Source organism: Gopherus evgoodei, chromosome 1 (genome assembly GCF_007399415.2).
Source record: "Gopherus evgoodei ecotype Sinaloan lineage chromosome 1, rGopEvg1_v1.p, whole genome shotgun sequence".
In the NCBI taxonomy this organism is placed as follows: domain Eukaryota; kingdom Metazoa; phylum Chordata; order Testudines; family Testudinidae; genus Gopherus; species Gopherus evgoodei.
Genome location: NC_044322.1, coordinates 17,560,244 through 17,817,152, shown reverse-complemented (window position 1 = coordinate 17,817,152; position 256,909 = coordinate 17,560,244). Strand labels below are relative to the sequence as shown.

Here is a 256,909-nt window from a genome sequence, read left to right as displayed (position 1 = left end):
CCAATTTTGGGGTCTTTTTCTTATATAGGCTCCTTTTACCCCCCCCCCATCCCTGTCCTGATTTTACACACTTTCTGTCTGGTCACTCTAGGTGGGGGTAATTGGTGCCTATATAAGACAAAGCTCCAAATATCGGGACTGGCCCTATAAAATCAGGACATCTGGATCTGGCCACCCTAGTTGGGGAGCGCCTCTCCCCCGGGCTGGCAGCTGCCAGCGATCCATCTCATCCGGGGGGAGCTGCATAGGGCAGGATGAGCTGCTGTGGCTCCATGGGTGCCCTGTCCCTGAGATCAGATGCTGTGCTAACTTCACCATGGTCCATAAGGCTGGTGGTGGTGCCCATTGGCGTGTGATTGGACCTGAGGGTTTGCTGCTGCTGTTGCCACTCTGCACCCCAAGAAGTAGATTTTGGGGTCCTGCAGTTTTCCACCTATCTCCTCCTCTACTGCAGCTGTTGGACCAGCGGGTTGGGGGGTGAGCCAAGCATGAAAGCAATACTATGTTGCCATTTAGATTGTCATTTAACAACTTTGTTTGCCAAAAATTCTTGCTAACAATCCTGAATCCAATTTCAATATTATTTTTAAAAAAATCAATATCTTAGCCAAAAACAGAAAATTAAGTTGTTGACAATTATTAGTGACAGGTTTGGTTTGAGGCAGGGAGTGGGCCAGTTTTCATCAGAGAAACAAAAAATGTTGACTGACTTTCCTATAGCCTGTTACTCCTGATAAGAGCCCTCCAACAACTGTAATATGCTCATCTCCTTACTAGTGTATAAAGCAGGGGTTGGCAACCTACGGCACACGTGTCAAAGGTGGCAGGTGAGCTGATTTTTGATGGTATGCAGCAGCAGGCTGAGCGGCTCAGCCCATCACTGCTCTGGGGTTCCGGCTGCTGCCCTATTGCCAGCTGGGATACCAGCCATAGGCCCCACTCAGCACCTGCTGCTGGCCTGGGGACCCCCAAGGAACCCCAGGCTGGCAGTAGGCTGAGCAGGCCAGCTGAACCACTCAACCTGCTGTCAGCCTGGGGTTCCATTCACTCAGCCGGCAGTGGGCTGAGTGGGCTGGTGGCGGGCTGAGTGGGCTGGTGGTGGGCTGAGCAGGGCCAATGGGGGGTTGAGTGGCTCAGTCTGCTGCCAGTCTGGGGTGCCAGTAGCACTCAGCCTACTGCTACTCCAGGGTTCCGGCTGCCGGCCAGCCAGTCAAGAGCTCAGCCGCCAGCCTCACTCTGCCTCCTGCCAGCCTGGGTGAGCAGAATCCCAGGCTGGTAGCGGGCTGAGGGGGGATTGGCGGCCGGGATCCTGGCTGGCAGGAGTTGGTGGTCAGAACCCCAGACCAGCAGCGGGCTGAGCAGGGCCTGGGATCCTTGTCTAGGGTTCCAGCCACCAGCCCGCTGCTGGTTTGGGGTTTCGTTTACTCAGCTGGCAGTGGCCTGAGCAGGACCAGTGGCCAAGACCTCAGATAATAACAATAGTTTATTTATATAATATAGACATAGAGAGAAACCTTCTACAACATTAAAATGTATTACTGGCATGAGAAACCTTAAATTACAGTGAACTTGGCACACCACTTCCGAAAGGTTGCCGACCCGACCCCTGGTATAGAGTGACCATATGTTGTACTAAGATTCTCCTGCTTTTTTTTTCCCCTGTGAGTCAGTATAACTTTTGCCAGCCCAGAAGTTGGGCAGCCAATGTTTTAAGTTTTCACAATGTTTTCTCCAACTTTCATAAAGTAAATACATAGTTAATATGAGTTTAAAAGGCCAGGGACACTTCTTTGTGAAGAATTTGTACAGCAGATCATGCCCATAGACGATCCAGAAAAGAAATTTGAGGTTGAATTTTTTAATGTTGTGATGGATAAAGCAGTATCTGCTGTTGATGAAAGGTTTAATACCTTGCAAGTACACATGAACAGTTTGGATTTTTGTATGACATAACTAAATTCAACGAAATAGGAAAACAAGAGCAACTAATGACAAAGTGCAAGAACCTAGAGAGCCTCCTGAAGCACGGTGATAGTTTTGATTTAAATGGACTTGAACTGTACGAAGAATTGAGTACACTGTCATCAATGTTGCCACATGCAAAATCGGTGATGGACATTGTACAGTTTATTCATACCCGCAAACTTGTTGACATATATCCTAATGTGTACATTGCCACTCGTATTCTACTGACAATTCCTTTAACAGTAGCATCAGGAGAACGGAGTTTCTCAAAACTAAAACTCATTAAAAACTATCTCCGCTCTACAATGAGTCAGGAACGCTTAACTGGTCTTGCTATTCTTGCAATCGAACAAGACACAACTTTGTCTTTGTCATACGATGACATTATTACTGATTTTGCAGCCAAAAAAGCCAGAAAGATTGCTTTTAATTAAAAACAAATCTTTGTTTCAATACCTCTTCATATACATTTCCAATAAAATTTTGATAAATTAAAAAAAATTTGCATCATTCTGTCATCAGAATTTTTTCTATAGTGCTGCTTCTTTAGTGCTAGTCCATCAGCATTACAGTGTGCTTAATTAAGTTAAACTGGTTTTAATAATGTGAATGTGGAAAGTTTTCCAATACTGTAAGCTTATGTTTGTGTTGCTAAGAGCAGATCAGGCACGGTGGCACCAGTTTAATAATCTCGCCTAGGGCACCATAAATCCTAAGGCTGGCCCTGGCCACGGTCACAGTCTACTGAGCCCTTTTCATCATAAGCCAGCAAGAAAGTTGGTGAGAGAACTCCCACAGTCTCTGTTGTCCCTATGGGCTTATTCAAGAACAGTTTAGCCTCCTGTCTCATCAAACGGATGTTGAAAAAATGGGAGAGGGAACAGAAAAAAGCCACAAAATTCACTGGCATGCTGGAGAAAATGCATAACAACAAGAGAATTAAAGAGCTCAATCTGTTTAATTTATTCAAAAGAAGATTAGAGATGACTTGATTACAGTTTATAAGTATCTTCATGGGGATAAAATCTTTAATCTAACAGGGAAATGCACAACAAGAACAGATGGCTAGAAGCTGAAGCCAGACAAATTCATATTAGAAACAAGGCACAATTTTTTAACAGTAAGGGTGCTTAACCACTGGCAGGACTGGCTCCAGGAACCAGCTGACCAAGCACATGCTTGGGGCGGCACCTTGTAAGGGGAGGCCAATCTCGGGATGGTGGGGGGCACTTGGGGTTGTTGTTTGTTTGGCGGGATGGCGCTCAGGGGTGGGTGGGTTGTTTTTGTTTCAGCAGCATGGTGTGGCACTGTGGGGGTGTGCTTTGGTGGGGCAGTGCCGGGGGGAGGTGTTTCGGCAGCACGGTGCTTGGGGGAGTGTTTCTGCAGTGCGGCACTGAGGGAGTGTTTCAGAGGGGTGGCGCTCGGGGAGCGGTGTTTCAGCAGGGTGGCGAGGCGCTTGGGGGGTGTTTCGGCGGCGCAGCACTTGGCGGGGTGTTTTGGCAGAGCGGCGCGGTGCTCTGGGGGGTTGTTTCAGCGGCGTGGCCCGGCACTTGGGGGGGGTGTTTTGGCGGCATGGCACAGCACTCGGGGGTTTGGCGGTGCAGTACTCAGAGGCGTGTTTCAGCGGCGCGGCGTTGGGGGGGGTGTTTTGGCGGCGCAGTGCAGCGCTGGGGGGGGGTGTTTCAGTGGGGCAGCACTCTTTTTTTTTGCTTGGTGCCGCAAAAAAGTTAGAGCTGGCCCTGATCACTGAAACAAATTACCAAGGGAAGTGGTGGATTCTCCATCTCTTGATGCCTTCAAATTCAGACTGGATGTTTTTCTGGAAGATGTGCTTTAGCCAAACATTATGAGGCTTAGTATAGGGTTAGCTGGGTGAAATTTAATGGCCTGAGATATATAGGAGGTCAAATTAGAGGATCTAATGTAGTTTCTAGCCTTTGAATCTATGAATCTCAGCACCCTGTGCGACCTTCTACATCTGGACCCTGGTTTGACACACTTAAAAGGCTCTCATGTACTCGTGTTTATTTTAAGATGAATTAAACGTAGTGTAAACTATGTGTAGGGGAAGTGGGTCAATTTACTTACCAATTCTGTGCTGCAGTGTTCGTCTCTCTGACTTATAGTATTTTTACAGACCATAAATTCCTATCCTTGCAAGAGACTACAGCTGGAGTTTCTACAGGAACCGTCCCAAATACTAAAAGTGGAAACTATAATAGGATTCACTTTCTTTCTCTTCTCAGGAATCCACTCCTAGTTTTTACCATAAGACAGTTACACACACAATTCATAATTTCAAATTCCTTTTTATGACTAAAACACTACAACGATAAACCATTATAGCACAGGAGTTACAATGCACCCAGGTAGACTATAACTAAATAGAGATTTGTTATTTTCTTTTCAAATGAAGAATATAACAAGGGGACTAAACCCCAAAATTTATCTATTTAAAATACCTTATGAAATAAATACAGGGACTGGGACATCTGACAATCAGAGATTTTCTGCTTTCACGTAGGCTTAGCCTGGGTATTATGTTGACAATTAAATAAAACGTTTAGTTGTACAACATCACCAATTGTTTCAGCTTCCACACTATTAAGCATTTATACAACTTCAAATATGAAAGAAAAAAGAAAACTTGACAATTACTGTAGCTGTTAAGCACAAACACTGTCTTTGGTTCAGTGTTCTAGCACACCTCCTGAAGACATTTGGCCTCCAGTCTGCATTTCCTCCCTTATGGTGGTTCCCCCACCCCCAGTTTCATTCTCACTGATTTCTGTAAAGTTACAGGAAACTGAATTAAGACCCAGCCCACACATTCAGTCTTAGGCCTGGAAGCTCTATCTTCTCCCTGCAGGGCTGGGCTGGATCTCACTAGTGCTCTAACGGGTCCATTAGGTATGACAGCAGTTGCAGTACAAACAGCAGGTGACATTGATTAAAAAAAAGCCCAAAATGTGGCACAGTGCCCAGTGACCTTGTCCAGTAGGGGAACCTTGGTCTTATGGTCAGTAGATGTGAGAGTCAGGGTCCATATAGCCACCACCTGGGCTTGTACGTGGGCCTGGAGGGAAGCATTCTGGTGCTATAATGCAGCTGCCTAAGCCTGCATTTTGAGGGCTTGCACCTGGGCCTGCAAGACTGCATTCTGCTCTCAAAGCATGGCAACCTGAGCCTGCAGTTCCTGTAACGCCCCTACTGAGACCAAAAGAGTGAGTAGGGCTCCCAGCCTGGTCATTCCAAAAGTGATTTCCATGTCTTTAAGCCCATGCCCTCCCTATGTCTGTTTTCTTGCGGGCTGCTAAAATGGCAAGCTACTGGGGCACAGGCTGCCTACCTAGTGGATGGAGCAGGATCCAGTCTTGTGGGTGTCGTGGGAGTTTGGGTAATGTCAAGCAAAGGTCCAGGGATAAGGCACCAGTCCCAGGCCAAAGCCACTGTCACGGTCAAGGGGACAAGCTGAAGGTAAGAACCTGAGTCAGAAGCCAAAACCTAAGCTGAAGAGTAAGCCAGCATAATAGAAAGAGACATAGCCAGTGGGTCAAAGCCAGGAGTCAGAAGTCGAAGACTAAGCCAAAGGATAAGCTGGAGTCATAGTCAGGACATAGTCAACAGTCAGAGCCAGAAACCAAGACAGGGAGGCTTGGCTGGCGTAGGAAGAGGACAGGAGCAGGGCTTGAAGCAAGGACTGGAGTAGGAAGTGGAAGTGAAAGCCCCCTTCAAACAGCCCCATGATTGGGCAGGGAAGCCTGGGGTCTGCTACTTGAGTTTTGAGCAGCAGCAGTACATCAGCTACTTAATGCATACCATGTAGCAGACCCCAGGCTTCCCTGCCCAATCAGGGGGCTGCCCAATCAGGGGACTGTTTGAAGGGGGCTCATTGGGCTCAACTGAGCTTGCTAGGTTGCCTACCAACCAGGGTGGGAGCCAACTGCACCCCTAACGCCATCCTTTATTAGGTTCAGTCTTCATAGGTGTCTTCTTGGGTGGAGGATTACTCTATGTTGCTGGTTGTTGTACTGTGTGAAAGGTCATGGTGATTTGTCCTTTCTTCTGTTACTTTGTGCAAATGACCTGGGTGCAGGGTGACCAGATAGCAACTGCGAAAAATGGGACAGAGGTTAGAGGGTAATAGCCACCTATATAAGAAAAAGTTCCAAAATATGGGACTGTCCCTTTAAAAATGGGACATCTGGTCACCCTACCTGGGTGCCCAACAATCCTTCTCACCATGCGTAGTTTGTGTACAATGCCACACAGAACTTCCTTTCATTCCTATGGTCTTCTATCTCACTGATTCAGGAGGTGAACTTCTTGGTTCACACTAAATTCCAGAGAATCTTTCTCTGCGATTTCCATGATGATAACTGCTATTTCAACAACCTTCTTGAAAGTAAGCGCTGATTCAGTCAGTAATATTTTCTTGATCTTGTCCTTGCATAATCCAGAAACTCACTGGTCACGCAGGGCATCACTTAGTGTCTGTGCAAATTGACAGTGCTCTGACAACTTCCTGAGAGCAGCAACAAACCTTGCTACTGACTCTCCACTTTCCTGGTATTGCTGATGGAACCAATATCATTCTGCTATCATTGATGGCATCGGAGAAAATTTTTTCTGCATTGCTGCAGTAACTGCAATTCCAGGCACAGTTGGAGACAAAAGTCACACAGCAATCCATATACCTTCAAACCCATCGCTGTTAGTGTGTTTGAAACTCTTTGTCTGTCTGGAACGGAGTTGCAAGCTATCAATTGTTCCCAACATTCGAGATACACTACCTATGATTCACGGTTTTCATCAAACTCACCACCAATGCCTACAAAATTTGGCATTGGACTTCACTGGGCCAAATTTGAGGGGCCTGAGGGACAGCACACTGAAGTATTACCTAGCAGATTGAGTGGCCTCTGGGACCTAGGCAGGAGCTAGGGGGACAGAGGGCCTAGATGGGGATGTGGAGGAATTAGAGGGGGTGGATTTTAGAATTGGGAAGGAGCCCCTTACCTGTTCTTGCACCAGAGCTCTCTGGGGCTTTGTTATGCCAGTGTAGCTTATGCTGCTTGGAAAGGAGTTTAAGTTATATCCAAAAAAGATACTCTTATGCCAGAATAAGAGTGTCTACCTGTGGTTTTTATACTCGTATGACCATACCAGTACAGTAGAACCTCAGAGTTACGAACACTTCAGGAACTGGAGGTTGTTCATAACTCTGAAATATTCGTAATGCTGAACAAAATGTTATGGTGGTTCTTTCAAAAGTTTACAACTGAACATTGATTTAATACAGTTTTGAAACTTTACTATGCAGAAGAAAAATGCTGCTTTTAACCATCTTAATTCAAATGAAACAAGCACAGAAAGTTTCCTTACCTAGTCAAATCTTTTTTTCTAAACTTTCTCTTTATTTTTGTAGTAGTTTACACTTAACATGGTACTGTATTGCATTTGCTTTTTTTTTTTTGGTCTCAGCTGCTGTACTTCTGGTTCCAAATTAGGCGTGTGGTTGACTGATCAGTTCGTAACTCTGAGGTTCTAATCTACTGTATAACTATGACAGTATAACTGATAAAACTCTCTCATAGATGAGGCCTTACAGTCATGCAATGGCAATCAGAATCTGACTACACTGGAGTGACAAAGAGAGTGCCGCAGCATCTTCTCAAGAAGGCAATGACAGTTCAAGTGAGCAGCCAAAGACTCTTAAAGGACAGGTAGGTAAACACAAATGTTCAGATAATGCCTCTCTGTGACTCAGTTTCCATATCTGTATAGTGGGCATAGAAACGTGTACATACCTCACGAGGGTTCCCTGTGGGTCATTCCCACAGAGGCCACAGGGCTCATCCACAAACTCTGCAGATGATCCCGGTTCCTGCATGGATCCTGGGAGATAAGGCAGAGGCCAGGGTCATCCACTCAAAAGCCTCTATTATCACTCTGTGTCCCTGGCATCCCACTCACTCCCTGGTCTCCCTGACTATAGGGAATCCCCTTAAATAGGCATTTCCATCATATAGGGAACTCCCTGGCAAAGATAATACAGATCCAGCCTTAAATATTTTCCTTTGAAACCACCACTCAACACATAGTCCTAAATATTTTCCATTGAAACAGCCACTGATGAGGGTTTTGGCATCATCTTCAGAAACTTCTTGCAATGCCAAAATACCAGGTACAGTGCTTAGATACCACAGCAACTGATGATTTAGAAAAACGTTAAGATAGGTAGAGATGTGTTAATTCTTTTACAACCTGAATTTCTTCAGCTGTGTGGTGCTGGAATTATGTACCTGAAAAATGCTTTCACACCCCAGGCTGATCAACTTTTTAAAAAACTGGATTTTTCACTCAGAGAATATTTTAATTTATTAGTACATAGTTACTGGAGAAGTATCTTTAAATTGAATGTGAAACCTTGTAATGTGATAAATGGCATCTAGCTTTTCTGTTCTCGAGCCATTCCTCTGACGGAGCAAATCCTTGTAAAGCTGTTAACTCTTTTTGCACGACAAAATCCTTAGCATTATTAAGATCTCACTTTTTAAAAATAATGGACTTGATTCTCAGTTACACTTAAGATCCCTTTATGCTGCTTTGCCAACGTAAAGGGGGTGGAAATGGCAACTTGGGTGTATCACCTGTGCAGGGAGCCTACTGGAGTAGCACAAAACTATCATATTGGCTCTGCACTAGCTTTGCTTCCAGTCTCCTGCCTGTCGGGGTGAACTAGGAGCAGGGAGAAGTAGGAAATTTCAGGGAGTTGACCAGGAGAAGCAGAGTGTAAATTAGAGCAGCCCAAAGGTTGCCAGCTGCCTTAGACAATGGAGACTGCAAAGATGGCTTAAAGCTACCTTTGCCACCCCAAGCCCATCTCACATACACCCTCAGTCAGAAGTGAGCTTCAAAGCCAATGTGTCTACCTTAAGCAAGCAGCAACCACCACCAATGTGGTCTATTTAATGTAGCCTCTCGACACCTCATAGACTCATAGACTCTAGGACTGGAAGGGACCTTGAGAGGTCATCGAGTCCAGTCCCCTGCCCTCATGGCAGGACCAAATACTGTCTAGACCATCCCTGATAGACATTTATCTAACCTACTCTTAAATATCTCCAGCGATGGAGATTCCACAACTTCCCTAGGCAATCTATTCCAGTGTTTAACTACCCTGACAGTTAGGAACTTTTTCCTAATGTCCAACCTAAATCTCCCTTGCTGCAGTTTAAGCCCATTGCTTCTTGTTCTGTCATTGGAGGCTAAGGTGAACAAGTTTTCTCCCTCCTCCTGATGACACCCTTTTAGATACCTGAAAACTGCTATCATGTCCCCTCTCAGTCTTCTCTTTTCCAAACTAAACAAACCCAATTCCTTCAGCCTTCCTTCATAGGTCATGTTCTCAAGACCTTTAATCATTCTTGTTGCTCTTCTCTGGACCCTCTCCAATTTCTCCACATCTTTCTTGAAATGCGGTGCCCAGAACTGGACACAATACTCCAGTTGAGGCCTAACCAGCGCAGAGTAAAGCGGAAGAATGACTTCTCATGTCTTGTTTACAACACACCTGTTAATGCATCCCAGAATCATGTTTGCTTTTTTTGCAACAGTATCACACTGTTCACTCATATTAAGCTTGTGGTCCACTATGACCCCTAGATCTCTTTCTGCCATACTCCTTCCTAGACAGTCTCTTCCCATTCTGTATGTGTGAAACTGATTGTTCCTTCCTAAGTGGAGCACTTTGCATTTATCCTTATTGAACTTCATCCTGTTTACCTCAGACCATTTCTACAATTTGTCCAGATCATTTTGAATTTAGACCCTGTCCTCCAGAGCAGTTGCAATCCCTCCCAGTTTGGTATCATCCACAAACTTAATAAGCATACTTTCTATGCCAACATCTAAATCGTTGATGAAGATATTGAACAGAACCGGTCCCAAAACAGACCCCTGTGGAACCCCACTTGTTATACCTTTCCAGCAGGATTGGGAGCCATTAACAACTACTCTCTGAGTACGGTTATCCAGCCAGTTATGCACCCACCTTATAGTAGCCCCATCTAAATTGTACTTTCCTAGCTTATCTATAAGAATATCATGCGAAACTGTATCAAATGCCTTACTAAAGTCTAGGTATATCACATCCACTGCTTCTCCCTTATCCACAAGGCTCGTTATCCTATCAAAGAACGTTATCAGATTAGTTTGACACGATTTGTTCTTTACAAATCCATGCTGGCTATTCCCTATCACCTTACCACCTTCCAAGTGTTTGCAGATGAGATCTTTGATTACCTGCTCCATTATCTTCCCTGGCACAGAAGTTAAACTAACTGGTCTGTAGTTTCCTGGGTTGTTCTTATTTCCCTTTTTATAGATGGGAACTATATTTGCCCCCTTCCAGTCTTCTGGAATCTCCCCCGTCTCCCATGATTTCCCAAAGATAATAGCTGGAGGCTCAGATACCTCTTCCATTAACTCCTTGAGTATTCTAGGATGCATTCCATCAGACCCTGGTGACTTGCAGGCATCTAACTTTTCTAAGTGATTTTTTACTTGCTCTTTCCTTATTTTCTCTTCTAAACCTACCCTCTTCCCGTAAGCATTCACTATACTAGACATTCCTTGAAACTTCTCAGTGAAGACCAAAACAAAGAAGTCATTAAGCATCTCTGCCATTTCCAAGTCTCCCGTTACTGTTACCCCCTCCTCATTGAGCAGTGGGCCTACCCTGTCCTTAGTCTTCCTCTTGCTTCTAATGTATTGATAAAAAGTCTTCTTGTTTCCCTTTATTCCCATAGCTAGTTTGAGTTCATTTTGTGCCTTTGCTTTTCTAATCTTGCCTCTGCATTCCTGTGTTATTTGCCTATATTCATCCTTTGTGATCTGACCTAGTTTCCATTTTTTATATGATGCCTTTTTATTTTGTAGGTCACGCAAGATCTCAAGGGTAAGCCAAGGTGGTCTTTTGCCACATTTTCTATCTTTCCTAACCATCGGAATAACTTGCTTTTGGGCCCTTAATAGAGTCCCTTTGAAAAACTGCCAACTTTCCTCAGTTGTTTTTCCCCTCAGTTTTAATTCCCATGGGACCTTGCCTATCAGCTCTCTGAGCTTACCAAAATCCACCTTCCTGAAATCCATTGTCTCTATTCTGCTGTACTCCCTTCTACCTTTCCTTAGAATTGCAAATTCTATGATTTCATGATCACTTTCACCCAAGCTTCCTTCTACTTTTAAATTCTCAACAAGTTCCTCCCTGTTGGTTAAAATCAAGTCTAGAACAGCTTCCCCCTAGTAGCTTTTTCAACTTTCTGAAATAAAAAGTTGTCTGCAATGCAGTCCAGGAACTTATTGGATAGTCTGTGCCCCGCGGTGTTATTTTCCCAACATATATCTGGATAGTTGAAGTCCCCCATCACCACCAAATCTTGGGCTTTGGATGATTTTGTTAGTTGTTTGAAAAAAGCCTCATCCACCTCTTCCGCCTGACTAGGTGGCCTGTAGTAGACTCCCAGCACGACATCACCTGTGTTTTTTACCCCTTTTAGCCTAACCCAGAGACTCTCCACCCTTCCATCTCCTATGTCCATCTCCACCTCAGTCCAAGTGTGTACATTTTTAATATATAAGGCAACACCTCCTCCCTTTTTCCCCTGTCTATCCTTCCTGAGCAAACTATACCCATCCACACCAACATTCCAGTCGTGTGTATTATCCCACCAAGTTTCAGTAATGCCAATAATGTCATAGTTGTATTTATTTATTAGCACTTCCAGTTCTTCCTGCTTACCTATGCACTTCATACATCATTTGAAAGTGTATTATGTCTGCTTTAAGATACAATGATGTGGAGCTGGCAAGTGGTACCACTGGCACAGAAACGGGGATAAACAATGACACCATCACCATGTTAAAATGACTACCTTGAAATATTTGCATTTGTTTCTGTTAGTTTAATGACTCTGTGTATTATTTCAAGACATAAAATTGATGCTCTGTGACCTCAAAACATCACAACAAAAATTTACAGGGTAAAACAAAATCTTAGTAATAAATTTGTACATCACTGAAATGTCACAGCATTAGTGACATTTCTAGTTAACATCATTATCATCATCTTGGCAATATTCACCATTATGATCCCTGTCAAGAGTGCATTGTTTACCGTAGTCTTCCTTGCCTGGCACATACACATTTCTGTGAAGGGAAGATTGTTCTGACTGCAGCCACAGTTGGCTGTGCAATGACCCCTACCAATACAGGCGCAAATAAGATCTTGTAGAAGCTTAGATGCCATGAGGCCCTTGAAGAATACTGGAAGTAGTTCATCATCCACATTTTTCCATCATCCATGTTGCATTGCTGATCCAGTATCTCATTTACCTATGTGCAAAGACATCCAAATCTTTGTTTGCCAAAATGTTCTTTTGACATGCTCTTCAAAACTGTCCTCACATGATGGGAGTATGCTGCAGTGACTTGTCCTGTCTGATGGCAAGATTGATGCACCAGCAATTCAGGTCTCTGTAGGTCTCCTTTTCTTTCTCACCCGGGTCATACAGCACTTCTACCAACTTCTTTGCTGCAGAAATTGTGGCTTGGTCATCATTCTGTCCCACTTTGGCAAGATCTCTGAAGCGGTAAGATCCCTTTGTTTTGCCAACGTTAAATACAGATTCTCCCTCCACACACACACAAATACCATATAGGGATGACTCAGAGCCACATCCTGTTCATGTGAGCACACAGCAGGGAGTATGTTGCAGAAGTCAGGACTGTATCACAGATTGTATGCACAGATATGAAATGCCATTTGTCAGTTGTGCTGGTAATGCTAACTGTTTCAATTCACATGTTATCTATGCATTTTATTTTGGAAAATAGTGAACATCAAAACATCTGTACCAGGTGACCTTATTACTAGGGTTCTTTTGATACCAAAAGACCCAAAAGCCATATTGATACACACAGCATGCAGAAGCATCCTTGTGTCCAGTTCTCTTGAGTACTAAGTCGTGGGCTTCTTCAACACCTCTATTGGTAATGAACTTTGCTACTTCACCACTGGAAGAGCCTCCAGCAAGGAGGAATGTTTGTGTTGAGTGTGTTACTACACTCTCAGGAATTTTACAAGTGGCTGTTGTTAGATGCCACATTTAGAAACTTTTCCCCTGGAGACACAGGGAATCCACCAATCATTTGGTATTTCTTTCATCCAACCTTAGTTCCTGTCTGGAGTTCTGTTTCTGTAGTTTTCACAGAGTTACTGTTGTCATATCTGTCAGTCTTTGATTACAGATATCAGAGGGATAGCCTGTGATAGTCTGGATCTGTAAAAAGCAACAAAGACTCCTGTGGTACCTCATAGACTAACAGATGTATTGGAGCACAAAAGCTTATGCTACAATACAACTGTTAGTCTATAAGGTGCCACAGGAGTCTTTGATTACAGAATTAGCTTTGTCAAATCCTTCTAAGATCTGTCTCAAGAACTCAGCAGCCAATTTATCAAATGTGTGGAACTGCCTTGTCCATGCTGTGCATGGAATTAAATTGTAGAATGATAGTGTTTTTCTAATTTTGCCTGTAATTTGCTATTGGAATAGCTTGCAGTTTCTACATCTGAGAGAAGTCAGATTGTATATTTTTGTAGCAGCTTGGATGGGAAATGACCCTTGTATATAAGATCATTGACTATCTCTTGAGTCAGCTGATAAAATGTAATGTCATAAGATGACTCTATTGCTGCAATGTAACTAGATGGTTTTGCTTTAAAATTGATTTTAGTCAAGTAGGAAGAAAGGCATGGTGAATGAGACTTGGCAATCAAGTCTTTCACAGATATTCTGTGCAACATGTCACCAAGCCCTTTTTGAAAAGCTGCCTCCCTTAGATTGATTTCTGTCTCAGATGTTTCTATTTTATGAAGTTTCTTGTTTTCCTTGCGTTTTTCTCAAGCAAACAATGCAGCAGGACCAATCACTAGAGGACGGGCTGTCGTGCTTTCTCTGGTGGCTATGATATTCTCTGATCAGACTCAGAGTCTGTTTTCTTTCCTGGGTTCAGTATGACTTGGACATGTGCCAAATTCAACTTGCTTGTGTATTTCTGAAAGCAACCCTGTGAGAGAGTATTGGTGGCACATTGTCTAAACTAGAAAACTCATCCAGTAGCTGCCAGTACAATTCATGTCTCCTGGGTTCTGCTGCCAGCATCACAGAATTCTGTCCAGCACTGGTTGCTTTTGATAGTTTTGCACTCTTTTGATATATTTTTTTTAACAAATAACATATTTTTCAGTTTATGAAGAGTCCTTGTCTCTTTGATGTAACCTGCAAGGGGCTTGTACCCTCCATATCTTCATATAATATAACTTTTCTGTAAAGTTAAAATTCCCCAAGTATATTGTTAGCTTTACCATCATCACCATTTTTCATTTTGTACAAATATACAGTCTTGTGCTAAATTAGATATAAATTAGATCTGTATATTGGTATCAAAATTACCATTTTTGTTTAATGAGTACTTTGAACAAAGCCCAAAATGAAACTGTGTATTGTAATCTCTGACACCAATACTGACTCATGCATAAGCGTCACTGAATTTAAAAGCTAGTTTCTAGAATATTTCAAAGGCTAGTGCTGAGTACCTAGACAATTACAAATTAAACTCTTCTACATGCAGACTAGATGCTATACTGTATGTACAAAAACATACAAATGGAGAAGCACTACATTAGGAATTCACATATGTCTATAGCTACCCACTATGCAATACAAACTAGAGGCATGCAATCTACTGCTACTGGTGCACAACCAGTATGAGACTGATCTGGTCAGCAAATTTCAATTCAAAATATACAAAATGATTATAATCACTAATGAGATATTTTGACAATTAAGACAATGCAATATGAAAACATTTCATGTTAGTATACTGCAAAATATTAGTATTAATCTTTTTTACCACATCCTAAACAGCTTAATCACATCTGGAAAAAGTACTCACCTAAGCAAAACCAATAAAAATATTTTAGTACATTATCATTTGGTAGATTTGACCAATAAACGTCACATTAAGGTGTTGAAATTAACTTAATAAAAACTGTAGTCACAGTCATGTTGCAGTGTTTCTAGAACTGTGCAAAAAAATGACACTTTCTCATTTCAGGGACCATTACTGCACCTCGCCTACAGCCATGCACTGTACTTTGTATCTCTTTCATTATTTTTTAGAACCTTCCACCTTTCCTGCATTCTTAATTAATTGCAGAAGAATTGGACTCCATTTTCCTGGTATTCTTGATAGATGTTGCAAGGAACATTTTGTGACTTTAAGACCTTAGTTTTCTATATAAACACCTCCTTTCACTCCTTTACAGACCCAAATAATATGAACTATTGTTCTTGGACCTTACATGTTACACATAATCCATCTTTATGAATGTTAATTAGAAATAAATTACTATTTAATACAAAATGCCCTGTTAGAATTCTAAATAGAAGCACTTCACTCTTCCACTCAGAGCCTTGGATTATATCAACACTGTCAATTGTAGGGCATATTTCTGATTTTTTTCCCCCTTCGTTTCATTTGCCTACATTTTTTTCCATTCTTTCTTTAGCTCATTTTTTATTAGTTGTTTAAATTCCACTTTGATTAAGGGGACACCTAGGTCACCCTATTCATGATTAACAGCACTTTTTGCCTGTTGGTCTGTGCGATGTCACTCAAGCCTCATGAGTGCCTCTGTCAGGTGTGCACGGACCCACACTATCTCTCTCTGCTTGCAATGCTCCCTGTCAGCACTTAATCTTGTCAGGCAGGTCTTCAGGGGCGCAGGCCTCCAGCTAAGTCACACATTGTCTATATGCCTGAATGCACAAACATACCAACCTCTTCTGGGATGAAAGGTCCAACAGGGCCTGCCATGGTGCCCTTGGTAATGCCTTTAGCCCTGTCTCAGTTTTCAGTCCCTTCTGGGCTAGCTTCCAATCTGTCCCTTCCCTTTTATAGAGCAGTGCCCCCAGGGCTCTCTCCTGCCATTCATTTGGGCCTCTAAACAGCACTTGTCCCCTTCTCAGGGCTTAGGCCACTCTGCCAGTGGACGGTAGGGGGAGATCTGGGCCCACTCACTACTCTGAGTCCCGACTCAGGGACCCTATAAATAGCAGCCACTTGCTGCTTTCTGTAATAGTTGCTGCTGCTATTCCCTGGTCCACTTCCCATGGAGACCCTCTGCTTCACCAGTGCTGTAGATCTCACTTGAACTCCAGCAGCCAGCAAGGATCCCCTTCCTTGCTCCTCTGGTCCTTGCTCCTCTGATCTGTTCAGGCCCTGCAGCTCCTTTTAACTGGGCCTGCTGTGTGCAGATTGGCCACTTTGCTGCAGCCTCTCTAGGCAGGCCTGGAGGATATACCTTCACTGCTCCTTTTCTGGGGTTGGATGTGGTAGGACCGCAAGGCCTCCAGCAGAAGGCCTCATATACTTCATCATAGTCCACCGGTTTGTTGCAAACTATTCCTACATGCACCAGGATCCATGCTATTACTATGGTTATATCCATTTGTGCCTGTTTGGTTGTTAGCAATACTATTTCATGAGTAATATTATTTCTGCTGTCTGATTTACCATGGTAAATTGACTTCAGCCCTGTTGTAGACCCTGATTCTTGACATTATCTCATCCTTGAGGGCACCATCAAAGAGCTTCGGGACTCATTTTCTCATGGTAAGTCACACTACAGTTCTAGTTGTGGTAGATTATTTAACCAAGATGGCACATTTTGTTCCATGCACATTTTGTTCTTCTGCTCAGGAGACAGCCCGCTTGTTTGTGGAGACATCTTTCATCTCCACAGCTTGCTTATGACTGAAGATCCCAGATTATTTCCCACTTCTGGTGAGAATTTTTACACTGTCTCAGTAGACACCCTAATTGCAATGGCCTGTCAGTCACCCAAGCATCAATGGTCAGGCTAAGTGAACCACTCAGTTCCTAGAACAGTACCTATATTGCTTCCTAAACTATCACCAAGATGATTGGCTGTCCCTGATCCTTCATGCCAAGTTTGCCTACAACAATCCCAAAATACCTCCAACAAGCTGACTCCTTTCTCTGATAACTATGGTTTCCACCTTTATGCTCATCTAGAGATCCCCTTCAAATCATCGAAGCCCAGCATTACTGAACTCATGGCCCATGTTCAGCAGGTACACCAAGAACTCCAGAGGCAGTGAGAAGTCACCAAGGCAACTTACAAATGGTATACCGACTGGTCTTGCCAGCCATCACCCGACTTTGGGGTAAGGGATAGGTGTGGTTGTCCACACAGAATCTGAGGTTGACTCACCCCTCCATGGAGCTGGAACATAAATACTTGGGGGCCTTCCAGATCACAAAACAGATTAAACCCTGTTACATTCAAGTTATAAGCTATCAGCTTCCTTCAAGATTCACCTGTCTTCCATATCTCACTGTTAAAAGAAGAATCCTTTCCCATTCCATACTTCTCCTCCCCCACCTATAACTGTTCAGGGCCAGGAAGAATATTTGGATCAGCAGATTCTAGAGTGTCACAGGCCAAGGGAAAACTACAATGTCTAATTGACAATGTCTAATGGCCCAGATGAACGTTCATGGGAACCTGCAGATATTCATAGTGGATGTGTTGAGTATAAAAGGAGGTCTCCACTCTTCTCTCTGACACACGTGCACCAGGTTATAGGTGCTGTGCAGATATAACTTCATGAAAATATGTGCCGAGTGTAGCTGATATAAGAGTTTGTTGATAAAGGGGAGCAGGGAGCAATTGTATAGAGTCACCTTGTTTAGTGCCTTATAGTCTACATACAGCTGCACAGAACTGTCCTTCTTCTTGACAAAAAAAGATTGGAGTCCCCACCAGGGACATGGATGGATAGATGAATCCCTTCTGAAGATTCTCCTGAAAGTACATGTAGAAGGCCTAAAGTTTGGGTTTTGAGAGGGCATACATTCAACCAAATGGGATCTCAGCTTCAGGGTGGAGATCATCAGGGAATCACAAGTCCTACGCAGGGGCGCAATGTCCACTTTCCCCTTGTCAAAAACATCAGTGAAGTCACAGTATTAGTGAGAGATCTCAGCTGTGGCAGGTAGAACTATTCGGGACACTGAGAGTCTCAACAGTCTTGCTCCCTGAGAGTCAGAGTCATCTCACAGAATCTCAGGTGATGTGAACTGCAGAACATACCTGTCCAGTTCTTGGATCCGGGGAGGCAGAATTGCCAGCAATACTGGGAGCTAAAATATAGGGTCCCGTTATACCAATAAATGTGGGGGTCATGGGTGGCGAGCCAGGGCAGACCTTGGATGACTGGAGCATGGGAGCCCAGATTAATCTGAATTGGAGGGTTTCCTGATGCCTCTAGAGGGAGATAATGGTTACTGGAAAGGTCTGTTGGGTCACTGGTCCTAAGGAGAGAAGTGACCCATCAATAGTCTTGAACAAATCTGGAGAGTTCTTGCATATGGTGGGAACTGCATAGGCCTTAGCAAAATTCAAGTCCATAAAATTACATTATGACCAGGTGAATCTTGACCAGGTGAATCTTGAAGCTTACTGATAGTCAAATCAATAGAGGTATATGGAGTTTCATCAGAAGCTGGATGTGGCCTGGGAATACTGGGGACTACTGGAGAGGGAGAAGAGCAGCTTCATAGAGCTGGGGACCTAGCATTTCCCAGCCCTGCTTCCATGCAAGTCTTCACCAGACACATTAAGGAAAGATCACTGGATTTCCCCCCAATATAAGCACAACCTTTATGCCCAGTGTCAGTGCTTGTCCAAGTTAGGGAGGTGCAGGAGAGCCTGGTTGGCTTGCAAGAGCTTTGAGGCCAAGGAAGACCTGTATAGTTGGGGTGTTGTGGATGAGGTGGCTGGCGACCACCTGAGAATCAAGATACACTTGTAGCATCACTTCATGAGGCAAGCATAGATTCAGATGCACCTGTCAATCAGATCATTCAAACTAGGCAGAGGCTCCACCCACTTGAGCTCAATTTTTAGATCCCCATTTAAACCAAAGCAGAAATGATGGTGCTATACCGCCTCATTCCACCTCAGAAGCCAAACAATGAAATTTGGCAGCATACATGGATATGAGTTGGCATCCCTGTTGTAAGGCTGAAGAACCCAGTTGTCGTGGTGGTCTGTGCATGGTTAGAATTGTCAGAGATAATAGACATGACTTGAATTAATTTTTCTAGTTGTCACAAGAGAGGACTGGAATGTTTCAGGAGGGGAGATGCCCTAGCCAAGGTCTCTTCAGTCAACAAGCTTAAGATGAGCCCCACGTTGCCCGATCGATGAGGAATGATCAAAGCCATTGTAAGAACAGGAGCCAATATTGGTTCAGGAATCCTCAAAACTTGCCCTAATCTCCATCAAATTTGTCAGGCAATGGGATCTTTGGCTCCAGGGAGGGGGGAGTCAGAGGAGACTGCAACCCAATTATTAATTACCCTCCCTCTTGCTGGGCATAACAGATTATCGTAAGATCCCGGGACTCAGCCTGAACACTGGAGGTTATGGTGAAGGAGCTTCCAAATTGCTATTTTCAGTAGCTCCTGCAGGACCACTTGAACCATGTGGAGATTGTGTTACAAGGGCTTAGAGAAGCCAACCTCACTATCAAGGTGTCCAAGTGCAAGATGGTGGCTGCAGAGGTGTCTTATCTAGGACACAGGAGAGGCAGTGGGTTTGTTTGCTCTGAGCTTTTAAAAGTAGAAGCTATTCAGAGTTGGCCTGCCCCACAAACTAAGAAGCAAGTCCAATCTTTTATTGGTCTAACCAACTATTACAGGGGGGTTATAAAGGGACTTAGCAACAGTCATAACAGGCCTTATATAAAAGCAATGATTTCAGCAAACCCTTTGCCCTATGCACTGGTGCTTCTAACACTGAGTTGGGGTGGGAAACAAGAGACGCCCCATTACCTGCTTCAGTAAAAAACTGATCCCCACTGAACAGAACCTATGCTGTCATCGAGCTGGAATGCAGTGCCATTGTTTGGGCTGTTAAGCAACTTAAACCTGAGTTGTTTAATACAAAAGTTAAGGTTTTGACAGATCATTCCCCTCTAACATGGTTACACCGAGCAAAGGGGCCAATTCTGGATTATTACATTGGAGCCTATTTGACATGGAAATATTCCATATCAAGGGGAAGAAAATATAGAAGCAGATCCCTTGTAAAGAATAAGGGGACTCTGAGGCATATTCAGGAGCATCAGTGACACCCCTTCCTCCATCAGTTTTGAATTGCAGGTTCCAGCTCTTTCCAGGGCTTGAACTCTCAGCCAAGCACTGACAAATTCATTGCTGGACACCACTCTGTTTCACCTGTGTGTTAATATGGTATTGAACTTTTAACAATGTGTTTAGACTTTATGAAATGTTTGTAAGCTGCTGCATGCATTGATCTCATTTATAATATCTTCATTATCTTTAATATTTTTGTTACATTGCTGGGAGGTAATATTTAAGTTTTTGCTTTATGACTGTAAAAGATGTTTGTTCTGAACCTGTTAATCCAGTCAGGAGGGCTCATCTAATCATCAGAAAGGCTTTCAAAACTCAGTGGGGCATTGTGGGACATCACAATACAAAGATTTTGCTAATTGCTCTTGCACGCCCAAGAGGAGGCTATGTGCAAAAGGGCTCGTCCAAGCTGCTTGAATTTTGGAAGAAGGAAATCAAGACAGCTGACAAGAACATTTTCATCTCTTTGGCTGCTTGGATTCTCACTGGGCTGGGGCAACAAAATAGAAGCAGAGATTCCCCAGAGTCAGCCTGGGTTAGCCCTAAATGACATTCAGTGCTGACTGATTGCTACAATTCTGTCATCTTTTGGTGTCAGAGTAATAGGCGTCTGTCAGCACTGAATGCACAGTCTGTCAGTGCTGAAAGTAACTCATTTGTGTATATAATGTTTGCCTGCTTTAACCTGTAAAAAACTCTCTCATTTCTTTTTCCTTGTTTCTTTAGTTTGTTATAGGATTGGCTACAAGCATTGTCTTTGGTGTAAGATCCAAGGTACCTATTGACTTGGGGTAATTGACTGGTCTCTTGAAACTGGGAGTGGCCTGAATATTTTGTGATCTTTGGTGTATAGCAGGGTCTGTGGCCTGCCGGTGTAAGCCCCCTGGCGGGCCAGGCCACTTTGTTTACCTGCTACGTCCAGCCGATCACAGCTCCCACTGGCTGCGGTTCGCCATTTCAGGCCAATGGGGGCTGCGGGAAGCGGCACGTGCTGAGGGATGCTCATGTTGGATAAATATGTACTTATATATGGTCCCAATAAGGCAGGACTGGATCATGCAGCCGTCTGGCTGCTGTTGCAAGCAGGCTGGCAATGGCAGGCAGCAAAGAGTCAGCTCACCACTGAAATAGACTCACTCAAAGACCGATGTAATGAGTTAGAGAAGGAACGGGACATGTGGAAGGCTCAGGCTCTGACTGCTAGCGCCCAGGCGTCTTCCCTCTCTGTAGCTGCAGTACAGGTTACGGCAGCAGAGAAGGAGAGGGAGTGGGTGGAAGTAAAGAATGCTGCTCTGAGCCAGGCAGTTACCTGCCTGAAGGATCTGGTCCTGGAGGGGTCCACAGGGCCCGGGGGGCTTATTCTGCCCGGGTTGCCACTGTTGGGGTGAAAACCCAGGGGGATGTGGGACCATATGATGATTGGGACGGGGATATCTGGTATGATCTGGATCCCCCAGATCTGGACCCCAGATGGCCAGACCCCAGACACTGTGTTGCGACAGTCCGGAGGGTGGTCCAAAACTATGGGCCTGCGCCCATAGGGGGCAGGGCAGCCCCAAGTACCAGGCACGCTGTGGCAGAGACTGAGTTGACTCCCACGCGAGCAATAGAGTTAGCAAAAACCCTGGGTGGCCCCTCGCGCTCCAGGTTCAGTGGATGGGCCCGGGATATGGTGACCCTTTGTTTGGATCAGGGACTGAAGCTAGCTGAGACCCGATGGGTGTTAAAAGCAACGTCTGGGTTGGGAGGAGATTTAGCAGGGGTGGCTCGGCAGCAAGCTGGTCGTGCCACACACAATAGTATCTGATATGTTGGCGAGGATGGCGCCTGCTGTGGGGCCGCACGCGTTGTTGGCAGAATTTGTCTTGGCGGTTGCTGCGCCTGGGGAAGACCCTGTCTGGTTCATAGAGAGAATGGTTCTCCTGGCATGTTTGTGTGGCCAGGGTGTGGCTGCCACAGTGGGAGAGCAGGTACCCCTGACCATAGCTCAAACAGCCCTGCCTCCAGAGAAATTGAGGCTGATCGCCCAGGGTCTCCCTGTCCACGTACAGCAGGCGATCAGGAGGTGGAGACCCAGGGAACCTGGAACAGGGGGAGGATATGGACAATTGGCAGGGGAAACCCACCAGGGAGCTGATGCTCCGGTGTGTGCAGTTGGGGATTCCCCTTCCGATTGGGGAGTAGAGGGGCATCCTGGCCCCATCAGAAGCAGCGCTAGCTGGCTTGGATCGGCCAGTGCAAGTCCCCTAGGGGAGCCCGCAGGAGGACGGACGCCTGGAGGATAGGTGGCGATGAGTAGCCACCCTGTCCCCATATCAGGAGGGGTGTCTTGTAGCCCAAATGAGGGTAGAAATGACACGTACCTCCTGTGTGACACTGGTGGATACTGCTGCAGCAGTTTTGCTTTTACCCTTTTTCCCCCCGAATTTGTGCAAGTTCAGTCTTGTGCTGGTTGCTTATGGGGCTCGGAGAAGAGAGGAACCTTGTTGTCAGAAGCTAGGTGGCAATCAGGGCCGGCTCTAGGTTTTTTGCCACCCCAAAAGCAAAACAAATTTTGTCTGCCCCCTGTCCCAGCCCTGGGCTCCTCACCCCCCCCCCGCTGCCCCAGCCCTGGGCTCTCCCCCCCCACCCACAACCCCTGCCGCCCCAGCTCTGGGCTCCCTCCTTCCCCCCCATCATTGCCCCCCCACACCTCCTGCCATCCCAGCCCTGGGCTCTCCCCATCCCCCCACCTGCACCCTCCTTCCGCCGCAGCCCTGGGTCACTGGTAACTCGCTCCCAGGGCAGGTCATTAAGCAGGAATTTTAGATGTGCACAAAACACAGACAGGCTTGGTTCCCATATGGTTACAGAACTGCAGTAAAGTGGAACAATTTTCAGCTTGTGTGATTGGAGGATCACTGGATGCATATTATAAGATTGTCCTCCATAAATGAGGAAAAGTTGAGGTGCCTTTATTATTCTTTTGTTCCACTCTTTTTTTTTATGGGGAATTTGCCAATGCAATATCACTGTCTTCCTTTTAAACAAACAAACAAACGAAAAGGCAATGGCTGTTGAAAATAGCAATTCCAGTCCTAATAACCACTGGGAAGCATTTCTTGCTCAATTTTATCCTACTTTTTCTACAGCAAATTACAGTAGATCAGTATATTTGATCTGGGAGAAATGAAGTAACAGCTGCCCAAACTGAACTTGAGCATTCCTAAATTTTGAAGTGTTCAAATCTGGAAGGCAGGTGTTGGGAGGGAGGGGGGAGCTGTGGGTCCGCGGGAGAGCACAGCAGCATGTATGCAGCAGCATGTCTGGTGCTGCGCGGAGCCAGACACGTTGGTCTGAGTGGCACGGTAAGGAGGCTGGGGGTTTGGAGAAGGGGTATGGGGTTCCAGGGGGGTAGTCAAAGGACAGGGAGCACAGGGGGTTGGATGACATGGAGGTTCAGGGGGGCAGTCAGGGGCAGGGAGAAGGGGGGTTAGATGGCTCAGGGGTTTGGGGGGGCAGTCAGGGGACAGGCAGCAGTTGGATAGGCATGGGAGTCCCAGGGGTTTGTCAGGGGACAGGTAGGGGTGGGTCCTAGGGGGGAAGTTGGGGGGGTCGCAGGAGGGGGCAGCTGGGGACAAGGAGAAGGGAGCATAAGATAGGGGTGGGGTCCCAAGGGGCAATTAGGGGCAGGGGTCCCGGGAGGGGGCAATCAGGGGACAAGGAGCAGAGGCGCTTAGCTAGGGGGTGGGGTCCTGGGTGGCAGTTAGAGGCAGGGGTCCCAGGAGAGGGTGATGAGGGGACGGGGGGGGGGGTGGATGAGTTGGGGTTTCTGTGGGGGGCAGTCGGAGGGAGTGGATGGTGACAGAGTGAGGCTACCATCCCTCCCCATGGAGTGTCCTATTTTTTGAAAGTTAAAATATGGTAACCCTGCCCTTCACAGTGCAACTCTCCATTCACAGCAGGCTGCAGCATGAGGTCTCAGCAATCTCACTCCCTCCCCCTCTTTCCTGTTGGTAGTGGCCAAGGGAATGCTGGGAAATGTAGTTCTTTCCCTGCTCCAGGGCTGGCTCTATAGGCAGGGAGCTAACCAAGGAACTACAGCTCCCAGGGCCCCCTGTTGGTTCTCAGCTCCCATGCTGGACCCCTACTGCCCCTGCAAATGGGCTGCCCCAAGCACATGCTTGCTTTGCTGGTGCCTAGAGCCGCCCCTGGTGGGAATTGGCAGATTTGGTGGCTAACCTCCCCTGGGTTCATTCGTGGATGGCAGGCGAAGTTATTCTGGGGATTGATCAGCTCAGAGAGCTCTGTTTGGTGGTAAATTGTGCTAAACACTGCATGTGGCAGGTCCCCGCGGTGGATTGGGGGGAAGATCTACAAGGAGGAGTCTCTGGAGTGCTAACCCGCTCCATGTTGGGGGTGGCAGCTGTGGAGGTTCCAGAGACAGATTAATAGAAAAAGCAGATTCCCAGGGTCTGGGCTAAGGATAAATACGACTGTGGTCTCTGGAAGGGGGGGCCCATTGTTATTCAGGGTCCTCCAGTGCCACCGCAGAAATAATACAAGTATCTTTCTGAGGCAGAGCAAGCTGTGGGTGAGATATTGGATGCCCTGATAGACCAGGGAGTGGTTCGTTTAACTACCTTTCCTTTCAATCCCCCATCTGGCCAGTCCACAAGACAGATGGGAAAACCTGGAGACTAACTATACTATATATTACCGTCAGATCAGTGCTTGTACCCCACAGCAGGCTCCGGCTGGCAGACATGGCCACATTGTCGGAAAGAATTCCACCCAAAGCAAAGTGGTTTTCAGTGACTGATCTAGCAAATTGCTTCTTTGCTCTGCTCCTGGCTCCAGAAAGCCAAGACCCGATTTGCCTTTACCTTTCGCACTACCCAGTATACGTTCACCCAGGTTCCCCATGTTCCCCCATGCTAGCCCACCAAGCCCTTACTAGCACCCTAGATACCCTGACCCTCTCTGACCGGCCATGGAACCCCGGAGGGAAAATAGGTACACCATGGACAACTCAAACGAGCAGGGTCTGCCGCGGTGGGAGCACTCTGCTAATTTGTTTCTAAGCTTCTATCTTTCAGCCTCTAAACCGAAACATCAGGAGAGCTGGTACAAGCTGAAGAGTTATAAAAATACCATGGTTATAGTGTCGCAACAAAGTCTGTATTCAGTGTTCTGTGTTGCATGTTCTATGTTGCATGTTCTGTGTCTGTCTCTGGTTGGTGTCCTGTGCTAGCATTGGGTCTGGAGCAAGAGGGGATACTACACAAGACAGGGTAAATGCCTTTTCCTCTCTCTACTTCCCCCAGCTCCATCAATCACATCCATGTCTGTCCAAAAGACTTTGGTCTCCAATACATCAGGTTTATTTTTTGTTAGGTTCTCTAATAATCATTTTGTTGTAAGCTTTGTTATTGATACTGGTACTCCTAAGAATCTTATTTGTTGTGTGTACTTAAGGGTTAGGGTTGACTTTTATTGTTTGCTGGCTATTGCAGCATCAAACTGGGCCTCATTTTGTTTGTCAATGTACCCATTATTGTAATTGTGATGGTTTTACTGTGTTCCCGATCATTATTATTGTGATTGTTTGCATTTGTGTTATGTTATATCTAGTGCTAGTCAATTGTAATGGTTTTAGTTATATTCATCTGGTTATGACTGTTTGGTTTGTTTGCAACAGATCACCTGTGTCCTACAACGACAACAACTACTGTAATGATCATAGATCAAGGGGCGGAGTGTTGTAGGAGCAGCAGTGATCTGTATGCTATGTATAACCTGTATGCTCAAAAGGTCTGTTATACTTCCCCCCACCCCCCGCATCTCCCTCTCTGAATACCTGTGAAGTGGCTTTTCCACACCCCTCCCTCTTGGAATGCTTGTGGGATGAATGGGCTGCTTGAACAGCTGGAAGATCAGAAGAGCTCCCAGGTAGACAAGGTGTCTGGGACTCTAATTAGGCAGTGCTCACACACCCAGTGCATGGACACTGGCTGAGGTGGAGTGTGACCAACCAAACGCAGCCTAGTCATCTCTAGTCGCGGGCCATGAGGAGCAGGTCCTTAAAAGGGGAAGGGGCCATGTGCTCAGCAGTGCACTCATAAGCTTGTACCTCCTGTGAAGGCCCTTCGCCCGGACCGCCTGGCCAGTGGTTGGCTGCACAGCATTCCATCAGGAAGACATACCTTCATCATACCATCCATCACTGCACTGTGGGACACTTACCTTCAAGGATCCTAACATCTGTAGTGCTGTGCCTGTCCTGGGAGCGTGAGTATGTGAGTGTGAGTGTGACATTCTCCCCCCCACACACACACACACTTCTTTTGAGCTTAACTATCAGGATAATAAACGTGCTGCTTTCTGCCAAACTCTGGTGGGTCATTAGTCCTCCCTAAGATTACTAGCTGTCCCAATTTTGGGTAACAGGTATGAACCTTGTAATGAGTGCTATGTGTGTAGTAACAGAATGTTACAAATGCACCTATTGGTATTATCTGTGAATGATGTCAGCCCCAGCCAGCATATGCTGTGAACTACTAAGGATGAATTAAGTTTCTAAAAGTACACTTTTATTCCAAATCCATGCAAACAGACATACAGGCGTGTCTCATTTTACGCTGGGGATTACGCTGTCAGCGCAGGAAGTGAAAATCGCGTATAGTCAAAATTACATAGAGTGTAATGGTGGGTGGAATCGCCCTCATTACAGGTACAGTATTGAAATTGTTATTTTTCTCTTTTTTTTGTTTGTTTTGTTTGTTTTTGCCAACTGCGCAAAGCTGAATTCGCACATATTAAGACTCGCCTGTACTTATAACTGAATGACACTTTATAAATACAGGGAAAAGAACTTTCAAAGGGGAAAGAACAGTCATTTTCATTTCACAAACACATATACCAACAGTGTATGTGCAGTCGTGATTGTCTGTACTCTCCCCTGGGGTGAAATGGTAGGGATAGTGCAGCGGCCCCAGACATGGAGTGGGGGTACATGTAAGGAGGACCCAGAATGCAGTTCTCTATAGACTGCAGAGAAAGGCAAGCATGGGTCTATTGAGCTTGAAGGTCAACAAGAGTCTCCAGCATGTCTGTTTGCTGCTTGAGAAGTGCTAACATCTCCTTTGACACATCTCTCTCCTTTTCCTGTGCTTTTCTCCTCTCCACTCTAGCCCTATCCATTTCGTCCACGAGGATGATCCTCCAAGCCCTTGTGTTCGGTATCTGATGCACCAGAGCCTTGCAGGATCTCTTGGAACATGTCATCCCACATCCTCTTCCTTCTCCTTATCTGTCTGAGCCGCTCCAGGCCACATTTCCAGCTGCAAAAGATACAATGCACAGAGGTACAATGCGTAGAGGTACTATTCACAAGATAAATGGACATTTGGGATTCTGAACTCACTCCCCTTGATCCACACAAGTTACAAGCACTACATTCTCATTTGTCCTTGGGATTCATAGAACACTGCAGCAGTCCCAGCCATGGTGAGTCCAGCCGGGGGGAAAGGGAAAGTTAGGACAATGGCCCTCACTCCCATCCCTGTTTTCTCATTTCCTCTCCCTCCCCCACCAATTTACTTGGAAAAAAATATTTCTATCACTTGAGTTACAGGACTTAACTATTTTAGCAGCAATAGAAGGCTGTTATCTCAGAGCAGGGATGAGCCATTGGTGCCATGTACTGGGTCACATGATGTCTCACTTATGGTCAGAAGACCTAACACAACGTTCAGGACTCTCAGGATATTTAGATCTTTTCATCTTAAAGAATTAAATCTACATTTAATCTTAAAGAAAGCATTAGTGTAAAAGGTTGCAAAATAATGCAAGTCTGATTTGTTCTGATTTCTTACAAGTAAAAAATAAGTGGACTAAACTAAGGGCTTGTTGCTGCAATCTTTATTCCAGCTATTTTTGCCCCAAATTTGGCCTTGATGTGAGTGAGCAACTCCGCTGACTTCAGGATCAGGTCCTTTAAGGATAGAAATGTAGAAGGACTTGCTCTTTGAACTAGTGCTTTATGTCCTTGTGCTGTTATATAAAAGTGATTAATTTCAAAAAGCTGCACAGACATTGCATCAGATCAAAATGTTAATAATGAGAGGGAAAGTGACATTGGTTGGAACTGTAAAAGAGAAAATCTTGTCCAGATGTCACCAGAGTGCCAGTATCAACAGATTCTGAACAACAGTGACCACTGCAATCAATAACTAACAGGGGATGAATTCACTGCCTCTCTTAAATGCTGCTTTTGAGGATGACCCTACTCCAAAATACCCTACTCCAAAAGAGTAATCGATGCAACACTGGAGACAGCATCAGAGAATTGGAAAACTATTACATTTACAGATCTTGCCTCTTCTGGAAAAGGAATTACTCCAGTTACAGCAAGTATTTGACATGAAAAAATCTTCTGCGGCTTCCAGATTTTTTAGCCAGACAGCTTTCAACAACGGATCCTGGAACCTTTCCTTATACAAAGCTAAATCCCTTCCCGGCCCACACAAAATCTTGCTGTCTTTATTCTGGGTGTACTGCAGCATTTCCCAAGCCTGGGATGTGTCTCCTGGGGTAGACTGAAGGACTAGCCTGGGGTTAGATAGCACAGCAGATGTGTCAATTAAGATGGATAGGCCTTTAACAGTACTTGGCAGAGTTGAAGGAGGGAAAATTGGTTTCATTTTACTGGAAGTGGGGAGTCAGCTTTCATATGTTTGGGAAATGGTGGCTTTTAGTGGATTGATAATGGTATGGGTTTCTCTGACCTCTAGACGGTGAAGACTACCTTATTATTAATTAAGAAGTGGTTCAATTCCACCTCTAGTTAACTCCCTGCTTAGATCTCATTTTGGTGAGAGAAGATGGGGAAACGGAGCCCAGCTCAAAACTGAAGACCCAATTAAGCCATGAATAGGTAAGCCACTGTCCAGTGTGTTACCAGTGCTTAATTTGAGCCTCTGGATTTGGCAGGTCATAGTCCCAGCACCTCAGGACAGTGCTGAATTTGTGCTAGGGCTTGCAGGGGCTGAGCTCTGGAACTTCTGGGCTAGCTGCGTCAGTTACAGGTCCTGGCGCAGGCAGTAGGTGGCACATGTTGGCCATAGAGTGCCCCGTCTCGCTGGGTGCAGCTGCTTCACCTGCACCCCTGCGCAAGGCCAGCAGCATGCTGAGCCTGCCTGATGCCCAGCAGGTGCAGCTGCAGCTAAATCGGCTCAAGCTGAGCTCCTGCATGCTGGGCAGCAAGTTCTTCAGGGCTGGGGACGCAACCCCACAGCCGCACTTCCGCCAGTACCCTCTTCACTTCTTGGGGGCCTCCCGCAAGGAGACTGCTGCCTCTTAGAGGCCCAGTGCAGGCAGTGAGGACAGAGGTGAGGCATCAGGGACTGAGGAAGTGACCGTGTAGCTGGGGTGCAGGGCAGCGGGAGCTGGGCACCAGGGCAGGATGGAAACTCCAGGAAGTAGCCCTGGTGCTGATGGCAGGGCCCTGCTGCGGGAGGCAAAGAAGTCACACGGCACAGTCGGAGCGGGCAAGATGCACCAGGCACCGAGGTAGCTCTGTGCTCTGGATGGGAGATGCTGATCCCCACACTGCCCACAATCCTGGCGGCTGCAGCCCTGGTGCTGCCCAGCCCGCCCCACACAGGGGACCCACACCAAGAGGAGTGAGAGCTGGGCCCGATCCTGGACTCCTTTTATGCTTCGGCCACCATTTCAGAGGACATGCTTCCATGCCGATGACAGGTTCTTCTCAATAACTGTCCAGAGGAGTGCAGACTGATGACATTCATTTACATCATCTGAGTCAGATGCCATCAACAGAAGGTTGATTTTCTTTTTTCATGGTTCAGGTTCTGTAGTTTCTGAATTGGAGTGTTGCTCTTTTAAGACTTCTGACAGCACTTCAGATTCTTAAACCTTGGGTCGAGTGCTGTCGCTATCTTTGTGTTTTGTCAAATCAGCAGTGAAAGTGTTCTTAAAACGAACAACATGTGCTGGATCCTCACTGAGACTGCTATACCATGAAATATATGGCAGAATGCAGATAAAACAGAGCAGGGGACATACAGTTCTCCCCCAAGGAGTTCAGTTACAAATTTAATTAATGCATTCCTTTTTTTAACAAGCATCATCAGCATGGAATCATGTCCTCTGGAATGGTGGTCAAAGCATGAAAGGGCATACAAATGTTTAGCATATCTGGCAATGCTAGCTACAAAAGTGCCATGGGAACACCTGTTCTCACTTTTGGGTGACATTGTAAATAAGCAGGCAGCATTATCTCTTGTAAACATAAACAAACTTGTCTGTCTTAGTAATTGGCTGAACAAGAAGTAGGTCTGAGTGGATATGTAGGCTCTAAAGTTTTACATTGTTTTGGTTTTGAGTGCAGTTATGTAACAAAATTAATCTACATTTGTAAGCTGCACTTTCACGATAAAGGGATTGCATTACGGTACTTGTCTGAGGTAAACTGAAAAATACTATTTTTTGTTTCTTCACACCGTTAACAATAGAATACCATTTATTTAAATATTTTTTGATGTTTTCTACATTTTCAAATATATTGATTTCAATTACAACACAGAATACAAAGTGTACAGTGCTCACTTTGTATTTATTTTTATTACATATATTTGTACTGTAAAAAACAAAAGAAATACTACTTTTCAATTCCCCCATTGCAAGTACTGTAGTGCAATCTCTTTATCATGAAAGTCGAATTTACAAATGTAGAATTATGTAAAAAAACAAACCCTGCATTCAAAAATAAAACAATTTAAAACTTTAGAGCCTATAAGTCCACTCAGTCCTACTTCTTGTTCAGCCAATCGCTCAGACAAACAAGTTTGTTTACATTTGCAGGAGAAAATACTGGCCGCTTCTTGTTTAAACGTCACCTGAAAGTGAGAACAGGTGTTCACATGGTACTGTTGTAGCTAGCATCACAAGATAGTTACATGCCAAATGTGCTAAAGATTCATATGCCCCTTCATGCTTTAACCACCATTCCAGAGGACATGCATCCATGCCGATGACGGGTTATGCTCGATAACGATCCAAAGCAGTGCGGACCGATGCTTGTTCATTTTCATCATCTGTGTCAGATCCCACCAGCAGAAGGTATATTTTCTTTTTTGGTGATTCTCATTCTGTTGTTTCCGCCCAGAACTGTTGCTCTTTCAAGACTTCTGAAAGCATGCTCCACACCTCATCCCTCTCAGATTTTGGAAGGCACTTCAGAATCCCGAGTGCCGTAGTTATCTTTAGAAATCTCACACTGGTACCTTCTTTGCGTTTTGTCAAATCTGCAGTGAAAGTGTTCTTAAAAAAAACAGCATGTGCAGGGCCATCATTCAAGACTGAAATATATGTCAGGATGCAGGTATAACAGCAGGAGACATACAATTCTCCTGCAAAGAGGTCAGTCACAAATTTAATTAATACTTTTTTTTAACGAGTGTCATCAGCATGGAAGCATGTCCTCTGGAATGGTGGCCGAAGCATGAAGGGGCATATGAATGTTTAGCATATCTAGCACATAAATACCTTGCAATGCCGGTTACAAAAGTGCCATGTGAACACCTGTTCTCACTTTCAGATGACATTGTACATAAGAAGCAGGCAGCATTATCTCCTGCAAATGTAAACAAACTTGTTTGTCTTAGCAATTGGCTGAACAAGAAGAAGGACTGAGTTGACTTGAAGGCTCTAAAATTTTATATTGTTTTGGTTTTGAGTGCAGTTATGTAACGAAAAAAATCTACATTTGTAAATTGCACTTTCACAATAAAGAGATTGAATTACAGTAATTGTATGAAGTGAGTTGAAAAATACTATTACTTCTGTTTATCATTTGCAATATCAGTGCAAATATTAGTTATAAAAATAATATAAAGTGAGCACTGTACACTTTGTATTCTGTGTTGTAACTGAAATGAATATATTTGAAAATGTAAAAAAAATCCCAAAATATTTAATACATTTCAATTGGTATTCTATTGCTTAACAGTGCGATTAAAACTGCGATTAATCATGATCACTTTTTACATTGTGATAAAAATGTTTGAGTTAATTGCACGAGTTAACTGCAATTAATAGACAGACCTAAAAAATACTAATATAAAGTGAGCACTGTACACTTTTCTGTGTTGTAACTGAAATCAATGCACTTGATCATGTAGAAAAACATCAAAAAATATTTATAATAATAAATGTAAATTGGTTTTCTATTATTAACAGTGCAATTAAAACTGATTAATCATGATTAATTTTTTTAATCAAGTTAATTTGTTTTGAGTTAATTATGTGAGTTAACTGCAATTAACAGTCTTAAAAAAAAAGCCCAACCTTGAACTTTATGTAAAAAGTTGTTTAAACCTAACTTTACTGACCTGGTTTACCTTAAACACTTAGGGCTTGTCTACATCAGAAAGTTGCAGCGCTGGTGAGGGAGTTACAGCGCTGCAACTTTGAAGGTGTACACATCTGCAGGGCACCACCAGCGCTGCAACTCCCTGTTTGCAGCGCTGGCCGTACTCCCGTTTTGTCTCGGGTGTAGAGGATCCAGCGCTGGTGATCCAGCGCTGGTAATCCAATGTAGACACTTACCAGCGCTTTTCTTGACCTCCGTGGAAGGAGGAAGCCTCTGGTAATCAAGCTGGTCTCCTTTCCCGGTTTGCTCTCTCGTTCCCGGAACCCCGAGCAAGCAGGTCTCCTTCCCTGCGGTTTGCAGGGTGGTTCGGGGAACGCGAGAGCAAATCGCGGCGAAGCTGGTCTCCTTTCCCGGTTTGCTCTCTCGTTCCCGGAACCCCGAGCAAGCAGGTCTCCTTCCCTGCGGTTTGCTGGGTGGCTCCGGGAACGCGAGAGCAAACCGCGGCGAAGCTGGTCTCCTTTCCCGGTTTGCTCTCTCGTTCCCGGAACCCCGAGCAAGCAGGTCTCCTTCCCTGCGGTTTGCTGGGTGGCTCCGGGAACGCGAGAGCAAACCGTGGCAAAGCTGGTCTCCTTTCCCGGTTTGCTCTCGCGTTCCCGGAACCCCCCTTGAAGCCGCCCAACAGCGCTGCAGTGTGGCCACATCTAACACCACTTGCAGCGCTGGTTGCTGTAAGTGTGGCCACTCTGCAGCGCTGGCCCTATACAGCTGTACTAATACAGCTGTAACAACCAGCGCTGCAAAATTTTAGATGTAGACATGGCCTTAGTGTTTGTGTCTGTGTGATATATACAGCCATTGGACGTATACATTCCTTTTGTATCTTAAGCATTAGGACAACAAAATAATAAACGTGTGTATGCTCTCTTATTACCTGTCCCCCCACACAAACATGTGTCTTGTGGAATGGTACATGGAGATAAGTGTGAGGCTAAAATGGTTACCTTTATAAAGAAAAACATAGCGCAACTGTTTAACTCACTACTCACCAGCAAAATAAATTGAAATGCATCAGATTTAATCCTCTGAATAAATGGTGCAGGGAAATAAACATGAAGAACCAAGCAGCATGGTGAATCAGTGCATTATGTCTGTTTGGAGGATGGGATAAAAGCACTTTGTAACATTTGGCCTGTACAGCTAGATATTCATAAGTCATTTGGGGGGAAATAAAAAGGGAATTTGAAACTGTATCAATTCCTGTGGTTGCAAAGCATCTGGATAATGCTGGGAAGAACAATAACCAAGAACTGGAACAACAAAAGCAAATACTGACCTTTAAGGCAGAGTTTCTCAATCTTTTTGTGTTTGTGACCCTTTTTGGACCGAAATGAAAAATTGTGACCCCCTACTAAGACTTGAAAAGGTAGGGGGCTGAAGCCGCCTGAGTGGGGCTGAGACTGAAGCAGCTGGAGACCCACTGCCCAGGGCTGAATCTCCGGAGCCCCACCACCCAGGGCTGAAAGCCCAAACCCATGACCCCTCTAAACTCATCTTGCAATTGTCAGGTTGAGAAACACTGTTCTAAGGCAATCAACACAGATTTCCTACAGTTGGCTCTGAAAAGGACAAACAGGCTAAGCTGTAAATTTAGAACTTGTGCTGGGCAGATTCACCATTGTGTAGTGTAGTTTGATGCCACTGTAACTCCATGGATTTCAGTGGTGGTAGCCCAGGACTAGTGTATGCAGTAATACAATGCTGACTCAGACCCACTAGTTTTACACTGTTGTAAACACTGCTGACTTAATGAGGTTACTCCTGACTGATATTGGTGTAAGTGCCATCAAAATCAGGCCACTAGAATCACAATGTCCAATCTTGACACAGTCTTCTTAGCCCTTCATGTTCTCCAGATAGTGTAGATAAATCAAGAATCATGTAGTTATGGATACATGTACACTGCAAAAAAAAACAACAACCCCCCAAACACATGGCAGTAAGTCTCAGAGCCCGGTCTAAAGACTTGGGCTCACGGGGCTCGCGGCATGTGCGAAAAATAGCCATATAGACATTCCTGCCTGGGCTATGAAACCTGACGAAGGGAGTGGGTCTCAAAGCCCAAGCAAAAACATCTACATGGCTATTTTTAGCACCGTAGCATGATCCCCTTGCACCTGAGTCTGTACACCTGGGTTCTGAGACCCTCTACCTTGTTTTTTTGCTGTGGGGTTTCTTTGCATCAGAGATGTACTCTTAGAGACCATAAACACTCAGCGCCATAGTCTGCCTGCTGCTTTAGTTATGTATAGAGTCCGTAAAGGAGCTTCAGCAGAGAATTCCCCTTGTGTAGGAGCAATGTAGGGCAGACATACACAACTCCCAAGTTGTCTCCTTTCTGAAGCTCCTGGCCTGAGGTGCAAATGATGTTACAGGGGCAGCAGGCAGGGCAAAACAATCCAGGTATTCTGAGCTGCCTACTGAAAGGAATAGACCAGCACCTAGCCCTGACCTTTCTTGTTTTGTATGGACATCAAAGGTCTTATGGAACTCTTCATGAGAAATGGGCTTGTCCTGGTGCCCTTGTCAGAATCTCCTCTCCCTCACAGCTGTGCAGCACGTTGGCTGCTTACTCTACCTCTGAGGCTATTGTATTTCAATGGTGTTGTATGAACTGTATGTGGCTTTGGGATCTTTTGGCATTAAAAGGTGCTTTATACATTTAACTTTTTATATTTATTGTATTACATCTTGTGATGCCAGATTCCTATACTTGCCTTTCAGTACCTACCAGCAACTTGCTAATATTCAACTGAGTGCACAGAAAAACTGCCTCTCTAAACCAGAAGTCACTAGGTTCAGTAAAACACCATTATTTACACATTCTCCTGTATCAAATCTGTTAGCAGGTTTTACAGCCTTCTTAATAAATTGTGTGAACAAATATAAGGTTGACAGTCAATCTGGCATTTATAGTTAGACATGTGAAACTGCAGGTCTCCTTTAAAAGAGAAGTAGGGGGCAGAGGGGCACACTCTGATTTGTATATTAGGAAAGCAGTTGGTCCCCTTTCAGAAAGGAAATCTAAATTCATATTGAGTGTCATCTGGGCATCTGATCCAAGAGTTTAGTAACACATCTAGCCAAGCCACAGAACGTTTTCACATCTGGATCTGCCCCACTTGCTAAACTGCTTGAGTCTGTAGAGAAATCCAGAATACACTGTGCTTTATTATTATAAAAGAATGTGAAGTTATATAACCAAAAGTGAAAGTCCATATTGTGGAATATTTCTGAAAGAACAACATGTTAAAACTGCACTTTTTAAACAAGGCTTGAATTTAGCAGAGACTATGAGCTCAACAGGTCTGCATCTGTCAATAATTTGCTTTACGTAATAGGCAAGGAGGAGAACTGCCTGCCAGACGGCTTTAAAAATTAAAATCACACACACAGAGCTGGAATAGTTTTCTAAGCTACGAAACAGAGATGGGGCCCAAGCTACAAATGTCATATCTGGATTGTTCAAAAGTTTGGGGGTGTTTTGAGCTGGGGACTTGGCCCCCGCTCTGCCTAGATGCAATTTTAAAGGTGTGTTTGGGGAAATTAGGATTGTGCCTTTGTTTATGATGTACAAAGAAGGCCTGAAAGGATTTTAAAAATGTAATAAATGGCAGTTTTGCTAGGGAGTTCCATAGAAATCTCAGCAATGTCAAGTCTGGCTATACTGATTTTGCTGGAGAAACTTTTGGGGTTCTGAGATGCGTAATGCGAGCTCTCTCACTCCTTAACTGAAGGGGAAGGGCTGCCTGAATCTTTGACAATGAGATTGTCCAACTGTTGTAACTAAGCAGATGTTACCAACACATGAAAAGTTTTACACATTCTGAAGAAAAGCCACAGTTCACCTCAACCAGTCAGTTTTCAGTCCCTCAGGCTCATCGACACTTGAAATGCTACAGTGGCCCAGCAGTAGCACAGATACTATATACACCAATGGGAGGGGTTCCCCTGTTAGCATAGTTAATCCACCTCCTTGAAAGACAGGACTTAGATCAATAGATGAATTCTTCCATAGACCTAGCACTGTCTACACATGGGGTTAGGTTGGTATAGCTACATCCATAGGCGCTGTCTCGGTGGGTGCTCCAGCCCACGGAAAAAAATTAGCGAGTGTTTAGCACCCACCAGCATCCAAGTTCCTCTGTTGACCTAGCCACCACCTCTGAGGGAGGTGGATTTTCTAATTTGTGGAGAACCCCTCCCATTGGCATAGGTAGTGTGACAGACCCAGGCCAGTGCGGAGCAGGAGTCTGGTCCTATTGGTATCCAGGGGGGTGGGCGGGCAAAGCCCGCCCACTTCTAAAGGACCTCCCCCCAACCTAAGGGAAGGACCCACAGGTCTGGGACACCAAGTAATTACGTGGGACAACTAATGAAAAAACAGGATCGGGAGTGAGGTCATAGGGCTAAACGAAGGGAACCTGATGGGGATACCGAGCAGAGAACCCCGGACAACGCCCACTGCTCCTCGAAGGCATCAAGGGAGCCAGTGGATGCCGCCCAGAGGAACTCTGCCTGGATGTGTGAACAGATGGAGGAACGGAAATAGGCCCTACAGTCGCAGGAAATCCCATCGGCCAACCTCCTCTCCCTGGTGTTGTAGATGGCTAGTTTGGCCAGGGCTAAGAGGAGGTTGATAAGGAGATCCCGCGACTTCGTGGGGCCACGGATGGGGAGTGCATAGATGAACAGGTGAGGGGGAAAGTGCAACCAAAAATGCAATAGGAGGTCCAAGAGGAGCCAGAACAGGGGTTGCAACCTGGAGCACTCTAAATAAATGTGTGCCAGGGTCTCCTTCACGCCACAAAAAGGGCAGGTGTTGGGGATAGGAGTGAACCATGCCAAGTACACGCCCGTGCTCACGGCCGCGTGAAGGAGCTGCCAACCGACATCCCTGGCAGGCCTCATGACCAGGGCAGAGTACAAGCTGGTCCACTGGGGCTTCTCACCCTTGAGAGGTGGCAGGAGGTCCCGCCATTTGATATCGGGGCGGGACACGAGGGTGAGGTAGTGGAGAGTGTGGAGCACAAGTGTGTACAGATGTTTCCGTGGTGCGGCCTGGAACAGAACCGGCTGCAGATTGTGCAGCTGGCTCACAGTGAAAGGATGAGGGGGCCGACTGGGTCCACGGGGCAGCGGCCCGATAAAAAGGTCCACGGGGCCTGGGGTCATGGGTGGGCAGGGCGTGCCCTCTCGCAGAACCCGGTTGAGGTAAGCCCGAGCAGCAGGCAGTAAAGCAGCCTTCACCTCCTGAAGTACGTGCTGGGGAGTACGAGGTCTGGAGAGCTCCATGCGCTGAGCAAGCATCAGGGGATCCAGCCAGTCTCCCTGGTCGTAGTCCAGGAGATCTCCGACCCTGGTGACTTCCGCCAAGACCAGCCTCTGGCGCACCGCGGAGGACTCCGCCACCTGCACACGAAGCTGATGATTGTGTAGCAGGGGCTCCGCGAGGAGGTCAGCCCCCATGGTGGCTGCCATGGACCTGGTCGTTGAAAAGAGCTTCCAGATCCGGAGGAGGTCTTGGTAGAAGACCGGCAGCCCGGAGAGGTCTCGCAGAAGACCTCTCGGATGGAGGTAAAAGAGCTGCCGGTCGTATTGGAGCCCTCGGAAGTGGCAGAGGAAGGCGTGCGCCAATACACTCCACGCCGGACTACCGGCACCATATAAGAGCCTCTGCAGGGCCTGGAGGCGGAAGACATGGACCTGAGTGTGTAGGCACTTCAGGCCCTGCCCCCGCTCCTCCAGGGGCAGGTGGAGGACCCCTGCAGAGACCCAGTGCATCCCTGGCCAAAAGAACTCCAGAATCGACGTCCGGAGGAAATAAGGGGCCGAGACCAGGGTGTTGAGCCGGTACCAGAGCATGGACAGGACCAGTTGATTAAGCAGCAGTGCCTTCCCCGAAGGGAGAGGCACCGGAGTAGTCCTGTCCATTTCCGGAGCCGCTCCGTCACCCTGCCCTCCAAACCATGCCAGTTCTCCGGCAGAGACAGATGCGTGGGAGAAAGGTAAAGTAGAGATAGAGCAGGGGACCCGCGCTCCACCGGATGGCCTGAAGCGCGGGTGGGAGGGAGCTTGCCTGCCACCCATCCCCGACCACCAGGCCAGAGCTCTTGACCCAGTTGACCTGGGCGGAAGAGGCCGCTGAGTACACAGCCTGGCAAGCCTCCACCTGCGCCAAGTCGTCCGGGTTCTGGACCACGAGGAGCACATCGTCAGCATACGCAGACAGGACCAGCCGCAGCTCCAGCTCCCGAAGCACCAACCCCGTCAACCTCTTGCGGAGGAGACAGAGGAAGGGCTCGATTGCCAGAGCGTACAGCTGACCTGAGAGGGGGCACCCCTGCCGTACTCCCCACCCAAAGCTGACCGGCTCGGTCAGGGTCCAGTTGAGCCTGACCAAACACTCCGCAGAAGCGTACAGCACCTGGAGAAAACCCACTGTAGCAGGGTGCTGCTGCAGAGGCAGCTAATTAGCCCCTGCTCAGCCAGCCCCAATCAGGTGAAATGGATTGGGGCTGGGGAGAAGCCTGGTGCCTGGCCTCTGAACAGGCTGCACCTGTGGGCCTGCAGGCTCAAGGGCCATAAAGGCTGGCTGGCAGCCAGAGGAAGGGGGTAAGAGAACAGCCAGAGGCACTGCAGTCTCCAGGCTGGGGTAGACTCCCTGTGAAGGAGGAGGAGAGTAAGACCTGTAAAGCTGTAAATAGAATCACTGGTGGTAGGAACTGTGTGTGAATAAAAAGCATCCAGGAGGCTCTGAGTGCTTTGTTGAGACAGCAGGGAGCTGCAGCAAGGGGGGCCAAGGAAGAGACCCGGTTACACGTGGGGTCTTGTCCGGGATCCAGTGCAATAGATGCAGTGTGGCGGCCTGGGCATGGAGAACACCCTGCAATGGCTAGCAGAACAACAGACTGAAATGCAGAAGATGCTACAGTCTTTGCAGGAGTCCCGCTGCCTCCCCGAATCCCTGAGCCATTGCCCTTGCCCCCCAAGCCGACCCCTGTTTGCCAACCCCCGGATAATGCCATGGAGGGCTGGTCCTTTGTGCAGGGGAAGCGGGGCAAGCGGAAGGCTCGAGTTTCCTTACATCCTTTGGATTCGGAGGCCCCCCAGAAGAGCAGGAAGGGGGGCGCCGATGACGAGTCTTCCGCCTTGCCCCCTGATGACTCCCGTTTTGTGGTGCCGGCTGGGGACGCTGTGGCAGCACCGGAAGGTGACACCGCCCCTCCTCCAGGGTCCCTTCCTGTGGAAGCCCCCGAGGGAGCTTCTCTCGCCCCCTTCCCACTTGACGCCTCTGCGAGTGCCGCGGTGGGTATCACCTCGGGTGCTGGCGGGGAGGGCCCTGGGGTGGTGGACGGTGATCTCCCTCCCATCTAAGCGGAGATCGAGGCCCTGGGTTTGACCCTGGTCACGCAGCGGGAGGACGACCCATTGCCGGTGGGCCTCGATCTGGGCGAACTAACTACATCCCCTCTGTCCCCGGGTTCCCTTCCCCTACCCGCTGTTTCTGCTCCCACCTCTGAGGGTCCCCTGGAATCTTCTATCGACCTGGCTGCGGGTGGCACTTTGTTGACGGCCGCCGAGCCCCTTGGGGCGACGGCCAGTGCCCCGCTGCCGAGACCCGCTTCTCAGGGGGTGTCCCTCTTGGGTGTGGAGGACCCGCCCTCCTTCCTCAGCGGGGACCTCGTTGACCAGCATCTCTCTCTGGATGCCGAGGCTGCAGCACGTGCCACAGTGGCTGAGCCCGGCATCGTTAGGGGTCCCCTGCCCACTTCCCAGATCCTTGAGCCTGGCCAGGAGGAGCCACCTTCCGGCGTCTCAACTATGGAGGCTCCGGATCCTGCCTCTCCCTCCTTCCCGGATTCTCTCCCTGATCCCCGCCCTACTCCTGTTGGCTCTGCCCTTGTCCCCCCCACCTCCTGTGATGCCAGTGCCGCCCCTGGGAATACCTCCCAGTGAGTGGGTTCACTAGTTTCTTCCTGTCCTGACCCCCCAGGGGCTGCTGTTCTCCTTCCACCGCCCCTTCTTGAATCTGGGAGCGGGGCGGGTTGTGTGGCATCAGCCCATCTGCTGCCATGTTGGGGGTCTGCCCCCTGCCTACCCGACTCGGTGGGCCATGAGGCTGTGACGGGGGCCCCACTGGGGGACGGTCATCGATCAGTGACCCCACCCCCCCAATGTGCTGATGGAGGAGCTGCGGGAGTTCCTCGAGGACGTCCGTGGCTCCCGGAACAAAGTCCATCTTGCGCTCCAGCGGTGGGGGGATTTCCATCAGGTCCTCCGGGCCGCGAGGGCCCTCATGGGGGAGGGTAAGAGGACAGGGAAGCAGGCCGCCGTGGCCTACCGGCGGGTCCGTGTCTTCCATGACTCTTTACTCACCTTCGGGGTTGGTCACGGATTGCTGCGCGGCCTGCCGGAGACCGTGGGCGTGTCTGCCAACTAGGATCCCCCCAGCCCTCCTCATGGTATCGATCGTCCTTGCCACCTTAAATACTCGGGGCTGTAGGATGGGTCTCCGCAGGAGCCAGGTGCTCTCCTTCCTCCGGGACGGGGGGTACTCTGTGGTTTTCCTGCAGGAGACCCATACGGATCCGGCCGCTGAAGCTAGCTGGCGGCTGGAGTGGGGGGACGGGGCCTACTTTAGCCACTTCTCGGTCTGCGTGGCTGGAGTGGCGACCCTGTTCTCCCCCGACCTACGGCCCGAGGTGCTGGGGGTCGCCGAGGCTGTGCCGGGTCACCTGCTGCACCTCCGGGTCCGCATGGAGGGGCTTGTGGTTAATCTCGTCAACGTTTATGCCCCAACATCGGGCCCGGAGAGGCTACGTTTTTATCAGCGGGCATCCACCTTCCTCGGCTCCCTGGATCCTCATGAGTGCCTGGTCCTGGGAGGGGACTTTAACACCACCCTCGAGGAACAGTTTGCTGGAGGATGCGGGCTTCGTGGCGTCCTTCCGGGAGTTCTGGCTGGCCTGGCGAGGGCAGAGGTGCGCCTTTTCCTTGGCACGGCAGTGGTGGGATCTGGGGAAGGTGTGCGCCTGGCTCTTCTGCCATGACTACACCAGGGGCGCCAGCCGACGGAGGGATGCGGCGATAGGGTAGTTGGAGCGGGAGGTCTTGGAGTTGGAGAGGTGTCTGGCAGCCAGCCCCTAGGAGCCATCCCTCTGCGGAGCGTGCCGGGAGAAGCGGGAGGAGCGCCAGGCCCTCGAAGACCATCGGGCCCGGGGTGCTTTTGTTCGATCCTGCATCCACCTCCTTCAGGAGATGGATCGCGGCTCCCACTTCTTCTACGCCCTGGAGAAAAGGAGGGGGGCCAAGAAGCACGTCACCTGCCTCCTGGCGGAGGACGGCACCCCCCTCACGGATCCGGCGGAGGTGTGCGAGAGGGCCAGGGCCTTCTACGTGACTCTTTTCTCCCCGGATCCGACCAATCCTCACGCTAGTAGAGTGCTCTGGGACGGACTCCCGACGGTCAGCATAGGGGACCAGGAGTGGCTAGAGCTGCCTCTCACTCTGGCCGAGTTCTCCGAAGCCCTCCGTCGCATGCCCACCAATAAATCTCTGGGCTTGGACGGGCTGACCGTGGAGTTCTACCGCGTGTTCTGGGATGTCCTTGGCCCAGACCTGGTTACCATCTGGGACGAGTCTTTGCTGGGCGGGGGCCTCCCTCTCTCGTGCAGGTGAGCCATGTTCACCTTATTGCCGAAGAGAGGGGACCTCTGCGACTTACGGAATTGGCGTCCCGTCCCGCTCCTCAGCACGGGACTACAAAATTGTTGCGAAGGCCATCTCGATGCGGCTAGGGTCTTTGCTGGTGGACGTGGTCCATCCAGACCAGACCTACACCGTCCTGGGTCGCACCATCTTTGAAAACTTGTATCTGGTCAGGGACCTTCTGGAATTAGGGTGTAGGGATGGTCTGTCGTTCACCCTCTTGTCCCTGGATCAGGAGAAGGCGTTCGACAGGGTGGACCACGGGTATCTCCTGAGCACTCTGCGAGCGTTCGGCTTCGGACCCCTGTTTGTGGGTTTTCTCCAGGTGCTGTACACTTCTGCAGAGTGTCTGGTCAGGCTTAGCTGGACCCTGACCGAGCTGGTCAGCTTTTGGGCGGGGAGTGCGACAGGGGTGCCCCCTCTCGGGTCAGCTGTACGCTCTGGCAATCGAGCCCTTCCTCTATCTCCTCCGCAAGAGGTTGATGGGGTTGGTGCTTTGGGAGCTGGAGCTGCGGCTGGTCCTGTCGGCGTACACTGACGATGTGCTCCTCGTGGTCCAGGACCCGGGCGACATGGCGTGGGTGGAGGCTTGCCAGGCTGTGTACTCGGCAGCCTCCTCCACCCGGGTCAACTGGGTCAAGAGCTCTGGCCTGGTGGTCGCGGACGGGTGGCAGGCGAGCTCCCTCCCACCCACACTTCAGGCCATCCGGTGGAGCGTGGGTCCCCTGCTCTATCTCGGCGTTTACCTTTCTCCCACGCATCCGTCTCCGCCAGAGAACTGGCAAGATTTGCAGGGCAGGGTGACGGAGCGGCTCCGGAAATGGACAGGACTACTCCGGTGCCTCTCCCTTTGGGGAGGGCACTGGTGTTAAATCAACTGGTCCTGTCCATGCTCTGGTACTGGCTCAACACCCTGGTCCCGGCCCCGTATTTCCTGGCCAACCTCCGGACGTCGATTCTGGAGTTCTTTTGGCCAGGGACGCACTGGGTCTCTGCAGGGGTCCTCCACTTGCCCCTGGAGGAGGCGGGGCAGGGCCTGAAGTGTTTACGCACTCAGGTCCATGTCTTCCGTCTCCAGGCCCTGCAGAGGCTCCTGTTTGGTGCGGATAGTCCGGCGTGGAGCGTACTGGAGCACGCCTTCCTCCGCCGCTTCCGAGGGCTCCAATACGACCGGCAGCTCTTTTACCTCCATCCGAGAGGTCTTCCGCGAGACCTCTCCGGGCTGCCGGTCTTTTGCCAAGACCTCCTCCGGACCTGGAAGCTCTTTTCAACGACCAGGTCCGTGGCGGCCACCGTGGGGGTTGACCTCCTCGCGGAGCCCCTGCTATACAATCCCCAGCTTTGTGTGCAGGTGGCGGAGTCCCCCACAGTGCGCCAGAGGCTGGTCTTGGCGGGAGTCACAGGGTCGGAGACCTCCTGGACTGCGACCGGGGAGACTGGCTGGATCCCCTGACGCTCGCTCAGCGCATGGAGCTCTCCAGACCTCGTACTCCCCAGCGCGTACTTCAGGAGGTAAAGGCTGCTTTACTGCCTGCTGCTCGGGCTTACCTCGACCGGGTCCTGCGAGAGGGCACGCCCCGCCCACCCTCCACCCCAGGTCCCGTGGACATTTTTATCGGGCCCCTGCCCCGTGGACCCAATCGGCCCCCTCACCCTTTCACTGCCAGCCGGCTGCACTATCTGCAGCCGGTTCTGTTCCAGACTGCGCCACAGAAACATCTGTACACGCTCGTGCTCCACACCCTTCACTACCTCACCCTCACATCCCGCCCCGATACCAAATGGCGGGACCTCCTGCCGCCTCTCGAGGGTGAGGAGCCCCGGTGGGCCAGCTTGTACTCTGCCCTGGTCCCGAGGCCCGCCGGGGATATCAGTTGGAGGCTCCTTCACGGAGCCGTGAGCACGGGCGTGTACTTGGCGCGGTTCACATCTGTCCCTAGCACCTGCCCTTTCTGTGGTGAGAAGGAGACCTTGGCACACGTTTATTTGGAGTGTGCCAGGTTGCAGCCCCTGTTCCGGCTCCTCCTGAATATTTTCCTGTGTTTTTGGTTGCACTTTTCCCCTCACCTTTTTATCTACACGCTCCCCATCCGTGGCCCCACGAAGTCGCGGGATCTCCTTCTCAACCTCCTCTTGGCCCTGGCCAAACTGACGATCTACAACACCAGGGAGAGGAGGTTGGCCGACGGGATTTCCTGCGACTGTAGGGCCTATTTCAGTTCCTCCGTCTGCTCACGCATCCGGGCGGAGTTCCTCTGGGCGGCGTCCACTGGCTCCCTTGACGCCCTTGAGGAGCAGTGGGCGTTGTCCGGGGTTCTCTGCTCGGTGTCCCCATCGGGTTCCCTTCGTTTAGCCCTATGACCTCACTCCCGATCCTGTTTTTTTCATTAGTTGTCCCCCGTAATTATTTGGTGTCCCAGACCTGTGGGTCCTCCCCTTAGGCTGGGGGGAGGCCCTTTAGAAGTGGGCGGGCTTCGCCCGCCCACCCCCGCTGGATGCCAATAGGACCAGACTCCTGCACCCCACGGGCCTGGGTCTGTCACAGTGCCGAATACACAATTGTACTAAAATCCAGGAAAAAGTCAGAATGTGTGACCATTCTCACACAAGTCTGGTCATCATCCGAATTCTCGCAAATACCTATAAGCCCAGTAGTCAGAGCAAACCAAACTCTCTTTGCTTGTATTCACAAAAAATATTTGTGAATGTATTTGAATTTTTTTTTAACTATTTGACAAGTGTTGCCCAGCACGAGGCTGAGCATTGCTCAGTACAAATATGGAAAAGAATGCCACTTACTGTATGTCCTTTACCAATTCCTGTAGCTCTTAAGAGTTTCTCACCAGGCCTGATCCTCCTTAGCAAATGAAATCATACTCTGTGGCAACTCAGCATTATTTCATATTAAATTCAGAGCAGTTGTAACTCCTTGTGGCAAGAGCCAAAAAATTCAGAAATAAGACTAAGGCTCTGCTAAAAATATTCACAACTGTGTAAATTAAAGTTTATTTCTTGAAAGTCCATGTCCTTTAAGAATTGAGTGTTCATGGACTAAGATTATATTCAACATGAGCAAGGGCAACAGCATCTGGCTTTTAGTCATCTCTGTTTAACATAATAATTTCTTCAATGAAATAGTTTATTTCCTAGAAGACGACTTAACAAGGAAATTAGCCTAAGTTTTGGACTGGAGCATTGCACCGATAATGGCTTCCAGAAAGTTTGTGATTATGTCTTGCAGCCAGCTGAGCTATGTGGCTGTTCTTCATCAGTGCTCCTTGAACTATCTGCTGCTTTGGATACTATAGTCTTTAGGAATGTTTAGGGCAAATGTTGGTGTTGCTTGGAACTGCTCTATTTTGGTTCAAGACATCACTTGCATTCCATTACTGTAATTTGGGTCTTGTTCTTTTTTGGAATCCTTGTTTTTCACTATTTACACCACTCCTTTAAATCCACTATTGGTAAGTACAACATCACTAATCACAACCATGCTGATGATTCTTAGCCCCACCTTTCACTTTCTATAGTGCAGCAACTGGGCTGGAGGAGAGTGGCCCGTGTTGTAAGCTCAGCATCAGTCTTGCATGGTTCACAATAAACAAACTCAATATTTGTCTATCTGTCTCTTTAAACTCACAAACTAACACAAACGATGACTGTTTTATTCATAGTGTTTAATCCAGGGTCCTGACCTGGGTCTGGTCTAGTACTGAGGAGCTCCACTTCTGTCCCAGCGCCGCTCAGCACTACCCTTTAGAAGAAGCAAGCAAGCCTTCTTACCTGGCCTGCTGGCTTGCTTTGGTCAGTAGCTTCTCCCGACCCTCCTAGACCTGTGGAGTACTAAGTTTCATTGGTAGCCCATTTTGAATGGGTTATCCTTAAGCAAGGGAGGGTCCAGGCATTGATGCCTTCAGCAGGGGGCAAAGAAGGCCTCACAGACCCATCACATACATGTATGCCTAAAACTCTCCTGACCCTAAATTCCTTATTTAGGGCCTAATCTAAAATCCACTGAAGTTAATGGAAAAACTCTTATTAACATCAGTGGTTTGGGATTAGATCCTTAATGAAGACCAGACCTTGATGTCCAGTGGGATTATTTTGTGATCTTGAACACTGGTCACAACTATAGGGGCAAGAATAGTGCTGTTACAGTCTGAAAACAGCCACCTCCCAATTTAGAACATTTATCATTGTCTACACTTGGAACATTACAGTCAGAGCTGCACCGCTGTAGCGCTTCATGTTAGACACTACAGCTATGGGAGGGGTTCTCCTGTTGGCATAGGTAATCCACCTCCATGAGAGGTGGTAGCTAGGTATAAGGAAGAATTCTTACGTCAACCTAGCCCTGTCTACACTGGGGATTTGGGTCAGCTTAACTATATCTAGTGTAAATCAGCCCTTAATTATCTTTGCCAAGTTCTATTGAAAGAGTTGGTGGTCTCCATCCAGGTGCTAGCACGTAGAAGTCCATATCACAAATCCACTGTCCCACGTGGCATCATTACTGGCTTCTCAGCAGAGAAGCCAAGTGCTGAATCAATATAGAAATTAAATGATCCTTTCAGGTCCCTCCAGATGAGAGTTGAAACTCTCTGGAGGTGGAGTACATCAAGGAACCTCGCACTGCTGCTATCCATGCAGCTCCTGTTCTTTACCAACATCTAAAAAGCTACATTTTTTGTGTAAATGTGGAGCTTGTGAATGGCACCAGCTCAACATTCCTGGACCATGAAGTCCTCTCTTTATTCACAGAATAGACAGAACACAAAGAATTACAGCATCAGCTTCCCCAGACCCACCGCACCAGACCTGGGGACACAACACAATATCTGCAGGTGAGGAGGTAGGTCACTCTCATGTCATTCAGTCTTTAGCCTTTCTGCTTGCACTGCCCACAAGTGCACAGCTAATCCCAAGCAATATTGGCTTTGTGATGTTGGCCCCTGTCCATTGCAAACAGACTGAAACCAACAAATATTTCTCAACATGCCACTGCCCAGCCATGATATTGTAACAACTTTCAGTCTAGCATAGGGGTTCTCAAACTTTTTTTGCTGAGACCCTCTTTGAAACTATTTCAGGCTGTGATGACCCCTCTCCCAAAAAGTGATGGACACCTCCCCCACTGCTCCTTATATACCATGCCAGCTTTATTTCTGTGCTGCTGCTGGCGGCAGCACTGCCTTTGGAGCTGAGCACTCGGTCAACAGCCACTCTCGCGACCCCACCACAATAGTCGTGTAACCCCCTTTTGGGTCAGGACACGCAGCTTGAGAAATACTGAAAAAATAATTGAAAGACTTCAGCTGACCAAACAATTCTCTGTTCTGTGCATACAGGAAGAAATTGCTTTGCCAGAATTATTAAATCAACATATTTTGTAACTACAGTCATGTACACTAAAAAACATCAAAACCCAGAGAGAAAAGTCCATAGACTTTAACAGCTATTAAACCAATAGGGTTTTATACAAATTGTTCTTAAAAACCTGTAGAGTTGACTAAAGAATGAGATCCTTTCTATAGTATTCTTTTAAACTTTCCCATAGAATTCTATACCAGGAATATTCAACTTTATAGAATGGCCCAAAAAGGGGAGAGAGCCTATAGAAAAGACATAATTTTCTATGAAATTAAATAAATCTTTAAAGTGTGTGGGCAGGGGGTGAAGTAGCCACTTACTTGGCCCCTGAAGAAAGACCCCCTGGGGCCCCTCTCGAGATGATTTGCTGACAGGCTCCAATGAGGTTTGCATGCAGCTGGCCTAGAGCAGTGGCTCCCAAACTGAGGTCCATGGAGCACTTGTTGGTTGTGCACAGAGAGATCCCTAGTCACCTGTTGCTGGCTCTCTTCCTCACTTCCCACTGCTGACTTGTATTAGAAGATGTTAAAAATACATTAAATACCTGCCTGATATTTTTCCATCTATACAATTGCTGTATTTGCCACTGGGGTGTTATGAAATATTGAATGAGAGGAGAGGTGCTCATGAAACAATCTCTGTAAGATGCATTCCATACTATGAAAAAGTTTGAGAGCTCTAGACGTGGATAGCATGGGTATAAAGCGGGGAAACGGAGGGATCTTTATAGCTCCAGCTGGAATGTAGAAGAGTTCCCTGGTTTAAAAAAATAATAATAAAGCCTGTGAAAACTGGCAGTTTCCATTTAGGCCTGGTGTTATGTGATCCTTCCTCTCCTTGAGCTGCAGTGGCTGGATACCATGTTCCACCTTCAAAACACATCCATTTCAGTGTAAGAGGGCTGATGTTTGTTCTGTTTTTTCTGAAGTGGTTTGAAGTTGTGCCCAGTTTGGTGCCTCTGAGGAAAAGCCTCAGACTGCCACACTCCCTTGAGAAGACCTGGATGGCATCTAATTCGTGCTAAGATCCAAGTGAAGCAGTTTATTTGAACAGGTTTTTCCCCTTTTACTTTGACGTGTTCTTCCTTTTCTGCTGGTTAATCCCTGACAGCTTTTGCTAAAGATGGACTGATTTGTGTGCATATCCACCTGGAGCAGATGAAAGTATTTAGGGTTCTAACTGAGATCAGTGATTTAGCTGCAGTTCACTGAGGTCCCAACTTCCAAACATGAGTGTCCAAAATTTAGGCTGCTTGCGTCACCACGGCCACTTGGGGCACATCTAGCACAAGTCTGTCTACCCAGGCTGGGAGGCACACTCCCAGCTCCCAGCTCCTCAGAGATAGCTATCTTGCCTTGATACAGCAGTCAACTCTCTCAACTACTGTAATCCAACAATAGAGATTTATTTCCTTGTTTTGTTCATCACCACATCACATGAAGAGTTAAATTAACATCAGCGGTGTTATGCCTGCTTATACCAAGGATGAATTTAGCTTGGAGGTATCAAATTTAGGTTCAGACAACAAAAGATTCTCAGCTGATCTTAAAGATGACCTGGACATTATATATATAAAATATTATTTTAGGCTTGGGCCATTTTTTGTTCCTTTATGATCAATAATGAAGCCTAAAAGGGTTTTTGCCTAAGAAAAAAATAGCTTTCTTTTTGTATTAGAAATTCAACTGTTGTGCACCTTGCAAGAGACTGGGGAACTTGTGAAATGTTGACAACACAAAAGACAAAAAAAAACCCTCACAAAACCCTGATGGCTGAGAAAGAGAGAGGAGAGAGGATTTTTAGCCACTGTTTAAAACTTGGGTTTTTCATTGTGATTGTTAAGGCCTATTTAACTCTGTTCCCTAATACATTTTGGAGAAAGCTTTGCTAATGATCCCATCTCTTTAGCTTGCAATACACATGTTCTGAAACCTCTGAGAGGCTCTCCAGCAAAACTGGGAAGAACAGAGTTGCTATTCCAGATATTTCAAAGGGTGTTTTTTTTAAAAATGTGGAATAAAAATCCCTTTTAAAAAACAAACAAGCCAAACCACCCACCCTTCTTTATACAACATAAGGGAGCAAAAAGAGTTAAACCCCTTTTAGCTCATCTTGACCTGCTATGCCAATATACAGAGTGACAGGAGGTTTCTCATATCTCAGATCCCAGACTTCCTTTCAGTTTTCTCCTATCTAAAATCAGCTGTCAGCCATATTCTGTCTTGCTCATCCACCAACACAGGCCATATCCAGATGTCATTTATACCATCTTAAATTCAGAGTGACTCCAGTGAGGGGATTATAAACAGGTTAGGTGCCTGGAGGAGTTCATTCACTGCAAGGCCATTGCAGAGATCAGTGGAGTTACTCTGGATTTACACTGGTGTAAATGAGGACAGAATCTGGCCCCATTCGCCACATCAGCCTCATCCATGTTAACAATAAGTTCAGTGGGGATGGCAGCTCCCTGCATCCGAATGCTCTGCTGACATAAAACAGAAGTTCAAGCTCAACAGCCTCTGTCAGTCTGTGTTTTGCATGCAGCTCTGGTCCCTTTCCTCATGTCTGCACTCTCTGATCTATTCAGCAGCTGCCAAACCCCTGCTTAGAAAAAGTCAAATAGTCTCCATGCTCTCTCAGTAAAGCCTGTTACAACACAGCTGCTCCAGTAGCTTCCTTTGTATCTCCCATAGCACTAGAAAGGCTTATAGCAGTTTATCTAACTTCTAATTCCTTAAATAGCAGATGAGGTTGATCTGATTGTTTCTGTCCCAGTTCCAGGGCCATGGCTGTTGTTTGATGTTGGCATATCGCTTTCAAGATGAGCTGTGTGACATTTCAAAAAAAAATTCATGTCAACATATTTGCTGTTCTCTCTGGGGTAATTTCATGGCCGTAGAAGCTTCTCGTTTTGCTCCTTTTCCCACTGAATCATGCAAAACTGCAAAAAGCCACTTCTACTCATGGCATTTCAAGTAGGAACACCACAGAGCTGGGTTTGGTTTTTGTAAATGAAACTCCTGTAATGTAAGTTCATGAAGCTTTGCAAAGAAGTGAATGTGGATCAAATCACCATCGCATAATGCATTGGTCCCATAGGTGCAGGATCTAAGGGTGCGGGGGGTGCTACAGCACCCCCAAATTTTACACAGGGCCCCGGCCATCAGCCCCATGCCTGGGGCTCCACTCCTAGGTCCGGGGCTCTGGTCCCGGCTGTCAGCCCATGTCCTGCTCCCTGGCCATTGGCCCTGAAAGTGGGCCTCCATGCCCAGAGCCCCACTCCCAGCCCAGCACCTGGGGCCCCACACCCAGGACTCCGCTCTTGGCCCTGTGCCCAGGACTTGGGTCACAGCCACCAGCCCTGTACGTTCCCTGCTCCCCTGCTGCTGGATCTATGCCCGGAACCCTGTGCCCGGGGCTCTGCTCCTGGAGTCCCGGCTGCTGGCCCCGGGTCCAGTCCTGCTCCCTGCTCCTGGGTCTCTGCTCCTGGCGCTCTGCTCCCAGGGGCCCGCTCCCAGCCCCACGGCTGGGGCTCTGCTTCAGGAGTGCTGGCCAGGGCCGGCTCTAGCCATTTCGCAGCCCCAAGCACGGCGGCACGCCGTGGGGGGCGCTCTGCCACTCACCGGTCCCTCGGCTCCGGTGAACCTCCCGCAGGTGTGCCTGCGGATGCTCCACCAGAGCTGCAGGAGCAGTGGACCCTCTGCAGGCAAGCCTGCGGGAGGTCCACCGGAGCAGCCTGCCACCCTCCCGGCAACCAGCAGAGCGCCCCCCGCAGCATGCCGCCTCAAGCACGCGCTTGGCATGCTGGGGCCTGGAGCTGGCCCTGGTCCTGGCCATTGGCCCCGCTACCAGGGCTCTGCTCCTGGCCCTGCATGCAGGGTCCTGGCTGCTGGCCCCATGCCTGGGTCTCCATTGACCCTGTGCCCTCCCCCAGCTGTGGCCCCAGCCTTGGCCCTCTTACCCCTGTCCGCATCCCCCACCCTTCCGAAGACACAGCCCTGCTCCCAGCCCCAACTCTGGGAGGTGGGTAAGGGGGGGCACGGACAAGGGTAAGGTGGGACATGAGGTAAAAAGTAAAAACTGCTTTCAGCACCCCCACTATTAAAAATGTTCCAGCACCACTTATCAGTCTTGCTGTCTCAAACCATGAATGCAGGGGAGAGAGCTGGACAACCACTTATCTGGCCTTTTCCATCTCTAACTTCTGTGACTGATACCATCTCCATAGTGTATGCAGCAGATTATACCCAATAGACTGGACCTCAGATCTTCTGAGCTCCACTTGTCCCAGGACCACAGCAGAATGGGGGGAAAGGAATCTATATTTCATTTGTACAATCCACTGATCTTACATCCAACTGTAGCCAATTTGGTCCCTAACACAGGTAAAACCAGCCTATAAGACATACCACTTATATTTGTTTAATACAATAAAAACAAAGACATTTTCAAGTTACAAAGCTTTCAGTTACAATTACATGACTTTGTATATCCCTTATACAAAATCATAATAAGATCATTACAATTAAGAAACCTAAGCCTTAGAAAGAATGGAAATGACCAATTAAAATCACTTACATAAATATTCTCTTGGCCCTACCATTCATACATTACTGTACACAATACCGATATGTGAACATTCACCTTTACACATTTTGTTAGCCACCTTAATTCTACCCACTACACATACTGGGGACCTCTTTCCATATCTGCCTCACTATCTATATAGTTTACATAGTCAGAGACTGTCATAAACAGATAGTTAAGGGTTAATGCCTCTTTTACCTGTAAAGAGTTAAGAAGCTCAGTGAACCTGGCTGACCAGAGGACCAATAAGGGGACAAGATACTTTCAAATCTTGGTGGAGAAAAGTCTTTGTTTGTGCTTTTTGTTTTGGTCTTGGGATTAAGAGGGACCAGACGTCCATCCAGGCTCTCCAAATCTTTCTGAATCAGTCTCTCAAGTTTCAAAATTGTAAGTAATAGCCAGGCAAGGCGGATTCGTCTTATTTTTGTTTTCTCAACCTGTAAATGTCCTCTTTTTTTTTTTTTTTGCTGAGAGGATTTTACCTCTGCTTGCTGTAACTTTGAACCTAAGGCTAGAGGGGGTTCCTCTGGGCTATACGAATTTGATTACCCTGTAAAGTATTTTCCATTCTGATTTTACAGAGATGATTTTTTTCACTTTTCTTTCTTTAATTAAAAGCTTTCTTTTTAAGAACCTGATTGATTTTTCCTTGTTTTAAGATCCAAGGGGATTGGATCTGGACTCACCAGGCATTGGTGGGGGGAAAGGAGGGAGGATGGTTAATTTCTCCTTGTTTTAAGATGCAAGGGGTTTGGATCTGTGTTCACCAGGGAACTGGTGGAGCCTCTCCAGGCTGTCCAGGGAGGGGAAGGTTTTGGAGGGAGGGGAAAAAAAGTGGTCCAGACACTAAAACTTCTGGATGGTGGCAGAGTTACCAGATCTAAGCTAGTAATTAAGCTTAGAAGCATCCATGCAGGTCCCCACATTTGTACCCTAAAGTTCAGAGAGGGGAAGGAACCTTGACAGAGACATACACCAATCTATCCCACCAAATGCTGAGGACAAAATATATTTTCAGGCTGTGCCAGCTGGGGAGATGAAAGCCCCAATTCAGCATAAGCATCTTTTAACTTTAAAAACAAGTAGTTCCACTGAAGTATGCACATGTTTAAAATCCAACAGATGCTGAAATACTTTGCTGAATCTAGACTTGAATAGAATGACTGGAGGATTGCTAATGTAGTTCCTATTTTTAAGAAAGGGAATAAAAGTGATCCGGGTAATTATAGGCCTGTTAGCTTGACATCCGTAGTATGCAAGGTCTTGGAAAAAATTTTAAGGGAGAAAGTAGTTAAGGACATAGAGGCCAATGGTAATTGGGACGAATTGCAACACGGATTTAGTAAAGGTAGATCGTGTCAAACCAATCTGATCTCCTTCTTTGAGAAGATGATGGATTACTTAGATAAAGGAAATGCGGTAGATATAATTTACCTAGATTTCAGTAAGGCGTTCGACACGGTTCCGCACGGGGAACTGTTAGTCAAATTGGAAAAGATGGGAATGAATATGAAAGTTGTAAGGTGGATAAGGAACTGGTTAAAGGGGAGACTCCAGAGGGTCGTATTGAAAGGTGAATTGTCAGGCTGGAAGGAGGTCACTAGCGGAGTCCCTCAAGGATCGGTTTTGGGACCGATCTTATTTAACCTTTTTATTACTGACCTTGGCACAAAGTGCGGGAATGTGCTAATAAAGTTTGTGGATGACACGAAGCTGGGGGGTATTGCTAACACGGAGAAGGACAGGGATACTATTCAGGAAGATCTGAACCACCTTGTAAACTGGAGTAATAGAAATAGGATGAAATACAATAGTGAAAAGTGCAAGGTTATGCATTTAGGAATTAATAATAAGAATTTTGGATATACGTTGGGGGCGCATCAGTTGGAAGCGACGGAGGAGGAGAAGGACCTTGGGGTACTGGTTGATAGCAGGATGACTATGAGTCGCCAATGCGATACGGCTGTTAAAAAAGCAAATGCGATTTTGGGATGCATCAGGCAGGGTATTTCCTGCAAGGATAAGGAGGTGTTAGTACCGTTATACAAGGCGTTGGTGAGACCCCATTTGGAATACTGTGTGCAGTTCTGGTGTCCCATGTTCAAGAAGGATGAATTCAAACTGGAACAGGTTCAGAGACGGGCTACAAGGATGATCCGAGGAATGGAAAAACTGCCTTATGAAAGGAGACTCAAAGAGCTTGGCTTGTTTAGCCTGGCCAAAAGAAGGCTGCGGGGGGGATATGCTTGCTCTATATAAATATATCAGGGGGGTTAACGTTAGGGAGGGAGAGGAATTATTTAAGTTTAGTACTAATGTAGGCACGAGGACGAATGGGTATAAACTGGATATTAGGAAATTTAGACTTGAAATTAGACGAAGGTTTCTAACCATTAGGGGAGTGAAGTTCTGGAACAGCCTTCCGAGGGAAGTAGGGGGGGCGAAAGACTTTCCTGGCTTTAAGACAAAGCTTGATAAGTATATGGAGGGGATGTTATGATAAGATCGTTAATTTGGGCAATTGATCTTGGATTACCACCAGATAGGTCTGCTCAGTGGTCTGCGGGGAGATGTTGAATGGAATGGGAACTGAGTTACTGCAGAGAATTCCTTCTTGGGTGCTGGCTGGTGACTCTTGCCCACATGCTCAGGGTTTAGCTGATCGCCATATTTGGGGTCGGGAAGGAATTTTCCTCCAGGGCAGATTGGCAGGGGCCCTGGAGGTTTTTCGCCTTCCCCTGCAGCGTGGGGCACGGGTCGCTTGCTGGTGGTTTCTCTGCAGCTTGAGGTCTTCAAACCAATTTTGAGGATTTCAATAACTCGCTCCTGGGATAGGGGTTGTTATAAAATTGGATGGGTGGGATTCTGTGGCCTGCCTTGTGCAGGAGGTCAGACTAGATGATCAGATTGGTCCCTTCTGACCTATGAGTCTATGAGTCTATGAGAATAGGTGCCTAGAAGAGTTCAGGAATCATACAGACAGAAATAAAACCCAACAGATTTTCAGAGGGCCACTCACTTGGTAAAATGATATGCTGATAAAAATGTGAAGATTAATTAGGCCAAGATTTCCACAAGTGACCATGACTTTGGGCACCTCCATTTTTGGACTCCCAACTTGAAGCCCCTCTAGCAGTACGTCTACATTCATACGTGCTGGAACTAGGAGCGCTGGGGGTGCTGCTGCACCCCCTGCTTGAAGTAGAATAACAACCCAAACACATGGTTTCTGACTTCAGCCCCCCCACTACAAAAATTGTTCCATCGCCCCTGTCTACACTGCATTTTAAAACCCATGGCAGCGAGTCTCGGAGCCTGGGTCTACAGACTCAGGCTTGTGGGGCTTGCACTACAGCGCTAAAAATAGCAGTGTAGATGCTTGGCATGCGCTGGAGCGCAGCCTTTGAGGCCTACCCCTCCCTGGGCTTCAGAGCCCAAGCTCAACCCAAGCCACATCTACGCAGCTGTTTTTAACAACGTAGTACTAGCTGTGCAAGTCCATCTGTGGGCTTGGGCTTTGACAGTCACTGCCAGGGGTTTTTAAACGCAGTGTAGACATACCCTAAGGTTGGTGCTCTTCACTTTCTGAAAAGCAGGTCCATTGCAATATTTCAAGTTGAGCATCCGTATATCGCGGTGCCCCAAATCAGTCTCTTTTGAAAATCTTTGCCCTCCAGAATTGGTTCCCTGACAACACTAAATGCTGTAAATAATTGTCAGTCATTTTTTTTCTGACTGGCTCAGAGAGCTCACACAAGGTGCAGCCTCTGTCCTTGCTGAGGAAAATGGAGAAAAGCATTTGCTTACTCTCCTGAGCGCACGGGATAGACTCCACCAAGAAGGAAGCAGAGAAATATCATGTTCCTCCCACTGTGAGAGAATAAAGTTAAATTTAAAAAATAAAAAGCTGCCTCGACATGTTGACAGATATTCAGGTTGTGCATTTTGTGTCCAAATATGAAAAAAAAAATCCTTTGAGACAAATGGTTGGGGAGGAAGATCTGCCCTTTCATTAAAGCAAAAGGAAATTGGAGTATTTTTTAAGAGTCAAATATTTCACAAAGCCTTACTTTCAGAGGGATGAAATAGTGCTTTTGCTGAGCGTCTTTTGGTATTTGGCCTTGTACCAGTGCACTGTTTGCAGAACACTTTCTGCACCTCCTATAGCTACAATACCAAACCACTTTTTCCTGTAGCTTGTTGTTAGCAATTGTTAAAAGCTGCATCTTGGGGACCTCAAGACAGCATATTCAACAGCTCGTGCCAGTATCTCATGTTGGCTTGTTCCCTAGTGGTGTCTAGGTTAGACTGCCTGGGGGATGACTCTTCCTGGGCATCCTGCCAGTCTTTGACAATCACTGTAGGAATGACAGCTTTCCTCCAGCAATAGAAGTTGAACATCAAACGTAATAGCAGCCAGATAGAAGTGCAGACTGGTTTTATGCTGAGTGCTTGGTTGTACAGAGCAGGATCATAATACTGCTCTAGTACTGATATGCAGATGTTATATATGAAGCACTGCATGCGTATACCAAGCTTAATAAAATAATTAAGAAAACCTGGCCGCTGCTGGAAGGGAGTCTCAGTTGCACAAATATGTGGCCAGGTTCATCACTACACTGGCTGCTTTGCACTGCTCCAGCATTCTAGCCATGAACCTGGTGCAAATGACCAGTGAAATGAAGTTGACGGCACTTTGCCTCACCAGAGCAGCACAAAGCAGCCAGAACATGCTGGTGAATGTGACTCATAATATATGAAGTTATGATGCAGATACAAGAGGAGAAGAAGGAAAGGTCTGTAGATCAATTAGTTTAGGTAGTGGGTTTTAATAGACTCATAGATGATGGATATGAAGAAGGGCTCTTGGCATGGAGGAAGTTTAAAATTCTGCTCTCCGAATGGTTCAACCCCATTGTCTTCCATGGATTTAGCCCAGCTTAACAGAAGAGGAACAATTGACAGTGGAAACTTAAAAATATTTCTTAATGTGGAAACAGATCCTGACAACCACCTATCTAATCTGTAGAATTTACAAGGCATCCATCACCTTGTTCTCTGAGCACCAGATGAAATTAGAGAAGGCAGAAGAGTGCAAAGCAACTGCATTTTTCTCTTTCTGGGGCTCCACTATCACAGGGATATGTGAATAGAGTCCCAAATAAAATAATGGATGTAGACATCTCCATCCTGTTCAGGAAACAGGGGTAATTACTGAGACGGAGAGATGGATGCAGGAAGTGTGGCTGGTGCCCTAAATTTAAGCACAATAGCATAAGGCATTTGGTAAGGTACCAGCTGTTCTGAAATGCTGATCAGCTGGTTTTTATAGTAGGAGGTGTTGGATCCAGGGCCGGTGCAAGGATGTTTTGTGCCTAGGCGAAACTTCCACCTTGTGCCCCCCCTCACACCCCAACCCTGAGGAGCCCCCTCCCCCGCAGCTGCTTCCCACCCCCGAACCTCCGCCCTGAGGCACCTACCCCGCCCCAGCTCACCCCTTCTCCGAGCACAAGCACCCGAGCACGCTGTCGCTGCTTCACTTCTCACACCTCCCAGGCTTGCGGTGCCAATCAGCTTAGGCGCCGCAAGCCTGGGAGGTGGGAGAAGTGAAGCAGCCATGGCGTGCTAGGGAGGAGGTGGGGTAAGGATGAGCTAGGGCATGGAGTTCCCCTGGTGCTGCCTTTCCGCCTTACTTGCTGCAGGCGGCCCCTCCCGACACTCCCCTGCCCTAGTTCCCTCTGCCTAAATGCTGGCGGCAACAGAGGAGGCCAAAGATCCGGCCGCCGTGGTTGCTGTCTAAGAAAATGGTGCCCCCCAAATCCCAGCGCCCTAGGCAACCACCTAGGTTGCCTAAATGGTTGCACCGGCCCTGGTTGGATCCAGAATAGGATTAATCATCTGCTGGCAGAAATTCAGACCATTAGTAATGGAATGCCTTGCCTGAGGGGTAGGAGATAAGATATCTATCCATCACTGTGACATTCAGTCCATTAGAATAAATTCTTCCTAACATAATAGAGGTCCTGCTTTGGCTTCTGTACTTATATTATTTCTTTTCCTATGAATTTTGTTCACTGGAAGTTAAAGTTTTTGCAAATATATGCTAAGTTTTGATTCATTCATTCATTCAATGTACCCTTTCCTGATGGATCAACTACTCCCTAGTACTAGAGTACTTCCCTGCATGAAAAGTTAGGCCATGGCTACACTTACAGCTGTACAGCGCTGGGAGTTACAGCTGTCTTCGTATAGCTGTGTAGGGAAAGCGCTGCAGTGTGGCCACACTGACAGCTACCAGCGCTGCAGTGTGGCCACGTTTGCAGCGCTGTTGGGAGTGGTGCATTATGGGCAGCTCTCCCAGCATTCAAGTGGCTGCAACGTGCTTTTCAAAAGAGGGGGGTGGGTGGAGTGTGACAGGGAGTGTCGGGGAGACAGAGAGAGTGGATTTTTGGAGCTGACACTGTGTCAGCTCCCTGCCTTGCAAGTTCTAAGGACCGGAAGATACACAGCACCAACCTTCAATCATTTAAAAAGTTTTGACCCCTTCCCCCACCCCTCTCTTATTCACTAAATGCAAATTATGCACTCCTAAGTAGCCTTCAGACCACATAAGCAGCTGCTCCAAAACGGACCTTCCCCTCCCCACCCCCCCGCCGTGTGCTTCTCTCCTCAAGCAAACAGCTGTGAACATTCCAAAGCAATTCCCCTGCCTGCCTCTGCTCAGCAAACAGGAGCTGTGTTTGTTTTTTAGATAAGCAGCTCCGGGAGCCCGAAGTTCACAACAAACCGGAAGAGTGGCTGAACAGGCATTCTTGGATACTTCCGAATACCTCGGAGCCCAATTATAGCGCTTTTGGTGGTCACACTTGCGGAGCAGCGCTGCGTCACCAGCGCTGCAATCCTTATACCCGAGGCAGAGCAGGAGTACAACCAGCGCTGCAGCCAGGGAGATGCAGCGTTGTATGTGCCCTGCAAGTGTGGATGGTGAGTAAGTTGCAGCGCTGGTGGTGGGTTTACAGCGCTGCAACTCTCCAGTGTAGCCAAGCCTTTAGTTAAAGTCGGGCACTGAAAAGGAGGAAATCCTGAGTTTTATTCTTGATTGTCACTGACTTTGTCAAATTCTACATGCCTTAGTCTCATGAATAGTCTGGTTAAAGTATATGGGACTCTGCTCTTGAGTAAGATGAACAAAATTTGGTTTTCACATTAATACTTTGGACAACACCATGTCTCTAAAACTTCTCTAGCTTCATTTGCTCTTTAAAGAGATGTAGACACACCTATGTCTCTCTCAGGGAGCAGGTGTGTGTGTGTGTGTGTGTGTGTGTGTGTGTGTGTGTGTGTGTGTGTGTGTGTGTGTGTGTGTGTGTGTGTGAGAAAATGCTGTGAGATCAGTGGGTGAACGAGGCAATATAGAAGTGCAGAGGATTGTAAGGAACGAATCATTTTGTGCATGCATGTAACCAACATTGCCCTCTGCAGGCTGGAGTCAGAACAGCCACACTGTGTGACATAGGCACTATAATGAAAGATCTCTTTTAGTTCAAGTGGTAGAGCTCTGTGATTTTTGACCCAGGAGGCATGGGGTGCTACTCTCAATGTTGCCACAAAATTCTGAGTGTCCAAGTCTTAACTGAAAACCAGTTTGTTCAGGAATTATAACTTTGGACTTGGTGTGCTAGCTCAGGGCCTATATTAGTGAATGTTCCCAGATTATCCTTGGACAAGATAAGATCACTTTTCAATGTCTGATGTAAAGAACATGCATGAGTCATGCCTGTGTAACCTACATAGAGGGGAAATAAGTCAATTTATTTACCAATTCTGTGCTACAGAATTCCTCTATCTGACTTAAAGTATTTGTACAGACCATGAATTCCTATCTTTGCAAAAGATGAGAGATATTTTTTCTATAGGAACCCTCTAAATACCAAAAGTGGAAATTATCCTAGGATTCACTTTTTCTCTTCTTAGGAATCCACTGTTAATCTTTATCATAAGACAGTTATGCACACACACAAATAACAATTTCAAATTCCTTTTTATGAATAATATTGCAAAGATAAACCATTACTGAACAGGAGTTACAATGCACCCTAGCTAGACTACCATCACTAAACAGAGATTTGTTATTTTGCTTTAAAATGAAGACTACAACATAGGGCCTAAACCCCAAAATCTATATATTTATAATACTTTACAAAATGAATACAGGGGTTGGGACTTCTGACAACTGGAGATCTGCTTTCATGTAGGCTCTCCATGGATATTATATTGACAAAATAAAACATTTAGTTGTGCTATATCACCAATTATTTCAGCATCAGCACTATTGAGCACATACACAACTTCAAATATGAAAGAAAAAACAAGAAACAAATCAGCTCTGACAAAGACCCTGTGACAGCGGATTGCCTAGTATCTCCACAAGAGTTTTGCTGGAGGTCTCTGAGGCAGATTTCCATGAAATGATGAAGTCATTCAACATCCTGTTCCACCACTCAGACTAGGTATGTGGTGGGAGACAAGCCTGTTTTCTGCAACCCTTCTGCTCCCAAAAACTCGCTTCAGCGATTCCCAAAATCAGATCCATTGACCAGAGACCTCCACTCCTCTTTGTACTTTGCCAAGATCTGACAGCTGTGACTGGCTAGCCTCCTCCGGGATAGAAAAGAGCTCCTGGCTACACGCATGTCTGACCTCCGAGTTGTCCTCTGCCTCTGGTCCCCCTCCCTCTCCACATCTTCATCCAAGACTTCCTCCTCCTGGCTTGGTCCACTCTCGACTGGCACGTGAGCCAACGAAGTATCCACAGTGGTCTTCACAGTGGAGGTGGGGTCGCCACCGAGTATCACGTCCAGCTCTTTGTAGAACCAGCAGCTCGTGGGCGCAGCACTGGGGTGGCAGTTTGCCTCCCACGCCTTGTGATAGATGTTCCACAACTCCTTCACTTTGACACTGCACTGCAGTGTGTGTTCCGTTCACGGCCCCTTTCTGTCATGCATCACAAAATCTGTCTGTAGGTATCATAATTCCTATGACTGGAGCGCGGCTGGGACTGCACAGCCTCCTCTCCCCAAATGCTGATGAGGTCCAGCAGCTCAGCATGGCTCCAAGGAGTGGATTGCTTGATGCATGGAGCAGGCATGGCCACCAGGAAAGATGCACTGAGACCACTGCACGCATCACCAAGCAAACAGAAAGGGGACTTTCAAAATTCCAAAGGAATTTACTGAGTGGGGCAGGGCAGTAGAGTTCAAACCAATGATCAGAGAGGCAAAAACAGGCATTGTGGGATTGTCATAAACAGATAGCTAAGGGTTAATGTTTCTTACACCTGGAAAGAAGTACCTGAAACACCTGATCAGAGGACCAATCAGGAAACCAGACTTTTTCAGATCTGGATGGAGGGAAGTTTGTGTGTGAGTCTTTTGTTCTGGGGTCTTCTGTCTATCTCTTTCTCGGCTATGAGAGGATTTCTGTTTCCTGCTTTCTAATCTTCTGTTTCCAAGTTGTAAGTACAAATATAGTAAGGCAGTAAGGTTTCTATTGTTTTCTTTTGTATTTACCTGGGTATAGTTGCTGGAATGTTTTGAATTGTATTCTTTTTGAATAAGGCTGTTTATTCATATTTCTTTTAAGCAAAAGACCCTGTATTTGTCACCTTGATACAGAGAGACCATTTTTATGTATTTTTCTTTCTTTTTATATAAAGCTTTCTTTTTAAGACCTGTTGGAGTTTTTCTTTAGTGGGGAACTCCAGGGAATTGAGTCTGTGCTCACCAGGGAATTGGTGGGAGGAAGAAGTCAGGGGGAAATCTGTGTGTGTTAGATTTACTAGCCTGACTTGGCATTCCCTCTGGATGAGGGGGAAAGAGAAATTAGTTCTCGGTACTTCTGTTTTCCAAGGCTGGAAATGGGGACGGTGGAATCCCTCTGTTTAGATTCACGGAGCTTGCTTCTGTGTGTCTCTCCAGGAACACCTGGAGGGGGGAAGGGAAAAGGTTTATTTCCCTTTGTTGTGAGACTCAAGGGATTTGGGTCTTGGGGTCCCCAGGGAAGGTTTGGGGGGACCAGAGTGCCCCAAAACACTCTAATTTTTTGGGTGGTGGCAGCTTTACCAGGTCCAAGCTGGTAACTAAGCTTGGAGGTTTTCATGCTAACCCCCATATTTTGGATGCTAAGGTCCAAATCTGGGACTAGGTTATGATAGGGATACATCACGGAAGCCAGCTGCAGCACTGCAAATGACCAGGGTGTCTACACTGGCACCACAGCACTGTAGCCTTGGCATAGAAAGCTGTATGCCTCTCCGTCAGGATGGTTTTTTTCAGTGCTGCAATTGCGCAGTTTCAGTGAACTAAGTGGCTTGGCAGTGTGTACACCTCAGGAGTTACAGTGCAGAAAGCTGCTTTACTGTGCAGAAACTTGTCAGTGTAGACAAGGCCTAAGCAGTACAGCCAAATAGCTACAGCACTGTAAGTGTAGACAAGCCCTCAAACTGGAGTTGGATCTCAGTGAAATTTCCTGCAATTTTACAGAAGTCAGTGGGATTGAGACTGGGAAACACCATAAAGGAGAAATCACAGACTGGAGGCCAGATGTCTGGGAAGTGTATTACATCATTAGCCTAACAGCTAGTCATTGTCAAGTTGTTTCTTGCCCCATTAACTTTCCTACTATACAACTGTGCGTGCTGGACTGTAAACAAAAGATGGCAGCCTTCCGGCTATTACCAGCCAAGGGGGACGCTATACATGACATCACACCTAGGACGAGTCCCATACAAGTATGAGCTTGACAGGATTGTTTCACGACACCATAGGCTCTGACTTGGTGGGTGCTCTGGGGCTGGAGCACCGATGGGGAAAAATTAGTGGGTGCTTAGCACCCACAGGCAGCCAAGCTTCCCCCGCTTCCTCCTCCTCCCCCTAGCACGTCGAGTCCCCGCTCCTCCTCCTTCCTCCCTTCGCTTCCTGCTGTCTAACAGCTGTTTGGTGGGGCTTTGGACTTTCTGAAAGGGAGGGGGAGGAGCGGGGATGTGGCATGCTCAGGGGAGGAGGCGGAGAAGAGGCAGAGCAGAGGCGGGGACTTGGGGGAAAGGGGTGGAATGAAGGCGAGGACTTTGGGGAAGGGGTGGAATGGGGGTGGGGCGAGGTGGTGCAGGGGCAGCAAGAGGCTGTGAAGGGGCGGGGCCCGGGGATGTCAAGGCAGTGAAACTATTTATTTATTTAAATAAGTTATGAAGGCACGGTCAGAATTTTACCTGTAGCAGCTGGCCAACAAAACGCTGCCTTAGAAGACTGATAGAAGACTTACTCATAGAAATACTAATTTTGCAAGCACAATTATCATTTTTTTCTCATCTCTGGTCTCCTGCTTGTCAATAATGAACAATTAGTGAAAGGTAAGGGTAGGGTAAAGGTATTTGTGTAGCTAGATGTATATATTTTTGACATACTTGAATGAAAATGTCTGTATTTAAAGAATCTTCTTTTCCCCATATCTTCTTTATTTATCAACCAATTTTGATAAAATTTGAAATGGAATCAGTTTTTTCTTTTTTAGAGGCCCCTCATATTGTGAGGCCCTAAGCTGTAGCTTAGCTATCTTATGCCTTAATCCAGCCCTGCCTCCCGTCAACACACCACTGTCTTCACCGGTTGGTATAACTACGTCACTCCGGTGTGTGGATTTTCCACACCTGACTGACATAGTTATACCTACAGAAGTTGGTAGTGTCGACTAAGCCTCAGTCTTGGTTACCCCTGGCAGCTCTTGTCTTCTCCTTGCAAGGCTGGGCTGGATTTGACTGGTGCGCAAAATGTCGGTCAGTTTTGTACCCCTGAGAGAACTCACTAATGATTAGTCACGAGCTTCCAGCTTCTGACTAAGGGGGAAGTGGAGTAATATATGTACATGCAGCAATGTCTGTCCTTAATGACGCCTTCCACGCTAGCTTCAAAACCAGCTACTGAGCATGGTTAACAACTTCCTGCACTCCCTCTAGTGTGCTAAAATAGCAACTACTTCTTTGCAGTCACTCCGTGCTGCCACCTTGTCTGGGAATGTTTCTATATCAACTCCGAGCAAGTAGAAACAGCAGCTGTAGTTACAGCAATAAGTGTTTTTGGCTGAAAACCATAAAATAAGAAAAAGAAAAGGGGGTGTAGCAGGGTGCTGCTGCAAGGGCACCTAATTAGCCCCTGTTCAGCCAGCCCCAATCAAGGGAAATAGATTGGGGCTGGGGAGAAGTCTGGTGCCTGGCCTCTGGAACTGGCTGCACCTGTGGGCCTGCAGGTTGAAGGGCCATAAAGGCTGGCTGACAGCCAGAGAACGGGGGGAATGGCCAGAGAAAGGGCAGTCTCCAGGCTAGGGTAGACTCCCTGTAAAAGAGGAGACAGTAAGACCTGTAAAGCTCTGTAAATAGTATCACTGGTGGTGGGAACTTTGTGTGAATAAAAGCCACAGGTGCTGCATCAAGAAGAGGCTCGTAGTGCTTTATTGGGACAGCAAAGGGCTTCAGCAAGGGGGGGGCCGAGGAAAGGACCCAGTTACACATGGGGGCTTGTCCGGGATCCGTTGCCATAGACGCAGTGTGGCGGCCTGGGCATGGAGACCACCCTGCAATGGCTCGCTGAACAACAGACTGAAATGCAAAGGATGCTACAGTCCTTCCAGGAGTCCCACCAGGTGGAGCAGCAGGCTCTCCTCGTTTGGCAGACTGAGCAGCAGAAAGCCCACCAGTACTTCATCAAAGAGCAGTCGACTGTACAGCAACAGCTCCTGCAGAAATTGGTGATTCCTGCTGTGGGGGATGGTACCCAGACCCCAGGCCTCAGCCTTTGTAAAATGGCCCCCGCCAATGACCCCGATGCCTTTTTGGGTACCTTTGAGTGGGTGGCCCTGGGCGCCGGTTGGGACCGGACCACCTGGGCCCTGCGAGTGGGCCCTTATCTCACTGGGGAGGTGCAAGCCGCGTATATGGCCCTGACAGAGACCCAAGCCATGGATTACGATGTGGTGAAGGCGGCGATTTTGGACTGCCTTGGGCTGTCAGCCGAGAAATATCACCAGAAGTTTCGGGCAGCCCGGTGGGCAGGGCGAGTGCAACCTCGGGCCTTTGTGCAAAAGTTAACGGACTGGGCAACCCGGTGGTTGAGGCCCGATGCCCACACGGTGGGCCAGATAATGGACCTGGTGATCCTTGAGCAGTTTTTACAGGGCCTCCCTGACAGTGTGCAGGTTTGGGTGCGGTGACATCAGCCGGCCACTTTGGAAGCGGCCATGCAAAGGACCGAGGAGTATGCGGATGCTCACTTCCCAGCGAGGGAGCATTGAGTCCTGAAAGACCCAGAGTGGGGCAAGAAACCCCGTGAGCCTAACGGGGTGAAGCTGCCGGATAAGCGACAGGAGGAACCCAAGGGGACCCCTAGCCTCCCGGGGCAGCTCATGTATTGGCGGTGTGGACAGATGGGACACAAAAGTCGGGACTGCCCGGTGATGGAGTGTGGGGCAGCGGACTTTTGTGGATGGACTAGGAGCGGGGTGTGGGAAAAGAGGCGTGGCTTGGCCACCATCCCGGTGCAGGTAGGAAAAAGGCCCCAGAAGGGTCTGGTGGACACGGCCTCCGCCCACTCCTTTGTAGAGTGGCGCTTGGTGAAGCCGCACTGGCTTATCCCTGGGGGACGGATGTGTGTGGAATGCATCCACGGGGACAGGGAATATTGTCTCGTGGCCCAGGTACCTCTTGAAATGGACGGGCGGTTTACCTGGAAGCGGGTGGGGGTAATCAAAGGGTTAGCTTACCCTATGGTCCTAGGGCAGGACTGGCGCTTTCCCCTGAGGGGAAAGGCGGCCAGGGGGAAGTGACCAGTAAAGAAGGGAAAGAGAACCCTGGAAAGGGAGGGCAAGACCCTGGGGAAGGCAGACCCGGAGCAAGGAAAGGCCCCAAAACCTCCAGGGAGGAAAGTAGAACAGCCTAGACAACGGAGCCAAAATAGCAAACAGGAAGGAACGACTGAGAAGCCCAGGGAGCTTCCGGGGCCAGACCACCTGGGGGAGGTAGAAGAAGCCCAACAGGGGGAGGCCCCGCAGCACAGGGACGGAGGGCCTGGACCAGAGACGGGGGGCCAACTCTGGGCAGCGGGCTCTGAGTCCACACCCCCAGTGAAGCAGGAGGAGGAGCCTCTGGAGCGGCTGGCCCAGCCACGTGAATGGTGTGAGGACTTCTGGGTGAGCGTGGACCGGTGGGGTGCCCCACCCCCTACCCAATGCACCTTTTGTGGGTGGGGTGTGCCAAAGCCCCAGAGTTGTTCTTGGGGGTCCCTCAGTTGGGCAGGGGGCCCCACCGCATAGTAATATCTCGGACCGAGGGAACCGAGGCCAAGGGAGACCAGGCCTGGCACCAGCTTAAGGGGGGAGGTATGTAGTAGGGTGCTGCTGCAAGGGCACCTAATTAACCCCTGCTCAGCCAGCCCCAATCAGGGGAAATAGATTGGGGCTGGGGAGAAGTCTGGTACCTGGCCTCTGGAACTGGCTGCACCTGTGGGCCTGCAGGTTGAAGGGCCATAAAGGCTGGCTGACAGCCAGAGAACGGGGGGAATGGCCAGAGAAAGGGCAGTCTCCAGGCTGGGGTAGACTCCCTGTAAAAGAGGAGACAGTAAGACCTGTAAAGCTCTGTAAATAGTATCACTGGTGGTGGGAACTTTGTGTGAATAAAAGCCACGGGTGCTGCATCAAGAAGACGCTGGTAGTGCTTTATTGGGACAGCAAAGAGCTTCAGCAAGGGGGGGCTTAGGAAAGGACCCGGTTACAGGGGGTACTCTTAGTTAAAACATGATATGAAAGAGATTGGTAAAGATAATAATCTTGCCCAAATACAATGGTGATGAGAACTATATAAATACTTAGGGCTTGTCTCCACTTACCAGGGAGGCCAACACATGGTGATCGATCCAACGGGGGTCAATTTAGCGGGTCTAGTGAAGATCAACTGCCGATCGCTCTCCCATGAACTCCAGTACTCCACCGGAATGGGAAGCATAAGGTAAGTCGATGGGTGAGTTTCTCCCGTCGACCCAGCGCGGTGTAGACACCACACTAAGTTGACCTAAGGTACGTCGATTCCATCTATGTTATTCACAAGCTGGAGTTACGTAACTTAGGTCGAGTTAGCCCCATAGTGTAGATCTACCCTTAAATAGCTCCATCAAACTGTGCACTAGCCTTTTTCCAAAGAGCTGCATAATTTTTACAAATTATTTCTCTCTCTTCTCCCCTCCCACCGCCAGTCATCTTTGTGGCATCAAGTATTACTAGTTTGTGACCTCTCTGAGGCTGGGACCACTTTGGGGTGCTGTAACTATAATAATTAACCATACAGATAGATGACAGACTTCCCTGCTGCAGGCATGATGTATAATAATTGGTCTGGTTTTGGTTGTGGTTGCATATTTGCGTATTATGATATAAACAACCCCAAGCCTTCCAGATGGTATCACATATAGAGGGGAATCTTAGTCCCACATTTCAAGGTAGTTTCTACACCTAAACAGTTTGCACAAACTGGACCCTCCATTTGAAGTGTTCGCTGGATAGTGGACTGACAGTAGAATATAACAACAGGTGCACATAAACTGAAGGCTCCTCAAGTAACTCTCATATTTCACGGATCAAATTCATCCCAAGTGCAATTGCACTAAAGTCAATGGAGTTACATCAGCAATAAATTTGGAACAAAGAGATTTCCATCATAAAATGCTATGAAAGATGTCTCTGTAAATATGACATCATGAGATTCCATAGCTGTTGTTATTATTATTATTATTTATTTGTAATACTGTAGCAACTAGGAGCTTCTGTCATGGACCAGAACCCTGTTGTGTTAGATGCTGTACAAGCACAGACCAAAAGGACAGTCCCTGCCCCAGAGAACTTACAGTCTCAGTAAGTAAATAGTTGTTGTTGTCTCATTCTAGGTAAGATTGCTTAATTTTTACATAAATACTATTGTTGTTTTTTGTTTTTCAAGCTGCCAAGCACTACAAATTCATGTTGGGATATGAAAATCGAGCTGGATTTTTCCCTTGTGCATCACCATCATTAGTAAAGACACTGCAAGCCAAATGTTGCCCTTAGTTATGCCTACACAACCCACTAGCCAATCAAGTATCTAGCTACTGTGGACATGCCAAATAACACTGCCATATCAATAATCTAAACCTGCTAACAGATAAATAACTGAAGCACAGGACCCTGTTAATTGCACTTCCTGAGGACTTAATCGTGCTTCCATTGAGTCTTGTTGACTCCAGTTGGAGCAGGATCAGCTGTGCTTTTTCACTCCAGAGAGGCTGCAGTCAATGTTATCAGTTTGTAAAGTGCTTTGGGATCCCTTGGGAGGAAAGATGCTATATAGCCGAAAATTATCAACATCAGTGCTACTATCAAGGGACTTATTCTGTAAGGACTTGCACTCTTGTGTGGTTATGTTGGGTGATCATCTGAGGCACCAAAATTTGAGCCAATCTGATGTGGGAAGAGGCAAAAGAATAGAAATGTTAAAGCCCCATGTGGATGCTTGCTGAATATTGAGTGCATACTGCCAATGCTTACCACTGAATTCATCCACCCATGCTTTCAGTCTGCTTCAAATGGCTTGAAGGCTATGCTCAGATGTCTTGAAGGAGTCTATATGGGAAGCCTCCAAGCATCTCTGTGTGAATTAGAGAAACTGATTGACATTTGACAAGTAAGTCAGTACCAAGGCAGCAGTGAACTGACTGAGCATCCTGGGGACTCTGGTACATACAGAATGGCAGGAAAAGAAGAACAGAATTTGGGAGTGTCAAGGCTGCTGTCTAATTGGCAGCTGGCTGTAGCCTTACATAAGTGCAGCTTTTCCAAGCGTAAATTGCTTGCAAAACTCCTACAAGAAGATTATTCTATATTATTGATACAAAGGCGTTACCTTCCATGTACTACTTGCACTGAACAGAAAGTGTGTGTTAAATGATCATCTTGCAAAGGTGGGTTCTGGGGAATACCATCCTTCTCTGAGGATGCAGGAATTCCTGACCTGAGACTATTGTTTCAAAAATACCTACCTGTAGTCTCATGCATTTCAAAGGTAAACATTTTTTCTCATCAGAAATATTTTTATGAGCCAGAGACAGGAGAGGTAACTAGAGTCATGGGAATTCTTCCACAATCTCCCACTCCACTGTTGACAGAGTTTCTTTCTGTTAACTGTTCCATCATCAGGTGGTTGATCTTCCCCACATGGAACAAATGGGGGTTTGGTCCCAAACCCAGTGAATCCTACAGCTGAGCCGTCCAGCAGGAGCCAGCCACATACTGTGCAGCACAGAGCATCGCTTCAGGCCGGCTCTGCAGCTGCGCTGCCCCAGGAGCTTGCAGCCCTGCCGCCCAGAGCATTGTGCCAGTGGCTCAGTGAGCTGAGGCTGTGGGAGAGGGGGAACAACAGGGCAGGGGCCAGGGACTAGCCTCCCAGGCCACAAGCTCAGGGGCCTGGCAGGAGCAGGGGTGCCTCTAGACACCAGCAAAGCAAGCACGTGCTTGGGGCAGCCCATTTGCAGGGGCAGCAGGGGTCCAGCATGGGAGCTGAGAACCAACAGGGGGCCCTGGCAGCTGTCGTTCCTTGGTTAGCTTCCTGCCTATAGAGCCAGCCCTAGAGCAGGGAAAAAACTACATTTTCCAGCATTCCCTTGGCCACTATCAACAGGAAAGAGGCGGAGGGAGTGAGGTTGCTGAGACCTCATGCTGCAGCGTGCTGTGAATGGAGAGTTGCACTGTGAAGGGCAGGGTTACCATATTTTAACATTCAAAAAATAGGACACTCCATGGGGAGGGATGGTAGCCTCACTCTGTCACCATCCACTCCCTCTAACTACTCCCCCCAGAAACCTCAACCCATCCAACCCTCCCTGTCCCATGATCACCCCCTCCCAGGACCCTACCCCCTATCTAAGCACCACGGGTTCTTGTCCCGATTGCCCCCTCCCTGGACCCCTGCCCCTAATTGCCCCTTGGCACTCCACCCCCTATCTAATGCTCCCTTCTCCTTGTCCCCAACTGTCCCCTCCTGCGACCCCCCCCCCCCAACTTCCCACCTAGGACCCTACCCCCTACCTGTCGCATGACTAACCCCTGGGACTCTCATGCCTATACAACCACTGCCTGTCCCCTGACTGCCCCCTTAAACCCCTGACCCATCTAACCTCCCTTCTCCTTGCCCCTGACTGCCCCCCGAACCTCCGCCCCATCCAACTGCCCCTGCTCCTTGTCCCTTGACTGCCTCCCTTGAACCCTCTACCCCTTCTCCAACCCCCCAGGCCCTTTACCGTGCCACTCAGACCAGCATGTCTGGCTCCGCGCAGCACCAGACACACTGCTGCATACATGCTGTTGTGCTCCCCTACGGAGCCACAGCGCCCCCTCCCCAGCACCTGCCTTCCAGATTTGAACACCTCAAAATTCAGGAGTGTTCAAGCTCGGTTTGGGCAGCTATTACTTCATTTCTCCCAAATCAAATATACTAATCTACTGTAACTTGCTGTAGAAAAAGTAGGATAAAATTGAGCAAGAAATGCTTCCCAGTGGTTATTAGGACTGGAATTGCTATTTGTTTGTTTGGAAGACAGTGATACTGCATTGGCAAATTCCCCATAGAAACGAAGAGTGGAACAAAATAATAATAAAGGCACCTCAACTTTTCCTCATTTATGTAGGACAGTCTTATAATATGCATCCAGATATCCTCCAATCACACAAGCTGAAAATTGTTCCACTTTACTGCAGCTCTGTAACCATACGGGAACCAAGCCTGTCTGTGTTCTGTGCACATCCAAAATTCCTGCTGAATGACCTGCCCTGGGAGCGAGTTACCAGTGACCCAGGGCTGCAGTGGAAGGAGGGTGCAGGTGAGGGGGCAGGAAGAGCCCAGGGCTGGGATGGCAGGAGGTGTGGGGGGGCAATGGTGGGGGAAAGGGGGGGAAGTCCAAAGCTGGGGCAGCAGTGGGGTGCAGTGAGGAGCCCAAGGCTGGGATGGGGCTCAGTCAAAATTTTTGTTGCTTGGGGCGGCAAAAAACCTAGAGCTGGCTCTGGGCAGAAAGGTCTCATGGGCCGGATGTGGCCTCTAGGCTATAGTTTGCCCACCTCTGCTCTAGCTAAAGGGAACAAGCTGGGATGTTGTTAAAATCAAAGTCTTATTTAATACTTTGCTTTTCAAATGCTTTAACTTTTTTCTTTCTTTTCTGTATCTTTAATAAAAGATTAAAAGAATGCGTAATGGTATTTGCCATGGTTCTAAGTACCCTGAGATGTCCGTAAGCCAAACCCCAAATGCTGTTCAAAACTGTTCAGTGTGAGACAGTTACAGGTCATGTTAACACTTTTGACTCTTTGGGCCCCTTTATTTCATCTAAACTAGTGCAACAGTGCTTATAATAGAGTATTAAGTGGTGGCTAGGTTTGCCTTAGCACCAGGCACAGAGTTAAATTTCACCCCATTGTGTTACTTAATCCTGCCTTGAATGCAAGGGCCTGGAGTAGAAGGCCTCTCGAGGTCCCTTCCAGTCTTACAATTCTATGTTCTATCCAAGGACAGAGTGTGGCCTCACATGGTTGACTAGCCAGCACTGATGTGGTTAACACCTTTCCTGTTACATAAATAGCAATATTTACACCATGCAAAAATAAAAAGAGTAGGTGAGGAGCTCAAGTAGCCTGAAAGCCAAAGAACTCTACCTATCCCATAATTAAATTTAAAAATAGTTGCAATCACACCTCCACACTGCAAGTAAGGCCGCTCTGTTCTTTTGAATAACAGTGGATTGGCTCTCCTTACCCTTCTTTCTGCTGACTCCCACATTCGTGTCAAAGGTATGACTGCATGACATCCACAGTTTAAGTACATGCTTGCTCACATCTAATTACAAGCTGTATTACTGCCGGTTGGACATTTGTGCTACTTGCAAGAGAAAAGCTGCTTTTTTAAACTTGCTGTTTATAATGAAAAGTGAAAATACCCAGAATGGTCCCTGAGGAGGAACTTCTCCATGGCAGAAACCAAGACAAGGAAAACTTCCAAAAAACACATTCCAGCCAGCTGAGCTTTTCTCTAGGTCCCGATAAAATAAAGTCCATTTTTTATAATGGATGCTAAGCAAATTAGGGTGACCAGATAGTAAGTGTGAAAAATTGGGACAGGGTAATAGGAGCCTATATAAGAAAAAAACCCAAAATTGGGACTGTCCCTATAAAATCAGGACATCTGGTCACCCTAAAGCAAATCTCCTGTGGGAGATTCTGATGCCTCTGAGGCAGCACAGGACTGGAAAGCCAGCAAATCCTGAATTCTAATCCTGTTCCTGACTCTGGGCCTGATTTTCACAAGTGTGGAGCAACCACAACCCCAGATGAAATCAGTAGGAGCCGCAGATGCTTGACACTACTGAAAAACAGGCCTTTGATGTCTGGCCTTTGGCAAGTCGTTGTATGTCCCAGTCTGGAGATGTTAGTATAGTACTTTGAACATGCAAAATGCTACGCAACTGTAATTATCTCTCTTGAGCTGTGTTAAGCCTAAAACCGGACTTTGAGAGCTACGTGTCTTTCATTCATTCTTATTTGGCTGGATATCAAAGGCATGAGGAAATCATGCTAGCCAGGGACAATGTCTTGTGGGGCAAATATTTAAATAGCTGAGACCAGACTCCCTTTGGTGCCCACAATCACACAGTTAGAAAAGCAAGTTCTCAGATCTGCAGCTATGTGTACAGGATGTGGGAGCAAATTTTGTGGGCATGAAGTGCAGTTACAGAATAGAGACCATTCCCTTAAAAATGTGTCCCTCTGCATTTGTTTAATCTTAGAATTTCAAGATCAGTGTTATTAATAAACTATTTTTTCCCCATTCAGGTATAGTTTTTTAATTGAACAAATCCACTATAAATCCCCTTGTCCTTCAAACTGTCATTCAAATTTTATTTCCCAAAATAAAAATGCTGACATCTGTTTTAAATAGCAGTGTCTCAGACAAGTAGAATTTTAAATCTATCTTGGGGTCACAGAGTGTTCTTGACCTGAGTGCAGAACTCCCATTCAGGCCCTCAGGAACGGATACTTTTAAAATTAGTAACATTTCAAATGTTCCTCAGTTTCAAAGATCACTTGAGGATTCTATTCTTTGTAATACTTAAAATGTTTCTTGCTCACTGTTTAAAAATGCCTGAAATGAAAATGTGTCTTCTTTACTGAGTGTTGTTTCCATTGTAGGCACACACTGCTTTGTTGCTTAAGAAGATTTGGTTGTTGGCACTGGTTTATTTTTTAAAAGAAGGCTGGTGGAAACAGTGAAGTATTTTATTTTGTGTGTGTAAAATACATAAATTAGATGACCCTGCCAACAAATAATGGGGGAATATGAAGGGGAGAGAGCTGGAAGGTAAATTGTAAGTCTACTAACTTGTGTGTCCCTTTTAAACTACAGTTGCAATAGTTACGGAAACACATCATACACCAAAGGTGCAACAAATGCCTTACAGGCAAGGGAGAAGATAGTCCTTGTTCTGAGGTGTTTGCAGTCTAAGGCCATGTCTACACTTACAAGCTTACAGCGACACAGCTGAATTGACACAGTTGCGCTGCTGTAAGAGCACTCATGTAGCCCCATTATGCTGGTGGCAGAGAACTCTCCTTTCGACATTCTAAAACCAACTCAATGAGCGACAGTAGCTATGTCAGCAGGAGAGCGTCTCCCGCCAACATAGCGCTGTGCACATGAGCACTTATGCTGGCAAAATTTATGTTGCTCAGGGGGATGTTTTTTCACACTCCTGAGCGATAAAAGTTTTGCCGACATAAGTGCTAGTGTAGACACGGCCTATGGCCGTCATCCTCTGAAGATTTAAGCTTACATACTTTAAGCACTGCAAGTAGTTCTATTAATTTCAATAGGACTTCTTACATTGGATAAAGTTTAATGTTGTTGCCAACTTTTGTGATTTTATGAGGCTCTTAATATTGAGTGTTTTTCTTAAAGTCCCAGCTGATGGAGTCATGTGACTGTGAAAAGTTCAGCTATGATTTCAAAATAGAAAGTTAGTTTCTAGCCCTCTCGTTTGCAGAGAAAAACTTGAAAACGTGAACTATAAAGGTAACAAACAAACAAACAAAAACAACAGAAGGCAAATTTTAAAAAGCCCTACATTTAATATTTTAAATCTCATAATTTTTAAGCCACTCTCATGATTTTTGGGCTCTGACTCAATAGTTTTTGAAGGCTTGGCATCGATAATGCTGAGTTAAGCACATGTGTAAGTCTTTGCATGATCTAGGCCTACAACTCTGATTCAGCAAGGAGTCTACATGGATGGACCTTGTACTTACATGGAGCTCACTGCAGAGGTCTAATCAGACTACATAGGCTGATGGATGATGGGATATGACAATCATATGACTGAGTGATGCTATTTAGCACTTGCCTTGTCAGTTACATGGTTTATATCTGATATATTTTTATTTGCTATTTTATTAACCATTCTTTAAGGGGAGTGTAACTTGGTGGCTTGCCCCACAGGCTGGAATGTCGGCCGTCAGACAACCCTGATTACATAATTAGCCATACCTAATAGGGATCATGTGTTTTCCCTATAAAAATCAGCTGGAGGCTGTAGTCAGGGGAGGGGTGGTCATGCTTAGAGAGACAAGAAATTACTAGGAGTGAACAGGCTCCAGTTGAAAGCCCTAGGATGGGGGATTGAAACTACAGGCAAGAAAGGCTGGGGAGTGACCCAACAAGAGGGTAAAAATTGGATTTGGTTTTGGGACTTTAGATGGTTTACTTTTGAGTTTACTTTGGGCAGGTCTAAACTTAAAAAGCTGCAGCAGCACAGCTGTACTTCTGTAGTGCTTCAGTGAAGATGATACTACACCAAAGGGAGAGCTTATCCCATTGGCATAGTTAATCCAACTCCGGGAGATACATAGACTCATAGACTCTAGGACTGGAAGGGACCTCGAGAGGTCATCGAGTCCAGTCCCCTGCCCTCATGGCAGGACCAAATACTGTCTAGACCATCCCTAATAGACATTTATCTAACCTACTCTTAAATATCTCCAGAGATGGAGATTCCACAACTTCCCTAGGCAATCTATTCCAGTGTTTAACTACCCTGACAGTTAGGAACTTTTTCCTAATGTCCAACCTAAATCTCCCTTGCTGCAGTTTAAGCCCATTGCTTCTTGTTCTATCATTGGAGGCTAAGGTGAATAAGTTTTCTCCCTCCTCCTGATGACACCCTTTTAGATACCTGAAAACTGCTATCATGTCCCCTCTCAGTCTTCTCTTTTCCAAACTAAACAAACCCAATTCCTTCAGCCTTCCTTCATAGGTCATGTTCTCAAGACCTTTAATCATTCTTGTTGCTCTTCTCTGGACCCTCTCCAATTTCTCCACATCTTTCTTGAAATGTGGTGCCCAGAACTGGACACAATACTCCAGTTGAGGCCTAACCAGCGCAGAGAAAAGCGGAAGAATGACTTCTCGTGTCTTGTTTACAACACACCTGTTAATGCATCCCAGAATCATGTTTGCTTTTTTTGTAACAGTATCACACTGTTGACTCATATTAAGCTTGTGGTCCACTATGACCCCTAGATCTCTTTCTGCCATACTCCTTCCTAGACAGTCTCTTCCCATTCTGTATGTGTGAAACTGATTGTTCCTTCCTAAGTGGAGCACTTTGCATTTATCTTTATTGAACTTCATCCTGTTTACCTCAGACCATTTCTCCAATTTGTCCAGATCATTTTGAATTTTGACCCTGTCCTCCAAAGCAGTTGCAATCCCTCCCAGTTTGGTATCGTCCGCAAACTTAATAAGCGTACTTTCTATGTCAACATCTAAATCGTTGATGAAGATATTGAACAGAACCGGTCCCAAAACAGAACCCTGCGGAACCCCACTTGTTATACCTTTCCAGCAGGATTGGGAGCCATTAACAACTACTCTCTGAGTACGGTTATCCAGCCAGTTATGCACCCACCTTATAGTAGCCCCATCTAAATTGTACTTTCCTAGCTTATCTATAAGAATATCATGCGAGACTGTATCAAATGCCTTACTAAAGTCTAGGTATATCACATCCACCGCTTCTCCCTTATCCACAAGGCTCATTATCCTATCAAAGAACGCTATAAGATTAGTTTGACACGATTTGTTCTTTACAAATCCATGCTGGCTATTCCCTATCACCTTACCACCTTCCAAGTGTTTGCAGATGATTTCTTTGATTACCTGCTCCATTATCTTCCCTGGCACAGAAGTTAAACTAACTGGTCTGTAGTTTCCTGGGTTGTTTTTATTTCCCTTTTTATAGATGGGCACTATATTTGCCCCCTTCCAGTCTTCTGGAATCTCCCCCGTCTCCCATGATTTCCCAAAGATAATAGCTAGAGGCTCAGATACCTCTTCCATTAACTCCTTGAGTATTCTAGGATGCATTTCATCAGGCCCTGGTGACTTGCAGGCATCTAACTTTTCTAAGTGATTTTTTACTTGCTCTTTCCTTATTTTCTCTTCTAAATCTACCCTCTTCCTGTAAGCATTCACTATACTAGACATTCCTTGAGACTTCTCAGTGAAGACCAAAACAAAGAAGTCATTAAGCATCTCTGCCATTTCCAAGTCTCCCGTTACTGTTACCCCCTCCTCATTGAGCAGTGGGCCTACCCTGTCCTTAGTCTTCCTCTTGCTTCTAATGTATTGATAAAAAGTCTTCTTGTTTCCCTTTATTCCCATAGCTAGTTTGAGTTCATTTTGTGCATTTGCTTTTCTAATCTTGCCTCTGCATTCCTGTGTTATTTGCCTATATTCATCCTTCGTGATCTGACCTAGTTTCCATTTTTTATATGACGCCTTTTTATTTTGTAGGTCACGCAAGATCTCAAGGGTAAGCCAAGGTGGTCTTTTGCCACATTTTCTATCTTTCCTAACCATCGGAATAACTTGCTTTTGGGCCCTTAATAGCGTCCCTTTGAAAAGCTGCCAACTTTCCTCAGTTGTTTTTCCCCTCAGTCTTAATTCCCATGGGACCTTACCTATCAGCTCTCTGAGCTTACCAAAATCCACCTTCCTGAAATCCATTGTCTCTATTCTGCTGTACTCCCTTCTACCCTTCCTTAGAATTGCAAACTCTATGATTTCATGATCACTTTCACCCAAGCTTCCTTCTACTTTCAAATTCTCAACAAGTTCCTCCCTATTGGTTAAAATCAAGTCTAGAACAGCTTCCCCCCTAGTAGCTTTTTCAACTTTCTGAAATAAGAAGTTGTCTGCAATGCAGTCCAGGAACTTATTGGATAGTCTGTGCCCCGCAGTGTTATTTTCCCAACATATACAGTAGCTATGCAGATGGGAGAAGCTGTCTACAGTCACTGCGGTTATAACTGCACTACTCAGCGGTGTGGATTTTTCACACCCCTGAGAAACACAGTTATACCAATGTAAGTTTGTTGGGTCGACCTGGCCTTTATCTAAACAAACCAAGCGCCCCAGGGGTGTTGTGATTGGATGAACAGATGCGTGTGGAATCTGTGTAAATGGGCCTGAATGAAGGAAAATAAAGAGTAGTGCAGTGCAGAGGCACCCCTGGCCAGGAGGGGGCACATGGGTGGTGGCTAACAATATTGTAGGCCTTGCTGGGGTTTTTATGCCTCTTGCTAGAAGCAATGTGCCTCAAGGGGGGGCAGGTCAGGGATGGGGGATTCCAGGTAGAGCAGCCACAGGGAAGATGATGTTGAGATGAGACAGGGAATAGGGCACAAAGTGTGTGCGGGGAGAGGGGGTTGATATGTAGCTTGGGTGAAGCAAAGGGAGCAAGGAGGGGAAAGAAAAATGACAGCACGGAGATGGGCAGGTGCTAAACCGTGCAAGGCCTTGAAGGGGAAAAGAAGGAGCTTAGATATTAAGTGGAAGACGAAGCGGCTCCGTCTGATCATGGCTGGAGCAGTTGTAGACACTGATGGATTTTTACAGCAGTGTTTGAGATAGATAAAGGAGGGCCAGAGGAGAGTCTGAGGGGCTGTCTTTCTCCACATTTTCTGGTGGTGGGCCATTCGGGGTCTGAAGCAAGCAACTCAAATGTTCTGATTGGTGGAATGTTTTAATTAAGCAAATTGTTTCAGCCCTATGCTGTACAAGCTCCAGTCTCAAACTTTAAAGCTCCGCCTCTCACAGTGCTGCGTCAAAACCCCATGCAGCTTTTTTAGCCTCAGTGAAGTATCAGCACAGCTCTAAAGCAGAAGATGTGACTCCTGAGGCTCCTGGACTGGCTAGATCTAAATGCTCCATACTCACAGAAAAATGCCTTCAATAAATAATAATCCCATAGTTGCTCCTTTTTTGGCCTTACATGGCTGTAGCTGCAGTTTGGTTTGCTAATGTGTTTATGTTCCTCTGCTTTTTTTAAGAAAGGAGGCAGTATTGTTCAGGGCTTATTGCAGAGGACTGGGAGTTAGGAATGTGTTCTCAGCTGTGCCACTGTCTCCCTGTATATCCTTGGGCAAATCACTTAGAGGCAAATCCATACCCCGTCCTACTTTCTTGGTTCAGAAGGTCTTGGATGCAATGGCATTAGTGAGCTCTGCGGTATGTCAGAAGGAAACGGTGAGAATGATGTGCAAGGATTCTGAAATCCCTGCCTCCCAGGCATCATAGGTGTGCTGGAGAGTCATGCACCCTAGCACAAATGGGATTTCAGAGATGGTGTAGAGATGAGGTCTGTGGATCTCTAACTATGGGGATCAAAGGTGGTCAAATACCCCTCATATGGGGAGGTCACAGCAGCTGCATAGGGTTGGCTGTAAAGTGAGTCAGTGGTAATCACTGTTATGATTCGCCTCTGGGGAAGGTTTCTGTCCCACCATCAAATTCTCAAGTCTTTAATGTCGCTATGCCTTGGTTTCCCCAACTGCAAAATGGGTTACATTACAATTATCCCGACTTACTTCACAAGATTGTCTGTAAAGTTGTTTGAGATGAAAGCCAGTATAGAAGTACAAATGGCCAAATTGTGCCATACATTTTTAAACTACATCTGCCAGTGAAAGCAGGGGGGCAGCTCTGAGTGGGGGTGGGGATCCCTGATGCACAGCTCTGTTTGAACCAGAGAGTGGGGGAAAGGGGACACAGAGGCACTGAGCCAGCAAGAGTTTGTACATGCTTTCTTTTGAATCCTACCAGAACTGTTAGGTTTGGGGACCAGCCTTGTGCTCTTCTCCAGAAAGAGATAAACCACACCTTCCACTGAACACTGGGGGGAGAAATTCTGCATGGGGATCCTCCTTCTTCTTAGCCCTGTCCTGTGTGTTCTAGCCCAGGCAGGGCAATCTGGTCTGTGGAGTAGTACTGAGGATCTGCAATTCCTGTAGACTTCAACTGGAGATCTGGGTGCTCAGCATCTCAGGATCTGGCCTGAAGAGATCAGGAAAGATCACAAAGAATGAGCACATCTAAAATCATCTTGTTCAGAGGTACAAAGGTCCTCAAAGTTGGCCTGAACCCTTATAAGTTCTATCTTCCCACTACAAGTATGAGATAAATTTCAAGGGGACACTACACATTTGTCCATACTGCCACTATGTCAATAGTCCAGTACCGACAAAGGGTGTATGTCACTCTGGAAAAGGGAATATCTGTGCTGGCAAAAATATATGGTTTTGTTGGTGGGATGCAAAATTAAGTATGGACACACACCAGGCTGTGCTGACAGAAGAGGACTTTTGTTAGTAAATCTTTGTAGCATAGACGAGAACTCAGGTTATGCATGCTACACTTGTTGACCTTTGGAAGGACGGTATTTTTATCAGGCAGACCATCTCCACAGAGGAAGGACACTCTTGAAGAAGTGCCTGTGAAACTGTAAGCTGTCTTCTCAAGGAAACGGAACGCTCCAGCGATGAGAAGCATTTAAAGATATGTTACTCCCTGCACAGTGGAGAAGTTCTTCAGTTAACCTCTTCCTCTAAAGCAGGGCTATGAAATGTCATGTCCATAAACAAGAAGAAACCTCCACATAATTAAGTGCAGGGGGGAATGGCACACATTTCTAAATACAGAAAAGGCCGTTAAATAATAAATCTGCTAACTCGCTATCAACGTATCATGTTTTTTTCAGAACCCACAGCTGTGGATATTAGAAAACATTTTAAGTGAATTTCCTGCTGGTGAAAAGTGTGGGGTTGACAGCCTAGATAATAAGGTCATCTTTGTAGGCACAGAACAGTAGAGTATGGGCAACAGCTCTTCACCATGTCACTCCACCACTATGCCTTAACTCTACCGTGGAGGGACCAACTCTAAGGGAAGCCCCTTCAGACTTTGCAGAGACCACCAATGGGCTTTGGCAGCAGAAAGTCTACCCAGAAGAGGTTTGCAGTGGCACAGACCACTGAGAGGCCCATGGCTGTAGTGAATACATTCCCCAAATCATGCTGGCTGGGAAGCGGGTATGGCTAGAGCAACTGTTGTAGGCACAAATTCAGTGCATTTCTTGCACAATCTCCACTGGCAGGAACTCACCTCACAACCTCATGCTGCTTTCCCTCAATGAAACTCCCAAAGAAAGGCAGTAGTGCCCATCCTCAAAGGTGAACATCCGCTGGGGTGAAATGTCCTGCACTGTGTCCTGAAGAATCAGTTTTTCCTTTGACAGAGGGGGTGAATCAAGCCTAAGCCTATAAACTAGTACCAAAGGCAGCAGTGTATTTTCTAATGCAGTCACCTGTCCCCAAGGACTGACTTGGATTGAAACCACCAACTGATTTCTTATGGGCCACCAAATAAAGTCTTTCCAATGGGATTTTTGAAAAAGACCACTGATTCTGGGTGCTGCATTGCTCGATGCCCAACATGAGGCAACAGCAGCTTGATGACAAGTCTTCAGCACTCCCGATTCCAGCATAAATCAATGGGAGCGGCAAGGGCTGAGCACTTCCAATAACTCTGCCCTCCATTTGCTCTAAAGGGTCACACTTAGCAGAAAATGCAAAGCTGCCACACATCCTCCAGGATACTATGCAGTGCTAACTCTACTGCTGATTCTCTCACAAACAGGAACTACATCTAGGCTAAACAACAACAGCCTTGATAAAACATGTATTTGATAACTTATTTAACTAACAGTAATAATGTATCCCACAACCTCAGTTATCATTGCAATGCTACATGACACTCTAGTTGGACACCCCAGAAACAGAGCCATTCCAAAATCAGTGGCCGCTATTGAAAATGTTGTTCCTAATTTAAACAGTTTGCAACTCAAATTGTGTAACAAGACTAGGTTCTGAAGCCAATTGGACTATTTGTATGACAAAGTGCTACTCACTGAGAATAAATGTATCAAAAAATGGCCTAAGGACTTGACTGATTTATGTAGTATTGTCATCTTCTTTCAAGTCTATAGAGGATTGTTGATCATTAAACTTCACTGGTTTAATTTTTTTCTGAAGTTCACAATTTTAAGGTCAGTTCTCCCAGTTTGTTAGAAAGTACAGACTCTTCCCCCTAGTAAGCTAACATATTTAATTTAATATTTCAACAGCATTTTTGGCTAACATATTTCCTTTGTGTGTCAAGTACTACATCTTTTTCATTTCCCACACAATCAGTACAAACTGGGTATCTCCTGCTGTGTCCAAGGCTGATTTGGCTATCTTTAAACTCTGCTAATAATAGTAAAGAATACAGCAGCCCTATTTTTATTCTGTTTTAAAATATTACAGATGAATTCTTAACAAATAGATCTAGTTTGGTGAACTATTATTTAATTATATATAAAGTTATTTCTTTCTCCCCTACCCCCTCACCCCCTATGCCATAATGCTAAGGGATTCCATGTGAGTGCAAGGGTCTATCCATGCAGATCCAATTGCAGAATCGCCTAAGAATGTACATTCTGACAGAATCTCAGTTATCATAATGTCACTGGTCGAGGACAGGGAAAGAGAGAGAGTAACAATGCTGAGCTTTTATAAAACTTGGTGGGCAAAAATTGCTGTCAAATCTCTGCTTTAAAGTGAAATATTTTTTTTTGCTTAACCAATTTTTAGATATGCTAAAGTAAACCACTCAACAAAGTTTACTAGCATTAAATGTGTTTGCAGTTAGACTTTAAAGTATTTAGAATTTTAAAAATATAAGGTAGCTAAAAGGGGGCAAGGTAAAAAAAAGTATATTGCTTTTGTTAATTTGGGGATAAAGTGTTAAGAGAGTCAAGATGCTGAACTTTTAGTGTTTATTACACATCCAGAGCACCTTTTTCTATAGTCACTCCATCAGTACTGCTCTGCATGCTCTCAACTGAAACAAATCCTTCTCTGTTTGTTCTCAATGGGAGTTTTGCCATTGATTCAACAGGACTGGGATTTGGGCTCTGAAAATATAGTGTACATGACAAAATATGTACCTGCAAAATATCAAATATGTGGTTTCACCTGCCGATTTCATTCTCTTTTCCTTACAGCTGCTCTTACTGAGATGCTCTTTGGAGTATCTGAACTTTGAGGTCAACAAACTGTTGCACAAGTAACTTATCTTCTCCTTTCCCTGCAGCTGGCTTATGTAATATGAACAAATACAACTCAGATAACAGTAGAAAAATGCTTATTATCTTTTGCTATTTTATGAGCTCTGGGGGCTAATAAAATGATGTTGCATGCCAAGCTCAATAGTACAGGTCCAACAGTAAATTCGTCCTGCATTCAGACTTGTGTTGCAATGAACAAAGGTATTATTAAGCAGGTGGCTAAGAGAAAGTTTAAAATGGATACAATATGTACTGGATTAGTGTCTAACTTGATGACATCTCAATGCAATTCAGCAACTGTATCCCATTCCTACGGATCATGCTCCTTCATTCCCACGATGATAAGCACCGTCCACTTTTCTGGCTTTCCGATTAAAAAAAAGCAAGGTGTTCATTTTTTAATGAATAGCTGTGTTGACCTGTACAAAATACGAAATAAACCTAGTCTGTGACCCAAAGAGTTTACAAACTATGGCCCCAATTCTAGGAACACTGAGGCAAGTGAGTACATTTAAGCACATCATTAATCCCATTGACTGTGATGGAACTACTCTTCTGCATAAATGCTTGTAGGATCAGGGTTCAGAGACAGAAGCAGAGAACATAGGTGCTTAGAGGACTGAGCACATCTCTTCCTTGCTCCTATGTTACTAATAACATCTCAGATCATTAAAACTGAACTAATTTAAATACACAATCCCTTGCCATTTTGTATATCCTTTATTTCATCCAGTGGCAAAAATCAAGTCATTTTCACTTTTGTGTTCAGGTACACTGGAATGTATTAAAACAAATCTATTAATTTTAGGTTCCATGAAACCTTATACACAATCTAATTTGCCTCTGGGTTACTAGAGAAGTACTAATTTTGCACACACAAATTACTGACACGTAGAAATACACAGCTAATCCCTGAGAGCCTTATTCACAGGAGTCATCCTATTAGCTATATTCAGACCTTGTGTAAGATGAACTCAAAGCAGTGGCACCTGCTTACACCAGATCTGAATTTGGCTCATTGGCATACATGGAACTAGTGATTTGAGTAAGTGAAGCAGGATACACCCTTGTTGTACTGATTATAGGCCAAATCCTGAAAAAATGTTCACATGTAGCTTAAGTGGGAAGTCCCATTGAAGTCAGTGGGACTTTTCATTCACGTGCTTACAGGACTGGGCCCAAATGTAGTTAGCAATGTAAGCATCAACATTTTTTATCTCTACATCAAAATTCATGTAGGTGTAAAGCTTTGCCAGACACTGATAGAATATGAGAGCGTGAGCCTAAATGGTATTAAATTCTGCACTCTATGTATGTGTGTAACTACTAATTATAGCATGGCAATAGGTTGAAGTGGCTGTTCTATTTTAACCATCTACTTCCAGTTGATTATAACTTCCTTTAAAAGTGTTCTTTTGGGGCTGAAATTGTTACCCTTGCTCTTGGGTCAAAGGTGACTGAAGAAAATGATAGGGGCTATTTCCGAGTGAAATGAGCTTGAAAGGAATGCAGTCCCTCCTGGGCTCTCTCTGTTGCCTTAGTCCTTGTGAGCTGGTATGGGAGTGAAATTAGTTAAGTGCGGCCCTCTGTGAAGTGCTCAGAGAAGGATCCTTATCAAGTTCGCTCTCCTGCCAAGTCCCAAGAACAGGACCAGTCTGGTGCACTGGTAGCATTTGGCAGCTGAGAATGGAGCAGGGGAAGGGTTGGAGACAGTTTCTTTAGTTGGGAATGGGTGAGTTGTTTTGCCTTTGGAGATAGTCTTGAGGAATTTGTAGCTACCTGGGGGTTGTTAACTGGGGCACTTATCACGGGGGTTGGGTAGGGTTATGTGGACTTTTAGCAACTGGATGGATGTAACAGGTGTACCCTTTAATGGCAGCAGAGACTAGGGGGTCAGTCAACCCGTTTGACAGCATGACCCTTTAAGGTTTCTAAACCTGTGAAGCAGATGAAGACTGAGGGGAAAGCAGTGGCAGATGTTAGGAAAGAGGAAGTGGTCACAGGGAATAGCTAGTGTTTGGAGAAAAAACAGACTATTGGCTGTTTAAGGGCGTGGGACCCGGAGCCTTGAAAGGTGGGGCAAGGCTCCCCTCTTCCCCAGCAACCAGGATAAGTACTGTAAAAGAGGGCAGTATATAGTCTGCCTCTTCCCTCATAACAGGGAAGGACTGATCTCCTAGCTCATGATCTACGGCCTCCATTTCCAAAGGTATTTAGGTTCCTGTCATAAACAGATAGTTAAGGGTTAATGTCTCTTTTACCTGTAAAGGGTTAAGAAGCTCAGTAAACCTGGCTGACACCTGACCAGAAGACCAATAGGGGGACAAGATACTTTCAAATCTTGGTGGAGGGAAGTCTTTGTTTGTGCTCTTTGTGTTGTTATTGTTCGCTCTCAGGACTGAGAGGGACGGGACATCAATCCAGGTTCTCCAAATCTTTCTGAATCAGTCTCTCATGTTGCAAACTTGTAAGTAATTAGCCAGGCAAGGCATGTTAGTCTTATGTTTTTTTTTGCTGGAAGGATTTTACCTCTGTTTGCTGTAACTTTGAACCTAAAGCTGGGGGGGGGCCCTCTGGTCTATAGGAATCTGATTACCCTGTAAAGTATTTTCCATCCTGATTTTGCAGATGATTTTTAGCTTTCTTCTTTAATTAAAAGCTTTGTTTTTAAGAACCTGATTGATTTTTCCTTGTTTTACGATCCAAGGGGATTGGATCTGGACTCACCAGGGATTGGTGGGGAAAAAGGGGCGGGGATGGTTAATTTCTCCTTGTTTTAACATCCAAGGGGTTTGGATCTGTGTTCACAGGTAATTGGTGAAGCCTCTCAAGGCTGCCCAGGGAGGGGAAAGTTTTGGGGGAACAGAGAGTGCCCCAGACACCAGATCTAAGCTAGTAATTAGGCTTAGAAGTGTCCATGCAGGTCCCCACATTTGTACCCTAAAGTTCAAAGTGGGGGAAAAAACCTTGACAGTTCCTAAATTAGAAGCCTAAATACTTTTAGGGATCTAGGCCTAAATAAAAAGAGGCCAGCTGGGAAAAGTTGAACTAGGGCTGTATCTGGTCTAAATCCACACAGCCCCAAGAAGGGCAGTGGGACCCTGAATGGAAGGGACTGGAAGGAGATGGGGTCACATATAGGTTGGGGCTGAGTGACGTAATTCCTTGAATGCAAGGGCAGGGAGTTTGAACTTGATGCACAGGGCAATGAGGAGCCAGCTGGAGGATGTGGTCAGAACAAGGGTGAGAGAGAATTTTGGCAGGAGCATTTTGTACAGATTCAAGGGGGCTGATGTGAGTATCTACAGAAGCCCTGAAAAGAGGAGGATAAACAGAATGTGGCCATGGACTGCTGTAAGGGAAGGAAGAGCGAGAAGAGTTGATGTCGTTTATGGGCCTGAGTGGCAGCCATGATGTGGGTGTAAGCAATCATAAAGTGGGTGGTGGAGAGAGCTAACAATGAGAGAAAATAAATCTGATTCTGTAGTGTGTTGTTGCTATTCTGTGCCATACCAGCCCAAATCTGACTTCCCACCTGTAAAAGGGGCATCTGTAATCCATTTGGCAATGCCAGAAGCAGCATACAGCAGTGGTTAGAGCAGTTCTCCTGATCTACTCTCTTCTCAACTGTGCCACTAACAAGTGCCACTTGACCTTAGCCTTTTGTAAATTACCAGTTTTGTATCAGCACAGTAGGGTAATAATATTTACCTACCTCACAGGGGCATCATAAGGCTTAAATTAATTAATGTGTAAGATTTTGGGATGGAAGGTGTTATAGCAATGCAAATTACAGCTAGTGCTTTCTGTAGTCAATGTTGAATATTATTCTAAATGCCTCATAGAAATGCACAGAAAATAAATCTTTCTTTGCAAAACACTTAGAAAATGTCTTTAAAATTATTATACTGTAAGAAATTGAGTAGTGCTTATGTCCCTTTACTGGCACAATTGGAACCGTTCAATTAAGGCTATGTACACACAACAGATTAAGTTGGTGTCAGTTATGTATCTCAGGGGTGTGAATAAGCCATCCCCCTGAGCAATGTAAGTTACACCGACAAAAGCGCTGGTGTGGACAGCGCTTTGTCGGCAGGAGAGCTTTTCCCATCGACGTAGCTACTACTGCTCACTGGGGCTGGAGTAATCAAGTCAATGGGAGGAGAGCTCTCTCTCCCCAGCTTAGAACGTCTGCACTAGCAGTGCTGCTGTGGGGCAGCTGCACTGGCTGTAAGGTCTGTAGTGCAGCCATAGCCTGAGTGCCATTGGCCCTAGGCGGGGAGTAGTGTTAACAAAAAGTTCCCATTAGCAAGAGATAAGAGTTTGTGCTACTAGAGAAATGGGAACTGAGTCACAGGCCTGCTTTCACCATAAAGTTCTGAGACGTCATGAGGTGCAGCATAAGTGACAAAAGAAACCATGGATTTATTATGTTATCACAGGCACGTGTAGAGCCCATACCTGGCTATGCTGGGAAGTTGAAGGGCTGAGGTTTGCACCCACAATCTCCTCCTCCTGGCATTTTTTCTCTATAAGTTAAACAAACAACAACAAAAACAAACAAGGCCGACGTCCGATGCATTTTTTATTAAAAATTGGGGGGAATAGTGTATTTACCACTGTAACTTAATCCCAATAATGGTGGATCTCAAGAACTGTTTTCATTCCTGCATGTTTGGATGGAACCTGTATCACTTTCATGGCTGCACTCCAGAAGTCCTAAGATCGTGGAGGCAGTTCCAAGTATGTTTGAACTCCCTCACAAATCTGAATCTCAGGCAAACCCCCTGGGTTTTGGTGTTGAACATGAATACTATAAAAAAGAAAAAAAGTGAGTATTTCTTCACAATTTGCACAGTACTGTCAATGTGTTCGGCATCATGGGAGGCAGAGAGGACGATGTGGTGGCAGCTGTGTGGTGGGCACCCTGTAACACAATGTGGGGTGCCTGGTTCTATTAGCATGGTAACTGCCTTATAACACAGAGAAGATACTGTCCCATGAATGTACTGGGTGCCATAGAATGCATTGTGGGGGGCCCAGTCCAGTTAGGATGTTAGGCACCCTACAACACATAGAGGGAGCCATGCTCCCCTCTGCATGACTGTTATCCCCAGGCCAGGCAAGAGAAATTCGGAGTCCTGGTATATAATTTTCACTTCGTCCCCACCCCCTCCCATTTCACTGTATTTACACAGATGTTGCAGAGTTTGCTGTGTGTCTTGCATTCCCCTGTAGAGTCAAGTGCTGGATTGTTGAATCTGGAGGTCCACAAGAGTCTTCAGTATCTGAGTTTGGTGACTGAGAAGCTCCATTATGTGCTAGTGCATCTCCCTCTCCTTTTCCTGCCCTTTCTCCTGTCTGTTCTTTCTTTCACCACAAAGTCTCAGTATTCACCCTCCAGGCCCTCTGTTCAAGGCCTGATGCAATACTGACTTGCAGGATCTTGCAGAAAGTGGCATCCTACATCTTCGTTTTTCTCCTCCTTTTCTGAGTCAGTTGTCCAGATTCAACAATCCAGCACTCAACTCCAACTGCAGTCTTTGGAAAACTGCAGCGTAGCACTTCCCTACCTTGCCCCACTCCCCATTCCACATAGCCTCAGGCAGTGTTCCCTCTAATTTTTACATCCATGTGCAGACTGAATTTTGTTATGTGCACCAATATGGAGGTGATGTGTGGCAGGGGTGGGGCTGAGGGGTTCAGATTGTGGGAGAGGACTCAGGGCTGGGGTAGATGATTGGGATGCAGGAGGGTGAGGGCTCTGGCTGGCAGTGTGGGCTCTGGGGTGGGTGTGGGGATGAGGGTTTTGGGGTGTGGGAGAGAGCTCAGGGCTACAGCAGAGGGTTGTGGTGCAGTGGGAGGGTGAGGGCTCTGGCTGGGGATGTGGGCTCTGGGGTGGGGCTGGGGATGAGGGGTTTGGGTGCAGGCTGCCCCGGGGCACATGGACCCCTGCCTGCAAGTGCCGCAGGGCGGCCGCCCCCCAGCCGGGGCTGGGCGAAGCAGCCCTAGTGGCCCAGGGGCTGCAGCAGGGCTGCCAGGAGCAGCAGAGGCCATAGAGGGGACCAGTGCCTGGGGCGCTGCCGTGTGGGGCCCACGTCCTGCTCTCCGGGGCTCCATTTCTTGCCAGCTGCTCCCTCTGAGGCTGCCCTGCCCCGGCTCCTCAGCCCCTGCCAGAGCAGTCTCCCCGGCTCTGCCCTTCCAATTCCCAGCCGGTCCTGCAGGCAGGAGTCCCAGCTGGAGGGACCCTGGGCTGAGGTGTGGCCCAGAAGCCCTGCTGCTTACCTCGACCCTGCCAGTGCCAGACTGGCTGGAGGCGAGGGGGGAGTGGGCGGAGTTAGGGCCCCCCTGGGCGCCAGGAAGAGCTGGGTGGATGCAGCCTCCACCCCTGCTAGTGTCATGAGTGGGATGCTGATAACCCGCCCTGGGATCGAGTTACCAGTGCCCCAGGGCTGGGGCGGCAGGAGGAGGAAGGTGGGGGGTGAGAATCCTGGGCTGGGGTGGCAGGGGGGTGTAGGTGGGGGGGAAGAGAGGGAACCCAGAGCTGGGGCGGCAGGGGGTGCGGGTGTGGGGGGAAGAGCCCAGGACTGGGGCAGCAGGCGGGTGTGGGGGGAGCCCTAGGCTGGGGTGGGGAGCAGCCAAATTTTTTTTTGCTTGGAGTGGCAAAAAACCTAGAGCCAGCCCTGGGGGTGAGGTTATAAAGCAGAGCCATAACAAGGAATTTTTGCACCTGAGGCAAGGGCTGGCTCCAAGCTCTTCGGCAGCAATTCAGTGGCGGGTCCCTGACTGCCTCTCGGAGAGAAGGACCCACAGCTGAATTATGAATGAAGCTGCGGCAGCAATTCAGTGGCAGGTCCTTCCCTCTGAGAGGGACTCAAGGACCCACCGCTGAAGAAGCAAGTGCCTCACTCACCTCGCCCTAGTTACGGCACTGTCATAGAGTTTCTCTTGAAGTTGCTGGGGGCACGGCAGAGGAGGCAAGTTCTTTTAAAATGTTTCCTTCTACCTACCTGCACAGCCTCAGTCTTGCTTAGGTTCAGCATTAGCCAGCTATCTTTCATCCTGGTGCAGATCTCCATGTGGCATCAAGAGGACTTTTACACATCCTGTAAAAGAGAAATTGAGCTGAGAGGATCAGTTACACGCTGCTTCCCTTTCATTCTGTGTTTACTTTACCAATCAAGGCCCCAGCCTAACGGCTTTCTGTGGATGAGGTGCAGCACTGGCCCAATCTGGAAGAACGCTTCAGGAAGCAGTTCTGGGAGTGGACGAACAACATTTGCAGGCCTGCGGGTTTGGCACTTAAGTTCCCTCCTGCAGCTTCTTGGAGGCGGGAGAGGCATTTTGTGATCAGAAGCGCTGAACGCTGCAGACAGAGCCAGCAGGATGCACGCAGACAGGCCCTTGGCAAGTCCCCACCAGCGCAGCACGGGCTGACCCTGCCTCACATCGCGCCATGGGCTCGCTGGCAGATATGGGACTGCGCTGACACGCCACTTTTGCAAACTGCAGTATCGCAACACTAAGGGACCTGTCCAAGGTCCCAGCCAATCAGGGCAGCGCTGGAGATTGAACCCAGGAGTCCTGGAGGTCCCAGCTAGTCGATGGGGCAGCATGCGCAGAGCAGCCCTTAGCACTACAAGGCCTGGCACCGGGGCACCGCCTGGGACCTGCACGAGGGCGGCACTGCGCCACGTGACCTTCTCTGCCAGCTTTCCCCTTGTGGCGCCAGGGGGGAGGAGTGTCACGTGATGTGGGCGGGGGAGGAGGAGGAGCCGAGTGAGCTATGTGACCCGTGCGGGCCAGGGGGGATTAGTCACGTGATTCGGGCGGCCCGGAACGATCCGAGGAGGCGCTGCGCGGCCGCCATTTTCCTGCGGCGCCCAGTGTGCGTGTGTCCCCCGACCCCGGCCGAGCGGAAGGAGCGAAGGGCGGGGGCGGGGGGTAGGAGGAGGGGGCGCTGCCCGGGTGACAGGGCCGTCCCCGGGGGCGGAGCCCAGCGCAGCTGCCCGCGGCGGGACAGAGCGACGTGTCCGAGCGGCTCCGTCCCGCTTTCCCGTCCTAGCCCGGCGCCGCGCGGCTCCGCAGCACCATGTCCGGCCAGAGCCTCACCGACCGCATCACGGCGGCGCAGCACAGCGTGACCGGCTCGGCCGTCTCCAAGACCGTCTGCAAAGCCACGACCCACGAGGTCATGGGCCCCAAAAAGAAGCACCTGGACTGTGAGTACCGGGGTGTGTGTGGCAGAGGTTCCCCCGGGAGCCGTGGGGTCTGTGAGTACCAGGGTGGGGGAGTGTGGGGTCTGTGAGTACCGGGGTGTGTGTGGCAGAGGTTCCCCTGGGAGCCGTGGGGTCTGTGAGTACCGGGGTGTGTGGCAGAGGTTCCCCCGGGAGCCGTGGGGGTCTGTGAGTGCCGGGGGGAGGGGCGTGGGGTCTGTGAGTACCGGGGCGTGTGTGGCAGAGGTTCCCCCGGGAGCCGTGGGGTCTGTGAGTACCAGTGTGGGGTCTGTGAGTACCGGGGTGTGTGTGGCAGAGGTTCCCCTGGGAGCCGTGGGGTCTGTGAGTACCAGTGTGGGGTCTGTGAGTACCGGGGTATGTGGCAGAGGTTCCCCCGGGAGCCGTGGGGTCTGTGAGTGCCGGGGGGAGGGGCGTGGGGTCTGTGAGTACCGGGGTGTGTGTGGCAGAGGTTCGCCCGGGAGCCGTGGGGTCTGTGAGTACCGTGGGGGGGAGTGTGGGGTCTGTGAGTACCAGTGTGTGTGTGGCAGAGGTTACCCCGGAGCCGTTGGGTCTGTGAGTACCGTGGGGGGGAGTGTGGGGTCTGTGAGTACTGGGGTGTGGGTGGCAGAGGTTCCCCTAGGTGCATGGGGGAGAGCGTGGGGTCTGTGAATACGTGGGGGAGGGCGTGGGGTCTGTGAATATCGGAACGAGGGGGGGTCTGTGAGTACTGGGGGGGAAGGTTCCCCCCATGGGCCTGTGAGTACCAGAGGAGCTGGAGCTGGAGAGGAGGGGACTGGAGAGTTTCCCCTCTGAGGACCTAGGGTCTGTGAGTACCAGGGGGGGGATAGAGTTGGGGGACCGGAGAGGTTCCCTTGGGGGACCTGGAGTCTGATAGAAATGGGGGCAATTGTCAGAGGTTCCCATAGAAGCCGTGGGGTCTGTGAGTACTGGGGAAGTGGGGGACTGGAGTGGTTCCTCCCTGGAAGCTATCAGGTCTGTGAGTACCGGCGGTGGGGGGGGAGGTTCCCTCCTGGGGAGCGTGGGGTTCTGTGAGTACATGGGGGGCAGGAGATGTTCCCTGCCAGAGGCTGTAGGGATTGTAGTATGGGAGGAGCAGGAGAGGTTCCATCGGGGAGCCGTGGGGTCTGTGAGTACTGGGGTGGGGTGGGAGGCTGGAGAGGTTCCCCTAGAGGGTAGGAGAATCGTCTAGTCCCCTCCTCCCCCTGCCAAGGGGACTGAGAGTATTGGAGGGGGGCAGAGGTTCCTTCCAGGGACTGTGGGACTGAGTACTGCGGGGGAGGGCAGGAAAGGTCCGCTCTGGGGACTGAGAGGATGGGGTGCGGCAGGAGAGATTCGTCTGGGAGCCTGATAGGGAAATCTTGAACGTTTTCCACCCATCTCTGGGGTATGGTAAAACACCTGGATTGCAAGTAACCAGAATGCTCAAATACTTGTCTAGCCCCTTAGCTTCTACGCATAGGGAATCATGGGACCACTGGATTGCAAGAAACTAGGGGATACCCCTTGGTCTTCTGCTGGGGCCCCTGACCAATGCACAACAGCAGAGAGAGGGCATGAGAAGCATGTCTACTCTGAGAAACTGAAACTCCCCCACATTCAACAGGTGAATTCAGCTACTTTTCAGAGGCCAATACAAATGAGAGGGTGGTGGGCTTCACCAGAGTCCCCAGGATCAACTCTCTCACCATAAACAGCTACAGTTAAAGGAGAGGTTGTTGGGATTCATGTGAGAGTTGTCCCTTGTACTGTGTACAGGGGCATCATCATTCATACAAATCTTTGGCTAGAAGGTGCTTTATGTTTTGAATTTCCCAACAAAAGCCTACCTCTGGTTGCCAGAAGGATGAAAGATTTTATTCTTTTCTTCCTGGTCCCTCAACATTGAAGCCTCTTCATGGGTATAAGTCACTGGGGTTTCTGCTGCTCTGCTCCTCCCTTGGCCTATGAATAGCTCCAGTTCCTGTCTCTTCTTGGCATAGCTGTTCCTTGCAGCAGAGTCAAGTTAACTTGGGGGTTTTTTGGTCAATTTCACCTCTGCTTACTTGATTGAGCAGTGAAACAGATTATAGTTCTCAATTTTACTTTGCTGGTGTTTGACAAGGTAGGAGAGGCAGCAGCTGCACTGGAGCTGAATGTTTACTGACATTGGGGGAAACGTTTGGAATATTTTCTTTGCAACCATTAAGGGGGGAGGGGGTCAGAACATGTCTTTTAAAATGAATACTTACATTCTGCAGAAATTGATGGCTTAGATCCCACCTGAATTTCTTGTACCTCTTATCTTGTCCCTACAGTCACTCTCTGAATTACCCCGTACCTACCCTGTTCCCTGTAACCATAAGGTTGAGAGGCTCAAGAATTAATATTGGGCCTGTGAGGAACTCTACTTCACATACCAGAGTTGCAGAACTATAATACATTTACTAATCTAGGCACAAATCTGCGAGCCAAGCTTTACCATGTTGATTATAATGTAAATTGAGATTTTTATTTCAGTCAAAAAAGACTAGCTCTAGTCAACTAGAGGAGTTGGATTTTGCAAGGCTGTCCTACAGTAATAAGCTTTCCAGGTCACTTCTAAGGTTTGAGATTATGAAGTTCAAGAAGAAACTTCTGCACTACGAATATACCTGTACTGACATAAAAAAGTGATGTCAGCATCCATTCCTGGAATCACTTGGTTATGTAGCCAAAGTGCAGCATGTAGACTTGGAATAGCTCAGCCCTCTGCCTTCACCTCAATGCATAAAATCATAGGCCCTCAAAAGATGCACCTGGACTGATAGGTATGTCCCTAATAAATCCTCCTATTCCTTCCCACCATGTTCTTACGATACTATTTAGCCATTTGTTAGGGGCATCCTTCTATCAAAGCAGTAGTATTATTATATTAACTGAAGTTGATAGACTAAGCAGTTGATTGAACTGACACATGCATGGTGTGAAATTACAGTTCCTAGATGGCACAGTAATACAATTAATAAAATCTTGCTGGGCACCGCACAAACACAGACATTCTCAGTGTGGGACAGCTTACATTTTTAATAGGCAGTGCGGGAGAATGGAAGTATTTTTTCCATTTTAAAGATAAAGGTCAGAGGCACAGAGATTAAGTGGTTTGCTCTGTGTTATATAGGAAGTCTGGAAGAGCTGGGAATAGAACCTATTTCATGAGTCCTAGTCCAGTGCCTTAAACATAAGATCAACCTTCTTGAAATAAAGCAGCAAATGAGTTGGTAAGTTTTCATCAGGCAATAACTGTTGTGTTTTTCTTATTTTGTTGTCTGGCAGATTCTTTTCCTTTTTTGCTTTGGTGATGTTATGGTACTTTACCAGCTTCATATTTTTAGTCTGTGTCACAGGATCACCTGAAGTCTTCTTGGCCTTCCCAGTTTATAGTTCATTGAGAGATTTCTGAAGGCGAATTATGATAGCTGGTTATTGTACAAATCTAGATAATTACAGTATTGTGATGTTTTTCGAGCTATTTTTCCATCTTCCTTTCTGGATTCCTAGATGATGCTAGCTTTATATTACTCTTCCTAAGCTTTTGCTGGACTTCTTCAGGAACATCTAGTCTTGCCATTATCAGGGTACAAGAACTGTGGCTTTTTTATTCAGATCACCAGTGGGTTATTTGGTTCTGCAACTGTTGTCTTTAGCTTATATCAGTTTTCAGCTTCTTTTGAGTTTCTGCATTTTACTTCATCTGTAGAACACTTGCTATGTTTATGGCAGGTATCTTCAGATTTCTGTTGCCTCACCAGCTGACTTTGTTCAATAGCCATGCAATTTTGAGCTACAACATGGTCTGACTTTTAATAGGACCATCATTAACCTTAATATCTTGTGCTGCACAGGAAAGATTCCCCACATTCTTTTGTGGGTTGGACTAAATGACCTAATAGGCCACTTCCATCTCCAGCTTCTGACTCTGAGAACTGTTTCTTGTTTGTTTAATTTGTATGATAATTAAAGGTTTCAGTTTAATTTTAATTAGCTTGTTTGTGCTCCAGATGTAAAATCTCTAAAGTAAATGACAAATATTGCAAAAGATATGGTTTATCCAACATTAAATTGCTTTTCTGTTCCTTCCCATCTTAAAGATTGCATTTTATAAAAATTCCATGGTGGAGATCATCAATAAGGTTTACCAAACAATATGAGTAAAATGTTGGGAGAGTTTTGAGATGTTAAGCTGCTAAAAAGCTTCAGAATTCAATCTATGTGTAAAATGTTATGCCTTTTTCTAAAGCACACATTTTGGTAGTATTTGTGTAACCCTTCTGCCCCTCTGAGTTGGCAGCAACAAGGGCCAGGTTCAGTATCCAGGGGTTCCGTTTCAGTAACACAATGCATAACCGGCTCGAGCCCCCACCCAGTGACCTGGGACACTCTCACATACCACACCCCCCTGGGCGCCTCTAGGAGGCAGTACTTCCCCTCTCGCAAGCACAGACTCTGAGTGTAGCAAAATCTTTTAATAAAGGAAGGAATCAATGCGGCATCCCATTGGAGAAACACCACAAACAGGGATATAACACAAACCATAAACAAAAACCCACCTCCAAGTATGTCTGGCAATGTCCTTTTTCCCCTTAGGGTTTTAAGTCCAATCACCCCAAAGTCCAACAACCCAAAAGTCTCTGGTCAGTGCCACCCCAGAGTTCGAGAGTTTATCTGTAGAGGTCCCTCCCCCCAGCCTGGGTAGAAAGGGGCACCTTACGTGGTCCAGGGCCAACTGCCCTGCCTCTCCACGGGTTCTGCTTCCCCCTTCTCCACAAACTGCTCCGATTTACCAGCTGCTCTGCTCCATGAGCTGCTCCAGTTCTCCCTGCAAACTGCTCGGCTCCGCTCACTCTGTGGGCCGCTCCACCCGTTCCACAGCTACTCCACTCTGCCAGTCGCTCCGCTCTACCAGCTGTCCCGTGATCCGCTCCAGCCATCCCCACAAACTGTTCCACTCCACCAGCTGCTCTGTTCCGCAGTATAGCTTCAGGCTCCCCCACTAGTTAGCACACTACTCAGTGCTCTCAGCTCAGTAATTTCAGCTCTTAGTGATCTCAGCTCTTAGTAGGGGAGCCCCAGTGCTAGTGCACCATTAGCCCAAAGTGAGTTCAGCTCAGTCACCTGTATCTAGATTCTTAAGGGAATAAAAAAATCAGCTCTGACATTCCAAAGTGGAGAGAGGAGGGGGTGGAACTGGTGCTTCTGGCTCCACAAGGAGACTGCACCACCAGGCACAGATACCTGTCCCCAGCCTCTCTCAATTCACTGGGTTTTGGAACCCATGTCCCTTGTCTAGCAAGTACCACCCAACTGAGGTTGAGTCATTTCTGTCACAAAGCAGTCCCACAGCTCGGCAGCCTGGGATGGGGTAGGCATGTCTATGCAAATACACTCTCTGAAATTCTTTCCACCAGATGTCAGGGTAGAGCTCATCCTGACTCTGCTTACATCTGTATGCTTAATATTTCTTTAAAAGCTTGATCTTTTATTGGCAATCTTAAATCAATTTATGCATGACTCCTAACAAGGTCAGATAAACCTGTCCCAATGTGGTCATCTTAAATTTGTTTAAATTGTGCAGAAAGTCTGTATACATGTACTTGGTCTAGCATAACGTGCATACGTGCTTGTTAGGAATCTTGGAAGTCCCCTTGTAGTTCAGTAACAGATGTTGCATTGTTTACCATTTCCAAATAGTTCCAGTTTAAGAATAACATCCCCTTTTACCTTGCTACAATAGATTTAAGTGGCCATGTGTTCAGAATAGCAAACTACTTTGTTATAATTGGAGCCTACTCTTCTATGGTAGCTTGCTAACATTGCTTTGAGTTTTAAGAATGGTTTAATGTATCCATTCTTAGGCACTCACTTCAGTTTCCTGCCAACTCAAGTTTCTTCTTTAGGAGAAGTAATACTTTGGGATTAATACCTTGTTGGCATTGCACAGGGAAGTCTCTAAAAGTTAAGGGTCACCCTCGCATTGGATTTGAAAGAAATATCTAAGCAATGAATGTTTAGCTAAATGTAGCTGAATGCATGGCTGCAGTACAGCATAAGAAAACGAAGTGATAGCCAAAGTTAACTTGGCATCAGATTGTTGTTTTAGTTGCTTTCTCTTGCTATTTCACAAGTTCTCTGTGTTTTAGCAACTCTGCTGGAATCTGTAGTGCATTTTTGTGATAGCGATTGACATTGTATGTAAAGTGTTATGGTATTAGTTGAATATTGATTGGCATACTCTGACATTTAGTCTTATAGAAGTGGATCTTGGAGACAATGTCTCAGTGCATGCTTTTCTGTTTGCTCTATATTATGACTAGTGGTCGGTCAGCAATTAACACTTTTTTAATGTCAGAACAGTTTTAGTATAATTATTATTAATGTGGTACTCAAGTCTGTGTTAACCGAAAATTCATGTTAAAAGATGTTTGCAACAGGTTGAGTATTGGAAGTCCAAGTGAGCAATAGGGCAATCAGTTTGAAGTAATTCATGTGTTTCTTTTGGGATTTAATTTCATTTAGGCAAGCTTTTCACAAACTGATATAGCATAGTAAAATGTACAATTAATCTACCTTTGACTGACTAACCCTTCCTCAAGTTCTTTTGCTGAGTAATGTCTGAATGGACCATTATATGTTTAAACCTGATCAAAATATTTCTTTTTTAAGGAAAATGATAGCTTGTAGGAATCTAAAGCATTAAATAAAGTGGTCTTTCTACACCAGAAATAACTCAGCCCCTCAGTTTCTAGGACAAAGCATTAGAATATGTACTAAAGGGAACAATGCTGCAGGGATTGGAAGATGGAGTAGAAGGCTTAATAGGTGTCCTCAGTCTCTGACTCCTGTGGTTTTGATTCTGTGATTAATATCAGAAATGTGTTGAGATGGGTCATTGTCTTGCAAATGACACAGATGTCAAAACATTAAAAAAGGGGATTCCATCTTGAATTTAATTTCAGATCCGACTTCCATAAATCTTTCACTTTCCGATACTGGATGTAGATTTTCTGGTGGCATTGCTTTTTTGGACTGAACTTTTTGTAGAACTTACTATAATTTTCTCCCCTTTCGCTTGCATGTGCTTCCTCCTCACCAAAAGAAAAGTGTTGAGTTATTCTCCCCCGGGAACTCTTAGTATTGGATAGAAGCAGCTGTTCTGCTGTCTAGCACTAGAAGTGCTAAAGATAGCACCCTTTAAAAATGCTCTCTAGTATTCTCTGTGTGTACACTTACTGTAGTATCTTGTAGTAGTTTCCAATTTAGCTACTGCAGGTGCCAAGAGTATAAGGGTGCCCACTGTGTCAGCAGTGGATATCTATCTATCTACACTTGTTGGACATGAACCATAGTGAGATGATGGTATGTGCACAAGAAGCAATTCTGTAGTCTGAAACAAACTCTACTGTTTCCTTTTCTAACATATTGTTGTAATGGATTTAGTTTGAACATGATGGAATTTCACAAATGTAATTAATATTGTTGGCATTCTAATCAGCATTGACATAAAACAAATGTTAACTGAGCATAGGATTATTTGTTAGTGAAACCAACATCCAAAAGTGATAACTTACTTACATGCCAAATGATAATCCTATTTTGTGAATTTATAGAAAAAAATAATTTATAGAGGAAACTTTGTGTGACATTCTGAGATGAAGTTGAGGAATTCTTTAGAGTTGAGATGAGAAGAAAACTATTTTTTCAGCATTAAAACCAGCACTGCATACAAACTTAGTAGCGTCGTTCCTGCTTGGCTAGAAACTAGAGGGTTTTTAATGCCAGTTGTGAAACATCAGTTTAATACTTTGAAAACTTGCATTTCTGCAGTATATTGGATGTAAACAACATTAACTCTTAAAATGGTGCTTTTGTTCTTTATTATCGAATACCTTTGCTACGACACATGGGGTCCTGTAGAAAGATGTGAAGGAAACAGACAGCAAGAATGTCTAGTTTAAACCTTTCCAAAGTAAAAAAACTCACTTAAAAAGACAGAACAGATCCTGTTTTATGATCAAACAACATAGGCACCGCCCCCCGCAACATTCGCAACTCAAATTTGATAGTTTTTACAAAATTAAAGTGAAAAATATTTTCATGGAACTGTTTTGAAAAATGCAATAAAACTATTGATTTGTTTTGAATTAAATACTCTGCTGTGATGTTTGCATCCCAAATATTGCAGCTTTGAGAACCTGACAGTAAAACTGACTTTCACAGTGCACAATGAGAGAAATTCAGAAAATGTTTTTAACAAGACCATAAATTCAGCAGCAATATCTCTAGTATCTCATTAGCTTACTAATGTTTAAATTCAAAATATCTAGATAAGCAGACAACTTTATATTTTGATACTAACGTAAAGCTGCTGTTTTTAAAAATCCCATTTATGGTATAATTATTTGCAAAATTATGCATCTTCAAACTCTTTGCAGTTTTCAGTGGATTACAGCTTCTTGTACTTTGCTTTGCTACGTTAAAGATTTCTTCTTTGGTATAGCTGTAACATGTATTGTAAGGATTTATTGCATGTTTTTGTATTTCATGCTTTCTTTTTTTTGCAGTGGGACTACTTATGTTAAGTGAAAGGTGGAGGTAATTTTTATTTTTTTTGCATTTTGATTAAATTATAAATTGAAGTCAGCATTCTCACTGAGTGAGTCTTTGTTCTGTTTGAAAATTAGATTCATTTTTATTTTCTAACATTAAAATGTTAACTGCAAGTGAAATATTCATAAATTACAATTATGGCTGTAAATCTCAACCAACTGTTACATAGGATGTTTCCAATTTTTCTGAGTCTTGGCTTTACTTCAGTTATATGTATTTACTTCAAATTGATGTAGTGTCTGCATAATTAAACCAAGAGTAAAGACAGCCTAGCTACAAGTTTAAAAAAACCCCACCTGTTGGTTGTTTGCAGCTGATTCTTATTTTGTATTAAAAAGAATCACTTCAGTACTTGTTATTGGATACAGATATGGATAAATATATGCACACCAACAAAGTATTCCAAATTCTTTCTTTCACGAATATTTGTTTAAGCTAACTTTACATTGGTAGAAAAGCTGATGTAATTAATGAACTAGCCTGTGTGTTTTTTTTCCTGAGATCCATTTAGTAGGTTTATGATTCATATGATAGATTCTCTTTCCATGTTTTATGGCTGAAACCATAATATTGTTTTTTCTTATACTGTTTTCTTAAAACTACAACCAGCTGTTTGTAAAATAGGAGTTACTGTATTGTTGAATAACATGAAAATATATTTCCTTAGCTCTTAAAAATGTAATTATTTCCCCCTCTACATTCAGTGTTGCTTCCATGTTAGCTAATCTCAGACAATGACACCTGTTTAATGGACAGCTTTTTGTGTTTAAATTTCTGGGCCATGATTCTTAAAATATTTAATTTTTCACTTTGATTAAAAATTCATTAGTCTTTTGAGTGGCAATCCATGCCACTTAGTGTCTTTCACTAATATAGACTAATTTTAATTTGGGTAATGATTTCTTTCAAAATTCTTACTCCAGTTCCAAATGTATACATTATTCCTCCTTCCTGAAACTGTTGTGTATTATATTGCTGTATAACTACTTCTGAATTTCACCCAGTAATGGCTGTATTTCAGCTGTGGAGAATACTACTGGAAATCTAGTATCTAATGTCACAGAATAACTTGTGGGTGTCAAAAGCAAAGATTTTTTTTTTAAGCTATAAAGATGCTTTTGAAAGGTTTGTTTATATTTGTGTGCTGACCCCCCCCCCCCGCCTCTTCATTAATAAGGGATAGTGTCCACATTTCAGTGTGTGTTTATCTTTTAATTTAAATTTCTGTTCTGGTGGATTTTTCTTTTTCTTAACAAGCATTTTAAATGCACAATAGCCCTTTCTCTTCTTTGTTCATACTATCTGATGGAAAGAGTTTTGACCAGTGACAGGTAGATCCATAAACATTGGAAGAACACGGACTAAAGTAGTACATGGGATGTGTTTTGAGGGAGAGAGAGGGGAGGGATGGTTGAGAGTATTAAAAGCTGTGGAATAATCTAGCAGTTCTCTGATTTCGGCAATTCATAGAGAATTTGTTCTGCACGTACTAAACTGTTTGACATCATCACTGCAGCACTGTTGATTTTGGACTTTTTTGAATTTTTTGGTCAAAATATAGCTCAGAAAACCCTTTCTCAGTTAAAAAAAAATACAGCTGAAGTATGTTAAGTGTTTTAAGGCTTAAGATAGGGTAAATGTATCCTTTATTTATTCATTCCTCATAGGTACAAAGCACTTAGAGCAAAGAATAAAAACAATAGCAGGCCTATATAAAAGAGTAATGTTTACACCTTGGTAAATCATTCTCTGCCCAGCTAATTCCATCAGTTGGGAGAAGTAGACAGCCCTGGCTGAAAAAGTCTGAATCTCTGAATAGGTTGCTAGTGTCCCCAGTTCTTCCTTTTCTAGGACTTCTAGGTTTTGGATTTTGTTTTATACCAGACTTACAGTCTTGGAAAGAGTAAACATTCTAGACTGGTTGGCGATATACAGGTTCTTTCTTCCCCCACTGATGGCCCAGCTGCTTTGAAGGTGTGTTTCTTAGGCTATCTTATCTCTGTTGTTTCATGTCCCCTGGGTTTTCCCCATTTACAGCTTCCTTTGATTTAATTCCACTAGCTATACTGGCAAACATTAATATAGACGAGGCCTCTAGTGGATGGCCTCAGTTACAGTGTATTCATTAGTTGTATTTTCTTACTGTCAGATGCTTTAGTCATTTCAATAAAATTAAAGGTTAACATGTGATCTTATAATAAACTAACTTTGCCATGTAACTTCCAATTTCATGCAGGCTTCAAAGCTGCATACGATGTACATTGGAATGCCTTACACAGGTCTAAGGCATTTTGTAGTAGGAAGGGTCTTTCAGCATCAATGCTTTTCAGAAACTAGAATATTGAATCTGTAGGAGTGCTTTAACGGTGCCCAATGCAAGAGCTAAATCTAGGCTCTTGGTTTATCTTATTAAAACTAAATGTAAATAGTTCTTTGGGAAAGTGCGACAACCTGCCTCAATTACAAGACGAAAGTAGTGTTTAAATATATTTTTTAAAATTTAGCATTGCAATGTCAGTGATAGGGTAGTTGAAGGACTGCTGAGAAGTTTCTACAGTCTACATTTATGAAGTTCCCATTTGCCAAGATGCTTCGGTTTCTGTGAAACAAAATGAAAATAAATTAAAAGGCATGACTATAAAAATTGACTTTTAAGTCAAATAAAAATGAATAGCTCTAGCGAAAGAGAGAGGGACAGAAATGGAAAAGAAGCCCTCCTGGTATAGTGAATGGCATAGCTTGACCAATGGGATATTTTCATGCTATCGCCAAGATGTTGTTTTTTTCATAGGAGAGGTAGGGCCAGAGGTGAATTAAGCTTTTGTGGGGCCCTGAGCAAGTGATGGCCTCTCCCTACCCCTTCTGCCTGCAGTCCCTTCCCTGCACTTCTACGAGGGGAAAGGGGCTGGGGCACAGAGGCCCTGCTGCCTGGCGCTCCTGTTGGGGAGCAGGGTGGAGGCACAGGGGCTTTTCCCATCCGCTCAGTGATCCTGCTGGAGAGCAGGGGAAGCCTGACCTTGCTCCCCGCCAGGAGTGCTGGGCAGAGTGGGTCTGGGCGTGGGGGAACCCATTTGCCCCGGGCCCTTGGGTGTGGGCCATGTTGGCCCAGTGGCTAATGGGCCACTGGGTAGGGCATATACTTAAGGGTCCTGCCATTTTTGTCTTAGAGCAACTTCTTTCAAATCTGGAGACCAGAGCAAGCCTCTTGCATTTGTCTACTACCAAAGCTTATTTTTTCCCCAAGTAACTTTGGAAGGAAACTACGGAATGAGATGTAAAGTTCTGTTCAGGATTAGATATTACCTGATAGAGGAAGATGTGGTAAGTGGTCAGTTTTTAATATGGAAGGTAAAAATAGGATGCCTCAAACAGGGCTAGTGTTTGTTTATTACTGAGCTAGGGAAGGGGGTAAACAGGCAGTACAGAGGCAGGTGAAAATGAAGGTGGGAGTAACTCAAGGTCATGCTGAATGGAAAGAATAATTTGAACTGCACATAGGTATTGATTAGTTCTGAACTAACTACATTGTCAGAAAAAAAAACTAGACAGCATTGTAGCTAGCTCAGTGAAAATCTCTGTTCAGTGAGAAGCGGTAAAAATAAAAATATCAATGTTAAGATGTATATGCATAATAATACAGAAAGTTATGCCATGACATAGATCGATAGTACACACTCACCTTCTGATCACCCCACCTCAAAAGCTACATAGTAGAAACAAAGCATCCAGAGAAGGATAACTAAAACTAGAAGCATGAGAAGACCTGTATGTACTTAGATCAGGGTTGGGCAAACTTTTTGCCCCGAGGGGCACAGAAATTGTATGGCAGGCATTAGGAGTGGAACCCCTGGCTTCCCCTGTGCTTGGGGGGCTGGAGGTGGGACATGCTGCTGCTGCTTCTGGGAGCTGTGCAGAGCGGCCCCCAACCCTGCTCCTCAGCTGGAACAGGGCAAGCCCCAGACCCTGCTTCCCAGCGGGAGCTTGAGGGCTGGATGTGGCCCATGGCCCGTGGTTTGCCCACCCCTGGCTTAGACACTTGGGGTATGTCTACCCTGCACACCCTGTAGCATAGTTATAAATGGCAGTGTAGACAATGAGGCACAGCTTAAGCAACTAAACATGCACCTGTACCCTACATGGCTCTCTATGTGACCAGGCGGTGCCCCTCTTGTCTGCACTGCTATATTTAACAGTGTGGTGTCCTGCTGCTTTCCCACTGCTGAAGTCTTTCCCTGCCAGCAGAAAGGTTCCGGCAGGGGGAAGTAGCCTGGAAAGACACCTCCTGCCATTGGAGCCTTTCATTGATGCGTAACCACATACTGCAGTGTGTGCTCAGCCTGCCTTTTGCTGCAATGTGTAGCTACACATACCTTGTGTGCAGCCTTAAATGATTAAGACTGCTTAATTTGGATATGTACTAGAGATATAGATTGTTAATCAAGCTGTCAAGTTATTTGGGTGCTCCTTTTTACTCAAAAAGAACAGGAGTACTTGTGGCACCTTAGGGACTAACAAATTTACTTGAGCATAAGCTTTCGTGGGCTACAGCTCACTTCTTCAGATGTAGCCCGTGAAAGTTTATGCTCAAATAAATTTGTTATTCTCTAAGGTGCCACAAGTACTCCTGTTCTTTTTGTGGATAAAGGCTAACACGGCTGTTACTCTGAAACCTTTTTACTCAGAGCAACTTCTCTTAAATAGTGAAATGGGAGCAAGCCTCTTTCATTTACCTACCACCAAAACTTATTTTTCCCCAAGTAACTCTGTTGGGAAAGTAAGGAGTGAGATGTAATGCTAGATTAAGGAGTCACCAATGAAACTGAAAGGCAGCATGTGTGAGAGCTTTTGAAAACTTTATCCTGTGAAAAACAATGTCAAAAGTGAGTTAGGAGTTTGTGCCCTTGAAACACATTGACAGTTAAACATGTGTGTGACTTTGGAGCCTTTGAAAAATGTATTCATGTTGAATAATTAAACTGGAGAACTAAGTTTCTCAAGTTTAGGCCAAGAGTTCTGCAGGGTTCAGAAGTATTAGACATTTATGAATAATACCCAGTTACAGTAAACGCTTACCTCTAAGGTATATAAATGTATGTTTCAAGACAACTGCATAATTGTCCATCATGGGGTTTTACGCCATTCCTTGAAGAATGTGCTACTGACCACTGTCAGAATAGATGGACTCAGGATCTCGTCTCCTATGACAATTCCTCCTTTCCTGTAAGTAATCCTACAATAATATAAACAAAATGTTATTCCAAAATTGTAGAGTCCATTGCAAAGGAAAAATAACAGCACTGTGTCTAGGAAGCATCCCAAAACACTTTACAGCGTATTCTGTCTGTGCTATTGAGATACAGCAACTTTGTCAGCATGCTTCAAATATTACTGTGCTCACTTTCTCTCTATTTCTGTAGTTGAAAATGCATGGGAAATATTTAGATAGGTAGAATGTAATTACCTAGGTTGGTATTTGGCTAAGACACTGGGGCTGACTTCCTTCCTTGTGCAAAATGGCTCTGTAATTAAAAAGTTGTCATGTCTGCTGTTTTTGTTATAAAAATGATGGCATATCACGCAGCCTGACCCCCTAACACTGAAAAGCCTCCAGCTACAGGTGGTATGTAGTTGCAGGTCACAAACATTTAGCTGAAAATGCCGGACCAGTACCTAATGCTGCATCTTGCTAGCCAATTCTGTACCTTAGTTTTGTCATGTGTCAGGTTGACGCAATTTGTCCATTGCCTCTATCTTGGTCGCAGTAGATCATGGGGGAATTCTTTTGGCTTGTTGACTGCCAACACCATGAGTCCATGTTGTAAACAGTTCAGTTACCTAAAGGACTTATATAATTTAGTAAATAGTGGTCAGCAGGACTTGAAAAATATACTAATCTGTTAGAAGCCTAATTTTAATAACCAGAAGTCGTTACCCTGGAGATTTAGGCAGAAGATTTTTTTTACCCTCCTCATTCAAGACTTTGAGGCTTCACTTGTGAAGATTTTATAAATTCTAAGAATCTGAAGTGGTACTCCCCACACTCCTCTATTTCCTAATGCATTTATTTGAAAGTAATCTCTTTCTCTCGCACTCTATTTGGCTTGCAGGTAGACCACATTTGCATTATTGTCGTAGAGTTCAGATTGCAATCTGGGAATATGAAATTAATACAGGCAGTCATTATTTACCCGATAACCAGGGCTTGGAAACTGCTTGCATACACCCATTTGCTCTGCTGACCCATTTCTGAAGCTATCATGTTTGTTCTCAGGAACCTCAGCTTCTAGCTTTTGGTGGTGAGAACCTCAAATGTAAGCTACCTGATGCTGAGATGTCTTTGAGTCTACAGAGAACCTGAAGTAATAGCCTTGAGAGGCATGAACTGCCCATTAACAGCTCAAATTAGATGATCCCAGCTCCCCACTGATCATTTCAATTACAGCTTGTATTACCATGATAAGTAGGAGCCCTAATTATGGATCAAGACCATTGTGCTAGGGTCCAAAAAAAGTTTCTGACCCCAAATGTTTACAATCTAACAGTGAGTGGATACAGATAGACAAATGGAGAAATACAAGGAAACATGAGAGGATAACGTTCAACAGGATAGACAGTGGTTTCAGCTCATCAGTGGCTTAACTCGGGTATTTTTGTGGGCATCATAGCAAAAGAGGGATAAAAAGGTACCCTTGGAGATGTTTACAGGGAGCTCCTGCCAGGTGTGTTGATGATGGCATGGGACAAAGCCCAGAGATGTTAGAAAAATGATGGCATGATTGGCATGAAGTTGATATATTGATAGTGAACGAGAGATGATCGGATAGGCTGTGAAGAGCTTTGAAAGTAAGAATGAGCAGTTTGTGGGTATAGTAGAGAAAGGGGGAGCTAATGGATGAAGTGAAAGTTGTTAATTTGTTGTGTAAGAGAGACTGATTATCATAGATCTGTAATCATTTTACTGAGTAATGTCTTATTTCGGTGACCAAAATAGATGGCATTTGGGAAATGTCAGTTTCCCTGCTCAATCAAGGAATCAAGCCCATAGAACTGTACCTTCAAACCCTCTCTAGAGTACAAAAGGCCTGAGACTTGAACTGTTTTAAATTGACTGAGTGCAGGTCCACACTTAAAATGCTGTAGCACTTTAATGAAGATGCCTCCCCGAGAGACGGTAACTGTCGATGGCAGAAACTCTTCTGCTGACATAAAGCTGTCTACATGGGGGATAGTTATACGTACCTATGTTGCACAAGGGTGTGGATTTTTCACACTCTAGAGTGGCATAGTTATATTGATGTAAGTCTGTAGTGTAGACCTGACCTTACCTTACTTAACATCATAGAGTAGTAAGGGTCTGTTCAAACAGTTGCCATAGAAGTACATGTCAACAGTTAGGTATGGCCTACACTTAAAAAATTAAACTGATCGTACTATATCATTTGGACTGTGAAAAATTTAACACCCTGAACAGCATAGTTAAGTTGATCTAACCTTGGATGTAGATTTGGCAAGGTCGATGGAAAAATTCTTTGGTTGACCTAGTCACAGCCTCTTAGCAAGATGGACAAAACTACATAGATGGAGAAGCCACTTCTATATATGTGGGAAGTTCCTACACTACAGTGACATAGCTGCAATGCTGTAGCTGTGTCACTTTAGTGGGTGTAGAGTAGACGTGCCTTTAGAAGTTGTAGCTAAAGCAAGAGCACTAATTTTTCTGTCCGCTGAAACATGCTCTGATTTAATCTAAATGAGGACTTTTAGGTGTAAATAACAATATGAACCATAAAATTTTAGGTTGGGCGGCTGTTTTCCTCCTCCATTCAAAAGAAAAAAGGAAAATACAAACAGATGGCATCATCCAATGAAAACCGTTTGGATATACAGCCAACAATGACTGTTTCATATTAAAATGAAAGATTGCTGTTATTTCTTTCTACACTGATCAGTCTGGTTAGATAATGAAACTAGGGGGAGGGGGAAGGGGACCTGAATCTCATCTTGCCTGTTAGATTCTGAAAGAACTTGGGGAGTATTTGTTTGCTGTAGGCACTCCTTAAACTTGATTTCCATCCATGTTTTTGAGGCCTTTCCTCTGCGTCATTTGGACCCTAGCTCTTGAAATGACACATGGTGGGGAAGAGGATGCTTAATCTGCTCCTTTGCTTGAGAAACATTAGTAGCGTAGGCTCCATACTCCCTAGGAGACTGAAATGGTTTCACCTATTTGGGAATTTAATGCAGACAGTCCCAAATAGCCAATACCAGAAGTGTTTGACTAAAATTAGATTTATTGAGATCAGAGGAAAAAAATAGATTTGGACAAAACAAATGTTAAGCATAGCGTGTTTTGACCTGTAATCTGCTAATCCAGACTTCCTTTGTGTAGTTAGAAGAAAATAGCATCTTTCATTTCTAGACACACATTCTTGCTCAAAAATCATTTTGGCAAACAGCATGTTACAAACATTGGTTCAGATTACAGGTGGCTTTTGACACCCTTGTTTTGAAAAATCCATACCCTTACCCAGAGTTCTTCCATGGAGGCACATCAGCTCATATAGATATTTGCCTAATTTTACAACAGGCTACATAAAAAGCACTGGCAAAGTCAGTACAAACTAAATTTCAGTGTATAGTTATAGAGCAGTATAAACAAGTCATTGTCTTTATGAAATTTTAAGTACAATATTTATATTCCGATTGATTTTTTTTTTATAATTATATGGCAAAAATGAGAGCGGCAATTTTTCAGTAATAGTTTTTTGCAAGCAAATAGTTTTTAAGTGAGGTGAAACTTGGAGATACGCAAGACAAATCAGGGTATGTCTGTACTGCAAATTTTACAGCACAGCAGTGGCAGTGCTGTGATGTGGGCAGTATAGACATGCTTTATTGCTGGGGACGAGCTCTCCTGGCCATTTAAAACAAAAACAAAAACAAACCCCCCCCCCACCCTGAACAAGCAGTGGTAGCTTTATCGCTGGGTCTATACTGGCGCTTTTGAGCGCCAAAAATTTTGTCACTTCGGGGAGGGGGACATTTTTTCACACCTCTGAATGACAAAAGTTTTAGTGCTGAAAGTGGCAGTGTAGAGACAGCCTCAAACTCCTGAAAGGGGTTCACTAGTCTGGAATCAAAGTTGAGAGCCACAGATTTAGAAGATGTATACAGATAAGTTTCTCAGTCTTATTTTCAGAGTGGTAGCCATGGTAGCCTGTACCAGCAAAAACGACGAGTCCCTTGTTGCACCTTAAAGACTAACATTTATTTGGGCATAATCTTTCGTGGGCTAAAACCCGCTTAATCAGATGCATGGAGTGAAAAATACAGTAAGCAGTACAGATGTTCCCTGACTTACGCAAGCGTTCTGTTCTGGAACACCTTGCATAAGTCAAATTTTGTGTAAGTCAGGAATGTATACATGATAATTACATATGCTCTCTTTCTCCGCCCCTCTCCCCCCCCAACAAAACAAAACAAAAAACAAAAAGCTTACGGAACTTTAAGTGCAGATCTTTGGAAGTCAGGTTTGCGTCTGTATAAATGTTACAGCACATGAAAGGATGAGTTGCCTTACCAAGTTGGGGGGTGTATGTCAATGCTAACAAGGACAATGCAGTCAAGTTGGATGTCGCCCATTTCCAACAGTTAACAAGAAGGTGTAAGTATCAGCAGAGGGAAAATTACTTTTTGTAGTGACTCATCCACTCCCAGTCTTTATTCATAATTTGATGGTCTCCAGTTTGCAAATTAATTCCAGTTCTGCAGTTTCTCATTGAAGTGTGTTTTTGAAGTGCTTTTGTTGAAGAATTGCCACTTTTAAGTCCGTTATTGTGTGTCCAGGGAGACTGAAGTGCTTTCCTACTAGTTTTTGAATGTTACAATTCTTAATGTCTGATTTGTGTCCATTTATTCTTTTGCGTAGAGACTGTCCAGTTTGGCCAATATACATGGCAGAGGAGCATTGCTGGCACATGATGGCATATATCACATTGGTAGATGTGCAGGTGAACGAGCCCCTGATGGTGTGGCTGATATGTTTAGGTCCTATGATGGTGTCCCTTGAATAGGTATGTGGACAGGTTTGGCAAAGGGGTTTGTTGCAGGGATTAATTCCTGGGTTAGTGTTTTTGTTGTGTGGTATGTAGTTGCTGGTGAGTATTTGCGTCAGGTTTGGGGGCTGTCTGTAAGCAAGGACTGGCCTGTCTCCCAAGGTCTGTGAGAGTGAGGGATCATCCTTCAGGATAGGTTGTAGATACTTGATGATGCTCTGGAGAGAGTTTAGTTGGGGGCTGTAGGTGATGGCTAGCCTACTACTCTAGAAAATTAAGTTGATCCAGCAACATTGCTCAAGGGTGCGAAAAAATCCCCTGAGCGGTGTAGTTAAGATGACCTAAGGGATGGTCTACAATGAAAAATTGCATTGGTATAGCTGTCTCTCAGGGGTGTGAAAAATCCACACCTGTGAGAGATGTAGCTAAGCCCTCTGACTCCTGGTGTAGATAGTGGTAAATTGATGGATGGATTCTTTCATCAACCTAGCTACTGCTTCTCTTCGAGGTGGAGAATTCCTCCCATCAGTGTAGTAGATGTCTGTGCTGAAGTGCTATAGCAACACACGTACTGCTGTAGCATCTTAAGTGTAGACATAAAGTTAGGTTACCTTCCTGGCATGTGAAGAGAGAGAACTCATACTTTGATAGTTCTCTCAATGTTGCTTGTACTTGAAGTATCAAATAAGATTTATTGACTCTGATCTGACTGGTGGTCTGTTCACTCTTATTGTGATGTTTTTGACTTTATGCAATTGATTTGTGTGGTGACAGATTTTTGAAATTTGTATTTGAATACATCAGTGTCTGAACTGCTCTAATAGAAAGTTAGTTTCCAAAAGATTTTAGCAAAGTTTATGATTTGTTGAAATGAAGTTAATCCCTTGATTTTTGGATAGTGTTACGTAATTTTTTGTGGTAGCTATTGATCTGCCTCACTGTTCTACAGGTTAACATTTTCTGAAAGATCTGGATAAAATATTTTCTGCACATGGAATTCCTTATTTATTCTGGAATACATGTCCAGACATGGAGTTAATCAGGAATAAACCCCACATATAAACAAGCTGCTAAAACTGCTAAATCTGTTCTAGAGTATCCGGTTCAAATGAAAATAAACTCTGAGAAACAACTGGGATGTGGTTAACTCCATAAAGGGTTTGTATCAAGGAGAGTGAACAGTCAGCATCCTCTGCCCTGTTCCAGAATGGTCACTGTACACAGTATAGATTGAAAAAGTCTTCCCCTTGGTTTCTGCCTTCGGACCATTTATCCTCCTCATAAACCCTGGGTCCCTCTGACCAGAAGGGCTACTCAGACTTCTCATATATCCAAAATGAGAAAATGAGCTGCACTTACCACAGTGAGCCAAAATTAACTTCTTCCTGCAAAGTCTGACACTAACTAGAAGTGGATCAATATGAAAGCCCAACAACCATGTTACAGGCAGTTTGGCTAGCTTTAATCCAATATTGAATTTCATTTGAACTACTAACATTGAAGTTGCTAAGTGCAGCACTTGTCAGGAAATGCCAAAGTCCCTGGGAGGGGTTCTGCTTTCCTATGAAGCATGGGGCATGGGTCACTTGCAGGTTTAAACAAGTGTAAATGATGGATTCGTTGTAACTTGAAGTCCTTAAATCATGATTTGAGGACTTGAGTAACTCAGCCAGATGTTAGGGACAGGAGTGGGTGGGTCAGGTTCTGTGGCCTGCAATGTGCAGCAGGTAAGACTAGGTGATCATGATTGTCCCTTCTGCCTTAAAGTCTGAGTCTAAATCAAAACCACCTATGCAACCTTAACTTTGCTCCTGGTGTGTGCATATGGATAACACTGTCTTTAATTATATAATCACAATCATCTTTTTTTCTGGAGGGCCTCTGCTTCATTTAGATGCTTATTGGTTGATGTGCAGTGAATGTTGCAGGGGCATACACGAGTTCATTTGTGCTTTATTTTTGTTTCAAGCCTGTTTTCACTGTTACATATTTTATTCTACATCCATTTGCAGTGGAATGAGAAATCTTGCATGAACACACTTTTATGTCCAATAAAATGTGGCAGGACTTTTATAAACTTCGTTTTTCAAATCAGTGCACATGAATGAAGTCTTTTTGTTTTGGTGGATTTTTAAAGTTTTTTGCTTTAAAACTTCAACTTTCTTCTAGTACTTGGCAGAGTCTTTCAATAGGTCACCTAAAACCATATGTCTTAAGCTTAGGAACTAGCTAAATGATGATTTTTAATGTGCTACACAAACTGGACCTATGAGAGCTGAGTTTTTTTTATAATAAATATCTCCTCTCTGATATTTTACTGTGCTCTGATTTAAAACAAATCCCCCTCACACAGATGGCATGTTGAGTATTAATCCCTGAAAGGAAAAGTTGGAGTTGGTGATAACCAACTATAGAGGCCTTCTAGACAGGAAACAGTGGGACTACATTAATTATAGTTGTTGCTATGTGCTTGGCCTCCAATGACCAAGCACATAGCATCTGCTTCACCATGTAGTTCTTGATCACGTCATCTTCCTCTGCAGCTCATTTGAAGTTAATCCATATGTTACTGCAAAAGATCTTTATTGGCTATGTGTGTGTTCTGTAGAATTAAGTTAGAACAGTTTCATAGGAAAAATTACCCAAACTATTAAAAAATGACTTGTTACAGTTCCCTTTATGTAAACGTGGAATCAACTGCTTCCTTCTCCCTTGTGTTTTGGAATCAAGGGTTTTTGTGCACAAAATGTGAACTTAATCCAATATATAATCTGGTGTGTGTTTTATGGAATGGAAGCATGGACCCATGTTTGAATCAAGAAATCCCCTTTTTCTTGACAAGAATCGTTAATCTAACCACACCTCTACCCCGATATAACGCGACCGAGTATAACATGAATTCGGATATAATGCAGTAAAGCAGCGCTCCAGGGGAGCGGGGCTGTGCACTCCAGCGGCTCAAAGCAAGTTTGATGTAACGCGGTTTCTCCTATAACGTAGTAAGTTTTTGGTTTTTTTTGGTCTCCTGAGGACAGCGTTATATCGGGGTACAGGTGTATCTACTTATTAGAATTATTTTACCCACGAGTTTGAAGGGTAAAGGCAAATAAAGAACTGCTTTGTGAAATCCAGCAAGCTCTGTTAGCAATTCACCTATTTGTATTCTTGGAATGTTGAAACCAATGTGCATTTCTATCAAAAATTCTTACTGTGTGGTTGTTTGTATTTTAAAAAAAAATAAAAATTACATGTATTAGGCAAATTGTGTGTGTAACATTTTCCTTAGCTGGCTTTTTAGTGTTGTTGATTTTCTGAGACACGGGGGGAGGGACAGCTCAGAGGTTTGAGCATTTGGCCTGCTATATCCAAGGTTATTAGTTCAATCCTTGAGAGGGCCATTTAGGGATGTGGGGCAAAAATCTGTCTGGGGATTGGTCCTGCTTTGAGCACAGGTTTGGACTTGATGACCTCCTGAGGTCTATTCCAACCCTGATATTCTAGCATAGTATTTGTAAAGGGTTTAACACGTCAGAGTTTGAACACTTATGTGATAGGGCTAAGAATTAGGGCTGTCAAATGATTTAAAAAAATTATTTGTGATTAATCATGAGATTAAAGAATTTGAAATTAATTGCAATTTTAATCACACGTAATAATTAAAAAAACTAAATATTGATGTTTTTCTACATTTTTAAATATATTTGTATTCTGTGTTGTGATTGAAATCAATATATTTGGAAATGTGGAAAAACATCCAAAATATTTATAATTTCAGTTGGTATTCCATTATTGTTAAGCAGTGCAATTAAAGGGGTGATTAATCATGATTAATTTTTTTAGTCGAGTTAATTTGTTCAGAGTTAATTGCTTGTGTTAACTGCTATTAATTGACAGCCCTGCTAAGAATACTTATCAATATTTTAGGGTGGGTGAAGGGTAATGTTAAAGAAAAGTTAGCCATCTGCTTAGTTTAGTAAATTACATTCTCTTTCATAACAATATTGAAATACCTGTTTGATTGGGATGCTACAATCCCAGAATTTTATCTGAACTGTTTAGTTTAGGGCTTATTACTTGTATAGATCTTTTACAATTTTTGTGCTTTCAACATATAGTTGTGGTAGGCCAGAGTAAGTAGAGGGAAGAATTTCTGTAACTCTCATTGGACTAGTAGCCAAATTTGTATTTACTTTTTATTATTTAATCTTCCTCTCTTCAACTTCTGTGAATTCACTAATAATGACTACAACATCTTTCCAGCAGCTTTTTTTTTTTTTTAAACCGTCAGTTTGTGTTAGCACATAAGAAATCTTTTGTTTGGTCTCTAATACTGTGGGCAGTAGTTAAATGTAAATCATCTGTCATGTTTTTGATAATGTCATGCACTTTGATATGTTACTTACCAAACTTAGCATATGTGTTTGAACAAAGGCTTTATCCCATATAGGTAGGGTGACCATTTTTCCCAAAAGGAAAAGGGGACAGTGCGTGGGGCTGGCTTGAGGGGAGGGGGCTCCCCCTCAGCCGTTCACCTGAGCTCGCACACCACCCCAGCACGACTGTCTCTGGTTGCTCGAACTCTGCCCTCCCTCCCCATTCCCCCTGCAAGGCTGTCACTCAAACCCTGTCGGCCCTCTGCCGTAGCCCTGCCTTCTCCCCTGCAGAGGGCTAGCATCTCTGCTTGCCCACCGCACATTTCTCCACACCGCACCCCCCCTTTTTTGACAAAAGTGGACATTTATCCCGTTTGCTCTTGCCAACTGATCAAGTCAGCAAGAGCAAACAGAGCAAATGTCTGCTTTTGCCAAAAAAAAGTCAGGATGGCCAGAACAGGGCTTAAAAAAGGGATTGTCTTAGCCAAAACAGGATGTATGGTCACTCTACATATAGCTCATCTATCCACTTCCCTGTTTAATCCTTCAGTGAAGTCATAATGCTGATTGTGTAGCATCAGTTTCTGTGGCAACAGATTAATATCAAACATAGGAATATGACTTCACTTCGGCATCGACAAGCTGGTTTGAGGGGCAGGCAGCCTTGGTTAGAACGCCAATACTTTCAATTATGATAGGGAAAAACAAATCATCCAAACAAAATGCCACTGTTTACATACCAGATTGCTTCAATGTGAAAGTCAGATATATTAAGCAAGAGCAATAATAAATTAAACTAGATTTGGAATTCTTTATATGATATATGTAATTAGAATACAATAAAAACCAGGATAGTGGTCACAGCCTTAATTTTCTTGGGTTTGTTTCAACAATGATAGCTTGTGGCATAGGTCCATCTTCCTCTTCTTACTGCTCCTTTGGTTGGCCAATGTCCTAAAATCCGCTTGATTTCTGTAAACTGGCTACTTCCCAGGACTGCAATACCTCCACTTCAGACTCTCTCCCTGTTCACCCATCTGACCCATGCAAAAAAGCATGATGTCCAATTATACCCAAAGCTGATATGGCAAAGAATAATTGCTCCACTTTGTTAGAGGATTATTGATTCCAGAATAAAGTCACATTTATTTTAGAATAGTGTCCACACATGACGCTCTTGTGGTCTCAGATCTGGCACGTCAGAGTCCCAACTTCTCTTTACTACAGTGGGCTTTTTGTGTTTTCATTTTCTGTACTTGTATGCCTGTTAAGAAACTGTTTATAATCTTTTCTCCAGCGGTGGAGAAGAGTGCATAGTCAGCTGAATATGAGCTCCCAGTGTGGCATAGTGGTCAAAAAGGCTAATGTGATCCTTGGATGTATAAACTGGAATCATGAGTAGGAATAGAGATTATTTTATCTCTGTTTGTTTGGCACTGGTATGACTGCTGCTTGAATACTATGTCCAGTTCTGGTGTCAACAATTCAAGACTGATGATGAGAAACTGGAGAGGATTCGGGAGAAGAGCTACGAGAAGGATTAAAGGATTAGAAGGCATGCTTTATAGAGAGATTCAAGGAGCACCATCTCTTTAGCTTAAGAAGGTTAAAGGGTGACTTGAATACGATCTGTAAGTACCTAGTTGCCTGTATGGGGAACAAATCCTTGTTAATGGGCTCTTCAGTCTAGCAGATTGTATAACTTAGTGGTATTCAATCTGGGGTCCTCAGACTGTGTCTACAATTTCCAAAGGCGTTCACACCTCCATTTGAAACTTTTTAGGGGTCTGCAAATGAAAAAAGGTTGAAAACCACTGGTACAACACAATCCAATGGCTGGAAGTTGAAGTTAGACAGATTCAGATTGGAAATAAGGCACACATTTGTGACAGAGTAATTAACCATTGTAACAGTTTACCAAAGATGATGATGGATTCTCCATTACTGACAATTTTTCAATCAAGATTTAGAGTTCTAAAAGATTTGCTCTTGGAATTATTTTGGGGAAGTTCTGTGGCCTGTGTTAAGCAGGAGATCAGACTAGATGATCACAATAGTCCCTTGAGGCTTTGGAATCTATCTGTTAAACCAGTTAGTAAACTGGGCACACGTTATTGTGCTCATGTGTCTTATGTGTGGAATGGAAAACTTTCCATTTCGGCAGTATTCCTTTTTACAGTGAGAAATAAATGTGGTTAAATTACATAGCATATGTTTTATATGCCTTCATAAAATCTTAGGGCTTGGCTACACATGTAAGTTAGTGTGCTTTAAAGCAGCCCTGAGCACCCTCCGTCACTACTCGTCCACACTGGCAAGGCATGTAAAACGCTCTGACTCCAAGATTAACACTTGGTGCTCATTAGATGAAATGCCCGGGCATCAGTGTGAATGAGTTGTTGCATTACTGCGCTGTGGTCAGCCTCTGGAAACGTCCCATAATCCCCTTAAGTCAAGTGGCCACTCTTGTCACTGTTTTGGAATCGCTGCAGGAATGTGGATATGCCCTTTGAAAGCTCCGTTTCTGACAACCTGCATGCTTATCTGCTACAAGACAAAGCAACCATTACTGTGGAATGCTGTCTGGGTGTGTGTGTTCTATTGCTGTCTGAACTTACAAGACAGCATGCTGACATGTTCTCAGCCCCCCCCAACCCCGAACCACACTTTCTCTTCCCCCACATACACACAACACACTCCCTGTCACACTCTACCCCATCCTCCTCATTTGAAAAGCCCGTTTTAGCCACTTGCATACTGGGTTAGCTACCACAATTCACTGCTCTCTCTGGCCATTGCAAGAGCTGCTAATGCGGCCACGCCAATGCGCTTGCAGCTGTCAGTGAGGACAAATTGGAGCGTTTTCCCTACTGCGCTCTATGAAAGCTGATTTAACTGAAAGCACTCTACATCTGCAAGTGTAGCCATGCCCTAAGTGGGCTCCTCCGTGTTTTTAAAGGTTGGGTAAAATCACAGCAACCCTACTTCACCAACAGGTGGGAGAAGGCAGACTACAGTTTTTATTACAGGGAAGTTATTATCTAGATCAATGGTTTCCAGCCTTTTTATTCTCAAGATCACTTTTTTTGAAGTCTCAGAGCAACCCAGGATCTACCCCTCCCCTTCCCCAAAGCCCTGCCCAGCTCACTCTACCCCCCCATTGCTTGCTCTCCCCCACCCTCACTCACTGGGGCAGGGATTGGGGTTCAGGAGGGGGTATGGGATCTGGGCTGGGCTGAGGGGTTTGCAGTGTGGGAGGGAGCTCTGGGATGAGCCCTGAGCAGGGGATTGGGGTGCAGGAGGGGGTGAGAGGTGCAAGTTCTAGGAGGGAGTTGGGGTGCAGGAGTGGGTACAGGGTACTGGTTCTGGGAGGGACATCAGGACTGAGATAGAGTGTTGGAGTGCAGGAGAGGGTACAAGGTGCTGGTTCTGTGGCGGGTCAGGGCTGGGGTTTGGGGTGCAGAAGGGAGTATGGGGTGCTGGCTAAATGATGGGTCTCGGGCTGTGGTTTGGGGTACAGGAGGGGTTTTGGGGTGCTGGCTCTGTGAGGGGGCTCGGTGGGTTTTTGGATGCGGACCTCCTGCTGGGCAGCACTTGCCTCTGGCAGCTCCCGGTCGTCAACGGGCGCAGTGAGGCTAAGGCAGGCTCCCTGCCTAGCCTTGCCCCACACGGCTCTTGCAAGCACCACCCCTGCAGCTCTACCGGCCAATGGGAGCTGCAGGGATGGTGCTTGCAGGCAGGAGCAGCGCATAGAGGGAGACCCTCCACCCCCAGGGCTGCAGGGCTGTGCTGGCCTCTTCTGGTAGCGGCATGGGACCGGGGTAAGTAGGGAGTCTGCCTTAACGGCAGCCACACTGCGCTGCCGTCGGAGATCATGATCAACTGGTTGATGACTACTGATGTAGACTGAAAGATGACAGCAGTGGTTCCTATGGTAGCAGTCTGAGTTCCTGAATTTTGACTGATCTCCTTAGGAGTGGTCATAGCTATGGGAAACACTTTCTTTATGGAGTGGTAGATCTGAGTCTTGGAAACATTTTCAGATTGTAAGTTATGAATAGGAACATTGTGCATACCGCAGGCTGTAGCTAAAACACTCTGGAAATATTGATATACTGTATGTACACAGTTTTGGGTAATGTTCAGCCTGCAATATGTCTAGTCAGTGCTAATGATGTAAACCAAAAGGTTTGAATTATAAATCAGTTTTCATTTTCAAACCAGAAAACTTGAAATGTCCCACACAATTGTTAAAAACCTTAAATTTATGTGTCTTTGCATTGAACCAGTACACATAAGAAGAGATGCAAGAACGACAAGGAATTTGTTACACGTGTTTTCATGATAGGCAGTGTTATCCTTGCTTGGGCATGATCTTCAGTACGTTGGTTTGCTCTAGATGGAGACCCTCCTCCCTCATAGCTGCTAGGATGCTCTGTAAGAGGGATTGTGAAGTGGAGAACCTCCTCTTTGCTGGCTGGAAGGGTGGGGAAGAGATTGAGTAGTTGCTCCACCCCTTGTAGCCTCTGGAAAGGAGATTAAAATGCAAGATTCATCCTAGTAAGAAGATATGAGTGATGGAACTCCCAAAGAGGGTCTAGGGACAGCACAATGATAGAAATCCTAACCCTCTTTCCCTTCCTAGTAAGTGTTGCAGGGATTCTCTATAGTGCCTTGCCCTAAGGTATTTCTGGTGAGGGCCCCACCGTCGTCTTTCATATTTACCTCTGACTAGTACGCTTAATCTTCTGGAATGAGTGTTCACCCTCTCATGCCTGCCCATGTAAACAAAAGCTGTGAAACATGTTCCAGTTAACTATATGAAAAACAGTATAATCAAACAGAATAAAATACAGCTAAGATATTTACATTAGAACTCCTGTTACGGTATAATTCCCCACTCTGAACCTTAGCCTTCAAAAGATGCGGTACCAGCATGAATTCCTCTAAGCTCAATTACCAGCTTTGTATTTGTAGCGCTGCCACCAACCAGGAATTCCAGTGCCTGGTACACTCTGGTCCCCCCAAAACCTTGCCCAGGGACCCCCAAGACCCAGACCCTCTGGATCTTAACACAAGAAAAGTAAACCCTTTTCCTCACCGTTGCCTCTCCCAGGCTTCCCCTCCCTGGGTTACCCTGGAAGATCACTGTGATTCAAACTCCTTGAATCTTAAAACAGAGGAAAATGCACCTTCCCCCCTCCTTCTCTCTTCCCCTCCCAGATTCTCCCTGAGAGAGACAGTAATCCTAACACAGAGAGAAATTAGCCTCTCTCTCCCTCTTCTCTCCTTTCTCCCCACCAATTCCCTGGTGAATCCAGATTCAGAGCCCTGGGGTCTCACCAAAATAAAAAAAACAATTAGGTTCTTAAACAAGAAAAACTTTTAATTAAAGAAAGAACAATAAAAATTATCTTTGTAAATTTAAGATGGAATATGTACAGGGTCTTTCAGCTATAGACACTGGGAATACCCTCCCAGCCTAAGTATTTAAGTACAAATTAAAATCCTTTCAGCAAAATATAAATTTGAACTCCTTCCAACCAAATACACATTTGCAAATAAAGAAAACAAACATAAGCTTAACTCGCTTTATCTACCTAGTACTTACTATTCTGAACTTATAAGAGCCTGTATCGGAGAGATTGGAGAGAAACCTGGTTGCACGTCTGGTCCGTCTGAGCCTCCAGAGTGAACAACAACCAAAAACTGACAGCACACACAAAGACTTCCCTCCCTCAAGATTTGAAAGTATTCTGTCCACTGATTGGTCCTCTGGTCAGGTGACAGCCTAGCTCACTGATCTTGTTAACCCTTTACAGGCAAAAGAGATATGAAGTACTTCTGTTCTATTAACTTTTACTTATCTGTTTATGACAACTTCTAAGTGCCTAGCAGCAACCTATGCTTTCTCCAGACTCTTATCTGGTGATGTGATGGGAGTATGGTTGTGCCTTGCTAAGTGCAGGAAGTGGAAGATTAAAAAAAACTATCCTCCTTCTTCTTGTTCCATACTGACAGTTGTTTGTATGTGCAGGACTAATCAGAAAAGCTACTTGTGTATGTAGCAAGGTCTTTCTGAGCTGATAGCACCTTGCATACCATACTTGCTTCGCACCACTGCTGGTGCAATAACTGCTGATTGAAGTCAAATGTAGCTATCAGAATATTTTACTAGCTAGTGTTAAGTGAAGTCCATTCATGTCTAAATGCTGGTAACATGATAGCAGAAAATTCAGAAGCCTTATCAATCCATTGCTAACATGGCATGATAGTTCTCGTCGGAGAAAATACAGAGCGTGATTTCCCTTTGCCTTCCTTCTGATTTGTGGCTGCCATTGGTTACATTGTGGTTTAACTCATCTGCCTTTCAATGGCATTTCCTCCAGTGCAGGTCCCCCTACCCACCACAGGCACTTATCTATACCATGCCATTGGTATTTCCTGTGGCTTCAGCCAATCGCAGATGGTACCTTCTGCTGCCTTGTTGTACCAGACTACAGTGTAGCCTGACCTGATTAGAGTTAAATATGTAAATATTTCTAAAGTAGCCTTGACTTAAATATGTTTACGGCTGTTGTCATTCCATCTTGAGTTTAAATCGCTGTGTCTATATATTGTGGGCACAAAAAATAGTGTCAGAAACTAAGGCTAGAGGGTAGCATTCATTATGAATTTCTCTGCGTGTTGATTTACAATGTGCCTTATTTCTTAATGCTTAGAAAAATTTTAATTTTTTTCTTCACTTTTTTCCTTTCGTATATATAGATCTCCCTTTCCTTGGCATAGACTTGTGTGACCTGTACTTTGTGCTCACCTTGTCCTCTCTCCTTGCCAGCACCCATACCTTCATTCATATGCCTTGCATTCAGATACAGATCACTTATGCAAGGGAAGAGATTCTGCTGGATCACAGGGCCTGTTTTCTTTTATGCACTGCCACAATGACACTAACATAGGCTTAGGCCTGGTCTGCACTACAGGGTTAGGTTGAATTTAGCCATGTTAGATCAATTTTAAAATGACTGCGTCCACACAACCAAACCCATTCCATTGACTTAAAGGGCTCTTAAAATCGACGTCTGTACCCCTCCCTGGAGAGGGGAGTAGTACTAAAGTTGACCTTGCTGAGTCAAATTTGGGTAGTGCGGACGCAAATCGACGGTATTGGCCTCTGGAAGCTATCCCAGAGTGCTCCATTGTGACAGTTCTGGACAGCACTCTGAACTCCTCCGCGCTAGCCAAGTACACAGGAAAAGCCCCAGGAACTTTAGAATTTCATTTCCTATTTGGTCAGCATGGCGAACTGAGCAGCACAAATGACCATGCAGTCCCCCCAGAATCATAGAGCGATGCTAGCCATAGTAGTGAGGACGCACCTGCCGACTTAACGCTCTTAGTGTGGATGTAAGCAATTGACTGTATAAAATCGACCTAATTTCATAGTGTAGACATACCCTTAGAAGTTTTAAAGTAGTTTCAGGAAATAAAAACCCTTCAGCATGAAAAACACACAATTCTAGGTTTGTATAACTCTTCAGGAATTTTAAGTAGTGCATTAATATGTCATACATATTTTTAATTCTTTTCTTAGCTAGCTTTCAAAACTCTGCATTTGAGAGTTTTTCAATTGACTGTAGATTTTTTTGATTTACATTACGTATCTCCTACTTACTATATTAATTGACTTATTATGCATTCCTTAGCATATGGTGTTCAGTCATACTACCTTATATGAGATTCCAACACATAGCACAAGCTAAGCAGGTTTGCACAAAATAAGGATTTGGAGACCTGAAGATGATCTAGAAGCTGTAGGAAGTGGTTTTAGTGACTTAGCAAACACGATATTGAGTCATACTCTAGTATAATGTTAGCTAGTACCAGGGTGGATTTGATTTAAATCAAATTGATTTAAATCACTAATCAGGAAGACTCGATTTAATCATGGATTTCTACATAAAAGTGCATTCTTGTTGGTTGTTACCAACCTAAAGATCCTGCATGTTCAGACGCCTTGCATTTCTTGTTACATTGTTTGTTTGCATTTTGCATGCATGCCTGTCTTACCCACAGGTAGAATATTCCCCTCTAGTGTGAGAATGGTATGGTGGATGTCTAGTCAATGAAGGACCTCAAGACTTCTGGAATATGCTGCTCAAACAGTTTCACTTTTGTTTCTACTGCCTGTCCCTCCCTTCTCACATTTATCTCCAGATTTCTCCTTGTCCAGATCTTTCCCACTCCCAACAATCTTCTATTCATTGAACTTTTGAAACGTTGCACTTTTAGAGAGAGGTAAGGGATTGACTCTATTTACACAAACTTGCAGAGGGACAATAGGGTTGAGGTGTATTATTTTTCACCTTTATTTATTTAATAACATTTTTGCGGTTAACAAGCATGTTAATCCACAGTTTGAGAGCTGCAAAGCTAAGCATCTCTGGTATCTTCTAGACTCAGCACTCAGTCCCATTGGTAGATAGAAAGATTAACCTAAATAATCTATACAGAAGCTTCTGGACCCCTAGAAGATTGGTCCCTAAATCCATGAACTATTGGAACTCATTTACAAAACTTTTCTTAAACATTGCAGGAATATATTGTCCCATACTATAGAATTAAAATTTATAATTCCTATTCCATTGAGTTATAATGTATGTAAATTAATACTGTCTTTAGATATGTGTTTTCCTCAAAGCATTTTATCAAAAAAATCCTATTTAAATAAAAATCCAGTTTAAAAAAAAACCCACACAAGCCATTGATTTTTATCCACCCTGGCTAGTACTGTTATTGGAGGCTACTTTTAGATGTGACTTAAATTTGAGTTTTTAAGTGCTTGTGGTCGTAAGTTTTACCTACAAGAGTGGAGTGGTTAATCTCCATATCACAAATAAATTTCAAATCTGGTAATTATGTCCTGTTAATTTTATCCTGCAATTTCTTTAGCAGATGGTATCTTTTATCTTGTCTTATATTGTTTTGTTATGTTACTGGGGTGATAGTATACACATAGAGTGTGCTTCATTTTGATTGGAAGAAGTGATCCCTGTATCTGTTTCTAAAGCATTCTGGAATCCTTCAGGATGAAAGGCTGTTTTTTAAACTTGGAGGTACAAAACCTCTTCTCATAAGGTAAAGGGTTGACTTCATTTAAAATTCCTTCACCATGCTATGTTCAAATTTTGATCTGTGGCATAGTGTAAGATGGAGCAGCTAAAGGGCAAATAGAACAACAGAGTTTTATTATGGGGCTCTCTGCTGTCCTGGCCATTGGTAGGGGTAGAAGATATCAGTAAAACTGTATTTTGTTGATTTGTTTAACACTGAAAATGCCACTAAGACCCATCAGCTGTATCACCCTGAATTTCATGTTAAGTGTGATCTACTTGTCCTATAATACTATGTTTGGGTGCTTAATCACTCCTGTGGTGCTTCACCACTTATTGTCCTTGCACTCAGTTGGGCAAAGCTCAGGTGGGCCTTGTACCCAGCCTTAAATTCTTAGAGTAGGTTTATGTCATGTCCTCAGTTAATCACAGATTTATCCACTAACTAAATTCTACTTCTGAAGTTGTAGTTGGACCCACGTTGTTTCACTTAGCTGCCTTTTTATTAATTTTTTGGGTGTGGGAAAGTATTGTTTGATTATTGTATTATTACAGAAACTAAATCTATACCAAGATTAAAATCGTAAATCTTTTCTGATTTGCTGGGCTGGGACCAGTTCTTAAAAAAGGTTTACTGACCCATTGGGAAAAAGTCGATCCATTAAATGCTCTTACTCAAAGTTATAAGATATCAGACCCTAAGATCACCTAACACTGGTCACAGTCGTATTTTCCTGTAAATTTGGACAAGACTTAAGTAATGATACTATGTCTTAACCCCTTGATAGCCGTTTAATGCTCGGTACAGTTTGAAAGCTGGGAGTCCAAGTTGCTTTTAGATAATCGGTGTTTTGTCTAGGGCTGCTTAAAGGCAACAGCTAAAGTCATGGTAGAATTGAAATGTTGGCAGTGGGAGGAGAATATAAATTATATAATATAGGAATTACATGAACCTTTTTTAAGGTCTGACATGGCAAGGTCTGTAGTAGTTTACAAGAAATAACTTATTTCATTGGAAAGCTCAGCTTTCCAATGGTGGTAACATTGGATTTGGAAATGGTAGTTCAGTACATTACTGATTATTTTGGGTGCTATTTACTTGTTCAACCAGTGCTTCCTTTCGCACTGCTCCTGAATGTAGAAAATTCTGGACCAGTGCAACTTCAAGTACATTTCTTGCTATAGATTACTGTCTCTTGAATGAATTCTTCTTTAGACACTATATTTAAATCTGATTAATTTAAAGATTTAATTACTGTAAAACTATTGACCATATTTTGTTCAAACTTGGTGTATTTTTATAAGTCCCATTAAGACTTTAGAAAAATCAAACCATATCTGAAGGTAGTGTATTTGTAATTTACTATATGTTGCACAAGATATCCCAGTTTCATTGTATTAGACACAATTGTGAAATAGACCATATTTTAAAACTTAATTAGCACAAGAGTTACGGCCAGACTTTCAGCCTCTACTCTGTAATGGCTAACTTGATCTCTTAACTTGTTTCATAAATACTAATTTTTTGCATTAGGTATAATTTTTCTGAAATTAATGTTGGCTACATGCAAACCCCCCACAATTCCTGAAAACCAAGGGAAAAATCCCATTAACGAAAACTGCATTAACCTACAACATCATAATAATGAATGGATAAAATAGAATCTATCTCCACGAGAAAAACCTTTGCACTTCAAATAGACTAAGAGAAAAGAAATCACCAAATTATAATTTCTTGCTTCCCCCTGTATATCTAAAATAATCATATATGCACATGTTGTGATGTCATTTAACAAACAAACCACCAATCCTCTTTTTGGTGCTTGGACTCTTAATTCTAATATTAACTTTCACAAACCCTGTGTTGATATAATAACTGGAAACTTTAAAGCCTGTTTTTACTGCTTTTATTGAGCTGAGAAAGAAGCTGAAAGTAAATATTTTCCCAAATTAATTTGTTCCTTTTAGAATGGCTTAAAATTGAAAAATTTGTCAGTGGTGTACATGGAAAAAGGACTCTTTATTAGGGCTGTCAAGTTCTGGTCTCCCATGTTTAAGAAGGATGAATTCAAGCTGGAACAGGTTCAGAAAAGGGCTACTAGGATGATCCGAGGAATGGAAAACCTGTCTTATGAAAGGAGACTCAAAGAGCTCGGCTTGGTTAGCGTAACCAAAAGAACGTTGAGGGGGGGATATGCTTGCTCTTTATAAATATATCAGAGGGATAAATATTAGGGAGGGAGAATTATTTAAGCTTAGTACCAATGTGAACGCAAGAACGAATGGATATAAAGTGGCTATCAGGAAGTTTAGATTTGAAATTAGGTGAAGGTTTCTAACCATCAGAGGAATGAAGTTTTGGAACAGCCTTCCAAGGGGAGTAGTGGGGGCAAAAGACATATATCTGGCTTGAAGACTAAGCTTGATAAGTTTATGGAGGGGATGGTATGATGGGATAGCCTAATTTTGGCAATTAATTTGGCAGTTGATCTCTGATTATCAGCAGGTAAGTATGCCCAGTGGTCTGTGATGGGATGTTAGATGGGGTGGGATCTGAGTTTCTACAGAGAATTCTTTCCTGGATGCTGGCTGGTGAGTCTTGCCCACATGCTCAGGGTTTAACTGATGGCCATATTTGGGATCGGGAAGGAATTTTCCTCCAGGGCAGATTGGCAGAGGCCCTGGAGATTTTTCACCCTCCTCTGCAGCATGAGGCACAGGTCACTTGCTGGAGGATTCTCTGCAGCTTGAGGTCTTCAAATCACAATTTGAGGACTTCAACAACTCAGACATAGGTTAGTGGTGTGTTGTAGAGGTGGATGGGTGAGATTCTGTGGCCTGCATTGTGAAGGAGGTCAGACTAGATGATCATAATGGTCCCTTCTGACCTTGAAGTCTGAGTCTATAAGTGCAATATCTTTATCATGAAAGTTGAACTTACAAATGTAGAATTTTGTACAAAAAAACTGCATTCGAAAACAATGTAAAATTTTAGAGCCTTCATGTCCACTCAGTCCTACTTCTTGTTCAGCCAATCACTCAGACAAACAGGTTTGTTTACATGTGCAGGAGATAATGCTGCCCACTTATTTACAGTATCACCTCAAAGTGAAAACAGGTGTACTCATGATTCTGTTGTAGCCAGCGTTGCAAGATATTTATGTACACTAAAGATTCATATGTCCCTTCATGCTTCAACCACCATTCCAGGGGACATGGTAATGATGGCTTCTGCTTGATAATCCAAAGCAGTGCAGACCGACACATGTTCATTTTCATCATCTAGGTCAGATACCACCAGCAGAAAGATGATTTTCTTTTTTGGTGGCTCAGGTTCTGTAGTTTTGGCATCAGAGTATTGCTCTTAAGACTTCTGAAAGCATGCTCCCCATCTCCTCCCTCTCAGATTTTGGAAGGCCCTTCAGATTCTTAAACCTCAGGTAGAGTACTGTAGCTATCTCTAGAAATCTCACATTGGTACCTTTTGTGTTTTGTCAAATCTGCAGTGAAAGTGTTCTTAAAATGAACATGTGCTGGGTCATCATCTGAGACTACTGTAACATGAAATATATGGCAGAATGCAGGTAAAACACAAAGCAGGGGACATACAGTTCTCCCCCAAGGAGTTCAGTCACAATTTTAATTAATGCTTTTTTTTTTAACAAGCGTCATCAGCATGGAAGCATGTCCTCTGGAATAGTGGCCAAAGCATGAAGGACATACGAAAGTTTGGGATATCTGGCATGTAAATGTCTTGCAATGCTGGCTACAGAATTGCCATGCGAATGCCTGTGCTCACTTTCTGGTGAAGTAAAGAAGAGGAGGGCAGCATTATCTCCTGTAAATGTCAACAAATTTGTTTCTCTTAGTGATTGGCTGAACAAGAAGTAGGATGAAGTGGACTTGTAGGCTCTGAAGTTTTACATTTTGTTTTTGAATGCAGTTATGTAACAAAAATCTACATTTGTAAGTTGCACTTTCACAACAAAGAAATTGCACTACAGTCCTTGTATGAGGTGAACTGAAAAATACTATTTCTCTGATCATTTTACAGTTCAAATATTTATAATCGAAAATAGTATGCACTTTGATTTCAGTTAGAACACAGAATACAATATATATGAAAGTGTATAAAAATATCCAAAATATTTAATAAACTTCAATTGGTATTCTATTGTTTAACAGTGCAATTAAAACTGCAATTAATCGCAATCTTTTAAATTGCGATTAATTTTTTTTAGTAAATCGCATGAGTTAAATGCAAATAAACCACAATCTACTCTTTACTGAAAAATAACCTAAAGGAGAGCCCTAGGAAGGAGACCACATGACTCAGGGTTCTGAATACAGGATATGAAGACTTTCATATCCAGCTCACTAGTTTGAGTCTAGCCAGTGTCAATGGTGATGATGGTACCATTGCATGGCTTTTCAGTGATCCATATGAAACTGATAATCTCAGTTCAATTTCTATTAGATAGGTGTTAATCATGAAAATTGCCATCACAGTTAGTTAAATAATGGTATAGTAACATTATAAGCAAACACCAAGGATTAAATGGGCAAGGAAAGTGACTCTTACTTGCAGAAAGTCCTTATTAGAATACATTTGAGAAGGTTATTTTTATTCATACTGTCTATTCTGTGGATGAATGAACTACTTTAAAGGCTCTCAAACTGCAGCTCTCTGAAATCTTCCTAGTGGGCCACAGAGTGAAAACCTCCGAGAGCTAAATCAGAGGTATTCTGGAAAAGTCTCCATAATCTCTAGATGGCTCCATTGAATGAAAAACTGAAATATATGTGTACCATCATGATAATCAAGCTTCAAGAATACTAAATATACAAGTAAAATAACAATAATCAATTCTCTTTATTACAGACTTAATCCAGTGCACAAATGAGATGAATGTGAACATACCCCAGTTGGCGGACAGCTTGTTTGAAAGAACTACCAACAGTAGCTGGGTGGTGGTCTTTAAGTCTCTCATAACAACTCACCATCTAATGGTGTATGGAAATGAGGTAATAGAATTTCTTTAGTACAAAAATCATATCTTTGCTGTAAAGATACATCATGGAGATGTCTTTGACTAGATACCTTTATAAGAAAACCTTCAATATTTCTGCCCTTCTACTTACTAGGAAGTAAGAGGACTGTAAGAGAGGGTTCTCTTTCTATGCCAGTATTGTTTTTTATCATCATTAAAAAAAAATCAGTAATTAAAAAATAAAATAAAATAAAAAAATATGACATAGGGTCATAATTGCCGAAGATGAGAGACTTACTAGGTCACCTAGTCATGCCTCTGACAGAACAGGCTTTTTCTGTATAGTCAGAATTGTTTGTAAATTGTATGTTTTTTCCAAATTTTTTAGTTGGGGACCAACAATCTTCTTATTTATATTTGATTTTAAAATATTAAGAATGTTTACCTGTGAGCAGTAGGCACCCATAATTAACAACTAAGTTTGCAATCAATTAAAGATGAGCTAACAGCCCCAAATAATAAAATTAACATATCAGCTGATTAAAAAACTAGTAAGCCCCATCCTGCTACATGCCCTCAGTTCTACAGAAACCTTGACAAAATAAGTATTGTGGTGTTTCCATGGTACGGCCCTATTTTTTTAAGATGCTTAACTCAAATGAACTGTGGCTTGTGAACTTCCTGCATTTAAAAAGACTTAAAATTTTACCTCTGTTGATCTATAGCACAGTAGGCATTTTGAGGCCTTTTTTCTTAGACCACCATTTGAATTTTAAAAATTAAATTTGAAAAGTGGTTACTGTGTATAATCCATACATGATATAATATGTATGGTATGGGCAATATTCAGATTCTCCTTCATGTTCAGTCAAATTTCTTTTACATTGAAACAATTGAAATGAAATTTTTCATGCAGTTCACAGTATATATTTGTCATAAGGAAAAAATAGAAAAATACCTTCTGACTTTTCATGGGATTCTACAAAGCCATTAATGCTACTCTTTGGTTCCATTAATATCTGCACAGGAATTGAAAGACCCTCAGATACTAAGGACATGTCTATTCTGCAACTGCTACAGCACTGCTGCTGAGCCGTTGGAGCGCCATAGTGTAGAAGCTTTCTGTGTTGACGAAAGAAGTTTTTCTGTAGATTGAAGTTAAGCCATCTCTCTGAGAGGCAGTAAGTAGGTCAGTGGAAGAATTCTTCTGTCGATCTAGCCACATCAACATCAGGGGTTAGACTAACTTAACTACGGTGCTCAGGCTGCAAAATTTTTCACAGTCTTGAACAATGTAGACCAAGCCTAACTGAGTCAGATGGAAAACTGTTCTGGATCTACTGCAGGGGTGGGCAAACTTTTTGGCTGGAGGACCACATCTGGTATAGAAATTGTATGGTGGGCCATGAATGCTCACAAAATTGGGGTTGGGGTATGGGGGGGTGCAGGTTCTGGCTGGGGGTGCAGGCTCTGGGTGGGGCCAGAAGTGAGGAGTTCATGGTGTAGGAGAGGACTCTGGGCTGGGACAGGTGGGGTGCATGGGGGGTGGTGAAAGCTCCAGCTCAGGGTACAGGCTCTGGGATGGGGCTAGGGATGAGGGGTTTGGGGTGTAGGAGAGTGCTCTGGGCTGGGACTGAGGAGTTTGGAGGGTGAGAGGGGAATCGGGGCTGGGGCAGGACGTTGGTGTGCGGGAGGAGGTCAGAGGTGCAGGCTCTGGGCAGTGCTTACCTCAAGCAGCTCCCGGAAGCAGCAGCATGCCCCGGCTCCGGCTCCTATGTGGAGGCGCAGCCTGAAAGCATTGCTGCGCGCTGCCCCTGCAGCTCCCATTGGCCGTGGTTCCTGGCCAATGGGAGTGGCGGGTGTGGTGCTGGGGGAGGCAGCGAGTGGAGCAGAGTCCCCTGGTTTCCCCTATGCATAGGAGCCAGAGGGGGGACATCCCGCTGCTTCCAGGAGCTGTGCGCAGTGGCCCCCGGCCCTGCTCCCTAGCTGGAGGGCCGGAGTAAAACGGCTGGTGCGCCGGATTCAGCCCACAGGCTGTAGTTTGCCCACCCCTGATCTACTGTGAGCCTGTTATGTTTGACTATTGAGAATCCTCTATATAAAGGGTTCATGTTGTATTTGCACAAAGTATGAAATGAGCAATGATAAAATCAGTCTAGTGGAGAAAATATAAATAAAAAATGGGAAGAACTGAAATCCACAGGCTCTTACCTCTCCTGCACCCTGGCATTTAGACTTCCAGGGAAATGTATGTGGCATAGTTTCAGCTGAGCGCAGCAAATGGTCTCTGCTCAGTGTGGGCAGAGAAGATGAGAAGCTCTTTCCTCCCTCGTAGTCCCTGCCAATATGCTAGGAAAGAAAAATTCTTTCCCACCACTGAATTAGGCAATCCGTTTGTGATAGTTCTTGGGGTACCCAGGGCTGAGAGTCACATTGTTACCCCCAGCCTACAGCATGAAGGAGACTTGCTTGTGTTTAATTGGATGTTGGCTCCCTGACACTACCAGCCTGTTAGCCACCCAAACAGTCTCCTCTGGGTTATGCCAGCCCTTATTTTGCCATTCAGGTTAACAATTGGTATACTCAGTCCTCATGTCTTTTTAAAGTGTTCCCCTGTAGTGTCCAGCCTCTCTTCCACTGGATGCTCACAGTAATACCACAGCTACTGTCCCCAAAGGAACAGTGTGTACAGCAGCTTGTGTGATTCAACTCGGGATCAGCTTCTTGCTTAATATCACAGCACTGAGTTATATTTATAATGAAAACAGTAAGTTTTTATTATCCAAGAATTAAGTAGTAAGGATAATGGAAGCAAAAGGTTTCCTGTAAAACAAAATCATAACACGCTTTCTAGAGACTAGACTTGACTTAACAGGCTAACCTCCAGTCTAAAGAAGTTTTCCTTATCCTAAGTGTCCTCTGCAACATTTCAACTAAGACTGGTTTCACTGCCCTTTAACTTCCTAGGTCCAGGATCACAGGGTATCTTCTCTGTTCCCCAGGTAGTCAAGCAAACCTTTCCCCAGGTAGTCAAGTGTATCTCAAGATAAGGTTGCCTTCCACCTCTATATGCTTTCTTGTTTGACTTGATATTTCTGTTGACTTTGAATGTAAATTGGCCACCATTGTGTTAGCTTACAATGCTTAATTTTACATGCGGGCCATTTTTTTTTTGGTGACAGGAAACCTGTTTCTCCACTTCTGCTGTGATACAGACTCTTAAGAACATATTTTCAGTATGCATACATAACTCCTTACATAGGGCCTGTACATACATTTCACAACGATAGTAATGACTAATGTGACCATTGTTTTTATTTAAACCTCACATGGCATTCTTTGAACCAGAATGTACTTAACCAGAATCAGGTTATTATTGTAACCCTGTTGCTAGTTGGCATTGAGTTCCTCATGGGTGTCACAGTTTAGTCTTGTTCATGTGAGCAAAAATCATCATAGTTAAGATTCTGATCCCATTTATACAGATTTTCCATGTATGGGTCCTAATACTGTGGATTTTGTGAGGAGTGCCCTAGAGAGAGAAGAAAATGAAGCTATTTTGCTTACTAGCTATGAATTAAATTATTTCCTGTTTTTTCCTCACCCTTTTGTAAACATCAGACTGCTTGTCATATTAGAGTGTTGAAAGTGATCTAATCCTTAGCACTTTAATGGCGATTCAGTTGGCCTAGGCTTGGAATGTTCAAGGCTATCACTCCCCTCACCCCCCACCCCAACCTACGTAAAATCAGTCACTGCAGCTGAAAACAGAATTTTTCTGTTATAGTCTTATCTGATACATTGTATATTTGGACCCAATACAATGTCCTTACACCCATTGTCTGCATGATGTTTTAGGTTACAGTGGTATTTTCAGATAGTGCACTTACAAAAAGCCAAGAGTTATGAGAAGGAAAAAGACCCTTACCACCAGGTGGTGATAGCCTATAACTCCCCACATATAGCTTAGCAAAACTCAGCACTAGTGCGTATTAATTGCTGTATCAGTTCTCGGGGATCAGTTTTCAGAGGCAGAAATACTCAGTGACAAGATTTAGCATTAATTTTATGCACATACCTGCAACAGGGCAGTTACCAAGATCTTTACCCTAAGAATGAATCTGTCATCCTTGGGCTGTAGAATTAGCCGCAATGGATAAAACTAGAGATTACAATAAGGATGTAACTTCTTCCAGGCCCTGAATCCTGTTTAGCAAGACCCTTGATTTGAAAATTCACTAAACTACTGCCTCAAAATTCATTTTTCCAAAGGCACTGGCTTTTCTGCCCAACTCATTTCTTCTAAAGTTAGCACATAAGGAAAAATTATGTGATGGATGACTTTCAGGAAAACATTTGTAATGTGTCGTAGGTAATATGCTTACTCAGACCAGCAGGGATGAAGAGGAAATAAATTAGTTCCCATAGATGCAACTTATTCAGCTTACTCCAAATCCTGATGCCTTTTCACTGTAGCTTGTTGGAAACATTTTGACAAAACTTTTTTGTTAATTTGTTAAAATGTAAACGTTTCACAGATATGGATCAATATCAGTGAAATTCTGCCAGAAACAAGGCAGGCTTCTTGGGGGCTTACTTGCCTGCTTCCTCTTCAGCCCTCCTAAGCTGCCCTGGACCCAGCGCTCCCAGGATCTACACAAAATGGAATGACCATTCTCCGCCTAACTCTCTTCACTCTTTATACATTGGAAAACTTCTAAAGAGATTGAAAATAGGGCTGAGCGAGTCAATATTCAGACTTCTTTTCATAGCAACCCTTCTTACTGGCTAGCAGAAAACTCTTCCGTTCTTCAAAGGGACTCTAAAGCATACGTGTGCCCAGTAGGGATTGAACAGTATTTAACCTAAACAAATGTTGAAAGGGTCATTAGAATAGCAGGATTAAGCAAATATTTCACAGCTTCTGGAGAGTTTCCTCTCAAGAGAATCCTGTGCAGGCTAGAATGTAGCATTGAGAGTACAAGTACGAAAAGCCATGTGGCTGCTTAGAAGGCTGACGAAGGTTTCTTTACTGATGAAAATTACCACCATAGTGGTTTTTTTTGGGGGGGGGTGGGGGGGGGACGAAAGGGGATAAAATGCCTATCTCTCTAATCCTCTGAAATATGATTTATAATCCATGAAGAGCACAGTAAAGTTGCTCTTCTAAAATGTTTTGAATGGAAAGAAAGAAAATGTAATCGTTAGTATAGAAGGCCAAATACTGGTGTTGGTTAGACTTGCAATTCCTAAAGTATGAGATACAGACTAGACAGGATGAAACCTGAATTGATAAGAACATATCTCCTTTAGGTTCCAGAATTTATTTAATATGAATAAGGCTCTTTATGTAGTATTAATAGTAAATCTTTATGCTGTTGAATATCTCTTAAATCCTATAATTATATTTAAAGGTAAGTAAATTAGACAATATTCAGGTAAATATTTTAAATTTAACCTAAGTGTACAGGGAACTAAAGATAAAGCTTGTCAAGAACCCCTAGCTCACTTCTTGGTATAGGTAGACATTATTTTCTGGTAATCTACTGATAACCTGATTACAAATGCCAAAGTGTTGATGTAGGCAGTAGAAGTGAAGAGAGCCTTTGTACTACAGTCAGTTCTGGAAGCCACCACATGTGAGATAACTGATTAATAAGTTTTGAAAGAGACCTTGGCTGTGGATGCACACTGTACACCGTAAAACAGATATGAAAAAAAAAAAGTTCTACAGAGGTATGATCCCTATCCTGCCCCAATCACAATGTGCACACTGAAAAATGAGTCTTTTTTCAGCTAGAGCAGAGCAATATGCTTATGTCTAAGTAATCTGTTTTGAAATACAGACACTCATTTTCATTTGAAAGGTTTACATTTCATAGAGTGACTACTGCTAATCTGATCTTGGTGTAAAAAAAAAAAAGTATTCTTCTCTGACAGTACATGTCAGAGCATTTAACATTGTGTATGTAGGGGTAGGGGGATTTTGACTCGTGAACCAGAATTCCTTGTGTAGAGCTCTGCTACAAAAGTAAACGAAATGAAAAACAAGTCTCTGCTAACGATTTGAATGAGACACAGTAAAGCAACTGAGAAACAGAATTGAGGTCTGTAATATTTTTACTGCTAATTCACTTCCATTAAAGCAGGCAAGCATCGGATTATATGTTGTTAAAATGTACACTTTCGCTATTTGTAGTAACTGAAAGCCTGATTTTGAGAGGTGCAGAGCACCCAACTCCAAATAATGTGAATGCAAGCTGCAGGTGCTCAGTGTCTTTAAAAATCAGACCTCAAATAAGTACTTCATGAAACCAATGCAATGTGAACCAACGAATCACAAGACTGTTCTACAGCCAGCACTAAATTGGAACAGACCACAAGGATTTCAAAACCAAAGTTGAGGGTTTTTTTTAAGTTTCTTGCAGGATACTCTACAACCTTTGTTTAGCAGTTTTGATCTGAGCCTAGTCTTAAAAAGACCATTTGATCCTGTTTTTTAGGAGTTTCATCTTCCAGATGTCATTTCTAGTTACCAAAAGTTCCATCATAAGAAATATTATTAGCTTCATAATCACCATAAAATTGGTTTGGCATTACAATTGCCAGGTTTACTTTGTAAGTAAAGGAGAAATTGTCTGCAAATTGGAAGGCAACTTGTCAAACTGATTGTTACATGTCATCAGTTATGCTAACTTGAAATTGATTTGCATTCAGTATATCTTTGTATGTATTTAGCTGAAAAATTGCTACCAGCTGTGCAGAAAGATTCTACAAATACAGTATGTTTGAAGAAAAAGTTGTAATTATGCCAGTTTTTAATGCCTTGTATCTTTTAATACCTGTATGAGAAGTTTGCCCTCTTGTGGCTAATTCTAGTTTAGAACAGAGAGTCCTTTAATCCTTCACCAATACCAGTTAAAATAGTAGTTAAACTCTACTCCTCCACTTACAGCTTTGCCCAGAAGTGTGTGGGTTGTTTGTGTTGTTTGCAAGTTACACTACAATTTTTTTGAAAGTTTGATAGCACTGAGTTAACGGAACTGTTTATGTGCAGAATTAAGTAAAATTCCAGCCAAGCGATAACTTCTTATTGATTCAAAATCTTTTTTTCCTCCATCTAGCGTTTTATCCAGTATCTAGCTTCCAGAAACACACTGTTTAATTTGAGCAATTTCCTAGACAAAAGTGGATTGCAAGGTAAGGTATCTTCATTATAAAAACTAACATGTTTTAGGGAATAATAAATACTTTATTTTCACAAGTTATGGTGAACTGCCTCTCTTCAGTAGTTTAAAAAATTGCAATCATTCCAAGAAGTGAAATTCTTCCTTTTAGAACACTTCTGTGGATGTCATTCATAATCTTCCAACTGACTAGCATTTGTGGCGTAGAAAATACTGCCACATGGAAAGAATAGATATAATTTTTTCTTATATAGGTTTGATTTTAGTCATGCTATTTATTACAGTTCTGAACCAGTTTCCAACAACAGCCAATACAAGATAAAATGAGAGGTTAAAACTCCCATAATGCATTCCAGTTTCATCATGGGGCAGGAGAGATTTGTTCTTGATGCTGGCTGGTACTAGATGAAACACAAAGACCAATAGCACTTCATTTTTATTAAAGTTGGTGGTCATGCAGCCTACCCCCATGCCTATGTAGATTAATTAAATGAATAAATATGAAATAAAATTTTCAGTTTCCAGGTCGGAAGAAATCAGTTTTATCAGGGAAGAAATTAATTCAGAAACTATTATTAATGTTGCATAGAGGTCCAGCTGAGATTGGAATCCCATTGTGTAAAGCACTGTACAAGCATATAGTAAGAGACAGGTTACGCTCCAAAGATAATGATTTGATCAGATCAGACTGTATTGTATTCTCTACACCATGGGTTCTCAAACTTCATTGAACTGCAATCCCCTTCTGACAACAAAATTTACTTCACGACCCCAGGACGGGAGACCGAAGGCTAAGCCTGCCCAGGTGGGAAGGGGGGCAAAGCCCGAACCTCACCGCTCTGGCCAGGGGGCCTGCAACCTGAGCCCCACCACCCAGGGCTGAAGCCCTCAGGTTTTGGTTTCGCCTCTGGGCATTGGAACTCGGGCTTCAGCTATGGGCGCCAGCAAGTATAAGCCAACCCTGGCGAACCCATTCAAAGGGGGTTGGGACCCACTTTGGGATCCCGACTCAATTTCAGAACCGCTGCTCTACACTCAAAGGAAATATTTTTGGATGTAATTAAGATATGTCAGTCTAATCCCCACTTATTAATGTCTAACCCCCACTTATTAATGTCAATTTAGCTCAGTACATTTTGCTGTATTAACTTCTAAAAGAGTATGTATGGCCTTTGAGATGGGCTCTGAAGGATAGCTCAGTGGTTTGAGCATTGGCCTACTAAACCCAGGGTTATGAGTTCAATCCTTGAGGGATCTGGAGCAAAAATCTGTCAGGGACAGTACTTGGTCCTGCTATGAAGGCAAGGGACTGGACTCAATGACCTTTCAAGGTCCCTTCCAGTTCTCTGAGATAGAAATATCTCTATATTATGACTTTTGTACATACGTGTATGCTAGTTAAGAAATCTTATAACAAATAAATCAGTAAGCATATCTATGCACTTTCTATGCTAGTATCCACACATTGGTATAAATATACTTAATCTGCTCACTGACTTCCAGGAGATGGTTAACTTCAGATGGTAAAGGAAATTACACAGTTATGTGACATCTTTACATATTTGCTATATCATGATTTCAGATTTTGAGGGTGTGTACTGTACAGTGTGTAGCTCTTAACATCACAATATTTTTAAATATGTCAAAAATTGAGACCAGTCTTTTGTAATCATTTTTTATATATTAGTGGATTAAGGGAAAACTTGTAAACAAAACCAATCTGTAAGTGTATATCTTATTGCCTAGTCAGAATAATTGGCTTTGTATAAAAATTGACTGGAGGAGCGATAAGCTGTTGAAACCTTTTCTCTTTTAGGATATGACATGTCCACATTTATCAGACGGTATAGTAGGTATCTGAATGAAAAAGCAGTTTCTTACAGACAAGTGGCTTTTGACTTCACCAAAGTAAAAAGAGGGTAAGAACTGTAGTTTTTACTTGTCTTGTCTTTTAAGATCTGGCTCGCAGTACATACTAACAAGCTGTTCTTAAATAACCAAGTTGAATATCTTTTCACTGGTATTGATTAATATACTTGGTGCGTTATGCACCAAAAATGTCAGTGCAGTTGAGTTGTAATGTGTCTGTCTTCAGAAATTTTGGGGAACATTGTGTTTTTAAAAAAAATGAAATGGAAAGCAGACTGTTTATTGGATTGAGGCAACCGGTGGTAGCTGGTTCTTTTGGCCAGTAGTACTTGTTGGGGCCAACCCTGTGCCCCAGGTGTCTTTTTGGCCTCCCCTCACCCCAACGGTATAAATGGTGGGACCAGCCATCCCTTAGTTTCTTCTTCCTGTATCAGCAAGAAGGAATCCTTACAATTTCCTTCTGCTTCTCTGTGGGTGTTGATGTTAGTGATTAGTGTACCTGTTAAGTAGTTAACTTTTACCTGTAGACTTAAAAAAAATTTTTTTATTAGGCCATGTCTACATCTAAAATTTTGCAGCGCTGGTTGTTACAGCTGTATTAGTACAGCTGTATAGGGCCAGCGCTGCAGAGTGGCCACACTTACAGCAACCAGCGCTGCAAGTGGTGTTAGATGTGGCCACACTGCAGCGCTGTTGGGCGGCTTCAAGGGGGGTTCCGGGACGAGAGAGCAAACCGGGAAAGGAAACCAGCTTCCCCGCGGTTTGCTCTCTCGGTCCCGGAGCCACCCAGCAAACCGCAGGGAAGGAGACCTGCTTGCTCGGGGTTCCGGGACCGAGAGAGCAAACCGGGAACGCCGCGGTTTGCTCTCTCGGTCCCGGAGCCAGCCAGCAAACCGCAGGGAAGGAGACCTGCTTGCTCGGGGTTCCGGGACCGAGAGAGCAAACCGGGAACGCCGCGGTTTGCTCTCTCGGTCCCGGAGCCAGCCAGCAAACCGCAGGGAAGGAGACCTGCTTGCTCGGGGTTCCGGGACCGAGAGAGCAAACCGCGGCGAAGCTGGTTTCCTTTCCCGGTTTGCTCTCTCGGTCCCGGAACCCCGAGCAAGCAGGTCTCCTTCCCTGCGGTTTGCTGGGTGGCTCCGGGACCGAGAGAGCAAACCGCGGCGTTCCCGGTTTGCTCTCTCGGTCCCGGAACCCCGAGCAAGCAGGTCTCCTTCCCTGCGGTTTGCTGGGTGGCTCCGGGAACGCGAGAGCAAACCGCGGCGAAGCTGGTCTCCTTTCCCGGTTTGCTCTCTCGGTCCCGGAACCCCGAGCAAGCAGGTCTCCTTCCCTGCGGTTTGCTGGGTGGCTCCGGGACCGAGAGAGCAAACCGGGAAAGGAAACCAGCTTGATTACCAGAGGCTTCCTCCTTCCACGGAGGTCAAGAAAAGCGCTGGTAACTGTCTACATTGGATTACCAGCGCTGGATCACCAGCGCTGGATCCTCTGCACCCGAGACAAAACGGGAGTACGGCCAGCGCTGCAAACAGGGAGTTGCAGCGCTGGTGGTGCCCTGCAGATGTGTACACCTTCAAAGTTGCAGCGCTGTAACTCCCTCACCAGCGCTGCAACTTTCTGATGTAGACAAGCCCTTACTCTTTTAATTAACCTTTCATGGTTGTTGGGCATCCACCTTCATACTTCAGCCCCCTTACTCCCCCGAGATTCTGTTGATGCAAGAGCTACTTTACTCCATAAAGTAATGGGAATAAAATTCTCTGATCGTGAACTCTCCATACCAAGAAAAAAAGAGATTGGCGGCATCCCATTTTGGGCATTTGTCTCAGCAGGTTTGTTCATCGTTTCAAGCTCAGGATGGTGATACTGGTCTTCCCACAGCACCAAGCATGTTTACTAAGTACTTGGCAGAGGTAGCAGCTCACTTGAGGCAAAAAGTGACAGTCTTGTGGCACCTTATAGACTAACAGATGTATTAGAGCATAAGCTTTTGTGGGTGAATACCCACTTCATCAGATGCATGAGGCAAGAATCCAGGTCTATGCTTACCTCGGCAATGGATTGATCCAGGGAATATCACCTCTGTAGGTCATCTTAAAGCTTTTTCATTGGGCCTCAAAATCAATGGAGAAATACTCACACTTATTTTATTTCAAAGCTTAAAGCTCCTGGAAGCAGTGTCAGCATGAGCTTATCTTACACAAGACTCCAAACCATAGTGGACCTCATCAACTACAAGCTCACTCAAAGACATCAGTTAGACCATGACTCAAACTTCTGGGACATATAGCCTCATACTTCTGGGACAGCTTGACAGACTTTGCCTAGTCTACAGGCAAGGGTAGTTGAAATCAGTATATCTATATGGCAGATCCCCATATAGCCATGTTGGTCAGGCGTCCGAAGAAGTCCTGTCCTCATTAACTGGAAAAGACCCACTGCAGGTGTGCAGTGAAGTACTTTTCTCTGCACTTCTACTGACTAAGACTCTGACAAATATCTGCACCCAGGGATGAGAGGCACATCTAGATAACTTTGTAACATAGGGCCTGTGGTCCCTTCCTGGAGTTCATCTGCACATAAACATCCTGGAACTGAGCCATCCACTTGACATGCTAAACATTCGTGTCTCAACTGCATGAATCTGCTATTCCAGGGCTGATATAGCACCACAACTATGCATTTTGTCAACAGACAAAGAGGCTAGGTCATCTTCACTCTGCCAGGAGTCCATTTGGCTCTGGGCTTAGTGTATTCATCACTGGACCGTGCCACTGGTCCTACATCTTTCAGGTGTTCAGAGCTTGCTAGCAGATCACTTCAACAAACAGTTCTCAGACAACCACAAGTGGTTGGGCAAGAACCCAGTGTTGCAGAGCATCTTTCACAGGTAGGGATATCCAAACAGACTTATTTGCAACAGACCAGAACAAGAAATGCCAAATATTCTGTGCCACAGGGGTTTCCAGTGCAGGCTCCCAGTCATATGCCTTTCTCATCCCCTGTATTCCTGCACTGATATATGCCTGCCTTCCAACCCCCATATTACAGTGTCATGAGGTAGCTGAGGCAAGAATATCTAGGGTGGAACTATGGCCCCAACACACAGTACTAGTGAAAAGAAACCAATCTTGTCTGCCTGGTGTACACATGCACCAAGAGTGTGATCCATGTGGATACCCCTCTTGAAGAAGCTCATCTAATTTAAGGTAATTAACCATTCTTTCATCACCTGACCAACAGGCAAAAGGGCTATTTTTTTTAATTGTAAGGAATTCTGTTAACAGGAGGAAGTTATTGATGATGTTCGTTCCTTGACATTTTTGGCTTTTTCCATCTGTAATAATCCTCAGCCTTTTGTGCTGCAGAGAGTCCAGTGGATTCTGATTTTTAGTTTGAACAAGCAAGAGGTTACAAGAGGTAGAAGTTTTGACTTGATATCAAACCTGTTTTACATAAAGTGAATGTTATCTTTAAGTCGGTGTAGTGTAGAAAGCAAATGTTTATTAGAAATAATTCTTGTTTGTTCATTTCCTCCTAGGGCATCTTCTTTTTCTCTTAGCATTTGTGTCTTCTCTGGATATCTAGTTTAAAAAAATCAACCAAATGAAAGTTAAACATACCCAGATAACTGACATTCTCTTTATAAAAAAAAAAAAAAAAAAAGTTATTTTATTTAAAAAAGAGAGTCAAATGTAATTGTAAAATCTTGTTCAGTGTTCCTGTAACTGCAGATTTCCACATACAGTGTATTTATAATCCTACATTTTATGAATGCTTTTAAAAGATCTTAAAGAGACAAGGTGGGTGAGATAGTAGCTTTCATTGGACCGGTTTCTGTTGGTGAGAGAGACAAGCTTTAAAAGATCTTGTCACACTGATTTGACTATTGTTTTAGGTTTCACTACTAACCCTAGATTTACAATTGAAAAAACATTTAGGCTATTAGAAAAGTGTAGGCAACTTCTGTTTTAGAAATAGGTTTCAAAAGCTTATTTGAAAAAAATTTTTAAGAATTTTTTAAAATCTGTCTTTGAAACAAGCTTTTTAAAATGCTGCTAATACTTCTATAGCCACCTACTGCATCATAGCTTAAAGTGCAATAGTTTTGAACATGGCCATTTCTGTTGGTCTCAGAGAATAAAGATCAGTCCTTGAAGACCCTGCCACCGTGCAGTCTTCTGGCCAAGGACAGTTGGATGTGGCTCTTCTGGGTGATCATAGCCATTCTTTTGGCCAGACAACTTGAGTATCACAAGGCGTGCCTCTTACTTCAGTCGTCTGAATATGCTGCCTCTGGCATTGCCGTTCTTTTGATCTGTTTCATATGCTCCAGTGTTTCATATTAACTAATAAAAATATTCTTTCATAATCCAATTGGTGGTTTGTTTTCTGTTTTGTTTGCATAATAGGGCTGATGGAGTCATGAGGACAATGAACACAGAAAAACTCCTTAAAACTGTACCAATTATACAAAATCAGATGGATGCACTTCTTGACTTCAATGTAAGTTTAATTTCTGCACACATCAGAGACACTGTCAATTAGCACAGCTGGACTTTTCCTCCACAGTTTCTCACAAGCTATGAAAACAAGTGATGCAATATGTACCAAGTAAAATTCCCTTCCATGTTTTTTAACATGTTGTGTCCAGTCTAATATAGCTAGTTTGAGAAGCAAAATACACCTGGAACATTGCCTTGTAGCTGGTACACTTAATTTGAAGTACTGATGTGCCAATAAGATGACCACTTCATTAATGTTCATTTAGCGGTACGTGTGTTTAAGAAGTTTTTTAAATAAACAACTTATTCTAATTATTCTTTTGGTCCCTCTTAATCTGTGATATATTAGTCATGTATTTTTGCTGATCTGCTTTTCTTTGATTATTTAACTTGTCATCTTTGATGCTGATAGAGGTTCCATTTAACTTGGAATGCTGCCATGTTCTATAAATAGTCCATTTGCTAATGGAAACCAGGTCTTTGGGTAGAATAGTGGAACTTAATTATTAATTGGAAATTTTCTGATAAAATGTCAATCCAGATGAGCTAATTTTCTTTTCTAATCTCCCTAGGTCAATAGCAATGAGCTTACAAATGGTGTAATAAATGCTGCCTTCATGCTCCTCTTCAAAGATGCCATTAGACTCTTTGCAGCATATAATGAAGGAATTATTAACCTTCTGGGTAAATATTACTCTACTCTGCAGAATTAGTTCTTTGTGTTTTCAATAAGCAAGGATATATATATATATTTTCAGAATTTATAGCTGTTTGGATCTTTAAGGAATAAGACAAAGCAGTACATGAAGACAGAATGTTTTTTAAGAAAATCATCAGTTTTTTGGGACAGCCTTATTGCCAAGGATTCTTCTACTTTGTTAGTACTTTCCTTACATGTAACCCAAAGTATGCAATTTCCTAAAAACAAAGTCCAAGAATTTTTGGCATGGAAAATTTATTTTTCCTTGAACTGGTTTTCTGCCTGTCACTGAGAACCTTGACTCAAAATCAAATAGCAAAATTGACAGTTTTTTCTCCACTGTGAATTGTTAAAGAAGCATAGAGAGTTTAACTTGCACAGTATAAACATTGTTAGAATTAAGTTCTAAATCTTTTGTATGTATTATATTTGGCTGGCTATGAAGGTTTTTATGTTGTTGCTTATTCCTGTGAAATGAGTACCTGCTCTGAACGATAGCATGATCTATCGCATAGATAGGGCCTTACCAAATTCACGGCCATGAAAAATGCATCACAGGCCATGAAATCTGGTCTTCCCCGTGAAATCTGTTTTTTTGTGTGTGCTTTTACTCTATACTATATAGATTTCATGGGGGAGATCAGTGTTTCTCAAATTGGGGGTCCTGACCCAAAAGGGAGTTGCAGGGGGTCACGGTATTGCCACCGTTACTTCTGCACTGTCTCCAGAGCTGGGCAGCCAGAGAGCAGTGGCTGCTGGCCAGGCACTTAGCTCTGAAAGGAGCACCCTGCTAGCAGCAGCACAAAAGTAAGAGTGGCAGTATCATACCATGCCATCCTTACTTCTGCGCTGCTGCTGGTGGTGGCTCTGCCTTCAGAGCTGGGCTCCCAGCTACCAGCCACTGCTCTCCAACTGCCCAGCTCTGTAGGCATCACCACAGAAGTGGGGGTGGCAGTACTGCACCTCCCCCCCCCACCCCCAAAATAACCTTGCAACCGCCACACAACTCCTTTTTGGGTCAGGATCCCTACAATTACACCACCGTGAAATTTCAGGTTTAAATAGCTGAAACCATGCAACTTATGATTTTTAAAAACCCTATGACCGTGAAATTGACCAGAATGAACCATGAATTTGGTAGGGCCCTACACACACAGTATGCCTTAAAGGCTGAATTACTTACATCTTTTAATGTGCCACAACTCTGGAGGGGTAGAGGAACTTAAACCTGTAAGTAATAATAAAATTTAAGTTAAAAGGAATGACTTGTTTTAGCAGCTTATTCCTGGTAGTAAACTAGGCAGACCTAACTTCTTCAAGACCCCAGCATGTTTGGCTCATTCTGGCTCCCTCAAACTCCATTTTCTCTTGAAGGAACAAGCCTTTTTAAATGCACATTTTTTTTTCTTCTATGTTCCTGGGCTTTGGCCTTTCTGGTCCAAAACTGGTTTCTCAGGTTGGCTGGGAAGTAGGTAAAATCTTTGAAGCTAACAGTTCAAGCATTTTCCATTGCAACCACAAGTGTTTGCAGAGTAAAAATCCCAATAACCAGGTCAACATACAGTATTCAGAAATTACAGAGCAGCTTCAATTCAGTCACACCCACTTCAGTATTTTTTTTAACAGGTGGGAGGAAGTTAATTTGTGTTCATTGTTACAGCTGCCTCTGTAAACAGCCTACTAGTAACTCCACTTATTTGACCAACTTTTTATGTTTGTCAGATAACCTTGTGACTTGGCATTGGGGTTTCCTTACCTGATTTCCAGATACAGATATATGCACTAAAATCTCTGACCATGCTAAATATTTTTGGAGACTGAACCAAAAACATCAAGTGCTGGAGAAGGGAAAATGTACTAAAATCATTAATTTGTGTCTTTATCTTGGCCAGCATAAGCATTGACTCTGATATTAATCTTGCCTTCTTTTCCATCTCTCATGCGGTTTCACAGTGGCCTCCACCGTGGAAAGGTGAAGAAAAAAGGCTGCAGATACTTTTTTTTCATAGTGATGAGTGAAGTAACTTGTCTTGCATTATAGTTACTTGTACATGCTCTGTTTAAAATATATACCGTATATTTATTTCTTATGTGACTTTTGAATACTTTTCCCATTTTCAGAAAAATACTTCGACATGAAAAAAAACCAGTGCAAAGAAGGCCTTGACATATATAAGAAGTTTCTCACTAGAATGACAAGGATCTCAGAGTTCCTCAAAGTTGCAGAGGTAAAACTTACTGTGCCAAAATTGCCCTCATGCTCAAACAGTTTATAAAATACTTAACTCTGATAAAGCAGCTACATTTCCTTTCCATTTGGCAGATTTAATGTCCATCAAGGAGCATTTTATCAGAGTTTTTAATAACAAGGGGACCAGCTCAATAAGGGTGCATATTGAGAGAGAATTTTTTTTAACAGTTCTTTGCTGAGAAGTAGCTGTTTTTTGCTGAGAAGAGGATATAAGAATAAACATATAATGTACTACTGTATAAGAGGCTAGTGGCTACAGTGGTCCAGGGAGACCTTGCATGTTAGCTTGCATACACACACACTATATAGCTGTGCTTAGTTTTCTTTAAAAGTAAACTTAGAAAAGTATATGTGATGGTCTTTTTCTTTCTGTGAGACAAAGTCTAGCCCTCTTTTGTTTGGCACCATCAATTCTGCTATGTCAAACTTGAGGGATGAAATAATTTGAGGATCAACATTAAATGAGAAAGCAATGGCTGAAGCTGATAGGGGATTTCACAAGGAGTTTTACAGCATCTGAAAAATTTCTGTTGCATGCAGTGTTTTTTTTTTCTTGGTTTTTCTTGTTGATTCAGTGGGTAGCAGCATGCATTCTTCTGAAGCTTTGCTGAACTAATGTCCTTCAGATGAGATTTCTGTCTGAGTAGTAGAGTGCTAATCTAAGTGTCCTGGTCAAATTCCAGAAAATTCTCCCTGCAGTTTGTGTAATATGGTACTTATCCTCGCTTTACAGTTAAACTGTTGTGTAGTGTCAATCTGCACTGTGAAACCCATATGATGATTTACAACAGAGATGGCTGCTGTTCAGTTAAGATGTCTATGTTGTATAGCTTGTAGAGTGATTTGGAACTTGGAGGATAAAAGGGGCTGTATCAATGCAATATACTATTTTTTGTACTTCCAAATACATAGTGTGTTAGTAATTCTCAGTGCTTGCATTCTGTAAACTACTTTGTAAGAGAAGTGCTCTCATGAATTTTCCTTTCTAATACAAACCATCACCTGCTTGGTTCTCAAAATCTCTTCTGTGGACCATCAGGAATGGCACTCCAAACTTAGGTTTGGTCACATTTTAAACTCGCTACAGCCTAATGTATACATAAATTTTACTTTTGATTTCCTTTGATTTTTTTTACATCTGTTTTAATCTAAAAATTTAGAGCTCCAATTATGTAAACTTAAAAGAGTACAGAGGATTTTTGCTTTCCTTGCATGACAGCATGTTAACATGGTTTCTCCTTTTTAGCAATGTAATCTTTGCATAAACACTAGTCAGTTCTAAAGCTCATAAATCTACTTTGTTACAGCAAGTTGGAATTGACAGAGGAGACATACCAGATCTTTCTCAGGTAGATAAACTGTTATGCATATGTGAATGCATGTTTCTTTCTTTCTTGGGCTGCATGTTCCGAAAAATGTGGAGTTGTGTTGGTTTTCTTGCATACTTTATCACCATATTCTTAAATTATGAGATGAGTCGTGATTAAACTGAACTCTAACCAGAAAGTCTTTCACTCACAAATTCAAGGGTCCTAATGTATGAAAATGCAAACTAATTACAGTTGCAATATATTACAATTGTCAAATTAATGGCATTTTGAGAGCAGAAAATAGAGAATTAAAATCAAATATTGAATAAACATGAAATTCCCAAGTTTAAAACCATTTTAAAGTATGATGGAAACTGATCTGTTTGTAGTAGAGGCTCATGTAATGCAGCTTTCACAAATGAGACCCTTAGCAAGGTGGCTACTCTAAGCAGAAAGCTTCAAAGTGCCAGTTGATTACTTGTAAAGACTTTCAATTTGTGTATGTATGTATTACCTCAGATGGGTACAGCTTCCTTTTTAATCTTAATTGGAACACAGACTACTCATTTCAATTGTCTATTTTCTTTATGCCTTTTCTTAGTGTTTATTTTCCAACATTATCATGGATTGCTTTTTTGATAGGCGCCAGGATGAGAAGGGCCCTACCAAATTCACAGCTGTGAACAATGTATCACGGACCATAAAATCTGATCTTGTGTGTATTACCTTATACTATATAGATTTCACAGGGGAGACCAGTGTTTCTCAAACTGGGGGTCCCAGCCCAAAAGAGGGTTGCGGGGTGGGGTTTGCAAGGTTATAGTAGGGAGGTCGTGGCATTGCCAGCCTTACTTCTGTGCTGCCCTCTGAGCTGGGCGGCTGGAGAGTGGTGGTTGCTGGTCGAGGGCCCAGCTCTGGAGGCAGCAGCGCAGAAGTAAGGGTGGCAATACCATACCAGGCCATCCTTACTTCTATGCTGCTGCTGGCGGTGGCACTGCCTTCAGAGCAGGGCTCCCAGCCAGCAAATGCCGCTCTGTGGCTGCCCAAATCTGAAGACAGTGCTGCTGCCAGCAGCAGCGGAGAAGTAAGGGTGGCAATACCATGACCCCACCTACAATAACCTTGCATTTCCCCCTCTACCTCCTTTTGGGTCAGGACCCCTACAGTTACAACACTGTGAAATTTCAGATTTAAATATCTGAAATCATTAAATTTATGATTTTAAAATTCGATGACCATGAAATTGACCAAAATGGACTGTGAATTTGGTAGGGCCCTAATCATGAATAATAGAACTGGCATAGTAGTAGATGATATTGTACCACCTGATAATATAAAATACTTTGCTCAAGGTAATATGTTCTTAGTGTCAAAATACTGTGGTGTCAATATTTTGAGCTGTAGACCATGTCCGGTTACCCTCAGTTGCATTGTCTGGCGCTGTGGTGACAGGATCACACCTTTCTTTTTTATTTTTTTTAGCTGGTGCCTGGTTTTGTCTTGGATTTTTCATATCTATGCCCTCACTGCCCTTTTGCAGGCACCAAGCAGTCTTCTTGATGCTTTGGAACAACATTTAGCCTCTTTAGAAGGAAAGAAAATCAAAGACTCCACAGCTGCAAGCAGGTATATGTGCTTTTGTCCTCTTATACAGTTGTGTTAAGAATCAAATGTTAGGTTCCTTACTTTGAAATTGCCATCCTGAAATAGTTTGTATGGGTTGTGTTGAAATGAAGAACGTGGATTGCTGTTGCAGCACTGAAACAGTTGATGAATTTGGTGCTGTTGACAGCATAGTATTTGTTGGTTAAACAACATAAAGCTTTTCAGTCTCAGGCCATGTCTACACTACAAAGTGTTGCCAATTCAAGTTACATCAGCAGACAGCTGCTACAGTTACTATATTGCTTGTCTGTGTGCATACTGGGCTCCCTGTGTCTGCTTCTTTCCTTCTTAATTTCCTTGGCTGATGAAGCCATACACCAGCCACCTTGACAGCAGCAAGGAGAGATTCAGCTGCAGACTCAGCAGGTGCACAATGATAGCTGAATATGCTTTTGATGGATTGAAGTGTCTTTGGCATTGTTTACTCATTAGATTGGATCTGTGGGAAGAATATCCCCTTGGTTATAGTTGCCTGTTGTGTCCTGCATAATATCTGTGAAGCCCTGGGAGAAAATTTGCCAAAGGGGTGGAGGGTGGAATGGAATAGTTATTTGAACAGCCAGACACAAGGGTTATCAGATGAGCTTCATCCTCTTATGCCAGTAGCCTATTAACTTCTGCAGGCCCCATTGCAGTAATCGCTGAGGGAAAGCATCTTCTGTGGAGGGAAAAATAAGGCTGCCATCCCTAGAAAGCTTTGAGAGAGGATTGCAGTGTACTTCTGTGGAAGTTTCATCAACATCTCTCAGGAGGATTCAAGGGTCATCCTTGTGTACATAAACAAACTGCCCTGCCACAACTGTGGCCAGAGCGGTCAGTGTTTGGCATTGTGAGATAGCTGCTGAAGCTCTAGGGTTGACATAAGTAATGCAGTGTCTACACCTGCGCTGCATCGACCTCTGAACATCAAGCATAGCTTAATGCTGCTCAGGGAGCTGGTGTTATTACTTTCATCAATGGGAGACAAATTAAGTGTAGACAAAGGCACAAGTAGGCTTATGTCGACATAACTTTGTATTGTAGACCAGACCTAAATGTAGTGCAACTAGAATAGACAGAAATGAGAACAATTCACATTATGGTAAAAGCAGCAAAGAATCCTGTGGCACCTTATAGACTAACAGACGTTTTGGAGCATGAGCTTTCGTGGGCGAATACCCACTTCATCAGATGCATGTCACATTATGATAGAACTTTCAGACTTCACCTTGAGACTCTAACTTTTTTGGTGCCTTTGCTTGCTGCTTGGAAATCTTTAATTTTCCACACCATTAATTAGATTGTTCTTATAAATCAGTGTTGGTATTTCTGTAAAATAATCAACACACATGCATGCTCTTCATTTCATCTTTTAATATCTCAAGTTGTCCTTTTGTTTCTCATAAAAATACTGAAATAAAGAGTCGAAATACATGAGTGTGATCAGGCACTGAATGGCATAAAAGGTAGTGGTGATGAATGGCCCCACTGCTTTTGTGACATTTATTAAAATGCAAAATAGTCTAGGGAATTGGAGGTTCTTTGGGAATGTCCCTGGTGATAAAATGACAGTCAGCTGCTCTTTGTTGTGTTGCTACTAAACTTTAAGAAAAACAAAATTAAAAATTTCACTTCCATGTAACATGTTTATATTGACCTTCAAATATAAGACTATAACTTTTAAAACTAAATTTTAGTAGGCTAGTGCCAGTTTTCAATGATTTTGTCCCCTTCCTGTACTTGTACTGTCAAAATTACAATAATGTAAAATAAAATCTAACTGCTTAATTTTTTACTGAAGTATTTAAGACTAAAATAACATTTTTCGTTTCTCTCAGGGGTTCTCAAACGTCATTGCACTGCAATCCCCTTCTGGCAATAAAAATTACTAAACCACCCCAAGATGGGGGACAGAAGCCTGAATCCATCTGATTCCCACTGCCCCGGGTGGGGGAGCCAAAGCCTGAGCCCCACTGCCCTGTGTGGGGTAGGGGTCAAAGCCGAAGCCCAAAGGCTTCAGCCCCAGCCAAGGGGCCTGTAATCTGAGTCCTGCTGCCCAGGGCTGAATCCTTTGGGCTTTGTCCCCTAAAATGGGGTCGCGACCCACTTTGGGGTCCTGACGCGTGGTTTGAGAACCGCTGGTCTATCTTAAAAGTTGTCAAACCAAATTTTTTCCAACTGTTGTTTATTTTCCCATTATGTTTTTAAAATGTGATCACAAATTGGAAAGAACCATGGGATTGATTAAAGAATTAGAAATCCTGCTTTATAGTGAGACTCAGAGCTCAATCTATTTAGCTTGACAAAATGAAGGTTAACAGGTGACTTGATTATAGTGTTTAATTATCAACATAGATAATGGATATTTAATAATCGGTGTATCATAGAAAGGTGAAACATGGTCCAGTGGCTGGAAGTTGAAGCTAGACAAATTCAGACTGGAAAAAAGGTACACACATTTAATGGTGTGAGGCAGTGGCTATTGGAACAATTTACCAAGGGACTTGGTGGATTCTCTATCACTGATCGTTTTAAACTCAGGATTGGATATTTTTCTAAAATACACTCTAGGAATCATTTTGAGGAACTTCTATGGCTTGTGTTAAACAAGAGATTACCTTAGATGATGACAATAGTCCTTTTTGGCCTTGGAATCTGTGAAAACTCTTTTTTTGCCTTGAATGTAATGCATTGTATCAAGCGCATAGTCTTGTAATTGAGCCAGATAAATTAAGCAAGCTAACTGTATTTGAAAATAATAGATAACTTACCAGAACTTTCTATTCCTCCACAAAATGTACAGATCTCTCATTTTAAGTTGAATTTTCATGAATTAACAGAGGAACAGAAAAAATCCCCAACATGAATTCACATGAGGCAGCTTGGAAGGGGTATATCTAAGGGGAGTGATCAGAGCCAATGTACGAGAAAGTAGATAGCACCATTTCTAAACATTCCTGTTTTGCAGTATAGGCACTTAAATATTGCACTGCAATATTTAATGTAATTTCATTTCTTTAAAGTAACACTTTATATATAATCTCAGATTTGTGTGTCATACAGGCTAAGATTTCAAATTCTATAAAGGAACTGAGAAAAAACGAGCAAAGCGTTTTCATATCAGCTCTTCCCATCATGTGACACACATATGAACAACCAGTTTTTTCCCCCTGTCCAATTACCAGGGCTACCACACTTTCCAATGCAGTCTCTTCCCTTGCAAGCACTGGCCTGTCTCTCACTAAAGTGGATGAAAGGGAAAAACAAGCTGCATTAGAGGAAGAGCAAGCTCGTTTAAAAGCTTTAAAGGTAGGTGTTTTCTTGTTTACAGAAAAGTTAAGGTCACTTTTGTAATCACAAGTACTGTGTGTATGCATCTCATTGAAGTTTCTTATAATATGTCATAAAAGTTGTATAGAGTTTTCCCGTTATCAGTTATTCAGTTTCTAAAACAGGCATGTACCATCTTTTAATCCTGCAAATGTACTGGCTTTTCTTTCTGTATGTAAATAGACTTTCCTACTTGACTGCCATCTTATTGTATGAAATAAGTAAAGAGAATTTTTTAGAGTTTTGGTTGTGTTTTTTTTTACTTCAGAAGCCATATAAACAAACCTTGTTTCTGGATTTCTTATGCCAGCTCACTTTCCCAACAGGAACAACGTCTAAAAGAACTTGCAAAGAAACCTCATACCTCTTTAACAACAGCAGCCTCTCCTGTGTCTACTGCAGCGGGAAGCATAATGACCACCCCAGCCATTGATATTTTTTCCACCCCCAGCTCTTCGAACAGGTATTTTTCAGTAGTTATTCTTCAGTTATTAGTTATCTCCAGCTGAAGTCATCCAGCTGCACTGCCATTGTGTGTTAGAAAAATTTACTGTTACCTAGAATCTATCCATAAGTGATTTTTGATAGATATTTCAATGAGAACATCCCATTCATATAAGCATGACATGTCGAAATAGTTTTTCCTCCTCCCTGTTGAGATTAATTTGATAACAAGCTGTTTAATGACCCTTGTGATTCTTCTTGTTAATCTAAATGCCAGTTATGCTCAGCACATGTACTCCCTGCCCTCAAGGACCTTACTAAATAGATTGGCAAAGGTCAGATATAAATTCTCATGGATGGGTCCAGAGGATGGTGCTTAATTAATCTCTCGTCTGTGTTTTTTAAATGGGTTACTGATAGGGGTGACCATTAGTGGGTGTTTCAGAAGAGAATCTGAGGACAGGAGTTTGAATGAAGAGGGGGCAAGTGCCACTAAGGTAAAGGAGCTATGCCAGTTCTGTCACAGAGAATTGCTTACTGCTTGTCCTGGTCTCCCATACCAATGGTTCCTGCTGTTCAGTTCTGGGCTTAGTTTATAAAAATACTATCAGGCCTGGTTTACACTACAAAGTTAGATGGACATAAGGCAGCTTATGTCAACCTAATTATATCAGTGTACAAACTACAGCCTTCCTCCTGCTGATGTAAGTGCCCTATTAAAGCGACATAACTCCATCTCCACAAGAGGTGTAGGGCTCAGGGTGACGCAGTGTCCATATAGACACTGCTGGTTACTTACTTTGACTGTCATTCTTGTCAAGAAGGCCAATCACAGTCAGGCTGTCACCCTGGGGCTCCAGCTAGAGACCAGCTGCACCCCACCCTCACCTGGGGCTCCAGGCTTCCAGCTGATGTGCTGCCCGGGTTCTCTGCTTGGATCCTGGGGGGCAGCCTGGCTCCCCGCTGGACTACTGCTTGGGCTCCCTGCTCCAAGCCAGGCTGCTGCCCAGGTTCCTGGCGAGGATCTGAGAACCAAGGGTGGGGGGCAGCCGTTCTCCCGCTGGGCAGCTGTGCATGGAGCTGAGAGCCTGGGCTTTTGGATACGCCCTTCCCCCTTTGAAGAATGTGCATAACCGATAGAAGGAGGGTATCGTGGACATGAATCACTGCAGTAATTACTGTGGTGACCTAAGATAGGTCGGTTTACGTTTGTAGTGTAGACAAGCCCATAGTCATACAAAATAGTGCCATATTGTGCAGGGACTTGGTCAGGATTTGAACCCAAAGAATGTTTAACCATTGCTGTGGGATTCACAGAGGAACATGCACATTTCCTCTCTTCTCTCTTTGCTGTTCTTCAAAAACTGTTTGCACTCTGGTAGGCTTTATTTCCCACTAGATGACAAATATAGGAAATGATTTATAGGACACCAACTGTTTAACAAGTATCTGAATCAAATAACACATTCAGAATTAGAGAAATGAGCAGCTGGTGTTAGTAACCAGAAGTCATGAGGGTAAAAACAGAAGAGTATATGGCATCTGAGTTGCTTCCTTGATAAAGGACAAAGCGTTTAAAATGATCAGATATAATTCTGTTTGTTGGATATCTGTTTGTTAATCTCACTGATGGTTATCTGAAACCCAAGCTTTGGCAAAGCTACTTTAGCAGCCAGAAAAGTTACATTATAGACAGACATCATTTGCAGATGAAAAGTTCATAAGTGTTTTAATCTATTCTAGCCTGATTTAGTTTTTTTCAAAATATGTGTTACAAAATACAATTCTGCTGACCCTCTCTCTCATTGCTGAGATCAAGTATTTCAATAACATACCTTGAGTAGTAGTCTTATGAGTCAGATTTTATTTTCCTTTTTTCTTAATGTTCTCTCATTTCCTTTTTTTTTCTTTTCTTTTCTTTTTGGTTAAGCGAGAGTAGTAGAGTGGATCCCAGCAGTGCCAATGTACTGAGAGGCTGACAAAGGATCCTAAAGAGTTTTCTAATTAATATCTTCACTTATGGCCAAACGCATGTCTGTCTTCAGATAGGAATGATGCATATCTTTGGGCACTAAGATTTTGGGTTGCTTAGTAGGCATCATAGTTCTATTTCTGCTGATCTACAGGACCCACTAATGCTGCACTTCAGCGTGCATTGAAGAGGACATACTGATGTAACTTAGGGTATCCCATTAAAATTGAGCAATAATTATAAAATGAGCCAGTTCACAAGAAGTTGGATTAATTAAAAAAACAAGCCTCTTATCGGAAAACTAAGAGTTGCGTTTATCTGGACATTTATATCACTTAAGTATACTTTTATCGTTATATACAAGCTGTAACACAGGTTGCAGTGCTTCCAGATCCAAATGAACAGCATCTAGAAATGCTGTATTCTTTTTTGAGTATATGTCCCTGCTATGGATGCTCCACCATAGGATGCTCATGTGCCTGTGAGTTCTTGATCAGAAATTGCAAAGCAGTGTCTGCAGGCCCGCACCCTCATGCTCCCATAGAAGGGCCTGGAGAGAGGTGTGGACCTGCCACCACTCAGTTCCTTCTCACCCACCTGTGGCTTGAAACATAGCATTCAGTGTCTGCTGTTTTCACAGTTTCCTGCCTTTCACTTACTGTGCATGTCTTATTATTCCCTTCTTTCTTGTTTTAGTTATTTAGTTCATTTGTTGTTCTCTGGTATTTCAGCACAGTTGTGCTTTAAAAAGGAGTTTCCCAGCTCATTTATTTTGTTGAACCTTTGCTTTAGTACTCTGATGTTCAGGGCTATGCTGTGAAGACACCAGGGTTCAAGCCCTGTTAGAGTTGTCTCAGGTCTTCTCCCCATAGCAATAGGCATTCCAACTGTTTCTGGTGTGCTGGAGACACCCATGTGCTGTCAAAGTGCAAGGTCTGTATGGAATTCAAAGGCAGGTCTTGAAAGGATAGATGTGCTAGGTTGAAGCTCCTCCTGATGTAGTGCTCCCTAGCTCCAGTGTGGGGCCTGCTTCCCCTTCTCCCCCATACATCAGCTTCAACATGTCAGGCCACTCCAGTGACTGTAAGAGCCCCAACAACAGTTCCATGAGTAAAGACTTGGAAGAGAGGCTTCTTTTTCTTTTCTGTCAGGCAACCAAAGAAAAGGGGTTGGTTGCCCCATAAATCTGATTCCCAAGAGATCTCGCTGAAATTGATACCAAGGCATCAGTACTGCCTAAGTAGCTAGGATCAGATGTCTACCAGGCAGCACAAAGTACCTACCTCAATACTTCCTGACACATCTAGGCACCAAGATGTGCACACAGCATTTCTACGGGAGCACTGATGTCATCCTCATCTCAGAGCCAAAAAGAGCACTCAGACTGGTGTCACTGTATATGGTACCCAAGAGGCCATCTCCTGATTGGTACTGATCCCTGTTCCAGGCCCCAGTACCAGCTGTATCAGGCTACCATAGTCCTCCAGCATTCTAGATTTCTCTCCCCAGGAGACTATATTATATCAGAGGAACTGGAGTCTCCTCTCTTAAGAAGCTCCACAAGACCCCCACCCCTCCCCAGTACTGCTTTGACATCTGCAGCCTGAACCCCTCATTTGACTAGGATCAGAACCCCTACCCTGGGTACTAACACCAATGCTAGAAGCCCCCTCTTCAGCCCAGAGGAGAAGATTTTCTGACTCTGAAGTATCAGTACAGGGCTCTTTGATACTGTACCAGCATACTCCTCTAAGCTCTTATACTGAAGAGGACTTTTCAGAGCCCACTAGACATTCTAGACTTAGCCGTTGTAAATACACTTAGGGACATTTTCCCTGCTCAGTGGGCTTACTGGAACTCCTGCGGACACTTTCAAGAGCAGCTTTAAAGGGTACCAGCCAAAAAGAGAACTCAACACCTGCTACTACCACATCACTATCTGACAGACTATTCTCCAGCACAATCTACTCCTTTGGTACTGAGAGATGCAAGATGAATGAACATCACAGATTGAGGAAAACTCACCCCCATCAGCCAAGTTCTCTTCCTCCATGATGGTAATACCACCACTTTTTTCTTTTATGCTGGTGACTTTAGGGCCTTCCAGGGCCTAATGAAACACAAGGCGGAATCCCTCCAGATCCTGTTAGAAGAGGTCAGGATTCTCAACACTCCCTGGTGGATATTTTAAATATCACCCTCCTCTCCTCCCAAGAAAAGATGGCTCTACCAGTCAGTAAGGTTATACGTGTGTTGCCGACAGGTACTTTATGGAAAACACTTGCAGTCTATCTAGCAGGTCTCCAGAATATGATTGCAGCCTCCCTGAGCAGGAACTTCCATTAGGACCACGAAAGGGAACTCAGCAACTGTCTTCCGCAGCATCCGCCAAACCTGGGGTCTCCTAGAAGAAGGCCTATTTGCTACCCTAGTCAACACAAAATGTCACCTTCTCTGCTCCAAAGGAGGATACTGCTGGGATATGCCCTGAGAACCCTGTGGCCCCATACCCTGTGATATGCTTACCTGCAAAAGGAAGGAGTGAGGATTATCCTCATAGCACAGTACTGGCCAAGACAATTGTGATACTCAAATCTCTTTCACACCTCTTCCGTGCCTCTCCATCTTCCCCTCAGGAGAGATCTACTGTCATAAAACTTGAATCCTTCCCCCCTCCTCACCCTGTCCCTGAATCTGTGAGCATGGTGTTTCTCAGGCGTAGAGTAAACCTGTTATATCTAGCAGGAAACCTACTACTCGCAAAACTTACCTTCAGAGTTTGAAACACCTCCATTCCTGGTACTCTCTTTACTTTTCTCAAGCATCAGACACTCCACTCCCCAAGATCCTAGACTACCTGTTGGATTTGAAGAGACAAGGTCTATCAGTTAGCTCAGTCAAAGTACATTTGGCCGCTATCATAGCCTTCCACTCAGTTCCTTCCATGACCAGATTCCTTAAGGGCTCTCACCACTTATTTCCTCCTGTTTGGAACCCGGCCCCCCAATGGCATCTAAATTTGGTTCTTGATGCTCTGTGGAAACCCGCCTTCAAACCGATGGCTACCTGCTCTCTCCTCCTCCCCCTCAGACTTCATTCCTTATAACCGTCACTTAGACTAGATGAATGGGAGAAATCGGTGCTCTCATGACAGAACCACCATTCACTACCTTCTGCAGACGTAAAGTTACCCTACATCTCCATCCTGGTTTTCTCCCCAAGGTCTCTTTGGAATACCATATTAATCAGGAAACCCATCTACCAATATTCTATCCAATGCTTCATGCCTCCAGGGATGAAACTAGCCTATATACACTAACTAGATGTTAGGAGGACATCGTGCCTTCCACCTTTACAGATCCAAGACTTTCAGCAGCTCTCCCAGACTATCTCTGCCTTTTGCGGAGAGGATGAAGGGATAACTAATTTTCACACACAGACTGTATAAAGTGAGTCTCAGTTTGCATCTTTAACATGCTTTGAGACTGCTGGAATACAACTCTTGAGTGACAGCACACTTCACTAACACTAAGGCCTCGTCCAGACTAGGGGAGGAAAATCGATCTTAGATATGCAACTTCAGCTACGTGAATAACGTAGCTGAAGTCGAATATCTAAGATCGAATTACTCACCCGTCCAAACAGCGCGGGATCGATGTCCGCGGCTCTCCGTGTCGATTCCGGAACTCCATTTGGGTTGATGGAGTTCCGGAATCGATGTAAGCGCACTCGGGGATCGATATATCGCGTCTACACTAGACGCGATATATCGATCCCCGAGCAATCGATTTTAACCCGCCGATACGGCGGGGTAGTCTGGACGTGGGCTTAGTCCATGTCTATAGCCCTTTCAAAAAGTTATCTGTAGCAGATATGTGCAAGTCTGCAACTTGGTCCTCCATCCTTGTTTCTCAAGCATTACGCTGTCTTACCTGCTTCCAGAACTGAAACAACAGTTGGTGCAGTCCTCTGAACTGTGTTGCGCCTGCCTCCTTAGCGCCCAGCTCCACGTTAAGTTACTATTGGGGAGTCTCCTACAGTGCAGCGCCCATAGAGACATAAACTCAAGGGAGAAGTTACTTACTGTACAGTGACTTGAGTTTGAGCTATTTTGTTCCTATGGACTCGACCTCTTGCCCTCCTTCCCCTCTGCTGCAGAGTATCTGGCTTTGGGCTTGGGAAGAACTGAGTGGTGGCGGGTCCACACTTGCCTATTTGACTTCATGTGGGAGCACGAGGAACTGCTCTGCACAGGCCCATGGGCTCTGCTTTGCAATCTCCAGTTGAGAGCACACTGGTGCGCATGCATCCTACGATGGAACACCCACAGGGACAAAGCATCTCAAAATGCAAATTAGTGTGCAGGTAAAGAATCTCTTCTTCCAGCTCATTACATACTTAATGCATATTACTTTATCTGAAATCCAGGCAAAAGAGCATAGAAAAGAATTTTTCTGTGGTTTACTATATGTTATGCATTGTCTATATTTGTCACTTTTCTCCCATAATCTATAGATAGAAATAATAGAAGTCCTCTTCTCTCTCTCACTTCAAAAAATTACCCCAATTAGAATTCTGTGAGTAGAGTTTCGATTAGAGCAGAAGCTTCCCTGAATTTCAATTAGGAACCCCTGCTATCCTAATCTACTTACTCTGAGAAGTCATCAGATACTACAGTGATGGGCACCAGTAGAGAAGTTGGATTAACCTTTTCACTTAGACAGTATTGCCAGCATAACTTGGATTTAAGTGGTTTTGTGCACTGGGTTTAAAAGTATTTATTATTCTGTCTCCTATATTGCTGGTGATTAAAGGAGACTTTAACTCTTGATGTACTGTATATAAAAATATGATTAGGAGCTTGATGGACACACTGCTCCAGAGTTTTGAAGAAATGTATTATAACTGTAAAATCTTATGAACTTAAGAGGGCTCATTGAAATGTTTTTTCCTCTCCATTGTTTGAAAGATACTTGACATCTTAAATACAATTGCTGTAATGACTTATGTGCTTTTCTCCCCATTTCCATGTGTTAACCAAGGAAATATTTCCTCTTCCCCTCAATGAGTTTTGGGGCTTGACACTTCTTGGGGTTTGAATCTGTTTCCAATGGAGAGGTAAATATATTTACCCTTTTTGATGCATCAGCATTACTGATGACAGTACAGCTCTGGCCAATGTTTAAAAAACTTCAAAAGTTCTAAAGAAGTTTATCAGCATTATAGTCATTGAGCCAAGTTCTCAACTGTACTCAATAAATGATGATGTAGCAGAGGAGTGGTCATAGAGGAGCCATTTGTAGTTCAGTTTGGGACAATTTCTGTGTCAAAGTTGGATTTCCTGGCACAGTTTAGAACTGCCACTTGCTACCAGTAGCCCCTATGAGGTCACTTTGTGAACTGGGCATCACTGAAGTGCAGGCATGCTCTGGCCACACTTGGACATCAGGGTCTGAGGAGAGTGTGAGAAATCAGTAGGCTATACCCACGAGGCTTATGGTTGCTATGTGCTGATGGATTGGCACAGAGGGGCTTTAGCATGGCAGAGAATTGAGTTTGCTATGTTTACAATCCAGAGATATTCCCCATCAAATTAAAAACAGACTGCTATAGTTGTGTCCCTTTACTGTTAAGTGAATCTGTTCATAATAGTTGAAAATGCTGCCTTGTATTGAAAACTATTTGATACAGTTCAAACAGTTGTCCTAATTTGTCTCTGTAGCACATCAAAGCTGCCAAATGATCTACTTGATTTGCAGCCAACCTTTCATCCATCTGTACATCCTATATCCACTGGGCCACAAGTAGGAGGTACATGGGGAGGTAAGAATTCTAAATTGGATCATGCTTCTAATTGCTGTATAGCCACTCTCCCATCAGTGATATTCTCCATAGTGTAGACTATCCTTGTTAAAATAGGGAAACTCTCTGAAATCTTAAATGAATTCAGCAAGGACAAATGTAAGCGCTATATGAGAGGGAAGGATCAAACAGACACAGGTGCAAACTAGAGCAGGGGTTCTCATAGTTCATTGCATCACAATCCACTTCTTACAACGCCTTCTGGTCCCCTGGAGAGGGGACCAAAGCCTGAGCCACCCAGCTCTGGGCAGGGGGCCAAAGGGGAAATCCAAGGGCTTCAGCCCTAGGCAGGAGGTCTGTAACCTCAGCCCTGCCATCCAGGGCTGAAGCCCTCAGCCCTGGGCAGTGGGGCTCGGGCTTCTGGTTTGGCCCCAGGCCCCAGCAAGTCTAACGCCAGCCCTGGTGGCGCCATCAAAATTCGCGACTCAGTTTGAGAATCACTGAACTAGCGGGATGCAGATCATACTGAATGGTTTGGGGGCTTAGGATGAAAGGGAGCTATTGGTAAAATAATTTAGTATGACAAATTGTACTGTAATGCTTTGTTCAGTGCATCCAGCAATCCAGAGATTGCAAAACTACTTCATCCACAGCTGGAAGGAATCTTCCAACTAGTTGTCAACCACTTTCTTGGTGCCATATATCCCAATATGAGACACATTTGGATTTGAGTACAGAATTTTAAAATGGATGTATTTGAAATAGTGCAGAAAAGAGCAATACAATTATTTAAAATATTTTAAACTAAGATCTGTGAGAAAAGCTTGAGTTGGGCATCTTCTCTAGAGAGAGAAGGCTGAAAGTAGACAGGGTGGCCTATAACAACATAAAACAAGGATGCAGATTGGGCAGGGAATACAAACCACAGAGACACAGGTTTAAGAGTGCAGCAGAGAATTTTGGTTGAATATTAACAGAACGTTTTACTGAATCATAGAAGATGAGGGTTGGAGAAGACCTCAGGAGGTCACCTAATCCAACCCCCAGCTCAAAGCAGGACCCACCTCAACTAAATCATCCCAGCCAGGGCTTTGTCAAGCTGGATCTTAAAAACCTCTAAGGATGGAGATTCCACCACCTTCCTAGGTAACCCATTCCAGTGCTTCCCCACACTCCTAGGAGAGTTAGGAAATGGAAAAAAATGCATGGGACTTTGTTGAACCATTTTGACTGAAGCTAATGAAGATAAGAATTGACTGCTCTCTCTCAGGTTTGGTTTAAGAATAGTAAAATTATCCTGTCATGTTGCATGGGGTGGTCTGGATGATCCATTAGACCAGGGGTCTGCAACCTTTCAGAAGTGGTGTGCCAAGTCTTCATTTATTCACTCAGATTTAAGGTTTTGCATGCCAGTAATAGCGTTTTAAGGTTTAAAAGGTGTCTTTCTATAAGTCTATAATATATAACTAAACTATTGTTGTACATAAAGAAAATAAGGTTTTTTAAATATTTAAGAAGTTTCATTTAGAACTAAATTAAAATGCAGACCCCTCCTCTGGACCGGTGGCCAGGACCCAGACAGTGTGAGTGCCACTGAAAATCAGCTTGTGTGCCGTCTTTGCCACGCATGCCATAGGTTGCCTACCCCTGCATTAGACAGAAGTCTTTTCTGATGCAGATTGTGTTGTAAACCTGTGTATGTCAAATTTGGCTTTTCTTACGGGTAGCCAACAACATTCCACAAGGCAATTCAACAGATTAAACCATTTTCCTTCAAGAGTATTCAGACCTTGGATGTTTAGGAACCTGGTATTAGCATATTTAAATATTTCTTGGCTTGCCCCAGCCTTTCAGGTTTTTTGCCTATTACTTAAGAGTGTTCTAGGATTTTGCAGATAATGGTGAAAAATGTAATTGATATATAGGATCACTGTTGTAATTGTGGGTATCAGTAGAGCACTAGAAACTTCAAGGAAGGGGTGTATTTTTTTTATCTTTGTACATAAAGGTGTTGGATTTAGTAAAATGGTGAACTAACTGAGGTCACATTTCAATTCCAGATTTTGTAGACATAAAATGATCTGATAAATATATACATTACCTTTCCAAATGAGCCCTGAGTGCTAAACTCCCATTTGGATTTGAGAAAAGAACTTGGTTTCAAACCAGGCATTAGAATACTTTACTTAAATACTTTTGGATTAATGAAAATATAGGCATTGGAACAGTATTGTTTCCTGGGTTTTCTTTAACAGGATGAAATCACTCAACATCTTATCTCATTCTTCATTTTTGTCAGCTTCGGCCTGCTTCAACTAATGTTTCTACCAGAAAGAGTAAATTTTCATAAGACACATTGTGTGTATGTTACCTGCTATTCTCTGTGGGCATGTATGTGTGCACATTCTGTATAACCTTGACAATTAACATTTGCGTGTAGGAAAGCTTTGCACACATTTCCAGATAATGCATGGTAGTTCTACTACTGAAAAGATGTTGTGCCTTATTTAAGTTTCAAGATTTCAGGCTTTCACAAGGACTTCTAAAAGTTTTTTGCTTCATTCTCCAGTGCTTCATCAGATGTGGTGATTTCAAAAACAGGATAATTAATCTGTTTTTCCTTTAATACCACACACTACTGAGCAAAGCATCTTCCTCAGAAAGAGAGTGAGTGGAGGGCCTGTCAAGCTATATGTTGAAATTTGCATGCCTAGGATGAGTCAGAATTTAGAAATGGAAAAAAACTATTAGCTGCTTTTACTGGTCTCCTTAGTTCTTGTATGACTTTCTAGTACTTTGACTAGTCCAATTTTAAATGTCACAGGCAAAAGGGATTAATACCACTTCCTCACAAAAACCACATAAGCTAATATCTCACTATTTCAGCATTCCTGAAATTCAGCCTAAATTTCTCTTCTAGTAAGAGCCCCTAATAGCCGTTCCAGACTGTTCTATCTGCATAAGTGTGAACCCCTTTTTAAATACTTGTAGAGATCATATCAGTCGCTACAAAGGTTTCAGGATTGGCTGGTGCTAAATTGTTTTGGATTATGGGCTTGAAAATTCTTTGTGTTTTTGTTGCTTTGCATTTCATCCAAATATCTAAGCAGTGTTACAAAAGTTAATGCTGAACACTTATGTCAGGTAGGTAAGAAGTATTTTCTTCTTCGAGTAGTGTACCTATGGGTGCTCCACTGTAGGTGTGTCTGCACCCCTGCACCTCTGATTGGAGATTTTAGGTAGCAGTGTCCATTTGGCCCACGTACCTGCTCTTCCTGCTGCTTGCCCTTCCTTGAGGCTATCTAGCACTGCGTGGGCCAACTACCCGCAGTTCCTTCTCAGCCCCTCTTGGCCTGAGATAGTGAGTAGCAATCTGGTTCACTTACCTCACGTTCCATTATAGTTGATAGTGTTTAGTTTTATTGCTTCTTATAGAGTTTTGCTTTTGTAGCATTTCTAGAGCTTCCATTTTTACTTTTCCAAGCACAACAAAAAAGGTTTTTTCCTATTTCCCTGTCCCTGTCTCTTCCCCCACGTCCCCTTGGTTTGGGGCATTGCCCCCTGCAAGGGGAATGCCCAGCCCCACTAGTTTTAAATGGTGCCTCTCTTGTAGGGAGGCAATACTGGTTACAGACAGACACTGCTGCTGTGTCCGGTGCCTTGGAAAGGCTCACATTCTGCAGCAGTGCACCTTCTGCCAGCAATTGAAGGCTAGATCCCAAAAGAACTGAGAGTTAAAGTTGAAACGCCTCCTTATGGAGGGTGCTCTTAAACTCACATCTAACCCCTGTGTCAAATACCTCCACGGCGAAGATCATCCCCAGAGCCTTCAAATTCTAGGGAGGAAGAACCACAGAGAAAATCATCTGACTCCCCTTTCAGAGCCTCCAAAAAGAGGGCTGCAAACCTTCAAGCTGAGCTCCTGACCAGCCAGAGGAGATCCCCAGTGCCACTGGTCACCTTGGCACCCACAGCTCCAAAACACAATACCTAGAAGACCCTTGGGTACGAGTTCTGCCATAATGCCATAAAACTTGAAGGGCACAGGCTCTGAAGTGGCAGCACTGTCTGCCAAAGATAACAGCAGAGACCCTACTGCCTCTGCAAAATCAGCACTAATGAAGAAATCCTTGACTCCGACCGCCTCAAAGCAATCCTCATTGGACTGGGTTCTCGTAAAAGATCATCGGTACAGATGAATCAGCACCGGGAACATCTGATGGTAGTTTGCAACGATGGTATTGCAGGAATTTCACTTTTCTAGGGATATCATGATCGTGGAGATGCCAGAGTTCCTACTACTCAGTGCCAGAGCTCTGGTACTGAGCATGTCTTGCTCCTCAGAATGACTAGTGGCTCTGGAGCATTCGCCTCCAGCTTTCTTATCAGTCCCACCCTATTCCAGTGAGGAATCAGACAGTGACCAAAATGACAGTGTCTCTGGCCTCACACAATGTCCCATCATTACAACAACCAGGACCCTCCCACCCGCACTCTGATCCCCAACCCTCCTGGTATGGCCACCTATGAGTGCCACTACCCATGCCTTTTCCTCCACCCTAATGGCCATACTGGGACCCGTGGGCACCATACTTCTCAGGCATCTAGCGTCTCCTACAGCCTCTGAACTCCAGATTCTCAGGAGCAAACTTTTGAGTAGCAGGAGGCCGGACTACAAGAGGAGACTACACCACCGACAAATATCTTCTTCTCACTAGCTGAGGTGGTAATGCCTTCTCTGCCATTACTGGCCAATGATAACAATTTTTTTCAGGATTGTTGCTGACACATTACAAATTTCTCTCCAAGAGACACCCACCACAAATTGCTGGACATATTGCATACCTCCTCCTCTTCAAGAATTGCCCTCCCAGTCAACGAGATGCTTTTAGATCCTGCCAAGATTGTCTGGCAGACACTAGCCTCTATTGTGTTGACATGTAAAAGGGCGGACAAGGAGTATTGTGTGCCCCTTGAAGAGGCAGACTTTATTTTTTATATATACTTTCAGCCTACCTCTATTGCTGTAGATGCCAATAACTTGCGAGGAAAGCAGCAGCATGCTAAATAAACCTCATATGATAGAGACTGGAAAAGGCTATGCTTATTTGGAAGGAAGGCATACTACATGAATTATGGGGAACTCAACACCTTTATTGACCACTTGCCAGAAGCACGAGAACAGTTTAAAGCCATCATCCATGAGAGCTAGCTGGTAGCAAGAACAGTGCTACCGATCACACTGGATGCCTTGGTACAGTGGCCAACTCATTTTTGATGGCGGTGGTAATGAGACAGGCTTCGTGGTCTCATCTCTCATGGCTGCCAAAGGAAGTAAAGACAATGGTTGAGGACCTCTTTCAAAGGCTCCAGACTCTTCGCTTTGCTGACCAGACTGACGCATCCCTTCACTTGAAAGAATTCAAGTTGTTATGCTGCGCTCTCTAGGAATCTACGCACTGGAACAGAAAAGAAAATCAAGTTCTCAAGCATCTCTCAGAGCCCACCCACTCCAGACCCCTCCTCCTCCATTCCTCCCCACCAGCAATGCTACGAGCCACAATGCAAGAGACCTCAAATGCAAAATGGGTAACAGCTTCCCAATCCTCAACATCTCAGCCCTCGACCTCAAACACCAGTTTTGATGCCTTGGTCGAGACCCCGAGCAACCACTCTTTACAACAACTGCAACATGCAGAGTTCCGCATCCCTTCAGATGTCGCATAGCTCTCTTCCTCCAGAATTGGGAAGAAAATCACTTCAGACAAATGGGTCTTGATGATCATTTCCAAGGGTTACTCAATCCACTTTACCTCTCTCTCCCTGTCCCTCTTCAGGGACGTTAGGTCAGGATCACCTGCTGTGCCCAGGGACCATAGGAACCAGTCCCTATTCACCCCAGAGGTAAAGGTTTTATTCCAAATATTTCCTAATCCCAAAGAAAAAAGGAAGTTGGAGACCCGTATTAGATCTAAGAGCACTAAACAGATATGTGAAGGTGTAAAGATTCAAGATAATCACACTAACAGCTATTATTTCATCTCTGGAGCAGGGAGATTGGTCCTTGGCCCTCAACTTACAGTATGCCTACTTCTCTATTGCAGTCCTTCTGTCCAATAGAAGTTACCTCAGATTTACCTTGGTGCAGGACCACTACCAGTACAGAGCCCTTTTATTTGGCCTCTTGTCTGCACACAGGGTATTCTCCAAGGTTCTCTCCATCATAGTGGCGCATCTACGAACATTAGTTATCATCATTTACCCATATCTGGACGACTGCCTTCTTAAGACTTGTTCCTTCAAAGACTCCCTACAAGCCACCGAAGGGAATACGCAACATATTTGCGCAACTTGGTTTACAATTTAATACCCAGAAATCAGCCACACCAGTACAGTGTTTGGAGCTTACAGGGGGCTGAACTCAACACAGTGCAAGTGAGAGCGTTCCTCCCATGGCAGATTCAACACGTTGACCAGTCTCTGATATGCTGGTGAGCCCACCTAAAGCATCACTGAGTTCAGGGCAATGGTCCGCCACAGAAGTTGTGCTCTACATCAACCTTTTGGATTTAAGAGCTGTCAGAAATGCCTGTGCAAACTTCCTTCCATTCATCGGGATACTCTCATGAAGATCATTACAGACAACATAAACATAGCGTGCATGCTTTACATAAATTGTCAAGAGGCACCAGATCACCCATCCCTTTTTACAGAAGCACTAAACCTCTGTAATTGGTGCAGTCACCGCAGTGTACTCATACCAGCTGCTTATTTGCCAGGGGTACAAAATATAACAGCAGACAGTCTTAGCTAAAATTTCTCATGCGGCCACAAATGGGAAATGAACCCAACAGTGCTCCACAACATATTTGGTCGTTGGGGAACCCCAACAATAGATCTGTTTGCTACTTACCAGAACAAGAAATGTCCCTGCTATTGCTCCAGAGCCGGATTGGGGAAACAGTCCCTAGGAGACACTTTCCTCCTTCAGTGGGGCAGAGAACTGCCATACACTTTTCCTTCATTCTCTCTGCTGTTGAAGGTCTGGTTGAAGATAAGGCAGGAAAAAGCAAGAGTTACACTGATTGCTCCCACCTGGCTGTGACAAATGTGGTACCCATACCTGAGACAGCTAGCAATGTGGCCTCCAGTTCCTTTACAATCCATTCCTCATCTATTCTCCCAGAATGATAGATCTATAACCCCAACTTACAGATCCTTCAGCTCCAGACTTGGCTCCTTTGTGGTTCCAACACAGAGAGCTGATGCTCCGAGGAGGTGAAGGAAGTGTTACTACACAGTAGGAAATCGACTCATCGTGCTTACCTACATCGTACTTACTTGGGGGCAATTCCAATCAAGTTGCTCCGACATCTTCCTCCCTCCCTTGATCCTAGACTATATACTAGATCTCCAAAAGGACTGGTCTCTCTCTTGGATCACTCAGAGTACATCTTGTGGCGATAATGGCCTTCTACCAGCAGGTGGATGGATATTCTTTATTCGCCCATCCAAGAACACACACATTCCTTAAGAGCATGGGAAACCTCTTTCCACATACCAGATGCACCACTCCAATATAGGACCTCAGTTTAGTTCTAAAGACTTAACTAGACTATCCTTTGAACCTATGGGCAACTGGCACTCTTCTACACCTGTCAATGAAGACATCACCTCAGCACGACAAATAGGGAAAATTGCAGCATTGATGGCGCACCCAGCCTTCACAGTCTTCTTTAAAGATAGTGGCACTCTGAGACTGTACCTGAAGTTCCTGCGCAAGGTGGCCTCATTCTTCAACATGAACCAACTCATCCACCTCCCTACCTTTTCCCCAAAACCACACTACAGTGACAGGGAGGCATTACTACATATGCTTGATGTTAGGAGAGCCATAGCATTTTATTTGGATAGGACAAAGTGCTTTAGGAAATCTACTGAAATCTTCCTCTTCGTTGCGGATAGATCCAAGGTCTCCACAGTATCAGCTCAAAGGCTCTCCAGACGGGTCTTGAACTGCATTAACTATTATTGTGCCCATTACCTGCTACCTCCATCAGGAATTCACATACACTCCATGAGATCCATTTCCACCTCAGTCACATTGTGCAGCCCAGAAATCTGCACAGCTGCAAATGGGCCTATGATCATACTTTTACCGAACACTATGTGATTACTTGAGACTTCTGTTACCATCTTTGGCTCCACAATATTATCATCAATAATAGACTCTACTCTGAAGCCCCAGCCCCCCATATAGGATACAGCTGTGAAGTCACCTACAGTGGAGTGGTGATGAATCCTGGTTACATCCCTCCTGAGGTACATTGTGCATAAACTAAGATGACCCATGGGGACACTATTCGAAGAAGAGGAAGTTACTCACCTTGTGCAGTAACGATGGTTCTTCGAGGTGGATCCCTATGTGTAGTCCACAATCCACCCTCCTTCCCTCTGTGTTGGAGTTCTCAACAAAGGGTCTCTGCAGTAGAGAAGGAACTGAAGACAGTTCATCCACGCGGTACTAGTTAGCCCTGAGGCAGAGCAGGAGGGAGGGAGGGAGAGTGCATCTGCAGGCCGAATGGACGCTGTTACCTAAAATTGCCAATCAGAGGCAGAGGGGCACAGACACACCTACAGAGGAACACCCGTAGGGGGACACATCTCAAAGAACCATTGTTACTGCACAAGGTGAGTAACTTCCTTTTCCCCATTTTACAGATGGGGAAATTGAGCAGTTAAATGACTTGCCTGAGTTCATACAGCAAGTCAATGGCAGAGGCAAGATTGGAACCTGAACTATTTCCAGTCCTGTGCTCTAACCACTGCACAGCATCCCTCCCTTAGGTAAATCTCTAATGTTGGTAATATTTGTACCTAGACAATATGATAGTTTAAGGGTATATGTGGTAGTTTAAGGGTAATGGACCAGGTATAACTTGGCTTACAATGGGGCTTGAGCGCCTACATCCGTTTGGCATGTCTGAAAATTTTATTCACCAATCCATTAAGGATGTGCAGATGAATGTGCAGCCAGCTACAAGGGCATTATTATTTTGATAGTGTCTTGAGAGTCTAGTTTTCTAAACAGTTCAGAGCTGGCGGGGGGGGGGGAAGAATCAGAAGTTGACCAGCTATTCAAGAGCGGGAACATGTTGAGTCACTTAAGAGGTTTTTTTAATAACATGATAGAAGCCACTGAAAAAGTTGAGGCTTTCTTTTGTCCTTTGCTGTTGCTGAAATACTTACAGTACAGTTATTTGTGAAGAGAAGTTGGCCTGCAAAATGGAAAATGACTGACTGGGGGAGGGAGAAAAAAGTCTTAGCTCCAGTACAGGCCAGATTCTGCCTTCACTGTGCAAGCAGGGCTCCCATTGAAATAAATTGCTCCTGCTAGTGAAGGCAGAGGGCTGGACTCGACCTGTCAGGGTCCCTTCCAGTTCTATGAGATACGTATATCTCCATATGTTAAATGAGGGCTGTGCATATCCAAGGGTGGAACATGGCTTTAAGAACTGAAAATTGCTGCTAGCAAGAGAGCATGCTTCTCTGTCATGCTTCTTACGCTGAGTATGTAAGGTCCTAAATGAACCCTCTGATGAAGTTGCATTTCTTATATCAGAAGTGTAAGTACAGCAAGTCACACTAAGGGCTAGACAAAAATGGAAGTTCCTTAATTGGAATCAAGGTGGGACAGAGTGGGTAAAATCTAAAATTTTCAAAAATTAAGATCTGAGTTAAAAAAATGGACAAGAGGTTTATAGCTTTTTACTAGTGTTTTGACAGCGTTACTCAACATTCAGGTGGGACAAACAATACTAATGCAATCTGAAACTTGGTGTTCAGGGAACAGGCACTGTTCCAATGTGTTAGGTAGCCTTTTCATTGTGCACATAAAATACTAAGAGCTCAATTGACAATACCTTTAAAGCAACATAAACTGATCAACATTTTTAAAGCTTTCTTTAGTGTTCTCTTACATCTTCTGCTTTTTTTGTCTGAATTATTTAAATAGTCAGTACATAATTGGAAAAAATGAAGTATTTGCAAACTATAAAGGTCCATACCTAGTTTTTAGTTGACTGACTTGTGTATGTTCTGTTTGTCAAGTGCCAATATGTACCTTAAGCTTCAGAAATCAAAAGGCAGAAGATGTATTTTGAAACTTCCATAAACTTGGAGTTAACCATAGTTTGTCTTAAATGTTCTATTTTCTGTTGATTACAAGGGAAAGAAATACAACCAAGACAGGACACAACTTGGAAGGGCAGGATGTCAAATGATGATCTAATTTCATTTAAACTGTTTTTATCTGCTTGTGCCAGGACTCAAATTTTCTTGTATTAGCACCCATTGCAGACGATGATTATGAAATTTTGATGTTAAAGCCTAAATTGTGGGTAAGGCACATGAGCACAGGACTTCTTATAATTCTATAATCTTATGGCATTATTTAATAGTGCTTGTCCTTTACTAAAGCACTGTTTGTCAAGCAGTTGACTAAAAACTATTTTCTTACAAGGCCTCTGAGCTATTCAACTCTTGCACTTGAACCAAACTGAATCTGGGGCAAATGCAGGTCTGTGGTTTTTTGTGTAAAATCGTCTAAGTCTGAAGCCAATTTCAAAGTATTTTTTAGATGCTAAGAAAAATTGCAGCCACAATTCTGAAGTTTCATGTTGCTCGGGGCTGAGGTGAGACAGGCTAAGTCATAGCTTTCAATCTTATACAGTATGTGTTGTGGCAAATTAATATGAATTAACTCGGATTCATGCTGAGTATATACTATTTTGCAAGTTGCATTTGAGAAACTGACAAGTCTTAGTTTGATCTGCAAGAGCTTTGGATGAAATCAGTTTGTCTCTACAGCAAAGTGTATAAGTGCCAGAAATTGAAAACTACTACTAAAAATTGCAGAATCACAACTATTATTCAGGAATTCCTGTATAGTTGTATTTAAAATAGTTAAATGCAGTTAAAAACCCAGGTCCAACTCCCACTCATTTCAGTGGGAGATCTGTGGTCTTTTACATAGAGTTGAGCCAGCAGTGACACTAACCCACCATCTGCCACCTGCTAATCAATGGGGTTGGTGCTGACTGGCTTGCCCTACTCTTTTCCTGCTTTCAGATGGGAGGGAAAAGAATACCTTATCAGCGCACCTCAGGAGGATTTGGAACTCCCTTTTGTCCATCTTTGACTTCTTTTAGCCGGATATAATCCTGTCACTGTCAAGCCTGAATCCCAGGGTGGATTTTTTATTTTTTTTTTTGGCAGGCAGCCTCAATTTTGGCTGCTGCTTCTTGAAGCAGAAGCAGCCAGTGCTGCGTTCCTACTGAGGTTATTGCTGCTTGTGTTCCAAGTAATGCGGGCGGGGGGCTTTCTTTTGTAGAAACAGGAAGCAAGTGTGGTGTTTTCAATCCTGTCCTTGCATATATTCTTTCTGGAAAATGACATGGCATTTAGAAAAAGGGTAAGGCTGTAATTTTGTCTTAGGTTTTCCTCACCGGTTTACTGGCTTACAATTCTGCCATGTAAATTATTAATTTGTATTATGGTAATGCATTGGAATCTCATTCCAGAACCAGTACCTGTTGTTCTAGATGCAGTACAGACTAAAACAGTCGCTGCCCAGAGAGGAAAACAATGTGAACTCTTAACTTTCTGCTGTTTCTAACAATTAATTCCTTACTAATTCAGTTCCCCTTTCTTCTTTATCTTACTCGCTGGCATTGCACAGATCCTTTCTCTGCTACTGCTGATGCTGTTGATGATACCATTCCAAGCCTAAATCCTTTCCTCAACAAAACTAATGATGCTGTTCATCTGTCTGTTGTATCTTCTGATGTATCTACTTTCACCTCTAGAACACCCACCCATGAAATATTTGTTGGTAATGTACCTTTTAGCTAAATAACTGCTATAAAATATTTCAGAAGTTGAATTATTTTTAATCAAGTAAATTTTTTCCCCGGAAACAAACTAAAATTTCTGTTCTTCTTTTGGTTATTGGTGTGGGCTCACTATTTCATTTTAGAACTAGATGTACTAGAAGTTATCATAGCTGTATTAAAAATCATTGCTTAAGTAGTCATTGTCAGACATTTCAAAGTTGTAGTTGAAGCATTGTTGCTCAAGTATGCTTATATAATAAAGGGCTCTAAGTATATTTAAAGACCATATTTCATAGAATTCATAGGCATGCAAGAATGAGAATGGATGAAAATGCCGCTTTTGCTTTTGTCGAATTGTCATGACCTTGTTGTAAACATGGCAGTTGAATCTGAATTTCTTTGGAGGCATGGAGTTTTTGTTTAGAAATTGTAATTGTTTAATTGTGGAGATAATATTAATATTGACATCACTGATCTAAAATATCTTGTTACTTTATTAGTTTACCATATAAATCGCCACTTACAACTTGCTACACACACACACACACACACACACACACACACACACACACACACACACACACACACACACACACACACACACACACACACACACACACACCCCGAAGCAAAAAACATTGTTGGCTGCCCCTCAGCCCTGGGCTCTCACCCCCGCCACCTGCTGCCTCTGCTCTCTCCCCCCACCACCACATGCACCCTTTGCTGCCCCAGCCTTGGGCTTTCTCTTCCCTCCCCCTCCCTCCACCACCCCAGCGCTGGGCTCTCTCCCCACCACCACCCGCACCCCCTGCTACCCCAGCCCTGGGCTCCCCCCTCCAGTGCTGACTCTGCCTTTTCCCCCCTCGCCTCCAGCTGGTCCAGCACTGGCAGGGTCGAGGTCAGTAATGGGGCTCCTGGGCTGCACCTCAGCCCAAGGTCCGTCCAACCAGAGTTCCCGCCTCCAGGGCCATCCAGGATCCCGGAGGGCAGAGCTGGGGGACCGCCCCAGCAGGGGGCTGAGGAGCCAGGACAGGGTAGTCCCAGAGAGAGCGGAGCCCCGGAGAGTGGGACATGCACACCCCGCCCTCTGTTACCCTGCTGCTTCTGGCCGCTCTGCCGCAGTCCCTGGGCAGTTTGGGCTGCTTCGCCCAGCCCTGGCTGCAGCATTGAGGGGCAGCTGCCCTACAGCAGCTCTCGGCGGTTCCGTGCGCCCCACGGGGCTGCCCCCAGCCCAAGTGTCCCCTGCTCGGAGCCCGCCCGGCCCAGCCACATGGTGTGGTGCTGCTCCCCCATGGCATGAACTGCAGAGGCCCCAGGGCGCCCCCTACACATGACATGCTGCTGCTGCCAGGGCCTGCTCTAGGCTTTTGCCGTTGGAAGCCAAAAAAAAAAAATGGCCAAAATGCCATCCTTGAAAATGTGCTGCCCCAAGCATGTGCTTGGTTTACTAGTGCCTAGGGCCAGCCCTGATTATATGGCAGTTCTTGTTTTTTAGAGCAAAGCTATTTCTGAAGACAGTCTTGACAGACTGGCAGATCTTTTATTTTCACAATAAAAATCTTTCTTGAAATTGATCTGAGGGGGAGAACCCTGGTAAGTCTATGTAAAAACCAAGTCACAACCTAGAATATATACTTATAATCAAATCATAATTCCCTGAAAACTAGGTTTTTAATACAAAAAAAGGCCCGTAGGCACTCCTTTAACTGTATTAGTACAAACAAGTTGCTACAGAGTAAACGTGATTTTAAGATAACTCCTGGTTCTTTAGATTATTTCAGTCCATTTGCTGAACCAAACCCCCTGTGGCAACAAAATATGAATTCACTGTTCAACTGTATTATTATACTTCAGGTATTAGAGAAAATGCCTCAAGATTTTTACAGAGACAGGATGGGTGAGGTAATATCTTTTTTATTGGACCAGCTTCTGTTGGTGAGAGAGAAGTGTTTGAGCCACACACAGCTTCTCTTGAGGTCCGGGAAAGGTACTCCCTGTGTTGCAGTAAAATGCAAGGTGGAACAGATTGTTTAGCATACATAGTTGGCACTTGAGGTTTTTACACTCATTTGTGTCTTCCAAAGATGTAAAGCATGACATTTGAGCTAAAAAATGTACATGTGTTTTAGTTGTCATTTTGCAACAGTGTCTTTCTCTTGATGTTCTAGATAATATAAAACTTGTTTCCATTTTTAAGGTGTTTGATATATTAGGTTGCCTCCTTTGGTTCCATTTTATGATTAGAGTATACACAAGTTTAGTTTTTTTAATCTCAGTTCAAAGTATTTGACAAACTAAATAGTATGTTTTGGTTCTTTTTTCTGTAACTCTCCCTATTCTTTCTCTGCTCTTTCTGTTCTGTGATGTGACTTACCAGATTCATTTTGTGACCCTCAAGCTTATCCTAATGCTTCCCATTTCCGCAATGAGCCCTCTACTGTAGCTGGTCTATTTGGAGGTAGGTAATGTGATATGGTTTTATCACAGACATAGCCACTTGAATTAATTTGATACGTGCCTAGAAGAGGGAAAACCTCTTGGTGCATTAGTTGACTGACAAAACTGCATTGTTTTTATACATTGGCTAAAAATTTCCAATTACTCATATTTCATTGCTTACCTTAAATGCATCATACAGATAGACAAGTGACTGACAGGACCTTATGTTTTAAATGTTTCTTTTAAGCACTAATGTGCAATAAATAACTCCTCTGTTTCAAGGACACCATTCTAATATTCTACCACTGCTTCATCCTACACTGAAAACAGCTGTGACAGCAGGCTCTAATTTTGTTTGTTCTTAAGCAGGGCCCTGTGTAAATCATGATTTCACAGAGAGCAGAGGTATTGTGAAAATGCCATTTCTTAAAAAGAATGTCTACAACAGTCTTTAAATATGAAAAAATGACCGTAGTCAATTTCAAGGATGGAATGAATCTTACAAGTTTGTGTGGAAGACTAAACTGCTGTATGCATGTGACAGAAGTAAACATTTAGTGAACTGTATGTGTTTGTGTTTGCTGCTAATTTTAGTTGCAAATTTGATTAAATATAGTTGTAAAACTCATTGTGTACAACTCTATGAAATTTAATACTTTTCCATTTACAATGTTTTCTAAAAAAAATGTATTTACACAGGGCCCTATTCATAAGTGATCTTACCCTACCCCATCCTCTAAGGTGGATGAGGAAAAGATTACAAAATTTAGTTAGGGGATCTTTTTGTGTTCTGCTGACTGGTTTATTTGCTGGCATACCTTCCTGTTTCCCTCGTTCTTTATCTCTGCTTCTGTTGTAGAGCCCCTTTGTGCTAGGTGAGTCCGCTGTTTAAGGACATCCCTCGTGTGAAATTATTGGTTTCTCCACTTGCAGGGTTGTAATGTGTCAATACAGCACGCTGATACTTGTACGACCCCAGCAATGACATTATAGTGTGTCTATAGTATAGTCATTAGATAGGTTGTCAGTCACTGGCTATCTGGTGTGGCTTTGCATTATGGGCCCTGTTGCTGTTTTAGGAGTGTCTTCTGTGATTTTCAGAGGAGTTGTTTGAAGTCGTGTCAAAATTGCCTTTCAGTGAAGTATACAAGAATTGCTAAAGTTAGAGATACTAATAGATTCCAAGGCCAGAATGGACCATTGTATCATCTCATCTGACCACCTGTGTACCAAAGGCCATACAGCTTCCCCAAAATAATTCCTAGAATATATTTTTAAAAAAAAAATCAATCTTGATTTAAAAATTGCCAGTGATGGAGAACTCACCATAGCCCTTGGTAAATTGTTCCAGTGGTTAATTACTCTGTTTAAAATGTATGCCTTATTTCTAGTCTGAATTTGTCTAGCTTCAACTTCCGACCATTGGATCGTATTGTACCTTTTTCTGCTACTCTGAAGAGCCTGTTTATTCCTAGTGTAGATACTTATAGACTGTGATCAAGTCATCCCTTAACATTCCTTTGTTAAGGTAAATAGATTGAACTCCTTGAGTTCTATCACTATAAGGCATGTTTTCTAATCTTTATTCTTCTGGCTCTTCTCTAAATCTTCTCCATTTATCAGTGTCCTACTTGATTTGTATTCCAGCAGCTAGTGGCAAATACAGAAGTAAAATAGCCTTTCTACTCCTAGTCAAGGTTCCCCTGTTTATCCATCCAATGATCACGTTAGCTCTCCAGACTGCAGCATCACATTGGGAGGTCACATTCAGCTGATTATCCCTTCTGGCCCCCAAATCTTTGTCAGAGTCACTGCTTCCCAGGATGCAGTCCCCCATCCATTTAATTCGAATTCTTCCATGCACGTTTCAAGGTTAATGAAAAAGCAATGCAAAGCAAAAAGCTTACTCTCTATCAAGAAAAACATGCAGAATCACTGATTCTTGCTAACTCCTGTTTTCTTATCTTCCCAGCGGGATTATTTTTTTGCTAAACACAAACTCCCTTAAGGATTTCAAGTTGGGATTTTCCCTCCTCACTTGCTGAAATCTTCAAAATAAACTTATGGCTGAGTAATTGACTGGCTTGATGGCAGAAACCCAAGGGTAAAACTGACCTCCCCCACTCCACAGTTAGCAATTGATAAGTCCCTAATGCTGTTCTCTTCATTTGTTTCTTACAGATGAAAAATCCTAAAGCATGAGAGCAGGACACTTGTTTTGCAGAAGCAGAGTCATTTTCTAAAGTAAAAGCATAGACTTTATTTAAATCAATCTTTCTGTTTCTGAAAAGATTGTTTTAAGAGCCCATTGTATTCTGCCAGATGGATTTGTCACTAAAATTTGAAATCTCTGAAATGCACTCACTTCCCTTGTCTTGCCATAAACTCAGTGTTTAAAGTTGCTTTGTAATAAAAATTAGCTCTCTAGCAGTTCTTTAGCTCTTTACTGGTGCTTTTGCTTCGTCTTAACTGTGTATTCCTTTAAGGCAGCTAAAATGGTGTGACTGGTAACAAATTTTATTTCTCCAAGAACTTTATATTTTGTCAAGGTTAAACAACTTTAAACACTAATTTTGTTGAGGTGAAATAGTTTTTCACTGTAGATAAACAGATAAATTTTAACAGAAGTAAGAAAAGTGGGGGGAAAAAAGTATGATCTTTTATCAATTGTTTCTTTTGATTAAGATACTTTTATTCCTAGGTAAACTTGATCTTGTCTAATCTCCATTCCTTGACTCTGTGGTATAAAAAGCAGAGCTGCTACTGTTACACTTGTCAGTGAAACAAGTTTTAAAATGCTAAATATTTTTATGGAGCCTTTCATGTAATAGTTATCTTATTTATCTACCAATGTAAAATGGCAACGGTTGCAATATACACTTCAAATAAAACTCAGTATTAATTTTGGTTTTATGTTCCTATATTTAATATAATGAACTGGGTCATAAACTTCCACTTATTACCTAGTACTTAATAGTATATTAAACTTCAAAAGTGGTGGTATACAAACATTAAATAATTCTTGCAACTTGTGAGATAGTGACTGCCTTTTTGTTCTGCAGAGGCACAGAAAATGAGGTGGTATAGCTTCTGACAAGGCCACAGTTAGTGAAAGAACTGCAATTAGAGTTTGTCTGACTCCTAGCCCCCTGCCTTAACTACTAGACATACTACTACTGTTTTCCACATAGAATTGTATCAAATAACAGAACAGACATAAAAATATTGGTAGTAACAGTGTCTAAGTAGCTTCTATTATCAGTTGTCTCATAGTAGATTGTCTTTGTTTGTACATTGGTGAGACATCTGCCCTAGGAATGTGATTTTGCTGCAATAAAACCATGCTGGTAAGTAGTCGCACTCCCCCTGTTAGCATAGAGACATGGGAGAATTTGGCAGGGAAATTATATGCACAGGGTTAAGCTTGAGGAGGCTTCTCTACCCACCCACTTTCCGTTTATGTGAAGGTGTGGTGGTGGCACAGCTGTGAGTATTGGGTAAGAAAAGGCTGTATATTTAGTCTTAATCTACACTAAAAATTTTAGATGGACCTAACTATGTTGCTCGGGATTGTGAAAAATTCACATCTTTGAGCCCCATAGTTAAGCTGATTTAACCCCTGGTGTACATGTATCTAGGTTGATAGAATTCTTCCATCCACCTACGTACCGCTGTTTGTGGAGTTGGATTACCTACATACAGAAAAGCCCCTTCCATTGATGTAGGAAAGCATTTCTACATTATGGCAGTGCAGCTGTACTGCTGTAGTGCCTCTAATGCAGACATGCCCTAAGTATCGCCAAAAAAAAGTTAGTGTCTTGGGATTTTGTGCCTGTATATTGCTGACCTTGCCTCCTGGGAATCTGTTGGAGATGAAAAAGAAAAAGCAGCCCCTTTTAAGGGAGGGAAAATGGATTTGGAAAACACTACTTGGAGCAAACCACTACCCAGATACTTTCCTGTGTGCATTTCTACTTCAGGGAGTGATCTGGGCCTTAAGAGGTTTTTTCCATACACTCACTCATTCAGTCATTGAAACTATTGGATAATACTCAAATCTATATACATGGCTTGGTATATCCTCTTTCAGACAAAGTGGAGTTGTGGAACAATTGCTATATAATCATTTGTACTCTTTATATTTTGTTCAGGGTTCACTGCTTCTCCTGTTGCTCAACCACAGCCCGTGGCTGGCCTTAATGTTGACTTTGAGTCTGTGTTTGGAAACAAATCTTCTAATGTCGTCGTAGATTCTGGTGGTAAGAGAGGCTTTCATTAATATCAATGTAGGCAACAAATGTGCTTTAATCTTTGGACATCTGTGGAAGGTAGATTTCTTAAGAATGACCATACTTGGTCAGCCCAAAGGTCCATTTACTCCAGTATCCTGTCTTCTGGCAGTGGCCAGTGCCAAGTGCCCCAGAAGGAATTAACAGAACAGGTAGTCACTAAGTGATCCATTTCCTGTTGTCCATTCCCAGTTTCTGGCAAACAGAGGCTAGGGACGTTTGTTTCTGGTATGAACAAATGCAGATTGCTATGAAGAGACTCCAGCTGGTGAAAGCAAAGTGGAATTAAACTTGCAATAGCAGCATCTTTCACATTGTGTGTCTTTTTTGTATTTTGCTAATTAAAGGGCTGCTCCTTTCTACTGAATATTTTTATAGGGATTGCTCTATAATATTTAGAATCGCTCCTTTTATTTAGACTCTGATCCTGCAAACACTTACGCACAGTGATGAGCTGCCAAAATCTTAACTGGTTCCCTATAAAAAGTTCTGATTTAAGGGATATGCCACAGTATGTATTTTTTTGTACCAATAGGGTTACCATACGTCTGTATTTTCCTGGGAGGAATTTTTTAAATTTAAAAATTTCTCCTGGACAGCGATTTAAGAACCAAAAAGCCCATCATGTCTGGGAAAATATGGCTGTATGTTAACCCCACCTAAAGTTCTTTTTTTAAAAGATGGGCCTGAACTAGAAATGAGCTCCATTTCACATATGTGGGTCCTTGCCACTCCCTGGGGGGTGTGCTAGGGTGGCCAGATGGTTTTTTTTTCTTATATAGGCTCCTATTACCCCCCACCCTCTGTCCCGATTTTTCACACTTACTGTCTGGTCACACTAGGGTGTGCACATGTGTGGGTCCCAGCTTCTCCCTACCCCCCTCATTGAAGCAGGTGTGCAGGGTTACTGCCCTGGGAACTGCAGGGCACCAGTGGATGTGGGGCCGGCTGCAGACAGGGGCATGGGGCAGGGCTAGCTGGAGACAGGAGGGTGTGGGGTTGGTTGGAGGCAAGGGGGTGTGGGGTTGACTGGCTTCAGGCAGGGCCGCAATGGGATGCAGCAGGGGTTGGCTGGAGACAGGGCAGGGGCTGTGGCATGGCCTGGCTGTGGCAGGAGGTGTGGTGGGGCTGGCTGCGGGCAGTGCGGGGGCTGGCTGCGGGCAGTGCAGGGCGGGGGGGGTGGGCATGGCGGGGGCCGGCTGCAGGGGGGGTGGGCATGGAGGTGGCTGGCTGCGGGCGGTGCAGGGCGTGGTGGGGGCTGGCTGCGGGCAGGACAGGGGGTGCAGGGCTGGAGTGAACAGGGTGGGGGCATGGGAGGGTGGTGGGTACTCACTGGGAGAGCAGCTTGGAGCAGCCTGAGCAGCAGAGCAGCCGGGGATCCACCATGCAGCAACGGGAACAACAGGGTCAGGGGGTGGCTCACATGGCTCCCTCAGTGCCCCCGGCGGCTGAAGTAGGAATTACATCACTTCCCGAACAGAGCCCACCAAAGCCGCAGCACCCCCTCGCAGGGAAGCAGCTTAACAACCAGTTCTAAAGCTGCTTCAGAATTTAATAACCAGTTCACGTGAACCGGTGCGAACTGGCTCCAGCTCCCCAGTGCTTATGCGTGCAAGTAACTTCACACAGGTTATTTTTTACTGCTTCAGTGGGACTAAGCACCAAGTTCAGCACATGCATAAATATTTGCAGAACTGGCCTTAGTTACTTACCAGATCAAAAGGCTATATAATTGAATCTAATATGCCATGAACTACAAAGTTAAATTCTGTCTTCACTGCATAGTGCTGTGAAATTAAAAGGCATTTTTCTACACTGTTTAACATAATGACCATACTGGGTCAAACCAATCGTCTGTCTAGCCCAGTATCCTATCTTCCAACAGTGGATGATGCCAGATACTTCAGTAGAAATTAACGGAACAGGACAATTATCAAATGAGGCATCCCCTGTTATCCAGTCCCAGCTTCTGGCAGTCAGAAGTTTAAGGACACCCAGAGATTGGGGTTGCATCCCAATAGCCTTTGATGGACCTATCCTCCATGAATTTACCGAATTCTTTTTGAATCTGGTTATACTTTTGGCCTTCACAGCTTCCCCTGGCAACAAGTTCCACAGGCTGACTACACTATATGAAGAAGTACTTTTTTACATTTATTTTAAACCTGCTGCCTTTTAATTTCATTGGGTGACCACTTGTTCTTGTGCTATCTGAAGGGGTAAATAACACTTGCTTATTCACTTTTTCCCACCATTCATGATTTTATAGACCTGTATCATAACCCCCCCTTGGTTGTCTCTTTTCTAAGATGAAAAATCTCTTTTTAATCTTTCCTCATATGGAAGCTCTTCCATATTCCTAATTATTTTTGTTCCTGTACTTTTTCCAATTCTAATGTATCTTTTTTAAGTTGGGGCAACCAGAACTGTATGCAGCAGTCAAGGTGTGGATGTACTGTGGAGTTAATAGTGGCATTATATTTTCTGTCTTCTTATTTATCCCTTTCCTAATGATTCCTAATATTCTTAGCTTTTTTTTGACTGCTGCTGCACATTGAGCAGATGTTTTCAGAGAGCTATCCATGATGATGCCAAGATTTCATTCTTGATTTGGACCCTCTCTCTTTTTATGTATAGTTGGGATTGTTTTCCAGTGTGCATTGCTTTGCATTTATCAACACTGAATTTCACCTGCCATTTTGTTTCCCAGTCACCCAGTTTTGTGAGAGCCCTTTGCAATCCGCTTTTGACTTAACTGTCTTGAGTAATTTTGTATTGACTGCAATCTTTGCCTCCTCACTGTTCACTCCTTTTTCCAGTTCATTTATGAATACGTTGAACAGCATTGGTCAAATTACAGATCCTTGGGGATCCCTGCTATTTACCTCTCTCCACTGTGAAAGTGACCGTTTCCTACCTTTTAACGGTTTCTGATCCATGAGGACCTTCCCTCTTATTAATTAACCGAAGGTTAACAGTTAACCTAAGCTTTCAAATCTGTTTTGTTTTCTGATTTTTTTTATTTGTGTTTAAATAATTTGGATCTTAATATTTTTTAGGGCATGATCACTTTAAGATCAAGATAGCAAATTACCAAAGCCAGCTGGTACACACTTAACAGAGAAATTGGATTTATACTGAGTACCTTTAATTCTTTTGAGCACTTAGTAGTTAAATCTTTTATGCACCTTTAAGTTAGCATTCCTATGCCTTTTTTAAAAAACAATTTTTTCTGCAACAGGAAAATTTAGAGGAGTTTTTACCTTTAAAACTATGGATGCTATCCTGAAAACCTTCCATACTTGGAATTTGCACTGCATTCAGTAGGAGTTTCTCACACATAGGGTTTGAAGGATCAGTCTCAAAGCAGCTATTCTTCTGTGCCATTAATATCCCTGTTTGCAGTTGAGGTATAATGGCTTTATTCACTTTCTATACTGTAGTTTTGTGCAACACTTGATTCAGTCTTCCATATTTTTAGCCAATGTTTTGTTGGACTCCTTACACCCTTCCCCCTTGGTGTAAATGTGTAATCTGATCTTCATGGAAGCCTCAAGTTTAAGGCCTGCTTTATTTATTTTATCATTTTAAGGCTTTGATGAATTAGGTGGACTCCTAAAACCAACAGTGACCTCTCAAAACCAGAATCTTCTCGTTGCCAAGCTGCCACCTAACAAGTTAGTATCAGATGATCTGGATTCATCCTTAGCCAACCTCGTAGGCAGTAAGTATTTGTTGGAAATCTTAAGATAAGTTTGTGTGATTGTATAAAATGAACAGGCTATTTCAGTAATGTTTTTCCCATTTTGTGGCAGATTTGGGCATTGGAAATGGAACTACTAAAAAGTGAGTGTTTTGTTTTTAATCAAACTTGGAAAATTTCTTGAATTTCTAACGGCTTATTCTTGATAGTATTTAGCACTTCATGATCATAACCACTTTGTGCATACTAATCTTTACAGGATCTCTGAGGAAATCTGTATTATCTCTATTTTACAGAGGAGAAAACTGAAACCTAGGTGAAGTGACTTGACCCACAGCTACTTTTGGGGTGGGAGCAGGGCAGCAGCAACAACGCTCGGATTAGAGTTTGTCTAAATCCTGTTGCTGTTACTGTGTTAATTGGTCTGGACCCTGATGCCTGTTGCTCTTATTTAGTGAATAAACTTCATAAAATACGTAGTTTATTGGTCATTCAGTATGGTTGTTAGTATTACAATGCATGCCTACAATAACTAGCAGCTCCTTAAAAGACCTCAACTCATCCCATTTCTAAACATCTGAAGTAAATTTAGCTGTGTGTAGTATCTCATGAAGTTTAAGAAATCTGGGGTGTGATGGGCCAGTAGGAGGAAAGTGAACTCCTGATCTGGAATAATTGTGATCAGCTTTGATGTTGTATTTAACATCAAGCACAATTAGCCTCAGCAACTCCAGCACCACTGCAAAGAACAGAATCCTGTCAATCCAGTTAGGGCTGCTGTGGCGTAGTCTGTTCTAGCCTTGAAACCATCCAGGAATTTGTACACATTTGCTCCTGCCCACGTTATAATTTGACCTGCAATAATTGAGCTAATAGTATTACAGTGCATCTAGGCTAAGAAAAGTAGTTGAGTTTAGGTCAATCTTAGCGAGCTTCTGTTAGCTGAATCTGATGTTTGTTTTCCCTAGTCCAGACCATGTTTACTGTGACTGTACAACTTGATTTGGTGATTAGGCTCTTAAGGAGTTAATGCTAAGCTCTTAAGGGATCAGTATTAATGTAGATTTTCACCTTGTGGAAAGACGGAGCTTATTTGACTAATGTACTGTATCTAAGGATGGTGCAAAGAATCTGTTATCTAACATTTTTTAAAAATTTTTATTTGAAGTGATGTCAATTGGACTCAGCCAGGCGAAAAGAAGTTAACTGGTGGTTCTAACTGGCAGCCCAAGGTTGCACCCACAACTGCATGGAATGCTCCAACAATTGTAAGTGAATGAAGATTCTGAAGTAGTGAATCTATGTAACTTAAAATGTAGGCAAACATGCTTTATAGAGGTGTGGAGATGATGAGTAATTACAGTGGATAGGTTATGAAAATTATTTGAATAATAAATGGTCAGGTTGAGAATGTATATTGCTATAGTAACAGTAACTGAATGGCCAACTTCATTTAGATTATTTCTCCTTTATCAGATATGCTGTTTCATTGCATATGACTAAGGCTAAGATTTAGCCATGGGTAAATTTAGTAAAAGTCATGGACAGGTCACAGGCAATTAAAAAAAAAAATAAAAAATTCACGGCCTCGTGACCTATCCATGACTTGTACTGTATACTCCTGACTAAGTCTTGGGTGTTCTGGGGGGCTCCAGGAGCACAACTGCTGCTCTGGAGGGGGAGGGGAGTTGCCTGCTGGTATGGAGGGGAAGGGGACTTTGGGGCACTCCCTGCTCTGAAGTGGGGGCTCCAGCTTACCCACTGGTACTGGGACAGGCCTGGGAGACCTCACGCCCGCTCCAGGGGCAGCAGTCTGGGACTGCTGCCACTGCTGCTGGGGGGTGGGTGGGAGTGGCCCAGGACCACCCAAGATGCTCCAATGGCCCTGAAGTCAGTCGTACCTGCTGACTGTCTTCCATGACCTCTGTGGCAGACTCACAGACTTATATGTGACTTATTCTATAACACGAGTGTGAATTTATACTGTAAACTAAAAGTATTGTTAGGGCAGAAACTTAGGTTGTAGAGCATCAAACCCGTAGTAATTATTGAGTAGGATAACCTGACCTTTTGGAAATAGTGGTGATGGTTGGGGCTACTCTTCATTCTGAATGCTGTTTGGAAGTGTGGAAATATACTTGCTCTTGAAATATAGTACTGTGTGGTGAAGCTGTATGTCATTGGTTTTAAACCTGTTCAAATGGCAGCATGGACCCCACTGAAAATTTTAGACAAGTCTGCAGACCGCTAGGTTGAAAACCACTGTTCTGTGGTAACCACTACCTATCATGGACCCCTTAGCCTAGGGCTCCACGGACTTTCTAAGAACCACTGCTGTATGTCACAACACTGAGCCTGCTCTGTGACTTGAGACAGGAAGTAGTGCATTTTCTGCTACCCAAGGGTGTGGGAAGTGATGTTACAGGGATAGGTGCCTTAGAAATGTGTACAACTAGTACAGTCACACTCTGAAATGTGCGCTTGCTTTTAATACGTCTCCACTTAACACCTTCAGTGACCAATCTGATTTTTCTCTAGTTTACAACTCCATTACAGATAGCATGTATTGTGGATCACGTGTTTTTGCCAAAGTGGTTTGTTCTCCCATCCATTAATGTATGTGTTGAGAGAGGGAGGGAAGGATATACTTGAGCAGCTCCCACTTATGTTGGTGGGACCTGCGTGTGTAAATTCTACTCTCCCTTTTACCACAAACTGGAGAATAGTATACAAGCATAGTAAACATAACAAAACAAGTGTTTTGAGCTATTATATCAAACAGTATTCAACAATTTTGTGATTTAACAATGAAACACATGATTTGTTACAGATTTGGAAAGAGAAACAATCTCTCTCTTCAGGTCATCTACCTGCTCTCATTTTGGGTGGCAGCTGCCAACTCAGATCTTGTATGCAGGTGAAAGTGGTTGTGGATATTACAGTTTCTGTAGTACTCACCTACTACCTGAATGACTTACTAGCAATTGGATTTTTCTCATGTGCTTGAAAATACTTAATTGTTGTCATAGCAAAATATATGATATCTTTATATGCATTTTGTAACATATCATTCCATTTCTAATCAGTTCTTATATTAATATTTAAAGACACTGTCAAGGCATCTTGTTTTATACGAAACCTTTTGCTCATTATTAAATTGTCAGAAAAAACTTAGGAGGAGGAAATTGGTTTGTTCATCAAATTCTTCTCCACTTTGTCCATTAGTCTATTTATTGTAGCGCTGTGCTGCTGTTTGATAAACTTTTGAAAACAAGGAAGAATGTTTTTGGAAAATAAGTGCACACAAAAATAAATGGATTATACAAACAGGTATGAAACCCATCAACCTTGACAGTGTCACTTAAAAGATTTGTTCAATGACTTGAAGTACAAGAATTTTTATTTTAGGGCAGACATTAAGTATACTTGTGAACTAAAATGCTATCTGTGTATATTCTGTTGTGTAAGTACTTGTTTCTAATCCAGTATTATTGCATTATGTAATTGTTCTCCCCTGGGAAATACAGAATGGCATGCATTTTCCACAATACGTAAGTGAAAAAAACCAACAGCCTTTTTGCAATCAATTGGCATGCTATATTAACCACTGCTGTAGCAGAGTCTTATAACCTTCCTGCTATTACATATCTCTCATATTAAGATCTTTGGTGTGCAGAAGATTTGAGCTTTTCTTAGCATATACAAATCTTGTGGGTGTTCTGCAGGCTCTTGACTCGAATGATGGCATGGGAAATACTGAGATTTTTTTTTCCTTACTTAAAACTCTGCCATGTGCTGCCAGATAGCTGGGTCTGTGTCTGTGGTGCCTTTAATGCATCTGGTTAAGTTTGAAGATAAGTTGTGTGTGTTTGAATAATTGCATGAATCTCACAGCCTTCTGTTATAATTGGCACTTTATTCACTTTTATTGTAGTTCTTCTTTTCAAGTAGGGAGAGACCAATATGTCATATATGTTCAAATAAACTAAGAGAAAATCCCAGCTCCTGATTAAGTTTATAAAGGGCAAACCATAACTTGTGCATTGTTTTCTTGGAGGAATGCAGTCTTACTCACAGATAATCTTTTTTTGTATTTCAACAATATTGGTCTTTCCCTTTTATTCAGTTTTCATTATGGGATAATTTTAACAGTGGAGGATGTAAAGTTTGTACTGGAGCACTCTATAGATATATATAGAGAGAGAGAGAGCGAGAGAGAGAGAGAGCGCATTTGTGTGTGTATGTATGTGTACACATACATATAATGTGAATGATTTAAAGAATGTTCAAAGCTTTTTGAACTGAATAATATTTAGATAGTTACTGTACAATCTAGGTAATTCTTTAAACTGAAACTTGTTCTAATAGCTACTAGAATGCTAATTACCATTGGCTGGTGCATATTAAAGAGCAGCTGATACCTCAAAAAAATTAATGTTCTATTCAGAAATAGTCCTCCTTGTATCACACTTCTGGGGTTATGTTGTGAGGGTGAAATTACCTGCCTGTGGAATATTGTTCCCTACAATATATCATCTTTCGCCAGTGTAGTTCTGAATGTCACAAGTAACAATTATTCCACCACTTTCCTTGAGAGTCTCTTCCCTAATAAAATCTTTGTAATATAAGAAACATGCATGAAAGCATGATCTTGGAGTTTGTCTGGTTCAATCTTCTGTAGTGTCATGAATTATAATTTCCACAGGGAAGAACTGGGATGTCACAAGCAGAGCATTAATAATTGCAAGTGAGGGATTAACAGGAGGTGGAGCAGATAAAGATCCCTAGATATCACAGTCTATTGGTACTTGATAAGTACTCAACTAGATAATGTTCTTAGACAAAGTTCTTGTCTCCGTGCAAAAGTCTGCCCTAATAAATAGGGTCAGGAGCATGGGAAAGTGGAAAGACGAAGGAATATATAAGTATGCAGAATTGCTTTTGAACAGAATATATCTTTTGCTGCCTCCTGCTTTCTAAGAGGTATCAGAGGGACTTTATATGTGCATTGCATTTTTTAAACAGTAGGGGATATACGATCAGTTTACTGTTGACAGAGATAAAGCCTAGAGCAGGGATGCCAGTCTCATTCTTCCACTTCACAATAGCTGTCATGTAATGTTAATTTATATAGACTGAATGGTATTGGTTGTGATTTACCATGTTTTAATGCATTGTAATAACTAGGGTATTTCTAACAGTTGAAAAGAGACTCATTTTAGAGTAGCAGATCAATGTTCTGTACCCACTTGTAAATACTGTGGGACAGTGTCTGCATTGGGATTTTAGGGCTACCTCTTATCATTGCTCTAGCACAGGTGCAGCTCCACCAGTGACCAGCATTGAACTGTGTTATCATGTCACCTAGACCTACTATGAATTGGGTTAGACAGCAAGCTGGTAAAACACTGAAAGCCAGCCAGCATTAGAACTGCCACTGCTAGGACTGGCGCAGCTGTGTTAGTGCTAAGGGAATGGAAACTCCCTTAAAATCTTTAGTGTGTATGTAGCCTAGTTTGGAAAGAGAGAACTTCTGATGTTTTTACTATAACTGCAGTAACTAGCCTTTATATTTGGTTCCATTTTTAGAATTACCTGGGCACAGTTTACTTCAGTAAAATAAGTAGTAAGTTTTATACTTCATAGGATTCGGGCAGTATTCACTTTTGTCATATAATCATATTGATTTTATTTGTGTATACTATATGTAAATATTTCCTGAATTTCCTATTAAGTACAAAACATACATATTTAGATCTCTATACATTCTTTGGACTGAAGACTCGGATATCTCTAGGTGGCTCTTTAGATTACTGAGAGTCAAACCCTAACAGATTTGCTCTTGTCTGTAATTTATACATATGTCAAGTCTTTCTAGAAACCTTGAGCATAAGTATTGCAATTGATCTGAAATCAGATCAACTTTAACAGAAACCTACAAATGCTAATAGGTGTCAGTTGATCTTTTTTTGCTATATTAGTAACATGCTGTCTAGTCAGTGCTCCGTTTTACACTTAAAGGCAATTTATTATCTTGTATGCAACTCAGTCAGTCTTCCATACAGTTCAGTGTTATCTCTTTTCTGTGTTAGGCACCACCTGTAATGGCCTATCCTGCTACAACACCAACAGGAATGATGGGATATGGAATGGTTAGTGAAATTTCCTGTTACTTAATTTGCCATAAACATGGTTTGCTTGTTACTTTTATTATGAGGTAGCTGTAAACATAAAGCATTCTAGGAGCAATATGTCACTTGGCCTAAACATGTTAAGTAGGCTTAATTATCAGTTCCTCTTTGTTCTTCGCTGAATCACTCAATTCCATTTTTCTGCAGGAAAATCAACTATGGCTCTTAAACGTCATCTCTACCCTTTTCTTCTTCACCTAGCCCCTTGATGACTTACTCCATACATTTAGTATGTATTGAATGAAGTAGTCACCAGGTTCCTTGTTCATCTTCCATTACTTACTAAATTCTCCCTCAGGTATTCATCTTTCCATAACTCCGAGAACTCCTCTTTAGCGTCTCCCCTTTTTTAATGTCCTTACTGAGGCAGAAGAGTTTTATTGGATGACTGTTAAGGAAATACTTAAAGCTATATTTCAGGAGACTCAACATCATGAAGAAAGAAAACTCATGTAGTTGTGTGTTGCTCAGATCTTTGTCTCTAGAACTTCAAATCTGAAGTAGCAACACAAATATATAGAAATCTTGCTCTTCACCCACCGTGTATGTAAGACTGATTTGCCGTATAATTAATGGTACAAGAAAATCTAATGGTTAAAACATCACAGTAAATTTATTACCAACCCTTAACATGGATGCATCCCTTTTTTGCACTATGCTAGGAGCATTGCTATCGCAGTAAGTACTTCCTTGAAAAAACTGTAAAAGGTGGAGACTTCCAGCTGTCCAGTTAATCCAGATATGAATGGGACAGTTGTGTAGATTTTAAGAGGAATGAGTGCCAGATTACTTAATAAGGGAAGAGTTATATGCACCTAGGCCTGCTCTTGAATAGAGGGAGAAACATCTAAAAATAATTCTTCTACTAAATTGAAAAATCTTTCTCACAGTTGTTTTACTAATTAATTAGTGACTATATTTACAAAAATGCTATTAATTCAGGTTTAAAGTTTGCTTAGATAATTAACCATTCCTTCTGAATTTAATTCCCTCTGAACCCTACCAAAAGGCACCTGTCACCACAGTAGCTAAGTACCAAACACAGAAGGAAGAGTTGCACAAAAAATCCTGTATAGAAGCCTACACTCCACCACTTTATCCAGCTGTTATTACTTGTTTAAAGCTTCCATCACCTCAGCATGATGATGTGTTCTGGAGGCCTCATAATTGAAGGATGCACTATGTGCAATAGGAGGTTTCCTACTGTGTTCTGAAAACAGTCCTGATTTGTTCAGGTTTGCCACAGCTGGGGATCCTTTTCCAAGAATGGCAAAGAATCCTATGGCACCTTATAGACTAACAGACGTTTTGGAGCATGAGCTTTCGTGGGTGAATACCCACTTCATCAGATGCATGTAGTGGAAATTTCCAGGGGCAGGTATATATATGCAAGCAAGCTAGAGATAATGAGGTTAATTCAATCAGGGAGGATGGGACCCTGTTCTAGCAGTTGAGGGTGTGAAAACCAAGGGAGGAGAAACTGGTTTTGTAACTGGCAAGCCATTCACAGTCTTTGTTTAATCCTGAGCTGCTGATGTCAAATTTGCAGATGAACTGAAGCTCAGCAGTTTCTCTTTGTAGTCTGGTCCTGAAGTTTTTTTGCTGCAGGATGACCAGCTTAAGGTCTGCTATAGTGTGGCCAGGGAGGTTGAAGTGTTCTCCTACAGGTTTTTGTATATTGCCATTCCTAATATCTGAGGCTCTCTACACGAACATCCCACACACAGATGGAATACAAGCTGTCAGGAACAGTATCCCTGATGATGCCACAGCACAACTCGCTGCTGAGCTCTGTGCCTTTATCCTCACACACAACTATTTGAAATTTGATGACAATATATATCTCCAGATCAGCGGCCATAGTTAGGTCAATATGGTTAAAAAAAGAACAAAATTGATCAACTTTTTTTTATTGTCATGATAGAGCTGCTGGAGGAAAAGGTAAGGGGACTGGAGATGCAAGTGGAAACTCTGGCTGAGTTTAGAAGGGGATTTGAGCAGATGATGGAACACAGACATGATGTGGCACAGGGGACAAGCTCAGACGAGCGGATAGAAGCAGGACCAAAGGACTCTGAGGAGAGGCTGCTGGGTGAGGAAAGTGGATGGTGGAAGCATGTGACTAGGAGAACCAGGCAGAGGAAAAGACGGGCCAGCGATGGAGAAATAGAACTCAGGAACAGGTTTGCTGAGTTGGAAAATGAAGATGGAGCACAGCAGGCTGCTGAAGGAGAAAGGGCAAGGAAGAAGAGGCGAGCAGCTAGTCCTGCAGAAGGAGGGGAGGAGTCAATGGAGGCGACACCAAGTACGAGCCCTAGGAGGATTGTAAGGGCGAATACAAATCGAGAGGAATTGCGGCCAGCTGCTGTGGGGGATAGACCGCAGAATCTCACTGTCGCCAGGAAAAGGCAAGTCTACGTGATTGGAGACTCTTTACTGAGAAGAGTAGACAGGCCTGTAACTAGATCTGATCGGGAGAACAGAAGGGTGTGCTGTCTGCCAGGGGCTAAGATACAGGATGTGGACCTGAGGCTGAATACAATCTTAGCGGGAGCAGGAAAGAATCCGTTGATTATCCTTCATGTGGGTACGAATGATACGGCTAGTTACTCGCTGGACTGTATCGAGGACTATGCCAGACTGGGGAAGACGCTCAAAGAAATCGAGGCTCAGGTGATCTTCAGTGGGATTCTGCTGGTTCCTAGAGCGGGGCGACGAAGGAGTGACAAGATTATGGCGATCAACAGATGGCTCAGGGAGTGGTGTTATAAGGAGGGCTTTGGGATGTACGGTCACTGGGAAGCGTTTACGGATAGACGACTGTTCGCTCAGGATGGACTTCATCTAAGCAAGGAGGGAAATAGAATTCTTGGATGGAGGCTCGCCGACCTCATCAAGAGAGCTTTAAACTAGGAAGTTGGGGGAGATGGTTGGGAGATGTTCGGGAGATCTCCACGCCGGAATATAACCTGGAGAGGGAAGTAAACAAAGTGAGAGGGGATACCCTTGCGGTCCCAAGAATTGATCCAAGGAGGAATAGTGGAGTAGAAACCAGAGTAACGGGTGATGCTGGTGGTAGAAGGTCTCTGCACGACGGGGGGAAAGAATCTCACTGACGCCAAACGCCGAAAATTAAAAGGTCTGTACACTAATGCGAGGAGCCTAGGTAACAAGATGGAGGAACTGGTGCAGGAAGTGAAACCGGATATTATAGGGATAACCGAAACCTGGTGGAATAGTACTCATGACTGGAGCACGGGTATTGAAGGCTATGTGCTGTTTAGAAAAGACAGGAAGAAAGGCAAAGGTGGTGGAGTAGCCTTGTACATCAATGATGAAATTAACTGTAGCGAAATAAGAAGCGATGGAATGGATAAGACAGAGTCTGTCTGGGCAAAAATCACACTGGGTAAAAAAGCAACTAGAGCTTCCCCTGAGATAGTGCTTGGGGTGTGATATAGACCGCCGGGATCTGATTGGGATATGGATAGAGACCTCTTTAATGTCTTTAATAAAGTAAACACAAAGGGGAAATGTGTGATTATGGGGGACTTCAACTTCCCGGATATAGACTGGAGGACGAGTGCTTGCAATAATTATAGGGGTCAGATTTTCCTGGATGTGATAGCGGATGGATTTCTTCATCAAATAGTTGAAGTACCTACGAGAGGGGATGCCATTTTAGATTTGGTGTTGGTGAGCAGTGAGGACCTCGTAGAAGAAATGGTGGTAGGGGACAACCTTGGTTCGAGTGATCATGAGCTGATTCAGTTCAAACTAGATGGAAGGATAAACAAATGTAGATCTGGGATTAGGGTTTTCGACTTCTCGAGGGCTAATTTTAAAGAGTTAAGGAAATTAGTTAGGGAAGTGGATTGGACGGAGGAATTAGTGGATTTAAATGCGGAGGAGGCGTGGAATTACTTTAAGTCGCAGCTGCGGAGACTGTCGGAAGCCTGCATCCCAAGAAAGGGGAAAAAAACCATGGGCAGGAGTTGTAGGCCAAACTGGATGAGCAAGCAACTGAGAGAGGGGATTAGACAAAAGCAGAAAGCTTACAGGGAATGGAAGAAAGGCAGGATCAGTAAGGAAAGCTACCTTGGTGAGGTCAGAACATGTAGGGATAAAGTGAGGAAGGCTAAAAGCCGCATTGAACTGGACCTTGCAAAGGGAATCAAAACCAATAGTAAAAGGTTCTACAGCCACATAAATAAGAAGAAAACAAAGAAAGAAGAAGTGGGGCCGCTATACACTGAGGATGGAATGGAGGTTAAGGATAACCTAGGTATGGCCCAACATCTAAACAAGTACTTTGCCTCAGTTTTTAATAAGACTAGTGAGGAATCTAGCGATGATGGAGGGATGATAAACGGGAATGTGGATATGGAAGTGGATATTACTGCAACTGAGGTAGAGGCCATACTTGAACAGCTCAATGGGATGAAGTCGGAGGGCCCGGACAATCTCCATCCAAGGATATTAAAGGAACTGGCGCGTGAAATTGCCCGTTAGCGAGAATTTTTAAGCAATCGATAAACTCAGGGGTTGTGCCGTATGACTGGAGGATTGCTAATGTAGTTCCTATTTTTAAGAAAGGGAATAAAAGTGATCCGGGTAAATATAGGCCTGTTAGCTTGACGTCTGTAGTATGTAAGGTCTTGGAAAAAATTTTAAGGGAGAAAGTAGTTAAGGACATAGAGGTCAATGGTAATTGGGACGAATTGCAACATGGATTTACTAAAGGTAGATCGTGTCAAACCAATCTGATCTCCTTCTTTGAGAAGGTGACGGATTACTTAGATAAAGGAAATGCGGTAGATATAATTTACCTAGATTTCAGTAAGGCGTTCGACACGGTTCCACATGGGGAACTGTTAGTTAAATTGGAAAAGATGGGGATGAATATGAAAGTTGTAAGGTGGATAAGGAACTGGTTAAAGGGGAGACTCCAGCGGGTCGTATTGAAAGGTGAACTGTCAGGCTGGAAGGAGATCACTAGTGGAGTCCCTCAAGGATCGGTTTCGGGACCGATCTTATTTAACCTTTTTATTACTGACCTTGGCACAAAGAGCGGGAATGTGCTAACAAAGTTTGCGGATGACACAAAGCTGGGGGGTATTGCTAACACGGAGAAGGACAGGGATACTTTTCAGGAAGATCTGAACCACCTTGTAAACTGGAGTAATAGAAATAGGATGAAATACAATAGTGAAAAGTGCAAGGTCATGCACTTAGGAATTAATAATAAGAATTTTGGATATACGTTGGGGGCACATCAGTTGGAAGCGACGGAGGAGGAGAAGGACATTGGGGTACTGGTTGATAGCAGGATGACTATGAGTCGCCAATGTGATACGGCTGTTAAAAAAGCAAATGCGATTTTGGGATGCATCAGGCGGGGTATTTCCTGCAAGGATAAGGAGGTGTTAGTACCATTATATAAGGCGATGGTGAGACCCCATCTGGAATACTGTGTGCAGTTCTGGTGTCCCATGTTCAAGAAGGATGAATTCAAACTGGAACAGGTTCAGAGACGGGCTACAAGGATGATCCGAGGAATGGAAAAACTGCCTTATGAAAGGAGACTCAAAGAGCTTGGCTTGTTTAGCCTGGCCAAAAGAAGGCTGCGGAGGGATATGCTTGCTCTATATAAATATATCAGGGGGGTTAACGTTAGAGAGGGAGAGGAATTATTTAAGTTTAGTACTAATGTAGGCACAAGGACAAATGGGTATAAATTGGATATTAGGAAGTTTAGACTTGAAATTAGACGAAGGTTTCTAACCATTAGGGGAGTGAAGTTCTGGAACAGCCTTCCGAGGGAAGTAGTAGGGGCAAAAGACTTTTCTGGCTTTAAGACAAAGCTTGATAAGTATATGGAGGGGATGTTATGATAGGATCGTTAATTTGGGCAATTGATCTTGGATTACCACCAGATAGGTCTGCTCAATGGTCTGCGGGGAGGTGTTGGATGGGATGGGAACTGAGTTACTGCAGAGAATTCCTTCTTGGGTGCTGGCTGGTGAGTCTTGCCCACATGCTCAGGGTTTAGCTGATCGCCATATTTGGGCTCGGGAAGGAATTTTCCTCCAGGGCGGATTGGCAGGGGCCCTGCAGGTTTTTCGCCTTCCCCTGCAGCGTGGGGCACGGGTCGCTTGCTGGTGGATTCTCTGCAGCTTGAGGTCTTCAAACCAATTTTGAGGATTTCAATAACTCAGTCCTGGGTTAGGGTTTGTTATAAAATTGGATGGGTGGGGTTCTGTGGCCTGCCTTGTGCAGGAGGTCAGACTAGATGATCATATTGGTCCCTTCTGACCTATGAGTCTATGAGTCTATGAGTGAAATGCAAAAACACCCAACACTGATGTGGGGGGAAATAAAATTAGAATTAATTAAAAAAAAAAAAAGAAAAGAAAAAAGGTTGTTACCACATATGTGAGTCTTACATCTGAACTCTAACCTGACAATATCTTCTTCAGAAAACCTAGACTTCTCGGTCAGACAAATTGGGAATTAACTCATTATCTTGATTTTATATACATATTTTATCAGTTCTTGAAAGTGCAAAACAGCCACAACAATGACATGTTTAAATACCCATGTTGTGTAAAGTGACTTCTGCTTTCTAGTACCTCCAACATAATGGAGAGGGGAGAACTCTGTCAAAGCCTCAGTGCTTGTGGTCAGCATGTTTGTGGTGCTAACACAATTTCTTTATATATTATAAACAGCTGCTTCGATGCCTCAAACGTTTTGGGGGAAGATTACATAGAAAAAGCTTCAGCATCTATGCTGCAATGTTCATTTTTAGGGACCCTCAGTTTATAGTCCAGTTTCAGAAGTCCTTTCCGGTTTCATCGGGCCCAATGCTAAGAGTCACTCTTCGCCCCACCCCAGCCCTCCTACCCCCAGTGTGTTTAACTGTGTTTTGTAATTCTATGCTGTTCTGGATTTTTTTAGCCAGCACAGATGGGAGGTGTACCAGTAATGACACAACCAACTTTAATATACAGCCAACCTATCATGAGACCACCAAACCCTTTTGGCCCCGTTTCAGGAGCACAGGTGAGTATAAATCCAAAATATTTATATTTACATGATCCTGGAAATTGGTTAATAGCCAGGCCACAAATAGTTTGGTGTCTTATTTACACCCTCACTGTTTGTTGTAATGATGGTTTTGTCCTGTAGTGTGGTGGCATGTGGAGTCCATTTCCATTGTGCTATATAGAAAAGGGATTGCTTCTCAGCTGCTTATTCAAACTTTGTGTCAACAAATTCCTGTTTTGCAAAAGTAAAGTAAAAGGATGGCATTCTCAAGGGTCAGTTCCCTGGAGGAGGTGGTGATTGATGTCTGTCTTCCTTTTTCTTTAAATGAATGGTGATAGTAACTATTTTTAGTCTGTTATGCGTCCCCTTTAATCACTAAGGTTGTGTTCCACTGTGTTTCACCCTCATGTTATTCATTGCAGCTTCTCTTGGACACACATCATTTTGCAAACCTGTTTCATGCCAGACTCCTGAATTGCATTCCAATGCTACCTCCTGTACTCTTAAACTCAAACTTTTCACAAGTAAAATAACCCAAGGCTGATATAGCATAAGCCCTTTTATTATAGCAGTGTGTGTCAAAATTGCAGGTAATTCCAGAGATCAAATTTGGGCACCCAATATTGGCTTTGCAAATCTGTAAAAGATTTCAGCATCTTGTGACCAGTGTAGTCCTGACTTAAGAATTCTAGGAACCACATTCTCCCCTCATGCCTCCCAGAGATTATACTGACCCCTTTTCTGAGTGTACTGAATGTACTCACTCGCCTGTGTTAACTGCAGAGTTTAAAGCTGGCCAGCACCTCTAAACCAGTCTTGGGCTCAGAGAACTAATGTGCAGATTTTTAACGCCTGGATGGATCCCCAGTTCTGCCAAATATCGTGTCTTTCCAAGTTTTTTTGTGTCCCTATCACCCATGGGGGGTAGATTCATGTTATGTTGTATGTACATACATAAAGGATACCTAGTTTGTGTCGGCAGTTTAAAAAAAAAAAAATCTTTACTTTCAATTTTGAGTAATAGATTGTACCAAATAGGGACAGCATCTGATTAATCTGTCACGCACTGCCTGCTTCTGTACTCCATTGTAGACATCTTAGTAAAAAGGAAGCCAGTATATTATCCCCTTCAGTATTCATATTAGCTTGTCTGATGGAAGCCTTGCTTTGAAAAGTGAGTACAGGCAAATAAGTATCGGAGTTGGGTTCATACCCTTTTTTCTCCTATCTATGCCACTTCTGTATTTTAGTCCAGAGCACGTTTCCATCTCATAAGAAATCTCATCCTCTTATTCAAGTTAAGATAGAATTTTGAATGAGAGGCTCTAAGGGAAAAGTTTTCATGGCTCTTGTTCCAACCTTTTGAGAGGACTCTAAAACAAGAGAGGTTGCTTTGGGGAAATCATGTCCACCTCCATAATATTAAAGGACATCTAAATTTAGGGATGTCTGATCTTCACAGACTGGTGGGATTAAATACTGAAGCTCTAAATTTTTGTGTTCCAATTAAATGAGCTTTTTGGTTAACAGAGCTAGCTTTTTTCTTTTATCTGAAAGTAGTGATCGGGGGGTGGGAGGGGCTATAGCATACTCCTTTTGTTGCAGAGACCTGCCTTTTTACCATGATCACAATGGGCCATTTAAATATAGATGTACCGTATTATGTAACATGGGGTAATGTGTTGCCACATACAGAGAAATACGTGTGTGTAAATAAAATGTGCCTATACACAAAGTATCCATATTTTTAAACTACAGCTATTAGATGTCTGTCTGTCACTGTTAATATTGCTGATGTAGTGATTCTATTTGATTTCCTTGCTCCTTGTGTTTAGGACTGCTGCAGCGGCAGTGCTCATCAAGGAGAAGGGCCTCTCATCACATTGCAGTGCTTTGCCCCTCATCCTAGGTTGATCAGAGTAGCTATGATCACATTCAGCCTCACCTCTTTGAAGTGGGGACTTTGGGGTAAAAGAAGACCTGATGATCTGGGAGGGACACTGTCAGATAGAAATGTGGTGAACTGTTTTTGTGAAGAACTGTTTTCCCTTTCATTGTTTCTTTTGGGCCTATAACAGCCCTCTGTGTATAATCACTATCACAGTTCTCCCGTCTAGTCAGTCAACATCTCTATGGATCTTTTATAAAGCATTAAGGATGGAAAGAGATGTTTTTTAAAATAGGAAAATGTGGCTATCGGGGCGCCTCAAAGATAGGTGTACTTCATTTTCTACTTCACTAAATTTCAAATAGACTATTCTTTTAAAAGCAGAAGCAAACTTTACATCTTGCACATTTATTCTGTCACTTGAATGAATTCAGTTCTAGAGTAAACATGCATTTAGATTTATTGTGAACTGTTAAAAGTGCAACCCACCTATTCCCACTGACATTGCAGGTCTTGGGACTGGATTGAGACCCCGTGACTGCCATAAAGCAGGGGGAGGGGGGAGTGAGAATGCAACTGCAAGTGGGCAGTGTGCTTAATCTGGTGATGTGTAGGTTTCCTTTAACCCTCATACGGCTATTTCTGTATTGGGGTCTTGGAGACCCACAATATGTTAGAACTGGGGGGAAAAACACATGGATGCATTTAAAACTGACTTTTTTATAACTAGTGAACTATAAAACTATAAACAAGTTAAAACTTGGATAGATGAAGCAGCACACTGCACAGCGTTTATGTTGGGCTTAACTGACCCCAGGATGTTTTTGACAGGTGGCATTTTTGATGTGTTTTTCACTCTCTGGATCTGTGACCAGCACACTAGACACTTCTTCCCTAGAGCCCTGAGGCAAGGCTGCAGTGATTCTCTCCTGCACCAGGGTCTTCACCATTTCTGTACCCAGGTCCCTGGGAAACAGCCGGGTCTTATTTAAAGATTTGTTATTCCATGTGCGATTCAGCAAAATCCAAACTATATGTGCATTCAGACATGCAATGTTCACTTGCAATGCAATGGTGAATCTTTGTCCCAGCAACAGTGTCTGCCAAATGTGGGTTTGCCAAAAAATATATTGACAATTGTGGCTTCCCCAGAAGACTCATCCTAGCAAGCATAGGTGTCCCAGAAAATCAGTTTGATGGTCTCTTCTGGAGACTCATGTGATGATATGTGAGGCAGATGTTATCTGCGTTATTGCAAATCCCCAAGACCCTTTTGCTGCATTTTTTTGAAAAACAAAAACCACTGAAACTATGGGGAAAACAGTGCTGAAAGATTCATGTACTCCTATCATAACTGTTGCATCAAAATAAAAACAATCCGATGCTGGAATACCCATGTAATTAATTTGAGGTCTAACTGACCCCCAGTAACTTTTTGAGTAACTTTTTTTGCTATGCTAAAACCACAACAGATATACAGACAAAACCAGCGCTAACATTGTTCTCATTATGCTCTGAGAATACTTAAAGAAAGAAAAGGCACTGATTTGCTTATCTTGTTTTACTTAAATTTTTGTACGTTTGGAATCCAAGAGATCCCCGAAGACCTTGGAAGTGTAGTACTTTCATTTCCCCCAATGGTTAGCATTGAAGGGTCTAACTGACCCCATTACCTTTTTAGTGACTTTCTTTTTTTCAAAAACCACAGTAGCTAGGGTGATAAAACCAATGCAGAAAGATTGACCTCACCCTAGTTTGAGAATACTTAATGTGTGAAGAGGCACAGGTTTGGCATGAAAATTTTTATTTACATATTAGTGTTGGGGTCATATAGACAAAACATTAGGAGTTGCAGTTTCTTCAGAAACTCTTGATTTTACTGGAAACACTTTCTTTTGTTAGGCATTTACTGTGCAACTAAGGAGAGTTTGATACTGGCCCAATCACATCTGTTTGCAGTTGCTGAGTTTTAAATAAGTCTGAGATCAATAAAATCTTAGAAGGAAAGTGGGAGCCTCTTCACCATGCTAAATAGGGACAGTGTTGGCCATAGATATTTAAGGAATTCCTGAGTTTGACTGTAATAGTCTGTTACACTAGAAAGATTGTATATTTAGAGTTTCAATGATCATTTCTATATTTGGGCTTAGTTTTCATAAGATCCTTTTTTGGTGATATGTTGGCATTGGTTTTGTTAGCTGAGCTGCACAATTGGATTGCTCTGAAGTGAGGCGTATAGCTTGTTAACAATTTATTGTGTTTTAAAATAAGCTGTTTGGTTCATACTAGGCCACAGTCAGTGCCATGAAGGTGATACCCACTGCCTTTGGTGACAAGATGTATTAGACAAATACCTTGAAAACTTAGCTCCCTGCTTTCCCAGTCCATTTGTGTGTTCATTTTTCACAACCTTGTATCCTTTCCTCCATTCCTCTTCCCTTAAAGCACACTAATCCAAATATCTATTTTGGCTTTTACGTTCTATACAGCGCTTGGAAAACCGCTTCAAAGTAGTCACCATAAGGCCACTCATTAATCAATTGTTTGGGCAATATGCCTATCTAATTATTGGCCCATTAACAAAAATGTTTCAGTTTTTAATTAGATAATAGTACTGATCTTACCATTAGGTGAAATAGCAACCAAGCAAAACGTTGGGGTTTAGAATTATTTGTTCTTAAAAGTGCCTTCGGGGGGGGCGGGGGGGAATGGGGACCTATTCTCCCCAAAACACTTTTTCCCCTAGTTTACTTTAGAAAATTATAATTTATATTTCCTGAAAGATTCTGGTGACTGGAGAAGTGAAGAAAGTCTGACATCAGTCAAAACAATGTAAGCTGAGTAATTAAGCAAGAAAGTAATTTTTACTTAGACTGTTTGTTTTTAGACTGTTTTATTAGTTGGTTTTATACCTATGAAACTTCATTGACTAATGAACACATTGGAACCAGGATATCTTGGTTAAAAATTGAACTCCCCTTCTCTTGAAGTAAGGAGTGAAAAGATTCACTACACAGCATTCTAGCAAAATCCTGGAAGACCAGACTTGATATTCCTGTTGCCTATAAAAAAAGCAAAAGAATAAAATAGAAAAGATTTTTGTTTTTATTTAACCCTTTCAGATCGCCTTTATTCTTCAAACAGTAGTAAAAAAGGCACAAGCACCAACTGCACTTCACTTATCTCTGGCCACTTCCATCAAAGCTGCTGCCAGTAAAAATCCTAGAAATTAGACATGATGCATACCACTGCTGTGAAGGGCAGCGCAACCAATATATATTGACCATCCAACTAGGTCTGATAAAATATAATATTTGGGGACTTCAGTGATTTGCATAGAAACTAATTAAACTGGACAAGATTTAGAGTTAGTTTCTTTGCCATTTAAACCAGTTCTCAAATCATGACCTTCAAGCGTTGAAAATATTATTTAAAGAAAAATCCCCCACTCCCTGCAGACCTTTACTTTTCAAAGCCAAGTATTCTGTCAAGCTCTCAAGCACACAGATATAATATAGGCTTGTTACATTGATATTCTTTTAACTCAATATTATAGTAAATGCAGGGGGAGGAGGCTTGAACATTTTTTACTTCAAATAATGATTTGCCATTTTGAAACAGTTGAGAAGCGCTAAAAGGAGATGCTAGTCACAGTTTAGGACTGAGTTACACACAGCAGTTCAAGAAGTTGCTGCAGTTGTGCCATTAATAGTAACACAGTTTAAGTTCAACACTTTTAGAGGAGCAAAGGTACCAGGAAACTTACATGGTATCAGTACTTTGCCTCTATGACAGGCAGAGAATAAGATTCATCAATTTTCCTCGTGGTAAAAGTTAAACAGCAGGATGCCTCAAGGTTCTGTGTTAGGACGGGAGTACATTGTGTAGTACATTTTACAATGAAAAGAGGGTGGATGGTATGGTGGCAAATCTTGCAGATGACACAATTTAATTGAGTAAAGACTGACAAAAACAGTAACGTCAGAAAGGCAAAGAGGTTTTTATGGTCAGGCTTGACAAAGCCCTGACTGGGATGATTTAGTTGGGGATTGATCCTGCTTTGAAAAGGGAGTTGGACTAGACCTCTTGAGGTCCCTTCCAGCCCTGATATTCTATGATTCTAAGCAAATGGATAGAACAATGGCAGATGAAACTCAGTGTTGACAAATGCAAAGTTATTCACATAGGAATAGTGTGAACTACATATGCCTAACTGGTTTCTAAATTAGCTTTGAAACTTGGGGAAAAGATCTGGGTATCATTGTGGACAGCTTAGTGAAGACCTCTTTATGTGCAGCAATGGTCAAAAAAGCCAACAGTATCAGGATACATTAAACAGTGGGATGGAAGATATGGAAAATAGTAAATCAATGGTATTCCCTTAGCTGGACTTACTGCTATGTTCAGTTCTGGTCAGCGCATTCCAAAAAGGATATTGCACTAATGGAGGTGGGGTGGGGAGCATACGGAGATGGGCAATAAGAATTAGACATGGAAACACTCAGAGTAATAGAGTGAAAAAATTGATTGTTTACAGCGGAAGGGGGGCATGATTAAACAAAATAGATCATATAGAGAAGGGAGATCAGGACTACTGTTCACTCTTTTTCTCATAATTAAACACAGAGGAACATTCAATGAAACTGAAAGGTGACAGATTTAAAACCATAAAAGCAAAAAGGATTCTGGCAATGTACCGCTAACCTGTGGAACTCATTGCCATGAGATCACTGTTTAGCAGGATTCAAAAAAAGGTGTAGACTTTAGTATAGTAACAAGAATATCCAGAGTTCTAATAGTAAAGATTTTAAGAAGCCCAAGGGTTTTGGAAGAGACATAAACCAACTTCTAGTAGTGGGGTTCAGGAAACAACTCTTTGTGGGCAAGTTATTCCACAACTGCCTTATTGCATGGTTTTTTGCATCTTACCCTGCAACAGTTGGTATTGAGCACTACCAGAGACAGGATTCTGGGCTAGGTGGACCACTGGTCTGATCTAATGTGGCATTTTCCATCTTCCTATGTTGTAAGTGATCCAAGCACTTCATATCAGCAAAAGTGCACGTAACTGTGGAGTGAATATAAGGAGATAATACACATCATTAGTGAAGAGGAGGGTTTGTGATAAATATATACTATAGTTGAAAACTAATAAGGATTTAATTGCTTGACAATGTCAGTGTCTGGGAATCCAGAAAAGAGATTTTAGTTACTAAAGCTACTAGAACTTGTAGGTCCTTAGCCCTTTCCAGTAAGAAGAGATGTTCTAGAATTCCTGCTTCTACAGGGGAATATATATGGAGATATATATGACCCCCTTAAGGATTGAACTCACAACACTGGCTTTAGCAGGCCAGTGCTTAAACAACTGAGCTATCCCTTCCCTCTCTAAGCAAGAGTTTAGAGACAGCATTTTAAAAAGTACCTTTAAATTACTAAAAACATTGTCTGGTCTTGTCTATGCAGAAAAATGATGCAGATTTAATTCAATTGGCTTAGATGCTGATTTAGTTAAATCGGTGCGATCCCCTTTGGCAGTGGACACTTGGTTCAATTTGAGAGAGTCCCTATTGATGTAGTTTGTTGGGAAGGTATAAACTTAATTGACTTTTTGTAAAACACACTTGAAACAGAATAAGTGTCCACTGTGCAAGAGGTTTGCACTGATTCTGATTTCTAAACCAATGTAGTCAAATAGTACAATTTACTATTTAGGCCTTGGCTACATAGAACTCTTAATACTACAATCAATTACTAAACCCTATTCTCTTAAACTCACACTGGAGTTTAGAACAGGGACAGAGTCTAATGAAATATAGGCTGCTAGCATGTTGTTCACAGCCACAAATACAGTTGGTCAATGTGTAGATTGTAAAACCAGATGCCACTGGCAGATGCCACTGCTTTCCCTGTGGTGGCTCTGCATGGACAAAGGGAATTCCTGAATTCTAACCCCACTGCTGACATTCCTATTGTGACAATGAGCAAACCTTGTAATCTTTTTGCCTTGGTTTGCCTAGCTCTACAATGGGAAGAATATTAGCCTGTCTCTTAGGGTGAGTGTCACTAGGCCTAATGTTTGTAAAGTGCTGTGAAGGAGAAAATCACTATGTAAGTGAAGTATCATGAACTTGGTGGATGCTCCACCCAGAAATGTTACCCTACTCTTGGTAAAGGGAACACCCAGCTTGTTTCCACATTACACATACCAGCGAACAGGTCTTCAGCTTCGCATGCAACCAAATGTCTGGTTTTAATAATCCATTTCTGTCCAGAATGCCTTTTTAGATCCCTCCCCCTTTCATTACATTTTCTCCTTTCATATTCTGTCATGCTGAGACCTTTTTTCTTTCTTTTCCCTCTCTCTGTCGTCTTCTCTGCCAGCTGTCTGCAGCATCCAGCCCTTCCAGTCAGAGTCCTCACAGAGCCTCAGGAAAGGATCCCTTTGCAGAACTCTCTCTCCAGGATTTCTTGTAAAACAACTTAGGTATTGCTCACTATTCTGGGGAGATGGTGGTTTTTATAAAGTGAAAGATCATTTAAAGAAACAGTTCTATTTTCTTGGAAACATATAGTTCTGTAGTGATATTCATAATACACTAAACAAGAGTATCGCCCTGGGGGCATTGTACTCCTGCTCGGTGCTTTGTTAGACATGACATATCTTCAGTGCATCTACTCTAAGTGCAAAACCAGGAAGAATCAGTTGCAAAACACATCACATTTGATGCTTGCCAGGAGCTCCCTAACGAGGCAAAACTTAATTTTTTTCTTGGAGCTTACAGAGCCAGTTCATTAATTATATATGTTAGACCCACATTATTGCTGAAGGAGTTTTATAGTATGTGACTGGAAACCCTGAATAACGTGGTTTCTTCAAGTGTTAGTCCCTGTTGTATTCCACTGAGGGGTTATACGCATGCACTATGCACTCCGAGTCAGAGCTTTTGAAAGTAGTACTGTTCGGTGGTCCGCATATGCGCCCTGTGCCAACTCGTGGTCTTGCCTGAGGCGATAAAGGACATGGTGTGTTACCAGCATCTCCAGTTCCTTCACACCACCGCATGGTCCAAGTCAGAGCTTCTCCTCCCATTGTCCTTGTGAAGCATTTCTCAAAACTATCCTTAGTACTCTTAGTAGTTTAGATTTCTTAGTTGTTCTGCATTTACTTTTTGTTTTCTGTTCGATTCTTCCATTCATACCAGATTTAGGAGTTGAGACACGGCTTTAGTGGTGTTTCCTGCCAAACTTTACCTCTTCCCGCCTTAGGGGAAGCCCACATTGTGTCCAGGTGCAGAATCTGTCTCTCCTTACCTGCTGTATTTGGAAGAACTGGACTCTCCATCTCAGGAAACACCATATGGAGTCTGCCATGGGATTGACATCAGAACCTAACCACGGAGGGCCCCCCCCCAATACATTGGCCTGAACAGGCGAAGAGCGCCTCTTCTGTCACGGAACCCCTATCAGTCTCTGCTAGGACTATCAATACTAAGAACCTCATGCCGGGGCCCAGCCGTGAACAAGGGAAGCAAGTACATAAGCATGGCAGTAAGTCTTTCTCCAAATCTAAGAAGGACTCAGAACCATCCACGAGTTCCAGCCCTGAAGGATACACATGTTCCAAGTGTCACAAGAACAAGAAATGACTGCCTTGATCACTGGATCCACCAGTACCAATCATAGACCTGGTGACTTTGCCAGCGTCCCGCGAACCATCCATCTCCAGACACATGCTCCCAATGCTGATTCCTCCAGCAGAATGGATGCCATTGACCCTTGGGAGACTCCAAGGTGTCCTGGATCCCCACAAGTTGTTTGCAACGAAGGGACTTCGATGTTCACAACCACCGATCTGGTCACCAAGTTGAAGGGACCTTTCACCTGTTACGCTCCTGCTGACTCCCATTCTGATAGTCCCGATTGCACCACTATTTGGTGAGGTTTCTGACTCTTCTGATTCAGATGGTATGGATGGCCAACACAGTCCACCACTCCCATTCCGGAAGCATGACTACTGGAAAGTTCTTCTTCGAGTGATTGCTCACATCCATTCCAGTTAGGTGTGCGCGCCGCGCGTGCACGTTCGTCGGAAACTTTTTACCCTAGCAACTCCAGTGGGCCGGCAGGTCGCCCCCTGGAGTGGCGCCGCCATGGCGCCCAATATATATCCCTGCCGGCCCGCCCGCTCCTCAGTTCCTTCTTACCGCCGTGTCGGTCGTTGGAACTGTGGAGCGCGGCATAGCTGTCCTCCACGTCCCTAGCTCTCCTAGTTTCTATCGCTTGTTTATCGCTTATCTCTAGTTCTATAGATAGTTGTTAATTAGTATTGTTAAGTAGATAGTTTAGTAAATAGCTGTTAAGTAGTTCCTGGCCGGGGGGCTTAGCCCTTCCCGGCACCGGGCGCCAGGCTCATGCCTGTTTCGCCAGGCTTCAAGCAGTGTGCGGCCTGCAAGAAGCCCATGCCTACCAGCGATCCCCACGAAGCGTGCCTGAAGTGCCTCGGGGAATCGCACAGATCTGACAAGTGCCGCATCTGTAAGGCTTTTAAGCCGAGGACAAAAAAGGAGAGGGATCAGAGGCTCCGAACTCTCCTAATGGAGGCGGCACTTGACCCGTCGACTTCGCAGACCGTGGTTTCGGCACCGGCACCGGATCGCTCCGGCACCGAGAAGACTCCTCGGCACCGACCTTCTCCAGCACCGGAATCAGAGCCTAGGCCGTCGAAGTCTAATACTCCGGCCAGGCAGACCCGGCTTGAACGCCCGGCCTCGACATCGGCCGCGGCGCCGCCGGCACCGTCAGCACCGTTGACTCCGGGCCCGGCGGGTCTGTTGAGTCCGGTGCCGCCGAGCTCCCCCATGAGATCTGGGGTTGAGATAATGGTCCCATCCACACCGGAGACCTTCGCCTCGGCTCGGGACCTTATTGCCCTGACGGAGCCTACTCGGCTGCCACCCCCGGTTCCTCCGGTGCGGGTCACGTCCAGAGGCAAGCCCATGATGTCGGCACCGCCCACGGACAGTCGTTCGCCATCCAGGCCCCGACGTCTTGGGCGCTCCAGATCCCGACGCCGCTCGCAGTCCCGGCACCGCTCCCCTCAGCGGTACCGGTCGCACTCGCGGCACCGGTCGGCATCGAGACGGTCGCGGTCAGGCTCCACGCGACACCGGCACCGCGACTCCAGGAGCAGGTCCCGACGCTACTTGCCGCACCGGTCGACCTCCCGGCACCGAGCTGGTGGCAGGTCCCGGTCGACCTCCCGGCACCGAGCTGGTGGCAGGTCCCGGTCCCGGTCGATCTCCCGGCACCGAGCTGGTAGTAGGTCCCGGCACCGAAGCGGCGCCCGGCACCGTGGCAGATCCCGGTCCCGAAGCAGCGCCCGGCACCGTGACAGATCCCGGTCCCGAAGCAGCGCCCGGCACCGTGACAGATCCCGGTCCCGAAGCAGCGCCCGGCACCGTGACAGATCCCGGTCCCGATCCCGGCACCGTTATGACTCCCGGCACCGGTCCCCGGCACCGAGACGATCCTCCGTGCCGGCCCGCGCAGACCCGTACCATCCAGGGTTGGCCCCGCCGTGGCCCTCCAGGCAGCCGTCCGTGTCCTCCCAGACGGACAGCGGCTATGCGCTGGGCACCGACCGGCAGGCGGCGCTGTTTGCTGATCCGCCGCTGCAGGACCAAGGCCCCCCACAGTGGGGATTCTGGACACCCTGGGCGTACCATCAGGCCCAGGGCCCCCAGCTGCTCCCTGCTAGGCCGGCGACTGCGGAGCGTAGGGCCCCTGAAGCCTCTTTGTCTCGCCCCCCTCCCTCCCCGGAAGGGGACGAAGGGTCCAAACAGCAGGACTCCGCTGCGGCACCGGAGACAGAGGCGAGGGCTGAGGAAGACCCTCAGTTGGACACTATTGTGCCTGGGGTCTCATCATCCTCCTCCCCGGATGAGGCGGTGGCGGGTACCTCCTCCAACAGTCCCCCCCCGCTGGATCTCAGGGCGCACCAGGACCTCCTCAGGCGATTGGCTCAAAACCTGAGTCTGCAGGCAGAGGAGGTCTCGGAGATAGAGGACCCAATTGTCACCATCCTCTCTTCCGATGCTCCCACCAGGGTCGCCCTGCCGTTTATACGGACCATTCAGGCCAATGCCAATACTATCTGGCAGTCCCCGGCCTCCATCCCTCCGACAGCGAAAGGAGTCGAGAGGAAGTACATGGCCCCTTCTAAGGGGTACGAATATTTACATGTTCACCCGACTCCCGGTTCACTGGTAGTGCAATCGGTGAACGATAGGGAGCGTCACGGCCAGGAGGCTCCGGCCCCCAAATCCAGAGAAGCCAGGCGGATGGACCTCCTTGGCCGTAAGGTGTATTCGGCTGGGGCGCTGCAGCTCAGGGTCTCTAACCAACAGGCCCTGCTGAGCAGATACGCCTTTAACTCCTGGGTGGCAGTGGACAAATTTAAGGAGCTGCTGCCACAGGATGCTCGCCAAGAGTTCACGGCCATCTTGGACGAAGGCAAGAAGGTCGCGTGCACGGCCTTGCAAGCCTCCTTGGACGCTGCGGACTCGGCTGCCCGTACCCTCGCGTCAGGAGTTACGATGCGTCGCATCTCCTGGCTGCAGGTTTCCGGCCTTCCGCCAGAGCTCCAGCACACGATACAGGACCTTCCTTTCGAAGGCCAGGGCCTGTTTTCCGATAAGACAGACCCCAGACTTAAGAGTTTAAAGGACAACCGGGTCATTGCGCGGTCCCTCGGGATGCACACCCCCGTGACACAGCGTAGACCCTTTAGGCCGCAACAACAGCAGCACCGTCGGCCGTTTTCCCAGTTCCGCCAGCGGCAGGACCCTTACAGGCGCCGCGGCAGGAACGGGAGGCGCAGGCAGTCGGGGAACCAAGGGGGGCAGAACCAAGGCTCCTCAAAACCCCCGCCTGGTCCTAAGCCTTCATTTTGAAGGTGCGCTCGAGGGCGCAGTAACAGTTTCCCCTACGGATCCTTCCCCTCCGTTTTCCAACCGCCTTTCGTTTTTCCTCCCGGCGTGGTCCCAAATAACATCGGACCGCTGGGTCTTGAGCGTGGTGCAGACGGGGTACCGCCTGCAGTTTGTTTCGTTCCCTCCTTCCCGCCCTCCTTCCTCGTCCCTCTTCAGGGACCCCTCTCACGAGCAATTCCTTCGGCAGGAGGTGCAGACGCTCCTCAGCAAAGGAGCTATAGAGGCGGTTCCCGAAAACGAGAAAGGCAAGGGGTTTTATTCCCGCTATTTTCTGATCCCCAAGGCCAAGGGGGGCCTCAGGCCTATCCTCGACCTGCGAGAACTCAACAAATACCTCGTGAAGTTGAAGTTCCGCATGGTATCCCTGGGGACCATCATTCCATCCCTGGATCCGGGAGACTGGTACGCCGCCCTCGACATGCAGGACGCGTATTTCCACGTTGCCATTTGGCCACGCCACAGACGCTTCCTCCGCTTCGTTGTGGGGGCTCGTCATTATCAATTTGCGGTCCTCCCGTTTGGCCTGTCCACAGCCCCGAGGGTGTTTACAAAATGCATGGCAGTTGTCGTGGCGCATCTTCGGCGCAACCGTGTCCACGTGTTCCCTTATCTGGACGACTGGTTGATTCGGGGCACGTCGGAACAGCAGGTGTACAGCCATGTCCGCGTGATCACCGGCATGTTTGCGAGTCTGGGCCTCTTGATAAACACAGACAAGTCCACCCTGAGGCCCACTCAGAAGGTGGAATTTATCGGGGCCGTCCTGGACGCCACTGTGGGCAGGGCCTCGCTGCCTCGGCAGCGGTTCCAGACCATGGCGGCGATCGTTCAACGCTTGCGGTCAGCCCCGTTGACGTCAGTGAGGACATGTCTAACCCTGTTAGGCCACATGGCGGCGTGCACCTTTGTGACCGACTACGCTCGGCTCCGCATGAGGCCTCTCCAGCTGTGGCTTATCAGTCATTACAGACCAAGGCAACCGCTAGACATGTTAATCACAGTCCCCCAGAAGGTCTTAGATTCCCTCGGCTGGTGGGGGGACCAGTCCGTATTGTGTGCGGGTCTTCCCTTTCACCCGTCTCAGCCCTCGGTATCCCTGACAACGGATGCCTCAGATCTAGGCTGGGGGGCCCACCTAGGGACCCTGCGGACGCAGGGCCTATGGTCCCAGGAGGAGGTGGGGCTACATATCAACATGAGGGAGTTGAGAGCGGTCCGCCTTGCTTGCCAAACGTTTTGTCATCAGCTTCAGGGTCGTTGTGTAGCCGTGTTCACGGACAACACGACGACCATGTATTATATCAACAAGCAGGGCGGCACCAGGTCCTCCTCCCTGTGCCTCGAGGCGATACGACTCTGGGACTTTTGCGTAGCCCACTCCATTCACCTCAAGGCTTCCTTCCTTCCCGGAGTACGGAACACGCTGGCGGATCGATTGAGCAGATCCTTCCTGTCACACGAGTGGTCCCTTCGACCGGACGTCGCTCTCTCCATTTTCCGGAGGTGGGGTTATCCCCGGGTGGACCTCTTTGCGTCCAAGGGGAACAGGAAGTGCCAAGCGTTCTGCTCCTTTCAGGGCAGGGAGCCGGGGTCGATAGCGGATGCCTTCCTCATCCAGTGGTCGACCCACCTGTACTATGCGTTTCCTCCGTTCCCTCTGGTTCACAAGGTCCTCCTGAAGGTGCGCAGAGACAGGGCTCGTGTTATCATGGTGGCCCCGGCATGGCCCAGACAGCACTGGTACACCATGCTGCTGGACTTGGCCGTAGCCGACCCAGTTCCCTTGCCCCTTCATCCGGACCTGATTACCCAGGACCACGGGTCCCTCTGTCACCCAGACCTGCAGTCGCTGCACCTAGCGGCGTGGCTCCTGCGTGGCTAACTGGTTCCGAGCTGCGCTGCTCCACGCCTGTGAGAGAGGTGCTCTTGAGCAGCAGGAAACCATCCACAAGAGCCACATATTCGGCAAAATGGAAACGCTTCTCCTGTTGGTGCGTAGAGAGAAATCTCCGCCCTATGGAAGTTTCGGTATCCGAAATCTTAGATGATGTTTGGTCCCTCAAAGAACATGGTCTGGCCTTATCGTCGTTGCGAGTCCATCTGGCAGCTATCTCCACCTTTCACCCGGGTGCGGACGGTCGCTCCGTTTTTTCTCACCCGACGGTGTCGAGATTCCTTAAGGGGCTGGAACGGTTATTCCCTAACGTCCGTCCCCCTGCTCCAACCTGGGATCTTAACCTGGTGTTGTCCCGGCTCATGGGGCCCCCCTTTGAGCCGTTAGCTACTTGCTCCCTGCTTTACCTCTCTTGGAAGGCTGCCTTTCTAGTAGCTATCACCTCAGCTAGACGGGTGTCGGAACTCCGAGCCCTTGTGGTGGACCCCCCATACACGGTCTTCCACAAAGACAAGGTGCAGCTTAGACCACACCCTGCCTTTCTACCCAAGGTGGTCTCAGCCTTCCACGTCAACCAAGAGATTTTCCTCCCGGTTTTTTTCCCAAAACCTCACTCCTCAGGCAGGGAGCAGCAGCTCCACTCGCTGGATGTCCGTAGAGCTCTCGCGTTCTACATAGAGAGGACCAAACCCTTCCGCAAATCCCCCCAGCTTTTCGTGGCGGTAGCGGACCGTATGAAAGGGCTTCCTATCTCCTCCCAGAGGTTATCCTCGTGGGTTACGTCCTGTATCAGGACCTGTTATGACTTGGCCCATGTCCCTACGGGCCGTGTGACTGCGCATTCTACCAGGGCGCAGGCGTCGTCGCTGGCTTTCCTGGCCCGTGTGCCCATCCAGGAAATCTGTCGGGCAGCGACCTGGTCATCGGTCCACACCTTTGCTTCCCACTACGCCCTGGTCCAGCAGTCGAGAGAGGATGCGGCCTTCGGAACTGCAGTGCTCCATGCCGCGACTTCTCACTCCGACCCCACCGCCTAGGTATGGCTTGGGAGTCACCTAACTGGAATGGATGTGAGCAATCACTCGAAGAAGAAAAGACGGTTACTCACCTTTGTAACTGTTGTTCTTCGAGATGTGTTGCTCACATCCATTCCACACCCGCCCTCCTTCCCCACTGTCGGAGTCGCCGGCAAGAAGGAACTGAGGAGCGGGCGGGCCGGCAGGGATATATATTGGGCGCCATGGCGGCGCCACTCCAGGGGGCGACCTGCCGGCCCACTGGAGTTGCTAGGGTAAAAAGTTTCCGACGAACGTGCACGCGCGGCGCGCACACCTAACTGGAATGGATGTGAGCAACACATCTCGAAGAACAACAGTTACAAAGGTGAGTAACCGTCTTTTCCAATGGCAACATTCCCCACTTTGCCTTACCTGCAGAGTTGGTTTCTGGCACCGTTGTCTCAGGCTACACAACAGCAGGATCAACTGGGTTGGCCATACTGGAGCTCGTGACCACAATATTCACCTTCCGGACAGTCCCACTTGGTCTGGGAGTACTCCCCCACTTCACCACCACAATCCTTGTCAAGTAGGTGCTCCAACATAGCACTGGATGATGCACTGATTAGCCCAACTCCAACAGTACTGATAGATCCGAAGAGGCATCCCTCATTTTCCCTGGATGCAGCCGCCTCTTCGATCCCTTTCTTCCCACCTGATGGCTATTGCCAGATCCAAGAATTGCTGCAGAAAATAGCTAACACTCTGCAGAGTCCCTTAGAGGAGGTACAAGACAGTCATTGCCACCTGCGTGACATCTTCGGTACTTGCCAGAGTTTGCAGACAAACTACCACCACAGGATCACAATCCACTCCAGGCAGTGTTGGAGAAAGGCAAGTTACTCACCAGATCCATGCTTCAGCAGTGGACTCCACAGACCGATATTGGATCTCTGCCTCAACTGCTCGATTTCCAAACTAAGATGTTGTATCATCACACTTGCAACAATCATTCCCTCCTTAAAAAAAGGGCATCTGGTTGATAGATATACAAGATATTGGTATACACCCAAATCTTAGAACATTCCTGAGGTTCAAGGTGGGGACTTGGCATCTTCAATACAGAGTCCTACCATTAGGACTCACCACTGCCCCACAAATATTCACAAAAGTTTTCTTGGTAATGGCAGCCTGTCTCAGATGTCAAGGGATGCTTGTTTTTCCCTCTCTAGATGACTGGCTGATAGCAACACTGTACAAAGAAGCAGCCCAGGAGTTGACATCCCAACTGCTGCTTCTCCTCTCCTCCCTGGGGGTCAGTGTCAACGTCAAAAAATCAACTTTAAATCCTACGCAATCCCTGGAGTTCATAGGAGCTCTCATAAGACAAGACTTCTGCCTGAGCTTATCTACCAAGGGAAAGATTCCAGACAAGGACAGAGTAATCACTTTGGTATCTTCCACACATGGCAGCCTGTATATATGTCACACCCTTTTCTTGCCTACACCTGCACTGCCTTCATCTCTGGCTACAAAGGGTCTACTCCCCCATGCATCAATCCACACGCACACTGCTCCACATGTCATCAGAAGATTTCTCCTCTCTCCAGCGGTGGATGAACCCACTACAGATCTGATCAGGGATGAGCTTCCTCCCATCCTTGCCCACCATGACAATTATATGATGCATCCCTCACAGGCTGGGGCTCCCACATCGGTGATTGCTGTTTCCTCTGTTCCCCTAAAAACCAACCCAGAGTCACACTTGTATTAGTTTTTATTACAATGCCGCTGTTAGGTCAGATAGAAAAGAGATGGGACTTATTCATACACGCACACATTCACGGCACTCATACCCTCATGCACCCACACACTTACACAGGCAGAGAGTTACCAGAGACAGCATGGAGGCCGAGAAGCTGAAGCATGGTAGATCTGGTGTGTCCGCCTGCGGTCACGAATCCAGGCTGCTGAGCAGGTCAAGAAGCCAGGGGCTTGTGTGCATGCCTTCTTCCTCTTATTTTGGAACTGGGTGGCTCATGTCACGTACACTGAGTTTCCTTTCTGTGTCTGTCACCGAGAAGCATTCCCAGACCAGTTCCTATCATGCATATCAGGTGGTTCTTTTCTTTACAGCACTCCATGATTGCCTTCTCAGGGCAGATTATGTTAGACACACCTGGCTCTGGACGCCTTTCTCCTTGCAGTTCCTCTCCACCAAGTCCCACATACACTCCCTTGTTCACACGCTCTCTGATTGTGTGATGGGATATTACACAGCTTGGAAGTTCATACAAGTGGTAACTTGAAAAGGTTACAGAGCTTCCAAAGGTTACAAAACTTAAAAGGCTATGCTAACAGTAACTGAAGTAAGTTCTGCAAGCTTTTTGCAGATTTTGTAAATGATACAAGTTACAGATCTTACAATGGCATTTGAGCAGAGGCTTTACATAACATATCCTGCCCCTTGGTCGCCCCAAATTGTGGTGACCATTCAAAGGGCTTGCCTCCACTCATCCATGCCAGTGCTTCAACTGCCAGAACAATTCTGGATTTTCACTACATGTAGCATGTCCACAGTAACAGAAATACATATCAAAATATTGACCGGAGGATGTAACAATGAGCGTCAAACAACCCTTCTTATGTAAAACATTTATATGAAAATCAGAACATTTGATGGGAAGGCAAACGATTGGTAAAGAGGGTGGTTATCACAGGCTTTTGGATGGAGGTGGCCACCATAGGGATAGGTATGTGACTGACAATTTGGCAGGAGAGGGAGGGGTCCAGCTGGAGTTAAAGAGGGCTGTGAGAATGGTTTGTTGCTATTGCTTGCCCAGTTTGGTGTCTTCCCTCTTCCCAAATAGCACGCATCATAATGCTAGCAATGAGACAAGTACTACAAAACAAACACAAAACATGAAACACAGAACACAAAACAACATAGAAGTTTTGTTACGATGATGCACCATGGTACATTTCAGTTCTTCAGTTGGTACTGGCTCTTTCTGTTGCTCTTAAAAAAAAAAAAAAAAAAAAAAAAAGCTGTGAAAAGGATTTAAACGTTGTAAACTGTAGGCTATTGTAGAGAGGAACATGGAGTCGGGGTCGTCTTCTCTACATGCTTGAGCTGTCCCCAATGGACCCACTTTCCCTGTGGGCCTTGGTCAGTTTGGAACACTGTATCACTTCCCGTATTACAAATAGTAAACGGCCCCTCCCACCTTGCTTGGAGGGGTTTAGTATTCCATTTCATATACATTACCTGATCACCCACCTGCCATGTGGGTGGTTTCTGTCACCTCTTGTCCATTTTTTCCTGAGCCTATCCCATTGTTCGCTGCATGAGCTGAACAGCTTGAGGAAATTCCTCCTTTAGAAGTTTATACCATTGGATCAGTTCTGGACTGGTGGGGTCGGACAGGGAGGGGACTGATTGTGATCACATAATGCATTGGTCGTCCAAACATTAATTGGAAAGGCGTCACTGAGCTACTGTACTGGGATCTGCTCCTGATTACGGCTAACGCTAATTAAAATGTTTAGTCCAGGCCCCCCCTTCTCTGACAGGACTTTAGACAAGGCTGCTTTGATGGTACAGTTCATACGCACCACCTGCCCAGAGCTATGGGGGTGCCTAGGAATATGCAGCTTCCGCTATATTCCAAAAGCATCCAACAATGCCTTCCAGAGCGCCGACACAAAGTAGGGTTCCCTCTCCGAATCAATTACTTTGGGAGATCCATATTTACAAATGATCTCCTTGAACAGAACCTTAGCTGTTTTTCAGCTCTATGGGTTTTCATGGGGAACGCTTCTACCCATCCCGAAAACGTGTCCACTGTCACCAAAAGCAAGGTACATCCTCCTTCCCTGGGTGGTAACCCTTCAATAAAATCTTCCTGGAGGCGAGCCCACGGACTTCCCAGCTCTCGCTGATGACCTGAAGGCAGCTGATCCTCGGATTCCCCTGGTTGACGTGGGTTAAAAGCAGCACATGTAAAACAATTCTGTACCCAATTGGTCATGTCCTCTCGCTGTCCTGGCCAGCAGGCTATGTCTCTAGCTCGTTGCAAAGTCCCTTCCACATCTTCGTGGGCCAACGCATGGGACCAACATATAATTTCCTGTCGATCCCACTGTGCTGGTGCTATTACTGGGTGGCCCTCTGGGTGTCCATCTTGGTTCAACTGCTGACACAGGGCCCCTCGTGTGGTGACAGCAGCCACCACAGGTGTTCTTGCTAAACCATCCACTTTATTGTTAAAAAGGGCTTCCACTCATGAATCTGCTTTTTGATGACCTTTAACATATCCTACTAACAATTGGTTAGGGTTAGCAGTGACCCACTGGTTCACACCCTCCCAGTCCTTATGATGGACCAGCTCCTTCCCGTCAGCACTTCTCCAGTCACTGCTGGCCCACTGTGGCATCCATTTAGTCAATCCTCCTAACACATACTGAGAATCTGAAAAGACCACCGAGGGTCCCAGACATGACTCACAAAGCGGTAAACTTTCCACCAATGCCTTTAATTCAGCCAGCTGTGCCAACCCCTGGGGCCAAACTCGCACTACTGACTTCCAGATTTATTACTGCGCTCTGTATGTGGTTTTTTCCCTCTTGTGCCCAAGCTGCCCCATCTGAAAAGTAAATGTTGGCCGGTGCTGTTAGGCTCTGTGCTTGCTCTATTGAGGTTACCCAACCCATCGGCACTGGATTGGTCTCTGGCACAAGGCACTCATGTTTTGCCCCTTTTGTCTGAAGCAAGACCCCTGGTAGTTGCCCAGCACCTGGGGTATTTTGGTATTGGATTCCTCGATTTACCAAGGCCAGGGTCCACTGAGCCATCCTTGGGTTATTTACTCCTGCTTGGGTGGGGTTTCCTGACGGTGTATATATTAAGGGGGTGTGGGTGCTCTGAATAATTGGATTATCTCCCACCACCACTGCCCCTATTTCCAGCACCCATATTACTGCCAGACATTCCCTTTCACATATCGCATTTGAGCGGAGGCTTTACATAACAATTGCATGACACAAAGCACCTGGACAGCATGAAAGTCCAGGATGCAAATAAACATATTGGAAATCCAGGCAGTACGCAAAGCTTGCTAGGCGTTTCTGCCAACCATCCAAAACCAACGCATTCTTGTCATGTCAGGACACCACCACCACAGTCTTCTACATAAACAAGGGAGACAAGATCCGAGCCATGTGTGCAGAAGCTATCCACCTTTGAGTATGGTGCATCACACACCATATTATTTTGACAGCAGCCTACCTGTCGGGCACCCAGAATGCGATTACTGATGCTCTCAGCAGAAACTTTGCAACCAACCACAAATGGGAGTTGCATGATTCTGTAATCATGGACATCTTTGACCAGTGGTGAACCCTGGTGAGGGATCTTTTTGCATCCCATAACAATACCAAATGTACCCAATATTGTTGGAGGGGAGGGGTTGGAATTCAATCACAGGGACGCCCTAGTCCTCAATTGCTTGGACCAGACGAATTATGCCTTATCACCCTTACTGCAAGTGATTCATAAGATCGGACAGCAGAAGGCAACAACCATCCTGATATCCCCATTTTGGCCTTGCTGATTTGTGGTATCTGCTCCTCCTGAATATCGAAGTACCCTCCACACACACTGTGAACATTCCCAGAGGTGCTGACTCAACACAATGGCAGACTCAGACAATCCCCCCCCCCCAAACTTTTCACCTCTTGGCTTGTTTTTTGAATGCATACCTCCACTAGTGCAGGAATGCTCTATGGCGGTATGAGATGTCGTCTCAAGCAGCAGGAAGGAGTCCACAAAGCACTTGTATCAAGCCAAGTGGGCATTTCACTTCCTGGGCTACCAAACAGAGCGGTGGGCATCCCACTACTCCTGGAATATTTCCTTTATCTGAAGGACTCGGGACTGACTGCCAGTTCCATTAGAGTGTGTGCAGCAGCCAGAGGCGCCTTTCACCTGCTGATAGATGGTCATTCAATCTTCACCCGCTCTTTGTTAACTGTGCAGTTCTGGAAGGCTCTTCCATTGAAAATACTGTCCCATTCAACTTATCGCCCCGAAAAGGACCTTAACTAGTCCTCACCTTACTGATCACCATCTTCAAACCTATGCCTGCTCTCTCTCCTTTCCATGAAAGTCGCCTTCCCCATTGCCATTTTCATCGGTTAGGAGGGTTAACAAACTGGGGGCCATGATGGCTAACCCCCTTCACCACTTTTCATAAAGACAAAGTCTCTTTACAATTCCACCCAAGTTCCTTCTGAAGATGGTTTCCCAAATCCACCTCACTCAACTCATACACTTTTATCTACTTTCTTCCCCAAACCTCATGCCTTGAACAAGGAAAGAAGGCTTCATTTGTTACATGTTTGAGGGGCATTGGCTTTTTATCTTGAGCAAACAAAGCCCTTCCAGAAATCTCCCAGGTTTTTTGTTGCCATAGTGGAGAGAATGAAAGGATAAGCCATTTCCACCCAGAGAATTTCCAAGTGGGTCTCAGGGTGCATTATGCACTTCTGTCAATTCCATCTGAAAGGATTTGGGTCCATTCCATGAGAGTGCAAGCATCAACTACAGCTACACTCCACAATGTGCCCCTCACAGACATATGTAAGGTGGCCACGTGGAGTTCAGTACACACCTTTTTTTTTTTTTTTGTGATGCACTATGCTCTAGTGCATGATTCTGCAAAAACACTTTGTTTGGAGCAGCAGTCATCCATTCCACAGGCTCCTGGAACCATCCTCCAACATAAGTACTCCTTGTTAATCACCCTTAGTGGAATACAATAGGGACCATCACTCGAAGAAAACAAAGTTACTTATCTGTAACTGAATGTCCTTGGAGATGTGTGGTCCCTATCTGTATTTGAAACCCACCCTCCTTCCCCTCTGCTGTGGAGTCAATAGCTCTGCAGTAGCGAAGGAACTAGAGATGCCAGCAGCCCACTGCACCCTTTATCATCTGGAGCGAGACCACAAGGCTACACAGTGCACAGTACTACTTTCAAAAGCTCTGGCTCCAGGTACATGGTGCATGCACATAACCCCTCAGTAGAATACGGATAGGGACCACGCATTTCAAAGAACATTCAGTTACAGATAAATAACTTCAGGTTGTTTTGGCTGAGGCGTAACTTCAAAAACAGTGATTCACAGAAATTATGCTCAAGCAGTGCAATTATGAAGCTTGCTGAAGCCTATTAATACTAATTTTGCTTCTGTCCATTGGAAACACAATGTGATTCTCCCTGTTTTGAGCTCCTTTACTAGACTGCTGGCAGCATGCATACCGAACTCCTGACTGAAAAGCGAGGGACATTTGTGCTCATCGAGTGGAGACCACATGGCAATTATTTCAGTAGGAAAATTTGTGGATCTGTTTTTTGCAACAGGTGTATAAAATTCTTATGAATATTTACCATCTGTGGTATACAGTGTAATTGACCATCTTCACCATGATGAGAAAACTGAACTATTATCTGCTGTGGAGAAATAGATACTATAGCTGCTAGCTGTTTCTATACAGTAAATGGCATTGGAGTTTTCTTTTGCATCAACAGTGATGTCAATGTGTCTGCTTTAAATGTTTTTAAAGATGTATAATGAAATGTCTGTGCAAATATAAACTAATTTGGAAACATTACCCTTTAAAAGCACTGATTTTAGTGTGCATAACCTAGGGAGCACTGAATGCTATCTTTCTAGACATAGCACGTTGAGCTTTTCTTTTGATGTCTTAGTGTTTGTTTAGTGTCTTCCCATGCTTGGACAAGGACAATTTTGTGATGGGCTACTTCATTTTTCTCCTCTTTGGACAAACAGTGCAACCAATGCACAGTAACACTACAGAAGAGTGCGTACTTGGAAAGAAATCCCAGTGGCTTGCATACATCTTCATTCTTGCTGTAAATTTTTATTTTGATCAGCATCTTTGCAGCTTTTATTTCTGATAGTCTGGATATGGAGGACTTTCCATGCCCAACACATATTAAGGGATCAGAAACCTTTATTTCTAAGTAAGTCTCATTATACTGAGTAGAGAAAAGTTAACTTCGAATGTTTTTTGTCTTTCCAGATACAGTTTATGTAATCATGCCAGATGGCAGAGAAAGGAACAGCTCCAAAAACACACGTGCTCAACAGCAAACCCTTACTTCCAGCAAAATCCAAATTGCTGTATTTTAACTCCTCCTCCTTTAAAATGATGCAGGAAAATCATGAAGGCCCACAGGAAACTGGGACAACTCTTTAGGAAAGTGTCAATACATGATATAAAGCCAAGAATTCCCCGGATTTAAGATGTTCTTTTCTGGTGACTAACGCGTCAGTACTTTCAGCTCCTATTAATATCCATAATCAGTAACATATAAAGAGAAACACTTATTCTGAAATTGTAAGATTTGTATTTGGAAATGCTGTGGGGAATGAAGATGAGTGTCCTTTACCATAACTCAAAACAAGATTTTCTTTGGGGGATCAGATCCTAACTGTTACTTCTGCAGTTATCTTTTCTTCAGTCCTCACAAATGTAGACACAGCAATGAAAATTAACTTTTCTTTTTAAAAAAATTATATATTCAGTTTGCAGTAGACATTCCTTATGTATTGTTTGTATTTATTTATGATTATCAATTTAAGTAACATTAATATTGTATCAAACTCCTTATGAAAATGAGTATGGATGTATACAGTATGTCTGATTTTTTTATCCACAAGAATGATTTTGATTCAGAATGCTTTTCAGCTGACATATAGAGCACTAACTTTTAAAGGCCTGAATCTTATGAATTCTCAGTCTGTATGGGAATTAGGAAAGTTATAAAATGCATTAATCCTTTATAGTCAATTCTGTGCCTAGGATTTTGCAAGGGAACAGTTAACTGACACGGAGAAGCACTACATTTTTAATTCAGCATTAGTGCATTGGGAAGGAACTCTACTGCTTTGTGCTTGGCATGTCATTATTTTACATTTGACATAAGGCCTTTCCAGAATGAATGTGAGGAATTGCTTTCACTTTAAGACTTTCCTTTTCTTTAAAAACTCTAGGAGGTATTATGTCAAAAAAGCCTTGATTTTCATTTGGCTAGTGCCATGTTTATGATCATGTATCTTTAAAAAAATAATAAGGGAAGTAGCATCTTTACAAATGACTAGCAAGAGTTTAGTTAATGAAGAATTAAAGCAGCACTGTTGATCGGTGCTCTGCGTAAATACATCATAACTTTTGGGTCGAAAGGGGCCTTCAGAAGGATAGTCCATGATATGAAAGCAATTCTGTACATGAATTAAGCATACTTGCTGCATTGTCTCTGCAGATTCTATTTTTGTTTAAAATATTAAAATGTATGTTAGCAAAAATGGGTGGATTTTCAAATAAAATGCAGCTTCCACAGAACTTTTGTTACAGTATGAAAGTATGAGGTGCTTCTTTTCTTTCCCCTCTTAAAATGGGCAAGGATTATTGTTTTGTTTACTTACAGTACCAAATCTATTTAAGTATATGCTAGGAAGTGCACCAATATGAATCTGTCTAGATTTTTATACTGTGCCTCTCCCCACGGTAGAACAGCACCTTAGTTTTATAGAAGTGAGTGAATACAGCCTCTCACCAAGAGCTGGATCTAGTGCTTGAAATCATTGGTGTCTGGTGTCCGCTAACATTCTCAAAATGCTTATAGCAGGCAACTTGATGCTTGTAACTGGGTAACATAGAAAGAAGCATGAACAGGCTTACACTAGTTTCCCTTACACAAATACCTCAAATGTTCCAGCCATGACTGACAAGCTAGAAGCATCTTGCTGAGACATCAAGCACTTACTTTGGGGAGACAGTTCCCATCATGAAAGCAAAGGCCTTACTCAAAGTCTAGGAAGAACGATGTAAGCACCTGTTCATAATGAGGGGAACATAGTAGGGCTGTTTTCAGCTGTTCTGATGTTTGCCCTGATGTTTAAATCTTGACCTTATATTGGCACCATTGTAAAATGGGTGCTACACAAGTAACTGAGGGGCTCAGCCAATGTTGTTCTGTTAGTATGCAAATTGGACATATTGCCCATACAGGCTGGTAAAAGGGTTTGAATCTTTAGTATCTCCCACTAATGCTCTTCTCCCAGGCTGCTGCCTTCTACTTCAGAGATTCATTTGAAAAGGATATAGCCCTTTGTTGGTTGCAAACAGTCTTTAAAATGAAGTGTCTCTGATGTGGTGATGGCCCTGTTTTATAAGTAGGGCCCTATCAAATTCACGGCCGTGAAATATGATCTACCCTGTGACATCTGGCTATTGTAGGGGCGTTGCGATATTACTATGCTGCCTTTGGAGCTGGGTGGCTGGAAAGCAGTGGTTGCTGGACAGGCAGCCATCTCTGAAGGCAGTGCTGCCGCCAGCAGCAGCAGCGTGAAGTGAAGGTGGCATGGGATGGGGGGACATCACCTTTGGGGGGGAGCAGGGCCAGTCGTATGGGTAGGCACCATGGGCACCTCTGCCCCACACACAGAGCCCAGGGCCACTTTAACCTCGGAGTGTTGGGGAGGAGCAGGGCTGGGGGCTCCTACCCTACACCAGGCTCAGGCTGCTAGTCCTGGCCAGGCTGTGGATGGATGGGACTTCCTCTTCCCTGCATTGGCTGCTCCTGGGGCCGGGTCAGACCCACCTCTGGCACAGAAGTACGGGTGGCAATACCATACCATCCTCACTTCTGCGCTGCTGCCTTCACAGCTGGGCTCGTGACCAGCAGTCTCCCCTCTCCAACTGCCCATCTTTGAAGGCAGCACTGCTGCCAGTAGCAGTGCAGAAATACCATCATCCCCCCCCCCCCCCTACAATAGCCTTGCAACTCCCCTGCCCACAGTCAGGACCCCCCAAGTTACAACACTATGAAATTTCAGATTTTAAAAATCCTCTGCCCATGAAATTTACCAAAATGGACTGTGAATTTGGTAGGGCCCTATTTATAAGGGTGCGCCTTGATTGCAAATAAAAGGTATGTTAATGCGGGTTGGCTAACTTAACAGGCTAGCTGGTAGGTTAAAATAGCAGTGAAGACACAGCAATTTGCCTTAGAGTTAGCAGCTCCAGTCCAACCCCAGGCTGCCCCAACAGGCTTTAACTCAAACTGCTCATCAAAGCCCCTTGTGGCTGCTCTGCCTCAGGAGTAACCTCTTCTCATATGTGTGGGCTGTGTTAGGCTGGGAGTTCTGAAGGCATCTAAGTGAGTTGCTCAATGCTTGTTAATTTTCAGTGAAGGTTGAGCACTTCATTCCCATAGGCTGGATTGTTTTATTGCTGTGGAACTGCCTTCTCCTTTCTGTTCTATACACCTGATTCAGTCAGCAGTGAAGGAGATGATTGTGGCATTACAGAGGGCTCTAATTCCTTGTAGAGACTGATAAACCTATTTGGAAAAACAGAAAAGCAGCATGCAAACCAGGGAAAAAAATTTAAAGAAACAACCTTATGATGCAAATTAGAAAATAAAAGCAGCCAGAGCAATGTGGCTTTCCCTTTGATTTTATGTTATTTTGGCCAAAATCATCACAAGAATCTCACTGGTGTAAATTTGAGAAATAAATATTGGACATTTCATTTATTTTCTAAAAACTCAACTGTACCGAACAAAGAACCTGGGGGGGTGATATATCTAAAGGTCTTGCTGCTATGAAAATGCAGTCACTGGGGACCAGAAAGATCGCAGGGATGAATAAAATATTGGTTTAAGTATGGCAATGTTGTATACAACAGATTGTCCCTGATAGCTTGAAAGAACTGCGCCCCACCCCCCCAAAGCACTCTCTGTGGCACAGAAACACTAACATCTTTCAGAATAGACCAATATTAATCTCATCAGATGGTCTATCCGATCAGCCATTGTGGATGAGGCCCACCACCCAGCTTGTTGCTGCTCCTCCCCCAAGCTGCCAGCAAGGGCAAAGATGTTAAGCCAGCAGACCTGAAGACCTTTTGCTCCAGGTGCCCACTCCAGAATAAGAAAAGTAGAAGCAAGGGCAATGCCAGCTAAGAAGAGCCTGTTCTTCAGAGGTCATTGCTGGACAGAAGAGGATGGAAGCAGGATTGGAACAACTCCTCCCTTCTGTTGGTGGGGGACACACAGAGGTGAAAGTAAGCCGGTACACAGCTGATCGGACCAGCAGCGGGCAACTTTCCTAGGCTGGTGATTTAAAGGGCCTGGGGCTGCTGGAGACCCGGGGCTCAGGCAGTGATTTAAACGGCTCGGGGTTCTCAGCTACTGCAGCGGGAGCCCTGGGCCCTTTAAATCTCAACTTAAAGGCCCCACCCCTTCTGGTTGAAGCCCCGTCCCCTGCTCAGAACTCCAGCATACCAGTAAGTCCTTTAAGTTACTTTCACCCGTGGGGACACAACACACAGCCCAGTGAGTTACCTGACCATGCTAATAATCCGTGAGACAGAATAGAAGGCAGCTTGCTGGCCCAGTGCTCTGCTGGCTGTACAGAGCAAACAGGACTCAGTAGAAGCTGTTTTACTTGCTAAGGTGAGCAAATACGCTGAGCAAAATGCCATTTTTAGTCACTTCAGAGTAGAACTGTATTTGTGAGGTGAAACTATCTTCCGTTCTAACCATAGGGCCAGAGCCGCTCACTGCTCCAGGGACCCATAAGCTCCATACATTCTAATGGAGACACTAGCATAAAGCTGGAATCACATCCCCGAGCCAAAACAACACACCTGCAATTTCCATGTGTAGTTTTTATTTTCTGAAAAGTTTGAAGCTGATTGAACAGAGAGATGAGGCTGCCGTGACTGATAGCTCACTTGTAGGTCTCTGACAAAACTTTTCCTTAGTATTGCTTCACCCTAACTCTAGGATGGCTTTGCCTAGAAACTCTTCCAAAAGTGGGGCTTTGGCAAGGAATCCTGCTTTCAATTATAGTTCTGGTGGGGACTGTTGGCAGTGGCCATGAATGATAGCTCCAATGCAGAGTTTGAACATTTCATTGTCTTGATGAGGAAAGAGCTGCAGTAGGGAACCACCTGTGGGACTGGTCACTGAGAACTAGAGGCACATTGGCGGGCAGAAGTGGTCACACTGGGCATGAAGGAGACAGACATAGGAGAGTAGAGGGAAGGAAAGAACACCCATCCAGTGTTCCAGAAATTGCTCGCTTAATAAGTCCCCATGTAGCACTCTTTGTTGTCATCTCTTACTGTGATAGCAAAAGCATGAGGCAAGGAACTGCATGGTGGGATGGCACCTGGTCCATAGACTGGGTGGGAGGATCCCACAGGAGTGGGCTCTGCAGTATTCATTCCTGTCACTGAGTAATTCCTACGGGAGAGGCATTAGCAGGCAAACCACAGCACAGAGCTGGAATTAAGGTGCTAAGCAAACAGCACTCACAGGCAATCCTTTAAGAGTTTTTTACAAAACTAACAAATCCTAGTCTGGGAATTCCACGTTATGGTTACACAAAAACTGACAAAATATGGGAATGCATCATGAGGTGCACCCAAACCCCCTTAGTTCTGCCCCACAGCACCAACCACAGAGGAACCAAAACCAAGAGCCAAGCCTGTCTTCAAACAGTGCCCCTCTTCAACACCTCTAACTCAGAATGCTAAGCCATGAGCTAGCCTTGCCCCTGTTGATTGATTAAAAAGCTACAGTAGCACAAGTCTTTGCTTCTGTCTTTGCATAACTTTGGAAAACTACTGCTCCTGTTTGTGTTTTTACACCTTCCCATGAAAATGGCCACATTCAGAACCCCACTGGGGACAAGGCCCCAAAATACATAGGTTTGGCCATGTAAAAGTGTTTCTGCAATGTGACCCAACATAACTAGCCTGAGACTAGAGACCTTGGAAAAGCCAGACCAAAAATTAAATAAGTGATAGCCACTCCTGGGGTGATGAAAATTAACATTTACATAAAACAGATGTAGAGCCATTTCACCCACAATTGCTTGGCTCAACAGGAAAATGATACAAAGAGGATTCAATCCAATTAAGCACATGCTCAAGGGCTTTGCTGGATGGGGGCCAAAGTACTTAGCACATTGCAGGATTTAGTGGATTCAAGGTGTTTACACTTCCAGCCTATTAGCTTTAGCCCTTATCAAAACGGCACAAAAATGTGCCTATTTATGTGACAGTGCACGGGGGGAAGGCCAGCAGAGTTCAGGTAATTTGGGTGATGTCCATACTTCCTAATTATTGTACCCTTAACTCTGAATTGCCAGACTAGCCTTTGCTGCCTGGGTGAGAGGTTTGTGTGTTAGGATGTGAGCTGGGTGGGGGCACCACCTGACAGAGTCCCAGTTAGCACCTGCCGGCTGCAGTGACGACAAGCCTACAGCGGAGCAGGGCACACAAGTAGAGAACAGACTAGGTCACAGAAGGCTCAAGGCTTGCTCTGAGAAGGTACATCGCTTTGGTTCTGTTCCTGTAATTTAAGAGGACAGCCTGTCTAACTTAGCTGGTCATGGGGTCAGGGCCGGATCCAGGCACCAGCTCAGCAAGCAGCTGCTTGGGGTGGCCAACCGTGAGGGGTGGCACATCTGGCTCTTCAGTGGCAATTCGGCAGCAGGTCCCTCTCTCCCTCTCAGAGTGAAGGACCTGCCATCAAAGACTGAAGCGGAGGCGGTAGAGCTGCAGAACCTGAGCGCGGCTTTTTGTTTGGGGGTGTTTTTTGCTGCTTGGGGCAGCAAAAACCCTGGAGCTGGCTGTGCATGGAGTGTAAGATTAGATGAGACTGAATATGCACACAGGCTGTTTGTTGTTTTAAAAACCCGTTTTCCTCCAATCTTTTGTTCTAACTACTAAACAAACATACTTTGTTCAAACCAGGCTGTTGGTCACTGTGACTCCTGAAGAAAGGAAACACAGATGCCCAAAGCCCAGTCAGGCCTGCAGGGCGATAGGGGTTGCGAGACAGGACAGAGGTACAGTACTCAGGTCCTGCTCAAAGAGCAGAAAAATCAATAAGGCTATGTCTACACGAGAGCGCTTACAGCGGCACAGCTATACCCGTGCACGCACCACTGTAAGATCCCTCGTGTAGCTGCTCTATGCCGACAGGAGAGAGAGCTCTCATCGAGATAATTAACCCACCCAACGAGCTGGTGGCAGGAATGCTTATGCCGGTGAAACTTACATTGCTCAAGGGGGTGCAATATTCACACCCCTGAGCTATATAAGTTTTGCTGATATAAGTGGCAGTATAGACATAGCCTAAGGCACTCAGAGTGATCAAGGAGACAGATACACAGCCAGCCCCATAACCATGACAGGCCTGAACAATATGCCCAGCATGTTTTAAAATCCTTTAATTCAGGAGTCTCAAACTCTCAGCACGCAGGCCTCCTCAGTATGGCATGTGGGGCTTCAGCAGTTTTGGGGCCTGGTCTCTCCCTTGGCCCCACCTGTCGCCCCCCCCCCCCCCCCCCCCCCCGCTGCTCCCCCTCAGGGACCCTGGCAGCACAGCAATGCTGAGCGGCATCTGCCTGCTCACTCCAATGGCTACCGGCCCCTCCCTCAGGCCCAGGGGTGAGGTGGGACTGTGCCCTTGCCCAAGCGCCCCTAAAGCCAATGGGATTCTGTGGTGGTGGTGCCTGGGGGCAGAAGCACGCAGAGGCCCCCCCGGCCTGCCCCACCTTGGAGCCCCAGGTAAGTGCCACATTCCTTTCCAGAGCCTGCACCCCCACCCCACATACCCCCTACTACCTCCAAACTCCCTCCCAGAGCCTGCACCTGGTCCCCACACCCCCTACTGCCCCCAAACTCCACCACAGAGCCTGCACCCCTGCCAGAGTGCAACCTCTCATGCCTTCTGCACCCAAACTCCCTCCCAGAGCCTGCACCTCAATTCCCTACGCCAGACCACCTTCCCCACCCAAACTGCGTCCCAGAGCCTTAGGCAGGTGGGGGGCAGGGTTCTGGACAGTATGAGTGACATTGGCCCGCTGGGAGGATTTGAGGACTGGCGCTGGCCCAAAGGCAAATTGAGTCTGAGACCCCTGCTTTCATTGAAGAATATATACATTTTTAAATCCACTTTCTGGTGTTGCAGTTTAATTTCATGCATTTATTAAAATGTATCTGATCTTTTGATTTACAGGAGTGAAAAGAAAATCATTCAACCAAATATTTTGGCAATAGTTTGGATTATTCTCAGCATACTGTACTTTGCTTAAACTGAGTAGTAAATACTTAGCAGCTTCCACCTTTTATATCAGCCTATGTTTATCTGTTTGTAATGTCTAATCAAACTAGAATTCTGTATCTGGAAGACTGCAAGTAGGGACCATAGAAGTCAAATATTGACCCTGATCCTGCACTAGCTACACCCCATCTACATTAGTGGGAGTTTACACTGCACAAGGAATGTGCAGGTTCATGCCCACTGTCTACAGTACTAAGGAAAGAAACCTTTATATTAGCCGTCTAGAGACATGCCTGTTAATGCAGCCAGCTATTTAAATAGTCTAATATTTAATGCTTTAGGTATTTAAGGAAAGAGTTTCCATAAAGCACTGTGTCACAGATTACCTGGAAAACAGATCAAAGATTTAATGAACTTCAAATTACATTTCTAAACAAGCAACATGAATTAGACTATTTTTAACCAACCAGGGCCTTTTGTTCCTAAGTAAACACAGATTTGATCATGCGGTATGTGATGTGGCCCTCTGATTTATAGGTATCAAAACTCTCTTCAAACTGGCATTTGCTTGACATTTCTCTCAGTTCTTCATGAATAGGCATGGCTCTTCCCACTGCACTCATCAGTTTCATCCCCAGGGCACCCAGTTTTGAGAATTCCTGGAGTTGCAGAAGAGAGGGAATATTGTTCATCAGCAATTGCATGGCAAGAGAGAGGCACTTCAGAAGATGATTGTTTTCCTTTTTAAAGAGACTCAGTAAAGATGTCCTCAAGGGGTTCCATGTTCAACAATTTCCATATCAAATGTACTTAGTTTACAAGTAAAAAAAGGTTCCCGTTCCAACTGCCAGCCCTGCCAACTCAGTCTGGGATTCAATAGCCTTAAATACACTCTATGCCCCTTTGCACTTACACCTGGGAAGCCCTAGTCCAAAGGGATGTCTACACTGCGCAGTTTACAGTGGCACAGCTGTGCCACTCAAGCCTTGCCACCGTAAGGTGTGCCGTGTAGCCGAGAGCTCTCCTGCTGACAAATTCAAACCAGCCCCAATGAGGGGTGGTAGCTTTGTCAGCGGGAGGGCGTTTCCCACGGACAAAGTGTTTTTTTTTCACACCCCTGACCAACAAAAGTTTGAATAAGAAAAGTGCAATGTAGACATAGCCCAAGCCTCCCCGCAGACAGTGAGGTCTGGAAGAGGTGGCCTGGCCATTTACCCTTCCCAGCCCCAACTTCAGAAACATCTAAGGCCAGACAAAGGAGAGCATTTGAACCCACACAATACCCCACACTTGGGGTGCAGTATCTCTATAGCAGCATCTCCAACTCTTTTCATGGGAAGCGTCACCCTGGCTGCTTATACAGTGTATCTATAACCTCAAATGTGGAAGCCAACAGCACCTTTTGCCATAACAGTACTGAAAGCTGAACCAGTGCTGCTGGTAGCTCATTTCCTGATTAAAAAAGGCTAGCACCAGAGTAAGTGAAAGAAGCCCCATTGATTGTATCCATTACCTGGATATCTTTTTCATCTTCATACAATAGGTAGTTGAGAGCAGAAGCCATTGGCTCTCCCCGCAGATCCTCATAGCTGTCTTCCTGCTTCTCGGCCTCTGCCTCAGACTGAGTATCTGAAAACACTTCCTTCTCTATAGCTAGGGGTGCTGTGCTCTTGGTGCTTTCATCTCCAGCATCTCTCTTTGCTTTTGGGGGGAAGTCCAATGAGATGTAATGGGGTTATACTTTGTGAAGGTTAGAAATAAGGTTTATCATGGAAATTGTTTGTAATCTTTACTATGAGGTTGCCAGGGAGACTCCCAAATATACATTATGGACAGGTAAAAAAAGAGCAATGGACAAGAGTAAATAGTTTTATGCCATAATGCACATGCTGTCGCTGAGATACTGCTGCTCTAACAATAGCACCACTTTATATCGCACAATCCAGTGGAATATCTCTCAAGTTGTCAGTTAATTCCTCATGTGTCTTGGACAGACACACTGAGACCATCCTCTTAGACCATGGGTCACTGTACTGCTGGAGGAACATCTTTGGGATGAGATGTAAGACAATATATGATGATTCGTGGGCAGTAAAAATCCAAGGCATCTTTTTGCACAAGGCAGTTGATCCTAGCAATCTGGCCTGGCCCAGTTCCATTTTGGGAAACTACATCCTACTGACCTAAATATCTATTTCACTTAACACAATAGTGTATTATTTTCTTCCTGTCCTGCACTGTGATGTAGAGCTGCTGTGCAGGCTGCTAAACCCAAGGTAACTGCATTTCAGTGGTAGATTAAATGATCACCATGTACACTAGAATGTTTGCAAAGGACTTTGCAGACGAAAAGCGCTTAATGTAAGATTACTTATAAAGTTCCATGACTTTTTGACATGTGCATTACCTGCATAATCTCTACACTGTAGTCCTTCCAAGTCCTCACTAAGCAATTCCTCTCCTTGAATTTGCAGGCCAGCTCCCTGGGTAAGAAATAAATGCCTAAGGAATTTTAAAAAAACACATGACATTAGAGCTCTGAACATATTTCCCTAGAAAGTGGAACAATTAACAATGCCTTGTTTTCAGAAAAGATGTACTCGAAAAGCCATCTGACATTTAACTGTAAGCTCAGAATAATGCAATGGTTTAAAAATGTGATCGAGGCAGCCAGGTAGCTTAATGACTATGCTCTTTTGTATCCCAAATTCAAGTCTGCCATAAAATTCAAAGAAGACAAATGCAGTCTTGGATCAGTACACGGTCCAAACCAGAGCAGAAAGTCTTCACTTAGAAGCAGTCCAAGGTTCTTCTAGCAAGGAAAGTTAGAGACCCCCTTTTGTGGTTAAGATGTGACTGCTACAGCAGGGCTGAAATCCCGGGGCAGGGACAGTAAACAGATGAGTGATAAACATACTGTGTAACACCAGAGATTATGATACCACATGTGCTAAATTAATCCTCTTTTGAGGAATAAGTTAGCGCCATTAGATGTGAAGGAACTTCATGCTGTGCAATGTACCCTTACAGTGCCATGAAAGAGCCTCTTCCTTATTTCTGCTTAGTACAGCATGTCATCTGCGGTACTTGGGAATTAAAAAACTGAATTAGCACATTAGCCTTCACGCCCTCAAATATTTGAACCAACAATAAGGAGCAGAGCTACGCCCTGGTGTCCAGCCTGCACAGCTAGATATAGGGGGAGGTGTGGCAAGAAGGAATTCTTCCTCCCAGCACCATGGGACTGCAACCCTAAAGTGTGAGCCGGGGGCGATGTGTGATCTGTACAGCAGGAGATAATCCAGCTCTTCCAACCCCATATCCTGATCCCTATGTGCTGGTGCATACAGGGTTACAAGGTAGCTGAGCTTCAAATCATGCCCCCAACAGCCTCAAATCCTGCCTCTTTTGAATAGCAAAGCTGCATTGGTTCTGCTGCCCAGGGACACTGAATGGCTGTGGAGGCAATAGAAGTAGTTTCTAGGACCCAGATTCTCAAAAGTATGTAGGCTTCAAATGCCCACTGAAATCAATGGAAGTTACGCGTCTAAATACCTTTGAGGATCTGGGCCTACGTCTGTAAATGGAACCATTCTTACCCTGATATTTTAAGATTTTGAAGTCTGCAGTTAAACAGGCTCCTAATCATATATATATTTTCTTCTTCTAGTAGCTGAGCAGATGCTTCCAAGTCGCTTACTTCTTTTCGGTATATTTCAACCTGTCACAGATGAGAAAAACATGAGGTAATCTTGAAAGAGAGGGGGACCTGCACAAATGGTCACGATCCAGGAGCTTCCTGAGTTCTTATCCCGTGTCACACTAGCCCCTTCTGTTGCCTTAGACAACACAGAAGGTCAAGAGGAGAAAGACCTGAATCTATTGGTTCATTACAGAATGACTATGGGTAAGGCTGCGAGTCTGTCACGGACTTCTGTAGCAGCCAGTGCTAGCTCAGGGGGTAGCCTGTAGACCGGCAGCAACAGTTTGGGTGTGTGGGAGGGGGCTAGGGGTTGGTGGGGTGGGGGGGTGCGCTTACCTGGTGGGGGGTTCCCGGCTTCCACGGGCATGGCACTGTAGCTGAAGGGCCAGAGAGGCTCTGCGCGCTGCCCATGTCCACAGGCCATGCCCCCGCAGCTCCCATTGACTGCAGTTCCTGGCCAATGGGAGCTGCACAGCTGGCGCTTGTGGCGGGAGCAGCATGCGGAGTCCCCTGGCCCCTCCGCCACCTAGGAGCTGCAGGGACAGGCAGAGCCGGGTAGGGAGCCAGCCCCACCAGCCCTCCCCCCCCCAGCACCAGCAGGGATTCCGAGCCACCTCCACTAGAACCAGTGGTATCCCTGGTCCACCTCCCTCCCCCACCAGCACCTGCAGCCCCCCTGCTCAAGTTAGGGATATATACTGTAGTAAAAGTCATGGACAGGTCATTGGCATTTCCAGTAGAGACATGGAAGTGTTAAGGCACTGGTGAGACCTCATCTGGAATCATAAGCACTGACTCCGGCCGTGGAGCACCCACGGAAAAAAATCAGTGGGTGCTTAGCACCTACTGACAGCCAGCTTCCCCCTTCCCCCACACCGCCTGCTCATCAGCAGCCTCACCAATCAACTCCTCCCCCCTTCCTCCCAGCACCTCCCACCCACCCCAAAACAGCTGGTTTACGCCATGCAGGAGGCTCTGGGAGGAAGGGGGAGGAGTGGGGATGGGGCGCACTCAGAGGAGGGAGCATAACTGGGTGGAAAGAGGTGGAGTGGGGACTTAGGAGAAAGGAAGGGTTGGGGTCTGAGGCAGAGCAGGGGCAAGAAGAGGCGGGATTAGGGTGGGGATATGAATGGGTCAGGTGGGGGCAAGGTCTGGGGCGGAGCGGGGGGTTGAGCACGCCCCAAGCCCAGAGGAAGCTGGTGCCTATTTTATTGCAAAATTGCAACACCAGGCTTTTAATACAAATTTAAACTACATTCTGTAAACGTTTGAAGAACTGAGCCCTAAAATTGTATACTGGATGATCTCGTACATTTCTACTTATTAAACAGTTGATTGTATGGAGTGGTGTAGTCACTAGCAGAGACATGATTCTGGCTGTCACTGAAATTGTGACAGGATATGCATCTTGACATGTTGATATCACAAAGAGAAAACCTGTCTTTCCCTCACAACTGTGGCTTACTTAGGACAACATCTGCTCACCTTTCTTGCTGAAGGCCTTAGAGGCCTACAATAAGAAGCAAAGTGATGACTACACACCACCACTAAATTCAAATCCTAATTACCATGGTGTGAAAAACCAGATACTCATTTTACCTCTTCCTTCAGCCATTCGTTTTCTTCAATCTCCCTGTGACTGGTTTTGTCAATGTGCTTTACGGCATTCTGAGAAAACAGAATTTCAGATCTTCTCTGAAGACAGAACTTTGACAATGGCACATACCTGAGGAAAACATTTCTAATGGGCAGTTTAGTCCTCTAGGCAAGAAATATCCACATAGGGAACTAGAAACTGTTCAAGGTTCCCCTATACCATTCTCTTGGGAGACTTGAAGGGGCTCTGCCATGGGGTAGGCAGGAGGGTTAGCCCTCAAATCAGCTATTCCTTACAGATGTTCCAGTCCAATGCAATTTGTGACCAGTTATTATTTCTGATATGAATTTCCCTAAATAAGAGCTTTCTCCCTCCCCACCATATCTGCTATTTCTGATTTATCCTGCACTGAAGTCATAATCTTATCTGTGTGAAATCAGACTTTTGCAACGGAAGGAAGGCAATACCACAAATTCAGTGTTGTGGCCCTGATCCTTTGCGGCGCCTTTCAGGTACAGACGTCCGTACTAGTGAATTTGATTGCAGGATCAGAGGTTTGTCTTCATTATTGACTCATGTAAGAAATGAACTACCAGGAATCCGTTGTTTAACATCACGTTTACAATCCATGGGTCTGATTCTCTTTTCACACCATTGTAAATCAGGAGTAACTTAACTGAAGTCAGTGAAGCTAAACCTCTAATCTTCAAAAGGATCTAATGAAGTGTGGAATCGTACTGATGGACATACAGATCCATCAGCATAGATCACTTTGTTGATTGGATACTAACACTGGTATAAATGAGAGAAGAATCAGATCTCACATATATTGATGAAATCTAACTGTTCGTCGTTAGACTACAGAAAACTGAAGTATGTTTTTCTAACTTTTTGACCATTTTGGTCCACTCTTGGATCAATCTTAATTCTTGAGTGAGAAAACAATATGATATAAAACTTCAAGAAAAAAACATACTAACTCTTCAAACTCACAAACACTTATGCACATGTTTAACTTCAGTGGGACTACTCAAATGTTTGAAACTAAGAATATGTATATGCAGGAGTAGGGCTTTGATCATTGCCAGTTTTGTTTCTGCAAAGACAGCATTCCGAAAAAACTTATTCATGATTTTTTGAAATGTCAAAAGTTCTTTAAGTTGAAATTCTAAACTGAAACTCTGTATTTGCCTTTTTTTGTTCCACATGTTCATGTTTACATTTATTTTTTGAGATTTTTTTAAATTGTGAGAAATATCAATATTTGGACATTAACATTTGTCTGTAAATGTAAAACATGTCACTTTCTGTATTTTTTATTACAAATTCAACATTTTATTGTAAATCCCACACTCTTAGAAATTTTCACTAATTTTTATTTTTAAAAATTAAATTCCCAGTAAAAATGTCAAGTTCTTGAGTGAGCCTCTGTGCCTCAGTTTCCCCAACTCTAAAATAGGGATGATGCTACTGACATTTGTAAAAGCTCTTTGACTAAAGAACACTACAATATTGGCCAACAAAATATTTTACAGTTCATTTTATTCTGTTCCAACCCATAAGATACCCTGTCATTCCAGTAATGAAAGCCCAAGTCAGTCTTTTTTTTACAATCCAGTTAAAAATCAATAAGAAGAGAATGAGTATTTGTAATCAAGACGCGATTAGCATTCAGTATAAAAGCAGAAAAAGTACCTCAGTAGCCCATTCCTTCTTTTCGTTCATTTGTTTCTCAACCAATCTGTCCATTTTTTCTTTTGTCGTTTCCAGAGTATGTCTATAATATTCTTTCAAAGCAAAGCAGAAGTCATTAGGTGACACTGATTCCCTCTGCAGATGATGAGATAACTGACTTGGTGTTACTGATCTCACAGGCCACTACAGCCAGCATCTCTTTAGAGCATGTTGATATTACCATGAGGATGTGAGTGTAGCACAGGGAAATGTACCATGCTGGGTTTACTCTAGCTAGCATGGGTAAAAAGAGCAGTGTAGATGTGGAGGCACAGGCTTCAGCCTGGGTGAGCAACATAAGTACAAACCCAAGAGGGAGTCAGAGTATGTACCCAGGTGGCTAGCCCAAGCCCCCATCAGCACCAAGTCCTGTGCTTTGTGTGATTTTATATTCTATATAGATAGGATATATCTACACTATGAGCTAGGAATGTGCTTCCTCTGCTCATGCACAGACTTGTGACAGCTCAGTGAGAGTGTATCATAACAGTGTAGCCCTGGTCTCACAGACAACAGCAGCAAAGGCACGCAAACCCGACTGAAAATGGTGAGTACGTACTTGGCACTGCTCTGCCATGCCTCCGCTATATATACTCACGCTCGGGCAATGAAAGCTAGGATTAGTATATGCACATGAACAGGGGAATCACATCCTTAGCTTGTAGTATAGACATAGTCTTAGGGCTTGGCTACACTCACACTTTACAGCGCTGCAACTGGGGTGTGAAAAAACACCCCCCCTGAGCGCTGCAAGATACAGCGCTGTAAAGCGTCAGTGTAATCAGGGCAGCAGCGCTGGGACCGCGGCTCCCAGCACTGCACGCTACACCCGTAAGGGATGTGGTTTACATGCAGCGCTGGGAGAGCTCTCTCCCAGCGCTGCCGCTCTGACTACACTCACACTTCCAAATGTAGCCATACCCTTAGACTTTTGTAAGGCTTTCACTTTATATTGCCCAACATTCTGATTAAAGAATTGGCACTAAACAATATTAATAGAGCACATGTTAAATGAATTAAGAACTGGCCAACTGACAAATCTCAGAGAGTAATAGTCAATGGGGAATCATCAAAAACTTAACTTCAGTTCCCAGAGAGATAAAGGAGCAAATAAACAAGCAATCAATTTGTAAGCACCTAGAAGATAATGAGGTGATAAGTGACCGTCAACATGGACTTGTCTAGAACAAATCATGTTGAAACAACCTAGTATCCTCCTTTGACAGGCTGCCAAGCCTTCTGGATCCTGGGGGTGGGGAGCAATAGATGTGATATATCTCAACTTTAGTAAGGCTTTTGATACTCTCTCTCATGACCTTCTCATAAGCAAACTAGGGAAATACAACCTAAACCAGTGGTTTTCGACTTTTTTCATTTGCAAACACCTAAAGAATTTTGAATGGAGGTGTGAACCCCTTTGTAAATCTTAGACATAGTCTGTGGACCCCCAGTGGTCCATGGACCACGGTTGAAAACCAATGTTCTATGATAATGACAACCTTTTGCAGACCCCTTAGACATAGTCTGCAGACCCTCAGGGGTCCACAAAACACAAGTTGAAAACTACTGACCTAAACAAACCTATTGTAATGTTCTTACACCATGGTTTGAAAAACCAAACTCAGTGAGTAGTTATAAATGGTTCACAATCAACTAGAAGGGCATATCGCAGGGGTGGGCAAACTTTTTGGCCCGAGGGCCACATCTGGGTATGGAAATTGTATGGCGGGCCATAAATGCTCATGAAATTAGGGGTTGGGGTGAGGGAGAGGGTGAAGGCTCCAGCTGGGGGTACAGGCTCCGGGGTGAGGCCAGAATTGAGGACTTCAGGATGTAGGAGGGGGATCCGGGCTGGGCCAGGGGTGCAGGAGGGGATGACCGGCGGGCAGTACAGGCTCTGGGGTGGGGGTGGGGCTGAGGGGTTGGGGGGCGCAGGATGGTGCTCCGGCCTGGGACCAAGGGATTTGGAGGATGTGAGGGGGATCGGGGCAGGGGGTTGGGGTGCAGGTGCGGGTCAGGGGCGCAGGCTCCAGGCAGCGCTTACCGCAAGCAGCTCTGGGAAGCAGCGGCATGTCCCCCTCCAGCTCCTACATGGAGGTGCAGTCAGGCACGCTGCCCCGTCTGCAGGCGCTACCAAGGTTCCCAGCCAATGGGAGCTGCAGAGCCCCATGGGTGACCCTATGCATAGGAGCTGGAGGAGAGACATGCCACTGCTTCCAGGAGTCGCACAGAGCCACAGCACATGTGGAGTGGGGCAAGCCCCGGACCCTGCTCCCTGGCAAGAGCTCGAGGGCCAGATTAAAATGTCTGAAGGGCTGGATGTGGCCCCCAGGCTGTAGTTTGCCCACCCCTGGCATATCAGGTGGGGTCCTGCAGGAATCTGTTCTGGGTCCGGTTCTAGTCAATATCTTCACCAATTATTTGGATAATGGCTTAGAGAGTACACTTATACTGTTTGCGGATGATATCAAGATGGGGGAGTTCCAAGAACTTTGGAGAACAGGATTAGAATTAAAAAATGATCTTGACAAACTGGAGAAACGGACTAAAATGAACAGGATCAAGTTCAAGAAGGACAAATGCAAAGTTCTACAATTAGGAAGGAACAATCAATTGCACAAATACAAAATGGGAAATGACAGCGGAGGAAGGAATACTGCAGAAAAGGATTTGGGGGTTATAGTGGATCACAAACTAAATATGAGTCAGCAATACAATAGTGTTGCAAAATAAGTGAATATCATTCTGGGATGGATTAGCAGGAGTGTTGTACACATGACACGAGAAGTAATTTTTCCACTCTAACTAGCAATGAGGGCCTCAGATGGAGTATTGTGTCCAGTTCTGGGCACCACACTTCGGGAAAGAGGAGGCCAAATTGGAGAAAGTTCAGAAGACAGCAACAAAAATGACTAAAGGTCTAGAAGACGTGATCTAAGAAGAAAGGCTGTAATATTTGGATTTGTTTAGTCTGGAGAAGAGAAGACTGAGAGGAGACATGATAACAGTCTTCAAGTATGTAAAAGGTTGTTATAAAGAGGAGGATGATAAATTGTTCTCTTTAACCACTGAGGACAGGACAAGAAGTAATGAATTTAAATTGCAGCGAGACAGATTTAGGTTAGACATTAGGAAAAATTTCCTAACTGTAAGGGTAGTTAAGAATTGGAATAATTACCTAGGGATGTTGTACAATTTCAGTCATTGGAGACATTTTAAGAACAGGTTAGACCAGGGGTCGGCAATCTTTCAGAAGTGCTGTGCCGAGAGTTCATTTATACACTCTAATTTAAGGCTTCGCATGCCAGTAATACATTTTAACGTTTTTTAGAAGGTCTCTAAGTCTATATATTATATAACCAAACTACTGTTATATGTAAAGTAAACAAGGTTTTCAAATTGTTTCAGAAGCTTTATTTAAAATTAAATTAAAATGCAGATCTTATCAGTTTAGTGTGACCCTTGCCCTTGCTTTTCCTTACTGAGTTTTCCAATGTCTGGCATGTATTTGGATACTTTAGGCTGCACACAGGCTTCTGAGTGATCAGTTGTTAACCAGCTGGCAGGAGGTCAGTGGCTGGAACCCCAGATCAGCAGCTGAAGTGAGTGGAGCTGGCAGGGCTGAGCAGGACCGGAAGCCTGGACCCTGGCTGGCAGGGGGCCGGTGCTGGAACTCCAACCGAAAGCAAGGTGAGTGGGGCTGTGGCAGGGACTCCATCTGGCAAGGGGCCAGCAGCTGGAACCCCAGAGCAGCGACTGAGCGGCTCAGCCCACTCCAGAAAGTATTTTAGTCTGAATTTCCTATCCTTTTTGTAGTTTTGAGCTTTAAGTCCCTGCATATTTGGTACCTGTCTTGGACATGAGGTTTTCCTAGGCACTTCAGGCACCTGGAGTGTGGATCACTAGTTCCCAAATGTCAGGAACATAAGAATACAAAAAGTACCCCATATAAAAGGAAAGCTACTATTAAACTATCCTAACACGAAAACTATTAGCTGTTAATCAAGTATCAACTCTATACAACACTAGAAGCAAGGGAAAGCTTGTAGTAGCATGGGGAATGCTCCAACCTCTATCACAGGCAATAAGAAGGAACTGAAGAATGTTGAGGGCAGCTCTGCCATTTCTGCCATGGTCCAGCAATGCAAGGGCACATGTGCCACCTTGATGGGTACCACTGAAGTAAAAATCTCTGACAACTGTGCATTGGGCGTACACACATCTGAAGTGGACTGGACATGTGCAGTCACTCAAAGAACCACCATTTTTTGTCTCTTGTCTTTTGACTGTAAGCTCCTTCGGGCAGGGACTGTCTTTGCGTTCTGTGTTTGTATGGCACCCAGCAAAATGGGGTCCTGGTGTATGATTAGGGCTCCTAAATGCTACAGCAATATAAATAACAGTAAATCTTTCTAAAAATATGATTTAGTTCAAACACATTATTGGATTAGATGCAATAATCACTGTATGAAAGAGACTAGATTATCATAATGGTCTCTTCCGGCCTTAAAGATTGATGAATCTATATAAATGTTCATTCTATTTTCTGCTTTACATCTTGGTGCAATAACATTCTGAACTGATTTAAAACAGGGAAAAGACAAAGCGCAAAATACCAGTCTTTCCTTGGTAGTTACTTAAAATATTGACAGGCTAACATGCAATAAGAAAAACAGTTCAGATCTTTATCAAGATAAAGTATGTTTTCAGAACAATTACCCTGGGGAAGACAAGAGAATAATATAATGGTTCTTATCTGCAGCATCTGATGCTTGGTAATAGTTGGCACCGACTGTACGGGGACCATTCTCACAGTGGTGTCGCTGCCTGTCACTACCAGCTGCTTGGCTAAGAGTGTTACAAGGCGAAAAAAATCAGGACGTTCTTTTAAATAATAAGAGTTACCTAACACCTAGATAACTGGCATATTATTTAAAAGTCCTCTATACAGATGAATCTATATAATGGTTTTATAGAGCACACATCACTACTGTTTATCTATGCTCTTACATATGCTCCATCAGAACTTAAACTGTGTCTTGAATTTGCACATATTCATGTTGAGGATTTTGCAAAGCTGCAAATATGGGACTTTGTTACCAGTAGGCTAAATGCAGTTCTTGTGTAACCAGGTGAAGCTCCATGGGCACCTGATTATACTAGATCTGAATTTCACCAATCCCAAAAATGATCTAAAATTTCTCCTGTGTTAAAGGAGCTTTCAAATGGAAACCTGTGAAGCATGGTACACAATGAGCACAAACCAACACTTTCAAACTAAGGTACCTAAAATTAGGCTACATAATCTGTTTTTAGCCACTTATGTAAAAGCAGCCTGATTTTCAAAGGTATTGCACATCTGCAACACTCCCTGGACTTCAGTGGAGCACCTCAGAAAAGTAAGTTGCTTTTATTTAGTTGCCTACATACAGATATATAGAACTAAATATTTTGGCTTAAATGGATGTAATTAGTCTGAGCACAAATTACTTTCTGCAAATGAAGACTGTAGCTTATTTATGCACTATATGTACTTGTATTGACCTTGCCATACTGACCTGTCATTTGCTCAAGGTCATCTTTGAGTCCGTGGATATCATTTTCTAGGAGCTTGATCTGTTTGGCATGTTCTCCACTTCCCACGTTTTTGTACTCTAACCAGTAATCCTTCTCAGCCTGTTTTACCAGTAATTTATGCTCAACTTCATTTATCTTGGAACGCAGCTCTATTAAAATAACAAAACCAGAAGGGTTAATCCTTTTTTCTGTCAATTTTTTGTATCAATTTTTTTTCAGTTAGGGAGCTTTCAATGGGAGTGGAGGAGGAAATCTCATATCCTATAACTTATTACAAAATCCTGGCCTTCTACATTCTCAGGGACCACCATTTTCCCTGAGTGCAGCCTGGCCTCACCTGGCTGGGAACAATAGGTGACCATGAACATTTTGAAAGAGATCATTTTAAACTGAGGGCATCAGACCTACTAAGAACAATAGGAAATGTCAGCCAGTTTGAAAGAGGGCAGTGCTGGGAATTGCTGTAGTAGCACATTATTCCTCAGCCTCTGAGGAAAAAGAAACTTTCAGCTGTGAAGCATAACAGCAATAAATGGCTACTAATCTTAAAAGAATCTCTGCATGTATTCAGAACACACTTTACTCACTTTCCCATGTGGAGAAAATGATCAAAGTCACATGAGAGGCAGGTCATGAGGCTAAATCAGGCCTTCTGGAGTGGAGATAAGACAGAGGACTGTGGAGAGCCAGTGCTGGGAATTGATGCTTGGTGGAGACTGGGAAGAGACCCAAACGAACCCCTCAAAGGAAGGTCTGACATAGAGCCATCTCTTGGGTATGGCGACTGCCCTGCGCCCTGCAATTTGGGGGGCCCTGTGCAGGAGGGGAGGGAGGCGGGAGGTGGGTAGACAAGCAGGGGGAGGAGGCAAATGGGGAGGTGAGCGGCGGGGAGGAGGGCGAAGAGACCCCCATCAGAACTTCTCACTCCCCCCAGCCCCTCCTGCCTGCCAGCGGGCCTCGCCGATCAGCGCCTCCCCTCCCCCTTCCAGCACCCACTACCTGCCATGGATCAGCTGTTTTGCAGTGTCAGGTGGTGTTGGTGGGGGGAGGATAGAGGAGCAAGGGTGCAGCGTGCTTGCGGGAGGGGGCAGAACTGGGTAGGGAAGAGGCAGGGTGGGAAGAGGCAGGGAAGAGCCAAGGGGCAGAGCCTTGGGGGAAGGGGTGGAACTGGGCAGTGAAGAGGCAGGGTGGGAAGAGGTGCGCGGGGCCTGGGGGGAAGGAGTGGAATGGGGCGTAGCCAAGGTGAGCACTCCCCAGCAGATTAGAAACTCAGTGCCTATGTCCCGAGCCCTGCTCCGCCCTGGGGATGGTCCTGGTCTGAGGGAAGAGACTGAGCAGAGCCAGGGAAGGGCAGAAAGCTGATCCCAGAGGGCAAGCTGAAGAGTTCTGAAATCAGATGAAAAGACAAGCCCTCAGGAAGGAGGAGGCTGTGCCCAGTTTGTGACTGAGGGTGGAAGGCAGCGTTGTGTTTTTTCAATGTCGATACCCTTCAGGGAATTTTTCTTTATTGACTTGGCTGGCCAAAACACTGTAGCAATCAAACCAGGCTGGAAGGCTGGGAGATGCAACTTGAGTGAAGGGAAACTGAGGAAGATGCTAGCAGCCTGACACCAGACTGGGGTTAGATGGTGCTGCTTCAGTACAAAATTCAACTCAATCCTAACTATGGAAAAATGCAAACAGCACTTCCATAACTAACTTACTACTCACCTTTCAGAAGCACTTCTTGGTCCCTAAAATACTGCCATTTCTCCCTCATTGCTGCCTCTACATCATCCCTGGTTACAACCTCCTTTTGCTCTAGTTCTTTGTCCTGTGTTTTCAAGTTGCTTAGCAGACTGCGGATGTGTCCCAGCTGTTCTTCCTTCAGATAGTTATTCTACGAGAGGAACAACAGTAAGATACAAATAAAAGGGGTTTAAAATCTCTTCCTGAGTAACAAATTGAAATATCACTTGGATCTATGACAGCATGGGCCCTTGCAAAAAGTAGAGTTGAAGGAATTTTGTAAGTCCCAGAAGTTTATAACTAAGCTCAAGCCTGTTACCACCAGGAAAAGGGAAACAAATGACTGTTAATCTGCTCGATATTCCCATTGCTGAGAATATAGGCTGCATGTTGCATTTTAACAACAATACTTATTACTGATTTATTTGCTTAGATTCAGCAGAATTCTGGGCACCATACAAACATTCCTTATAACAACATACCACATACGTTCTATCACCTTTGTTTTACACATGGTGAACTAAAACAGTGAAAGGTTAAATGACTTGCTCACAGTCACAGAAATAAATTAGCATCACAATCAAAATTAGAACTCCAGGGTTTTCTGGTTCCTGTGTTTGTACTCAGATCACTGTACCATGTCTCTCTATCATGTCGCTCAAACTCTAGTTGGAAAGAGTCTGCAGCTACCAATGTAGTCAGTTTGCTCCCAATGCCACACCATACGAGATCTAAGTATTATACAAGCCAAATACATACCAATGGGAATCCAATAAAATACACAGCCAGAAAGCATCAGAGACACTTTGCTTCTCAAAGGATCAGTGCCCAACTGACCAGAGGAATGGGGTGAAAAAAAGAGGGAGCCCAAAGAGCTGTCAAAAGTAGGCTAACCAAAACAAATGGTACTGCAGCATACTCTAAAATATCCTCCAAGAACTAAAAAAATGAAAGGAGTCCCATGAGAGATCATGAGTTGGCTGCTGACTAGGGGGAAAATCACAAGAGCTGTCAGTGGAGAACAGAGCCAAATTAGCTGCTCCCAGTGATGTCAGCAGTCCATAGTTGGAAGAGAATAGATGCTGCAGGAATTTGGGAAACACCAGCCACACGAAGCTACAGCTCTCCTAAGAGGAGACTTAAAATCAGTGGCCTAATCACTTAGTAAAGTGCTACAAACAGAAGGCAAGGGGAGGAAAGGGACCTTATTGTCCACTTCACCTTCTGGAAGAAGCCTAGTCTGCAAAACTGTTTGATTGCCAAGGTCCAATTCTTTCATTTCATTGAGAGAGCCAGTCTTCCTTGAGCAATACATTATATATATTTCTGGAGTCGAAAGTTCACTGTGCTCTGATACTAACCTAATTAGGCCTTGTACTAAATTTCTCTTTGAAGTATGATTCTTCTGGAACAGTGACCATGTACAATTAGTACCCTGGGGTTCCATGTTTCTTTGTTTCTAAAGTGACTCAGTGAGGTTAATTTACAAGTGTCATAAACAGATAGTTAAGGGTTAATGTCTCTTTTACCTGTAAAGGGTTAACAAGCTCAGTGAACCTGGCTGACACCTGACCAAAGGACCAATCGGGGGACAAGATACTTTCAAATCTTGGTGGAGGGAAGTCTTTGTTTGTGCTTTTTGGGATGTTTTTTGTTCTCTCTTGGGGCTAAGAGAGGCCAGACGTGCAACCAGGTTTCTCCAATCTTTCTGAAACAGTCTCTCATGTTCAAAAATAGTAAGTACTAGATAGAAGGCGGATTAGTCTTTATGTTTGTTTTCTTTATTTGCAAATGTGTATTTTGCTGGAAGGATATTTTACCTCTGTTTGCTGTAACTTGTACTTAGGCTAGGGGGGAAGGAGTCTCTCTAGTTTATGTAAAGCTGAAGCCCTGTAAACATTGTCCATCCTGGTTTTACGGAGATAGTTTTTACTTTTTCTTTCTTTTATTAAAAGCTTTCTTTTTTTAAGAATCTGATTGATTTTTTTTTTTGTGCAAGACCCAGGGGAATTGGGTCTGGACTCACCAGGGATTGGTGGGGGAAAAGAAAGGGGTGGGGGGAAAGGTTAATTCCTCTCTGTTTTAAGATTCAAGGAGTTGAATCACAGTGATCTCTCAGGGTAACCCAGGGAGGGGAAAATCTGGGAGGAGGAAAAGAGAGGGAATGGTTTATTCCTCTTTGTTTTAAGGCCCAAGGGGTTTGGGTCTTGGGCTCCCCAGGGAAGGTTTTGGGGAGATAGGGAGTGTACCAGACACTGGAATTTCTGGTTGGTGGCAGCGCTATCAGATCAAAGCTAGGAATTAAGTTTAGAGGGGTACATGCAGGTCCCCACTTTCTGGACGCTAAGGTTCAAAGTGGGAATAATACCTTGACAACAAGTAAGTTATTTCTCTATCTGGTAACGTTGCAAACTCTGCCTGGAGTGTTGAGCTGTGCTCTTTTCCCCATTTTCCACTATATTTGAGGTTCTGCAGGTCACACTAGTCCCTCATTTTCACTTGTGCAACTTCACTACACCAGAAGTGATTAATAAAATGGCATCTTCTTATTCAACAGATCTGTATTCAGAGTCATTATCTGCTCACTTAAATGACAGAAATAAGATCACACTGATTTTTATTCCTCTTAAGCCTGCACAGCCAGCCAGGGTAAGAGAGAGGGAGTTGGATTCTATTTCTTCTTGTGCAACAGCCACAGAATTGTTTACTAAGTTCCAAATCATTGTACCCATGCAACCCATTTTTACAGTTATTTTTTGGAGCAGAACTCCACTTTGTTACATATAATTTAGAATGACAAAATTATGCCTCTTTAAGCAATATAAAGTGATTCACTAACCTTGTTTTCAAAATAGGCTTTGCAAAATATTAATTGCTACAAACACTGTAGTTACAATAAGTGTATTTAGTTTACAATGACAAATGATTTAGCCTTACTAGCTAAAATACACTCGAGAACACAAGATGGGAGAGAGATGCATGTTTACTTACTCTTTCATGATATTTTTTGTTCTTTTCTTTCAGTTGCTTTAGTTCAAATAGAAGCTGATTAATTTCCTCTTCTTTTATCTGAATTCTGAGGAGAAAGAAGCATGTATGAAGAGTCATAACACAGCTACAGAAGAGAGAGGGAGTGAGTAGTTATTTTAAAGTAAATTAGAGACAAATATTAATTAGTGCTTTTTGCCTGTAGATCTCAAATTGCATTGGTAACGTGAGTAAGCATGGTTATCCCCATATTACTGGGCCACAGAGCAGTTAAGTGACTTCCCCCCAGCTCTCTTAACTCTGTCAGCTGCCCTATTCCCACGATCATGCTGTCTCCCTAATAGGCCAATGCCTCTTCAACGCAGAATTTTGAGTGGGAAGTGGGAAACTCCATGGGAGTTTATTTGCAGATTCTTCTAAGTTGTCCTGCCAAGGGTTGGAGTTTGCTCCCTGCAAAAACAGCTGGGGATTCGGCTTCCTGAACACCTTACAAACTATGTAGTCCCTGCTGATGGGCTGCAGTGAAACACACAAACATATGCATGTGCACATACACACACAACTTGTAACTGCAAAAGAGGGAATTATTTAATGGTTTGGCCTGCAGTAACTTTCTGGACAGATATTTGGTCAGATCAGACGTGATCAAGCAGAAAGGCCATTTCCTCAACTGTGTGGTAGGGCTTCCTTGATGTTTGGGGTACAGAGGCTACGGAGAGTACATAACAAGCTTGCTGTTCTCACCAGCCCTGTCAAAATTTGCACAGCAGAGGTTAGCATGTGGCCACTAATTGCTAAATAAAAAAACAATTACCTATCTTTCTGTAACTTGGTTCTTTAAGATGTGTTGCACATGTTCATTCCATGGTAGGTGTGCACATGCCCCAGGCACAGTCGTCAGAGATTTTTTTTCCCTCAGTAATACCAGGCTCCCTCTAGTGCCACACACACCCCTGCATGCTGGTATAGGTGGGCCAGGCTGCCCTAAACCCCTTCTGTTTCTTTGGACCAGACAGACTCCGAAAGAGGAAAGGCAGGTGAGTTGTGGAATGGACATGTGCAACACATTTCAAAGAACAACAATTACAGAAAGGTAGGTAACATTTTTTTCTTCTTCGAGTGATTGCACATGTCCATTCCACTGTAGGCAACTCACAAGCAAACTCACATGGAGGTGGGCCGGGAGTCTAACTGAACAGTGAAATGGCATAATGAGAAGCAAGAGTGTGGACTGATGACCAAGTCACTACTTTACAAATGTCTACAATCGGCAATTGTGCCAGGAAAGCCACCAAAGTTGTCTGTGCTCAAGTAAAATGCACCAATACTCTAGCTGGTGGGGTTATATTAGCCAGGTGGTAACATAAACAAATGCAAGAAGAGATTTAGGATGAGATTCTCTGCATGGAAACTGATAGGCCCTTAACTCTATCTGCAGTCGCAACGAACTGCGTGGAGGATCTACAGGATAGTATCCTAGGTAGAAAACTAAAGCCCTTCTCACATGCAATGAATGAAGTTTTTCTCTTCCCTGAGCACATGGGGTTTTGGAAGAATGTCAGTAGATGGATTGCCTGGTTAACATGAAAATTAGAGATTACTTTCAGGGAAATTTTGGATGAGGGGAGAGATGGGCTCTGAAACTAAGGCTCTCAACTTGTCCAGCCTTCTGGCAGAGGTAACTGCCACAAGAAATGCTATCTTTATAGAGAGGTGATGGAGAAAGCAAATTGCAAGGAACTCAAGAGCTGGTCCCATCAACTTTGCTAGGCCTAAATTCAAATCCCAAGGAGGGATCTTGTATGTGTGGGTACAATCTGACTAACCTTGTTAGGAACTGGGTGACCATGGAGTTAGTGGATAGTAGATCTCTTTCCTCTGAAACATGGAAGGCTGAAATAGCTGCCAGATGCACTCTTATAGAGCTAATATCCAAAGCCTGTTTTAAATCTAGAAGATAATCCAGTACAAGGTTCAGGAGTACCCGCTCTGGAGATACATCTTTCTGACGAGACCAAATGGAGAAGCACTTCCACTTAGCCAGGTAAGTGTTCCTAGTTCAGGGTTATTCAGAAGCACTTTCTGAAGGTCTTTCAAGCAGGACCTTTCAAAGGGGGTCAGCTATGAAGCATCCACACCATCAGATGGAGAGCTCAGAAGCTGGGATGGAGCAGGTGCCCATGATCCTGGGAAATTAAGTCAAATGAGAAAGACAGCAGAAGCTCAACTGACAAGGTTAGAAAGGTCGAGTACCAGTGTTGACGAAGCCATGCCAGGGCATGAAGTAAAGGAACTGAAGGGAAGGTGTACAGGAGGAAATTCTTCCAAGATAGAAGAAAAGCAGCTGTCAGTAAGCCTGGACTGATCCTGTTCCATGAACAGAATTGAGAGCATTTTCTGTTGGTTCTTGTTGCAAACAGGTCCACTTGGGGAGTCCCCTAGAGCTGGAAGATGGACCTGGATTTAGTGATTAGTCAAGGCAATCGGCAAAGGACTTGCTCAGCACATCTGCTAATGTGTTCTGTTTTCCTGAAACGGAAGCAGCCCTGAGATGAACTGAGTTGGTTGTACAAAAAACCCAGAGACAAACTGCCTCCTGGCACAGTTGAGTCGAACATGCCCCTCCTTGCATGTTATGTAAAACATGGTTGTTGAATTGTCTCTTAAAATTAATAAATTCTTTCCTACTATGTGGAGGAGGAAGACCAAGCAGCCTAGACGCACCACTCTTAACTCCCTGACATTTATGAGAGTCTTTACATCTCGAGATGACCAGAGACCCTGAGTCTCTAGGGACCTGATGTGAGCTCCCTAACCCAGGGATGATACATCTGTGACTACAGTGAGGCTTGGTAGTGGGAGGGGAAAAGAAAACTCCTATGCAAACTTTCAGAGGGTTCATCCAGCAATCTAGAGATGACAAAATGAATGCTCGGACTCCCCAGTGAACTCTACTGTCTATACCAGTTTCAGGATTGATTTGTTCCAATTTACTTGGAGCCCCAGTATGTTGTATGTAGACAGGATAGTAGCTATGCTGAACAGGACTTGAGTTTCAGATCAACCTCTGATCAATGAGTTGTCCAGGTACGGAACATATGGACACTTAATTTTTGTAGATGCACTGCCACCATCATTATGCACTTCATGAACACCTGAGGAGCAGCTGACAAACCAAATGGAACTATTGTGAGCTGATAATGGCAACTATTCACCATGAGTCTGAGAAACTTCCAATGGTTGTGGCATATTGTGACATGGAAGTAAACATCCTTTAAGTCAACAGCAGCATACCAGTCCCCCTGTTCCAGGGAAGTAGTAATCAAGAACTAGTAATTCAGGGAAGTAGTAATCTAGAACTTCCTCTACGGCCCATGCCTGAAGAAAAGACTGGACCTGCCATTGAAGGATAAGCTCATGAGAGTGGTCTCTAAAGTGGGGGCAAGAGGGGTAGAAATGAACTGGAGGGCATATCCCAGTTCCATCATGCTTAAGACACACCAGTTCGATGTGATGTGGGTCCAAGCACTTAGGAAGGGGACAAATGACTGGTAAACAAAAGATGAGAAACTGATGCAATTATGATAACTGCAACACTCCTCTAGACCCACCCATCAAAATGTCTCTTTGGAAAAGTCAGCTGAACAGGATGATCCCAATGCTGAAGAGGAGTGTGGCTGAGGGCACCTCTTATAACCCCTTCCATTTTTTCTTGGTGGATCTTGAGATCAGAGAACAAAATCTTGGTGCCTGTACAGCTGCTGCAAACAAAACTGTTTTCTTTTCATCGCTGATTCCAAGGGATTTGAGTGTTGCCCTGGAATCTTTAAGGCTATGAAGCCTATCCTCTGTTTTCTCTGAAAACAGCAAGGGACCTTCAGAAGGGAGGTCCTGGATAGTCTGTTGGACCTCCAGATGACTGCAAGCATGAATACCTTCTCATAGGAATAGCTAGTGCCAGGGTTCGAGCATCTGAGTCTGCGTTATCCAAATGGTCCTGGAGAGTAGTTCTGGAAACCAGTTTCCCTCGTCAGCCATTATTGCAAACTCCTGTCTACAGTCCTCTGTTAATTTGTTTCTGAATTTTATAATGTTCTCCCTGAGGGTCAAGTCATAGCAATTCAGGAGTGCCTGTTGGTTTACAATCCTGAGTCACAGACCTTCTGAGGAATAAAGTTTCTGACCAAACAAATACAGTCTCTGAGTCTTTGCCTTTTGGTGTGGAAGCTTGTTGTCCTGTTTTTTCCTGCTCATTGGCAGCTGCCACCACAAGAGAAACTGGAGGGATGGGAGGAAGAGACTGAAAATATTCATAGGCTTTAGAGGACACAAAACATGTCCTCTCAGCTCATTTTGCTTTGGGGTGCAAGGAGGAGAGTGTCTACCAAAGAACCCTGACTGGCTCCATGGTGGCTTCATTATTTGGTAAAGCCACCCTGGCCAGGATAGTTGACACCAAAATGTCCACCAACTTGTGAGAGCTTTCACTCACCTCTTCTGCCTGAATGTTAAGTACATATGCCACTCTTTTTAAAAGATCTTGATGAGGTCCTCTGGCAGTGGTGAGTCATTTGACTGCTCAATAGCCTCATCTGGTGATGAGGACAAGGAAGCAATAGGCATCTGAGGTGGTGATTGGTCTATGACTTGCGGTGGAGAAGCTGCCCAAGTGATTTCTGGCTGCTTGGCACCAGTCTCAGTACCACTACCAGGAGAATGGTGCACTCAGTGCTGATATCCTCAGTGCACTCTCCATGATAACGAGTGAGATGGCTGAGGGGAGGTCCTAGCTGGAGGGGGGACCCCCCATGATATCCAATACGGCCACTAGTATGGGCCTGGAACCCATCTTTGCCTGGACAATTGACCTTTAGAAGGAGGCCAATGCTGAGGCTGCTGCACAGTCTATGGTCCCAAAGTCTCTTATGGGGGTATTTTCTCCATCCTGAATGACATACAAATGACCTCACCTCTGAGTCCGAAGAAGAAAAGTCAGATACTTCTGACAACTTAGGGGCAGATCCAGATGGGACTATGAGAGGCAGTCTGAGCCTGGGGATAGTGGTGCCAGGAAAATTACTGGAGGCTTTCCGCTCAACAGCATGGGCCTCTGCGGAAGTTTGGGTAGTGGTACTACAGAATCTCGATGCGGTGAGGTATGAGTCATAGACATCGGTATCAGCTGCAAACCTTCTACTTGCCAGTGATACCAGTACTGAGAGGTTAAGCAGGTCCCTTGCAGCTGCATATGCCTCTGGCATGGTTGGGAGTGGCACCATTTGATGGCTCCGCAAAAGTCTTCAGGGGCTGGCCTCAGCAGACTTGGCAGAGGCTCAGGAGGCGGCAATCCCCTCTTGGGAGATGACAAGTGTTCCTGGAACGGCCACTTCCCTGAATGCTCTGTAGAGTCTCTGCCTCTGTCTGACTTCAGTACCGACATAGTCAAGAGAGGTACCAAACCTGAAGAAGGCCTAAGTCTTTTCTTCGGTACTGGCAATGGGAATGAGGAATCACAGACATCTCTTGTTGAGTGCTCCATAGTGAAGATGATGTACTTGTGGTGCTTTTCCTGTGTGACAATCCTGGTGAGGGGCAAAAGGCTGCCTCCACGAGCAAGCATTTGAGTCTCGTTCCTCTATATTTTTGGAGCAGGGCTTAAATCCTTTGCAGATGTGACATCTGTCACTAATTTGGGATTCTCCCAGATATTTCAAGCAGGGTGGGAGTGGGTTGCTGACCGGCATGGGTTTAACGCAGGTCTGGCACAACTTAAACCCCGGCAAACGAGGCATCGTTCCAGTACCAAATGATAAAAAGTGGTCAAAAAAGACTTAGAACACAAACCTAGTACTAAAAAACATAGTAGTAGTTTACCACAGACAGGATCTATACAGAAAGAAATGAGGGAAGCACTTGACTTAACAAGTCTGGAATTGCTCCAACAACCGCCACTGGTGATAAGAAGGAACTGAGGGGGTTTAGGGATGGCCTCACCCTCTTATAACAGTATGCAGGGGTGCATGGTGACAGAGAGCACTCAATACAGCCCAGTGGATACTGCTGAGGGAAAAAAACTCCAACAACTTTTCACGGGGTGCACACACGCCTACAGTGAATGAGCATGTGCAATCACTGAAAGAACTTCCCAAACCTTGATGAGCAGCTTCCATGAGTTTCCCTGCGGCACTGGCCTAAGAAACTGCATTTCCTATTTTACAATTTTATTTCTACAGGAAAGGAAGAGGAGGGATGAGGAGTATAAATAAACCATACTGACTACAGGGCTAACAGCAAAGCACCTTGGTATGCTGATGTATAACATTCTGTTGTATTGACTGTACCGATATAGGACAGGCATAGTAGTTCAGTTATCCAGTTTATCATGCAAACACTGAGCCACATTTTCAAGGACTGTTTCCATAGCTGGGGCCAGATTTTCAAAAAAGTTTTACATCCAGCAGCTCTCACTGTGATATTTATGGCTAGATTTTCAAGAGGGCTCCACATGCAACATTCTGAACTCTGAAAATCTGGCCACTTGCTTTGGTGCCTAAATGGGAGCTGAACTCTTCTGAAAATCTGGCCCAGTGAGCCTAATGCAGTATTTCCTGCTCATCCACACTTCTGTTAGCTTCCAGGGGAGCACTGAGTAAGTAAGAAATGCAGGCTCAGACCCGAAAAGTAATTTATTCTGAATTTGCTGATAATCCTAGCCCAGTGATCCAGCTCATAACATTCATATCTCTTGCTGGATGACTTTTTGTTTTATTTTGTTTTTTGTTTTGATTATCTACTGAACTCTTAAAGGCAACTTTTTCCAGCAGTCCACTTAGGCTACGTCTACAGTAAGAGTGCTTTACAAGTATATAGGAATACTGATATACTATACCCATAAAACACTACTGGTGTAAACATAGTTTATACGAGCAAAGCTGTGCTCTTATCAGGATAGCTTATTCCACACACCCCATGCACACGCCCCTATGTGAAACAAGCCACAGCAGTAAAAGTGCAGTTTTGCCAGTATATGTTGTGTTCATACTACTGGCTTTTTTCAGCACATCTGTGTTGGTCAGGGATCTCTCCTCTTCATATTTCTGACCAATATATCTACACCAGCAGAAATCTGTAGTGTAGACACAGCCAGTTCTCTCAAGCTCTGAAATCTCCTAATGTTAGATATATTAGGTTACTAGTTATGTCAGATTAAATATGGTTTTGGAAATTATGTCATACCACTTTCCAGAACTGTCTTACCCTGAGGCCCCATAAAGGCATGTGTAACCAATTACAATTAGATCCTCTACTGTTCCACAAAGTACCATTCTCTCTTTTTTTTTCTTCCCATTCCTACTAGTGTGTATTGAGTCCAAAGGAGATTTTTTTTTCCTTAATAAATTCGATCTGGATTTAGTCATGTAAGTTACAAGTTATCAGTGTTGCATTCTCTGCTGTCAATTTGCCACTCTGAGTATCTGCTCCAAGGCATTCTTCAGATCCTCTTTTAAAAGATTTTAAGAGGAAAGTATATACTGAAGACATAGAGGAGTCTTTGGCTACAGTAAAAATGTACTACAGATCAAAGAGATTATGGTTTGGCAGCATGCTATGCCCATTGTTTACTAATTCACTATTTAAATTACATTCATTTTATCAAAATTCTTCTGGTGTATTTTGCTATTCTGAACATTGATGCTGATCTTAATTTCCATCATAATGGGTGAAGGAAGCTTCAATGGGACCTGAAGACTGGCCAATCAGATGGTATTAACGTCTCTGTTTTTGTTTTTGAGTATCAAAAATATGTAGACGTATAATAAATTTTCAGGAGCTTTTGTTAATATAAGTAACTTTCTTACCCTGAAAGAGCTGTCTATTAAAATGTCAGATTCAAAGACCTAGTGAACATGCTTGATTAACAATCTCTTTGGTACTGTTTTTCTGGAATAATGCATATTGCATGCAATATTTTATAATATGTAGAGAGCAGTATTAAACCACACTAAAATCCAGTACCAAAATGGTCTGGTAACTTACCTGTGGCACATCACCAGGCCCCACTAGTTCACAAGTGAGTTGATACTATCATTGAATTAGGAAACTCTATTAATGATGCAAAGAATAGCAAAAATCTATGAACAGCAACAGTAGGAAATTTCAACCCAAGGGAGAAAAAGCAGATGTGGAAGTTTTTTTAGAACTTGACAAATTAATCCTCAAGATACACCTGAGATCCTGGGAATAGGGCAGCTGACAGAGTTAAGACAGGGTCCTACTCTTGAGAGAGGTAGGTTCATACGTATCATTATGCTCATTTTTACAAATAAAAAAACTGAGGCAGATGTTAAGGGTCTGATTTACAAGGGTATCGAGGTAAAAAAATAAGATGTGCATATCTCCCACTACGGTATTAGGAGATTAAAAAATAAATTAGTGCAATTCCCATGTCAATGGAAGACTCTCCTGACAAATGAGTCATCTATTTGGATGTTGGAACTGCCAAAACTATGAACTGACAAGAAAGCTATTGTTTTTCTCATCCTAATAACATATTTTGGCTGTTTTTTAGTGGGATGATATATTGCTTTATTTGTTGATTTATTGGGCCATACTCAGCTGAATCTGGTCTGTTACTCTATGGGAGCTCCCAGTGTGCTCCTTGCAAAATGCTAAATAAAGTGCTTACAGTTCTACAGAAACCCTACACAAAGTCCTGCAAACTCTGGAAAAATACAACCGATCCGTAGGCATCTGCTATTCTGCTGTCTGGCCTTGTGACGTTATGAGTGTAATATAGTATCTCATTGAAAGGTGACAGGGCCAGAAAGTGTTAATTAACTCACAGACTGACCTGACCCATGGCTGAACTTTAGAGACTGGTTAGGAAGATGTGTAAATGAATACAGCTTTGAAATGCAGGCCTGTATTGTTCGAGGCAGAAGGGTAGATGTTTGCTCAGGTCTTTTAATATTAGCCAACAAGTCTTGTCTATTGCTATAGCTTTGATTCAAAGATCATAAAAGGAGTAGTAATATTTAGGAAAATATTTGAGTGAAATAGTATTATTGTCCATATGTCTCTTTGAAGGTTGTGGTAAACTGTATCTGAACTGTTTAATGGATAAATTACCCTATGCTAATTGCCATAATGTTTAGGAGAAGGAAAGTTAAGCCTATTGTTTTCTCAGGCCAAAAGGCTACAGGAAATTTACAAAAACCCTGGGACATGATCCTTCTTCATCTCAGACCTGCTTTGAGTTTCAAGAGGTGGAAACCTTAAGCCATAAGGATTGGGATCCCCAGTCATTGACTGGAGCCACCCTGAATATGGACATTGGACTATAACCTATGGACTAATTCTAAAGGGACTTTTGGCAACTACAAGCTATGCATCTCTGCTATGTATCTGAACCTCAAGAATTGAATTATAACCAACACTCTCTCTCTTTTCTTTTATAAAAAAATTTAGTTTAGTTAACAAGAATTGACTGTAGCGTGTGTTTTGGGTAAGATCTAAATTATAATTGGACCTGGGTATGTGGCTGATCCTTTGGGGTTGGAAGAACCTTTCTTTTATATGATAAGATTTTCAGTAATCATCATCATATCTGACATGTGTGTCTGGATGGAGGCCTAAGGCTGGATACTTTAAGGGACCTGCATTATTTGGACTTCTGAGTAACCAGTGAGATACTATAGAAGCTGTTTTGTGCTGGCTTGGTAAATCTAAGTATTGGAATATCCACCAGTTTTGGGGGTTTGTTTGCCCTGTTCTGTTTGCAGTTCACCCTGATTGAGTGACCTCAGCTGGCTCCCACAGGCAGCATCATCACAAGCCTTGTGTTCCCTTTCCAGACATTGAACTAGTATCTGTTATTCTTCAAATATTGATGTGAACTATTGAATGTTTGCCCACTGCTAGGGGTTTTTCCTTTCAAACTAAATCTGATAAAAGGCACAGAGCTAAATATTAACTTGTTCTCCTGTCATTCATCTTCCAAAAAATCAGACAGCTAGTAAGTCAGGTTATTTAATAACATATTGGTATATTCACCTCTTTCCTCCTTTCTTCTCTTTTGCTTTAACATTTTTCATTTTAGGGCTTTCCCTCCATCATTTTCAAAGTCAACAGAGTGCTGCCAAACATGCAGCTTTCCCCAGTGCAAGTAGCTTACAATGAAGGAACTTTCCATGTGGCCAAGTCCACAACTACAATCTTTAACCATGACTGTGTAACTTAGAGGTACAGTCACCATAACTGGTTGGTTGCAAGTAACACTGCTTAGTTTGTGTCCATACAGCAGCTTTTTCTGCCATCATGACATCTGTGTTTGTGTGGCCACACCTACCAGGCAGGTTACCTGAATCCATACAAGGGTATGCTGGAGAAATCCTTTCAGCTATCTTTTATTGCCTCAACAAAGAACAGAATGCCTCAAGGACATGCAGACAGACACAGAGAGCAAGGCACGTCCCTAGCAAGTAAGATCAGTCACATTAGTTACACAAACACGGTTTGGGAGGCCTACTTCCATTGAAAACCGGAATAGTGTGCTGAACTGGTTACAAGAAGGCAACCAAGTGCCAAATATGCCTCTAGCAGGGAAAAAATACTGTTAACTGTTATGCTAATTAAACGAGCTGGAAGTGTGGAGCTACAAACTGTCTTCAGAGCCAACCCTGCCAGTGACCGGTTACAGATTCAATTGGGTCTTGATGGATTCTGTGCTATCAGACGATGTTATCCATAATAACCAAGGATTGTACATTTTGATATGATTTTGTGGGATATCTGATTGCATAGCTATGGAAAGAGGGAGGACTAAACTTAGTTACAGCGGCACAGTTGGGGTGTCCAGCCACACAGCAAAATATGTGTTCCCAAGTCCCAACCAGTTACAGGAACTGAACACTATTTGCAGCAGGGGATTCACACGCTTAAGATTCACCAGTTAGTAACAAATTATTAACAGTGTGATGAATTTCTAACCTGAGGAAAAAAGAAAATGTTTGACCCACTGTTTTCTCCCATATGCACAGGACGGTGAAATGTTTTCTCCCATATGCACAGGTTTGCAATCTGTATATTGTATCACAAAATAATATTAAAAAATCACAATCATCACATTTCTCCGTGTTAAAACAGCTAATATTTTGACTGGCTGAGGTAAGTGCTATTTGCTATCTGTTTTACATGTATGTTTTATACAAACTTGAGAATTAAAATTTATGAAACATACCGAAATGCCAGCAAAGCTTCTGGAAAAGATGATTTAGCTTCTTTAAACTGCCCAACCTGATTCTCTTTTTTCTTCTTCTTTCCCATGTTTTATGCTGCATGTGTTCTAGAATTTAGAACATATCTAAGAAAAACAAACAAGGGAAATTAATGATCTGTATAACTTCACATTCTTACCTGGCTGTGGCATCTGCAACAAACAACTCTGAAAAAGTGGATGTTTTATCAGCAAAAATAGAAATAGTGAAATAATATTAAATCACAGGCTAAAACAAATCACTTTTCCAAAAATCTTTTCAATTTCAATAGGTTATTTTTTCAAAAACCTAATATTAAAAAGTTAATTGGGGAAGTAAAAATAATAGTTTAGAAAACAAAATAATAGGTTAGAAAACAAATTTCCTTACCTATATTTACAAATAGCATGGTCTGAAATAAACTGATGAAATTCAATATGGACAAATGCAAAGTGTCCACTTAGGAAGGAACAATCAATTGCCTACATACAAGATGGGAACTGACTGCCTAGGAAGGAGTAGTGCAGAGAGGGACCTGGGGGTATAGTGGATCACAAGCTAAATATGAGTCAACAGCGTAACAATGCTGCAAAAAATCAGTTTTAAAGTACATTACAAGGAGGAGGGTAAAAAATTGTTCTCGTTAACCTCTGAGGATAGCAACAGACTCAATGGGCTTAAGTTGCAGCAAGGGAGGCTTAGCCTGGACATTAGTGAAAACTTCCTGTCAGGGTAGTTAAGCACTGGAACAAATTGCCTAGGAAGGTTGTGGAATCTCCATGATTGGAAGTTTTTAAGAACAGGTTAGACAAACATCTGTCAGGTCTAGTTATTATGTAGCCCTGTCTTGAGTGCAGGGAACTGAGCTAGATGACCTCTCGAGGTCTCTTCCAGTCCTTCACTTCTATGATTCTGTTACTGTGTGATTAAATATCTAATATACTTTTTATTGTTTATGCTTCCCACACACACATACTTTTTATATTTATTTCAACTTGGACAACAAAAATGAGCCCATTTCACCTTATTTTTCTATTTGGTTTCACTGTCAGAATCTCACATTCTAGTCCAATATTTTAGGATTTGAGTTTCAAACACTGCAAAAAAATGTGTGTTGTTTGAAAATGTTGACTGGAAATTTTAAACAATAATTATATCAAAATATTTCTATTGATTTTAGGTTTTGAAAAATCCTGCTTTTATAAAGCTTAAATTTAGGACCTCAGTTCAGTCATAGAATCATGAAAAGTAGGGCTCAAAGGAACCTGAAGAGATTATTTAATCAATCCATACAGAAGGGCTTACAAGCCTGGGCCCACTGTCCCATTGCTAAAGAAGGGCCAAATCTTGCAAATATATACTAGAAGTAGTGCTTTGTAATGAGTAGTTGCATTGACTTCCGCAGGACAAATTATGGC

The 256,909-nt window shown here is 44.2% G+C and overlaps 2 protein-coding genes and 1 long non-coding RNA gene across 15 annotated transcripts; 1 reads left to right on the top strand and 2 right to left on the bottom strand.

The window, feature by feature from the left end:
- Window positions 1-82,171: 82,171 nt before the first annotated feature.
- LOC115645777 lies at window positions 82,172-90,689 on the bottom strand. Its single transcript, XR_003998821.1, has 3 exons — window positions 90,006-90,689; window positions 87,457-87,524; window positions 82,172-83,414 (listed from the first exon to the last, which is right to left on the bottom strand). It is a non-coding gene; the product is annotated as an uncharacterized LOC115645777 (long non-coding RNA).
- Window positions 90,690-90,821: 132 nt separating this feature from the next.
- PICALM (phosphatidylinositol binding clathrin assembly protein) lies at window positions 90,822-220,178 on the top strand. 12 transcript variants are annotated; one of them, XM_030558799.1, is made up of 24 exons: window positions 91,130-91,217; window positions 94,369-94,468; window positions 128,278-128,420; window positions 135,511-135,586; window positions 137,390-137,492; window positions 141,849-141,942; window positions 142,514-142,625; window positions 144,763-144,869; window positions 146,200-146,241; window positions 147,743-147,828; window positions 151,032-151,155; window positions 151,503-151,639; window positions 159,315-159,415; window positions 171,135-171,287; window positions 173,666-173,746; window positions 177,879-177,986; window positions 181,609-181,740; window positions 181,832-181,862; window positions 182,888-182,987; window positions 185,247-185,270; window positions 187,812-187,871; window positions 194,871-194,975; window positions 203,233-203,335; window positions 218,842-220,178. In XM_030558799.1, exons 3-23 carry the CDS (start codon window positions 128,301-128,303, stop codon window positions 203,323-203,325), a joined length of 1,989 nt encoding a protein of 662 aa, XP_030414659.1. In that variant the 5' UTR covers window positions 91,130-91,217; window positions 94,369-94,468; window positions 128,278-128,300; the 3' UTR covers window positions 203,326-203,335; window positions 218,842-220,178. The 12 variants fall into 12 exon arrangements, with proteins under 12 accessions (XP_030414622.1, XP_030414667.1, XP_030414633.1 ...); XM_030558738.1 differs by lacking the exon at window positions 94,369-94,468 and having other exon boundaries at window positions 90,824-91,217; XM_030558743.1 differs by lacking the exons at window positions 94,369-94,468; window positions 185,247-185,270 and having other exon boundaries at window positions 90,823-91,217.
- A 6,632-nt stretch (window positions 220,179-226,810) lies between these two features.
- Window positions 226,811-255,593, bottom strand: CCDC83 (coiled-coil domain containing 83). Of its 2 annotated transcripts, XM_030558717.1 has the most exons (10): window positions 255,476-255,593; window positions 244,240-244,324; window positions 241,231-241,399; window positions 239,502-239,669; window positions 233,905-233,996; window positions 232,212-232,280; window positions 230,509-230,630; window positions 229,317-229,411; window positions 228,423-228,610; window positions 226,811-227,568 (listed from the first exon to the last, which is right to left on the bottom strand). In XM_030558717.1, exons 1-10 carry the CDS (start codon window positions 255,559-255,561, stop codon window positions 227,392-227,394), a joined length of 1,251 nt encoding a protein of 416 aa, XP_030414577.1. In that variant the 5' UTR covers window positions 255,562-255,593; the 3' UTR covers window positions 226,811-227,391. The 2 variants fall into 2 exon arrangements, with proteins under 2 accessions (XP_030414577.1, XP_030414587.1); XM_030558727.1 differs by lacking the exon at window positions 228,423-228,610 and having other exon boundaries at window positions 227,405-227,568.
- Between the last annotated feature and the right edge of the window lie 1,316 nt (window positions 255,594-256,909).

Bases quoted from the DNA above. Each gene is read 5' to 3' on its own strand.
- PICALM (XM_030558738.1), top strand. From the start codon at position 91,088: ATGTCCGGCCAGAGCCTCACCGACCGCATCACGGCGGCGCAGCACAGC. The intron at 137,493-141,848 runs GTAAGAACTGTA...TTTGCATAATAG, and splicing joins TTCACCAAAGTAAAAAGAGG to GGCTGATGGAGTCATGAGGA. The intron at 159,416-171,134 runs GTAAGAATTCTA...GGCATTGCACAG, and splicing joins AGTAGGAGGTACATGGGGAG to ATCCTTTCTCTGCTACTGCT.
- CCDC83 (XM_030558717.1), bottom strand. From the start codon at position 255,561: ATGGGAAAGAAGAAGAAAAAAGAGAATCAGGTTGGGCAGTTTAAAGAA. The intron at 233,997-239,501 runs GTCAGTATGGCA...TTGCTTTGAAAG, and splicing joins TGACCTTGAGCAAATGACAG to AATATTATAGACATACTCTG. The intron at 230,631-232,211 runs GTAAAATGAGTA...CATCTGTGACAG, and splicing joins ACGAATGGCTGAAGGAAGAG to GTTGAAATATACCGAAAAGA.